General features: G+C 41.6%; 4 protein-coding genes across 19 annotated transcripts; all 4 read left to right on the top strand.

The window, feature by feature from the left end:
- The first annotated feature begins 90,923 nt into the window (after nt 1-90,923).
- Nucleotides 90,924-196,542, top strand: PHLDB2 (pleckstrin homology like domain family B member 2). 15 transcript variants are annotated; one of them, XM_078065877.1, is made up of 20 exons: nt 90,924-91,313; nt 109,323-110,671; nt 131,421-131,783; nt 137,627-137,770; nt 138,834-138,971; nt 151,930-152,058; nt 157,216-157,371; nt 158,325-158,435; nt 161,024-161,113; nt 164,473-164,616; nt 165,241-165,429; nt 167,277-167,417; nt 168,621-168,720; nt 174,701-174,736; nt 176,560-176,767; nt 186,342-186,432; nt 187,375-187,521; nt 189,361-189,580; nt 194,046-194,131; nt 194,741-196,542. In XM_078065877.1, the coding sequence occupies exons 2-20, from the start codon at nt 109,337-109,339 to the stop codon at nt 194,879-194,881; spliced, it is 3,969 nt and encodes a 1,322-aa protein (XP_077922003.1). In that variant the 5' UTR covers nt 90,924-91,313; nt 109,323-109,336; the 3' UTR covers nt 194,882-196,542. The 15 variants fall into 15 exon arrangements, with proteins under 15 accessions (XP_077922003.1, XP_077921997.1, XP_077922048.1 ...); XM_078065871.1 differs by lacking the exon at nt 90,924-91,313 and adding an exon at nt 91,601-91,676; XM_078065861.1 differs by lacking the exon at nt 90,924-91,313 and adding an exon at nt 93,143-94,881.
- Nucleotides 196,543-198,610: 2,068 nt separating this feature from the next.
- On the top strand, nt 198,611-213,930 carry ABHD10 (abhydrolase domain containing 10, depalmitoylase). The gene is made up of 5 exons (XM_036066585.2): nt 198,611-199,142; nt 202,073-202,256; nt 207,439-207,550; nt 207,873-208,010; nt 212,803-213,930. The coding sequence occupies exons 1-5, from the start codon at nt 199,004-199,006 to the stop codon at nt 213,145-213,147; spliced, it is 918 nt and encodes a 305-aa protein (XP_035922478.1). The 5' UTR covers nt 198,611-199,003; the 3' UTR covers nt 213,148-213,930.
- Nucleotides 213,931-221,205: 7,275 nt separating this feature from the next.
- TAGLN3 (transgelin 3) lies at nt 221,206-234,515 on the top strand. The gene is made up of 4 exons (XM_036066586.2): nt 221,206-221,546; nt 222,695-222,869; nt 232,434-232,536; nt 234,029-234,515. The coding sequence occupies exons 1-4, from the start codon at nt 221,367-221,369 to the stop codon at nt 234,168-234,170; spliced, it is 600 nt and encodes a 199-aa protein (XP_035922479.1). The 5' UTR covers nt 221,206-221,366; the 3' UTR covers nt 234,171-234,515.
- Nucleotides 234,516-249,645: 15,130 nt separating this feature from the next.
- On the top strand, nt 249,646-285,998 carry TMPRSS7 (transmembrane serine protease 7). 2 transcript variants are annotated; one of them, XM_036066588.2, is made up of 18 exons: nt 249,646-249,693; nt 251,395-251,602; nt 254,385-254,515; nt 256,810-256,877; nt 258,014-258,207; nt 259,185-259,223; nt 260,157-260,385; nt 261,705-261,835; nt 263,766-263,878; nt 269,415-269,521; nt 272,809-272,945; nt 274,788-274,895; nt 277,161-277,271; nt 278,067-278,183; nt 279,085-279,256; nt 281,585-281,853; nt 283,420-283,556; nt 285,427-285,998. In XM_036066588.2, exons 1-18 carry the CDS (start codon nt 249,646-249,648, stop codon nt 285,595-285,597), a joined length of 2,490 nt encoding a protein of 829 aa, XP_035922481.2. In that variant the 3' UTR covers nt 285,598-285,998. The 2 variants fall into 2 exon arrangements, with proteins under 2 accessions (XP_035922481.2, XP_077916321.1); XM_078060195.1 differs by lacking the exons at nt 249,646-249,693; nt 251,395-251,602; nt 259,185-259,223 and having other exon boundaries at nt 254,423-254,515; nt 258,017-258,207.
- Nucleotides 285,999-288,358: the final 2,360 nt, after the last annotated feature.

Genomic DNA, 288,358 nt, shown 5'->3' on the forward strand with positions numbered 1-288,358 from the left:
GGGCACTTTCTAAACTTCAGTGTGTGTATGTGTGTACATTTTTTTGCAAAAGAAATGCCTGTACTTGTATCCTGGTACATTCTAAAATTCTCTTTTCGTACAGACTCCCGCTTTTTAAAAAGATTTTATTTTATTTTATTTTATTTTATTTTATTTATTTATTTATTTGCGAGAGAGAGAGAGAGAGAGAGAGAGAGAGAGAGCAGGGGAGGGGTAGAGGGAAAGGAGAGAGAGAATCTCAAGCAGACTCCACGCTCAGCATGGAGCCTGACACGGGGCTCAATCCCGAGGTCATGACCTGAGCCGAAACCAAGAGTCAGACGCTTAACCGACTAAGCTACCCAGGTGCCCCTCCCCACTATTTTAATATTGAATTTGTGAGTCACTTTAATAAAAAGTTGATTTACAAAACAAATAGGAATAATAATGTTTTGACATTAATGGTTTATTTCTTGACTTTTTGAGTATACACACACACACACACACATAAATATATATATATATATATATTTTTTTTTTTTTAATACCAGCATCGGAGTCTACTAGGAACATCAAATTGTCACTAAATTTTTTTCAAACAAAATACTTCAAATGTATTTTTTTGCTGTGGGCATAGCTTGAAAAATGCATGCCTTGACATTTTTCACAGGACCAAATCCATGGCAAGGGTGAGTCAACAGCCATGATGAAATCATGACTCTACTAGACTCGGGAGAGACGGATGCAACATGTCATACTTTGCTAACGGGTCTTATCAGGGTGGGGCCCCAGCCACCTGGAACCTGTACATATCATTCAGGATGCCAGGATGAATGTAGAGTTCACAGTGAAAGAAAGGAAAAAGAAAGATTACTGTTTCTCAGAGCTGATTAGAGTGAAAATGTAATTATACGTATTATTATATTATATGTAATATAATATATAATATAAAATTATATATATATAATTTTTTCAATTGTCTATATTTCCACATCTATATATCTATATCTCCCATATACATGTACATAGGCAGTAGGGAATTTTTGTTTTAGCATGTAGATTTACTGTTTGTACCAGTTGAGTTTAAGATGACAAAAAAATAATAACACCTACTAAATGCCAGCATTGGACGTTATCCAAATCAGTCTTCATAGCAACCCTATGCTTATCATTTTTTCCCCAATTTATAGGACAGGAACCCAACCCAAGTCTCAGAGAGGTTAAGTAACTTGTCCAAAGGCACACAGCTATTAAGAGATAAGTCAGATTTTGGCCTCGGGCTTATCTTTTTCCAAAATTTTTATTCAAAATTTTATGTTGCGATTAAAATATTTATTTTTGTTTCATAATAGTGACAACATGCAATCTGTGAGGCAAGGGTCTTTGAGGCAGAGAATGTGGTGTACGTGTCAGAAAGGGAAGGCCACGTGAAGGCCCAGTATCGTCATTTGCTCGCACTGAATTTGAGCTGGAGCCACCACACTTCTGCAACAGCGTCTCAGGAAAGATCGCTAGGCAGGGGCTCCCCGTCCACCAGGTCAGGGTTTAATACCCATCACACACCTTGTCTTCATTCGCATGGGGCTAACCCACACTTGGGGCCTGCGTTCTTCTGTAAGTCTACAGTGAATTAGAGTCAGACTGGCTTAGCAGCACAAAGTACTGAGCAAAACTCTTTTGAAATGCAAAAATAGCTTCCGGCAACAGAAACCAAGTTTTCATGCGTATTTTACCTTATTTAGAGATGGAATCTGGACCCCAGAGACCCCGTCGAACCAGAACTTCATGTTAGTGAATCTTTGTTGAGATAAAAGAACATGTCCCACCCCAAAGATGCTAAACACAGGTCATATCCATAACCGTAGTTTCTATTTTCTGGCAGAGTTGAATAAAATTTCCTACTATTTTTCTACTAGGAAAAGCAGCATCTCACATGACAAGAAAGGCTTTTGTAACAAATACGCAAACTTGGAATAATTTTTATTGAAAGTTAGGCTTATGTGGTTATTAAAAGGCAGATTTGTGTTGGACTGGGGACCCATTTTACACTGGTCTCTGGAGAAGGAACTGGAGGGAAGAAAATTTTTTCTATTTTCTTGTCTCTGCAACGTGCATTCAGTTTGAGTTTTTCCCACTGAGAGGCAGGCGGGACCAGCGAGCCCAAGACCAAGACAAAGCTTGCGTCAGAGCTTACAGTTGAAAACTGAAGCCATGATGTCTCCCATTTTCAGCTTTAGTTGTTTAACCCTGTGTCATGAATTTTAGGCAGGGCAGGCAGGAGACAGGGGGACAGGATGCCACTTGGCTCGTGTGCAGCACTGTTCAGAGCCTTTAAAACCAAGCATGTTTGGAGTGCTGACCTGGTTCTGCCATTCTTTAATTCAACCTAGAACCACAGATTTAGTCAAACTTATTTTTCTCTTCTGACATGAAGAGTAACTTGAAGCTAATTGCCCAGATTGGAAATTGAGCAAGTGGTTCCAAAAACAGAAGTGGGCTACGCATGCACAGGGGAGTGGATAAAGCTCAAAGTCGCCTCATGCACGTTGATTCAGAAAGGAACGGACGCTGTTGATGAAATTTATCACACAAGATGGCATTGAGAGCAAATCCTTCATCCTAAAAAGGACAGAAACCCAGAAGGGAATGACTGGGGAGAATGAGTCACTAGCAGCTGTTAAGAATCATAGACATCTATTCCTGATTTAACTCTCTCCTTTATCTGCCCCAGAAGCCCGAGGTTCTCAAACTCTGGCTGCTCTGAATCAGCTTGAGGGCTTGTTAAAGTACGGATTGCTGGGCCTGATCTTCAGAGTTTCTGATTCAGTGGGTCTGGGCGGGGCCAGAGACTCTCATTGCTTGCGTTTCCTGGTGATGTTGCTGCTGGCCAAGGGTACCGAACTGTAAGAACCCAGGCTCTAGGTAATACCCGTTTCAGAATTTAGCCCAAGATCAGTTTATCTACCAGAAAAACCAGCGCAATATTTTTTTTTTTAAAATGGTACTGTCATGGTAAGCTAAAAGCCGGAAGGAGAAGCCAAAGGACCATATTTTATCGAACAAGTGATGCCCCCTATTCTGGAGGATATCCGGAGAATTCTCACAAGATTCAACCCAGGACCAGAGCAATGTGGGCCAAGGTTGGCCGGTCCTTGGGGAGGCAGGAGAAGGTGTCAGTTCACTGGTGCCAGACGATTTAGATTTGAGACCCCAGTCTACCCCCTAAGGGTATGAACTCGTTCAGTCACTTAACATTTCTTTTTTTTAAATTAATTAATTAATTTTTTTATGTAGTGTTCCATGATTCGTTGTTTGCATATAACACCCAGTGCTCCATGCAGGATGTGCCCTCTTTAATACCCATCACCAGGCTAACCCATCCCCCCACCCCCCTCCCCTCTAAAACCCTCAGTTTGTTTGACTCAGAGTCCATCGTTTCTCATGATTCGTCTCCCCCTCCAATTTCCCCCCCTTCATTAGTGCTCACCATAGCACATACCCTCCCCAGTGTCCATCACCCAGCCACCCCAACCCTCCCAACCCCCACCACTCCAGCAACCCTCAGTTTGTTTCCTGAGATTAAGAATTCCTCATATCTCACTTAGCATTTCTAAACTGCAGTCTCCTCACATGTAAAAATCAGGAAAATGATACCACTGATCTGGAAAAGAGATGTTTAGAAATCTTTAGCATAGTGGTTCATGTGTAATAAGGCTTGGGTAAATGCTAGCTAATTAGGTACTGTTTAATAATATAATTAGTCATATCCCACCATTATTATATAGCCTGTATGTATAACACTTTTACTACATTCTACAAATTTTGAGGCCTGTCTCATCTTCAGGTATTGGAAACTGAGGCACTGAGAGGCTAAGTATCTTGCCCGGGGGCATCCTATGGAGCTCTCTGAAGTTAATGCCCCGCAATGCCGCTATTAGCATCATTCTAATCCCAGATATTTAAGTGTGATCTGATCCAGACCTTCTGGACAGCCCTCCCCGAGAACCTGGCCATCCTCCTCAGGATTAAAGGAGGAGGTATTATTACTTCAGCTCCCCCTGGAGTCTCGCTCTGCCTTTTTTGGCCCACAAGCTGCCGTATGTAGTTTGTGTCTGAAATGGAAAATTTCTGTAACACAATACCCAGCTCTGATCCCCACAGACTCTCTCTAGCTTTTTTCTTTTTTTTTTTTTTTGGTTTGGGTTAAACTATGACTTCATAAGCAAAAAGAAGCCTCATTTCCCAGTGTTCTCAGCAAATTCATAAACATTACAGATTCAAAACCCTCCGGTTCCTAGGAATTCCAAAGAATTAATTTCCCTTTTCTGAAAAAGCAGAGCGATGACTGAGAAGTGAGAAGAGAAATGGGAAAACTAAAACTACCTGCCCTTCAGGACCCGTGGCTCTGCGGGGGGCCGTCCTCTTCTCCTGCTCCCCTCCCCCAGCGTGGTGTGATCCCCCGCACTCCCATAGGTGCCCCGAAGGAACGACAAGAAAGCATGGTGCCCTTAGCTTGATGACCCTGCCTGAACCCGGGTGTGTTGGACAACCAAGCAATGGAAAGCAAGGGTTAGAGGTTCGATCCATTGACTCACTAGCATTTTTCCCTCCTAGAGCATGAACCCTCCACAAACCGTGTCTAATGCGAGCCTGGACAAATCTGAACAGAGCAGTGGGTTTCCACGGAGTGATTTGCCCCTCTGACAAGCTGCTCCGGCCGAGCGGCAGACTGCACAGCTTCTGGAGCCCAGCTGTCTGGCTCTGATTCCCAGCTCCGCCCCCTGACTAACTAGCCCTGTGACTTTGGGCCGGTTGCACAACCTCTCCATGTCTTCCTGTTCCTCATCCAGAAATGGGCCTTGATCCCTACCTTGTAAGATTTTACAAGGAATAAGTTATTTAAGACATTATAGAGTGTTCAGGAAAGTTCCTGGCACATAATAAGCTCTCCAGGCATTGCTCTTGTTATTATTACTAGTTCTACCCTAGGGCAAGTAGTGGAGCATTTCTGGCTACATTTGCTCAAGAAAAACATAATGGCCTCATAGAAAGGAAGGAAGCAGTGTGGTGTCCTGGTAACGGGGCAGCTTTGGAGTCAGGCAGCCCTGAGTTTGACCCTTAACACAACGACTTGTGTTGAGTGACCTCAGGAAAGTTATGAGCCTCTTTGAGATCCAGTTTTCTGTTTATAAAATAGAGATAGTAACACCTACCTCCTAGGGTTCCCGGGAGGATCCAACGAAGTACTGTTTGAGAAACACTTGACTCTCGGTCAGCAGCCAGGGAATGGGAGTTATTACATGGTAAACTAGTCACATGAATAAAGAGACCCATTAACTGCTGAAACCACTTATGACCACCCTATTCCATACAACTGACTAAACTAATTCTAACACCTAAGATTCTTAAAAAAAAAAAAAAAATACAGTGTTTTGACTTAGGATTTTTCAACTTTATGATGGTGCAAAAGCAATTCAGTAGAAACCATACTTCAGGGGCAACCGGGTGGCTCAGTCGTTAAGCGTCTGCCTTCGGTCAGGTCATGATCCCAGGGTCCTGGGATCAAGCCCTGCACCGGGCTCCCTGCTCAGCGGGGAGCCTGCTTCTCCCTCTGCCTGCCACTCCCCCTGCTTGTGCTTGTGCTCTCTCTCTCTGTCAAATAAATAAATAAAATCTTAAAAAAAAAAGAAATCATACTTCGTATTTGGGATACTGGGATCTTTTCTCAGGCTAGCGATATGCAGTACAATACTCTCCCACAGCTCCCAGGCAGCCCCCCGCCCCGTCCCGATTACGAAGGTAAGCAACCCCTCCACTTACAACCATTCTGTTTTTCACTTTGGTACAATTCAATAAAGGACATGAGACATTCAACATTTTCTTATAAAATAGGCTTGATGTTAGATGATGTTGCCCAACTATAGGCTAATGGAAGTGTTCTGAGCATATGTAAGGTAGACTCGGCTGAGCTGTGATGTTCTGTAAGTTAGGTGCATTACATGTATTGTCGACTTAGGATATTTTCAGCTTACGAGGACTTTATCGGCTCGCAGATCCCGCTGTTAGCAGAGGAAGTACTGTATTATCAAAGAGTACAGGATAAAACAGCAGTCTCTGTACGTTTTTCTGTCTTGTGTTAAACTTGGTTTGCTGTCTGGATTTATAAATCACTCATCACCCCTACCCCCAATTTAGCCTCTTTTCTTTATCAATCGCATTTTTGTTCCAGCATATGCATGGAGATATGGGATTTTACCAGGTTTCATAAAGGAACTATGATGAAAGTACTCCCCAGACGTCGAGATTTCAACCTCCAGAGGATATGAAATTCTGTGATGAAACGAAGGTCCTTAGGGCATCACAAGCAGGGTAGCGGTGTCGCTCCATGTCAGGGATCACGGATTCTGTGACACTGTATTAAAACTGTGTTCCAAGGGGAGCCTTTGACAAAGAATGAGCAGCCCCTGGAGTTGTGCAACAGCATAGCTCTGATCCCCAAACACAGGACATAAGGCCCACTCACTCAGACTTGGACTCTAACCCCCCTTACTTCTCATGAGTCAGACTCTGTCTTCCAAGCCTTCATTTATACTTGCTGAGGGAGAATGTGTTAATCCCTGGGTGATCTAGTCATGAAGAAGAATTGCAGAATCACCCATTCTGAGAGTTGAAAGACCTACACAGGTCATCGGGCCAACCCTCTGCAGTGCCCCAGGGGAACTTGTCAGCGCAGTTCCGATTTGTCTTTTGTTGGTGGGAAAACCACTTCCCAGGAGTGTTAGAATTCCCCCACCTGACCTGTCATTCTCCCAGCAGGAGGGTGGGGAAAACCAGGAGACATGAAGCACCCTTTGCCCTTGGCTGCCTCCACCAGCATCAGTGTTTGAAGTGCCTAGGTGTGACTTGCAGGATTTCCTGAAGATGTGGGAGAAAGTAATGATGTCACCACTCAAGGTGCAGTGAGAAGGAAAAGGATGAATCCAAACACCAGTGGAGGGAGATAATGGAAAGAAATTATTCCAGGAACCCTAACCAAGCGGATGTTCCTTTGCTTTTATGCTTTCGCTTACCCACACCGCACTCGCTTCTTCCACAACAGTGTCATCGAAAAAGCACTTTAGAGCTAAAAGCAAAATTACCTGGTCCTGCAGCTCTCAGTTTGCAGTTGAGGAAACGAGTCCCAGATGTCAGGCAGTGCGAAGCAGCCAGGAAAGAGGATCGATCCGGAAGTCACTTAGGTTTTCAGCTGCCTGTAGAAAGAGAGAGAAATGTATTCGGGTCAGAGCAAGTGGGATTTTTAACTCCATTATATAGATAAAGAAGTTAAGCTCAAAAGTAAATGATGATGCATTTCTTCTCTGGTTCTTACACTACTCTGCTGGGTTGGGCATTGCGGCAGGGCTTGAGCTAAAAACCAGAGGCAGCTTCTATCAAGCAGTTCCCTGAAATGGAAACTGATAGTTGGGGGGACAAGACATGGTCCCATCCTTTGAATCTTGGGGTAGAAGGAAAGCCAGCGTCCAACCAAATGTGAATCTACATTTCACTGTTGTTTCTTTCTCTGCACGCACACAGGCACACTGGTACTCACACAGCAAGTGGCAAGAACAGACATCTGCAGTGAGAACCCTTTTTTTTTAAATATTTTATTTATTTATTTGGCACAGAGAGAGAGAGAGAGAGCATGCAAGCACAAGCAGGGGAAGCAGGAGAGGGAGAAGCAGGCTCCCTGCCAAGCAGGGAGCCTGGTGTGGGGCTCGATCCCAGGACCCTGGGATCATGACCTGAGCTGAAGGCAGCCGTTTAATGGACTGAGCCACCCAGGCGCCCTGAGGACACTTTTTTTTATATCATACCTGTGCCCATCTTTCCCAATGTCACATTTTCTCCCTCTGTAAATTAAGGATTATGATGATGTCCTTCATATAGCATTGTTGTATAGTAAAACAAAATAATGAAGTGTGACTGCTTTTTTAAACCATGAAGCAGGAATTCTTCAGTAATTTGGTTCAAGAACATTCTTAAGAATTTAATGAATGCTAAAGACCCTCACCAAAATTCCCACATGTAGACAAGAAGTTTTGCACGTAATTTCAGAGGGTTCACAGACCCTCTGAAGACCTCAGCTTAACACCTCCTCGAAAAGTGCTTACCAAATGTGGAATATTCCAGTCTAAACATTCCAGTCTGAAAATTCCAGAATTTTTCCAACTTGGCATGAACTAGGTGTGTGACATTCATTTATTTGATAAACCTTTACTTGGACCTTACTAGGTACTGGGCCTGTAGGGGCACAGACATCCTTATATTTTAGGAGTTAACAATCCTAAAGGTGTATTAAAGCCAAAGAGTTCCTACGCATGCATTGTGTCAATTGAGAAGGTCACTTCACTCTGACATCTGGCTTTATAGCTCCTGTCTGGTTACTCTGGTCAGTTAGAGGGCAGTGTGGTCACAGCTAATTTGAGACAGGAAACCTGTATACAAAATGTCAAGGGACGTTTTCCAGCTCTATGAAGGTGTTCTTTTCCCCAGAAAGATCTGAGTGCGGACAACCAGAGGGAAGCTGTGTTCAGCTTTGGGTGAAACACTATTCCTCACAGTCCTGGGGTCTCCTAGTAAGAACCCTTCATGCCAGTAAAAGGACATCTGTAAACATCTGCCATTCTTCCACATTCTACTAAGTAGCATCTTGTAGATTATTGCTGCCAAACTAGAGAATCAAATATTTCTGGTCATATAACCCCAAATCAGAAACGGGCATTTTCACTATGAGCAAAGGTTTTCTTTTTTCTTTAATTTTCTTTCCTTTTAAATTCCTGTCATCTAGGTTTTAAATTACTCTACCATTTTCAAGTTTGAGGAATCAGAAAAAAGCATATTTTCCTTATCTGAAAATAAGGATAATAATTGTGACTTCTGCATTTAGTTGTGAGATTACATGAAATTTTTTTTTTGCCATTCTAATTCCTTTAGTTTTTTATTTTTTTAAAATTTTTTATTTAAATTCAATTTAGTTAACATATAGTATATTATTAGTTTCAGGGGTAGAATTTAGTGATTCATCAGTTGCATATAACACCAGTGCTCATTATATCAAATGCCCTCCTTAGTGTCCATCACCCAGTTACCCCAGCCCCCCACCTCCACTCCCCAACCCTCATTTTGTTTCCTAGAGTTCAGCATCTCTTATGGTTTGTCTCCCTCTCTCTTTTTATCTTATTTTTCCTTCTCTTCCCCTATGTTCATCTGTTTTGTTTCTTAAATTCCACATATGAGTGAAATAATATGGTATTTGTCTCTCTCCGACTGACTTAGAAATAAGTCAGCATAGCATAGTACCCTCTAGTTCTATCCACGTCGTTGCAAATGGCAAGATTTCATTCTTTTTGATTGCTGAGTAATAATTCCATCATGTGTGTGTATATGTGTGTGTGTGTGTGTGTATACACATACCACATCTTCTTTATCCATTCATCTGTTGATGGACATCTAGGCTCTTTCCATATTTTGGCTATTGTGGACATTGCTGCTATAAACCTGAGATATTTTTAATCAGGTACTCAGAATTATTCCTGGCACTTAGTGATAGCTCAACAAATGGTAACAATTATGATTATCATGACCCCATTCCAGCTGTATCCTTAGCTATTGCCAGAGGCCGTGATTTTGGCAGCAATGAGAAACATGTTTTGTTGTTGCTGTTATTCTCCAGAATATCATTTTAAAAATACGGCCACTAAATTTGTCTGCAGAGATGTTAATCTTTGTGACGACTGAGGCTTGATTTTCCAAGCTCCGGATTGAGAGGTATATTAATTGGGTTTCATAGGGGAAGCAGGTGGAATTTGGGAAGAGCTGGTAAGATGTGATAGAGGGTGAGGCTTGGAAGTCAAATTAGAAGTGAAGAAACAGAGAGAGAGAGATGATTGATCCTCACTGGGAGTGCCTAGAAGGCAATTAGGAAAAGGCGAGAGTAGAAGGCAGGAAATAGGTGCCCTTTCCCTTATGAGGAGGGAAATAGGACCAATGGTCTCACTTCGTTTTGGATGGTTTTGACTAGAAACTGGATTGCAAGAATAAAACAGAATTTCTGCATGGAGGGGGATGGGGAAATGGTGACATATGCCAAGGAGAACTGACGTGTTCTCATAAAATCCTGTCCTATCCACCTAGACTTAATGGCTGCCTTTCCTACATGCATATAGTTTGTAACAAGTGTTTTCCACATGGAAGGAAGGTCTAATTCTCTGTAAACAGCAGAGGAAGGTTCTGATGCATTTGAAGAGGAAAGAAATGGAAGAGTACAGTTGGTGAGATCTGTGGTGCTGAAAACATGACCTCAAGAGAGCCCTTTTCTGTCTTGGTCCAAGTCCTAACCCATGAATGGAAACACTGGAAGTGACCAGCCACAGGAATTCAGGGACTTCAGGGGAGCTCATTCATGGGTGAAGCCGTCCAGCCCCACCCCCACCTTCTGGTCTGGCCACAAATACGTGAATCACCGCGGTGGCAATGCTCACAGACACTTGCTGGCCAAATATCCATTCAACTGCCAGCAATGGAAACATCCTCCGGCGCAGCCTCAGCACCCAAACTCTCCTGCACTCCTCGGGTCTGCTCCGCCTTGCCGGCTGATCTTACATTTTCTCACTGGGCCTACGTGCGGAGGTCCTCTGAGACAATACTTAGATTCATGTCTGGAATGCTTCAACATACCATCGAAGCAACTCCCACTCTCATTTTTGCCTAAGGGAGAGATTGGCAAATGCCCAAGGAGCCCTCTGGCCACCAGTGAGCCATGTCTTCTGTCTTTAATTACGGGCCCTTGGGTGAACCGCCGCCTTCCATTCACCTCTGACCTGTGGTCACACACGTGGCCGGGAGTGTCGCCAGATGGAAATTGTTAGTGAAGATCCATATTTAACAGGATGTTTGTTTGTGACCTAAGAACAGCTTAGGTCTTGGGCTTGACTTTTGTTTAGTATATGAGATCAACCTTGTATGTGAAATCTTGTGTTTGGATGTGGCTTGGCCTAGGGAAGAGAAAAGAAACCGTCCCCTCCCGAGTTCCTTTACAAGCACCTGGGCCAGAAGGAGGATGGGGAAACCAGTCCAAATATTAGGGCCTAAGGGCCTGGGAAGGAGTCCAATGCCCAAATAAACATTTGCACTTGGGTCCGAAGCCTTGCTCGGCTACGATGTCGTACACCTTCCTCTCCCCGTATGCTGACATCCCAGAGATTATGAAGACAACCTCTTTTATCTCACAAGACCCCATCAACCAAATATTCATCACCTGCCTGTCCTCAATCTGAACATTTCATTGCTCTAAATCAAGGTCGGTTGGAGTTTCACCAATATATTCCCAAATAACCGAGCCAAAGTGCCCATGGCCTGCATGAGTCTGTACCACCTCAGGGGGCAAGGACGCTGGAGAACTGGATTTCCTCATCCCCAAGATTTCCCAAGCCAAAAACACACATGGAAAACCGTACATACGCTCAGCTTTCTGGGCGTGCAATTCTGCCCACAGCCTGCTGCTTTGGAAAGTTTTCCCATCAACCCCCTGGGTTTTGTTCCAGCTCTACACTGGGTGATCTTCTGCCACTCTGTTCAGCAAGTGTTTGGGCAGATGGATGCAAATCGATGAAACACACATGGTTTATACAAGACGGAGATTAAGAACCCTGCTGCCTGGGCTATGCCTGATCCGTGATCGCCACGAGTGTCCTCGTGGTTTAGGAGAGAAAGATAAATTAACCCATAGAATCGAGTGTTGCGTTTTAGTTCTTTCGTTTTCTTAGCTTCTCATATAATTTCACAAACCTGACTTCACTTGCAAGTATTCCAACATAGCATTGTAGAGAGAGAAGCAGGATCTTCAATTCATAACTGGAAGACTGGGGCGATGAGAAAGACAGGCCGGAGCCTCACAGCCGAGAATCCCCGGCTGCGTCCAGAGGCCCCTATCTCCCTCAGCAGAAGGTGCTTCCTCTGGGCAAGGTTCTCATTACATCAGCAATGTATTTTTCCAGATACCAGCCTCTCTTGGGATGTAGAAACTGCCTGGGGAAACATTTATCATCCCTAAGCAGGAATTTAGATCTTTGTTTGCCCATTACATTTTCTTCTAATTTCCCCGTGTGTGTGTGTGTGTGTGTGTGTGTGTGTGTGTGTGTGTACCCTTTTCCTTAGAGACTATCTATTAGTAAGACCTTTCGGATTTAGCTTGACATTTATTTGTTACTATTTTTAATGCAAATGTTAAGTGGCTGTCCTCTGAGAATCTGTAACTTTCCTGTTATATTTTATTTCCAGGAGCAACGATTCTCTTGGCGCACACAAACACACACACACACCCTCTTATGAGACTATAGAAACACACTTGGGAAAATGCTGGACAGTGTACTAAAACCTTTTATGTTATTATAGGAATACTGTGACAAAGCTTGTATTCCTGTACCCATTTCACAAATGGAAAACTTATTTAGAGATATGAAGTGACCTGCTAATGTCACAGAGCTAAAATTAGAACCCAAAAGTAAAAATCTGACTTCTCAACCCAGGAACTCGCCCATATATGCTGTGAGGCTCCTTATGGAAGATGAGCAGAGAAAGGTAATGTTAAAATCCTAGTCCCAGCAGGCTAATCAAGGATCCGATTGCCCACAGAGAAGAGCGGCCTCAGCACAAAACAGTAACTGGTCCAAGTCCAGTAAGCCGGAGTCGAGGTTGGGGAGGCCCTATAGCAAAGACATGGAGCCTAACAGCTTTGTGGTACCCCGGACCCCTCCCCAAGGCTCCTCACACACCAGTGTGCACCTGTCCCTTTTTCCCCGTGTTCTGGTATAGCTCAACCCACTCAGGTTGGTCAGTCAGCAATCCTGGACCTTGAGAAGGAAGAGTCTGTGTCTAGGTAAATGTATTTACCTAGAAATCTCATTTCCTAGAGCTGCTGTAACAGTGACATACACTGGCTGGCTTGTACAACAGAAATTTATTGTCTCATAGTGCTAGAGGGTAGAATTTCAAATCGAGGTGTAGACAGTTTGGTTCCCTCTGAGGGCCAAACGAGGGAAAATCTTTTCCATGCTTCACTTCTTGGCTTCTGGTGATTTGCTGGCTGACTGCAGCGTTCCTTGGCCTATAATGCATCACTCCAATCTTGGCCTTCTTTGTCACATGGTGTTCTCCCTCTGTGTGTGTCTGTCTCTGTGCCCAAACTCCCACTTTTTATAAGGACACCCATCGTTCTGGATTAGGGCCTATCCTGATGACTTCATCTTAATTTGATCATCTGTAAGAATCTACTTACAAAAAGGGTCACATTCAGAGGTATTGGTGGTTAGGATCTCCGCATCTTTCGGCGGACACAATTCAGTCCGTAACAATAAAGACCGTGTTTCTTCTTGAAAATCATCTCTTACTCTGAAACCGTCATCTCTGACATACCTACCTTGGTTTCACCTACCTCAAACGTAACAATTAACTTCCTTTTATAAAGATCGACTTTATCCCATTAGGTTTTTAAAATTTCTGTATTTTGACAAATGACCCTTTGGATTTAGTACAGAATACCCCCATGGCTCCCCTCCACAAAAAGGTAAATGCTCTCCTAAAATATAAAGTTGCTATCATTATGGGGATTTTTGCTTCTGTCTTACTTGTACTATAAACTCTGTTCGCTCACATCGTGGAGAACAAGTAACATACTTAAAATGGATCAAAATCTGTATTATTATTCATTATTATTATTATTATTCAGAAGGAGACCTGGTTCAGAGGAAAGTTTTTTCCAACGTGATTCTGGAAAAGTTCTACAAGTTGTATTTTCCAAAGGATTTAACCTTATCTTTCTGATTTATTTTTTAAAATAAATTGCTTTTTTATTTTCTATAGTAGAAGAAAGATTTTTTTTAAAAAAGGGGAGTCAGGGGAGGGGGAAGGGGTAAGAAGAAGAGAGAGAAGAGGAGGAAAAGGAAGCCCACAAAAGGGTGCGCGTGCAAGTGCCTATGGCTACAGGTGTCTGTGATGGTGTGTTTACCCCAAAGCTGGAAAACATTTTGAAACTCTGTCAGCTGTCTGGTCTCTGGGCTCAGAAGTGCCTGCATCATCCCTGTCCTAGCCAGACCCTGGGAATGACTTGCTTCTTACAAAGCAGTCTGTGCCAGGGACCCAGCCAAGTCTAAATTCTTTTTTTTTTTTTTATTTGCAATAGCATTTTTCTCAGTTCAGATTCACAGGTGAAAGTATAAGAGAACATCCAACGTAGCTTTCCTCATCAAAGGGCTTCCCTATAGCCCAAGAACGTATCTGTTTGCCTTATACATCCCCAGGCCTCAGGGCAAGACAGTATTTCATTACAGAAACACCTCACAGAGCCTTTCTCCGCACGCTTTCTTCAGAGGCCCTCCACTGCCCCGCCAAGGGAGGGCTGGGGCCTGTGAGGACTGTAGTTTGGGTTTTCTCCACACAGAGAGAGAAGGCTTAGCTGGGGCCGGGAACCTCTCCTCTGTCCACGCCCATTCGTATGTAGATCAAACACCTCTGATTCCCAGTATATTTTCCCTGGGTTTAAGCATAGAGGCAAACAACTACAGTAAACAGATAAGTACTTACTTTCTTGCTACCGGGATTGAATTGGTGGAAGCTAGAGACTAGTCCTTGGTGGAGACAAGCGGGAAATTCAGGGCTCTGACAGCGTTACTCAAAGTGCAGCCTGAGAACCACTTTCAACAGAATCAACTGAAAAGCTTGTTAATAAACATTAACCAGGTTTCCCAGGTTCTGCTTCAAACCAACATTATCAGAAATTCTTGGAGTGGGGACTAAGGAATCTCATTTTTATTGCTTCCCAGGTGCTTTCAATGCACAGTAAGCTATGAGAGCCACCGCATGACCCAAATGTATGTGAGCAGCCAAGGCTTATGCGAATATGGATCCCAGCATGTACCTAGGTGTCCCTTGAGGACCCAGAAAATCAGTGACTTGTCACGTCAGTTTAGAGAAAGTTGGACTTTGGATAGGGTCTTCCTTGACTCCTGACTTCTCTGCAAAGTGCATCTCTATACATCAGCGCTTTCTTCGGCACTTCCCATGCTCTCCATGCTATTGCATTGCTGTGATCGATTTACCAGAATTTCTTTTTCAGGCAGAGACAGTGGCTTATTACCTCTGTGGCTTTCTATATCCTTGCCTGGCAGAGCTCTTGCCTAATAAACCTTTGTTGATTAAATAAATAAACATAGCTGCTTTACCCCTCAGAAACTTGGCAAGCAAAGGATTTGTGTTTGATCTCAGTAAACCATTAGGATTCACGATAGCGTAGGTTTAAGATGAGGCCGGGTCTGATTGGACGTTTAGCCTTATTCCTAAGATCCCTAAACAGTAGAGTTTCATCACAGATGCTACCACCATCATCTTTCTTTTTTAATTTTAAGGTTGCACACGATGTGACATTAGTTTCAAGTGTACAACACAGTGATTCAACGTCTCCACAAGTGTAGCTCCCATCGGTCACCATGCAGACGCCGTTACAACGCCCTTGGCTGTATGCCTTACGCTGTGCCTTCCATCCGGCTGCCCTAGCCATTCCCTAACTGGAAGCCTGTACTTCCTACTCCCCTTCACCCATTTTGTCCACCCCCCACTCCCCTCCCCTCTGCAATCACCAGTCTGTTGTCTGTAGTGATAGGTCTGGTTCTGCTTTTACTTTTTCACTTGTTTTGTGTTTTAGATGCCACGTCATCTCTCGAGTTGGAAGCTTGTTTCTGCGCTCTCTTCTCACCGCTGCTTTGAAAGGATGTGTTGCTAGCAGGTAGCAGGAAGGGGCCCAAATGGCTGTTAGAGAGTTGCAGATGCTGTTTAGTTGCCATATAGACTCGGTACTCAAGTGCCCTGTCCACCTAGCCAACGTCTAGGAAAGCTACCAAGGCACTAGGAGGATGCGGCTCTCCGCATCTTGCTGCTCCCTGTGCACAGGGCCCACAGACTCAAAAGAGGAAGAAGGCCAGTGCCCGGGAGAGCCCTCAGGCTTGACCGCTCCTCCCTCCCTGTGGAACACTCCTGGGCTCTCAGGTCGCCTCTGTGAAGGGCTGGGAGGCATCTGGTGGCGATAGGCGACTGCAGGAATGAGATCCACTGCACGTGTTTCTCTGAACTTGCTCTTGCTGCAGAGTTACGCCCTGACCAGTGACCCTTCGGGGATGGTTTAGTGGGTTCGGAAATTAATAAAGTCAGAAAGAAGCAAACAAATGTGATCATCAGTCCTGGTACTAGCAAGTGCTCTATCTCCAGGAAACTGAGATGGGACAGGAAAACACCGGGCTTGAAAGCGCTGAGTGGTTTGGCACATCTGGCTTGAGATGTGCTGACTGAGGAAGTGCCAGGACCAGAAATATGAGGAGGAATATGGGGTCCTGGGAAAGGGCACCTCCCCCGGCGCTTGGGGTGGTTTTCAGGGCTTTTTTCTGTTTTCATCTTGAAAAAGAAAAAAAAAAAAGCTGAAATAAAGCTGACTTGAAATAATTTCAGTCATGTGCATATCCTAACTCTGGCACATTCCTTGTCCTGTTAACGTCTCCTTATTTCAAAGAACACTGTCAATTTATAAGGCCCAAACTTCATGGTGTTTTTAATTTAAACAGAGGGTTTTGCCAAACCTAGCCCTGAGAGAAATATTTTCATTATCCCGCTCTCTGATCGACTCCGCAGCTCGGGTGTGGTTTCACTCTCCAGTTCAGCAAGGTTCTGGCTGCTTGGCAGCAAACCCCGCGGACGGCCTTGAGGTGTGAGCACACTGCCGATGCTTGCATCTGATACGAGAGACACGCCATAGGGAGTGGGGTGCGGAAGTGGGAGAGCCAAATTAAGATTTATATTTAGTAGTGTTATATGTGCTATAAAGAAAAGGAAGGTTTGAATCATAACAATTCCTAATAATCATGAGAATCATAGCTATCAATTATCGAGCACTGACTATTGCAGCAGCCTACCCTGGTGGCTTTATGGATGTGTCATCCTCCCAACAACCTTAGGAGTAGCTACATCATCATCATCATCATTATCACCATTTACAACTATAGCAGAAGAGCAGACAGATCAAATGAAGGTGGCGCGGCCTCTCATTTTGTCAGATGCATGGTGGGTCCGCACCTTCAGAAAACAAGCTTCAAGAACCCAGGTCTAATCTCCCCGCCTCCCCCCCTCCAGAGATTAAAAAGATGAGTAACGGTGGAAGCAAATCACATGGAAAGGCATGTAGATGACATTCTAGAAAGACTAACAAGTCAAGAAGTAAGGGTTGAAGATGCAGAGTGTGAGGGATGAAGGTGGGACCTGAATTTGCTCTAGCCCGGAGCACTCTGGCGGCAGAAAGGTCTTAGAAAGGGGCGGGGAAACCTAAATGACAGATCTGGCAGATTTTTGGCAGCCTCTCTCAGGCCTTCCTCTAATTGTACATTTTTTTAATGTTATGCAATGCATATGCACGCAATCTGGTTTATCCTGAAGATGGAGTAGAATAAGCAAAAAAAAAAAGAGTGTTCTTATAAAACTGGGTATAATGAAATTTTGACTTGAAACTTGACCCAGAGAATAATTATTTTAGATATGTTTTTCTTTAGCAAAGAAATTAACAGAGTTCTTGTATTTTTCTATAGTTGCATGTTTAGGAACCCATTTATTTCTTATTGACAAATTAGTGAGAGCCCAGAATTCACACTGACTTTATGAAAATGGGCACTCATTTCTCAAATAAGGTGTTTAAGTATGCCTCATTGCTTTGCTATAAAATTCGCCCTGAAAAATTCTCAGAGCTGTTAGTACAAACTTTGGAACACAGCTGGTTTGCAGAGATACTGAGCTCCCCGGCAGCAATGCCAAAGGCAGGAGATCCTGAAGCATAGTGTAACTGCACAGAAAAACTCCTGGGCCAAGGCACATAAGTAACCAGAATGAGAAACCCCAGTGACTGCTATGTGAGAATGCACTCTTGAAGAACAGGCCTTATTTAAATGTGGATGGGTCGAGTTGCCTATACGGTTGGAGTGTAGATGGATCTGGGCAAGAATCCCTGTTGTTATATAAACTTTCCTGCATTCTAGTCTAAATCTTTCTTTGTCAATCAAGTGGGACTAGGGAGGAAAGGGAGTAGGAAAAGGAAGAAGATACAAAAGCAAAATCCCTTTCCATAGTATGGTGCATAGGTCAACATTTCATTTTATGGAAAGTCCCTTTCTGCTCTTCTACCGTATTTCCAAAGTATTTATGATTTATGGGTTTTTATATCTGTTGTACAAGCCAAATTTTAATTTACTCTCTGAGTTCACATTCCTCCAATTATGCCTCACCCTCCAAGTTGATCCAGTTGGGATCTCCCACCAACATTCTGGAAGGTCCAGCTTCCGGAGGGTAAATCTTCCCCTGCCAAATACTGAATCAACTGCACCCTATCTTAGAAAATATGAAGGAAAGGATTTGTAATGATTCATATACCTGGATGTAAAACTCAAAGAATCTAGGCCAGCATAACAGTACAAAATAGTCACAGTCCACCCTCGATGTTGCAGAAAGCCTTCACCTTTCCTTAATTGTGGGCAAGTTTAATGCATTCTGTCCAAAGATGCTTATGCTGAAGACACTTAAGTATATTGCTAAGGAAACTGAAGATAGATTCTTAGCCTCAAGGAGCTTATGGTCAAGCTAAGAAAATCTGGAAAGCGCATACGGTTTAGGAGCCAAAAGAAGAAAAACCTCCAAAAGGCATAAAAAAGAGAAGACAGAAAGGTAAGCCAAGAGGCAGTCTCATGCAATGACACAGGAAGCCTGGACAGAAAGGCTTTGATGAGAGGCAGCGTCATGTCCCATAGGAAGCTCTGAGAAACGGACTCCTCTATAAACATAGAGGTTCTTGCTAGTGAAAGATACCTCCACCATGCACAGTAATAAGGAACTCATTATTAAAATGGAGCCATTATGATTTTCTAAATAAGGATTTATGGTTTTTTTTTTCCTTTTCTTTCTTTTCTTTTTTCTTGTAAAATAACCCCAAAGATGCAGAATCTAATTTGAAGTTAATATCTAGCTCTAAAATTTAGGCTCAGAATTTACGGTATTTCTTTTTTTTTTTTTTTTTTTTAAGATTTTTATTTATTTGACAGAGAGAGACACAGCGAGAGAGGGAACACAAGCAGGGGGAGTGAGAGAGGGAGAAGCAGGCTTCCCGCTAAGCAGGGAGCCCAACGTGGGACTCGAATTTACGGTATTTCTTTTCTCTTGTTTTCTAACAAAGGGACATTTAGTATGGTATCATAAATCAGACCACTCTTCTCTCAACTGCGAATATTTAGAAGAACAGAAAGGCCAAAGGCACTCTGGTTCCAGATTACTAGAAACAGCTCTTTCCTTCTCTGTTCAGCTTTATGTGATTTCTTTCGATCGTGTTCCACATTTCCTTTTCTTCAAAAGGATGCTGGCTTGTGGTAACCCTGGCATGCATCATATTCTCAATTTGTTGTTTGATGCCATCTGCTTAACACAATAGAAAAGAATTAAGAGTCCTATCGCGTCAGCTGAATTCATCTGATCCCCCTCCAAGAAATATATGGCACTATTCTATGGGACAAAAATCATGGGTGTTAAATCCTTCAAGTAGTTTCAGATGGGAAACATCTGTTTTACCGAGTATAGATGTTAGGTGTTCTACATCATTGCCCGCCCCCACCCCACTTTTTCTGGTAAATGGACTGGCTTCTGGCAAATCCAGACCACTTGATGAGCCCTAGAAAGGAAATTTAAAAAGCACAGGAGTCAGCAGAATCTTGTGGAGAGCTCTGGATTTGCATGCCATCACGCAACAAAACTACTTCCTTGAGGGAGTCATATAACCTCTCATCTTAAAAATAGGGTTCACTTATGTACCCCCCCAAATTCATATGCTGAAGTCCTAACTCACAATACCTCCAAATGTGGCCTTATTTGGAAATAGGGTCTTAACAAATGTAATGAAGTTAAAATGAGATCATTAGGATGAGTGGACGCCAATATGACTGATGTCCTTGCAGAATGGGGACATTTCGACAGGGACACACATAGAGAGAAAACACCACGGGGACACCCTACAAGGCAAGGACAGAAGGATGAAAGGAACAGATCCTTTTCTCACAGCACTAATAAGGAACCAACTTTGCCGGCATCTGGGTTCCAGACTTCTAGCCTCCACAACTGTGAGACAATACATTTCTGTTGGTTAAGCCACCCCGTTTGTGGTACTTGGTTATGGGAGCCCCAGCAAACGAATACAGATCCTATTATAGATCCACCTCCTGGGCTGTATTAAGGATTACAGAAAACATGTCAAGTGTCCAACCTGGTTTTAGGGCTGAAACTGCCATTCCTATAGAACACTGCACTTGTCCACAGTTTCAATGAAATTAGAAGACTGCTCATGCTCTCACGTGAAGTACACTTCGGCTCTCATTAGGATGTCCTTGGCCTTAGAGTCCCTCATACAGAGCATCTCTACTTACCACCCAGGACTCAAAACAGGCCAAATTGGTCCTAAGAAACCCAAGATCCATTCTGAATCCCTAAAACAAGCATGACAATTGTTGCATAGCCATAACTGGGACCGAGAGGTCTGTGGAGATCAAGGTTTCTCCCCAGTTCTCTTCTGTCATCCGATCCATTCTTCTCTACCTACAAATTTCCTTCACTCACAGAGTTCCCCACTAACTTCCTTTAGCTTCTGGGCTGCTCCTACAGCCACCCTTTGGCTACTTTTATAAGATTTGTTCTCATACTTCAGTGGCATCACAATTACCTGAAAAGCTTGTGAAACTCAGACTGCGGAGCCCTCCTCACAGACTCTCTGATTCAGTAGGTTGGCGGGAGCACTAGCAAGTTTCTAGGCCATGCTGATACTCCCGGTCTAGGGACCACACTTTGAAAATACCTGATGTATATAATCTGACCTTTCTGCTTCGGTTTTCGCTGATTACTCATCGACAAACTTTCAGGTTCCCCAAATTAGTTTTATTTATTTATTTGTTTATTTATTTATTATTTGAGTATAGTTGACACACAATGTTACATTAGCTTCAGGTATGTAACTTAGTGATTTGATGAGTTTATACATGATGCCTCGTTCACCACAAGTGTAGCTACCGTCTGTCCCATTACCTCGCTTTACAATATCATCGACCATATTCATTATGCAGTGCTTTTTATTCCCATGACTTCTTCACTTATTCATTTCATAGCTGGAAGCCTATATATTCCTCTCCCCTTCATCTATTTTGCTCACTCCCCCTCCTGCTCCCCTCCCCTCTACAGCCATCAGTTTGTTCTCTGTATTTATAAATCTGATTCTGCTTTCTGTTTGTTTATTCTTTTTTTTTTTAAACTCCACTTATGAGTGGAATCACATGGTGTTCATCTTCCTCAGTCTGACTTATTTCACTTAACATAATACCCTCTAGGTCCATCCATTGTTTCAAATGGAAAAATTTCATCCTTTTTTGTGGCTGCATAATATTTCATTGACTGTATCTATGTATATACCACATTTCCCTTATCCATTTGTCTATCAATGGACACTTGGGTTTCTTCCATATCTTGGCTATTGTAAATAATGCTGCAACAAACATACAGGTGCACATATCTTTTCGAATCAGTGTTTTTGGTTTCTTTGGGTAAATACACAGTAGTGGAATTATTGGATTATATGATATTTCTACTTTTACCAAAATTGACATTTTTAAAAGGGCTCGGACCCAAATCCTCTTTTTGCCTTAGGTACATAGGTCCCTGACCATCATATGTATTGAAATACTTAGGGTAATTAATCCAATCAGCTGTGGCCAATGAAAGATTAGGTATGTGTTCCCACATTTAGCTACTTAGTGTCCCACTCCTTCTGTAGATTTTATAAGTGGAGCCATGGGTCAAGGATTCTGCCATGTGTCTAGTTTACAAAATGTGGGCCCAAACCTTATTTATAAGTCAGATATTTGTCACAGTCAGTTCTCAAATGTTGACTTCCTACTATACATTATTAAGAAGTACAGCATTTCAGAATCATACTGAACAACATCATTCAAAGGGGAAAGTACTTCATAATTCTAACTCAGGATGCCCAGAACTCTCATCTCACAGAGATTCTTCAGGTAAAACTGTGCTGGGTTATGGCAGACTTGTAGTTTTGATGGCAAAGGGATGGACCTAATTGCACCGGAGCATCAGAAGGAGAGACAAAATCTATAGGGGATATTTGTAGGTGTTTCATATGTCAGTACATTAACTGAGTGTGTCTTTACAAGTAGACTGTCTGTTCTTTTCAGCATACTGAATCTTGGTTTTCCCTTGGGCCAAGCATAGAGCTGTAGACATAGTAGATGTTTAATAAGTACTTGATTGATGAATGAATGGTCATTATCCTTTATGTTTGTGTAGTAACTTAGAATCTTTCCATTGGCATCATCTCTCTCACCATCATAATGTATGAAATTTGCTCTGAAGACATTTTTCAGCTTTTGTGATTCAAGCTGACATCCTTGTGGCCCAGTACACAATGAAAGAAAAATCTAATTGCTAAAAAGAAGTTCAAAATATAACTTCTTTACTTATTTCTGAAGAACTATGGAGGGAATCTATTGACCATGGTGATCACTTCTTTAAATTTCCTTGTCTCTCTCCACTGCTTTCCTTTTCCCAAACCTATCTGACACTCCCAAGGAAACTTCTTTCTCACAGCTCCAGCCCACATGCCTCTCATCCTTCTCTATCCTTCTCCCTTTCCTCCAATTTTGTAACAAACTCTGTATTATGGGCCTTTCTAAGCAAGGTTGCCAAGAGTGTTTGGAACACTCACACTGTGCCCCAGTACTGAACTTAAATGAGAGTTTTATTAGGATCTCCTCAAACAGTAGCCTCACCTCAAAAGCCCGTTCTTCTAAGATTCTTTACTTCTACTTTCTAAATATATTTAGCAAATGACAATTGAATTTCTTCTCCGTAAACATTCACAGAAAGATTGGGTTCATGTGGATGGTAGAAATGATCATTAGTTTTCCAAATATGATTCAACTTAAAAGCAAGAATTTTCTTCAGCCTTCTGCTATGCAGATACATTCCTTTCTCCCCACACTCTGAAATCTCAAATTCTTAAGCAAAGAAATTTTGGGAATTGTTGTTGTTTTTTAATCTAGGAAAGAATCCAGAAAGCATTGCTTTTCTCAGTCTTCATCTTGGTGCAGATGAAATACAGTCTTCTGTATTTGAAGTATGAGGTGGCAGCTGTAGACGAGACTATTGCTTCTAGCACCAAATTACCCCAGTCAAGGGCCATGATGCAAGCTGCCTATTCTGAATTTATCAAGCAAACAATGACTTAGTTCTATCTCTCTCAGGCAAAAACTCTGTTTACTCATTTAGTATCTCAGGAATGGGACAAGATACAAGGCCAGGGCCAAGATAGGGTGAGATTTGAAGAAGAGAGACAAACTATAAAGCTAAAAGTCACTATTAGCATCCAAATGACAATAATAATAGAAGGTGGAGATAGGCAATGACTGCCCTTGCACTAGATCGCAAATGTCCAGACTTCTAACTAAAAGTGATCTTAGGTAAGAATGAAACCTATTCCAAGTTAAATGGTCAGTCTCAGAAAGGACATTATTCCTGCGTAGTGATTGCCTTTCTGATCAGTGGTAAACTCTGTGAGGGCAATGACCTTCTCTACTTTCCACATCATTTTGAACAGGTGCTTTTCACATCCAGGTGGTATATAGAGCTCTGGTTTTGTTCTCAGCCTATTCAGAAAGAAGAGAAATTTTGAAATATACCGCTTTCTTTTTAAGGTTTATCTATATTTGTATCTCCATATTATTTGCATAGTTTGAATTAGTCTTTACATACTAATCTTACGTCACATGTAATTTCATCTTATGAACAGTTTTGGTTCTTGTTTTTCCTCTTAGTTCTTTCTCTTTCTTTCTTCTCCTCTGACCCAGGACGGTACTTTCTAAAATCCAAAAGCTCTCTGCGCTTCAGCATTCTGAGAATTCTTGCTTTACATGTTTATTTCTAGAAACTGTGCTTGCGGGAGTTCTGAGGTCTGTGGCTTCAGCCTCAAGGTCATGGGAAAACCCTTACTGTGCAGAAGGAGGTTTCTGGAGTCCTCCAATGAATATGTGCAATTGGTTAATCACAGAGGAGTCAATTCTTGATTACCTTCACATAAAATACTTCTCTCTCAAATGAGTAGCCTCGACAGCAATTACATCTAAAATGTCCACTTTGCTTTGGAATTTACTTCTACTCTTCTTAGGGACAAGTTATTTAATGAGATAGAATAGAACAAGCATTGAAGCAGAAGCAAGGTTAGGAGATAAGACAAAACATCTCCTTTAATTGCATTCAAGTATCCAAGTTTAGATCATTCAGAACAAACTTGCAGATCAATCAGAGAACATCCAGGGAGAGAAACATTCATAACGATGAATGTACCTGCACTCCAGAGACAGACAGGTGTCCTTCTGATTTAGAGATTAACAAGCTAGTGGCCCATAGCAACAGTCTAGAATTGAGCATTAAATAGCAATTTGTGGACAGTTGGGTCAGAATACCTTACCTCTGTTCCGAAGGATTAAAATCAAGCTTTGTCAAACTTAAGACACTATGTCAGATGAATACCAAAGAGGAATTCAATTTTTATTTCGGTAAGGCTCTTTTTTTTTTTTTTAAGATTTTATTTATTTATTTGACACAGAGAGAGAGATAGCAAGAGAGAGAGAGAGAGAAAGAGCACAAACAGGGGGAGCAGCAGGCAGAGGGAGAATCAGGCTTCCTGCATGAGCAGGGAGCCCGATGTGGGGCTTGATCCCAGGACTCTGGAATCATGACCTGAGCTGAAGGCAGCGGTTTAACCAACTGAGCCACCCAGGGCGGTAAGGCTCTTTTTTTTTTTTTTAAAGATTTTATTTATTTAGTTGAGACAGAATGAGAGAGAGAGAGAGAGAGAGCACACAAGAGGGGGGAGGGTCAGAGGGAGAAGCGGGCTCCCTGCCGAGCAGGGAGCCCGATGCAGGACTCGATCCAGGGACTCCAGGATCATGACCTGAGCCGAAGGCAGTCGCTTAACCAACTGAGCCACCCAGGCGCCCCGGCCCTCGGTAAGGCTCTTAACAAGCTTTGTTATTATATCATTTTAAGAACCAGATGGTAAACTGAGGATTATATGGAAACATAGTGGGGGGGATTGGGAGTTGAATGAACAAACATATTAAAGAGGATTGTTTAGTGCATCCATGTCTTTTGGAAGGAGTAATCTCTCTAACATGTCATAGTGCTCCTCCTGCCCCTTATCATGTTGACAATTATTTAGATGACTTTTTTTTTCAAAACTGCCAAAAGCACGAAACCGGGGAGGGAAAATATGTTGGTTAATAGAATCAAGGTCAAGATTGAGAAATATTTTAACAGGCAATAAATATAATCACCAACATTCCACAAACTTATGATTAAGGACACATGTCTGAACAGTAATTTTTATTAATCAAGTAATCTATATTTTGTTTTAGAACAGTCAGAAAATACAAACAAGTAAATAGAAGAAAAAGCTGTCAGGTTGTAGTCATTAGAACTGTCCCAAAAAATTAGTGGTAAGTGCGTGGTGAGATTGCACTTCCTTACTGCTTTTGACATGTGACATGGCCTTATGATTTTCCTTTAACAACAAAATAACAGAAACGCCATGCAGCATGTGCAAGTTGTCTCATCCTTTATTCCTGTCCCAGTGCTAACGGAAGCTTCTGGAGCCTCCGTCTGTCTGTGTTTCTGAGTGAGAGTGATGAGTAGGCCTCCTCTCTCACAGCATGCATTGGGATACAGCATGCTCAAGAACTAATCTCTTGTTGTGCTAAGTCACTAAGATTTGGGGAGTCTTTGCCACTGCACTAAAACCTAACCTACTTTGACTGATAAAACTAGGATTTCTGAACACAAAGATAAGAAGAAGTGTGTTTGTAGTACTCTATTTTGTAACATCCTGATTCACTTTATTATACTGTAAAGTAAATATACTTCTACAACATCAGTTTTACAACTGCAGGGTAATAATAGTTCACCATTTGGACATTGCATTCATTACTTTTTTTTTTTTTTTAAAGATTTTTTATTTATTTATTTGACAGAGAGAGACACAGCGAGAGAGGGAACACAAGCAGGGGGAGTGGGAGAGGGAGAAGCAGGCCTCCCGCGGAGCAGGGAGCCCGATGTGGGGCTCGATCCCAGGACCCTGAGATAATGACCTGAGCTGAAGGCAGGCGCTTAACGACTGAGCCACCCAGGCGCCCCCATTGCATTCATTACTGAGCCAATCTGCTATTTTTAGAACTTATTTTTCCTATTATATTATAATTAATGTTATGATGACACTCTGTTCATATCTTTAATATTTACTTGGGATAAATTTAGAAAAGTGGTATTATAGGAAAAAAGGTTATTGCCTTATTGGGCTTTTATCATATATTTTTAAATTATACCAAAATAAGTACTACAAATATACCGTCCCAGCTGTGTGCAAGAAATCCTGTTTTGTCAGATACTTTTCTACACAGGATATTGGCTATTTTCACATTCATTAGTCTAATTTAGCCAGCACGTTTAGTGGCTAGTTTGTTTGAACATTTCATCAAATGTTTGAAGACCATTTCATTTCTTTGTTATACAATTGTTCATGGCCTTTTTCTTATGTCTATTTTAGTTGACTCATAAGGGCTCTTGAGATATTAAATCTACTAACCTTTATCATATATATTTTTCAGTTTTCTAGTTTTTTTAATATTATTTATGATTTTTTGCCATATTGAAGTTTCAAATTTTAGATTAAAAAAATATAACAGTCTTTCCTATGTGACTTATGTCTTTGGAAGTCATACTTAGAATACGTCCTCAAATCTCCAAATAAAATAGAATATTTTCCTCTAGTACTTTTATTATTTTTTACACATACTTTTGAATCCATCTAGAACTTATTTATGAATATTGAATATAATAGGAATCTTTTCTCATCCCCTCAAGAAAAAAAGACCTAGGGTTTTTAACTGACCTAAAATACTGTAAGAAGCAGTAGTGAAAAATCTAAGATTTTACAATTCTGGAACATGTTTGACCTGCCTGAGGAAAATGGCTTAATAAATAACCCTTGTTCCCTTCAAAATGTTAGGTCTGAGTTCTTAAAATGGCTTAAACTAAAAATGGTTTAAACAATTAAGGGACACAAGCATTAACTTAGGGCGTGGTGTTCTAGCCCAGGACCTACCACCCAGTAATAAGCAGTAGAAACTTAGACACGTCGCTTATCTTTCTTGGGCTAGTTTGTCATTCTAAAATGAGAGAAGTGAAATAATAAAATATCATTACTGTATGATCTAAGGGCCCTTTCAAAGTCTAAGATACTATAATTTTATGTTTAATAGATAGGTGAAATAAACTATATAATCAGGTTTCTAAATAGAAACCCATATGCTTGATCTAACAAACCCTGGTCATTTCAATACCTGATCTTATTGAGAGCCTCTAGAAACCAATCCAGAGGTTAAACCCAAGGTTCATATATTCATTATTCATAAAACAAAAATTAAGAACCTGTTTTGTTCCAGGCACTATATTAGGTACTAGAGATTCAAAGATGACTAAAATGAAGTCTGTACGCTCAAAGATACCACAGTTTCATAGTGATGACAGACTAGTAGACTAACAATTACAATTGTGTTGAGTGTCTAACTGCTGTAGGTCCAGACACACGCATCTCTTATCCAAGTCTCTAAACGATAGGTCTAGATGATATCTAAAGATTCTCCCAGCTTTACATCTTGTGCACGCTTCTAAATCAGAAGGAAGACTAGCCTACCAAACCCACTTCCCCAGGGCTAACCAGTAGTTGTGTAAAGACAAATGCTGAGCAATACCCCCAAGGCTCAAGTCAGAGACTCAATTACAACTGCCTGTTTAAGATTAAAGATGCCTCTGGAGTCTCCATCAACCAAACCACAAATAACCTTCATAAATCCCTCCTGACAATTACCTTCTGTGGATATTTTCCATGGTGCTGGCTCATCTAAACTTTCTTAGTATGGTGTAAATAAAACTCAATGTGATAGCCTTTCTGTGCTTTAGTTACCTGCTCACTAAAGGCACATCTTGTTTTACAGAAGGGTCACATTGACAAGTGACCGTATTTTAGTGTGTAATTGTAATGGCAAAGTGCACTGATTTGAGTGATGGCTAGGAAGTGGTTCATGTGGTCTAAAGCTGGCTTTTGCAGAGATAGTTGTGAGATCTGCCTCTTAGACCTATAAGCAGTTGGGGCAGGATTCTAACATTATACCTGATACAGCACTAAGCCCTCAGACTCCCACATTATGAAATCTCAGCTTTTGTTTCAATAAAAATAACCTGGCAGTTCCTCCTGATCAAGAATAGAGGAAAAGAAAATTCATGAGCCGACAGAATTCTGGAGGCCTTGTTGAAACATGGAATGCTGACCTATACCCCCAGAGTTTCTGATTCATATAGGTATGGGGTGGTATGTAAGAATTTGTATTTCTAGCAAGTTCCCAGGCGATGCTGCTGCTGCTGGTAGAGGAACCAAACTTTAAGAACCACTGTCCTAGAAGATAGTTAGCGGATACTTGACAAATGCCTTCCCATCTCAAAGAACTTCTCAAAAGAAGCCAGGCTTCTGTATCCACTAAGGGTCTTCTCTCAGAAATGGAACAAAGAAAAGATTAGAAGTAAATACCATTAAGAGTTCTCCTGAGGGATGCCTGGGTGGCTCAGTCAATTAAGAGTCTGACTTTGGCTCAGATCATGATCCTGGGGTCCTGGGATCGAGCCCCACATCGGATTCCCTGCTCAGCGGGGAACCTGCTTCTCCCTCTCCCTCTGCCTGCAGCTCCCCCTGCTTGTGCGCTCTCTCTCTCTCTCTGAAATAAATTAATAAAATCTTAAATACAAAGAGTTCTCCTGGGGCCAGAGGAAAAGATATATAAATATAACAATGACCCTTTTATTCTGTAGGTGGATAATATCCACAATAGGTAGAACCGGTGACCTGAGGTAAATCAGCATGGGGAAGACCGGACACCATTCATCGGGGTATCATACTTAAGATTACAGCTGTTCCTCCCATTCCTCAGTAATATCCCAGTTGTCCTGTTTTCTTGGTATTTGTGGTGTCTAGTGGAGCTGAGCTATTGGGCCCTTAGGTAGGTACTCCATACGATACCTGAGAAACTCCAGCTTATAATTCTTAACCTCATGATTTCAAGTTACTCAAGGTGTGTGTGTCCTTTATCTAAACAGTTCAATAATTCACCATTTAGGGGTATTTATTGTATTCTTTATAATAGGCTGTGTTCTCAGAACTTCTTTAGCGAACAGTTCATTGCAAAATTCAAATGGTCCTTATAAGTGAAAGATTCCTCTTTCTCTTTGGGTAATTTTTCCGTACTTGGGTTTCAAGGCTGGAAGTGAGGATTCTCTCTCCACTGTGTCATCCACAGACTCTCTTCCTGACTCTGCATGGTGTGTGACTATGGCCCAGCACCGGCCACAAATTAGAGCACCATGTAAGCTGGAACTGTAGTGCTCAGTTTGCTTCTGTAGATTTCCAAAGATATGGTTAGTGGCCTGAGCTGACTCTGAGCTTCTCTCCCTTGTTGTCTGGGGCTCTGCTCTGACCCTGCCATTTCCTTACTGGTCCACCTTGCCTCAGAGAAGACATAGCCCCCCGTGGGAGAAAGGAGAGTCATTCCACAGCCAAAAAGAAAGGACCACCCCAGGGTAGAGCCGCTGGGAGCCCACCCAGGCTATTCTCGGCCGGATCTAGCCCTATTGCATATTTCTCTAAAATAAAACATCAAGTTGAAGATACACCAAATACTTTTTCTACAGTTTTTAAACAAACATAGATTTTGTAGGCTCCCAAAATAAACCTTTGAGAATAAAGCAATTTGTCAATAAATACATTAAAAATAGACAGTAAGGAATTCTGTAATCTGGCAAAGACTGGAATGGGAGCATGAATGGCAAATGGGCCAAGACTCCTGGTCACAAATAGGTTCCTCACTTTAACCAAAATGATCACCTCATGCATTCTGAACTGAGCAGGTCACTAGTTTCCAGGTAGAGGGTTGGTAGGATGTTTCAGCCCTAAATGTGGTTAAAGAACAAGAGAAAGGCACTCAGACAAAGAAACTAGCAAGTGGAGAGAATCATTACCCTTTTTTCTCTTTAATTTCAAAGTGGTAACTGGGAGAGATGTCATTTTGTGTCTTAGGAATGCCATGGGAGTAGATCTGCATGGCTACTCTCCTCTGGCAGAAAACTAAGACTGACATAGTGAGAGACTCAGTCCGGGTCAGAAGTGGAACCTGAAACTCGTGGGCATCAGTCCTGCTATTTAATGTCAAGGTCTTTGGCCTCTAAAGGTAGAAAAGGACTGGAAGAGAAAAAATATGTCAATTTTATTTTAAATGACATTAATTTGACACTCCCTAAATGAAAAGGCCCCTCTAACACTTCTTTGACTTTTTCTCCAATCGATCTACCTTTTATTCTTTCTCTCTTAAAAGAAACTGAGATGAGGCTACAACATTGAAATGGATAGACCTACCATGTAAGGATGGTTGAAATACTAAAGGATAACTTATGGGAAAGCACACAGTAGACACATAGTAGATACACATAGTCAGAAGGACTGACTCCTTCTCCTTCCCTTGTTGGCAGAGGGAACGCACTGCAAGATTGTGAGCACAGAAGTGTCATTATAAGAGCTCCCTTAGGTTCTGCCCCTCATTGGAGTCAAATTGTTAAGAAAGGAACACCAAGTTTCATACATCAAATTCCTTTGTGACCCTTCTACAAACTGAGCTTATTCTCTCTGGTTCTCACTGCAGGCTTTAGAACAAAGTGCTGGACAAAGCAATGCTCCCCACAACCAAGAAAGGTACTGCTGAACAAAAAATTATGCCTGTTGTTCAAGGTTCTATCAGATTCCTGGCATCAGATTAGGATTTCCTTTGAAGAAAAGATTGTTGTCTTCGATAGAACTCTTTATTAGCCCTCTTTCTTAGAAGGTATAATAATATACTTCCTATGGGAACCAGGTAGTCATTTGGTCAACCAACAATTAAAGAAACCCCATTCATATTTGTTATACAATTAGCATATATCTTCCTGTCTCAATGATTTTACAGACTACAAGAACAAAATAGTTTTGCTGTAAGTACTTATATGTACATTTCCCATTAAAAAGGAGAGAGAACGAACTGCTCTGCCATATACACATCGTGAACGAGAGTATGGCTTTGGGTTCAGGCAGTCCGGAGTTCAAATTTCTTTACTAGCTTGTGGGCTTGGGAAAGTCACTTAACCTTCATAAGATACAGTTTTTTCCTCTGTAAATGTGGATGGTGATAGCCTACCTTGTAGGGTTGTTAAGACTTGAGGTTGTTAAGAATGAGATAGTGTGTATTATGCTCTTAGTTCATACAGTGTTTGCCCCTATAGGGAATGGATCAATAAACAGTGGTTAATACAGTGGCAATGACTAACTGCCATTATCAGCCAAGCTACTATCACTGGGGGGCTGTGTGCCTTGAACATTTGTGTTTGACCCTTATTTTCAGCCAACTGAACCAGGCAAGACTGAGTTCCTAAAAAATCTTGGAAAAAATAACCTCTTTGATTCTCACCACTGCTATACTACGAAGTCCATGATGTGTTCAGTCAGAGTCTATCCAGCCAAAAGTCACCTCAGAACTTTGGAATGGAGTTCCATCACCACCATCGCTGCTACAGTGTCTTATGAGCTCGAGGAGCTTACTTGGGGAGGGGAGATGGGGGAGCAGGAAGCTTCACACAAAATCCACTTTCCGGATTTTCAGTATTATAAAAATATTTGATGAATAATATTGTAGATAAATGGATCTCACCATCACCTCAGAGGTGTTTCAGCTCAGTCAGCTACCAGGAAGTGGAAGCCTAGCTTCCTAATGTTTGTTTCTACTCAGAAATAGACCAGACCCTGAGTTTTCATAATTCTGAGGAGTTCACAGCATGGCCCTGAAGATTCAGCCTCCCCTATCAGAAATAAAAGCCATTCTCCACTTAGAGACTGGCCAAGAGAGAGTCTCCCACTTATCACAGCACTATGGGGACTCACTCTGTTGCTTTTTGTTCCCAGGCAGGCTTCAAGGGCCTTCCTTCTGACCACTAAAGCAGATGAGTTCAAACTCCTCGGGTAAATGTCTCTCCTGTGATAAGGAACCAAGGTCCAAAGTCCTTGAAAAGTTCCGTATTGACCTTCTAGAAGTTTCTAATTTACATAATTAGTGGTCTGTCTGTTCACACTCTCTTCACAGCACTTAAGGCATCAGGACTATCTCAGTAGGTTGATAAGGGAATTCAGTTAAGGAGCCAGACAATGAGAGTGAGCTAACTAACTTATGTTTGTGGCCACCTAGGCAGGGTTTTGACCAAGAAAGATAACCTTTCATGGATGCAGTACAAACTTTTGTTGGCATGGTGTAAGGAAGCCTGCCTACCTAGGACACTCTGGACAGCTTCTAGGCCCGACAGTGCTCTGGTATGATAAGATTTGTTTTCCATTTGGTTTGCCTCTTTTTACAGGTACTTTAAAAAAAATGCATGATTAGGGGATGCCTGGGTGGCTCAGTCGATTAAGCGTCTGCCTTCGGCTCAGGTCATGATCCCAGGGTCCTGGGATCGAGCCCCTCGTTGGGCTCCCTGCTCAGTGAGGAGTCTGCTTCTCCCTCTCCCCCTCCCCTGCTTGTGCTCTCTCTCTCTCTCTCTGGCAAAATAAATAAATAAAATCTTAATAAAAATGCATGATTATTACAGGGAAGCATAAAAGTATAGAGAAGAAAATTAAAAATTAAATGTTTTCCAAAGATCCACCAATATCTACTATTAAAGCTATAAAATGCATCCTCTTAGTCTCTTTTTAATGTACATATTCATTTTTAAATAGTGTCATGTTGAGCATACTGATTTGTGATCTGCTTTTCCCTTAATACATTATGAACATTTTTCATAAATATTCCTTTGTAATATAGTTTTAACTGACTGCCTAATAATCCATATTATGAATGTACCACAATCATTTAACCAAAACTGAATTGTCCCTATTTGAATAGTTTTCAGATTTCCAATATTATAGAAATACTTTGATGAATAACATTATAGATAAATGTTTGTTCTTAGTATCATGTCAATACATTTCAGTTACAATAAATTCCTAGATATTGCATTTGCTGAGTGAAAGGCTATGCGCAGGATTTTGCTCATGTGAAAAAGTGGGCTCTGAGCATTTCTATATAGGACTCCTGCTGAGCAGATGCAGTGGTCTGTGTTGTGGGAGTAGACTTTCTGGGTTTTAGATAAATGACCATATGTCTCTGTTTCCTCAGGTCAGTCCCAGTTAATTCCTGTTGACCCAGGGATTCACCCTATATATGTCCCTTTTTATCTCAAAGGTGTCTTGGATTAGGCAATGTATAGTCATCCTAGGATAAATGAAGACTCTCCTTTAGGAGATAATACAAAAGTGTTTTCCAAAGTTGTCGCACCAACTCAAACTCCCCCAATAATGTATCTGTGATGTTGGGGCCCTACAGCCCCTCTGATACCTGGTACTGTCAGACTTTTTCATGGTTGTCAACCAAAGGATTATCAAATGTTATTTTATTATAATCACAATTTATATTTCCTGATCTCTGTTGATGTTAAATATCATTTCATAGTTTTATTAGCCATGTGTAATTCCTATTCTTGGAAATGTCTGTTTATACGTTCTGGCTATTTTCTATTAGGATGTTTGGGTTAAGCCAGCAAAGTCTGAACAAAGCCCAGATGCCCATCAAAAGCAGAGGGCATGAATGAGCTGTCCTATAGAAAAAGTAAAATTATTCAACCGCCAAAATGAGTGAATCAAAGTAACATGCCCCACTATGGACATCTTAGCAATATATTATTAAATGAAAAAAAATAGTTCATACAAACTAAACACACATACCCACAATATATGTGTGTGTGTATAACAAAATAAAATTTTAGAAATACAAATGTTACAAAAAAATCTATACAAAAGTGAAGGCATGGGGTGATGAATATGAATATGAATATTTAGGTTAGCAGAAGGAAGGAAATGCAGAGAACTTATGGTTAGATGTCAGTCATCATCAAGGTCTGAGCATTTGTTTTGAGTGGTACATTCTAAGGATTTATCACAAATGAATAAGCTAGCAAGTAAACAAATAAACAAAGTAAGAAGATGTGTGTGCAATTAACCAAAATTATGATTGATTTATTTCCAAAGAGGAGAAAGGAGGAATGCACATTTTAAAGCTAGTTATAGAGGCGCCTGGGTGGCTCAGTCATTAAGCATCTGCCTTTGGCTCAGGTCATTATCCCGGAGTCCTGGGATCAAGCCCTGCATCGGGCTCCCTGCCCCGCAGGAAGCCTGCTTCTCCCTCTCCCGCTCCCCCTGCTTGTGTTCCCTCTCTCGCTGTGTCTCTCTCTGTCAAATAAGTAAAATCTTAAAAAATAAATAAATAAATAAAGCTAGTCACAGATCTCACCAGATCTACCCTCAAGAAAAATTAAACAATATAGGGGCGCCTGGGTGGCTCAGTTGTTAAGCGTCTGCCTTCGGCTCAGGTCATGATCCCAGGGTCCTGGGATCGAGCCCCGCATTGGGCTCCCTGCTCAGTGGGAAGCCTGCTTCTCCCTCTCCCCCTCCCCCTTCTTGTGTTCCCTCTCTCGCTGTGTCCCTCTCTGTCAAATAAATAAAATCTTAAAAAAAAAAAGAAAAAAAGAAAAATTAAACAATGTATATTGCCACCAAAATGTATGAATCCCTATTTCAAGGCATCCTGAATTATTCTATAAAGCAAAAGTGGTTGAACTGGATCCACGTGGGCCATGGTATACAGAATGAAACTGGGACCTCTGTCCCTGATCCATGAATGGCAAGCCATTTGGTCAGCCTTTACCATTGTCATTTTTGCTGAAGATTTGCCTGTTCTGGTCTGATGTTGGAAGATGGGATGCAAAGGAGGGGCTGTGTAGCACTTGACTGAGGTGTGGAACCATATGGAAGGCCTCTCTTACCATTGCTTTCGATGGCTCTCAGATGTGAAGAGAACCACATGCTCTCCAGCTGTTTCCATTTTTATTTCAGCCATGGCCCTCTTTTCAGTGACATTTTCTCAAAGTTGATTTACCAGTACTATTCTATAAACTGCCTGCTGTCCCCCTCTATCATCAGGAACAGTAACAGCTCGTGGCTGGTTTTTGCTGAAGTGCCATTTAAGTGTCAGGTATATAAATAAGAATAGCTCCTCTACCCTCAGATACATTTGCATTTACTAATTTATTTTAAAGCAGATAAATATGCTTAGGCCTCCGCCTTCCAGTCATAGGAAATTGTGTCTCAGCCGTGTTTAAGAGCTCCTTTCCCTTACAAAGATGATATGAGAGTAGAAATAGATAAGAAGAAGATGGTGTCCTAACTAGAAAATTTAGTTCATCACCAAAGTGCATATTGTCCAAGTCCTGTATCCATTTGAACATGGTTCCTGCTCTTCTCTCTGTGGAAGGCTGGAAGTGGGGACCTTTCGTTAAGACCCTCCCCATTGGGGCGCCTGGGTGGCTCAGTTGGTTAAGCGACTGCCTTCGGCTCAGGTCATGATCCTGGAGTCCCGGGATCGAGTCCCACATCGGGCTCCCTGCTCAGCAGGGAGTCTGCTTCTCCCTCTGACCCTCCTCCCTCTCATGCTCTCTGTCTCTCATTCTCTCTCTCGCAAATAAATAAAATCTTAAAAAAAAAAAAAAAAAAAAAAAAAAAAAGACCCTCCCCATTAGCCTCCACAATGGCCTCCGTCAAAGATCTATCCAATCTCCATGAGCCAGCTGCATGGGAGCAAAACAAAGCTCCCACCATATTTATTTGCAAGTAAAGACACATTTAATAAGACCACCCACCTCCACACATCTTCAAGTCTCAAAAAATCCCTCTCTTTCCCACCCACACTGCTTCCTCCAACCGATGGAGCTCCTCCCCGTCTTGGATAATCCTTCGGGGTGTCTCAGTTTGCCTGGCTTTCATACGTAAAGGCCTTTTTCCTTGAGGGGGAAATGGAAAAATACTTTTCCCTCTTTATAGAGTCTACTGGAGTAGTGAAAACAAAGTAAACTAATATCTTTAAAAAACATTCCAGAGGTGTTAAAACATTGTCCTGGTGGGTGGTTCTACTTTCAAAACATGTCAAAGACCTATCCACTTCTCTCCAGCTCCTTTGCTGTCATCTAATTGAAGCCACCATCATCCTTATGTGCACTGTTACATCAACTATAAACAAATCTCCCTGAATCTACACTTGCTCACTTCTAAAGGATTCTTTATAGAAAAACCATTGCGAGATTTTAAAAACACAAATCTGATTGTGTTATATCCTGAATCGGTATGACACAAAACAATAAAATATAATAATATAATTACATTAAAATTCTTATCAAGATCTACAAAGCCTGCAAGCCTTCTAGCCTTATTCCCTGATGCTCTTCTCCAGGTGTTTGACTGGCTTCATTTGCTTGTTTGTTTTTAAATTCTCCCTAGCTCTTCACTACCTCAGGCTTTAGTCTATTCCTCCATCCCAAATCTTTTCCTAACTACCTCTTCCTCAGGCCTCATGGACCTATATACTGCTTCCTCAGAGATGTCTCTCATTGATTCCATAATCTAAATGAGTAACTCTCATTTGAGTTTCTAATTACACCCTTTGTTGTCCTTCTTAGCATTATGACAATTCATCATTATCTATGGGTTGGTGCCATTATTTATTCAATATCTGTTTCGCCTACTGACAACTTATCACCAGTGATGAACAAATAGTAAACACTCAAGAAATTAATGAATAAAAGAGAAAGATAATGGAATTTTGAATGGCTTAAGTTCTACTTAGGAGGATGGGCGTGCATGTACGCACACACAAACACACACCCACATACAGTAATCTTATGGATCTTTGAACAGCTCCACCCTTTCTTAATTCTCAGCTCAGACACTGGGTAACTAGAGGCCCAACCATCGCCACAGCATTTCTGTTTCTTCTTATTGTTGACTGGCATACTTGAAATCAATTCAGTCCTTGTGTAAGGATCCATGAGACAGTCTGTCATAAGACAAAGGCAAGAATGCCTTGGTTCTATATTTGTTCCAGGCTGTGCCTCTTAAAATCCGTCCTATATGTGGCATTTTTGATGCTTGGGAGACCTCAGTAAGTCTGCCAAAAATGTTTACAAGCTGAAATAACAGGAAGCTGTATCAAAAATAAATATAGATCCACCTCCAAGCACAAACTGAGAAATATTTGTCTTTGAGTTTAATCGACTTTAAGAATCAGCCTCCGGAGGCACATCCCACAATCTTTCCCCTTTCACCTTGTCTCCTCCGCCACACCTACCCCCACCCCCACCATGGAGTCATATGATTTTAGAACTCGAGCAGACATTCAAGATCCTCTTAGCTTTACATATGGCGGAACCAAGGCTCAGCAATGATGGTGATTGCACAATTGTAGAGGAAAAGAAAATCAGGTAACAAGGTGAGCTTTTAAAAGCAGAGTCCCAATAATTGACTACCAAATTTTCAATTTTAAAAAAGAAGCAAGGAACAGTCTGAGAGCATTCTAATTTTTCAAAGGACATTTAAAAAGTTAATTGTTACGATCAAGCTAGAGAAACCAAGGAAATAAGACCTAAAAATATTTAAAAATCAAATCATTTTGTGCGGGAATACCTTCACATGCTCTAGGTTTGTTTGCAGTTACTTTTTCTTTCTTTTTCTTTTTTTTTTTTTTTTGCATTTACTTTTTCTATTGCTTTCTGTAATCAAGTAAGATTAATTGAAAATTATCTGGACCACAACTCTGCAATGGAATTATTAAAACATTCATTAAAATGCTATTTTCTCTTCAATCTGAACAATTCTAGGATCTGGCATTTTTTATGTTCCCAATATAAATGATACAATTATAAAACATTTACTGGATTCCTGTCATGCAAAGGAGAGTTTACTGAACCCTACAAAGGGTGAGCTAGAGCCAGGGGTGGGGGGGTGGGGGGGTGGAGGAACTCACACTTCGTTGTGGGGAGAGATAACCTCCAGACAAAAATTCTCCCCCAAATTGGCCATGGTGTCAGCACAGTTTGAAAAAAAACTTGTATAAATATAAAAGCAATACCAGTCTCCAAACTGATCTTTGGGGAAAAAAAAAAAGTATTACAGAGGAAAACTAATCTTTCTTCGATTCTTCATATAGGTGAAGCAGAATGTTTCAGTTGGTTTTTAAAAGTATATGCTGATGGTTTAGAAATTATTTTTTGGAAAGCTAGGAATTGCTCTGAAAAAAAAAGTCGTACCAACTGGAAAATATTTCTGAAAGCAGTTGGAGGACAAGAATAAACAAGTATATTTGATGTTGTCTTTAAGTCACTGAGTACTGAATTAGTTTCTCCTTCATATCAAATGATAGAGGTTTCAAGCAGTTGCACTGCTGGGAATGTATCCTGTGGATACATTCCTATGTGAAGATCTTCATTGTGCTTTGATGTAACTTCCAAAAATTGAAAACAACATAAATGCTCATCAGAAGGGATTGATTTAATTAATGGTATTCGACCTATGTAGTAGAATACTATACACTCCCCAAAAAGAATAAGGGGGATCTACAGGTACTAATGTGGGAGAAGGTCTAAGAAATATTACTACATGAAAAGACAAAGAACAAACTATGTGTAAATAGGATCCTATTTGTGTAAAAACAAGATTGTATAAATATACTGTTCATAAAGCATTTCCAGAAAGATACTCATACAGGGGTATATCTTTAGGAAATGAAAGTATGGGTTGGGGTGAAAAAAACTTTGACTTTCTAATTCTATGCCTTTCTGTACCTTCTGATTATTTTTAATCATGGCTAGGTATTACTTTTTGTTTATTAGATTCTTATACTATTATACGTATATCATTTTAAAGCTATAGTGCTTTTAAATTGCAGTTACTTAGGAAGCTGTCCTAACTGCTCTTCTTGTATGCCTTCAGTTTCTACAGCCCAGCGACCCTGTCATAGCCCAAACATTTGCCTTAGCTTTTCCCATCTCCAATATCAGCAAGCGCTGACAAATGTAAATTTTCATTTCTCCTACTGAACTCTTTCATCTTGCTTTTTTTAAGAAGTACTCTCCAGTCTCTTCACAGAAATCTGCTAACATAGTGCATTTTAAAGTCCCTGCTAGGGACACTTGAGTGGCTCAGTCGGTTAAACATCTGCCTTCAGCTCAGGTCATGATCCCAGGGGCCTGAGATCGAGTCCCACATGGGGCTCCTTGCTCGGCGGGGAGCCTGCTTCTCCCTCTGCCTGCCACTCTCCCTGCTTGTGTTCTCTCTCTCTCTCTCTGACAAATAAACAAACAAAATCTTTAAAAAAGAAATAAAGTCCCTGCTATAATTAAGTTCAAAATTAAAAATCTATGGGCTCCTTAGTCTTTCAACTAAACATTCACCCACCTACTCTATGGAGTTTTGAGTATATAGCATTTTGCAAGCTACAGCTTGGTGAAGACAAAGTACCTGACTTTAAGGAGCATACAATGCAGTGGGAGAGGGAGAAATTAATTTTACTCTGTATAATCCAGTTCAAAAAAGGTTCTTAGAACACCAAGGGGGCATGGGGGCTTACAGATGGAAGGTTACAAAATTACACTGGATCCAAGACATAACAATTAAGATGCATCTTGAAAAAGAAGAGACAGATTGTATAACCACACTGCCTTCACTAGGACATTGTCCAGGACCTCAATTAGAGAATTTTGGACCTAAAAGTGACCTTAGAGAATAAGTCTAATCCTCCTGTTCTGAAATAAAGGAACATTACTTTTTAAAACAACAAGGGCTGTGGGGTTAGATTAAGTGGCCAGTTCAGAGTAGACTTAACACTTCACAATTGTTCATTTCCTCCCGGACCAGCTACATCAGTCACAGGGCGTCTTATTTGAAAATTATTAAGAATTTCCAGACAGCTACAGCGAAGCATTACACCAAGCCTGGGCCTTTGTGAGCACGGAGCCCTGTGCACCTGCCCATAGAGTACTCAGGCCTGTGAAGCAGGCATCCCTGCCTCCACTTACCCAGCTTACCAGAGGCCCCTCGAGGCAGAATCTAAACAAGAGCCCAGGGTTCTCAGGCTCTGTTTCATGCCCTGTGCTATTCAGATTTAGAACAAAAGCCAATAATAATTGGCAATGCCAATACCATACATAGAGGCTAATGTTTTTAAATTTTTCCTGCACACAGTTGTACAACTGTGTTAAGAAACATGTACAAAATCACATTGTGCCAGTAGCTCAAATAGCTAAATAACCCAGGCCTTGAAGCAATGGGGTGGATCATAAATTCTGCCTTTCTTTTTTTCATCTTTGCATATTATAAAAACCAGATGAATTTTTAATGCCATTTTAAAACATGATTACAGCAAGAAAAGTCCCTACCAAATACAGAAAAGCGTGCTTCCAACGAGGCTGGTACTGTACTCGGCTCTTTTACCTAGATGGACAAAGACTTCTCAAAATATAAAAATTCATAAATAATCCATTAACCTAAACTTGGCTTTTTTTTTTTTTTTAACTGAGGGGAGATGAAGGTCTCATAATTATTTGTATACACTAAGTAACAAATGTGGGCCTCCATTTATTCATGTAACAAATACGAAGCCATGTGTCCAGAGAGCCATGGGTGTTCAGTGAAAGATGAGTGACAAGAATAGATGACTGAATGAATAACTAAAGAACCACAATGGGGTATTATTGGCCACAAAAAGGAATGAAATATTGATACATGTTGCAACATAGATGAACCTTGAGAACATTATGCAAAGTGAAAGAAACCAAGTATAGAAGGCCACATATATGATGCCATTTCTATGAAATGTCCAGAACAGGCAAGTCGGTCAACGCAGAAAGCAGATCAGTGGTTGCCAGGGTCTGAGAAGAGGGAGGAATGAGAAGTTACTGCAAATGGGTATGAGTATTTAGGGTTTTTTTGGAGTGATTAAAAGGTTTTGGAATTAGAAAGCATTGATGTTTGCACAACTTGTAAATATACTAAAAACTATTCAATTGTACACTTTATTTATTTTTTTTAGATTTATTTATTTTAGAGGGAGAGAGAGAGTGTGCGTGGGGGGGAGGGGCAGAGGGAGGGAGAGAGAATCTCAAGCAGACTCCCCACTGAACAGGGAGCCTGATGATGCAGAGCTCAATCCCACGACCCTGAGATCATGACCTGAGCTGAAATCAAGAGTCCCACGCTCAATTGACTGAGCCACCCAGGCGCCCCTGAATTGTACACTTTAAAAAGTGTGGATATTACAGGACACGAATGCTACTTCAATTTTAAAACATTTTTAAAATAAAAAAGCCAAGATTAGAGATTTCAGTTCCTTACTAATGTAACACTGAGACTTTTGGCTTCCAGCTAGGACTTTCCCACTCCTTCCTCCTGAAGTCTGCAGAGCACCGCCAGCTCTCTCGAAAGCTCTGTAGAGCGCTGTGCTTCCATACAGGAAACCCCCTGGAGCAAAGTGTTAACCTAGCAGTCGCTGCACTCCGCCTCCTGAGGCTCTGGCCCGCCAAGGTCGTCCTATAAAGCGGAGGAAAGAAAGAGCAATGGCAGAACATCTTCCAAGAGGTTCCTCATTTTCTCTGTTTTCCTAGATGCCACTCAAGTAGACCTTGTACCTCAGGTCTTCCTTGAGAATCCAAAATAGCTAGCAATAGCCATCTGGTGCCTCTGGTGTATTCCATGATGCCTTAGAATATTTATTTCCTGTTTTTCAAGTCTGATTTATTTCCAGGCTAGCATAGAGTAAGATGACCCATAACCTGTTGCGAAATGCTCCGTATTTGTCCTTCGGGACAGATGGTAAGCCTATTAATTTGGTTAATAATAAAATAACAACAATCCTAGCTTCTCATGGCTTGTGATATGAAAGTCTCCTAAGGTTTCTTTTATTTTGTACATATGTTCATTTGTCACAGCAGAATGAGGCAATCATCGTGCATTGCGTCTCTTTTAAAGAAAAGGAGATGAACATAGTGCTAAAACCTCCATCTTCTGCCTCTGAGTTTATTAGCCTCTCTTCTTCCCTACAAAGGAAATCAAGCAGTCTTTCTTGCACTTAATTTTTATTTTGCCCAGATGGTTGGGGTGAAATATAAGGGAGGGGGGTGACAGGGACATGTGGTTTTTGTCCTCCCAAGAAAAGTTAAAGGTTAAGGTACTATTCCCGAAGGTTAGAATTAATCATAGTTGAAATGGCAACCTGTCACTGGAAAAGGAAAGGAAAAGCAGAAATATAAAATAAAGCAGATATATAAGATCAAGTAGCACCAAAGAGATTAAGGATTTCACTCTAAATGTGTGTAGGAGATTTTATATAAAAAGTTTATACTAATTAAGAGGCACAAAAAGAAAAGCAGAAATGTTGTCCACATGCTCATTGTGGTTATATGGCCATTGCTCTAATTTTGAAATCAGGGATTATTCCTTGATGCACGTGTTACTTGGGAGTGCAGTATGGGAGAACACGGACAACAAAAGGTCCACTTTTTTGCTGTGAAGCAGAGAGAATAGGCAAGTCGCCAAAACTCATATTTTCTTCAGCTTTTGGTCTGGATGAGAATGTGTCTCCCTCACCAACCAATAAGGAATGGAATGTAAGATTGTGACAAACGGGTCCTCTGCAATCCTGAGATTGGTTCTGCTCTATCTAGCCAAGCCTCTTGGATTCCTGTTAGCTCCAGTCTGTCAGAGCCTCCCTGAGGACTGTCCCCTCCCTCACGTATCACCTCCCCCACCCACACCCACCCAGAACTCCTGACACACCTCAGTGACAGGTTCCGCCCCACCTGTTAGTCATCCCTGGAATCCGAACTGTAAGAGCCCCTCACTTCCTGACTCAGGCACTTGACTCAATTTTCAGTGAATTCAGGATAATTCCCACCAACCAGCAAGCAGTAGCCATCATATAAGGCAGAGGAAATCCTGGGCTTTGAAATCAAACAAACTCAGAATTTTATCTCAACTCTGCCATATATTCTTTGTAGGACTTGAAAGTGTCCATCTCACTGAACTGTCATGTCCTCATCTATTGGAAAAAAAAATGGAGATGTCAGTATTTTTCTTGCAAGTGTCACTTTAAAAGAAAATGAGATAAAAGAGAATGAAAATTTTGAATTTATAAGTATTTCTTAACAAATCTTAGGTTTCTTCCTTCCTGTCTCAAAGCTAATGACTTCAAGCTAAGCAGTACCTTGAGAGAGGGAGGTTCTAAGGGATCAATCCTAGGCCAAATGCACGCAGTCATAAGACAATTGACTTCATCAGCCCCCTGAAACTCTTTACCTGTCCTTTCTTGTCCTCTCTCTACTCCAGTGTCTCTAAACCTATAGAGCCTTTCGGACATTTTTCTTAATCATCCTCTCCTTCATGAAATTCAATACCACAGATACACTATCATATCTGATTACGTACTGTTATGTATACATGTGCTTTACACATAAAAAGAGTAAAATTCTTTTACTCCCTACCCCCCACCAAGAACCAATTTTCACCCCCTTGGGGATGAGATTGCCTCCATTGAAAATGCAAGATCTATCTGTTGCTCGATCTATCTGTAAAAGCTTAGAAGAATTTGCAAGAAGAGATTTTTTTTTAAAGCCTGTGAGGAAGACCTTATCGGATTCCACTTCAGAACACTCTTCCCATCGTCATCTCATTACTTTTCAAGGTAGAAAAAAGTTAGGCTAGTTTTAACACATTTTTTATTTCCTATGATTAGCCACCAAGGTCTAGGCGAACATGTCGAAAATAAAGGAAGAAGCCTGGGCACAAGAATTAAGTGATGTATGTCCCTTACCCTCTGATGTGTCTGTCTTTCCCGATTCAAAGGACATCATGACACACCATCTGCAGCACGAGTGCGCAGATAATGGGGACAAACCTCCAAAACCCAGTCCCATGTCAATTGACTAAGTGGTTCTTACTCTGCTTTATGAGGATATCCACATTTTGCTCAATTAAACTTTTATTCCTAAAAAACAAAACAAAACAAAAACCCTTTTATTTCTGACTTAATATGACAGCTGGTGCCACTTTCATCTTAGTGCATACAATTGAAATTTTTATAAAAGAACATTGCTAAACTGCAGTATTTATTTAAATTTTTAAATAACTCTGATGACAACCAGTAAGACTTAATTTGCACACTCAGCTTCTGAAAAGTAGGGTCATATTTCCTACTGTTTTCAGAAAAACTCAAAAAAAAATTTTTTTATAAAGATTTTATTTATTTGAGAGAGAGGGAACGAGAGAGAAAGCACAAGCCGGCGTGGGGGGGGGTACGCGGTGGGGGGAGGACAGAGGCAGAGGAAGAAGCAGACTCCCTGCTGAGCAGGGAGACCGATATGGGGTCTCCATCCCAGGACCCTGGGATCATGACCTAAGCTGAAGGTATACGCTTAACTGACTGAGCCACCCAGGCGCCCCAAGAAAAACTCAAAATTTTGTAATAACAAATTTCATTGAAAAAAAAACTGTTGTTATAAATTATAGAACAATGCCAACTTTGGGTCAAATCAAAGTCAATAATATAAAAATAACAGTAATAAAACAATACTTAAGTGTCAGGAAGTTTGTGAAACAACTGAAAATCTCATGCACTGCTCATAGAAACCAAGATGAGAGCCACTCTAGAAAACAGGTATTTTTATAGCAATTAAATATGTAGTTGCCGTGTTGTCCAATAAATCCGTTCCTAGGGATAAGCATTTGCCCAAGAGAGATGAAAATAGGAGTCCATAAAACATTTGTACACAAATGTTTATAATGGCTTTATTCATAAGAGCCAAGAACAAATTGCAATACATCCACTCGTGTAATACTAGTCAGCAATAAAAAGAACCAATTACTGATAAATGGAACAACCTAGATGAATCTGGGAAACAATATGCTTAGTGAAAGAAGCCAGACACAAAAGAGTACATACTGTCTGATTCCGTTTTTATGGAACTCTCATGAAGATGAATCTAATCCACAATGACAGAAAGCAGTCCTCCATGCCTGGGGCCAGAGGCGCTGGGAAGGGGGTTGACTGGGAAGGACACAAGGGAACATTTGGGGGTGATGGAAATGTTCTATATCTTGATTGCAATGTTGGTTCCATAGATGTATACATTTGTAGAGAATTACCAACTTAAAATGTGTGCATTAAAAAAGCAGGCCAAACCAACCAAGAAACAGACTCTTAACTGTAGAGAATAAACTGATGGTTACCAGAGGGGAGGTGGTGGGGGGATGGGCGAGATAGGTGATGGGGATTAAGGAGTGCAGTTGTGGTGATGATGAGCACCGGGTGATATACGGAGGTGTTGAATCACTATATTGTACAACTGAAACTGTGTGTTAACTAACTGGCATTTAAATAAAAACTTAAAAAAAAAAAAAGTAGGCCAAAATGTTGATAAAGATGCAGCGATGACAGTTAACCTGTCGTGGAACCACCACAAATAGTATTTATAGAATCCTTCCAGCAGTCATCTTGCCGTACACACCTCGGTACCATTTTTACAGCTGTATTGAGATGTAATTCACACACCATGAAATTCCCCTGTTGCAAGTTTTCAGTAAATAGCTACTGTTACACAGCCATCAACAATCCAATTGAGAACACCCTCGTCATTGCCGCAGAAAGTTCCCTGGTGCCTCCTTCCCAGTCAGTCCCCTCCCCAACCTCCAGCAACCAACAGACTACTCTCTGCATACTTTTGCCTTTTCTAGAAATTTCATATAAATGAAATTTTATGTAACACAGAATGTCGTCTTCTAGGACTGGCTTCTTTTTCGTGTTCTCTTATTCCTTTTTTCCTCCCTTTTTTTCTTAAGATGACAAAATTCAAGTCCGGTTGAGTGTAGGACTTGTCTGAGATCACGTGTTAGGAGCAGATCCAGGACAAGGGCACACATTTGCTAATCATCAGTCTGGGACTTTTCCAGGACGGCATGCTATCGCCGTGACGAGGGATGCCAGAATAGAGAAGCACAGCCTTCAGGGGTCCTGGTCTGCTGTCACTTTCTGCTATGTAGGCTAGGCAACCAACGCAACTTTCTGCGGTCAGGCTCTCCCTTACACAAAATGAGGATGATGATACCTAATGTGTAGCTCTTTTTGAGGAATAAATTAAGTGTACAAGATGCATGAGACAGGGCTAGACAAACATGAAGGACTTAATAAATGACAGTTATTGTTGACTGGAAAATCACTTAGAGCACATTCCATCTTGAGACAGAGGACATAGGGAGGGAAAGTAATACACGTCAGTACTTGAAGAGTAGGGCTTAAACATTGACTTATTTAAATTTTGAAAGAAAAATGAATCCCACAGACCAAAGACAGTGCCAGCAAAATTGGGCATAATTTGCTAAATGCAGTTAACTGAAACACTGCTTTATTTCCTTCATAGGAAAAACAGTTTATGATTCATCTTTTTTTTTTTTTTTTTTTGCCTGGTTTTATGCCTAACTCGATAGTTCTCAGTCCTGGCTGCACATAAGAGTCACCTGGGGAGTATTAAAAATTACCAGTGCTTGGCCCCAGCCCAGAAATCCTGATTCCATTGCTCTGAGGCGCTGTCTGGGCATTGGCAATGTTAACGTATAGCCACAGTGGAAAAGCCGTGGTCAAACTAAATTTGATTCATTTCCTGGGTTTTGGGGAATGGGTTCAAAATGGTGGATCAAACTGTTTTTAGAGCATAGCACTTCTGACACCTTTGGATGAGGCAAACCGCAGAGCCTGCCTGTCTCACCCCGATATTCCATCCATAGATGATCTTTTCTCACTTTCTCAATAGCACTGGATATTTGTGCAATCAGGCGTGAGGGCTTTGTATGGAAGACATCAGCTATTTCTGCTTGGAAAGAGGAGGCCATCCTCCCCCTCCACATCCTATGCTGCTACCTACTTTCACTCCTCCTCAGAACTGGGTATTTAAAGACATGTGTGTAAGCAATAAGTGCATCTCACGTGAGTAACCATATCAAGGAGACAAAACCTGCGTGGATGGTTGCTCTAACTTAAAAGCTCTTAAAGACCCAGGAGGCTTGGACAAGTCTTCTACCGTCTCTGGTCCTTAAATATTTAATTTATAAAATTAATGGAGTTCATTCTATGAACTCTAAGGTATTTTCCAGTTACTATGATATGATGGTTGTAATTCTCATGACTAATACAATAATTGAGCACATTCATTATTTAGGGTCCCATTTACAATTCTATTACCAACCCTAAACAACTCAGCAATGAGGGTTTAGATCTCTGTTGAAGCCATTCGCTCATACACATCAATGATATATTTGATCTTTGAGCAGTATATTTAAATTACATTTCCCAAGAAAGCAATGGTTCGGTCTGTAATTTCCAGAAGGAACTGCCAGCTGTAATCCGGGAGAAGCTACATGAATAAATTACTATTCTTTACAGATAAGGTAACGACAGAACAGTGAACTGCTCACTGGTCGACTATGACATTGCAGAGGTGATGATCATCACCTGATAAATGGTTAGGAGCCTTTGAACGATTGCCGCAGCTTCCTGAGAAAATCACTAATAGGGCGCCTGGGTGGCTCAGTTGGTTAAGCATCTGCCTTTGGCTCAGGTCATGATCTCGGGGTCCTGGGATCGAGCCCCACATCCAGCTCCCTGCTCCGCAGGAAGCCTGCTTCTCCCTCTCCCACTCCCCCTGCTTGTGTTCTCTCTCTCTCTCTCTCTGTGTCAAATAAATAAATATCTTAAAAAAAGAGAATAAAAAAAGAAAATCACTAATAAATCCACATAAATCAGAAGTGCCAGAAGAAATCTCCTGCTATGGAATTGAAGGAGTCTTTGCTTAAAGAAAGGAAAACAACTCTAAATAGTAAAATAAATATTTTCCCCTGCCTTTGGTGACCTTATGCTCAGCCTCTTCCCTCAGGAGAATGCCGTCTCCAAGCCTGTGGGTTTTGTGGCTTGTCAATAATTCCTGAGAGCCTTCCTGTAGTCTGGCAGTAGGCCACTTCCTACCCTCACAAACCTGATTTCCTCCTCTTTCCTCCACGGAAACCTATGTGCTCACCAGCTCCCTTGTTTCCTAAGACAGATTCTCTTTCTTTAATGCCAATTTTTAACTCTATGTCAGGTCTTGGTCCCAGAAAGAAGGCTCCCCATCCTCATCTCTAAGGCATGGTCTGGCGGGCCTACCCAGTCATATAGAATGTCTGCTTTCCAGTGGTGTTGAGGTTGGAAGAAAAGTAAGTCAACAAAATAACTTATCTGAAGTAAGAATCAACTTAAATTAAGCTCATTGGCTTAGTAACTTGTAGAGGTTTAAGGACAGTAGTCATGACATAATCCCAGAGAGTGTACAAACCCAAGAGGTTAGATATTACGTTAAAAGTATAAGAATAAGGTATGAAGTTTTAGTTATGCAAGACAAGTAAGTTCTAGAGACCTGTTATACAACACAGTGCTTGCAGTTAACAATACTTTTTGTACACTTAAAAAATTTGTTAAGAAGCCTTAAAAAAAATAAAGGATATACTAAGACAGGACTGACGACAGCGTGTCTTCATGGACCGTCCCAGGGGGAGTGTCATGGTCCTGCTGCCCTGCAGCTATCTGACAGAAGCTAGAAGCCAACAAACCAAATGGAAACTTATTCAAACAGAGGGCAAACACACCAAGCAAAGAGAGAATCTGAGACTGGAAATATGTATCCCAAGAGGTGTCTGTCTGGGCCAGACTACTGTGTGTTCTTGTGCTTCCTGAACCTTCTATCCAATGCCTGGGCCTTCTCTTCGTGACTCTCTTAGTCTGTGGGTGCTGCCATAACACAACACCACAGATGGGGCAGCTTACACAACAGAAATGTATTCCTCATGGTTCTGGAGGCCGGGAAGTCTGATATCAGGGCGCCATCATGGCTAGTTTCTCAAGAGAGCCCTCTTCCTGCCTTGCAGACACCCCACCTTTTGGCTGGGTGTTCATGTTGCCTGTCCTCGGTGTGTGTGCATGGGAGGGGTGGGGAATCCTCCTCTTCTTATAAGGCCACCCATCCTATCAGATTAGGACTCCTCCAGTATGACCTCAATGACCTCTAAAAGGCCCATCTCCAAATATAGTCAGATTGGAGGTTAAAGCTTCAACACATGCATTTGGGGGGTGGGGGTGGGGACACAATTCACTCCATAGCAATGACCCAGCAACCCACCCAGAAAATCCCCAAATGCAGAAGTCCGTTTTAACTCTTTTATTTGTGACAATAGGCCTCTTTGTCCAAAATAAAGTTTACTAAGACGGCCAGTATATAGTATAAAAATAAATGAGAAACTAAATAAATAACTGGAAGATGAGGTGGGAAAATGCATTCAATCTGTGTAGGAGCGGACAGCTGCTTCTACATCAAACCGGTTCTATGAGAAAACACATAGGAGATTTCAAGGAGCTGCCAGCCTGGGCAAAAGGCTCAAGTACATGCCCCATGAAACCCCCTGGAAAAACATCTTTGCTATCACACAGGAGAATCTGTAGGAGCAGCTGTACCTGGTGGTTACCATGGAACAGAATGGAGCCAAACATGACCCTGGCTGCATGAAGACACTCAACCACAGGATGTCTCATCTTGAGTCATCAGGATCTTTCTCAGGGGGATTGGAACAACTGGTCTTGCAAGTTAAAGCCTCTTGAAAGAATGTATACCCTTTAGCACCTTGCTGATAAAATCAAAGTGTCTGCAAAACTGGAAACTTTGCAAACAGGATGTAGTCATTACTGTAGGAAAGTTCACATTTCCTCATCAAATCACAAAGAAAATGTACTGGACTGGGTCAGGAGCACTCTGCTCTCACCTGTATTTGGCCACCAGCTAGCCTTGTTGGAAAAGTGACCCAGTTTCCTCATCAGTAAATGAAGGGTGGGCTAGGCCAGTGAGTATCAAAATTTAATGTATGTAAGAATTCGCCGGGCAGCTTACTTAAAATGTAGGTTTTCTGGGGACGCCTGGGTGGCTCAGTCCATTAAGCCTCTCACTCTTGATTTGGGCTCAGGTCATGATCTCAGGATCATGAGATCAATCCCCACCCTCACCCCTCCGGTCAGGCTGTGCCCTGAATGTGGCATCTGCTTGAGATTCTCTTCCTTTGCCCCTCCCCCCACTCACACTCTCTGAATAAATAAATAAATAAATAAATAAATAAATAAATAAGCAGAATCTTTAAAATGTAGGTTTTCTGACTTGTAGTTCCCCCCACAATCTGATTTGGTTGTTCTGTGGCAGGACCCAGGAATTTTCTCCCTTTACTGACAGCCTGCTGATTGTGATACAGGAGATCCCTACACATTCGGACGCGCACGCACACACGTGCACACACACACACTGAGAAACACCGACAGTCTTTAAAGTACTGCCTTTCAGACTCTGTAATTCTGTTTCTCAGTTTCCTCCGAGTAGTGTGATATTAGGCCTACATTCTAGACCTTCAATATGCAGCAGAATTACTTTTAAAAAGTATCTTCTGCTCCCCTTAAGCACACTGGACCATGCCATTGGGATCAAGTTCGCCCGCGAGAGAAAATAACGATGCCTGACTAGCGTTTATTTTTGCGGCCTTCATCCTAAGTAGGCTAGTGATTTTCCGCTTTCAGTTTTTATGTTTTTATGTTCAGAACAATGCCCCAAGGTGAGAGACTTGAAATGTTCCTTCAGCACTCTCCACTCCTCCTTCTCCCCTGCTCCCTACAGTGTCCCTGCGAAGTCTCACGCCTGAATCCCAGTACTCAAACAAGAAACAAGACCTCCTAGCTATCTTTTATGTCCAAGTCCATTTCCAAGACTACTAATGTGTTCATGGCCAGATAGATTTATTGTAAACACTACATTCTCTTCAAGAATATTCCCATTCATTTAGAATCTCATCTGTACATACCGGGCATCTCTCTCTGATCATTATTTGTTTTCAGTTGGTATGAATGGAACTTGAGATGGTTTCCTTATAGGGAGGGATAGGATACATGGATTGTGTCTTTATATGAAAAATTATAGCAAACACAAAAAATAGTACTTTGCAAGAACAGTGCTCTGGAGGGAAATGGGGGAGGACAACCTAAACACATGGTGTCTGAGTGGTCTAATGAAACCCAAATTTATTCAGTGATCCAGTGGAAGGACCAGAGAGCTAATTTTTTCATAATCTAAGGTTTACTAGCATAGCTGCTTGCAATGTCCACAATAGCCAAACTATGGACAGATGTCCATCGACAGATGAATGGATAAAGAAGATGTGCTGTATATATACAATAGAATATTATTCAGCCATCAAAAAAATGAAATCTTGCCACTTGCAACCACGTGAATGGAACTAGAGGGTATTACGAGTAATAGAGAAATATAATTCGAGAAAGACAATTATATGATCTCACTCATATGTGGAATTTAAGAAACAAAACAGAGGAGCATAGGGGAAGGGAGGGAAAAATAAAACAAGATGAAATCAGAGAGGGAGACAAGCCAAGAGAGACTCAACCATAGGAAACAAACTGCAGGTTGCTGGAGGGGAGGGGGGTTGGAGGGACAGGGTAACTGGGTGATGAACATTAAGGAGGGCACGTGATGTAATGAGCACTGGGTATTAAATAAGACTGATGAATCACTGACCTCTACCTCTGAAAGTAATAATACACTATATGTTAATTAATTGGATTTAAATTTTTAAAAAGTATTGGGGAAAAAAATAATGTAGCTGCTCAACGTTGGAAAGGACCAGTGAAGGAGGGAGGAATAATGACATCATTAGGACATTCTCAGTTGGCCTCTTTGACTCCATGTGGCCATCTCCAGGCTAACAATATGAGTTCACTTGGTGTGGGTCCTCCTGGGACAGTTGCTTCCTGCCTGGTTTCACCCGCACTGTTTCAAGCAACTTTATGAAGATGGGTACCTATGGGAATGATTCAGATTGGGGCTCCATCAAATACCACTTGCTTTTGACTTTCTGGAGAGAAAGTCAAAGAATATAGCTTGGAGTCAGACAAATTAATTTTTTTACACTTTGTTTATTTTTAAATCTTGTTCCAAAAGCTTAGAGAGAGGACCAGTTGGGCAGGCTTCACAGCCATAGTCCAGGATGAAGTAATGGGACACTAAAAAGGAGATTTTGCCAGGAAGATATTACAAAGACTGACAGGATGCTTCCCCAATAGCCTTATCACATTGCTCGCGCTGCTTACATACGTAACTACCACTCATCGGACTGAGAGCTTCTCAAAAGGAGACACCAAGTCTTCAATCCCTTTAAACCTAGCAGAGTGCTTTAGCATGTAACAGTGGATTCTAGCAGATCTGAGGGAAAGAACTCCTGCTGAATGGAAACTTTCCATTCAAGTATTTTAAAAGTGTATAATACTTTCTTTGGTGTTTGGGCAGCTCAGAAATTTTTGAAAGGAAGAAAAGGAAGTGGCATTTTCAATATGTTTGAGTTTCCTTTCCTTTTGGTCTTTAGTTAATCTTTAACCAAGGTAAAATAATGAAGTGAGAGGGAAAAAATTAATGATGTAAGGCTCAGACCAACCTATCAGGCTTTGTGTTTTTATGATGTTTTGCCTTCTACCAGACTGTAAATATTTTGATTGAAAGTCTGAAGCATTGAATGGTACACAAAATTGGACATTATACAAAGATGTGGAAAGAACAACTAAAGGAAAGGAAGGTGGAAAAGGGCCAGAAATTGCTAATAACTATAAAGCAATTGAAAAAACTATAAAGCATATTTGAGGCCCCAACCTGGTTTAGACTTTCTCTTCTTTGCCATCAGCTTTTGAGCCGAATAAAGAAGTAATGTATTCTGAAGCCACGATTCATTACATGAGTGTGATATTTAAGCTACTTAATTAGGGTGAATATATAATTTAACACCCAAACTGGGACACAGTTGCAAGTAAAAGGGGGCACTAAACCAAGTCTGTCTCTGGCAACCCAACACACGTGCCTGTTCTACTCTCCATCCACTGAAGGGGCTGATTTTATTCTGTGTATTTAGTTCAAAATGTTCCATATTTTAAACAGAAACAGACTCATAAATACAGAGAACAAACTGGCGGTTGCCAGAGGGAAGAGGGTGGGGGGATGGGCAAAATAGGTGAAGGGGATTAAGAGGTACCAAATTCCAGTTATAAAATAAATAAGTCACAGAGATGAAGAGTACATCATAGGAAATCTAGACAAGAGTATGGTGATGACGTTGTATGGTGACAGGTGGTGACCACACTTATCACGGTGATCACAATGTAATGTAGAATTGTCAAATCAGTGTCATGCACCTGAAACTAATATAACATTGTATGGCAACTCGATTTCTATAGTTGACATTCATAACATTGCTTTGCTTTCCCTGTATTTATTTTTAGATGATCTATTTATAAAACTATAAAAAATTTTTTTAATTGTCCCATATTTTTCTCAAAGGGAGATCTTAATTAGGCTCCTACCACGTGGCAGCCTGAAGTGAACATAAGTTTGCTTCAAACACACCCAACTGCAGCTCAGCTGTGAGGACATGGCCCAGACCAGTGTTTCCAAAAGGGTGGAATGCACAACCAAGTGAGAATCTGGTTTGGGGTCACAAAGGACAAAGAACGCTGCACAAAATAATATCTCATCACAGCAAGCAGGAGGTTGGATTTACATGCTAAATTATCTTTCTTGCTTCTCTAACAGTTAAAATCTCCCATTGTGACACATAACAGAACTGTGGCTCACAGTTCTTAATGTAGCTGACCTTAATAACATTGCCTTGCTTTCACTGTATTTATTTTTAGATGATCTATTTAATGCAAATGATACTAGTTTTTCATTATAATAATGCCATTTTCTTTAAAAATAAAGAACCACTGCCAAAATGATAAAAGAATTAGGAGTTCTGACCCAACACATGTTCATTTCTGATCCACGGCCTCGAGCGAGGCAATGGCGGTTAACATAAGACTTCACCAATACCTAGGTTTTCTCTAAAAGCCAAAACATATTAGGAAAAGATAGCGTCATTCTTCTCTAAATGAAATGGGAAGAGCCTGAGAACTTGCTAAAATAAGGAAGGTCTGAACATACCAAGATCAGGAGACAAGGTGAAAACTTAGTGAAAATTAAGCAGAGGTTGAAAACCAAGGGAAATTGACCAGCTTATATGTATGGGATCATATATGAAGCAGAAGGTGAAGAAAAGAACATAAACAGGAATACTCCAAAGTCTATGAGAAATCATAAATTCTATGACAGAAGGAGGTATTTAAGGGTGAAAATGGATGGGCCAGGAAATGAAATCTGTCATGGTACATACACCTGCTGTGAAATCCCATTCAACAATGTTGGCTGGGGCAAAATGGGATAAAAGCCTTTGCCACTTACCTTTGCATCCAGATGTTCCCCCACCCAACTCACTCTACAACCACCTAGTATTCCAATCTTACTCCTATTTTAGAGAAAGAGTCATGTATAAGCAAAGCTTCCTACGGAATCTTTCAACATTTAAACATGATGAGAGACATAGGAGCTGGAAATGGGCTTTTGGAACTTGTCAGCATATTGGGGGTGCTGGAAATCATGATAGTGGCTAAAATTGCACATTATGCATTCCCTCACAGACACCTTACCCATGCCATTGTTATCTGCAAGGAACATTCTCCTCCTACACACCTTCCCCTGGTCTGGCTGTTACCATTCATAGTTCAGGTCCCAGCTTCAACTCCCTTCCATCTCCACCTGTCCCCTTGGTGTATGTTCTCAGAGCCTACTCTTTCCCAGTTCCTACAGCAACACTGTTGTTACTTATTTAATATCCCTGTTAGTCTCTAAACTCCCGAAAGGCAGAAATGGGCTTTGCTGCGATATCCGCACCATCTGATCTCATCTGGCACATAGATGAATGAAAATGTGAGTGAGTGAATGATGATAAGCACATTGACCTGACCTTTGGACAGGCCAGGAGGAGAGGTGAGAACTGGCCAGAAGAGAGAGGAGGTCAAAGCAGCTGGGACTCAGACCAGAACAGCACACCAGAGTGCTCAGAGAACATGCGTGAGGGGGAGGGGCTCTTCATATGGGTCGGGCTTTGGGTAACTGGCTTCGGAAGTGGGTGAGACTAGCCCAAAGTTTGGAGACACTGTTGCTGAACGGGACATTACCGCACTGGGATGTCCGCTTATTCTGTTTGTAAAAGTTAACCTATACCCTTTTTTATCCCCTCCAGGGTGAATGAGCAGCCACCCAATGGAGAGCATTGTACAACCACACCCCCTTTGGTCCATATAACTGAGATGGGGGGAAGCAGAGCTAAGCCTGCTTTCCCTGCCCACTGATGTTTCTTCGATCAAAACTAGAACTCGTTATTCAACAGCTACCTAAATACAAATTAATCACTAGGAAAACATTTTCTAAAATAATCATAAAGAGAGGCAGCTAGGTAACTTTGGACAAGTTACTTAACCTCTCTGAATCTCAGTTTCCTTCTCTGTAAAAGTTGAATTACACCACCTGCCTCTCAGGAAAGATGTGAGGCTCAAATACATAAAGTACCAAACACAGAATTGTCATTATTCATTCCAATTTATGGTAAACTTCAAGGAAGTACAAATACTTCAACATATGTGATAACCCTCTCACTAAACAGCAATGCTTTTATTCCAGCATAAATCTGTGTTTCCCTTTAGAGCTCAGTAGAATATCAACTATTACTTTGTCCTGAACATTTTGAGTTCGAGAAGCTTTACAGGTTGGTGTACATTAGTACACAAGTCCGTGGAGACATTTCTCTGGGGCCTTACTTCTCACTCCAGCAGGAGAAAGCTTTAAGAGCCCACCTATTGGTGTAGGAAGAGGAAGCCTCTGAGTTGCTATCTCTTCCCCTGAAGCATCCCCTTGTCCTACACTCAGAACACCTGCTCCATCCCCACCATCTGACCCCCTCCTGCCACCAACTCCCAAATTGGAACCTTCTTTTCCCTTCTCCTGGGTTTTTCAGGGTGTCATCTTTACCTCCCACATCAGAATCATCAGATGTCTCACTCCAGACCTTCCCAAGCCAACTCTGTGGGGGTGAAGTTGGGAATTCACATTGTAACAAACTCCTCAGAGGATTCTTAGGCCCATAAAGCTCAAGAACCCTGGCCTTAAACCAGGAGCAGCATTTATGTGGGCAGAAAAGAGTGCCTGGGGCTTTAGGAGCAGGTCTCTGCTTCCCCACCTTTCAAATTAGAGTGTATGTGCCTCTTTTACCATTGCCTGAAAAATGCCCTAACTGGCTCATCTGTAAACCTGTTTTGCCCTTTGAAAAACCTAATGCAAGAATTGGTACCTAGCCAAGTCTAACTGCAGTAATTTGTGATGAGTTTATAGCCTAAATCACTGAGTCTCCAAGTTAATAAGTAAGAGGCTCACATCAGTGATTCCCAACAGGTGAAGGACTAGCTCTGGACAGTGAGAGAAAGGACGTTGAATGGGACATTCATGTGACACAAGATAACCATCAGTCACAAAGCGAGGTCCTTTTCAATTCCCTTTCTATCTTTCCGATTCCATCAAGGGTAAGTCTCAGGGGCGCTGTGCCTTCCCCCGCCTCACTGATACTTCCCAAGCTGCCTTTTTTAATAAAGAGAGAGTAGGTTTCACACCACAGCTTTCTTAAGAAGCAATATTTAACTAGAATGGAGTAGGTCGTAGAATTTTCTGTGTATTTCTTTTTATGGCTTCCTTCCATTTATTTTATAGTAGTGATATAAAATTTGCTTTTGTGAATTTAAATAATAAACAGTGAGTTGATTCAAGGAAAAATATAATGGTCCTGTTAATATATAGTACGGCAAAAATCATGAAGAGCGCAAATGAATGACTAAAAGTTTTGGAAAAGAACTTTAAGCAGGTGAGAGTGGTCCTTAGAATAAGATTAGAAAACAGATTTTCATATTGGAAGCCACGACATTAAGTATTATACAATTATGTCATTTCATGCAAAAGAGGAGCAATTCATTTAACATTTCTTACACACAATATAAGATAGACCACATATCTTATAGGTATAAGGGGCGGGGGTGTGGGAGACCAAGTCCACCTTTACTTCCTGGGACCATATGCAAAATGGCAAAGCCCAACAGTTGTTTACTGGTTGAGGGCATGTGCTGGTTTTACCACTTATACGGGGACTACCAGTATGAACCACCTCTATGTAATATAAGTACATATATGCATAGACACGTTTTTATATTTAAGCATAGATATATTTATAAATTAAGCACAATGCCCAACACATAGAAAGTTCTGAATACAGGCTTATTATTCTATTGTTATTTAAAATTGGCATCGCTTCTGCTCTTCCTCAGTTTTTAGTCACAGGAGTAATCATTAGAAAAGTCACTTTTTGAGGAAGCCACATTTACACCATTTACAATTCCCACCTTTTAATTATTTACTCTTCAAATTAGGCTAAAGAGCAATTTGGGTCTCTTGACCACAATTCTTTTCCCAGATTTTCTGGCATTTACATTATACCTTTCCAAGCTTTTATCTCATAGCCAATTATATTTAGGACCATGGTTACCCCAGGTGGAGGTAGCCCAACATATATAAATAAGCTCAGAATATCGCTGGGGACCTTGGCTTTTCAGATTTCTAGACACACTAATAATAACAGTGCTTAGCTGACTTGAGTTGTAAGAATGGATTCAGAATGAGTAGAAAGGGTAGTGAATTTTGTACACTTTACTAGTAGTGTGTCTCTTGAGGGGAGAAGATAGGCTGGTGATAGATTATTTAAGTTAATAAGTACATGACAAACTAAATTCTGTAGACCATTAAGCCTTTATTTCTTCTCTGATGCACTATGGCATCTTATTTTTATCAGTAATGCTTTTCTCATTTTTAAACTAGAGTTATGTCCAAGATTGATCTCTTGCATGAAAGCCTTTGGTAAAATGTTGTGGTTTCTGTTAAATATAAGCTGAGTCAGAAATGGGTTTTGGGAAGCCAGTCTTGTTAGAAAAGAAATAAAAAATTAATGCATGTGTGTTTGTGTTTTTATTCAGTAAAGTATCAGAGAGAAATTTAGCGATCTTGCAAATGGAGCTAGGCTGGCCTTTGAGACCAGGAGAGTGAGATCCTCTGGGAGGCTATATGTTGAATAAATGATGCAATCTACTTCCTAAACTTAATTCAAGTACTGGTGTACAGTGAAGATACTGTTCCAGTTCCAGACCACTGCAATAAAGCAAATATTGCAACAAAGCGAGTCAAATGACTTTTTTAGTTTCCCAGTACATATAAAAGTTTTGTTTACACTACACTGTGGTCTATTAAGTGTGCAATAGCATTATGTGTAAAAAAAAAATGTATAAACCTTAATTAAAAAATATCGGGTTGCTAAAAAATGCGAACCATCAACTGAGCTATCAGTGAGCTGTAATCACTGATCATAGATCACCATAACAAATATTGTAATAATGAAAAAGTCTGAAATATTGTAAGAAGTACCAAAATGTGACAGAGACACAAAGTGAGCAAATGCTGTGGGGAAAAATGGCACCAATAGACTTGCTTGATGTAGGGTTGGCACAAACCTTCAATTTGTATAAAATGTAATATCTACAAAGCACAATAAAGCAAAGCACAATAAAATGACGTATGCCTGTACATTCATGAAATATGATTACATAGATTTTTGTTGTTGTTGTTGTTGTTGCTGCTTAATTTGCCGTCTCCCCCCCGCAACATGGGCTAGTAGTACTGAGTCTAGTTTCTCCCACTGAGATTTACTCTCATGTCTCCTACTTAACCCCATTATCCAAGAACTCTTGGAAGTGACTTTACCCCAAGTGGACTAGTCCTGCTTCCACTCTCTGAGTCTGATTGGATCATGGTTGCCATGTTTTCTCAATATCAGACACTGTCACTGTTGAAGACGGGTCTTACAAGATCAAATCTCTCTTAGCAGTAATGTACTTGCTCCCTGGAGTCTTGCTAGTGCTACCGGGGACCCAGTAGTGAGGCTCCAAAGTGCAGCTCTCTTATATCATTCTCCACAGTCAATGGAGACCAGTCCAGACTGGCTGAATCCTGAGGGAATTCTGGCATTTGCTACATGCTGTCCCATAATCATTCCTATACATCTTGAATTCTGGTTACCATACTAGCTGCTTCCTTTCTCCAAAGTTAGTTTTATTTCACAGATCTTGTTGCTTTTCCCTCTCAATGTCTCTTCCCAATGTCTATGTCTATCCTAGTTCACATGATAAATCTTCTTAACTTCAGAGATATAGAATTCTAACAAATTTTTCTGTATGAGAATCTGTAAAAAAAACAAAAGGAAAAAGAAAGACAAGAGCAAAAACAAAAACAAAAACAAAACAGGGTAGGTAACCCATCTGAATTCAAGGTCACTTAATCTCATTCATGTCTAATCACCTGATGTGGGAGGCTGTCTACATCTTTAATGTACAACATAGCCTGAGATATCCCATTAAACTGCTTTCCACCTTGGGTCACTGAGTACAGGAGAGCTTCATTTCAAAATCTAGTTTGTTTGTTTGTTTGTTTGTTTGTTTCTAGAAAATTTATGTAATAAGGAATTTTGAGAAGCTGCCTAGAATGTCCAAAAAACCAAAGTGGGTGTCCTAGAAATACAATTAGTACATTCTCTACAGATATACTATACTTCCTTTCAGGAAACAAACCCCTTATTTTCTCAACCCTGATGTTGTTTCCCTATATCATATCATGGCTCACTCTGGTTTTTTTTTATATGTGTACCCCAAAGATAAACCTCATGGGGTCTGTGAATTTAAATCTCAAGATACTTCCATGTTTATCAAATAAATTATTGGGCTGGAAACCAAGCAAGGTTGGTGAGAGCTGTCAGACCTCATTTACAAACTACATCTGGCATGGTATGAAATGGCTCTCAGGCTTTAGTGGTCATAAGTTTTGAAGAAAAGCAGTGTCCAATAGAAGTTTCAACCAAAGGAAACTTGGACTTAGGTCAAACCATCCTTGCCCTAGTGGCTTGAGGTTGTTCCTCTTTGTTTTTCTTGAGCTCTTTAGAGAGTCTGACCACATTCTTCTGCCTCTAACTACTACATGTAGAATCAGAGTTGGCAGGGAACTTGGTGGTCAGCTAGTCTGAAATCTTATTTGAGTCACAAATTCCTTCACTACTGTAATGATTGACATAGATGGTCAAGAGTACAAATGAATACTCCATGTCAAATATTTAAAAGTTAAAAACAAAGCTAAAAATGGTTAAATAAATATGTTTTATCTTCCCATCTTAATAAAAAAAATACTTTCATAACTACCTGGAAAACAAGGTGCAAAGTTAGGATTCTAGAATTCCCTTAGAATTCCACTCTAAAACATAGTGATGCAGGGAAAGCTAACCCTGGCCCAGTCTGAGACCCTTCTCTTTTCAATCCAGATCCATTTAACCCTGTGTTGTGTTTCACACTAGCCTACACCTACAAATTCAACCCACATTACCCATAAATAGTTGCCCCACGGCCACCTCTCAGACTTAGATAGCATGTATTTTTGAGAGGCAGGTCTACACAGGCTATAAACAGAGACCTTGGGCATGGGATTCCCAGATCTGGAGTACCCACTTTGTGTTTAAGAAGAGGAGAGAAGAAGAAGAAATCCAGAAAAGTAGGGCCAGAGGAGCAAGGCCAGAATGGGGCTCTCCAAAGTATGGGACCCAATGCAGCAGTCTCTTTGCTCAAGTACAAGGGTGGTAGCCTAGCCAAGTTGACACAAGATTAACCATCATAGGCTCCATGACCATGAATCTGTTCTTAGGTACAACGGCAGTAGTGATACTAAAAATAAGACCTTGTTTGCCAAGTGCTATTACAATTTTTAAAAGTTGTATTTAACCATATCATCTCCTGCTCTATGTAGGAAAATATTAGTAACCTAGGCGAGGCTCAGGAGGCTGTCTGATGGTCAGAAACTGTAGGTTTCATTTCCATCCCGGATTGCTGGCAGAAAAAAATGTCAGTGCTGAAAAGACATATAACGTCCATGGGGTAACAGCTTTACTGGGCATGATCACATTCCATAAAAAGAGTTTGAGTTTCGGTTGTCAGGAAATCCTGTGTTTGGCAAATAGGAGTGCTATGTCAAGCCCCATAAATAAAATCAGGCCAGGTTACTTATAACTGTTCTGATTACCTTTCCAGTCCATTTTTTGAAACCAGAATCTTAGGTTGTAAAGTTAGGTATTAGTGTCTCATGGTATTTTTCTCTATTTCTTTTGTACTTTGTGTCCAGGCAGGTAGGTGGGGGAGGAAATCACCCCCATTTTATACACAAATGGTTTAAATGGTTTAATGTAAAGTTTTTAAATATAAAACTTCTTTATACATATATATTACATATATATATATAATGAAAGAGATACTTGTTTTCTATCTATAATATTAATTGAAATCACTAAGGATTCTAAAAATCCAAATAAAATTTACTGTACTTTATTGAGACTCAAATTAGAAGTCACAGGGGCTCTGTCATCTGTTCAATATAAACTAACCAAAGAGGAAAAGAGATAAGAAATTTGCAGGATGCAAATAGGAATATTAAATATGATAGTAATAGTTGTATGGATTAAACACCAGTTATATATGCCAAACACTGCCAGGCACTTCATACATATGTTATTTCTAGTTCTAAATACAAGACAGTAAGTGTCATTTCTCCCACTTTAAAGGTAAGATAAGACTCAGAAAGCTGAACAACCTGCCTAAGGTGCACTGAAAACAACTTGCTCTGCTGGGACACAAGCAGCTGTTCTATTTATGAAAAAATGAAAGGCACACGTAGGAGAGACACCTCTCAGACTCCCCTCAACTCCAGGAGTGTCCACGAAACTCTCGAGCTTTCAGTGGACATATAAAGTAGCCCCCCCCCAAAAATAAATAAATATAAATAAATAAATAAAGTAGCCCCAACTCCCAGAACTGAAAATCCCTTTGTGTGGTCTCCAGACCACCTCAAATTTCTGGAATTTTCTCACTCCCTCTTAAAGAAGGGCAATTTATTCCACCACAGTGAAAATTCGATGAAAAGGATCCAAAAGTCAAGGCACAGAGCCTTTTCCTGTGAGCTCTAGGCAAGACTGGCAAGTTGCCGAAGAGAAAGCCTGAGGATTTACATTGAAGATTTGAGCTCTTCTCTCATTCCTCTCTCCCCTCCTTGGCCTGAATCGATTACAGGGACCAGTACCGAATGTCACCAAAACTCTTCTTCCTTTGTTTATTCGTTCCTTTCCTTGCTGACCACATAGTACATTCCAGACATAGCAGTACAAATGAGATGAAAGGCACAGTCCCTGTCCTTGAGGAACTGACTCTCTAGCCCTCGAGGAAAACAAATATACATTTAATTATAATATATCTGGTTAAGTAAAGTAACAGATTATGTAATGGATAGTCTGGGAGGAAAGAACAGGCTCTAAGGCACCAAGCATTTGCTTTCCCGGAGGAGCCTCAGAGCTGATGACCGGGCAGGTCGCTGAGGAAGCAGCCGCAGCATTGTTAGGAGCACATGGGATCATCCGGGATGTTGGGGTGCTCAAGCAGCATGACTTCCAGAGTCACCTACAGCCAGGTGGCCTCAGGAGCCAGGAGGAAGACAAAGTATCTGGATCATCCCAGACCAGAATTCTTGATTCAAATAGAGCTGCAATTCTAGCAGTTGCCATGGATGAGAGCTGAGATATGGAATACATGTTCTGCAATGTGTACCCCATTTGTACCCTGGGCTACTCTGCCTGAGCAAATGCTTGTTATTATGCTTCCAGAGACTTCCCAATAATATGTCATTTGAATCAACTCAACTCTGAAATTTCAAATACAGACTCATCATATCACGATGGTTACAGAAAAGGTGGTTCTTGTTGAAGGAGTAGTGGGATCATGTGTCTGTGGATAATAAGAAGTTAAGGCAAATAATCACGGATCTCATGAGTCCTCTGTCAAGTAGTCACTCGCTCTGCCTTCTAGAGCTATGGAGTAGAGTCTGCATAAAATTCTTTTTTTTTTTAAATGTTTTATTTATTTATTCATGAGAGTCAGAGAGAGAGAGAAAGAGAGAGGCAGAGGCAGAGGGAGAAGCAGGCTCCCCGCCCAGCAGGGAGCCCGATGCGGGACTCAATCCCAGGACCCTGGGATCATGACCTGAGCCGAAGGCAGACGCTTAAGCATCTGAGCCACCCAGGCGCCCCGAACCTGCATAAAATTCTTTCACTAGCCCTTGGGCGCACACGGACCCAAGTCCACCAGGCTTTCATAAACCTAGCAAAGGCCTGTTTATTTATACCTGCATGGAGAGAGATGCATTCACAGCAAACTTAAATTGGAGACAAATTTAAAAACACCATCAGTATGCATTAACATCTTTTGGATCTTTAGAATGACCCGGTCATTACATAATGGAGAATATACGCTGGGTTCACTTACCATTAAGGGGTATAGAGAAAATGTGTCTTCTTGATTTCTCTGTAACTGGCCTGATGTTCCTCACCAGCCCCCTTTCTTCTGGGTAGCAGTGTGTGCGTGCATGTGTGTGTGTGTGTGTGCGCGCACACGTATGGGAGGAAGGGGTGGAGAGGGATGGTATGGACATTCAGTTCAACCCAGTAGTCTTATCTGTCTCTTAAGGTAACTTCGTTTCAGCTTGGATGACTCACAAAAATGAGCCCCATTTCCTCCCCCTATTAACCTCCAAGATAGCATCTGAGTGAGGACATGTAGCTCTAGGTAGTTGAGAGGAGACACGATTCTAGGACCTATTCTGTTCTGCCTGGATCTTTGCTGGTCCTTTCTGGAGTGGCTGATCTCAGCTGTTCCCTAGACTGACGATTCTGTTCGCATCTGCTGCTGAAAGCCACAGCTGGTGTACTTCATAATTTATGGTCTGTCGTCTCAGCTCATCTGGACCCAGGAATTTCTCCTGGTGCCTCAGCCCTGCCTCGGGGTGTTATGCATCCCACCTGAGGTCAGACTGTTCTTCCCTAGTGCGTCCCACCTTTGATGTTTGGTTGTGCAACTCCCAACTCCAGAGACACTTTGCCCTCACTTGGTGACTTTCAATGAACTTTCACCACCCCTTCTGGGGTGAGTGGGAATTTGTGAGTCTGTCTATGCCATGTGGGAACCAAGCTAAATTTCAGGACTGTCTAATCTGTACCACTTTTACTTTCATGTGACAATCTGTTAAGGATTAAAAATTGTGTCCCCCAAAAAGATATTTGAAGGTCTAACCCCCAGTACCTCAGATTGTGATCTTGTCTGGAAATAGAGCTGTTTCTGGTCCAGTCAGACCCAGAATCATCGCTCTGTTAACTTCCCCATGTGCGGACAACTTGTAACCATGTTCTCTCCTCTCCAGGAGAAGTGAAGAGATCCTAGCCATACGCTCTCATCTGCTCTCATCTGCTGGTCTGCGCATTTCTCTCCAGCCGCCTGGACCAGAAAAAGCCTTCCAGGCATGCTGTCAGCCACACGGTCCCTGGGAACCAGGGGCATGTCCATACCATCCCTCTCCACCCCTATTTATAACTTCTTATAAATAGATCTTTTATCTGACCCATTTGGTAGCTTCTTACTGTATATTAATGGTCATGACGGTTTTTCTACTTCCTGTATAGCCATGTCCTCTCAGGAGCTCTGGAGTGGACATTACAGGTGGCCTTCAGCATTCGCAGTCCTTTCTTCCTTTCCAGTAGAACTGTGATGTGGTTTAGGTGTCCATCCCTTTCTGACACAGCCCATGTCCCTCAGTGGCCTGAGAGGTCAAAAGTTTATCCCATAACTTCCTCCTGTGATTGGTTCTGGAGTGGGCATGGGACCCAAATCCGACTGATGGGGCTCAAAGAGCTTCTGCTAGAGACTTCCGGGAAAAAAGCTTCCTTGTCCTCAGGGGCCCTTCACAACGCCAGGCTCCTTTACACCGGAAGTGGAGGGAAGAGCATGTGACCCTGATTGCTGCTAGCAGCTGGCTTGCAATTATTAGGAAAACTGTCTTCAGGATGAAACCTGTGTTCGGCAGAGCCCAGCAATGAGGCACCACCGGCTCTTCCAACTGAAGGCCAGTGAGTCCTTGACGTACAGTTACATGAGTCAGTGACTTTCCATGCTGTTTAAATCAATTTGATGGGCATGTGATTGACAGTATCCTAATACATACAAACTATACTGGACATTTTAGAATAGTTACCATGTGGGGAAAAGGCCACAGATCCATTTAGCTTTTTCAGTCATAGATACACGAATAATTCTGCCTGGGTGTTCTTGAAACCATGGAAGATTTGTTCCTTATATTTCTACTTATAAGCACTTTACCTTTCTATACCATTTCTTGATAGCCTCATCTTACTTAACATTTAATTATAAATTCAAAGAAAGTCTGGTCCATGGTGTACTCCTGAGAAGAAGTTTGGTTTTTTTTTTTTATAGCTTTAACAGTATCATTAATACATAGGTGAGAAAACAAAAATACTAAAAAGGAAAAGACTTGCTTAAGCCCACAAATTTCCATGATCTAGATAATTGTCACAAATACAAATAAATCAGTGTAGAACAATTCAACAAACACAAAAGGTTGAGATTTTCTCTAAAGAGCTGGATCCAGCTTCCTAACTTTGTGTCAGTATACTTCTGCTTTGGGGATCTATGAAGATCCTTATACCACCAAAAGGAGAAAATCTGTAGGGAGACATTAAGTTACTAGTTTCAAAAGATTCTCATGTTTTTGAACTCCTAATAAAGCCAAGTGGACTGGGAAATGCTTGGAGTAGAGTAAGATAAATAGACATCTTCCATTGGAAGGACACACTAAAACCACACTTCCTTTTAAATAAACCCTTAAGCACTACATTATTATAACGGTTTTTCACTTGAATGTTCTCAATTTTTGGCTCACTTAAATCATTAGACTATAAGGGAGCTGAAAAAAGGCAAGGGAGATTGGAATACAACTAATTAGCTTCCCTTTGGTTGTTTTAAGAAGCTTAATTTAGGAAAGAATTCTCCGGAATAAAATCTGGATTATCTTTAAATTTTTGTCATCCCTTTTTAGTGTGTTTATTATAATTAATATTAATATAATATAAAACTAAATATTGGATTGTCTTGTCAAATAGTCTTTTATTTTTTTAAGATTTATTTATTTTAGAGTGAGAGAGAGAGTGAGAGAGTGGGGTTAGGGGCAGAGGGAAAGAGAGAATCCTGAAGCCATCTCCCCAGTGAACGAAGAGCGCGACTTGGGGCTAGATCCCAGGACCCTGAGATCATGACCTGAGCTGAAATCAAGAGTCGGCCGCTTAACGGATTGAGCTACCCAGGCACCCTTTGGATAGTCTTTTAAATAAAACCTTAAAAATATACCAGGCAGGTAAAGCTGTTTCAATATGGTATTAGCTGGAATTATCCAGTTATTCAAAGGGATAAACCTGGCACATTGGGGATAAATTTACCCACATGCTCCTTACTCATGTCTAGAAAGTGTAGTTTTCTGAAGTCTATGGGTCATCTTAAGCACTTACGCCATTTTTCCTTTCTTTCCCTAAGCGCGGGGAAATCTTGGCAGCTTAAACAAGAATTGGACCCTACGTTTTCTCTCAAATAGGTAGAGTCAGGACACAAGAAAACATGATAACATTAGAACAAGGGGGAAATCCTTAAAGCCTAACAGTGATGCCATAATTTGGGCCCTTTAGTCAAGGAAGGAACTCTGCCATCCCACATTCCTTTGGCAATTCTGCCCAGGGAGGTGTGGTCATGTGGTGAGGGGGTGAGGGAGGGGGCAGGGAGTGAAGCTTGATGAACCAGAACCCTCTGGGAGAGACAGCCTATCTCTGGGAGCAAACCAGGGCTATATATCTATAATTTCTCAGTGTAGGACTGATTCCAGTCAGGACTTGCTGGGTGGTTTGGAATCACTCTTCATCAGTAGTTCCTTCACTTGTTCACTTCCTGCACAAGTCCATTCACCGAGAATGACAAGTTGTTCATTAGGGCACTTTGGAGTTTCTATTTAAACCTAGAATGTTTGGAATAAGTAACGTTAACACAAATGGTGAAGCACTCACAACCCTGGATAAATAAATAAATATCTTATTTATGTAAGCTAATGCTAAATGAGTATAAAGCAACTCAATCATCTCTACCTTATTAATATGGTTGGGAATAAAAATCTAATCTAAAGATTTCGAAGGAATAAAACTAGTAAGTTTAAGGTAGTATGATGATTTAATTAAATTAATTTAATTTATTGGATGGTTTGACCTGTGCAGTGCACTCCTTTGCTTTCTTTGTTCTGAAAGCAGATACCGAGGACCTCTATATAATGATGCTAAGTTAGGCTCTCCATGCTATAACAAACCTAATGAAGTTACTGGCTATTATCTTCCATATGCTTGAAAGAAATAGTGCATAACACACACCAGGTGCTTAGTTAGTAGTTGCTGAATGCTGAATGAATAATCTATGGCAAAAAAAACAAAAACAGAATAACAAACCAGAAATCACTTCTCCTGTTATATTTTTAATTATATTTTATAGAATATTTATTTAAAGTCGACATTAAAATCCATTCAGTATGTATCTGTTTGATGGTAAGATGAAGACATTTGACTATTAAAATTTGGCCAAGAAGGCATTGAATTGATTATTTATGTACAAATAATGAGCAACATATTTTGTGATTTCAAAATATATCACAAACAGTTTTTCATGAGTATATGATTCTATTAAATGAAAATAAACCAATCTCTTTAGAGTGAATTTAAAGTTGAGCTGACCCGAGGATCTGGGTAAAGCGCTTGGTAAAGTGCTGTGAAGCTTTTTGTAAAGCACCGAGTTACCAGAATGAAAGCTGAACTCAGGCTGGAGTTTAGGTCCCAGGTTGGCTGCTTACTGGCTGTGTACCCTTGGGAAAGTTATTTTAACCTTGTAAACTTTAGTTTTTTCATAGATAAAATGGAAAAGAATAATACTATCTATATCATACATTTTTAAGGACTATGAAGTGAGCTAATGCACAAAAGCATTTTAGCTTCGTGGCTCTTTATAGCAAGAACTCAGTATCTGCTTTTTCTTTGTCATCATCATCATCATCACCAGAGTTGGGAATTTTTTCCTTACTGCTTATCCTACAAAATGTCAAGATTGCCGAGAAAAAAAAAGAAAAGAAAAGAAAAAAACAAAATTAAACAGAGGTGTTACTAAATCACATTCTATAATTTCTCACCAACAACAATCTGCAAACTGGTCTCCTCAAGCTTGTCTTCCTCAGGTCGATCCGCCACGCTATCAAAGTGACTTGTTCAGAACAGAAACCTGACCATATCACCCCTCTAATCTCTAACACAGTGGTTTGGTAGCTACTAGGCAAAGTCCAGGGCCTCTACTATAGTGGCTGAGAAGGGTGTCTCAGAACTGAGCCCCTGCTTGCCCCTTCAACTCCAGTTGTGGTCAGGTAGACCAGACCTGGCTACCTCCTAGCCAAATCCTACTTCATTACGACTCAGTTAAGAAAATACAAAACATGAGCAACTCAGCTGAGACTCTGTTACCTCTTGGGAAGCTCTGTGCTCACCCACATGTCAAATTGCTTTATAAGAACACTGCACTGTGAGCTCCTTCTGGGTAGGGTGCCAGGGCTTACCATACATAATGTTTGGCATATTTTAGGGGCTCAATAACTCTTTGCAAAGGAACGGCTGAATGAATGCATGCATGAATATGCATCTGATAACCAGATGCAAAATATACAGATCTGTAGACTTGCTGGAGCCGAGTACCCTCATAGGGCTGGAAGGGGACCTGAATATAACATTCTCTTCTGAGTCATGTTTGAAAACAATGGAAAGGTAGACATGGAAGTCTAGCAGGAGATAAAATGTCATCTTCATAACTGATAAAGCTGTTAAGGGAGGGTGTGGCTCAGGGACATGACAACAGCAGACTTCAAAACTGTACTCCATAGTTGGATAGACTTACCCACAGTGGCCACACAGCTCCCTGCTAGAGGAGTTGCCTCTCCCCAATGGAGAGTGTGGAGAGGCAGAGCAGGCATGTGTAATTCTTAAGGTCAGCTGGCTTCCAAACCACTATGCAGAGCCAGTTTATTTCCCAAACGCACCAGCGGGAGAGTTACCCCCTCTCTGGGTCAGTGAGTCAAGTGGGAGAGGGAGGCCCAGAGGGTGACAGCAGCTGATGTCACTTGGACTGGTAAACATGGGGCCACGGGATGTTGCTCTCTGCTCCCTTCCCGGACAGCCTCATGGGCACCGATTGATTTATATGCTGGCGCTATTTCCCGCAAGTGACAGGAAGAGTGGATTACAAAGATACCTCCAAATTACATATCGGTAAGTGGATTATCTTTTGACTTCCTGCTCTAATTCCTCCTTTTCAGTTGATCTATGAACACAGATGGAATGACGTATGTTGATAAACTTCTTATCAAGATTGGAAAATTGTTTTGGCTTCTAAAAGAGTATACCTCCTCTTTTACTCAATGGATTCAATGAAACCTAGCAAATATTTGCTGACACCCCACCAAGTGCCAAGCACAGTAAAATATAAAGATGAACACACCGCAGTGATCCTATGGAGATTATGATCCTGTCAGCATCTGGTGGGTCATTTCTTTTAGGTAGAGAAAAGGGAACTCAGTTATGAGAGCAAAATAAACAGACAAATATTTACAATCTTTTTTCTAGTTTTTAAATGGTTTTGAGTAGTTAAATGACTGTTCATCCAGAATTTAAGACATTTCTCTTCTAACACCAGCATTAATTAAAGCCAAGATACTAATGATAAAGGTCATGGAAACCACTGGAGAGTCATTTATCCTCTCTCCTACTGTCCACGTTGCGCCATCTTGCAAAGGCCTGCCATTGGCAAAGAGAGGGACAGTGTGAAAGTGTGCACATAGGTTGTTCACATCCAGCGCCACAGCTGAAAAACAACCCAGATTAGTGGATGGACGGTTCCACCTCCCTGAAGGAAGGCATCGCACTTACTCCTGTCCTATCCTGGATTCCAGCACCTTCCATTATTCTCTTGTTTGAAGTCAAAAAAATTCTTGACATCTCACCTTTCTAAGAATTCTATTTGTTTTTTCTTTAACTGGATCCTCAAAGGCTACTCACAATATTTCACTAGATCTTAAACTCACAATTCTGTGTTGTGTCATTTTTATCTCATTTTGTCTTACATCCTCTCATCACCAAACTGACTGAACGAGTCAAAAGAAATAGGGATTAGGTATGATTCCAATTCCTAACAGATTCAGGTTCAGGGGCTCTTCCCAACCTCAGCTTTTAAAAACCATTATGGAGCCAAGCGATCATGGAGAAATTTGTAATTTTGTTCCCCCGAAGATGCTAAATGATGCACAGAAAGCTACTAGAATGTGGAGGCACATAAAGCCTCCACATCCTCAGCACTGGTCCTGGTTTCCGAAAAGCAGCTTCTCTTCTTCCTCTCATTCCTGTGCATCTACTAGATCAATAGCAGGAGCAGGAAGTCATGATTTTCACTCTGGAATAGCTTGGCAGCATATACTGCCTGAGGACAAGTAGGGAAACCAAGCCTGGCATTTCCGTTTGGGAAAGAAAGAAACTGACAAAGTTAAAGCAATTTGAAGTCTTTACTTGAAATGCTGTATTTTTTTCTATTAACTTATGAGATAGCATATAAATTCATAACAGTGATTTAAAATATATGTATATGTTATATATACATACACACACTTCTTGGGTATGTATAAATTGCTTGTTTCTAAATATCATGAATAAAGAAAATAGCAAACAGAGTCAACACATCTCAGGGTCTAAGAATATCATTGTCAGCATGAAGGGCTGTGAGATCTTAGGCAATTAACATACTCGCATGACTTTCTTCTTGCTTTGTAAAGAAAAAAGGAAAAGAAAAGGAAGGCATCATGACACGGTTTTTGTTATCCCTGTGTCTGTTCAGAATCTACCGGGGACAGGATACATAAAAGGAAACTGACAACAGTAGAATTACAAATATTGTGGGGACTTCTGTAGATAACTTTGCATATGCATTTTTAAAATTTCAAATGTATTACTTACTACTTATCCAAGGCAATGTGTATTAAATATTGAACAGATTTTAAAAGAGGCTTTCCCTGTATTAAAAAAAAAAATCATTAGTGGGCTTTGGGGATAATATTCACTTAATAAAAATACACAGTATCTCTTTTGCCCAAAGCATTCTGAAGCTGTGCAGGGAAATAAGATCTTCCCAGAAGCTGTGATAAGTGCATTTCTAGGGTCAATAAGATAGAAGGGACCCGTTTGCAAAAATTTTCTTAGAGTCATCAATTTAAATCTGTCTGGAGAAGCAATCAGTAATCCTGTAATAGAACCCTGGCTCTATAATATACCACTATAATACCCTGTGTGGAATCCATTTTTATAGTATGTTTACCCTATATTTAATATGTCCCAATACCCCATATTGTTCAAGGCTAAATCCGAATAAATGCCGATTATTTCATATGAGAATATGCAGGCAGGACATCTCTATTTATCCATGTTTCTAGACAGATCTATAGATGACATAGATGCTCTGAATATAGATATAGACACAGATGTAGCTCTAGGTGCACCCCAGGTTATAAATGTAAATAAGTTCAAGATGGAGATAGATACATTCATGAAGACTAGTTTCACCAGTAGGGTGTTGCCCAACTTTCATAGTAAAGGTTGAAAGGCCCGGAGTTAATTATTACAGAATCACATAGATGGCATGAGTTTTTCTTTAGGGTAAACAGGCTGGGTCAGCAAGAGTTATTCCCTCCAACCCTTGGGACAGACAGAAGTAGAAAAGATCTGTGGTGCTCTCCTCTGACCCTGCCATCTTAGCTGCAAGCTCTACCGAGATGGACCACATCTCCTGACTGGCCCTACCAGACCCAGAATCTAGAGGCCTGCCCAGACACACCTCCATGCTATCAACAGTCACCACCCCAAGCACGATTTAGCCCTTTATACCCGATACACGTTAATCCACACTGAGTCATCATCTGTGCCCTGAATCTAATCAACTTTTCAGACTTTACTGTTTCTGTCAAGGGTGCTGTTTGCTTGTAATAGTATTAAATTTGTGAACTTAAAAGGGCTTGTTTTGTTTTTATTAAAGAAAAAAAGCAAAGAACACCAAAAGGTAAAATTATACAAATTTTTCAGAGTATTTATTTTAAGACCACTTTGCCCCCACACCCTTCCAAAATTCCCAGTTTCCAGAGGAAAACAGCATTACAGTATTAATTTTAGTGTTTTTCCTTTCTGACACTTGGGTTTTTCTTCTGCTTTTAACAAAAATCAGATGACATTATACACACACACACACACACACACACACATATGTTTATAACATGCTGTTTTCACTTAAAACTTATTGAGGTCAGTTTATTTAGAGTTACTTCATTCTCATATTATTCCGTTGTATAGACATACCACACTTAACCATTACCTTACCGATGATTATTTTGGTTTTTTACCATTATGCTGTCACAAACAAGGCTGCAGTAAATATCTTTGGACATATAGCTGTAAGTACTTCTGCTAACCTGTCCTTATAAGACAGATTTTCAGAAGTGAGATGGCTGTAGCGTACATAGGGTATCCTGTGTGAACAACTTTTAATAAATTCTGCCAAGTTATTGGAATCAATTTTGGACTTCTCTCTTATACCACTCTTCTTCTTTATAGGCTCCAACTCAAAATCTATAGAAACATCCTTTGTAATATCATCCTGCCATTTAATCCTGACCTGACAATCTCCTGGCTACATTTTTAGGTACTGTTTAGATCCTAACATGCTTGGACATTGACTTTAGTTTCTTTGGTTTTTGTTTACCTGACCTCTCATTCCACACACGACAGTCATATTAATCTTCTCAAAAATTGCCTTATGCACATCACATCTCTATAACCTTCCACAAGTCCCCATTACCTAAAAAAATGAATCTTAACCATGCATTCAAGACCCTTCACAATCAAGCTTCAATCTTTCTCATTTTACCCTGATTTCTCCTATTTTAAAAATTAAAACTGTAGCATCTAGAATTGTGGTTTGAAATTTAGTGTATCTGACAGCAAAATGTATGTTCTCACTATCACAACGTACTTCATTTCAAATCAATAAATATTTATTTGACATATACTCCATGTAAAACCCTCTATTAAGTGCTAGAGAGGATCGAAATGTAAAAAATAAATGGCACACGGTTGACATTTAATCATGGTGCCTGCCTGCTTGGCACCAACTGTACTTTGTGCTAAGTGACCTTGCTTCTGACGATAGCAGGTTAAAAAAAGCATGGGCACCTATTTCAGCTGTCAGCTGCTACCTAATAAGCCACACCCAAACTCAATGACTTAAAACAATGACAACATATATGTGGCTCACACATCTGCAATTTAGGTACAGCTCAGAGGAGATACCTTGTTTCTGCCCCGCTGAACATCGGCTATGGTGGCTTGAAGGCCAGGACGGGGAATCATATGAAATCTTGTCTACTCCCCAGTCTGAAGGTCGGTGCAGGCTGTCAGCAGGGTCCTCAGGGGGGGACCACAGCCTGGAACTCCTTCACAGCTCAGCTCTATGTAGTCTTACCCCTTCTTTTGGTTCCACACTCAAGCACCTCCAAAGGACCAGGCAGGAGTTGCTTTGCCTGTTAGGACTTAGCCTCTGAAAGCATGTAATATCACTTCCACTGTGGATATGAGCCCACCCAGATCCAAGGGGAGGAGGTGTAGACCCCTCATCTCATGATGAAGGACTGTCAGTGCCACGCTGCAAGAACGTGTCCCATTGCGTGTGTGGTTATGTGACCATCTGTACAATACAATGTGCCACACCACCTATGGTTGTGCCCATGACCTGTCATAGGAAAATAATTCAGGACAATCGAATTCCCTTTCAAGCAAATATAGCTTGAGAACAATTTAGAGAGTAAAATAGCTGCTGGAGATTAATCTGGAAAAACATAACAAAGTAAGAGGAAGAGGGGCATGAGGAAGCATGTGTTCACTGAAGTTATGGAGCCATAGAAACCAGGAGTAGGAACCCAAGTTCTGTTCACTTTTATACATAACCCCAGCAGGGCAGAGTACCAAACACGTAATAGATGCTCAGATACGTCATAGGAAGAAATACATGAAAGACTAGAAAGAGGGAACACAAAAGGAGGGGCAAGTTTGGAGGGGGAAAGATGAGATTGTACTAGAAATATATTGAGTTTGAAGTTCCAGGGATAGCTCCCCACTGAGATGTCTAGCAAGCAGTTGGTGAAGTGGGTCTGTGGCCCAGAGGAGAGAACAAGAGTTGGGGGAAGGGCTTAGGAAGCCATGGACAAGGTGAAGCTTTGACTGGATGAGGCTGCCAAGAAGGAGTAGGTAGCGGAAGACCAATGACTAATGCTCAAGCAAAATAATGTGTGCTTAATACTATAGGCTCAGAGTCTGAACACCTGGATTTAACCTCTGCAATACTTGCTTCGCTACTTACCAATAGTGTGTTTTCTTAGGTTTAGCTACTTAATCGCTCTGTACCTTGGTATCCTGTTATAACATTGTTATAATAATAAAATCTACTCCACAGGGCTATGGATTAAATGATATAACGCCGGCAAAGTACTTGGAACAGAGCCTAGCACCTATGAAACAATCAGTGCATACTAATTTTTTTTAAGATTTTACTTATTTATTTGAGAGAGAGAGAGAGAGAGAATGAGTGGTGGGAAAGGGCAGAGGGAGAGAGAGAGAGAAACAGACTCCCGGCTGAGCAGGGAGCCCAATGCGGGGATTGATCCCAGGACCCTGAGATCATGACCCGAGCCGAAGGCAGACGCTTAACCGACTGAGCCACCCAGGTGCCCATCAATGCATACTAATTTTTATAACTATTATTATTTTTTAACATCTGAGGTTTAGGAATGAGCAGAGGAAGAGCCAGAGAATAATACTGAGCATGAAGGCCTAAGGAAAGCTTATATAACAGTCCTGATAAATGTTCACAGGAAAAAACTGTCTCCTTTCCAAAATGGTTCTAGGACAATCTCTTAGGTTAGATGCAGTTACGGTTATATGCATTACCGAGCTGCCAAACATCAGAGTTGCTGATTTTGTTAATAAAAAGGGGGTGACATGGTGAGTTGTATTTTCGGTAACAACATTTCACAAATTTTGTGCTTTTTGGGGGTGGTAGAGTGATGCATTGTATCAAAAAATATATATATGTCCTATACTCAAATAAATTTGAGAAATTCTGGATTAAACAAAATTAAGTAGATGTTTCCTTAAATACAGCTGCTAACATGAGCCACGGCTTGCTAAGAAGGGGCTATAGAGAGCATCCTTTTCCAGACTCGTGTAAGTTTTTTTAGGGATCATTCTGCTAATGCTATGTGTAGAACAAAACTTCTCAGTGCTAGTCAAGGAAGAATCTCTTGAGAAATTTCCTAAAAAAAAAATACATATTATCAAGGCACCTGGGTGACACAGTCAGTTGAATGTCCAGCTCTTAGTTTTGGCTCAGGTCGGTATCTCAGGGTGGCGAGATTAAGATTCAGCGTGGAGTCTGCTTAAGACTCTCTCTCCCTCTCCCTCTCCCCCTCCCACCCATGCACACACACACTCTCTCTCTCAAATAAATAAATAAATCTTTAAAAAAAATTTTTAAAAATACATTTTCCTGGATCCTCTTCCACAGATTCTGATTAGAAAGTCTGGGCTGGTATTAAGGAATCTGTATTTTTTAAAGTTCCCTGGTATGGCTTTGTCTACAGGCAACTGGGAAGAGGAATTTCGCTCTTCCCATAACCCATAATCCCTCCCTTTCTTTCCAACCTGTTCTGAGAAAAAATGGCTCCCACGAAGAAAGGTAGCAAAAAAAAGTGGGTGTTGAGGGATGTTATTCTGCCACTAAGGAGATGAGATAATAGAACATCAACATTCAAAAGTACTTCCACTGAGGTGGCTTTGAAAAGCATGGATCCCAGGCACTCAAGGAAATCTAGAATTTGCTGTAAAAACCTGGGAGCTCTCCCCATCATCATTTACACTGGCTTAAGCAACTGTGTAGACCCCAAAAATAAGGAATATCCAATAATGTATCTGGGTAAGTTAATGAGGACCAAGATTCTTCAAACACAGCATGATGGCTACCTATGTATTTGTTATGCTTTCAAAAGCCTTCACATAATCAATGAAAGCTAATGATTTGATATTAAAAAAATATAATATGGAAAAGTAGTTGTAGACTCTACCTGTAAAGAAATTTGAATTATCATTCCATGGGATTGGGGGTAATTTAACAGATTTCCAAGAATTCCCAACAGAACTTTGAAGCAAAGTCAGATTCAAATGGTTTTGTTTTGTTCTGTTTTTTTAACTTGCCTAGAACTCCTGTCTAACACTGTGGGGGCAATTGTATGTTTCAAATTTTCAAATTTAATCTAAGAACAGTCTCCTTACCTGAGATTTACTTGGAGACCAATCAGACCTGAGAATACACAACCTAAGAGATGTATTGTTAAATCTAACCTAAGAGAGCTTGTCCTAGAACCATTTTGGAAAGGAGATGGTTTTTTTCCTGTGAACATTCTATCAAGGAAGAATTCAGCAAAGAGTGAATGGTTTACCCTATTTCTACTTTTACAGTTGGCTTTAAAACTTTTATGGGAAAAATAAAAGAAGATAAAAGTATGGCATCACTTCCACACTTCTCTACACACTCAAACAACTGTTCATTTTATATGTCCCGCGGGATGGGTTTTGGTTGTGGTCAGTCCTGGCCTTTTCCAACACCCCTGGCACAGAGGTGATGGGAGTGAGGGTAAATTAGTCTATGAAAGGCCACCTGTGCTACACTTTCCCAGACTGAAAAAAAAAAACTAAAGAGATAAAACCACTAAATGCAACACATGATCCTAGATTAGCTCCGATAAAGAATACTGTTGAGACAATTGACTAAACTTGAAAGGAGTTTGTGAATTCAATGCCAGAGTCAATGATAATTTCTTGATTTTGATCCTGATATCATGAGTTTCTGGAGAATGTCCTTGTTTGATGGGTTACATCACCAAACCATTCAGTAATGATGGGCACCATGTTCAAAACTTATTTCCAAATGGTTCCAGGGAAAATACTCTTTGTATTCTTGCAGCTCTTCTGAAGCTTGAAGTTATTCTAAAACTAGCAAAACTAAAATTGGTACTAATAAATTAACATTTATTTTATTGTTTGTGTTAGTTTATTGTTGATTTTCTCAGGTATTCAGAGTACACCATCATATCATCTGAAAATAGTTTTACTTCTTTTCCAATTCCTGTGCCTCCTATTGTCCTGCCCTTTTAAATTGTATTGGCTAATTCCCCTAGGACAATGTTCAATAGTAGTAGTAGAGATAGTAAGATTAGTAGACATAGTCAGGATTCTTGACTCTTTCCTAATCTTAGTCGGGAAATGTCTCTAGTATTTCCTCATTACGTACAATGCTGGTTTTAGGACCAAGGAGTTCTGTTTAGGAAATATGCTTCAATTATTTTCTTGAGTGTTTTTATCAGGAAGTTTTTGTCAAAAGCTTTGTTTTGGTTTTGTTTTTGTTTCTTTTCTTATAGGAGAAAATCACATAATTATTCCTCTTACATCTACTGATTTGGTGTTTATATTACTAGATTTCCTAATACCGAATCATCCTTGCATTCACGAAATAAATCTCACTTGGTCATGGTATACTTTCGTAATGTGGTATTAGATATTGTTTTCGAATATTTAATCCGTATTTTTGCATCGACATTGGATGATTGCAAAAGTATTTACATGTTAGAATCATTGTTCCTCCACTGCTCTTAGCAGAGCAATCTCCATGAGAGGGAGCTTGGTGACAACAGAAAGGTTGTGGGAGGTGGGGACAATGGAGAGATGGAGAGACCTGACCTCAGAGTCCCACAGAGCTTTTGAAGGTTGCTGGCTCTCTCCACTGACTGACTTTGTGACCTTGGAAAAGTTCTTCCTTCTCTTCTACCTTCTATTCTCTCATCTGTCAGATAGGCAAACCCACCGCAGTAAATTAGGTGAGGACTAAATGATGTCTGTAAAAACTTCAGCAAGATGTCTGGCACAATGGCAGCCCACATAAGCGTTGGGATATTTTATTATAAGGACGTATTTTTCTTCTGCTGCTTCTCACATTATAAAGAAAGCGGTGCTGGGATATATGTGAAGAGATACCATAGTTTCCTCAGGAGGCACTCAGGGTCTTGGTTTCAATGGTCCCCAGCATTTTGCTATGATTGCCGAGCACGGAGGAGATTGAGCTAGGTGAGTATGTTTTGTCTGCTTTTACAGTTACCCCGTTCTATACCAGAGGTCTGTATGTGAATAGTTAGCGCTTGATGAGTTCCAAGTGGGGACAAGAGAGAGGACAGTGAAAGGAATGGAAAAAGAAGATAGAATTTCTTGAGCCCTTACCCCATGCCAAGGACTACTTTAAATATATCTTCAGTTAAATCGGTGAGGAAAGCTGAAAGGTAGCATCGAGATCTCAAAACCTGAGAGAAGCATCTTGAGAGGCAAGTAGGTAGAGCATTGTTTCTCTGTGTAAGAGTTGAGGTTAGCTTCTGTTCTTTTCTTCTCACTCATAACCTCTCGGAATAGAGGGGAATGGAGAGACACATTCTCTCTGCGTGGTGCTCTTGGCTCCTTTAGATATGGCATCATCATCTATCAGCTACCAAAATCACACCAGATACCCACCTTCCAGTACCAGTAAATCATCTTGAGTTATCTTGTGCTGATAAGATATCTATATTTATCTCTATGCCTTTGCCTATTTCTATATCTGTATGTATATCACAGTCTGAACCTTGTTATCTTAAACAAATGCCCTACTTTAGTTTCTTAACGTCTCTCCCTAGAAATATTGAATAGACCTCTAACTGGTCTTTCTGCCTGTAGTTCTGTCACCATTAAAATCCATCCTCCCTAATATACCAAGAATAATTTGAACAAAACCTGATACTTTTCAGCATCTGAATGGTAGGTGAGGGTTGTTACCTTACATGGTAACATGGGTTACTGGTTATGTGACTTTTAATAACTCTCTCATTTTTCCTGAGCCTTAGGTCTCTTATCTGTGACATGGGAATGATAATACTGAATCTTAGAGTCACTGTGAAAATTAGATGAGAAATATTTGGCATAGTCGGTGCATGATAAATTGGATCCCTTACATGATGGTGGGACCACATCATCTCCTAGGGCACCCCTGAGTCTGCAGAGAAAATTGGACTCATATGAGAGCTGAGAAAGGCATGACTTAAAGTCAGGAGCTCCTTGGGGAGCTCTTAAGAACAAAGACATTGGTTCCCTTTTCCAAAATATGAGATTTTGTAAAAATTAAAAGAAATAATGAAGACAAAGTACCTAACAGGATGGCTGGCAAAGCATGGGATGAAAAATAGAAAACAAGTAACAACAAAACCCAAGCTGAAACAACTATGCTGAGAAATGGATTCTTCTGTCTAAATATTGACCATACTTGTTTGCTGGCATCTATTTTTTTAAATCTGTAACAATTCTACCCAAAAGTGTGCTTTTTTAAAAGGATTTTATTTATTTATTTGAGAGAGAGAGAGAGTTAGAGAGAAAGTGCATGAGCAGGGGGAAGGGCAGAGGGAGAGGGAGAAGCAGGCTTCCTGCTGAGCAGGGAGCCCACAAGGGGCTCGATCCCAGGAACCTGAGATCATGACCTGAGCTGAAGGCAGAGGCTTAACCAAGTGAGCCACCCAGGCACCCCTCCCCCAAAGTGTGCTGTTGGTGGTGGTGGTTGATAGTGATGGGGTTTAAGTTTGTTATTCTAAAGGATAGGCAGCAGTGGGATTAGAAGATGATCCAGGATGTCTGTTTTTCAAATTCAACTGCCATTAGTGTTCTCCAGATGTTAGCTCTGTTGACCTTCAGGTTTCAGAGGTCGCCTTGGCTTCCCAGTCATGGTACTTTTCTTTTCTCACTGAGTACAGGCTGGTATCGATCCCAGTTTCTCCTCTGAGATTCAGCAGAAGATCCTGATGGAGGAAGATAATACCCAGAGAGAGGAGGCCAAGCAGGAGGGAGTTGACGACGTGCATATCGGTAAGAACTCTCCGTGTGCCCTTCATTCGCGGAGATTGTTGGTATATATTTACCAGTACCTACTCTCCGTCATACCTACTGGGAATGATCTGGCGTTTTCCAGCGTAAACGCAGAAGTCCAGCAAGCACGAGCAAAATAGCCGTCGTCTGGCAATCCTTGCCTAGAGCTTCGGTCATGTGCTTACTTACCTCACTGAAGACATGTTGAGGTTTGTTCAGACCCGAGGTTGAATGACAAGCGGGCCAAAGCAGCTGGTGTGGAGAGGTCTTTTTCAGTGACTCATCGGTCATTCAAAAATTAAAGCCCACATAAAAAGGAGTGAGTCAGGATGCACGGAGAAAGGCATCCCGCTTTTTAGGCTCTCTAGAAGAGCAGCGGATTTTGCTGCCTCCTTCCAGGAGGGCAGAGGCCCACCCAGCCATTCCCAATCCACAGGGCTGGTAGTGCGGGTTGAAATCTTTGTAATGTGTTCCCCCGCATTCCAAACAGAATGAATGGACTCACAAAATGTCTATTTGCCTCATTATTTTTGATTATGCCTCAGATGATCAAGTCTTGGGGGGGGTGGCAAGGGAGGGACTAATCAGGGATATGCTGGGGAGCAGGTGTCAGTTAACCTCACTAGTGTTTCCCTACCATGAGCTGATTATCTCTGCACTGCAAAGTCCTCTTCTGTTAAGGGAGAGTGACTTCATGCTGGATTTAATTTTTCATTTACTCATTCTGCTAAGTTAGACATAGGAGTTAAAATAGAAAGCTCCTGTATCAGTGTAGGTTCTCCAGAGAAACACTCTCTCTCTCTCTCTCTCTCTCTCTCTATATATATATATATATATACACATATATACATATTTTTGTGGGGTGGGGGGAGAGAGAGAGATTGACGGATTGATTGATTTTACAGAATTGTCGCCTGTGGTTGTGAAACCTAGCAGGTCTGAAGTCTGTAGGGCTGGCCACGGGCTGGAAGTTTGGGCAATGTTTCTATGTTGTAGTCTCGAGGAGAATTTCTTCTTCTTTGGGAAACCTCCATCTTTGCTCTTCAAGTTCTCTACGATTGGATGAGACCTAATCACGTTATAGAGGGCAATTGCTTTACTCAAAGTCTACTGATTTAAATGTTAACCATATCTAAAAAAAATCTTCATAGCAACATCTAGACTGGTGTTTGACCGAACAGCCGGGCACCATAGCCTAGCTATGTTGGCACAAAATTAATCATCACTGCCTTCTTACTTGACCAAGGCCAGGGATAAAGTTGGGAAAAGCTTTCTGGAAAATGTGTTTTCTGAACTATCGCCGCTTATTAAGAAAGAGGTGAATGAATAGGACACATGCAAAAAGCGACAAGTAGTGTGTTGTGATTAAAACCGGACCTCCTTGTAGGGGGAAGAGGGAGGAAATGGTAAGCTACCCACTGGGAAAATAACCTGAACTAACCAAATGGCTTATTTTTTGCTTATTTGCTTAATGCAAACTTGAGGATCCTGGATTTATTTTATCCTAAATTCTTGATGGAGTCACTGAAGAATTCTTAAGCATTGAAGTGATAAGATTAGATTTTCAGTATTCAAGACCAATTCATGTGGTTCTCAATAAATATGTTATGGTGTCTATCATGCCTGAAGTACTATGGGAAACCCTGGGCATATAATGGTGACACATGTAAAGAGGTCCCTGACTTCAAAGCTTAGATTCTAGTGGGGACCTGAGAAAAGAAAAGGACAAATAAAATAATTACGAATTTTATTTGGTGCTTTTGAGACCGGAGGCTTGATTTGGAAGCTTACAATTCCATTGTCTGCCTATTCCTGTCCCACTGGGCCATCACATTCCTGCCATAAGTACAAACTTCAAATACTGAGTAATCACTCAGCAATAGCCCTATAACCTCATCCCCTCTCCCGCCCAAACACACAGGGTCTTGGATTTGATACTTTCTGACTGTCTTTCCAAGCTGTGGATCTTACCTTTCCCCTTAGACTCTTCCATCTTCCATCGCTTTGGGCAAGCCTTGCCAACCACACACCCACTCTAGCTCAAGTCCCATGAAACTATATCTCCCCTATGCCCTGGCTTGCTCCTGGGCTCCTTCTCTAAGAATGAAGTTAAGAATACCAGGTGATCAATGAAGGCAAAGGGAATGGAGAAAAGAGTACTACTGACAGACATTTAAGAGGTCAAAATGATATGGTTTAGCAATGGATTGGTAATAGAGGTTGGGGAAAATGAGAGACTGAAGACACTTTCCAAACTGGGGGGGGTTTGGATGACTGAATATAAGGGGTGACTTTTATTTAATTATGGACTATAACAAAGAAGGAGGGTTGAGGGATGTACATGGGATAAGGACATGATGATTTGGGCATGCTGGGTCCGCTGGGTCCAAGGGACTCCGAGTAAAGGTGTACAGTAAGTGATCACCACCTTCTTTTCTGTACACGCCTCAACCCTCCTCTTTCTTGTACTAAGGACTGTGACAGCTGGAATGGAAAACAAGTGGTTGATATTTCCAATAGGATCAGAGCATTCAACTAATTACAAAGTCCTAGAGAATTTAACATGAAATGCTAATAGCCCATGAGAGCTAAAACTTTCTTTTGAGAACTAATTATCAGTGAGTTATTTATTAGGGGTAATATTGCTCTCCATCCATATGGCTCCTTCAAAATTGACTGTGTAAGGAATTTTCCACCTGGATAGTCACTTTGATGAACTTCGGGAGCCAGATGGGATGGGGACAAAACTAGCTCGTATAATAGGAAAACAATAAACCACATCAGGGCTTGTCTTGATTACATTGCCTATCAATGTTAACAGATGAGAGGAATGGGGAGCACTTAGGTGATTTATCCCCACCAGCACTCCTGCTGTTGGGGATCCTCAGACTTTATCTGGGCTTTTTTGTAGAGGAAACAGAGGGAGAGCTACTGCTTTGCCAGCAGGCTTGGGGTAAGGGGAGAGAAATGTCCTCTTTGGAAGTATCCATATTTGCCTTCTTGACTAGCAAATTCATTTCGATGTATGTAACTTTTCTCTTGTACTCTATTGGGTTGATAAGCCTTTTATAAACTAACTTTAATATTAAAGGTACAATATATTCATCTACCCATGTTAAAGTTCTGGAGATTCTTCTGTCAATCTTATAAATACAAGACCAATATCTCAGGAACCAACCTCTTGAAATGAACAATCAGAGAAGGACCTGTTAAATAGGGTTTCTCTTTGTTCCTGTGTGAGAAACAGCAAATGAATTTCATCTTCTTTAGACATAATTGTAACTCGTATAAACTTGATTCTTGACAAAAGCCAGAAATTTAAATGAGCCTAGAAGAACTGTACTAGCCCTGAACATCGCGATCTGTATCTCAGAACTAAATGCTTCCAGCAACCATTTAGAACTTACTGAGTAGTGACGCTAAATCTCTAGCCAGCGCTGGGTTCTACACACAAATGTTTTTGTTAACTCTCTTAACAACTCCCCTGAGAGAAACAGTGCAATTATCCCCATAATGTGAAACATTATAAAAAAGGTCAAGCTAGTAGCCCCAAGGCCCTGGTGACACAACCGGTTCATTGGAATATTAAATCATTGGATTTCCAGTCCAACACTTGGCCCAACAGCCCAAAGGTACCTGTTTCATGCTTATTTCTGTGAGACTCATACGATCTGTAACTATAGAATCATCATAACATGAGAAAAAGAATGGCAGTCAGGAGTGGGCAGAGGGATTGTGTGTCTTGACTGGGCCTTTAATGAATATTCAACTGAGCAGCCTTGACTTGGATTGACAGCTTTGTTTAACATATTAGGAAATAGAATCCTATTGCTTTCTTCAAACTCTGTGGCTGGAGCTCATCTTTCTCTTTCATCCTAGCCCCATATAATCAGTGTCTACTTCCTACACAGCCGCTGGCTCTTCCTGTATTTGTCCAGCAAGGAGGAGCCAGTGCAAGTTTAGAGCAAGGAAATGACCTAATTAAAATGGTATTGGACATGAAATCTAAAATTTAAAGCCCTATTCTTCCCCTCCCCCCAAATCCGGCCTCAACTCCCCCATGTTGTCTCTCATGCTTCCATCCATGCACCGTGGGCTCAGGCAGCCTGTGTGATGCATCGCTTCCCTAGTCCACCTTGGCTTCACTGTCCCCTTGCTTTGTTAACACTCTCTCTTCTGTCTAGAAGGGCCCTTTCTCCATAGGAAGGTCACATGTGATGTCTTCCCTGATAGACTCATTGGGCAGAGATATCTCCTTCTCTGAACCCATTTGTATCACTTTTTTACAGTTTGTATTATAGTATGTTACCATGTTACAGTTCTATGCTTGGCAGTAAACTCCTTATCTAGAGCCACATAATAAATGATTTATTTTAGCTCCATCTTCCACTCATCTAGGCACATTGTGTGAAACACAGTTGATGCTTAGTAAATTTGCTTTTGTGTTTAACATTCCTCATGTGCTGAATCCTGGCCGCTGCTCTGAGTTGTCAGAAGTCTGACAACTGTCAGTGAGGTCTTTCTAGATCCAACACATCAATCTGAACACTTATCGCTGTCTAATGTGGCTCCGAAGAATTATGCTATATCCTGTCCTATCATATTAGATAGCATATCATAGCCTAGCATATCATGAGGGAATTTGAAATCAAGGAATGAGATAACTGGAGAGATGGTGAGAGTCAGATGAAAGGGAACATGAAGAAGAGAGGCAGACAGGCTGAGCTCCCTGCGCTTTGCCGGAGTGGCCTTCACTGGGTACTGCTGTTTTCTGGGATGGGCAGATAAGCTACAAAGAAAACTCAAGTCTGCCACGCAGGAAAAGTCAACCAATTCAGTCTCTTGGAGTGATTAGAAAACTGGGCCTGATAAACACTGCTGGGATAGGTTAATCTAAAGTTCTCTCTCTCTCTCTCTCTCTTTCTCTCTCTCTCTCTCTCTCTCTCACACACACACACACACACACACACACACACACCCAGCATCGTTTTCCTGCCTGATTCCAGTATAAACTCACAGACAAGGTTGGGGGCAGGGCTGAAAGAGAACATCTGATGCAGAAATTAATCAGATGTTCCACATGTATTTAGATTATTCTCAAAATTAGAGAAGCAATCTTAATAGTTTGAACATAAAGCCGTACACAGGGATAAATTTCCACTTTAGCTTTGGTTAATTTTATGGCATTAATTTGAAGGGCTAATGTGTTATGTATACTTCATATATTTAAATACATATTTGAGAACACAGAGTAAAATCCAAATATCCAGTAAGGTTATTGGAATAAAAATACATCAAAGATGTAAAAAAAAAAAAAGTAGTAGGAAGCAAAATCTTTATTTCCATGGTACAATCATTTAATGACTTTAAGCTTCCTGGCAACCAGGATACAAAGGGAAACACGGGTTTACATAGTTCTCCTTAACAACGACTGCAAATCCACTGTGAAAATAGATGAAACACCTTTTCTAAGAAATGAAAGAACATTGACTTTTTAAAAGAGAGAAAATTTATCCTAGTACTAAATTCTAAAATAAGTTGATGATGGGGAACTCAACTTACATAGGATAGTACAAACAAAATGCTCGATGTCATTGACAACAGTCCCTTCCACGAGAGAAGGCAAGTGTGGTTGGAAACTTCTCTTTTGGTCAGGACTTTATGCTAAGTGAAATACACCAGACACAGAAAGAAAAAAACTGCATTGTCTCACTTATATGTGGAATCTAAAAAGAGTTGATTACATAGAAGCAGAGAGCAGAAAGGTGATAACCAGGGGCAGGGAGGTGGGGAAAATGGGGAGATGTTGGTCAAAGAGGATGGAGTTAAAGTATAAATAAGTCTAGAGATCGAAGGTACAGCATGATGCCTATAGTTAATAATATTGTATTGAATATTAGACAATTGATAAGGGTAGATTTTGGGTGTTCTTACCACCCCCACAAATAAGGTAACTATGTGAGAAGATATGTTTGTTAGTTTGCCTGTAGTAATCCTTTCACTGTTTGTATGTCCATCAAATCATCATGTTGTATACCTTAAATATAGACCATTTTCATTTTTAAAAAAAGAAAAAACAACTATACTTTCAAATGCTCCCTGTGTGCTACCTGTCTCCTGTGGAAAGCATGGTGCCCTGATCACATTCATTCATTAAAATATGAGTTGGGTGTTATTAGTCTCATTTTTCAGGAAAGAAATTTCTCAATGAAAGTAAATAATACATTCCAATGGGGCTGAGTCAGGGTGTAAACTCAGGTCTGTCTGACTCCCAAGATCAGTGATCTTTCCACTGCACTCTGCAAATAAAAACTTCTTGATTCTTTATATAGGCATATTATTAAGGAGAACATCAGTACAAATAATTGGACTGGGGTTGAAGATGGCCCAAGTAAATAGCTACAAACATGTGTTAGGCTATCACGACAGAGAGAAGCAGAGATGGGCAGATTCAAGACATGAGTTAATCAAGTCCAACTGGTCTTTGTTAATGAGAGAGTACCATAGCAAAATTAAGTCCAAATGGACTTAAGATCCATAAGTAACTTATAAGATCATTTTGTGCAACATTTCTCCTTTCCCTACCTGAGGGGAGGATACAGCAAAGTAAGATCAGGTATTGCAACCACTACAGATCTAGAGAAGCGGGACCTGGAAAGAAGTTCTGCTGGGTAGTTTACAACCCAATATCCTAGTGGACAAGAGGAAATGGCAGAGAGAGTGAGGTGTGGCTCTGGTCTGGGATTAAAGAGGGGACTTTGTTGTAAAGAACCCAGGAAATGGAAAAAGTAAAAGGAAAGAGCTCCTTTCTTTTTTTCTTTGTTTAAAAAAATATATCATCATAACTAAAAAGAAATTCTGGTAGTAATAATTATTACATAATAACAGGTGTTACATTTTGAGTGCCTTCTCCACATTTGAAGATGCCTGGGGTCTGCATTTAACATTTAGTTTAAGCTTTGCAGCTTCATGGGGACCTCTTCAGCTCCAGGCCCCTGTGGCATTATGCAAGCTGCTGAAAACCACACCAATGCAGCAGGAGTGGGAAGCGCTGATGGCTTTAGTTACTTTAAAAAGTCACACTGAGGGCGCCTGGGTGGCTCAGTCATTAAGCGTCTGCCTTCGGCTCAGATCATGGTCCCGGGGTCCTGGGATCGAGTTCCACATCGGGCTCCCCGCTCTGCGGGAAGACTGATTTTCCCTCTCCCACTCCCCCTACTTGTGCTCGCTCTCTCTCTCGCTGTGTCTCTCTCTGTCAAATAAATAAATAAAATCTTAAAAAAAAAAAAAAAGTCACATTGAACGAATCTTCTTTGAGCCCCTTCCAAGTATCAAGTATCGAGTAGTATCGAGTCTTGGAGTATGGTTCACACAAATATGAATAAAATAATCCCTCTAGCCTTTAAGGAGCTTGGGCAAAGTAAAAGAGACCAAAATGTCAACAAATAAAACAAGGCAGTGACAGAGGCCAACGAGGATCACTTTTTTGTCTTGTGATTATGAATTAATCTTTATCCAGAAACTTCCCCTGATATATCATTCTTACTTAAAGAAGAGGTAGAGGGGAGTATTTAAGAACATGGACTCTAAAACCATCCTGCCTGTGTTAAAATTCCGATTCTACCAACGTATTAACTGAGTGTCCATTAACTCCTCTGTGCCTCATTTTTTTTCAGTCATGAAATGGGAGTAATAATAATGCTTACCTTAGAGGGCTGTTAGTAATAATAGTACTTACCTGCTAGGGCTGTTATAGGATCAAACTAACACACACTGTAATATATCTGGAAGAGGGCTTGGTACATACAGCAGTGTTGCTCTGAATGAACATTAGCTATTTTTTCTCAGATAAGCATATTGTTAACTTAATTATGGTCATTGTAGGTGTGGTGTGTTGGTAGACATTCTCTTCAGACCCCTTGGGGGAGAACAACTGTCCCTAAAATGTCTGTCTAGTCAAGTGGCATTGTCCTGGGCAAGGAAATATTTGCAACCATAGTGCTCTGGGTCAAAGCTATTGTTCATACTACATGCTGGGCATCATTCTAGGGGCATCAGGGATGTATCACCGGAGAGAACAGACAGAAATCCCTGCCTGCACAGAATTTACATTCTAGTGAGGAGAATTAGACAATAAGTATAATTCTAAAAGTACATTTTATAATATTCTGGGAGGTAAAAACTGTCAATAAAATAATAAAGAAAGCCTACTGGTATGAAGAACACATGTTTAATTTTACATAGAGTAGTCAGGGTAGGCCTGAGGAACACGGTGACATTTGAGCAGGGTCTGGAAGGAAGTGAGGCAGTGAGGGAGCACGATCTTTGGGGGAGGGGACAATTCCAGACAGAGAGGCCAGCTAGCATAAAGGCCCTGAGCTGGAAGCATACCTGTCTAGGAATCCAGTCCAGGAATATTGAGGAGGCCCTGGTGGCAGGAGCTAAGTGAGTGAAGTGAGGGACGAAGGAGCTGAGGTCAGAGAATGGCAGATCATGTATTGTCCTTCTGGGTCATTCTATGGACTTTGGTTTTTCTTCTAACTGAGATGGGGACCACTGCAGGGTTTTGAGGATAGGAGTAATATGAGCTGCCTTAATATTTAAAGGGATTGCTTTGGCTGCTGTGTTGAGAAGAGCCCACAGGGGGGCAAAAGTAGAAGCAGGGCAAGGGTAATCCAAGTGAACACATGATGGCAGATTAGACCGGGGTGGTGATAACAGTGGAGGTGGTAAGTAGTTGAATTTTGGACTTATTGTGAAAGTAGAGCTAAAAGATCTCCTGATGGATTGGATTTAAAATGCAAGAGAAATAGAAAAGTCAAGGATGACACCAAGGTTTTAGGCCTGATATGAGTCAGACTTCATCTGGGACAGGGTTGTTGGGAGATAGAGGGAGGACTTTCAGGGTTTCAAGGTTGGAATTGTAAGTGGGAGGAGCCCTGTAAGCAACCAAGTGGGCAGTTGCCTGAAGCCTCCAGTTCAGGGGAGATGGCCCGGCTGGGGGTAAGATTTGGGAGTCATTACCATATAGGTGGTAGTTAGTGCCATGAAACAGGATGAGATCACCAAGGGAGTGAGTGTGGATAGACAAGAGAAGCAAAGTCTGAACCCTGGGCACTCACTCCATGCTCAGAGGCTGGGAGAAGAGAAGGGACCAGCAAAGGAGACCGACAAGGAGCAAAAGTTAGGAAAAAAACCATGAAAATAAGATGTTGTGGAAGTCAAACTCATTTCCAGGAGGAGAAAATGATCAGCTGTTCCTTACTGCTGATAGTTCAAGTGAGGTAAAGACTGAGAAACCTTTTGACTCAGGAGTTTGATCTCAATAAGAAGAGTACCAGTGACATGGTCGAAGCAAAAGCCTGATTGGAGTAAATATGAGGATAGACAGAACCTGGAGACAGCTTTTCTTAACACTTCTTTAAAGGCATTTCACTGTAGCTGAGCAGGAAAACAAGGACAAGTGGCTGGCGGGGGAAGTGGATTCAAGAGGGAGTTTTTTGTTTTCAAGATGGGACAAATAACATGATTTTATGTTGATGGAGATGATCCCATAAAGGGAGAAAATTGATGATGTGGGAGAAGAGAGATCTGCTGGAGCACTTAACCTTCGGATTGGCCCCTGTATGTTTCTGTGGGGCAAAGAGCCAAGAAAGGAAAGAAAAAAAAAAAAGTCATATAAAACACCAAGCAGTTCATAGATGAGCCTCTCCCTGAAATTAGAAACCAGGCTTTTACCTGCACAAATGAAAAGTGCATGAAATAAGCCATTTGTTGAATGACTACTAGGGCCACTTACGGTGACAGGTCCCTTGCCTACGTTATCCAAAAGCTTATTAACCGACTTCCATCATCAGTATCATTATTACTACACTCATAGATGAAGAAAATGTCACTGGGGGCTAAAACAACTTCCTCAAAGCCATACTGAGCATATGTTAAAGAGTTCGCAGTTCACGGTGAGCTCTTCCTTGCTGCTGCGGGTTCCTTGAAGGCTGAGGGCCTTCATCTTTGTAACCCCAGAGATGGGCTCAGAACTCGGCGTAGGGTCACATTCCCGCGTGCCCAGAGGCGCTGCGGCCGGGTGTGGGTCCGCTTCGTTGCCTTCCTCGGAAGCATCCTTTGGAGGACATTCACACCAGCATTGTTTTCATTGGTTGCAGCAACTCAGAAAAATAATGTTGGAAAATAGAGATACTTTCAAAAGAAATGACCGAAAGGAAGTCAGAATGAGTTAGTTCCGAATCCTCAGCCCTTCGCTGAGGCCATTCCCCAGTGATTTTACAAAGCTGCTTTTCTGACGCATCAGGTACCTGCCCGCGGGCGAACTGTCGGGAGCAGGTGAGGTGTGGTCACCTGGAGTTTCCCAGTAGAAACTTCACAACGGGTGAGGAAATCATCACCGGAGGACGTGTACCCTCCCGCCCTTCTTCCAGTTCGTAAAAAAAGAAAGAAAAGAAAAGAAGAAAGAAAGAGAGAAAGAGAAAGAGGAAGGAAGGAAGGAAGGAAGGAAGGAAGGAAGGAAGGAAGGAAGGAAGGAAGGAAGGAAAGAAGGAAGGAAAGAAGCCTGCCACAAACGTCTCTAGTGCCCTGCTGTAAAGGCAGCTTTGAGAACCGGCGCCGGGTGATGGGGCGAGCAGCCGGACTCCTCCAGCGGTAGTAAAAGCCCCAACTGCAAACGGCCGGTGAACTGGGCGGCTCACCGACTTACTGCCCCCAGTCCCGGGGTGCCCGCCGCGGTGGTAGCGCAGGGGCCGGGGCACGGGACGCAGGAGCGCGGAGCCCACCACCGCGGCCGGAGGGGGACCACACCTCGGGCCGTGGAGCACCGAGCGCGCCCTCCCGCCCTGGCCGCGGTGACCCAGCCGCGCCGACGCGCCAGGTGAGGCGGGGGGCGGGGACCGGCCGGGAGAGGGGGGCACCGCGCAGTCTAGGGGCGTCCGGGCCGCTCCCCTGGGGCGCTGCCTCCCCCGCGCCGAGTTGGTCGCCGCCGGTTGCGCGGCGGAGGGCTGGGGGCGGAGAGGAGGCAGAGGCCGCCCGGGCCCAGGAGGGGCGCGCTGACTGCGCTCGGCGAGTCCGGAGTGGCCGGACGGCTGCGGCTGGAGCTGCGGCTGGGCCGGGCAGGGGGCAGGGGGCAGGGGGCCGGGGTTCGGGGGCTGGAGGGAGGGTGGGAGGGCGGGGGCCAGGGCCAGGCGAGAGGGCGGCCGGGCCGGTGGAGAGCCGCGGCTCAAGGAAAGATGAGACGGTGAGTGGGTGCCGGGGACGCGGAGTTGCTTGGCTTCTCTTGCAGGCTCTAGGGACAAAAGCCCGGGCTGGGGTTAGCGGAACCCTGGCCGAGCAGCTTTGGGGGGGGCCTGAACCCCAGGGGGTGGCTGGACCTTGCTGGCGAGGATCCTGGGGAGGGAGTGTCGGGGTAGGAGAGACTCACAAAGCGATTGTAGGGAACAGGCGGGATCTGGGGGGACTGGAGGCAACTTTTGCCCAGAACTCTGGGATGACCAAGGAGAGGGATTGGGATCTGCGGTGGAGAGCTGCTTTGTCGCGATGGGCGGAGGAAAGTGAAGGTCTGCTGCTGGATGGTGGGGGGCGCGGGATTCAGAGAAGACCCCTTTCTACCCCCAAATATCTGGCTAGCTGCGCTTCTGATTCTACTGTTTCAAGAGTGGGGCTCGCAAGTTTGAGCCGCGCAGAATCCCAGATTCCGATTTGGCTTTGGATCCCCCCCCCCGCCCCGAGTTTGTGGTATGGCGGTCTCTGTACCCCTAGAGATAGAGGCTGCAGGCGTTGGGAATGTTCTGAACCCCTGTTTCAACCCGCGTCCGGCAGGGCGGAGGCGCAACTGAAATGTTTGCTGGTACATTCAATAACTTAGCGCTAGCAGTCATCACTTAACTGAAGCGCGGAGGACCTGGCTAACTCCCGCCACCGTCAGGAAATTAAAAGGCTGACAGTCTGTCCCTTCCAGGGTTGAGGTGTCCTGTTTGAAAGAGCTTCTGAAGTCGACCCGGCTTCCAGAGCCTGCGCATCTACCTTTCTTATGTAAAAGAGGGAACCGTGCCCGCAGCCTTTTAAGTTGGTAGACTTGCCCGGGGCTGGAAATACTCACGGTTGGCCGTGCCCTGATCCCTAGAAGTCTTCCTTGTGCAGCTCTGAAGTAGCTTTCAAGATTCTAGAATGCGCGCCTAGTCACTGCCAAACTAGGAACTAGGAAACGAGGCACACAAATGTGGATTCCTTTCAGTATAAGTATTTGTCAGCCATATTTCCCTTCATTCTAGAAATGTGTTAGTTGCAGATACTTATTTTCAAGTATGGGAGTGTAACTTTAAGCTTCCTAGTGTGGCTTAATTTAGGCGTTTGAGTTATGTCCCTGAGATTCTGACATTATCTGAGTTCAGCTGGGAGAGATCTAAGTGAAGTTCAGTTTCAGAGGGTTAAACTTTTGCCCTGAGAGCACTTGAATTCCTGCTTCCTGGTAGGATAGCAACAGAGTAGTTGGATTTGGGATAAATAAACCTCTAGAGCTGCCCGCTGTTTTAACAGAAGGGCTATACCCCTGGTACTATTGCCCTCAATTGTGTAAATATTTGTTTGAATAAAGAGCTGAGTTCTTGGAAAAGTAACAGTTGTGTCTATTCACGATGCCCTTTTCATATCCTGCACTTAGTTCTTTAAAAGTGTTTCTTTTTCACCTTACATTTTTAATGTGGAAATGCAAACGTTATATGTACTTAAGAAACTGTAAAGTCCTGAAAATGTTTATAACGGGCATGTCCTTTAAAAGCCAGGGAGAGTTGAATTTCTGCTCTTCGTTGACTAGTGTAGACTTCACCTCCGGAGAGCCGGAGGTTTGCAAATCTCAGCCTTTCTGACCAATAGGAAAATGAGATGTTTGGTTAAGAGGAGTGATCATTGCAGTTTGCAGGGGCTTCAGTCTGTCTCACGCGGCTGGTAGCTGCGGTTCTTTGGGCTGACGACTGACCGTAGGGGGTGTGTCTTGGATCCCTGTTTGAAATGGTGGAGGAAAGATACTTGGGAAATTGAGCTAAGAGTTTGCTAACCCCTATCTTAAAGAATCTAGACCAAAGCCAGAACTCATTAGCAACCTTTTCAGAAACATCTTATTTCCAGGCTTTTGCACAAGAGAGGGGAGAAAAAGCCAAAGTGATTAAAGCAACCACTGGTTTTCCTTCTTCTCTTAAAAGCCCCATTTTGTAAGCAAGAGTTGATTCTGGAGCGTATACTGGAGAAGATCCTGTGAAAAGAGCAGATGAGGTTATGACTTTGTGTGCTAATTCTCAACCCTTAGCAGGGAGTCCTGTTACGAATGATTTGTAACGGCGGTGCTTTGTACTTCTTTCAAGTAGAATACGTGTGCTTTATAAATCTATTAGGTCTTGGTGTACTTTACTTATTAACAGTGTAAATATCACCCATGTGAAACAAAAACAACTTTTAAGTGATGTGCACTATTTTCAAGCCCTGATACCCATTATAGTAGTGGTTCTCAATTGAGGATGGGGGGAGATTTTGCCACCCCCCCCCGGGGGGGGTTATTGGCCAATGTATGGAGACATTTTTGGCAGTTCCAGCTGGAGGTAGGGAACAGCCCCACCTGCCAACTGGGCTGCGTCTAGTGGGTCGAGGCCTCAGCTGCTGTGTAATACGCTACAAGACACAGAACACACTCAAAGAATTCTTCAGACCCTAAATCTAGAAAATTGCTCTAGAATAATACTCTAAAATACTAGAGTATTACCTCGTGGGCATATGTTAATAAGATTAAGGATCTTAGTCTAATTTGTATCCTCAAGAAACCGGTTGTGTTCTAGTTAAACACAAAGAGACCATGTCACAGAAGCCTTTTTTTCAGCACCAGATTCTTTTGCCCTTGGCATTAAGAGTCTTTAATACACCAAAGATGTGAAGGAACTTGAGTTCATTGACAACTCTGAGTTCACTTAAAAATCCCAGAATTTGGGAGAGTTAGAGCACAAGGGAGCCTCAGAGATCACCAAGTTCAACCTTCTTATTTTATAGATGTGAAAACAGAGATGCCCCAGAGATTAGTGACTCAGAAGGTCTCAAGTGAGTTTGTGACAGATGTAGTTCTAGGTATAACCCAGAATTAGAGATTTTAGAAATTGATATTCAAGCCACTGTAATTTTAAAAAAAAAAAAAAAAAGGAAAGAAAAAACTGGACCTGACCCTTTGTGAGAGTTTAGAGGTACCATTCTCCATGAGAAAATAAATAAGCCCTGTGACTGGGAAGAGTATCATTGGCCATGGTGACAGTGGGGCATATGCCTGGGTGTGCCGGCCCGAAGAAGGAGCTCATTCCGTTGTGTGACCTGTGACACTCCACATCTGATGCCTACACCATCCTTCCCACGGCAAAGTGGGCAACAGATGGTTCCATAAACATAGCAGATGCTGCTTTTGAATCCAGGTACAAAACAGAACATTTGAGATTTTCCGTCCCTCCCTGCCTTATGGGTTAAGAGTACATGAATGGATAGAGTTGTCTTGGACAGAAGGGAAATGAGAGAGGCCTCCTGAGTATGGGGTTTAAAAAGACACCTGGCATATAAGGAAATGAGCACACATGGGGGCAACCGTGGGGGAAATTCACAAGCTGATGAATGGCTATCTACGATAACTGTGATTGCATAGGACTTGGGTTTGGAGCTCGGCTATCCTTTGGGCAAGTAAGACAAAACAATCCTGGGAATAAAAGGAAATCCTCTTCTCTGACTCCTTTGCCCATGATGCACTCACTTGCCTGGATAGTGCAGGACCTGCAAGTCAAATCTTCTAACTCCTGCGCCATTGTACTTTCTTATACCCCAGTCTCTACCATTCTGTCTGTTTCCCTAATGGAGAAGAACATTATAGTAGTATAAAGCTATTGTTAATTTCCTAAGAGAGTTTAAAAAGCAGGGCATTTGTGAATGGCTGTGTTTATAGAAAGGGGTTATTGCAGTGAGTTTTGAATTATCAGAAGAGTCATGTCCATATGGCCTGATCAATGACAAACATATGTACGCTCCCATTTACATTTCTATGTTTAGCCATTAGGCCTGTGATTACGGATTCTAGTTCTGTGTGCTAAGTGGTCCTTTCACAGTAGTTAGAGTCCTCGAGTCTTGGAGGTTTGGGCATTAAAGACTTTTTTTGTATGCCTTTCTTGGGAGAGGTCAGAACTCTGAACTGTGCTGAGGTAAGTTCTCATCATTTTGAGAACTAGCCAATGGGTGCACCTTTAGAAATGATTTGAAAGTGATCACTTTTTTGAGGGGTCTGCTCCCTGCAGGTGCCACACTAAAGAATGGTAGCAGCCTTCCCATAATCCTCCTTTTTACTTTTTTTTTTTTTTCAGAAGATGAGAGGCGAAGACATGAGTTGGCTTTGTTTTGTTTTTTAAAATAACTGTCAGCTGGAAATATTTATTGACATTTGAGTAATGTGACCCTTGCCTTTTGAAAGTGAATCAGACCAAATATGGTAGCTCAGGTTGTCAGATCCCTTCAGGATAAACAGTTAAACAAGAACTTGTCTCTGTCACACAGGATTTGAATCTTCTAGGGGTTAATTTACACACAGTTGTTTTCATGATATTTAGGGATGTTTCTTACATGTGGAAAAGAAGTTTTGTGCTGTATCTGCTTTAAAGGTAAGTTTGTTATCTATAGCGGCTAGTGGTCAATAATAGAAAAGAAACCCAGGTTTAAAAATCATTTTATTGAGATGAGGTGGGAAAGCCAGGGATTGGAGAAGCTTGCTATACAAAGAAACAGATAAGTAAGATCTAGAGTAGCAAGCTAAGTTACATGGAAAAGTTTTTGAGAGGTTTTTTTACAAGAGATATTTGTTTAGTGTGTGGAAGTTGATTTATTAGACGAACTGCTTTTTCTTCCTTTACAAATTAAGGGGAAGGAAAAGTTTGTGCATGCCAATATTTAATATCGTTACCTCAAGCAGGGTCAGCCTTTTCTAAGACTTGTTGCTAAATCTGGAGTTCAGCAGAAGTTAGTGTTGATCATCTTAGAATACTTGGTTTGCACATTGTATGTGACTCCTCCAGATGGTGGTATGCTTGTGGAATTAGCATACGGAATAGCAAGATTTTTCCTAGATGCATTTCTTGACCACTATACTGCTAAAACAAGGACAGTTAAAAGCAAAGGAAAGTCTGCTCCTGCGTTCTTTTGACTAGTTCAGACCCAGCATGAGTAGTGCTTCATAGCCAAGAGATACTCAGAGGAGACTGGGAAGTGATGTCTGGCTGCCACACTGCTTACGTCATCGCAGAAGTAGGTTTTCGAAAACAGCTTAAGATTTATTAAGGAAATGGCAAGCCATGGGAATGCAGAGCAAATATTTCTTATTCATCATGCTGAATCAAATACCCATAACTCTGACCGGGCCTTTTTTGCACTATGCTATGCTGAAACAATTTACCGTGCCCTTGGAATGTCATGGGCAGCAGCGCCGGTGCAGACTTTTCCCAGTTAGGTAGCTGCCACCTTATCACTAAAACATGTTTCTGTTCTGTGGTCATTTCCATTTCCTGCATTGTATAACTGGCACTCCTGGGTTATTGAACCAGTATCTCTGGGAGTCCAGAAGGTTCGAGTGGAAAGAACATCCAGTTCACCCTTAGCATTTTAAATATGGGAAGCCTCTGCTAAGACAAGGTGAAGACAGGCGAAGTGACTTACTCCAGCTCCTACTTCTGTTGGTGATTTTGGCAGAACCAGGACTAGGATGGGTCTCCTGACTCATACTCCTGGCAGCCTGTCCGGTGTTCTTTGTACTAGTTTGGCCATTACAATAAAAATAACCTCCTAATGAAACCATTTCCTTTATTCGGTCTTTTGGCCAGAGTTATAAACAACAGCATTTATTAAATTGAATTTAGTTAGTTGATTATGGATCTCTGCTGGTGATTCAAGTCCTTTATCTTTCCCTTCCAAGCAGTAAGTGGTCTAAAGGTAGGCAGCAGTGTTTTCCAATACCCACTCTGCATAATCAGCCATTAAGTAATGAGGAGATGGTGTCATGACTGTTTTGTTTTGTTTACTTTATGGCATTTTTGAAATCCATCTGCCCAATTTTTGAGTTGAAGGGGAAAACACGACTATGGAAGATGTGGTTACCTTGTGTTTGCTTCATCTCTCCTGAGCCTACTTATGCTCTATTTCCAGTTCATTAATTTTGGGTAAGAGAACGGGGAACGTAGTGTTTTGAGGTTTAGGGGAGGTTACTTTGGAAGATTAAAAGATGACTCTTAAGAGAGTGTATTTTGATCAGTAGACTGGAATGTGGACAGGGTGGTGGAAAGATCAGAGTTTGGTCCCATAGACTCAGCTTCCAATTCAAGTCCCTAGTGGAGGTTTCAGGACCAAAAGAGAGCATCTTTATCCTCATGTAATCCTAAGGTCAGTATTTTTCTTGCTTGAAATTGGCCTTGAGTTGAGGGATGCTTTTTCCTGGAGGACCACTCTGCTTCGGGAAGGGGATCTGAAGGAAGGTGCACGCACACACAGTCATGACCCCCAGCTTAGCTACCTCCTGACTCCCCCACTTCTCTGGCTTTATCTTCACTGTGGTGGTCACGTAACAGAGGAGGAGTCTTCCAGGTCCATAGTAAGAATCACCTCACCCAGGGATGAATTATACCAATGATCAGAAATAACAAACATCTGGAAACATTGGATTTCGGGGGTAATTTCAGGAATCTTCATCTTGAGCTGAAACTGTTTTAGGATTCTATAAAGAACCCTGAAAATATGAGTCTATAATTTCCTATAACTCTCTCACTTTCAAAGAAGAAGTAACCTAATTTATCTACAAAGCATGTCAGTCTCTCTTAGCATAAATATATAAGGCGCACGCGCATTTGTGTGTGTGTGTGTGTGTGTGTGTGTGTGTATGTGTTAAAGTTTTTTTGAGGCTCACATTCTTCAAGATATAACAAGTTTGGCAATTTTTGTGAATACTCCTACATTTTAACTTTCTGAAGAGATGGTTTTTCTTTGGGCACACATAGTGGTGAAATTTAGTTACCACACTAGCATTATCTTGCAAGTATTTTGAATATAACTGCCTGATACTTGCAATCTGGACAATGCACTTTTTTTTCAAATTTCCCCCATGTACTTAAAAAAATTAGCTTTTAGGAGCTTAATTCAATATGATAGAGGTTTAGTATTTCATGCTTAAAAAAGTAAGCTAGGAGCCACTGATATGACCCCATCATGCTTTATAAAGTGAACCAGTACAATTTTTAAGTCAGTATATATTCATGTAATTTATTCATATTGATTTTCAAAATGCATACATCTTACCTTTTAAATATTTTATTATGGAAAAATTTTAAGCATACGCAAAAGTTAACAGAATAATAGTGAAATCTCATGTACCTTCCGTATGTGATTCTAATCTTGTTTCATCTGTAGACCTTACTTCTTCCCCCTAAAACATGGATTATTATAAAGCAAATTTTAAACACTGTACTATTTCATTCATAAATAATTTAAAATGTAACTCTAAGAGTAGGGTTTTTAAAAAAAATAACTATATCATTAGTACACCTAAAAAAATAGCATTTACAATATCATCTATTTTCCAGTCAATGTTTAGATTCTCCGATTGTCTCATAAAATTTTTTAAATAATTGGATTGTTCAAAACAAGATCCAAAGAAGGCCGATGCATTACGTTTAATCGGTATGTCTCCCGAGTCTCTTTTAATCCAAAACAGCTTCCTCTCTTTCTTGTTCTTTTTTTTTTTTTCTTGCCATATGCTGGTTGAAGATACTGTTGGTTTTTGTTGTTGTTGTTGTTGTTGTTTGGTAGGCTTTCCTATATTCTAGATTTAAGTGATAGCATCTCTGTGGTGTTTATTATATTCCCTCGGTCTCATATTTTCTATAATCAGAGACAGCATGTTTTTAATTTGAGACCTTTCCTACCATGTCACTGGGTTGAACTTAATTTATAATATATGTATGTATGTGCTTATTGGATTAATATTGTCTCTTTTTTAAAATATTGCTAAAGCTACTTTAATAATGGCATAAACACCAATGTGAGTCTAATTGACAAAAGTCACATCTTGAGGATTTACGTATGAGTCAGGAATTTTGTTGGTGGGAATGGAATTTGAATGGCCCTTATGTGTTTTGAGGTTGTTTCTGCTTTGTGGCCTCCCTCCAGCCTGCCTTCCTCACTGGCTGGAGAGAGCTATCACAGGAAACATGCCACCAAATTCCTTGGAGAGTCTAAAGAATATTTCAAAGTTCATACAAACAAGTCTTATTCAAGGGACTAGCACAAATTTTTTTTAAATCCCCATACTTGGTGTTTTACCCTCTTCGTTGAAGTCCTCTAAGATATTTATTCCTATATAACACTCTAGACTTATTTAAAAGTAGCCTGTGATACAGGAGATAAAGACCCTCATTTGAAGTACAGCTATTGCTGTTGGTTGTGATTACTTTTAGGAAACTTTGAGTTATTTTTTGGACAGAGCTTAGACTTGGTACAGTGAGAGATGACAGAGGGGATCGGTAATGTGGGGTTAGACTCCTTTATTGTGATAGGAGGGAGCTGGAACTCTATAACTTTCCGCCTCACGTCTTCCCTCTGCATTAAATGTCCTCCTTATCCCCCATCGCTCACCACTCCCATCTGTGCTCTGTCCTCCCTATAGGGGTATTTGATGCTTCTGTTCTTTCTTTAATGGTTTCCCTGACCTCTTTGCTTAGGTGACTCCAGAATATAATGTAGCAAAACTAAAGCAAACCAAGAGAGACACTGTGTGATCAGTGTCCTGAAAAGTCATGTCAGCCATTGGTCCTCACCTCTCTCCCCAGCCCGGCCGTGGGTCACCCCGACAGCCGGCCAGTTGCAAGGATGCCCTGAGTTGCCTGGGTTCTGGAGAGCCTCCTCTGGCAGTCATGGAAAGCCTTCGTGCATTTCAGGCTGCCGTGGGCATGTGGGCAGCATGCGTCTGTCTGTGAGGGTGTGTGTGCGTGACTGCCCACAGTAAGATTTACAGCCACCTGTGAATAGGTTCCATCTGCAAGGACAAAACAGCCTTCTTCCTCTGCCTTTCAGATACATTTATTCCTGTGCAATTGCTTTTTTTTGGATCTTATGGAGAGATGGAAATATCTTCCTTGGAGATTACCAACCTATGTACATGCGTCTAATGGATACTAATGATTTTGTTCAAATAGGCAGATCTTTTTTTTTTTTTTAAGATTTTATCTATTTATCTGAGAGAGAGAGCTCAAGAGCGGGATAAGGGGCAGAGGGAGAAGCAGACTCCCTGCCTAGCAGAGAGCCCGATGTGGGTCTCGATCCCACATGACCTGAGCCGAAGGCAGACGCTTAACCGACTGAGCCACCCAGGCGCCCCAAAATAGGCAGATCTTTAAATGACAAAAGAGCATGGCGCAAGGGAAGAGGAGTGGGAATCCATTGGCTGCTGTCTTTATTTGCAAAAAGAACAAGAACGGTACAGGTCTACTAACAGAAGTGGTTTTCTTCTCTGCACTGGGATATAAAACCTCGAGTGAGGAGCAAGAGTTTAAAGGAACAGAGTTTAGGAAGCGGGATGAGTGAGTGGGAGATGAGGAGATGAGTGTTGAGGCGATCATTTAGGGATGCTTGCAGAAACTGTGTGTGGGAGGTGATCTGTGGAAGAGGCAGGATCTGGGGATAGTTGCCGGGAGGAGGTGTTTGCCAGTGGGTGTAGGGCTGAGTGGAGAGGTGAGGCTTGTTTGCAGAGATGGAGGAGGCTGAGGAGGATTTAGTGATGAAAGGAAATATTTGTGCAAAAGGAGGGGATGTTTGTGAAAGGGAGAGCTGAGAGGACTGAAGGTTTCAATGAGGATGATGTTTGGATAACAGAGGATGGGGGAAATGGCTGCTTTTGGAGTCCTGAAATGAAAATATGGCTAGAGAAGGAAGTGGTTATTCCCGCGAAGCTTCTTGTTAGCCCTCCCCTCTGCCCCCCTCATCATGTTTTCTTGTTGGGATTTCAGTGCAACACAACATAACACACATTTCTTGTTGGGATTAGCCCTCCCCCCTGCCCCCCCTCATCATGTTTTCTTGTATGGTATTGTACAATGGAATTGTATCCATTGTTCTCCATTCTTAAGCTTGGGGTTTGAGGCTGAAATAGATTTCCTGGTTTTCCCTTTTTGTCCTCTAAAAGCTCCCCCTCAGGCCCCATCTGCTGTCACAGGAATACCCCTCCTCCCCAGAATTCCTGTAAAGAATGGCACTGCTTTTGAGGGACTGCTCTAAGCTGGTGTCTGAATTCAATTACATGTCATCAGTGCGTGCTTTATTTATAACCTCACCATATTGTAGACATCAGCGCTGAAAGAGACCAGCCCCTGGACCACCAGTGTTCTGGGAGAGCTCTGAACACCAGCGTCAGCCACCGTCTGGGACAGCAAAAGCGCCCAGAGCCAGCCCCTCAGCTCCAAGGGCCCCTGTAGGGCACAGTGGAGACTCAAACTTTTTTATGAAGTGGAAATTTTAACCGATACCCTCCTGATCTTGGAGGGTATTATTTTTTTCTGAGTTGGCTTCTGTAATCTACATCCTCACCTCTTCCCAGCTGTATGAAACAGTCTCCCCTCTCCCATCACCTGCTCTGCTCCGCCAGTCCTCCTCTGATTAATCCCCTCTGTTCTGGGTGACCCTAAGAAGTGTCGGTGCATGGCAAGGTCAAATGACAAGTAATGCATCATATAGTTTAGGACTCCTCCAAACTCTTTTGGGGTTTCTGGATAACTGCATTTATATGGGTCAGACTGTAAGTCCTTCTCCCTTAACACAACGCAACGCAATGCAGCGCAGTGCAACACAACATAACACACGCTTTGTGTTAATTTGTTTCTTAAAACTTTCCTCTCTCGGTGTGTTTTCAGCATCTTGAAACCAAGATCCCTACATCTCAGGCCATTGCAGTGCTGTAAATTCCCTGTTGGTGACACAGTTTGAATGGGATCAGCTTTGTTGTGTTGTTACTGAGTGTACGGAGTGCTGGAGAACTCTTTTAAAACAGATGCCAGAACTGTGGTTCAAAGAGCAAAGGAGCTACAAAGAAACTCATCAACATGATCCTCGAGATAGTTTTTCAAGTAATTTTCTTCTCTAGGGAAAAAGCGCTGTGAGTTTCTGTGCAATCTTCCAGAGATCTCTTCATGACTTCTGGCATTTTCTAATTGACAGTGAGCTGATGTACATTTCAGGTGATAAAATAACAAGAGCTCTGGGGGGATTAAATTTATGGATTGGAAAGTAAGCCCAAACGTTTCAGCATACATTAACTTCTTTCCTGTTTAGACTTCCCGGTGTTGTCTTTTCTCTCAGATGGGCACCAGATGACTTCTCCCCTTCTCCACGCCCATTCTGTGGATATGCATGTAATACAACGGAGTTGCTCAAGCCCTCGGGACTCTTTTGCTTCCATAATAACAATGCAGTCGTTTTATAATTTCCCTGAGACTTCTTTTTGTTTACATAAGATGTGTAGGAAACCCAAAATAAACACACCAGTGTAGACCCAGAAGCCAGGCTGGAAACGGAGTCTTCCTTGCCTGCCTCCCCTCTTACACATGTTAACGCAGATCTCTCCCCACTACTGCCCTCCCTCTCCTTTGCCACTTCGGCAACACCTTCCTTTTACCTGCACCATCCTAGCTCTTCCTCATCTTAAACTCAGCTGCAGTCTCTGATGCATTCTATCTGCAGTGTTCCCATCCCAACACTCCTTCCCTCATTTCCTCATTAAACCCAAACTCTTCCAACTGTGTTTTCCACCCTTCCGCCTGCTTGTTCACCCTTTCATCTTCCTTCAAAGTACGTACTGGTTACCATTCTCCGTTCTCTTGTGCTTTCCCCATTTCTTAGCCTCCACTTGTGTGATCTCACCTGCAATGAAAAGAATACTCTGGAAGTAGGAAAGGAGAAAGACATCATGCCATGATTGTCGCTCCTGGGGCCAGCAAGGGCACCAGCTGATTCTTTACCTTTTGAGTTGAATTGGTTGGTGGGATTAAGAGATATCAAATTGAGACAGGTATACAGATGCACTCAGCTAGGCGGGTGAACTAAGCTTCAGGAAATGAGTCAGTTCCATATTTGTATTTGATGATAAATTTTTACATGTACAGCCTTTTACATATCTTTAAGAGACCCAGTGAGTTTGAACTGAAAAACTGGGGTATCAAACATGAATATTCCTTCAAATATTCTCTGGAATGTCCGTATGTCCAAATCATGCTTAAATTTCCCCTGCAAGTATGTGCATATGGGGGAGTAATGTTACATGTTTCTCAGATGTGGCTTCTTTGCAAATGTCCTGCTTGTCTCTTCCCTGGAGTCTGTAAAGCTGATCTTTCAGCAACTACTACGTTGCAATATTTTCGTATTGCATTTTGTTTGGCCAACCAAACTGCTTCAGTAATTATACTTTTTGATTTTTAGAAAAGCACGTGTGAGGGTATCAAGTGTTACCACCCTATAAGGTAGTAAGAAACCTGTAGGAGTTTGATACTCTCTCGTTTTATTTGCCCAAATGAAGAGGGAAGAGAATTTGTTAGTATTTTATTTGGGTGATTAAGTAACATTTGCAACTGCAAACAAATTCAAATATAGTAATATATTTCATCATCTAAAATGACATCATTATCTTATATGGCTGAGTCAAAAATTAAACTTTTTTCACACCAAAATAGAATTTATTTGCTTTATACATAGTGACCTGACCAATTTTATTAGGAGAAAACAGAAAAACTATACTCTTTAAGAAAATTAAACTTCTAAATATCCATTTTTTGACATGAGGTGTTAAGCCCTTCAACTCTGTGCTGTTAACAGAGTAAATATTTAAAATGCAGTGTTTGGGTTCACTGTTTAATTTTTGACTTCTACTTAATCACATGTGCTCTGGCTTACTTTCTGGATTGCTGTCTCTGCACATTGTGGGAATTCTTCTTCTAACTTAGCTCTGTTTCCCATTTTGTATACATTATCTTAAAACCAAAGTCTCTCCACGAACTGACTTTAATTCTCTTCTTGTCTATTCTAATATCTCACGGATTTCCTCTTGTAGCCTTGTCTAAGATATCCTAAATGGTTGGAAGATTGCTTTCCAATTCAAACCACTCTTAGGGTAGGCAAATGGCTGGGACCCTTGAGGGTGTATCTTACATGGTGGTAGAGATGGGAAAGGATTTCGATCACTATGAGAGAGAAATGCATGATTATTAAATATAGTTCATCCCAGCAGATTTACATGCTAGACTTTTTTCAAAAAGGACCATAATAAAGAAAATAACCGTTTCTTTTTCCTTACACAATTTTTGTTGTTAATTCTGCCAGAGACAGGACATTTGCTGCATGTGCTAGTAGTCTAATGGGCTTGGGGATTTCTTTATACCCTTAAAATCACAGAATTTTAGGTGTAGAAGTGGCCTTATGCTACCCTTAGATAGTACTCGTCAGATTCTCTTTCCTTCAATGGGACTTAACTTTATTGTCATTTCTTTCCACTATGATTTCCACAGACTCCCACTCTCTCACTGGGTTAGTCCCCTCCATGCCCCTTTACCTATGTGTCAGTCAGTTCTCTATTAAGGCACGTGTCACACTGTATGGCAATCATTTGTTCATAAGAATGTCTTTCCCTTTGGATTGTAAGCTATGTAAAGGCAGGAAGTGGAATATGACCACATACTTCCCAGTGCCCAGCTGAAAGCCTAGTTTATGGTAAGAACTTAAGGAAGATTAACACCTTCATAGTAGCAAACAACTCCCAAATCTCAGTGGCTTAAGACAATCTTGGGTTGGCAAGGGTCCTGTTTCATGGTGTCCTCACTGAGGGGTATAGGCTAAGAAAGTCTGCATAAACTTGGATGCATGCTAGTCATCTTGGCGGGGGGCTGGAAAGAGTGAATCATGCCCCAGTTCTTCATGTTTCGGCTTGGAACTGACATGTCACTTTCTCTCATTGTTCCTTGATCAAAGCAAGAGATGTAGCCATACCCAATGTCATAGGGGTGTACAAGAGCAACACCTCTGTGTTTCTGAAGGAGGAGGTCAGGAACGTTAGCGAGCCCCACTAATACCTAAATCAATATCTGATGCACGGTGGGCACCTATGAACCATTTAATGAATAAAGTACCTAGAACTTTCTGTTGGGATTTTAAATTTTTCCGTACAATAATTAGAACCACTTCAAGTATGTATCCTGTTAACTACATTTTTTAGAAGATGAGGATGCTAATATTATTGTACAAGCTGTGTTCAGCAGACTTCTGGGAATTTTTTTGTAACCACTTTGTTCACTTTACTCATATTAGGGGAGGCGTTGTGTTTGATTTTGTAGTTTTTCAGATGATTAGAGTACGGAATGGGTATATTTGCACAATTAACATTTTGCCTGAGTCATTAAGAAGAGTTGGGAAAAATGTTGAAGTCATCAGATATTTACATATTAAGTTAGTCTGACCAAGAACCTTTTTTAGAAGAGTTATTATCTGGCTCAACAGTTCGACAAAAGCTTAGGAAAAATGAGAACGTAATCAACTTAAACATGAAGTATTTCTGAGAACACTTAAGTTCTACTTTCTTAGCAAATTTCAATTATACAATAGTGTTTTCAACTACAGTGTAGTCACCATGTTTTATATTAGATCCTCAGACATCCATCTTGTAGCTGAAAGTCTGTACCCTTTTACCAACTCATTTACAACTTGAATGTTCTCTCTTTCTCTCTCTCTCTTTCTTTCACACACACACACGTGTTTGAGGTGATGGATGTGTTAACTAACCAGATGGTGAGAATCCATTCACAACATGTATGTACATCAAATTACCACAATGTCCATTTTAAATATCTTGCAATCTTATCTGTCAATCATACCTCAATAAAGCTGAAATAAAATAAATGCAATTTTTTATTTTTATAAAAGATTTTATTTATTTATTCATGAGATACAGAGAGAGAGAGGGGCAGAGGAAGAGGCAGGCTCCCAAGGAGCAGGGAGCCCAATGCAGGACTCGATCCCAGGACCCTGGGACCATAACCCGAGCCGAAGACAGACGCCCAACCATCTGAGCTACCCAGGCGCCCAATAAATGCAAATTTTTAAAAAGAGAAGTATTGCCACAGATTATACTCTAGTATTTTACACTGTTTTCCCCCCCTTAACTGTCAAAGCAAGTCAGATAGAGTGCATAAAATGTGCAAAGTACAAACTAGTATGAGAGGTGAATTAAAAATCACTGGTAATACCTCCACCCAGATAAAACCACTACTGACTTTTTGGCATGATTTCTTCCATTCCATTGTTCTTGTTCTTGGTGTAGAATAGGCATATAGACAAAACAAGAGAAGATATTGGTTCATAATAGGGGGGTAGCGGTGGAAATGGCAAGAAATGATCAGATTGAGACTATGTTTTAGGGACAATGTTGATAAGATTTATTGATGGATAAAATGAGGAAGGAAGTGATAGATGAGGGATAGGATTGAGAGAGGAGACATTGATTGGGGATATCAATGATGACTCCCAGGATTTTGACCTGAGTGTCTGTGTGTAATCAGTGTGTTTGGGTGGGTGTACATATAAGAAAACTGTACTCATTTATATATGACTTTTAAAATTTACTGAACATTATATGAATGCACTTTTTAGACTAGAAATTATACTTCAAAATAATTATTTTAAATGAGTGTGTAATATTCACCCATATGAAGTATTATAGCTTATTTAACTTTTTCCCTATTGTTAGGCATTTAGGGTATTTGCCCCTCATAATAAATAACACTGTAATGTCCTCAGGGCCCACTTATTTCCTTGTTTCTTCAATTTGAAAATATTTAACTTGAGGGAATTGGCCAAGGTTTGCTGGAATTTGAGCATGGCAGACCAAGCAGAGATGAAGTTAGTTGAGAACAGAGGGGATCATGACTGGAGGTCATCTTGGTTTCAGTCCTCCAAGGGGGCAGAGGGAGGTATGTCTCAAACCAGGCTTGCGTTGCTTTAAAGATCATAGCTGGTGGTCATAAACAGCTGCTGAAAGGGACATTTGGCTTAGGGGCAGAGATGGCATGGTCCTTGAAGATTGAAAGACCTGACAAAAGCCAGATTGCAGGACCAGATTCCAGCTGGGAGGCAGTTCTAAAGGAGAATCTCATTTTTTTTTTTCTTGAGGTCTACTCCAAAAGATAATCATGCTTTTAATCCACCAGGGCAGGGATTTGGGTTGGAGGATAGGGAACCCAAAGCAGAGCTTACTGGGGGAAGCTTGACTTTACAAGATGATGGGTACTCAGCCCATCACTAGGATTTAAACACCCAGACTGTTTCTTGGCCCCAGCCTGGATAAGAAGCAGTTCCCTACTCTACTGTCTGAATCTGCCCAGGAAATCTGCAAAGCTGAGCATGCAAGGCGAAGTCCCCAATCTCTGGCTAGGACTCAGTGGAGGAAGGCTGTGACAGAAATTGAAAACTAGTGTTCATTGAGTGTCTCACCAGTGGGTCCATGGGAGTCAGAAGAGGCTGGAGATGAGATGAAATACTACATCTACCCCTCTTCCTTAAACTTGTGGCCTAGTTACGGAAGCAAGCCCGTCATAGAATTGGTTAACTCACCATGAATGACTCTGTTGATACAGAGACCAGGGATGTAATACCTAGTGTCTGAGGAGGCTGAGGTGTTGGGCCATCTCAGCATTGCATGAGTTCAATGTGAATGTTTAAACTGTGTCTTTCCTTTGATGATAATCTGCAAAATACATATTTTTTTCAGTTACAAATACAAGCCTTCTCATTTGCAGCGATAATTTGTATTTAAAGTACGTTTTCATAACCTAAAACTTATTTTCTTAAGTTAATGGAATTCAAACAAGAGTGTGAGATCAAGGATGAGCATGATTCATTTAGGGTGCCTGGAACTTGAAGGATACTCCAGTTTCAGGTTTTAAATACTGCCTCCTGACCCTGAGATGGCAGTAGTTTGGGGAACCCTCTTTTCTCTGTTTCCTCGATTACCTGCCTTTTCTGATGGGTGCATGAACTTTATGAAATCTTTCTTGAGAAGGTAACTCTCATAGCCCCCTTTAAAGAGTCACCTTCTGACCCTCATGTTACTGATCAGTGTCTAATGTGGAACTCTCTGTATGTGCCAGAATGTGAATTTTATCTCTGCAGGACTTGACTTCTGAGCAGTTAATGATTCTAGCAGAGACATCCAAAGGAGGGTGCATTGCATCACCACATTGGGTGTTTGCGTGGTACTCAGGAAGCAGGTGGTCCACCAAGGACTGGAACACTAACGGGAAATTGTCTCTTTTATGGACGAACCTCACCTGTACTTTGTTAGGGATTTGTTCTTCTCAAATATCATCCATGGCCTCTTGAGTTATTTTTCTTTTGTACAAAAAGCATCCCAGATCGGTGTTCTTTTTTTTTTTTTTAAGATTTTATTTATTTATTTGAGAGAGAGAGAGAGAAAGCACAAGCAGGGGGAGCAGCGGAGGGAGAGAGTGAAGCAGGCTCCTCGCTGAGCGGGGAGCCTGATGCAGGGCTCGATTCCAGGACCCTGGGATCATGACCTGAGCCGAAGGCAGACGCTTAACCGACTGAGCCACCCAGGTGCCCCCCAGATCAGTGTTCTTTATGGTTCTTCATTTTGCAATAGTTTTACCAGATTTATTACTAAAACAGAGTTTGTGCTTGTTAATTACATCAGGTCGGACTGCAAGGCTATTTGTTCAGATGTAGGCTGACAAGTCCTTGCTCTTTTTCAATCTTCTTTGCTAAGTAAGATTTTCTCTTTTTTCCTTTACAGATTCCAACAAGATCATGGCGGAGCATTGCCACACGCAGAAGCAGCTCGATTTACAAAATGGTAGCTTAGAGGCAAGCTTGGTGGCAAATTCCCTTGAGGACGATTCCCCAAACATGATGGAGAGCCTGAGCCCGAAGAAATATTCTTCCAGCCTGAGATTTAAAGCCAATGGAGACTATTCTGGCTCTTATTTAACCCTCTCACAACCTGTGGCTGCTAAGAGAAGCCCTTCCCCTCTGGGAACCAGTGTCAGGAGCAGCCCCTCCCTGGCCAAAATCCAGGGAAGCAAGCAGTTCTCCTGCGATGGGACTGACAAAAATATTTCCATGAAACCGCCCACCCCTCTACTCAGCACTTCCCCCTCCCTCAGTGGGTACCCACTTGGGAGAGGGGACTTCGATCATTATACTGGCCGGGACAGTGAAAGGTCCTTGAGGCTCGCAGAGAAGCCTCCCTACTCCAAATATAGCTCAAGGAATAAATCCCACGACAATGTCTACTTTCTCGGGGGGCTGGAAGGCCGGAAGGTGTCCGGCTCGCTCCTGGCCATGTGGAACGGAAGTCCCCTGAGTGACACGGGCCCCTCTCCCATCAGCAGATCGGGGGCAGCAAGCATGCCTTCAAGCCCAAAGCAAGCCAGGAAAATGAGCATCCAGGACAACCTGACCCTTCAGCCCAAGTTGAGCCGACACAAGGAGCCGGCATCTGAAAACATGGGTTTAAGAACTAGGAAGTATTCGGGCAGCAGCCTGAGTCACATGGGAGCCTACAGCCGCTCTCTCCCCAGGTTACACAGGGCCACCGACAACCAGCTGACGCCCCTCAGTTTGCCTCCCAGAAACTCTCTGGGCAGTTCCAAACGAACAAAACTGGGGGAAAAGGATCTACCTCATAGCATCATAGACAATGACAATTACCTGAATTTTTCTTCTTTGAGCTCAGGGGCTTTACCCTATAAACCCTCAGCGTCTGAGGGCCATCCTTACGTCAGCTCCACCCTCAGTGTCCCTGCCAGTCCGCGAGTGGCTCGCAAGATGCTTCTGGCCTCCACCTCCTCCTGTACCTCCGATGACCTTGACAGGGCTTCCTACTCCGGGCCTGGCCCAGGTCACTCGTTTCCTCCCGGGGAGCCGGACAGAGTGTTTGCCGCCAGGAGGAACTTCTCTTGTGGATCTGTCGAGTTTGATGATGCGGATTTGGACAGCCTCAGACAGGCCTCAGGAACTCCCCAGCCCATCCTTCGGGAAAGGAAAAGCAGCATCAGCTCCATTTCAGGCCGCGATGACCTGATGGATTATCACCGGCGGCAGAGGGAGGAGAGACTCAGGGAGCAGGAGATGGAGCGACTGGTAATCTTCTTCATCTGACTTGACCTCACTCTTCCCTTGAGCAGCTTCTTGGAGACGCACTCCAAGGATATGTGTGGGCCTGTAGGATGTCCAAGGGCACCAGCCACTGCTGTGCCTTTCTAGAATTCTGCTGTCCTTCCCTTTCTCGTGCCCTGTTATTGGTCACGTGTGGGTACTTGAAGGCCTACCTGTAGCTAGTGTTATGTTAAGTTGCTCTGCAGCGGCTTCTTGATAAACCTAACCATGTAGTTGTGAATTTTACTGAATTTCTTATAAGTCTTACAAACTTTTCTTTAAGACTGTGAGTAAACACTGATTTATATTACCGATGCCATCAAATTAGCATGGGCGTGGTCTGATAGGAATAATCGGTGAAATCATGACTCATTGGGAATTAGGCAGTAAACTTTTTGGTAGAGCAAGTGGTCTGGAAAGTTGAAAGGTCGGCTAAATGTTGCCCAACCTTTTTCCTGCAAGGTACACATACACCACCCCCATACGCCTTTCAGTGATGTCTCCTAGTACATAGTGACACCCAACTACACATTCAGAAAAGTTTTTTGAGTTGTCTTTTTCTATTGAAAATGGATTTATGCTTATTGTGGGAAATACTGAAAATAGTAAGAAAGGAGGAAACATCTCTTGAGAGTCCCATTAAGGAATGAGGACAAACTACTGCATTCTTATTCTTTTTTTCTTTTAAGCATAGACTTTTTTGTCCATGTGTTTTTTAGGAAGAACAGGGTCAGAGATTATTTTAATTCATTAATGGTGAGTTGTTCCTTGATGAGGGATGCAACAAGATGATACAGCTGATCTACAAAAGTATAAGAGTATCAAAAGTATTTTCATTGCTAAAAGAAAGTATACTGGAATAAGATTTCTGAATCACATACCAAGCTGAGTAACGCCCCACAGGATAATAAAATTGTAACCTTTGGATTCAAATGGACAGAAACCGTTTGCATCTATCCAGGACAAAATTTGATTGGAATTTTAGAAAAAGCATCATTTGCGTCACTAGTAATTTTTGATAAGTAAATATCTATCCTTACAGATATCCTAATCAGTAATAGTGAATGAAAACGAATGTGCATACCCTTAGAGAATTCTGTATTCCTTGGGTGGGTCTGTTAGATGGTGCTCCAGTATGACAATTTCCTTTGTTATCGTAAATAATCTCCAGAGATTTTTCATGGTCACAAAAAGGTATTGTATTTGGGCTTGATTCATTGACATAAGTTCAGGAGAAGTTTTAATTAGCATATGAAAAAGCTTTCTTGTATGTGGGATAGCAAATCTGGCTCCATAGTGTGCTGAACAACTCTTACTTTTTTTTATTATAGTATAATTGACACAGTGTTACATGAGGTACGTTAGTTTCAGGCATACAACATAGTGATTCTGCATATCTGTACCTTAGGCTATGCTCACTGCGAGCGTGGCTCCCATCTGTCACCTTACAACTACTGACTATATCCCCTATGCTGTACCGTTCATCCCGGAGCAACTATTATTAGTGAAGCCAGAAAGTTAACCTCTATTGGATAATTTATTAAGGAATCTAGGAGAGCATTTCAATGGCTTCCTTCACTCCAGTGATCTTCCTGAGATGCTATTATTTCCTCTTCTGTTCCAAGGGCAGGAAACCAACCTCGAAAATCACCTCCAGGTTTCATCTTTAGCACTTTTAAGTGTGGTGAATTTCTCATTCCTCCAGTTTCCCCAAATCTGCTAAAGTTCCCGACAATCCAGGAAGTGACCTTCCTTACTGCCTGTAAAGTCAGCGCCTTGTAAGTCACAAACAGGTCTTGGTTCAACTTCTTGGGAGAACTTTGTGGGTATTGGCTCCAAATATGAAGTTAGAACCCTTTTTTGCTTCATGATGGGCTTTATGATATTCGATGAAATGAGGCTTATGTTTAAATATGACGCTCTGGGTTTGGCCTCCGTTGCTTAGTCTATTTGCCTAGTGACCTCCCAGTAAAAGGGAAGATAGATTCTTACTGAGCCTATGCAAGAAATGTTATTGCATTTAAAAAATACAGTGACTTAGAAAAAATATTTCTTCCTGAATTCTGAGGGACCAAGGAGAACAAGCTACCCTTGAAAGAATGTTTCATTTAGTTTGCAAAATCAGAGTCAGCTAAATTGAGGGTTAGAGATCGATGGAGATGAATGCTAAAGGTGTTCCCCATTTAGACAGTAGAACATTACACATAATGCCAATGATTTTCCACAATACATACGGAAATTAGATTTCCAGTATCAGTTCGATGAGTTCTGTATAATTCTTATTCCTTTGCATCTTGGGTCATTAATTTGATTTCACGAAGTTATCTATTTGTGGACTAAAAGAAGTCCTCAGAATCTGATTTAGCCACCTCATACTGTCTCATGCTTGCCTATGCGGTGGCACCTCAGAAGCCTCTACTCACAAGATTGAAGAAAGAGTATCCGGTAAAGTTGTTTCCACCAGGCCCTGAGACTCTTTCTTTGTTAAAGGCATATTGTGGTCTATAACTTACAGCAGAATGTCTAGGCAAACTTGAGAGGAAAGCAGAGACCACTTGGTGAGGATAAGAGTAAGTGGCTGTGATTAATCTGTGGTTAAGTTCATGAACAGTAATCAGCAAGAAGGAGAGTTAAAATCCTCTGTCAGGGCGTAGGACATTGGTCTTATTTAATCAGTGTTTCCCCGGAGGGTAAGAACGTATCACAGAGAGTGAGGACATTTCACATACCCAGGACCTTTGTGTAAAGTACACCATCTCTGGACTTTATTTATATTATAATATTTTACCCATACAAAATTAGCCTAGGGAAGGCTGAGCTTCTCATTTGATTTGATAAATCTTCCTATGCAATTTTTGATGGTGTTGAGCTATTCATAAATAAGGGCATAGCAAACCTAATTATTTCTGACATTCTACTTTTTGTAAAGTTAAGGAACAAATCTTGTGCTTGCCCAGGTGTCAAATGGGAAAACTTAAGGATAGTTCAGATATAAAAGATATCTTGGAAAACTTTTTTTTTTTTTTTTCTGAATTTAGGGTCTGATTTTGGGAAGGCAAAATCAAATATTAATTAGAGAAGATTTCATTACGTGACTAATATAGGATTGTGGATGCATGAGAACAATGAATATTTGTAGTTTGCCTACTGAATAAAGCAACAATAGATTATTTTATAATCTACAAGATATCTTAAATCATTAGGAAATGAAGAACTTTTATGTCATTTTAAATATTCAGGGAGGGGCACCTGGGTGGCTCAGTCATTAGGCGTCTGCCTTCTGCTCAGGTCATGATCCCAGGGCCCTGGGATCGAGCCCCACATCGGGCTCCCTGCTCTGCAGGGAGTCTGCTTCTCCCTCTCCCACTCCCCCTGCTTGTGTTCCCTCTCTTGCTGTGTCTCTCTCTGTCAAATAAATAAATAAAATCTTTAAAAATAAATAAATAAATAAATATTCAGAGATATATTCCAGTTAGCACAAAGCACAAAAAAAGTACCCTTGTGAGATACCGAATCTCTCTGCTCTCTGGGCAGATTATGTAGAAAAATAACTTTTATTACTTTTTATAAGCATAGGCTGATTTCTCCAAGATCAATCTGTCATTTCAATATAGGTAACTGCATTTTAGTTTTATGTTAATAGGGTATTTGTCATGCATTACATTTTTTAAAATTACTTTATGAATAAACCCATCAAAGTTGTGCGAACTTTGCCATAATTTTAACATTTTATTACATTTTTATAGACTTGCTATTTTTTTTTTTTTAAAGGTTTTATTTATTTCACAGAGAGAAAGACAGCCAGAGAGGGAACACAAGCAGGGGGAGTGGGAGAGGGAGAAGCAGGCTTCCCGCGGAGCAGGGAGCCTGATGTGGGGCTCGATCCCAGGACCCTGGGATCATGACCTGAGCCGAAGGCAGACGCTTAACGACTGAGCCACCCAGGCGCCCCTAGACTTGCTATTGCAAGTATTATAAACCAAGTCAAATAAAGCTCCCTTTGTGCAAACCTACAATTTTAAAATTTTCACCAACTTTTGTTCTTCATGGTCTTCTGTCAATTCTGGAATGACCGGATACTTTAAGGCAAAAAGTATGTAACTTAAAGATATTGGAAATTATGCTTAAACTGACACATCACAGAACATAATTACTATTGATATAAAAAGGTGTGTCACGGTTATAATTCAGTTTTGTTTTGAGCACAACTTTTGTATTTTTCTTAACCTTAAACATTATATGGAAGTGATCTTAGCTTATCTTTCAGTGAACTAATTTTATAAGACATTTAAAAAATTCAGATAAACTAATTCCTTTGTGATAGAAATAAATCCAAACTTATTTAAGTATGAAATTACAGGAGCACCTGGGTGCCTCAGTTGGTTGAGCATCTGACTCCTGGTTTCAGCTCAGGTCATGATCTCAGTCCTGGGATCGAGCCATGCTCTGGGCTCTGCGTTCAGCGTGGAGTCTGCTTGGGATCGTCTCCCTCTCCCTCTGTCCCTCCCCCACTCATGCTCTCTCTTTCTCTTTCTCTTAAATGAATAACTCTCTCAAAAAAAGTAGGAAATTACACATGTATTATACTGTACACAAATAAAACAAGGAAAAAACATATAGCTGATTTTTAAACCAGGTTGTCAAATCAGTCTGACTTGTACAAGAGATTGCTTTGATCACGTAAACTTGTTTTCTAAGAAAAAAACTGCTTCTGAAATCAGCATTTTTTGATGAGAAGGTTCTTTTTCTTAAAATGTGAATATATTTTAATTATTAGACTTTCATTTTATTTTCTTAGAATTTTGGAAATGTTAGATTTATCTAAATGCTTATTAGTCTCTAAAGCAATTTATTATTATCCCCAGGAAGTAGGAAAATACTTCACACATACACAGTGATTTTTTGCCCCCCTCAGGTACACAGACTCAGATAAAGAACTTAAAGCTTGGTTCTATAGCTTTAGCTAGAGGTCAAAAGTAAACACTGGAACATAAAATTTCCCTGTTCCATATCTCAAGAGACTGCTCACTTTTCCACTGGGCACAAAATATTGTCCTGAGTTGAACTCACAGATAGCAAAATAACCAACAAATTAAAACAACAGCAAACACAAATGTTCAGTCATCACTCACCTGAGCAAGGTTAAATTTCAGTTCTACCTGCAGATCACAAGTGGCCAGACCATAAAACCAGATCCCCACTCATTGCTGCCACCAGTGGAGATAACTATTGGTTTGTGTGCAAACCAAAACCCTGGTCAAACTTGGCCAAGAATCAGAAACAGAAACAAAGCACAGCCAGGAAAGCAGAAACTGCAAAAAAGAGCAAGTCAGTGAAGGTAAAGTTCTCTTGCTATTTGGAATTTACTCCAGGAGCCAAGAGAAGCTGCCCCTGGGTTTCCAGCCCATGAGATCTGTTTTGTGAAAAATGTAATTTAATTGACTCCCCAAGACGAGTGTACTTGGACATTTCACAGGCACCTCCAAAATGTCAAAGCATAATTTTCGAAAAAGAAACAGAACTCTTACACAAATATAAAATGAGTAGATGCCAAAGATTTATTTAACTCATTAGTGAGGAAACCAAGCAGAGTAAGCCTGGTTCACTAAGCATAATTTCTGTAGTACTTTTTAGCTAAACTGTGATTATACCAGGATTTCATCTGAATTTTTTTTTTTTTTACTTGTTCGATCTTTATTTGAAAACTCAAGGTAATTATATTGAGTCTTAAAGATTGAACCCTAATTATGAACCTCCAAGGACCTGTTTATGAGGTATAATAATCCACTTTGAGTCTATATTAAATGGCCTCCAACTGCTGTGCTATTTGAAATGTTTGTTTTTTTTTAATAATTTTTATTCCTTCTTTCTTGCTCTCTCTGCCAATTCCTGCCTTTGTCATTATGCTAGCCTTTTCTTTCATTTTTATGATTTTAGAAACCAGATATCAAGCCTTGTTTAAAAATATTCCAAACTAAGAGTTACTAGGTCCAAGTGAAGTCTTGAGAGGGCTCTGTGAGCCTGAAATGTGTGTACTTCACTCCGTAGACCTCGTGACCTCCTTCTGGGCTGGTCTGTGCTTGTTTAAACTCCTCACTTCTGAGCTGTTTTCCAAGTAGAGGACATGAATGGATAAGATATCTCTAAAAGGCTGGGATGCTGATTCTTTGACAAACTAGGTTTTTTGGAGGCTAGAGAAATAATTGTACAGTAGACAGGATATTCTGTTATTCCTCTCATTTGCCTCCCTCCCAGTAATATAGAGGTAGGGATGGCATCTAGTGCATCTTAAGGTCCAGGGAGGAGACATTTTAAAAAGACAGGGGGAACATTAAAATACTCTGTAGCAAACCCGACTGCTGTGGAGAGTATTCATTTGGTTACAATGCCCAAAGCATCTGGGTGCTCTTGTGGAGGACCAGTGGATCCCCACAAATTGCACTGTAGCAATCCAATATCTTCTTTCTGGCAGACGGCAATCTTCTGTGGTGCCTTGATAAACAGCATTGTCGCCGTATAGAACTGTGCAGGGCCGCACTTGGAACTCATTTCTCAAACGTGTTGTAACGTGATGCCAGTCTCATGAAGCACCACAGAATAAGGTTTCTAACTTGCTACATGCTCTACCATCCTGAAGATAAGGTTGGCTTTCTTTCAAGGAAGATGTTAATATTCCCATGGTATTATTATTGGAATAGATGAAATGTCTGGGTCAGCAATTCTGTACTGTTTGGAAGACACTTTGTTCCAGTAGCTTCTCTGAAAGCTCTTTACAGCTGAAGAATTTTAGATCGCACGAGGCTGGGACCACGTCAGTCTTGTTCACTGCTGTGTATCCACCTCCTAGCCGATGATGAGAGTATGGGAAGCACCGTATACCTGTTTTCGAAAAGAGTAAATGAATGTTTTTGATACCCATTCATGATATTCATTCTGGCTTTCCTTAGTCTATGGCCGAGGGTTCTGCTTCTCATTTTCAGACATCCCAAACTTAAGTTTATGCACTTGGTTCCAGGTAACCATGAAGCTCTATGAAAAAGAATGCAAATATCTCAGCATAAATGCATCTTTTTGCTTCCAGCAATGGAGCAATTCCCTTCCAATATGTAGTTAAAAATGAAAAGATGAAAATTAGATGCTTTCCTTTATTTTGAAAATTTCATAGCATTCTCTGTAAGAACTGGTGCTCTCCAGCGTCATATGGGAGCCGAGGCTGCAGGACCCAGAGTTTTGCTTGTGTACTGTTGAGCAGCCCAGAGACCTGTATTTCTAGAAGTATATATCAGCATAAGGGAGCATATTTAAGGAATTACAACATTTTATAAAATAAATGTATATGTTCACTAATCTTAAGATGGTAAGGTACAGATACCATTTTAGAAACGAGAGAGTAGACAGGTTGGTGCTATTCAATTTTGCAATTAGGAAAAACGATTTGGGAACCTAAGAAGTGTGAGCCTTGTCAGGTGATGGTCACTCTAACGGCAGGTGTCCGTTGCTTTCTCTCCCTGATTCTTGCTGCCTGAACTTCCTTGTGATTCCTGATCCCAAAGACAATTTGGACACTCAGACTTTTTTTTTTTGCATTGTGAATTTGACAGCATTTCTTGGTTGGAGGCAGAATGGACAACGTTAAGAGAACGCCTAATGCAACCTAGCCATAGTATTAATCTTTTTTTTTTTTTTCCTAAGAAGAATGTGTTTGAAATGTGAAGGCAAGCTTAAGTGTTGAAAACTATTTTGTTCTCCAGTCTCACGGACTTGGAAGGCATCTCTTCCTGGTGTGGCCCTTCCTCCTGCTCCATCCTGGCTGGAGTTTTAATTTTTAAAAAATGGTTGCACTAGTGGGAAGTGAGCCAGTTAAACTGCAGACGCGGGGCGCCTGGGTGGCTCAGTCGTTAAGGGTCTGCCTTCGGCTCAGGTCATGATATCAGGGTCCTGGGATCCCTGGGATCCCTGCTCCGCGGGAAGTCTGCTTCTCCCTCTCCCACTCCCCCTGCTTGTGTTCCTGCTCTCGCTATCTCTCTCTATCAAATAAATAAATAAATAAAATCTTTAAAAAAAATAAAATAAACTGCAAATGGGTGAGAGGTTGGTTCCTGACCAAATTAACTTTGTGGCTCAGACTTTTTAAAGGGATATTTAGAAATTAGGACTCACTTTCTATATTCTGGCTCAGAATGTCTATTATTACATTAATTTATTTAATCTAAAGAGTTAGCATAAGCTTTAAACGGACTCATTTTTGTGAAGCCTTGCTTTTCGTAGCTCTAATGCTTCAAACAGTCTGTCAGTTCTCTGCCATTCTGTACCTTCTTTCACTTTGATGCCTTTACCTGCGTGGTCAATGGGGTCTAGCTCAGAAATAAAATGGAAGCCGTAAATGTGAGCCATATATGCAATTTTAAGTTTTCTTATGTTCAGAAAACTTTCTGAGGGGCGCCTGGGTGGCTCGGTCAGTTAAGCTTCTGCCGTTGGCTCAGGTCGTGATCCGGGGGTCCTGGGATCGAGCCCCACATCGGGGAGCCTGCTTCTCCCCCTGCCCCGCCCCCGCACTCGTGCGCATGCTCTCTCTTGCTCGCCCTCGTCTCAAATAAATAAAATCTTTTTTAAAAAAAGAAAACCTTTTGAAATGGTGAAATTAATTATGCTATTTTAGACAGCACAAGCTTAGAATGGCGATGCTATATACTGCCTAAATAAACTGTCCATTCTGTATGCAGACTCTTTCATTTCTAATAAAATAAGAGTAAATCTGTAAGTAGTGAGTAATATGAAGAAGACTGCTGTCTATGGTTAGATCACTTGGGGTCATCGGAAATAAACTACAGACGTTCTCTCTGTGTATTTTAAGTGGTGAATTGTTGACATGTAGGTAGTTGTGCAGTAAATACTGAAGGAATTAATCATTAGCAAATTGAGAGTGCCAACTGTCCTCAGTTTACTGAGACTAAAAACAGTTATCACATCTTTTTGTTCTCCTTCAGTTGGATCACTAGGTGCCTAGAAGAGTCATGGGAAGGTAAAAAATAGCATTTAGCAATAATCTAGTGACTCCACATTGGAGAAACACAGAGCCAAAGCCTCGGTATAATTCTTTGTTCCAATAGTCTGTGACTGTTGCTATTAAAAGCAGGTTTCTCTACACTTGAGAGCCAACCCTAGGCTCTTCTTACGGTGGCAGTACAAGCTCTTGCCTCTTGATGGTGCCACACAGTTAAGGATTTATGCTCAGAATTGAGGGATGTGTGCTGTGGGTCTTCACACAGGTCAGCGTTCTGGGCTAAATGCAAAAATACAGAAAGCACCTTGGATTAAGAGGTGGCTACCAGGTCAGCTATGAAGTGAGTCTCATTCTTTTTTTTAAGGTGATAAATTCATGCAGGAAGACTCGTGACTAAAAAAGAAATAAAGCTCGGAAATAAAATTCACAGAAAAATGTACAAACAAGATGCAAATTGAAAATATAGTATCAATACAGACAGGGTAATGTGGGACGACGAGCGATTCTTCATAGAAAAATGATCCCCATATTGGTTGTTAAATTATCTAAATTAAAAGCCATTTATTCATCGACCTCGTAAAAAATTTTTCATCCACTAATAGGTCTAGTGACTGTGCTGGCTCATTGTAATATGGATTTTTCTTTCCTGTTCTAGAAAAGCTTATGGGAATATCTGCTCTGAAGAATACTTTGAAAGTTTGTGATTAGTTTTATTTAAAAATAATTACAGAACAGGTATTACAATAGGAACACATACATCACCTTTTCATTGGAAGGATTTTGTCAGCCATTTCAATGTGCAGATTAAGATCTACTAGAAGTCACTTGAAGAAAAGTTAATCTCTTTACTTTGAGGTAATGGTAGATTTACATGCAATTATAAGAAATAATTCAGAGAGATCCTGTGTACCCCTTACCCAGTCTCCTCCAGTGGTAACATCTTGCGACATTATAGTTGTCATATCACAACCAGTATATCGACATTGATGCAGTCAAGATACAGAGCAGATAGGTCACCCCAAGGCGACCTACAGGTCACCTACAGAAGGTCTGTAGCCTCTCCCGCTTTCCTCCTCCTCTCAGCAACTACTTAACCCCTGGCATCCGCTCTTCTGTTCTGCAGAGCTATAATTTTATTATTTATTATAGGAATGTTACATACATGTAATCATATACTTTGAGTTTGGCTTCTTCCTCTCCGCATAATTCTTTGGAGATTGAGTCAGGTTGTTGCATGTCGTTGCCTTTTCTCCAGCTCCAAGGCTGGGATATATGAGGTAAAGGAAATCTCAGGGAACTCATTTCTGGGTCTCTAGCTGCCCAGATGAGCTGCCGCCTTTCCCTATCTTTTGGTCTTCTTATGTTTGTCTTATTTTTTTTTTTTAAAAAGTTAGTTCTTTTTTTTTTTAAGATTTTATTTATTTATTTCACACACACACACACACACACACACACACACACACACACACAGTATAAGCAGGGCGAGTGGCAGGCAGAGGGAGAAACATACTCCTCACTAAGCAGAGAGCCCAACATGGGGCTCGATCCCAGGACTCTGGGATCATGACCTGAGCCAAAGGCAGATGCTTAACCGACCGAGCCACCCAGGCGCCCCTTATGTTTGTCTTATATATAATGTGTCCAGTGTTCTGAGTTACACTCAGTGGGAGGAATAGGGAAAAATACCTCTACTCCATCTTTCCAGAAGCAGAAGTCAGGGAGATTTTTTAAAGTTCAGAACAGCCAAGAACTTTGCTCTGGTGAAGTCTAATTGACCTCAAGGGGGAAATCTGTATGTGGGGGCATGTTCTGTTGAAGAATTTTGGTTTGGAAAAATTGATGTTTCTCATTCAAAATTGCTAAGACCATATCCTGGTTCTGGGATTGTAATTTGGATTTTGAAAAAAGACAATTTTAATAAAATGCTAAGATAGAAATAAGGAATAAGTTTCTTAGACATGTATTATTCTTTCATTTTGATTACTGAATAAGAGAGCCAAAATATTCAAAGTCAGTCTTTCCCATTAGATCATGAAGACCAAGGCCTAAATCATGGTAGGCAGAGATTACAATTTTAAAAGTTGTTCTGAGAGAAAGGAAAATGCAGTTACTTCCTTAACATCTCAAATAGGGAAAGAAGATTTGTCACTGTTTATTTTGCATTTTTTTAAAAGATTTTATTTATTTATTTATTTATTTGAGAGAGAGAGAGTACAAGCCGGGGAGAGAGGCAGAGGGAGAGGGAGAAGTGAGAAGCAGGCTCCTGCTGAGCAGGGAGCCCAGTGCGCACTTGATCCCAGGACCCTGGGACCATGACCTGAGCCGAAGGCAGACACTTAACCGACTGAGCCACCCAGGCACCCCATTATTTTGCATTTCTCTGTATAAAACTGCAGCATGCTTTTTTAAATTTTAGTACACAGTATTTTCCATGAGATATATCTCTCATACATAGTTGCATTTACAAAACTTTCAGTTGATGTGTGATAGTCCACCTGTTTTTTAATTCTTTTTTTTACATGTGAGACTTTCCTATTTTTTACCCGACCAACTTCTTTGTGCGTAAAGAGAGTTCCTTATTTTTTTTAGGACAGATTTTTCCAGTGTGGAGATATAGTTGTGGTTTGAACAAAATAAAATATTACATAAAATTCTAAAAGTATTTCAATGGATTGCATTTTATAAACCATGATCCTTCAGGGGAAGCAAACAAACAGATCCCCTGGAACTTGGTTAAGCCAACATAAAAATGCAAATGAACTACAGTATATTGGACTTTTGTTGAGTTTTCTTTGATGGCATGGAGCAGAAGGCCTACGCACCTTTTAGATTTTCTTCTGACACACTGTCCATGTCTGAGGAAAAATAATGGGCATACTTCTTTAGACACTATGTGGAAATGATGATTACACTGATAACATGAATTTCCTTTTTTTATAGCTGGTGCTTTTCAGTCTGTAGGGAGAAGTGCATGATTTTCCCCCTTCAGTTATCTGAGTTGAGGCAACAACTGTTATGGAGTCATTCATAGCCAGCACTTTCTTTGAAGCGGTATCTATTAATATTTTAAGAATAGTTCACCTCAACCCTAATATCTTATGAAAGTAAAAATTTTCAACACTTGTATGTCTGCCAGTTGATTTTAAATGGCAAAATGATGCAAAAAGGCATCAGGAAAAGGACTAAAATACAGCAGATCTGAGTTAGATGGTCATTGTAGAGAGAGATTCCCTCGAGTCTGCCTCACAAATGCAAGAAATAACTGGAGGTGGAAAAAGCAAGTTGAAGAAAACATTCCTGGTCTAAAAAGTAACAGGATCAATTAAGTTAAGCGATAGTATTTTAGGACATGTTTGATATAAATGAAAATTAAAAAAAAAACATTACCTCCGCATATATATGTATTATATATAATTTATATAATTATATAACATATTTCATATTACTGAATTATTAGATATGTTAATAATCAGATCTATTTGGTAAATGTATTAATAACTTAAAATAGTATAAACCGATTTTATACATATATGTATTTCTTAATTACAAGCTCCTAAAATAGGGACACAGAAATAGCAGTAGGGGCAAGTAGCTTTCAGGGAGATGTTGACACACTAGTGAGTAATAGTAATTAAAAAAAATAATCTGGAGCATGAGGGGTTGATTTATGAAATGAGATTAAAAGAACTGAGTTTCTTTGTCTGAGTATGAGCAAAGACAGGATATGATAAGTTCCTTAGGTATGTGAATGATGTGTGTACTCATCGGGCAGGAACAATGATGATGTCAGGAGTGTAAGGTGGAGCCAGGGGCAATGTGAAATAGAAATCTGTGTTTTATGTCAGGGATGCAATGTGTGCATTGGAGAGAAGCATGGATTTTTTGGAGGGTAGTTCTTTCTAGAAGTTACTCGGCTGGACTTCATGTGCTATGGGGAATATATGTTGCTCTGTAATCCTGGGGCTGGAGGGACCAAAGGGCAGTGAGAGACTGAAAAGATTTCTTCCTCCCTGGGTTGCTATGGCAACTGGGCAGAGCTCTGTTGCCAGAAGCTCAGACATGTGATTCACCCCCGGGAGGGAATTTTGGGCAGTGGAGGATTTTTCTCTCCTTCCAGACTGGCCAAAGAACCCCATAGATCTGTGAGTTTTTCAGGGGCACATTTGGCTGCATAACATATTTTTCTGGTATTGCCTTTCCTTGAGAGCAGTTGGATTTGGCTTTTAGGTTTGCTTGTTAACTGGTACAGTAGTCCCCCCTTATCTGCAGTTTGCTTTCCCTGGTTTCAGTTACCCGCTGTCAACACTGGTCTAGAAGCGGGTGATCCTTCTTCTGACCTACCATCAGGAGGTCAATAGTAGGTCACAGTGCCTATGCCATTCACTTCACTTCATCTCAGCAGGTAAGCATTTTATCATCTCACTTCATCATAAGAAAGGTGGGTACTGTACAATAAGGTACTTTGAGAGAGAAAGAGGGAGAGACCACTTCCATATTTTTATTGCAGTATATTGTTATACTGTTCTATTTTATTATTGGTTATTGTTGTTAATCTCTTACTGTGCCTACTTTATGCATTAAACTTTATCATAGGTATGTCCGCATAGAAAAAAACATCGTGTATATAGGGTTTAGTACTATCCGTGGTCTCAGGTACGCACTGAGGGTCTGGGAACATATCCCCCTCGCATGAGGGGGGACTCCTGTATTAGTGATGGTTCTCCAGGACCCACAAGACAACTATCAATTTCACTTCCAATTTTTTAATGGAAACCATCTCTAATCATTGATAACAAACACTGAGCACCTGCCTTGTGACAGGCACCAACTTAGACTTTATAGTAAATGTTCTCAGACACACTCCTTTATTGATTCCTCCCAAGAACCCTAGGGCAGGTGCTGATCTTATTGTCTCTGTTTTACAGACCAGGTTATAGAATCTCAAAGGGTTGAACCTGATAAGAACTTCTGTTATAGGTCTGGCACATGCCAGAACTTTAAATCCAAATCTTTGTTCTTTCCGCTTAATCAAGCTTAGACACGGAGTCTGCTCTGAAAGCCCAGCGGTTCTGTGGGAGAGAGAGAAGTCAATTTACCCACAGATCCTTACAATACACGGTTACAGAGAGAAGCACTTTGCTTTCTCTGCAGAGTCCTGATATCTTTATTTCAAAGCACTTCTCCTTTCTGTTCACTTTACTCGTACTTTTCCTGGAGAAGTGGGAGGTGCCCCTCCCTTACAAAGGCAGGACACACTATTCTAGATTGCAAAGAGCTGAGAATGATGGGAAGTGAAATGTTGAGCTTTGGTGACTTCTTTGAGATTGGGAATGTGTGGAGGTGTGAAGGGAAGTAAGGAAGTGGAATAGAAAATCTACTGGGTAATCCGATGAGGATAATTTATTGTTCGGGGCGAGGGAAGAAGGAGGGGACTTGAGTACATTTGCAGACAGAGGCGAAGAATTTAAGAGAGGAAATAAGTGTGTAGGGGAGGGAAAATTGGTGAAACAAAACCATAAGGATAATGGGAGGGACTATGGATGCAGTGAGGCAGGCAGAGGGCTTCACCTTGGGAGGACTGAGGGACTCCTTAGATCCCTGTGCAAACAATTATATTGTGTTTACTGTGGTCAAGAAGGGCGCGCTTGTATGTGTGTGTGTGTGTGTATACATATACATGTTTGTTTGTTTACGTTTTAAATCCTCATGACACCCTACAAGATAGATATTCTAGTAATTCCTTGCTTTATGCATGAGGAACTAAGACTCACAGATGCTAAATGACTTGCCCAGGGCCTCACATGTAGCTGTGGAAATAGCATGCAGGCTCCAGAGTTCCTGCTCTTAGCCACTATGGTACCTTGAAGAAAGAAGGACCATACATATAAAAAGAGGTAGAGGAGGGAAGTTTAGGGCATTGCGCAGGACGGCCTTGATCTCCTTAGGCAGTGTGCCTGTGTATGGGGTGTACTGACTATATTTGAGAAACGGGTACTGAAAAATCACTGAGTGGCAAACAGTATCCTAGTTATCTGCGTATGCCTTACTCTCCCTTGGCATCTGGTTTTCCGTTATCATGGAGCCAGAATAGGTATAGTTGATACAAAATCCTAATAGCAATCTGCACGTGACGGATGCTTGTCGATCAATTCGTAGCTGTCACGTTATTCCGTAACTCTTCAGATGACTTGCACTTGCCTCCAGAACAGATAATCACACAAAGCCATTGCTATTTCATTTGTCAGATGGGCCTCTTTCCAGAGCAACCCTCCGATGGGGCACACACGCACATGCTTTCTAAACAATGGATGGCAGAATAAAGCACTGCCCTGACCACAAGTCTGAAGGTGGACTTCCCAGGTAGACTACAAGATAAAATGTTCTTAGCTAGACATTAAACTGACTTTTATGATGATAATTTGTAAAATCAAAAAAATAAAAACTCCTTACTTATATATACAGTTGCTAAGATCAGTTGTCCTAAACTGATAAATATAATCCTAGGGCAATGTTTGGATAAACGTGAAGGCCAGTTACAAGGTTAAAGGGCCTTGTCCCCACATACGACCGTCCTCTCTTCTGATATCAAGCAGAGGTTCAGAGACTTCCTGAGAACCACCCAGAGGTTCATGAATTCACTAGGAAGACTTAACAGAACCCACTGAAAGCCGTTACAGTCAGGGTTATCGTTTATTACAGGGAAAGGCTAAGATCAAGATCAGCCAAGGAGAAGAGAAGTAGAGGGGCAGAGTCAGGAGGTTCCAAATGCAAAGCTTCCGCTGGTCTCTCCCTGTGGAGTCAGGGTGTGATACGCTACCCACATTGGTGTGTGGCAGTACCCATGGAGTGTGGGTGGCCAGGGAAGACCTCCTGAGCTTCAGTGTCCAGAGTTTTTATTGGGACTTCATCATGTAGGCATGACTGATTGTCCACTTGGTTAGTCTCATCTCCAGGTTGACTGATAACACATGACTCCCAGGCCCCCACACAAAAATCATGACTGTGGAGTGGCCAGCCCTCACCCCGAGATTGATTATCAGGAGTGCCCCACTTTGTCCTAAACAAAGACAATCCCATCAGGTATGACATAGATTACCTTCCAGAAGCCAACAGTCCAGCAGTGAAGGCCAGACCTCTCTTTGGGCAAAGCCAAATTCTTTATTACACAGTAAATAAATGCTGCCTTTAGTAGGATCTCTGAGGCTCTTGTCTCCAACTTTTGGGCCCATAACCTGCTTGAAATTAAGCAAGGCTTATCAATCATAATGTGGAGGAAACAAAAGAAAACAATTATGTCAGGCTTAAAACAGCATAGGTCTATTTCTCCTTCACTCTCCATGGCCAGCATGGGTTGAATGAGGCCTCTGCTCCATATTTCCTTGCTCAGGGCCAAGGCTCAGGGAGCCGGCACCATCTGGAGTGTCACTCTGCCATGGCAAAGCAAGACATGTAATGGATCATGTGTTAGCTGTCCGGGCAAAAGGGACACACATTGCTTTTCACACGTAATGGGCCAGTGCAAGTTTGACGGTTGTATCTAGTTTAGGAGTGGGAAATTGAAAAACTGTTTTACCCTGTGTCCAAAAAGACAAGAACTGATCATCATAGCCCTAGTTACTAACCCACAGGATTTATCTCTAAAAACAAACAGACTCACGTAAAAGACTTTTAACCATTGCTTCTGTTTTTCCTCCTCATTGTCCTACCTAAATGAGACATCGGAATGTGCTCATGGAATCCTGGAAATTATGCTTATGTGCTGTCAGCTCCATCTCATTCTGCCATCCATCTTTAGGCCAGGGTCTCTGACTCTCTTTGGTTTTTTATTTAGGGTTATTGGGATCTCATAAGTCCTGGTATACAGAGAGAGAAAGTTGACCCACTTCTCTTCATGTACCTCGTCCCTTTTCCTCCAAAGAACCCCATCTTTCTAGCCACACAGTAGTTGCTGATCCCTGAGCATACTCTATTTGTCCATGCTCTATGCCTTTGCTTATATGGTTCCTTTATAGAAAGGCCCAGCCCACCGCACTGGCCAACAGACCACACAGACTCATATTTATCCCAGGGTCTCAACTCAAATTTGTCTTTCTATAATTTTGGTCAACTACTTCCTTATATGTGAATCTGTTGGTTTTCTGTAAATCTGTTAGCACCCTTTTCTTTGATTGATTGGCTGTGCTTTCCGCTAAAGATGTGAGGGTAGAAATGCTGTCTTTTTCCGTCCTTGTGTCTCCAGCACAGTTATGGCCTGAGAGTAACTTAACAGATCTTTGATGAACTGGCGATTATGGAGATACTGAATCTCTAGGGTTAACAAGAGAGAGAGAAGTAAGGTCATACTCAGCAGTTACAGCAGGTCCTCTTGAGAAAAAATATCTTCTTCCAACTAAATTATTTCTAGCCATTAAAAGTTGACCCTTGCTTTTATATAACGAGTGACCCAACATAGTTAATTATAACACAAGGAGTTCAACAAAGATTTCAACTGCGCTTGAGTATCGGGCAGTTGGTTTTCTATGTAATTTATTTCTGCACTGCGTTTCCAGTCCCGTGGCCCAGACTGGCTGCTGTTGGTTACCAGGGGATGGATGGCGCTGGGAGATGGATGAGGTCGCTGACCAAGAGCTGCTGGGCGGCGCTGCGAGACACATTCCTCAGAAAAAGAAACAAAGCTCTGAGGTCAAAACACCCTTGGTCTGCAGCTTTTTTTTTTTTTTTAATTGCTGAGGGAAAGAACCACACACCATTTTCTTCAGGTATATATTTTAAGATCCCGTGTCCCCTTCAAAGCTTTCTTCGATACATGCGGTATATGGAGAGGAGGAAAGCGAAAATAGAGAGGGAGATTAAAAAATGTATTTAAAATGATTTGATTCAAATGACCGACTTTCCAAGGCCATAGCACCAATGTTTCGTGCCATTTAGCTGCCTAGGCCTTGCACTGGTGGCTTTGCAAAAGAACGCACAGCAGAGCACTGGCTGGGAGAGGTGGGCAGAAACTGGAGATCTTCAGGAGGGTGGCCTTCCCAACTTGGCATGGCCAGGTGAAGTGCCAGATGAAATTGGGTTTTAGGTGGGGGGCCGTCCATCTCAGTCCCTGCTGGTGCTTGGCGTTCCAGAATAATTATTCATAGTGCCCTGTTTGGTTCTCAAAGGCGTCTTGGTGTGGAATGGGTGCCCTGGTTTTAGGCCCCCCAGAATGGAGAATATTGGAGTGATGGATGGGAAAGAACAAGACTCCAGAGTGAAGAGGGCTCCGGGGAGAGTTATTTTATGAGAGTACATTCTGTGCAGGGTTTTCCTTAAAAGGCTGCATATAGTGCTTTCTGAAATGCCTTGCAGACTTTCTTCTGACGCACTTCTTGACATCAGTTTATTTTTCTTTGGTTCAGCTTTTATGGGGCCAGCGTGTCTCCGCGCAGCCTGGATTTCTTTGAGACTCACGGGCGGCAGTGCGGCTTGTGTGTGTGATTCAAGCCTGGACAGATTGGCTGTGAATGGGGTGATAAGAATAGAGAGAACCACATACCAGTAGACCACACTTCCTGTGCACAAGCCATTGAGTACTGCGTTCCACTGTCTGAAATAGCATTCATCTTAAGGCTGGGATCATTTATTCCTGTGGAATTAAGCAAGAGCACTGGCAGCAGAAGAAACTATTTTGGGAAAGAGATGTGGGAGGGATTTTGCTATGTATCACAGGCAAGGCAGAAGTGCCTTCCGTGGTTTTGAAGACCACACTGTTCCTGAAGCCCTGGTAAGTGGGAATTGACAATTTTCAGATAATCCCACGTGTAATTAATGTCCAGGCTAATGTATACACACTGCGATCTATAAAGGTCAGTAGGGACGGAGTTTGGGTGCTTCAGCTTAAATCACCTAAATGGCAGAAAGAGAACTTTCCTTTGGAAATTAGCATTAGTTTCTCATGCAGATGCTGTTGAGAAGGGATAAAATATAGGGTCTTGTTCCCGTCCCCCTTCCTTAAATATGCCCTTGCACGTGGGTTTTGCATATTCCCATGTAAACTTTCCTCTGTCGTTGGACAAGTTTAAAATAAGGCAGTGAATGCTGTGCCCCCCCCACCCCCGCTCCCTCCCCATAAAGCTGGGGTGCGTAGAGCTTGGCAGCTGGCATCAGCTGCAGAGATAAATAAGCCCCGGGGCTCCTGGACGGACCGGGTGCAGGAGTGCGCAGGAGAAGGCCGTGCAGCTATGAGCGCCTGCCGAGGGACGAGGCCATGAGGACCGAGCTGCAGCTGGAGGCCAGAAGTTCAGGCAGTGAACGGGAGGTGGGGGCTTAGAGGAGCTGGTGTGATAGTCCTTTTGATCAAGATTGCATTTGCAGGGGTGAAGGGGCATACTTTAGAGGACAGAGAAAAGTCAGACACAACTTAAATGACTTCTGTCTTGTCATTTAATTAGTGTATTTAATGGAAACCAGGGCATTATGTTGGTCTGTTTCTATTTAACTTTGCTGTTGGATAGTCAGTCCTTCAACTGGCAAAGAGCTGACTGCCTTCAGAATTTTGTCTTTACAAATTAGCTGCAGTTAGAAGTTGAAAACAGTAGCCCAGTGCTACTTAAAAATTTTCTACGTTGTTACTGATAACCAGTATAGACAGTGTTTTTCTATGGAAGGCTTTTGACTTTTTTTTTTTTTTAATGTGGTAGCTGTAATCACAACAGACTTTTTTTGTTATTTTATTATTTTTCTTTTCACTTTGGCCTTGGAATTAATGTGCGAGGTAGAGATGTTAATGTTCCCCACCCCAAACAGTGCTGTCGAGGCTTACGATAAACATTTCATAAATTATATACTATTGCTCACAAATATATAGTGATTTTACTTAAAGTCAAAAACCATAAATATCCACTTGTTTTGTATGGGGAGCTTGGTGAAGTGTCAGTAAGTAGTACCATTAGTACTAGACATCAATGGCCTATATATTGATTTTTTTTTAAGCAAATGAACTATCATTTTATGTTGCAGTTAAATGAATCAAAAGGATCTCAGAATCTGAAATACATTGCTGTCGTTCTACTGGATATGACATGAAAAGTTTTTTCATTTTTATGCAACGTTTCTACCTCTTTATAATTTTAATTACTCATGTTAGAAATTGATGGAAAAGACCTTTATCTCATGACAAGACGAGAAAAGTATTGAAAATTTTGAGTCATGTCAAAAGAATATTGAAAAAATTTCAAGAAAAAAATTCTTTTAAATTAGAAGATTCTTTAAGTAGTGTTTTTCTTTTTGTGTGTCTGGTTTCTCTGGGATGCTAGAGAATTAACTTTAAGCGCAAGTGTTAAGTCGATAGTGATGAAAGAGCTAGATATGTTGGAGGCAGAGTGGTAGAGAAGGAAGGGGGAGTGAAGATTTTTTAAAAAGGAGATTGAAAAAAAGACTTTGAAATGTTCAGAGAACTAATAAATCAAGAAAAGGCTTACCGAGGGCTGCTACGTGGGGGGATCAGCGCTGGGACATCCAAGGAGAGGGGACAGCTCGAATTGGGTTTGGGAAGAAAATCAGGCATTTTTCACCTGGTTCCATCTGGATCCTTAAATGCATCCATCTGAGATGATGGAAACTCATCACCAGCCCACTCTCTGTGGGTTTACCTGTGGGATGTAATTGCCAGCAGTCCCAGCCTCTTCAGTCTTTTTCTTTGTGATTGTCTGCATTCTCACAAACTCTCTGACCTTCCCCTCTTCTGTGTTCTAGGAGAGACAGCGTCTGGAGACCATCCTCAGTCTCTGTGCTGAATACACAAAGCCCGACAGTCGCTTGTCCACAGGCACCACCGTGGCCGATGTGCAGAAGATCAATAAGGAGCTTGAGAAGCTGCAGCTCTCTGATGAGGAGTCCGTGTTTGAAGAAGCCATGGTGAGCCCTGACGCCAGGTACAGGTGCCACCCGAAAGGCTCTCTCCACGATGCGGACTCGGCAATCTGCGGGAGCGTCGGGCAGAGCAGTGCTGGCTTCCTGTCCCCCAGGAGCATCAGGAATGATGACCTGCTCAGGGACCTCACGCCTCCCTTTCTGAAAACTTCCAGCGAGTCTGCTTATCTTAGTATCCTACCGAAGGTAAAGGCAACAGAGCAAAAAGAGCAGGATTTAGGGCCTGGGGCTCTGCATCTGCATTGGCCCAGAGACTAGAGGTTTTACCGTACTTGTTTTCCAAAATGTTTTTAGTGAAGCTTCAGTTTAAGAGGTAACTAGCTAAACAAGGTGCAGCAAATTAGGGCATTTACTATAAAGTAACAAATTCGTGCACTGTAAGAAATGCAGCCGTAGAGAAACCTCAAAAGAAGGATGTTTCTCTTTTCTCTGCCCCCTCCCAGTTGTACACCTGAGAAATAAACACAGAAGTGTCTTACCTGCCTTCTTCATATTCCTGTGCGTATACGGCCGTGTGTTAGAGGCGTAGACGCACAGGTGCAAACATACAGGGTTCCGCTCTTTTTCTTTTCCTCACTAACTGTCTTGCACATCTTTGCATTTTAGTATACACAGCTCTGCCTCATTCTTTTTAATAGCTGACTAGTATTCTATTGTTTGGAAATACTATTTAAATTGTTTCTAGCTTTTTTACTAATAAAATCTATATGCAGCGAATACTGTGCAAATGTATCTGCAAGATCACTTACTAAAATTGGAATTGCTGGATTAAAGAGTTTGTGTATTATTCATTTTAATCAGTATTTCCAAATTATACTCTCAAAAGTATTTCCAGGTGACACTTCTACCAAAAGTTTATGAGCATGCCTTATTCTCCATACACTTGCCAAGGCTGTACATTTTCAAAATTTTTCAATATACTAAGTTAATTGGTGTCTAATTTGCTTGTCTTTAATTATGCATAAAGTTGGACATCTTTTCATATTTTTAGCTGTGACTTTGTATTTTGACCCACTTACTCATGTTCTTCACCCATTTTTTAAAAAATTTCTTATCTTGTTTTTACTAAATAGTAAGAGTTATTTGTAAGGAAATTCGTCTTTTATCATGAGTGGTCTTCCCCCCTTGACTTGACTTATGATATTTTTTGGATGTATAAGAGTTTAAGTAAGATTCATATGTAATCATAACTATTACTTAGTCTTCTGGCTGTATATTGATTTCCAAATGTCTTCCAGATTTGAAGATTTCTTAAATGGAATTAGAGGGGGCGCCTGGGTGGCTCAGTTGGTTAAGCGACTGCCTTCAGCTCAGGTCATGATCCTGGAGTCCCTGGATCGGGTCCCGCATCGGGCTCCCTGCTTGGCGGGGAGTCTGCTTCTCCCTCTGACCCTCCCCCCTCTCATGTGCTCTCTCTCATTCTCTCTCTCTCAAATAAATAAATAAAATCTTTTTTAAAAAAATGGAATTAGAGGAAAATCTTTTGGTGTTACTTTTTTCACACAGGTTAAGAATCTGTGTTTTTGTTTTTTTTTTTTGGTTTTGGGAGAGAGAGAGAGACAGCATGTGCAAGCACGCAAGTGTGCGAAGAGAGGGCAGTGGGAGAGAGAGCAAGAGAATCTTAAGCAGGCTCCATGCCCAGCGCAGAGCCCGACCCGGGGCTCGATCTTATGACCCTGAGATCATTACCTGAGCCAAAATCAAGAGTCAGATGCTTAATTGACTAGCTACCCAAGTGCCCCAAGAATCTTTTTTCTATGAAATTAAAATAAATTCTCCTACCTCCTTTCTATAAAGGATTTAAGAGAGTGACAAGAAAATGTAAGTTTTATTGGAATAAAATTAACACAAAAAATAGTAATTAGGAGAAAAAAACAGATGCCATAATCACAAGAATTTATTTATTTAAATAAACAGGATCAGTTAATTAACTAAGTAACTCTGACCATTAAGTTCAATTCCAAGATTCTCGACAATTATGGCCAAAGAATCAAAAACAAAAAATACATCAGTTAAATTTTTGTTGTAAGAGAAGGACACAAACTGATTAAGAGAAAGACCTTATCATGTGCAAAATTCTGGGGGTAGTTTATCATCTGGAGTATTATTCAGGAGGAGTTTGTGTGTTTGTTTTGACTTTTTTACTCAGTATTCCTTGTCAGGAGTCCATGTCTACCTTCTGAGTTCTCCCATCATCAGCATTAGGACTCGGAAATGTTCAGTCCTTCTTTCTCCTAATGACCACAGTGACCTTACTCATTCTCCATGGAGAGTACTTCAGAATAGGACATCTGTCTCTATTACCAGAAATGCAACTGTTAGAAACTAGGATGGGGGGCAGAATCAAATGTTGGTTGTGTTCGGGCAAAGTAAATGACCCACCGTTTGAAAACTTGAGCTGTTTTCATCAGCCTTTGGCTTCCTTTGAAGTCCTTGACTTCCTTTTCATTTAAAATCCTTTCCCATTTCTTCCATCATGGACAGCTGCCAGATTTTGTTAAAACAGTGAGCTATGTGTCTCTCTCTAAGAACCATCTTTTGGGAGACAGATTTCCTCCTGAAGAGGGCTGGGACAAGAGAGCTGCTGGTGTGTAAACGGGCAGATGGTGGCAGATGTTTTTAATTGCCCAAATATGCTTTTGTGGAAAAGGAGGCCTCTGAAGCTTAGAGCAGCCTCCGTTGTGCACATAAGATGCACATAAGACTGTGCATCCTTTGGAGACAGGAAATATCAAAGGCGCCTCTGGTTACCACGCAGCAGCTTAGGCAGAGAGCGAGGGAGGGGATGAGTTCCAAGGACGGAGGTTTGCATGTATGACCTTTTGGAGACAGATATATGTTACCCTAGGACAGCAGATAAAAGAATGTTTTATTAAGTCCTGACCATTTGTTTTGGATGCTTTTCTTCTTAGTAATCTGCTCACTAAATTATTTACTTAGCAAAGGACAGTGTTTGTATTAATCGATCTAAGGATCAGTAGAGAAGAGAGGAATGTGACAAACACATTGATTTCAAGAAACAAAGATTTTGATGATATTTAGGAAACCTAAGATTTACTGTTCTGGAACTTGTTTAAGCTAACACGTAAAGATACAGATGATCTTAGAAATATGCTAATTTTATTTTATTTTATTTTATTTTATTTTATATTTTAAAGATTTACTTATTTTAGAGAGAGCGTGAGAGCACAGGGGGAGGGGCAGAGGGAGAGGGAGAGAGAGAATCTCAAGCAGACTCCCAGCTGAGCGCGGAGCCTGCCCCGGCTCGATCTCACGACCCCGAGATCACCACTTGAGCCAAAACCAAGTCAGACGCTTAACCGACTGAGCCACCCAGGCGCCCTGGAATATGCTAATTTTAATTGGCTTTTGTGAACCTGCTTCTGCCGCCTGAGGTGGAAGCTGAGAATAGCTCACTCCTCTTTCTTCCATAGTGTTAGGATTTAAGGCACACACACAGCACTGTGTGCGTTTTGTGTACAGCCTTGTGACCTGATTTACAAATATTGTGAAATGATTGCCACGCTTAGTTTAACATCCATCACCTCATATCGTTATTTGGAAAAAAAAAAGTTCTTTTCCTTGAGAACTTTTTCCCTCTTCTCTTCTTGAGTTATCATTCTGTCTACAGTGGACAGCCCTCACACTTGCAACTTCCTCTGGTTGCACGGAGTTTCTAAGAAGAGATTTTGAGTGGGGGCAAGCAGATACAGTGTCCCGTTCCTACCCTCCCTCCCTTTTCTCTGTGGAGATCAGGTTGCCTCGCAGATGGCATATTTGGGGATGCTCGTACGTGTGTAAACAATACTCTCCTTCCATTCCATCACAAACCATTCAGAGTTTTAGAATGCCTTTTGAAGATTTTGCTCTTTATAAATAACAAAAAAGAACAACCATTTCCTAGACAGCATTGATTGTTATAAATAGCCTCTCAAATGGTCTGTTATCAACGATGCCTATTGTGGTCAGTTGTTTAGAAACTTTGAGTTAGACATTTATAATTGTCACTGTCACCTTTCTTCACCCTCTCTTTGCTTAGAAAGTTTATGGTTTTCCAGATTGTTCAGCTTTTGTTTGCTCTTAATGCTTGACTTCCACCAGTGAGAGAGATATTTTTAAACCATGTTGGCAATTGAAACCCAATATGAAATGTTGACCCAACAGGATACTGGCCTTCTTGGGCCTTTCCTGCTAGGATTACACGTCAGTGATTTTGGAATGCCATTCACTGTTACAGGCCTTCCTCACGCCCTAAAACAGGTACCTGAGTATTAAGACAATGAGATTCATTGTGATAAAAAGGTCAGCAGTTGTTTTATTAATTGGCAAGATACTGGATTTAAGATGGCAATTAAAAGTCTAACTGTCAAAGCTTGGAAGGCCTGCATACCTTTGCTAATTACCCTGAGATACTGTGACATCTCAATTGTTTGATCTCCTTAAGGGGCAGTGAAGTAGGGTGAAGAATAAAGAATATGAATAAAGAATGCCACTTGCTGGCTCTCTTCTTGAAGTTATTTTCAAGATCATTAAATAGGGTGCCTGGGTGGCTCAGATGGTTAAGCGTCTGCCTTCGGCTCAGGTCATGATCCCAGGGTCCTGAGATCAAGTCCCGCATCGGGCTCCCTGCTCCTTGGGAGCCTGCTTCTCCCTCTGCCTCTCTCTCTCTGTCTCTGTCTCTCATGAATAAATAAATAAAATCTTTTTTAAAAAAATCATTAAATAAATGAACTTCATGTGGCATACTAAATGTTAATGATTTCTTTGGTTAATATGAATATTCTTGGCACTGACTGATGAGTAAACTTCAATAATTTACTTATCGAGGCTGCTGTGTTCAGTGTCCAATTGTGAAATTGTTTCATGGCTGACGTACTAATGAAAAGAAATTTATCTCTCTTTTTGAAAGAGAGATAAAAATTGAATAAGTAATGTACCGATACCCCAGCATCCCTTGACTTACAGAAAGACTGATCTCTACCAGGCAATATCTAGGATAACTAACCTAAAATGGCTGAAAGAAGAGGCGATTTTCAATTCATTATACTCTCTTCTTAAAACAATAGGCCGTCAAATTTTGATCCCAAATACTCCTTTCTTCCCTGGGCACCTGTCATCTCTCTGTTGAGGGGTGTAAGTATGTCCTCTCTTACTCAGGTTCTTTCCTGCCTTTCTCATTCCTTGCCAAGGAACTCAAGTTTTTTTCTGTGAAATGACTTTATGAATGATGACCAGTGTCCTATTTTGTGTCACAAAAGCCCATTGGCCCAGTTGGTGTCTTAAACATTATACAGGAAGAAGGTGCTGTAGGATAAAGACAGTAAGTAATGTGCGAACACAAGAAGTGAAACATGAATTAACTTCATATTAAGTGTATAGTTTTCAGTCATTTTGGGAGTCACTAAAATAATAAGGGCTGTATTGTCCTGGTTATTCACTTTATGGAACATTGAGGTGAGAGGGGCCAAGTGTATCATGCCCTCGCTTTTCCACCTTGTGTTGGAAAGGAGACTAAGCATGAATGCCCATTCACAGATAACCCTAGTGGTGGGACCCCGGAGTATGGCTAGAGATTCGGGAAACTGTTGTAGAAGCTGTGTTCACTCAGAGTTGGGAGAGAGTGTGGAGCTTGGAGTGAAGGTAGCATCATGCCCAAGAGATCCCTAAGGAAGATGTCAAAAGTCTTGTCTAGCTTCTCATTCTTGCTGTGCCAAACTTTCTCTATGACCTTATAGAAGTCACTACAATGTCTATGGACTACAACTTCCTCATCTGTACAAACTTAGTTATTTCAGCTTTAAAAGAATATGAATGGGTGAATTTAAGTTGGTTTGTATGAGGTAACTTAAGACCCACACTGCTGAGGATTTGTGGGAAAATGCAGAATTGCAACAGAACAATCACAAGGATGCTTTTAGAATCCAAAGAGGCACTGAGACTGTGAAACCCAAGACTTTCTACTGGTTTATAAATTGGGAGATTCTGGAATTGAAGTGTGAATAGCCCTTTTCTGTGTTGATTAATTGCAGACCCCAGAGGATATAAACGAAGAACAAAGGATTCAGGAGTTGGCAGCAATGGAAGAGACCCGGATAGCAATTCTAAATAACCTCGAAGAACTTGAACAAAAAATCAAAGATATCAATGACCAGATGGATGAATCTTCCAGAGAGGTATAAACCAGGAGTTGACTTTTTACCCCTCTCTTGTTTCTCCCTTCCCTTTAGCTTAAAAATATTACTGCCTATTAAGACATAAGTTTCGGAAGCAGAATACATAGAAATCAACATGAGTTAACATTTTTTTCAGTGGGTCCAAGTACAGGGTAAAAATACCTTTTTTAAAAAAAAATAGTTCTTTTTCCTTGTCTTTTTTTCTTAAGTCAGATGAGACAAACATATGAAGCCATTTTTGATGTACTTTGGGTATAACCAATTTTGTCTTAACAAAGCTGTATGCTCTCTGACTTGCCACGGATCTGTCAGCTGAGGTCCCCATATATTTAGGTGTCCAAGTTCAAATCCAACAAACATTTCCTGAGTATGCTTACTGTGAGTTGGACGTCGTGTTGGACTATAGGGGGATTTATATATGCAGCAAAAATAGACCTAGCTTTCTAGAGATTTGCAAACCAAAGAGGAGACAGACACATAGTCTATTACTATTATAGGAGAAAGGGCCAATTTTCATACTATTTCCACAGAGCGAGAAGGAGCAAATGATTCTGCCTAGCATGTGTATACTCACAGATAATGCAGATAGCTCTAAGTGTAAGGGGACTGCTCACCTGTCATCTTATACACAGACCCTGGATGTTCCTCCTGCTGGCATTGCTAAGAATGCATCACTTGCATGCTGGGCCGGGTGTAATTTTCACTTCCCAAGCTCTGTGGACAAACACAGACAGACACACCTGCTCCCAAGATGGTTTGTGCTTGAGCCTGAATCTGAGCAAATAGGCAAAATACTCTTGAGAAGTTAGCAGAGAAGGAGTTACAGTAGAAAAATTAAATGATAGGTAGGTTTCTTAGTAAATATACTGTGGGCTGTCCAGCTTTCTTATATAGGAATTCTGAGTCTCACCTGGACTCTCTGGGGTGTTCTCTAGACCCCACAGTCTGGCTGATACCATAGTACTTTTTGAAATCTGTGGCTGTTAAAAATGCACGTCTAAAGTGGGCAGTTGAGAATCTCTCCGAATGTGAAACACGTCTGAGCTTTGTTTTGTGTCCTCAGTTGGATATGGAATGTGCTCTTTTGGACGGAGAACAGAAATCTGAAACAACTGAACTTATGAAAGAGAAGGAAATTTTGGATCATCTAAATCGGAAAATAGCAGAACTGGAAAAGAACATCGTTGGTGAAAAGACCAAGGTAAAAGAAAAGTATATTTGAATTCAATTTTTATGAGCAATATGGTGGTTCCATTCGGTCGAATTTAAATGTTGTATGAATTCCCATGGTTTGGGATTTGTGTGTCATGTTTTTGGAGACAGTGGTACTAGAGGAAAGCCTTAAGATGAGGTAAGTTCTTCACAAAGAACTGTCAGGGACTGAGCTGCGGATGCTAAGGGAGTAGAGCCCATAGAACTTTCTGAGTTGATATTCATGGCAGCTTAACCTATTTGAGATGAGTGAATTGCTTTTTTCCAACAGGCTTTCTGCTCTTCTGATTGTGCTGTGTTTTTTAAAGATTGATTTTAGCATAAGAATTTTATTCTTAACCACTGGTATCCTGTAGGGATGACTTAGGCATATTCAAATACAGTTGCCTTTTTTCTTTTCATTTTTCTGTTTATTAAGAATTTGAATGGGAACCATTCATCTCACCTGTCCTGCCTTGCCATTGTCTTCAATGCAAGGGCACTGCTCTTTGACAAATGCATTGGAGTTTTCAGGGAATCCTCATACACTGCCAAGTGGAAAATACCCATGAAACAGTTGACATTTACCTTGGAAAAGGTCTCGCTCGTACGTTTCAAGCCACAACCTGAATGTTAGCTGATATCTACTCGGGAAAGTGGGAAAAATTACTTGCAATTTTTAGAATTCAAGGTAGTAGTTGGGTTTTTTGTTTGTCTGTTTATTTGTTTATTTCCTCTGGGAAATATTTTACTTACTCTTCTCTCACATTCTGAGTTAGTTACAGCTAAACCAAGCCTAAAATTAAAAAATGAGATTCCAGTTTCAGAGGGAAAAAGCAAACGAACTTGAACACATTCTTTCTTGCTCACCATCTTCTCCACTAAGCTGAGAAAAAAGAAAAAAAAATCAGTTTGAGTAAGTCCTAGTAGGTAATATGTGGAAAGGATTTCTGCTGAATGCGGCTTCCTTTTTAGGCTCTTCTTTGTTTGAGACCTATAAATAAGGGCATTTGATCTTGGTGCCGGAGAATGAGCTCAAAGTGATATTGTCAGAAATTGATGTCAGACTAACAGCTACACATCAATTTCTTGGTTGCCTGCTTGTCAAGATTAACTATCCAGCTTTTTCACATTAAGTTTTATGTATGTTCCTTCTAGCTCCAGACTTTGAAATAGTAAAGAATTCATTTGGGTAGTCGGTATATTTTCTTTAAAAAGCTCAAAGCCAGGTCAAAGGATTGATTGTCTCGATCTGCAGTAGAGGACGATTCTGCTTTTCCAAGATTCTGCACTGATACAGCAAGAAACCGTGGGAAGCATGAGATGTCTTTGCGGTGCTTATTAGTATCTATTTTTATGTCCTCCTGGAAAATTTGTGGGACAGAGGAATGGGTATCATGTTCTCCACAAGCCTTTCTGCCTTCCTCATCCATGTAGTTACTTATCTTTGTGTAGCCCACACACGGCATGGCCTGCAAATTCTGTTTGTCTCCATCATTCGCATGAGACACAAAAGCGAAGCAAGTCGTGTCAATCCCACCTCCCAGGGAAAGTGTGTTATATTCTGTGGACCTAAAGGAGAGGTGGAACTCCAGGGACATGGGCAGAAACAAGAAAGGAGGCCACCTCCATCCTTCCTATTATTGTTTTGGTAAGCTTGACAGAGGCTCTGCATAGGAGAGGGGACACTGGGGGCTTGAAGTATAGGACTGGCTCATGCAGCTGTTAGGGGATTCGTTGGTCTTAGAAAGTGGGATTATTGTCTGTCATCACAGGGTGTGAAAAATGGCAGAAACTGGCTTTGGGTGAGAGATTCCAGAGAAGGACAAGGGAAGTGGAAACAGACTGGGCTAGATAATGTTACACAGATTTTTGATGATCAAACTCAAATACCGCTTGGCGGCATTACTATGTTTTTCAAATAAACTTATATGATTTTATGACACGGCTGTTTCACACTTTCACTCTGTTCAAACCTCTGGTCCATTTTCCTCCCACAGAGGTGACCTCACCACGTACTTCTCTGAGAAATCAGATGGATCCCATCCCTTCCCCACTCAGGAGGGTTCTCTCCCCCCGTCAAAGATAAGTGCCTTGGGACGTGCTCTGGGTGTCATCCCATCCCAGGTCAGCTCTTCTGCACCCCACTCCCCCAGTCTTCTCCTTCTTTCCTGGACTTTGACTGCCAACATGCCAACATTATTTTTACATTTTATTATTATTTAAAAACAAACTACCTTCCAGCTATTGCCTTATCTCGTTTCTCTTCATCATAGCCATGCTTTTCAAACAGTGTTCTTCCTACACTGCGAGCCCTCTTCCTCAGTTCCCAATTACCCACTCCCCCCAACTCCAGTTGGCCTAGGCCTCCACTTCTCCATCAGATTTGTCCCTGGTAAGACTACGAAACACCTTGGTGCTGCCCAACCCGCTGCGTGTTTTTTAGTCCTCTTGTGATCAGACGTCCTGAGCAGCATTCAAGACAGGGGACAACCCTTTTTCTTCATACTTGCCCCTCCCCACCCTGCCCCTTGGCCCCTGGATGCCTCCTCTTGTGGTTTTCCTTCTCTTTTTCATACTCATTCTCTCTGACTTTTCCAACTGAGTTCCCTTTGCTTGTTCCTCTGCCTCTATAAAACCAGTTGTTAGAGTGTTTGATCTGAATCCTCTTCTCTTGTATCCTCACATTCTTATAGCCATGGCTCCCCATGACCTGTAAACACTGGTGACAGTCGAATGTATGTCTTTAGCTTATAAGACTTTCCTGAACTTCTGACTCATATCCTGTAGCCTAGCTGACATCTGCACTCAGACATTTCACAGCTACTGCCGACTCAACGCTCCTAGCGAACTCTTGATCTTCTCCTTCCCCTTGTCTTCCACATCCACCCCCCCATCCTGTTCTTCCTCCAGTTTTCCCAGGCCAAGAGACGGCATCTCTAGCCACCTCTATGTACAAATGGCAACCTGGAAGTCGATCTTGACCCTTCTTTCTCCATCACCCTCGCATTAAGAGTTCTCAATTTCTTCAGCTTCTCTGCATCTCCACTAACAGCATTCTCTTCTAAACCATCAGAATCTCTTCTTTCCTTCCATTTCCACTTGCTTCCCTTTTGTTCATTCTCTTCACAGCAGCCAGAGCGATTTTTAAAAATATATAAATTAGATCCTAGCACTCTGATTTGTGTTCCACCATATTTTATATAAATTTTATATATTTATATCGTGGGCCTTCATCACTTCCCCCCCTCTTTCACCCGATGCGCATGGTGACCTTCTATTTGTTTAAAGAGCCATCCTCCCCCCGCCTCCTGCCAGATCTATTTCCTTGCAGATCTGTTTCCCACGCCTGGAATTCCCTTCCCATATTCCATATCTTGTTGGTTCTATCTTTCAGGGCTTAGATTCATTGTTAGCTTTTCAGAAAAGCCCTTTCAGACCCTTCCAGTTCCAATTATGTTCTCCCTGTTGTTCTTTGAGTTCTTGTACAAATCCCATTTCGTACTTCCCATGTTTGGGGCTTGTTAGATATGGATTTCCCTCTCTAGCGTGTGAAATAGAGGAAGGCACTGCTATCCACTATTTACCCAGCTTATAGCACAGGCTAGAATACCACCCAGTATGCTTCGGGAATATTGTCCTTGGATTTCCTGCAAACAGCAAGCCCAGGCGGAGCCTTAGCAGAAACACAGAGCCAGACACCTGCTCAAGAGCTATGTGCTGCCAAGTTCAGGCCATCTGGGATGGTGTGCTTCAGTGCACATGCCAGGGGGCTCGTCATCACACTGCCAACCCAGCCAGAGTGTAAGACAGAAGGAGGAAGTGGCCTTTGCCCTTTTGGATCTCGTTTCCTTTTCCACACACCTGTTGCTGCTGTCAGATAGAAACTGTGGAATGGGAAAACCAAGACCTGGAAAGATATCCCTGTCGGGCAAGCTCCGCTTCAGATGTCGGTAGCACATCCTGTAAGCCTGACTCTACTTTTTTGGAGACAAGGCCTAGAGCCATAGGAGGAAGGCTTACTAACACCTCAAATTTCAAGTACTGGCGTGAAATTATTGACATCGTTTCCTTGGCACGCGAGGCCAGTCTTTGGTATTATTTCTCTTATGTGATTTGGGAACTATCATTCTATTTTTTACCTAGTTGGTATAAATTAATATACAGGTGTCACTCACATTTCCAATGTTCACGTTATGGCACCCCCCATTTACGAAAGACCTCCCACAGCACCTGTTTTCCCCTGAGAGAAATCCGAAGAGGATTTCCTCCTTTATGCAAAAAAGCGGTGAGAAGTGAACCTAGCGTTCAGCGTGACTCTAGCGCTCATCGTGTGTCTAGCGTTCAGCGGGAGTCTAGCGCTAAGCGTGTGTCTAGCGCTCAGCGTGTGTCTAGCGTTCAGCGTGAGTCTAGAGCTCAGCAGGAGTCTAGCGCTCAGCGTGTGTCTAGCGCTCAGCATGAGTCTAGTGCTCAGGGGGAGTCTAGCGCTCAGCGGGAGTCTAGCGCTCAGCATGTGTCTAGCGCTCAGCGTGTGTCTAGCGTTCAGCCTGAGTCTAGCGCTCAGGGGGAGTCTAGCGCTCAGGGGGAGTCTAGCACTCAGCGTGTGTCTAGCACTCAGCGTGTATCTAGCGCTCAGCATGAGTCTAGCGCTCAATGTGAGTCTAGCACTCAGCATATGGCTAGCGTTCAGCCTGAGTCTAGCGCTCAGGGGTAGTCTGGTGCTCAGCCTCAGTCTAGCGCTCAACATGAGTCTAACGCTCAGCCTGAGTCTAGCGCTCAGCCTGAGTCTAGCGCTCGGCGTGAGTCTAGCACTCAGCAGGAGTCTAGCGCTCAGGGGAATCTAGCGCTCAGCGGGTGTCTAGCACTCGGCGTGTGTCTAGCTCCCGGCGTGTGTCTAGCGCTCGGCGTGAGTCTAGCGCTCGGCATGTGTCTAGCGCTCAGCGGGAGTCTAGCGCTCAGCGTGTGTCTAGCGCTCAGCGTGTGTCTAGCGTTCAGCGTGAGTCTAGCACTCAGGTGGAGTCTAGCACTCAGCGTGTATCTAGCGCTCAGCGGGAGTCTAGCGCTCAGCGTGTGTCTAGCGCTCAGCGTGTGTCTAGCGTTCAGCGTGAGTCTAGAGCTCAGCAGGAGTCTAGCGCTCAGCGTGTGTCTAGCGCTCAGCATGAATCTAGTGCTCAGGCGGAGTCTAGCGCTCAGCGTGTGTCTAGCGCTCAGCGTGTGTCTAGCGTTCAGCCTGAGTCTAGCGCTCAGGGGTAGTCTGGTGCTCAGCCTCAGTCTAGCGCTCAACATGAGTCTAACGCTCAGCCTGAGTCTAGCGCTCAGCGTGAGTCTAGCGCTCGGCGGGAGTCTAGCGCTCAGGGGAATCTAGCGCTCAGCGGGTGTCTAGCACTCGGCGTGTGTCTAGCTCCCGGCGCGTGTCTAGCGCTCGGCGTGAGTCTAGCGCTTGGCGTGTGTCTAGCGCTCAGAGTGAGTCTAGCGCTCGGCGTGAGTCTAGCGCTCAGTGTGTGTGTTGCCACAAGCGCACCCTCGCACCCCCCAGCATCCAGAGTGGCGCCACCCAGCTCCCTCCCTGGGAACTACAGCAGCATCTCTGCATCCTACAGCCACAGCTTCCTTCCAACCGTGTCTATGAGTATCTGTGCTTCATCGCCATTTACTGGGTGCATCTGTTAGATAAGCAAGATGTGTCCTAAGGTATCAGAAAAGCCTAAGAGAGTTATTTTGGGGGACTGGGAAGGTTTAAAATTTTTTCCATATAGATTAATGGTCATTGCTTCTTCACTTTACACCATTTTGGCTTAGGAAACGTTTCATAGGAGTGCTCTACTTTCAGATACAGGGGAGAACCTGTATGTTATAGATGACTGCTATTTATTATATGTTACCATCTAAAATATAAAGAGCATGAAATACAGACAACATATAAAATATAGACAATGTATTCAATTGTATATTTATTGAACATTTTTGCAGTGGCTCCCTGAGCTGACGTTTCTCTGCCCTTATGGGTTCCGCAGCCAAAAGCATCAAGAAGCCCATTTCCATGTGGCTCTGAGCTAAGTGCTCAGACAACAGCCACATCACAAATAGAGTCTCTATGAACATGGGTAAACCCTGAACAAATACAAGTATCTGACTCCAACGTAAGTCCAGAGAGGATATTTATTTGATGAAGCAGTAAGCCAAGAGGCCGTAGTGTTTTCTTGGGGCAAGTAAAAGGAGGGAGAATTGTTCACCTCTGCCCTAGTGAACGGATTCGGTTTAATGAGCTTGGCGGCAGAGCGGAGAAGCCACCGGGACCATGAAGTTCAGTGCTGGCAGAGCCTGGTTGTGGACTTGGCTTCCCTTCTTACCACTGCCCCAACCCCACGGCCAAGCCCAGCTGGGGCCACTGCTGAGCAGATGTGTGCACACCTGCATTTGTTTAGGTAGGTTTTCCTTCTGTCTTTGCCTTGTTCTGACCGCAGTAAGAATTCCAGACAAAAAATAGTTTCCCAATTGCCTCTATTTTATTATAGAGGAATTTCAATTTCCTCTATGATGATTATCAGTGTCTCATCTCTGCTTCTTTGGCATACAAAAATCTATAGTCAGTTTTACTGAAATTCAGTAAAATGGTTAAGGAAGGGCTCCACGTCCATGGTCTTGTCGCAGTCTTTCCATTACCCAGACGCTCATCGTAAAGCTCGCTCTTTGTTTTAGGATCTGTCCTTACACAGATGAATTATGGCATTTTGTTGCCATCCTGGCCTGTCTTTGTTTATAACTAACCAGGCTTAAAGGTGCGAATGGAAGCTTAAATCACTCTATGCCATATATAACTCGTGCCACAGTGAAATCTTGTTACTTGACTAATTTTCCTACACGAAGCATGTATCATTGTATCTAAAATGGTTACATTTTATCCCCCATTATTATCTTGCCAAAGTACCTGTTACTTCCTCTCCATCCTTCCTTTAGAGCCAGGGGGAAGACAGCCTGGCCCAGAATTCCTCAGCAAAGTGTTAATGCTTCTGGAGTGCAGAGCATTTGCCAAGTCACAGGCAGTGTTCAGAAGGGACCCAGCCCTTCCCGTGCCTCTTTCTTACATTTCAAAGTTAGCTAGAGGAAGTGGAAGAGTATTGTGGGATTTGGGGATTCAGTCAACAGGATTCCAGATTAGGGTTCTTTTTTCTGGTGGTTGTTTGATTATAGAAATCCCTAGTGTTCCAATTGTCCAGTTTTTTCTACGCTAACCACCAATCAATTGTGTAATTAAAATGTCAAAGCTAAAGGAAAAAAAAAAATCCGGGGAAAGAAGTATAAGGATGTGGCTCTGTAGAGGCAGGCAGAGAATGAGTTCTCAGCTTTCCAGCATTCGTTAACACAAGTCCATAATCTTTTCTCTGCAATTCTAAAATCTGAAAAGTTTGGGGGGGGGGGATCATTTTGTAAGATTAGCACCAAAACTTGTTTGGTTGTGAAACCTGACTTTGACTGATATTCACACTTAATGTAAATATTCATAAGTAGCTGCAGAAATAGAAACGTGTTTGATTATAGGTACTGGCCCAGACCTTACTGGAAATGCCTTTTAATATATGCTCTATGAACTGCGTTACCTCTATAAAATTCAGAATATTCTGAAATCTGGAACACATCTGGCCTTAAGAATTTCAGGTAAGTGATTTTGGATCTAAAACAATTGCCTAATCTGTGAACCCATGAGGATGCCTACCTCCCAAGCCACAGGGTTTAGGAACTGAAAGGAAGAGTATTCTCAGGGTGTATGGAAAGGACTTTGGATCGACTGCCCTTAGATATGATGGCTTAGGTACTATGAATTTAAACCCATCACTGTATCAACTCCAAACCTGACCTAAGTACTTCGTGTGTGCTGGGTTCCGTGCTAAACACTTTGGGAATTAGGAAGATGGACCTTAAGTTTTAAGAGACTCTTTATTAAGCTAATAGAGTTGCCAGATTTAGCAAATAAATAAATAAATCAATAAATCCTATATACATCTCATCCCATATATATATATTTACATATTATATTTGAATTTCAGATAAACAGAATAAATTTTGGTGTAATTATGCCCTAGGCATTATTTGGGACATACTTACATTAAAAGATCATTTGTCATTCATCTGAAATTCAAATTTAACTGAATGTCCTCTATTTTATCTGGCAGCCCCACAAGCTAATAAAGTAAGCATCTTTTCAGAGTAACTTTGAACCATCTGATTACCAAATATTACTTAGATGTGGTAAAATTATGTCTTCATTGGGATTCAAGAATTTTCCTTGTAATATTGAAATTCAAATAGAACGAGCAAATTAAAAAAAAGAACCAGCAAGTTAAATTTCAGTTCCTTCCTTCAAGAATACAACTCAAAAGAGAGAAACTTATGTTACTGTCTTCTAACCACATTTCCAGCAAAATAAGTGGTTTTATGATAAGCTTTAAATTATTTAGTTCATTAAAGATTATCGGTAATTCTTGTGTACAAGTTCAAGTTATTTAGAGTAAACTCATCCACACTCCTGATCATTTGTCTGACTAGAAGAGTCATTTTGCATCTGAACTTGAAATGCATCATTCCTCTCTGAATGTGCATTGGATATTGGAATCTCATAGTACATTTTTTGTTTGGTTTACTTGAGGCATTTAATTTGAATGTAAAAAACTGTACAATTGGGGTGTCACTTGTAAAAGGACCTTTTATACCATGAAGTGAAGGCACTAAGCCAAATGTTTGAAGAGCACTCTTCGGTGCCTTGTGTATTAATGTCCCATGTCTTCACTTAAAAAAGCGAATTGTTGTTAACTGCCTTTGCCTCTTACATCATCCTGGGGGGCTCATTCAGGGTTTCCCAACCTGGCTGTGTATGAGAAAACATGGAGGGATTTTTAAAATACTCATACCCTATTTTGCTCCTGAATGTCTGACTGTGTGGAGACTTGGAAAATAGTATATTTAAAAGCTCACCCAGGTTTTTCTAATGTGCAGTCTGGGCTAAGAACCACAGAGCTAACTGGACCGTACTTCGTGAGGACAATGATCAGGCTCCCTCTTTTCTCTACTTATAGTCCCTTTATAAATATTTACTGAGTGAGTGAATAAACAACTCACCATGGAAGCGAATAGAAGCCCGATTTTATATACTGATTTCTGCTTTAATTTGCTGTGAATAATGTACCTTTGGTCATATATACACGTTAGGAACATCAGTCTTAAACGTAAAAAAAGGGCAATGAATTTGTGACCCAGGTGGATTTTGCCAGTACATGAAGACAAATCAATGCAAGAGCAGTGCTAACAGAAGCAGCCATGTCTCTAGTGAAGTCACATTCTGTGCTTGGTTTTATAAATGCCCCCTTGTGCATCTGGATTTTCCTGGAGTGTTCCAATTCCTTGTCATTCTTATTTTTTCAATAAACTTAAATTTGTTCAATTTGTTACAAATTTATTAAATTTACTCATTAAAATTTAATAAATTTATTGAAGATTTAATTTAAATTTTATTTAATTTAAAATTCATTACAATTCACTTAAATACACTTGTTTCTTGAAAATAAATTCATGAATCCTAAAAAAAAAAAGTTAAGCTCTCTGCCAATTTGGTGTTTAGAAAATATTGCTGTGCCTATAATAATTAGAATAGGTGAGTTTACCAGTTTAAATCTGGGGGAAGGAAATAACAGCTAGTTTTCATATTTTGCATGTCCAAAAGCAAGAATCCCTGAACCCTTACATGCCATCTAATTTGTCCATATACTTGTCTTGGCCATATAAATCCCTTTGCTGGGATTCATGAATCTATTTTCAAGAAACGAGTGTATTTAAGTGAATTGTAATGAATTTTAAGTTAAATAACATTTAAATTAAATTTTCAATAAATTTATTAAATTTTAATGAGTAAATTTAATAAATTTATAACAAATTGAACGAATTTAAGTTTATTGCTTTGCTGTAGAAGGTGATATTTTCAGCTCTAATTAACTAGTTGCCTAGAGCTAATTTTCCCTTGAAAACTTTCTGGGCAATAAATAGAAAGTAGGAATATTAATTTCTTTCTGGCTTGAGTTGGCCACCTTTTGGCTGGCACGGAGTGATATCACCTCTCTGGTCCTCCGTGAGTGATGGCTAGGCCCACCTGTCACTGGTCCTTTCATCCTTGCCCTTTACTTCCTTTGCCCTCACTTTGGCCCCACGAAGCTTTTGCTCTGAGACCTAAGTCGTGCTCATAGCATTACCGGTAAACCAGAGAAGCTGAAGAAGGTTCTGATGGTGCCTGCTTGCATAATTCTTCTCACTGTCCCCTTGTATGGAATTGCAAAACATTTTGAGCACCTCAGAAGGAAGGCACTGTGTAAACATAAGGTACTTTTTATTTGTCATCTGTGCTTATTAGTAGTAATACAAAATGGGGAGCATCAGAGGAATAGTTTGGTTATTTCTTCAGATTTGAGACCTCTGTTTCAGGCCAGTGCCTTTCCATATGATCAAATATCATATCAATGTTTTCTGTCAAATGTAACTTTAAATTTTACAGTGTTGCACATTTGGTATTTAAGGGGATTGGATAGTTTTCTTTCTTTCTTTCTTTCTTTCTTTCTTTCTTTCTTTCTTTCTTTCTTTCTTTCTTTCTTTCTCTTTCTTTCTTTCTTTTTTTAGCTTTCTTCTTAGAACTAGAATTGCTGCAAAATCCAGTGATACAGTATCTAGAAACAGAACTCTTTTTGGACAAAATTCTTTTGCTGTGTAAATAGGGCAATCTTTGATCCACACACAGAAGAAATAACACCTTTTCTTATCCAAAGGACGACTGGTATTCTGTATTGCTGGCTGTATTAAAGGGAAAAAATGATTCATTCTGAAACTAAAGACTGAGTCTGAGTGGTCCCCATATATTCAGCTTTTCTGTGAATGAACATGTGATGATCCCTCACTCTGTGAGCCAGGCCATTGCCCCTCTCTACCTCCTGCACTGTGGTTCTGCACAGGGCTCACACTTGCCATTAAAGATGGAGGAAACTTTCTGGATAGTCTGCAAAAGTTTCAGTTGCGGAAACATTTTTATCTTTATTTTTTTTTAAGATTTTATTTATTCATTTGAGAGAGAGACAGAGACAGAGAGAGAGCATGAGCAGGGAGAGGCAGAGGGAGAAGCAAGCGGACTCCCTGCTGAGCAGGCAGCCTGAGGACTCGGGCTCAGGGCTCCATCTCAGGACCTGGAGATCATGACCCAAGCCGAAGGCAGACGCTTAACCATCTGAGCCAGCCAGGCTCCCCTGCAGAAATGTTTTTAGATTGATATATGAAGTAGGATGCTCAGTTTTATGACTTCCGGATTTAATCATTTTGAGAGGAAAAGATGCACTTCTAAACCTAAATACATATTTCTAAAATGCCCTTGACATTTGAAAATTTTCTGCCAAAAATGGACACCTAAGTGAATTGGTATAGGTATTTATGTCCTAGTTTTAGACTTAAACCATAGCCTCTTTTATAAAGAATCTAAAGATATGTTTAAACGGGAAATCATGGCCATTTGGATGAAGAAATTATAGTAAATATAATTTTATAGGACTATTTGAGAGCTGCATCCTTTAAAAAAATCCTTCTGTGATCAAGCTTGGAAGCCAGTTTTATTGCTATCTGCACTTAGAGTGAATGAAGCAAGGAGAGTAAGGTCGTGGTCACTGTGCTTACTGAAGGTCAAATCGTGGTAGTGCTTCATGAAGCGCTTCTTTTTTTTTTTTTTAAGATATTATTTATCCATTTGAGAGAGTAAGAGAGAGAATGAGCAGGGAGAGTGGCAGAGAGAGAGGGAGAAGCAGACTCCCTGTTGAGCAGGGAGCCCGACCCCAGGACCCTGCGATCATGACCTGAACCGAAGGCAGACGCTTAACCTACTGAGCCACCCAGGCACCCCTCATGAAGAGCTTGTGTGTAGGCTGCTGACAGAGTAACACCAGGGGAGAATCAGGTCTAAAATTTACTTCAAGGCTTCAGAGCATCATAAAGGAAACACACGTTGTGAAGACAAGCACTAAACAGGTTGAAGTATTGTTTCTCGATTTAAAAGGTGACGCTATTACAGGATTTGCCTGGTAGACCCCGGAGAATGTCCAAGGTCCCTGGAGTGTGTGACTGGGGAAGGAGTCAGTGTTATCTCCTCCTTTCTCTTCTATTTTCTGACACCTGGGTGTTCTCCTCTCCTTTTTTCCACAGTCCATGTTTCAAGTATTTTTCATGTCAGTCAATGTAGAGAAGTCTTCATCTCCACAGTAAATGTCACGTGTCGGTGTATCCAAACGGTGTGATATGCCTCCCCTCGCTGCTTTGTCAACCTTGCCTTCTTCCCTGCTCTCTCAGCCTTGGAATCAGATTTTCTAATTGCTTAAGCTTTGAAGTTTGCCAAATAGCTAGACCTATTTCAGGTGACCAGGGTGTTGACTTGTACCTGGCATGCTTCTGGTCTGAGAACAAAATTACAATAATTTCCAAAGCTTGCTGAACAAATGCCTTGAGCAAATTGGACCACAACCTTACTTGAGGTAAATGTCTGCTTTCCTTTGCCTGCTTCTCTGCCCAGGGACTCTTTGCAAGGCTATCTTATAAATTTGGTTGGCATTTCTTTTGTCTTTTGTTCTCCATGGACCAGCTACTTCCGCTTTAAACATGGTGGCAGGAAGGGGGAAGGAAGGAAGGATGGGGGTCATTGCCAGTACCCGGTGACGTGGACTGTGTTTTGAAAATGCAGAAATGGGGTCCCCTTGTCTTTTCTTCCACTTACACCCCCTTATCTTAGTCACTAACTAGGTATGTTTCTACATGCATAGGATATCTAGTTGTGTGTGTGTGTGTGTGTGTGTGTGTGTGTGTGTGTGTTGATGTTATCCTTGGGAAATGTTCACTAACGCCTGCTTCGGGTGTGAAGGTAATTTCTATTCTTCTATTTTCTGATTTCTGAACTTCAGGAGAAGGTAAAGCTTGATGCTGAGAGGGAAAAACTAGAGAGGCTTCAGGAGCTTTACTCCGAGCAGAAGACCCAGCTGGACAATTGTCCTGAGTCCATGAGGGAGCAATTACAGCAACAACTGAAGAGGGTCAGTAGCAAACAGGAATGTGCCAGTCGTCTTTTGTTTTTCGGTGTTTTTTCAATGAAGTTCCACTTACCTATGACTTACTACTTCACACAGCATAAATTTGCATAAGTTCTGGTCTTTAGATACTTTTTAAATAGAAATATGCATGCTGACAGTATATATTATTTCATGCTAATAAGTTAAACAATTCCTTGTTAGAATCCTTCACTCATTTATAATGCAAAAAAACTAATTCTGGAGTCATTCTTTGTAACAAAAGAGAGTCATTCTTTGTGACATATAACCGACACCGAGATTGTAGCATTTAAATCAACTGACATCTTTCCCTGCATTCTCTGCTGCATCGTGACTACTGTTTGCCCTTGGACCCTTGGATGTTTTGTTTTTTTTTCTCTCAGCCTGATTTTATACTTGGCCCCCAAAATTATCCTATTCTCTGATTTGCTTCCCATCACCACCCACTGTGTTTCTTTTTCTTTCTGCCTCTTAGTGACACTGAACTCGTTAGCACAGCCACAGTGAACACCAAGACCCAAGATGCAGGGCAATGCCCTCTGCATCTTCTCAGACGAGCTTCATCATTTTTTAAAGCTTAGCACAGCGTGGACTTTGTGGTGGGTTTTATCGGGTTATCCTCCAATTGTTGAAGTGGGCTGTGCTTAACATGGCCACGTGGGTCATCTGCTGAAATGAGGCTTCAAGGTGGAGAGTTTCACAAACACTGGCAAGACCACTTAATATTTCAGAGCCTCTTGACGACTAGGTCATTTGCTCTGAACAGCAACCCAAATAACCGTGACCCTGGGGAACAGTCTTGGATCTCTAGAAGAGTCATGTCATAGTAACTTATGCTAAGTGACTAACAACTCATGATTCCATGTGACTAGAAAAGAAAGGCTAGTTTCATTCATGTTATTCTGTCAGGACCTTCTTGGGAGTGGGCAAGTCGAAACATCAGCCAAGGTAGCCCCACCCTTGGAAATGTTTAGGATGGCCTTTAATACAAAAACATTTGATACCTTAGAGTAGCATTAGGTTATGAAAAATTACATTTAAAAATTTTCAATGTATTACAGAGGTTGAAAGCATCTTAATAAATAGTACCAAAGGCAGACAGGTTAACCTGCAGCATAACGATTTTAATATTTTAACAAATAGTAACTTTCTTACTATGTTGGATCAAAAAAGTCTCAACAATGTTTCTTCCTCTTTACTCCTTTTATTGTATACAGCTGAATTTGCTGTAAGAAGAGAAAACTTCCTGTCCCTCAGTGTCATAATTCTCTAGAAATCTTGTGATGCAAATAATTGGGAAAACATTAGTATTTGTAAAATTATTTTTGCTTGTAATTTGTGTTTATGCCAGTTCACTGAAGAGATTGGGAAACTGCCTTTTATTATTTGTTCACTGGTTTTCAACTCTCCTCATTACTAATGATTTTACACAGTGGTCGTGTTACTTTATCTAGAGTCAGCAGCAACTTATATATTTTGTTCTTCTCTGCCTCTAGTTATCCAGTTATTGCTTGGACTCTTTATAAACACTGCTGCAGATAAAAATTTGTAAATTCTCTTAGTTACTGAGACTCAGATTGATATAAATAATGGCTGTTTGCTTAATCTAGCCTCTATAGGATAACTCTAAATGTATGTACGTTCTAAGGATGTCCAAAGGAGGACAGGAAGTGATGCAGACAACCTCTTTCACTATTTCACAGCAAAGACCCTTTTTCTCTTCCTCTCCAAGCAGAGTGTAAAATTCTTATCGTAAATCCCTTTCATTGGGAGAGATAACTGGCTTGTAGTAGCTTCTATTCACCTGTATTAAGAGGTCCATTAATTTTATAGGGATGATGTCCAGAGTACCTCTCCACCAATCCCACGGCTTAATCAGTAAAAAGTCCACTTATTTCAGGAGAAGTCCGTTCATACTAGGAACTTCCTGTGTTACCACAGCTCCTTTCCCTTAAGACTTCAAACCCTTCTGAATACCACTACCTTACAAAGCTTTCCCGAAGGCATTTAAACTAGATGCAGTAAAGGTGATTTTATTACCACAAACTTCACTAGGTGGCAGGTCATACAAAAGAAAAAATAAATGAACAGGAATAAGATCATTTTCTTAAATTGTGTGTTATCCCAAGTACTTAAGCTGAAGTTATGGAATGATTTTTTGTGTACAACACTATGGCTTTATGACCGGGCTTCTTCTAATTCCCTGCTTTAGCGTCAGAATACAGCTTTCATCTGAGTAGTTGTATGTAGTTGAGGTGGGCTCACCAGTTGAATTGTTCCTTAGGATGCAAACATTTTGGAAAAGAAAGCAGAAGTTAAATGAGTCTTTTGTTTGCCAGGAGAAGTTCCACTAGTAAATGGAGGAGACACCTGGCTAGGAGTTTTCTTGTGCTTTTGATAATTTACTCACTGAATGGTTGAATTCAGTCTCTTGATTTAATTAATATATATATATTATTATTAATTAATACACACACACACACACAAATTCAGTGATATCAACAATTAGAAGACATTTTTCTCACTAGCTTTACCATTGGTTCATCCTTTAATCTTGGATAAGTCCTTCAACTTCTGTGGGTCTCAGTGTCCTCATATATGAAATGAGAAGGTTGCACGAATGATTTCCATTGTCTTTTTCCAAATTCCAAATTCCAAAACAGTTAAAGTGTTTGACTATAGGGCATAAGATGGAGAAATGTGAACAAACCCTGAGCCCCACTTAAATTTGTTTTCAAAGTTGGCCTTGAGCTGCCATGAGGTTATTACTGTAATCTCTCCTGCTATACCACATCTGTTCTCCTCTTCTGTCCCTCTGCTGAGCAAAAAAACCCACGAAGGACTGCACGTAAACTTCTGCCATATAAATTCTCAGAACAGTTATTGGGAAAAAAGAAGGAATTGCATTGAATTTTCTTGAGCACAGCTCTTTTATGTCCTTTGGCGCCTGGCCTTTGAGCTTGCCAACCAGTAGAGATTTGTAATGTTCTTTTAGCAAGTGAAGCTTAGTTAAAATTTTCATCCAACTAGTCATGCCCTGGACTTTGAGCTTCCTGTATGTATTACTGTGTGCTCAATTAAACGACTCCTGCCCCCAAATTCCATGCCCTGAATTCTTATTCTTATCTAAAATCTTAGCAAAGCTTTTTTCCCCTCCCCAGTGGTTTTTCTTTTACAGTATAAGTTTATATACACACATTCTAATTGTTTGGACGACTTGATCAGATGATTATACCAACAAAATCTGACTGCTAAGCTTAGCTTTAATTTTCAACTTTCCTACCGAGCGTGTTATTATTTTCATCCAACAGTTTAAATATTTACTACAAACAAAGTAGTGGCTCTGTGACCTTCACGCGGTTAAGATAACACATGTTGCCTATTAACCAGATGTGGAGTGAGCGACTGACTAGCATATTGTGTATTGTGTATTGTGAGACATATACCCACTTTGAGTAAATATTATTTATAAACTAAAAAAAAAAGTTTATGAAACTATTTCTCTCAATAATCTTTAGCCACAAACCAAGCTTAATTGAAAGACCTTAAAAACTTGACTATGAATGACCCCGTGAGTAAATATATCCACTGATGTATTGTTTCAAGATGGCAAGTATTTTGTTTCAAGACATAACACTTGGGTTATCTTTTAATCACTTCAGTAGTCAGTAGATTTGGGCCAAATTCATTCATTCCTTTAGAAGTTATAAGCATAAAATGTCTGATAAACTTGAAATGTCCACCAATAACTTGACACCAAGATGACTTTCTGTTTGGCCAATTAAACTGTAAAAAAAAAAAAAGGTGCTAAGAAATGCTGAATATGTTTTTCAAATTGTTTTTCTTGCCCTTAAGCTTTAAGAATCCACTGTGTTGACATAATAATCTTGTTGCCATAGTGCTGCTTGTAATTACATGGTAGCTAATCATCCTTCTATGAATCATCCCCAGAATAAAATTCATTCCAGAAGACAGAAATGTGTTATTCCATTTGATTAAAAGGCCTAATTTATCACTCACATAAAAACCAAAAGAGGGGGTGGTATGTTTAAAAACTGATATAAATCTAATTTATCATATTCATTTATCCAACTCTTTCTGATGTTTTGAATGGAAAAAAAACATGTTCTGGCTATTTTGCCTATGTAGAGTTATAAACCGTATAGCCCAGCTGCTGTCTCGTTTTGGCCATAGATTATTTACAAATTATATATTTTTTAAAATCTTCTATACCTACCGCATTCATGGTTTTGTCAAGGCTCCAGAATTAAGGAAGTGTTTTTTTTTTTTTTTAAATGTAGATTGAAGAATCATTTATACCACATGTACCAGTCTCTGCACAGATAGAGATTCACTTCTGTCTTCAGACATTTCATAGGTTAGGAAATGCCTGTTCTAGACCATCTGATTTTTATGATTTCTGATCTTTCTTAAATGTCCTCAAGATTATTCCCAGAGTGGTAGTACTTAACCATTAGGGACCCTCTTTGTGCCTGATGAATGCTGTGCTTCCAGTAAAAATCTTTGTAAACAATGTTAAGGGAGTCACAGAAGCCCAGTGTAAGAATACCAACTGCCAAATGTTTTCAATGACTTCTCCTTTCAATAAAATTATTGGAGCATGCATGCCTGTATATATCATATAGATCTAATCTGTATGTGTGCCAAATTTTGAGTCTTGTTTTATAGTCAGTAACTTCGGAATCTTGAATTTGATCTTGATACTAAAATCTCATTTCATTAGAAAATTTTGGAAAATGGGAGTTTTCTCAAGAGACCATGTCACACCTTGGTCAGCAGATAATGTTTAGTTATTTACTAATGAATTCTTTTTATACTTCAGGATCCATTTTAAAACCGCCTAGTAGATTTAAAGCAAGAATTCCTACATCCACAGAACAGTCTCAAACCAGGGCTTCTCTCCCACCCCCACCCCCCCCCACCCCGGTCCTTTCAATTCCATTCTAATGGTCACTGCTCTGGGATTTAACTCCAAAAGTCAGGATTATCATGTTCCAACCCTGGTCAGCTTAGTAATTAGAAAGATATCTTGGACTGTTTGCTTTTAATATTTTTTTCCTTCATGTTAAGAATGCTACAGCCATTCTGGTATGTCTTGTTTTCATTCCCCTTTCTCCAAAGGATGCCGACCTGTTGGACGTGGAGAGCAAACACTTTGAAGACCTGGAATTCCAGCAGCTTGAGCGTGAGAGCCGTCTGGATGAGGAGAAGGAGAACCTGACCCAACAGCTCCTGCGTGAAGTAGCCGAATATCAACGGAACATTGTGACTCGAAAGGTACTTTTGCCAGGTGTCATTCAGTGTAAAAAGTCCACATTCACCCCTCACTCCATGACAGGAATAATCATTAATGTAGCCCTCTGTCTACCTGTCTTTATATCTGAATATCTGTGTGTGTTTCACCACATGTCACATTTGACAGATTATGGAGGCTGCCATCTACATACCAAATGGTGCTCCGAGCTGGATATCCCGAGATGTGTTACAGTTACCATTACTTACTGCTGTAGATGCCGTTGATTTATAATATCTGATTTTTTTCATTTGTGTGAAAACCAAGGGAGAAAAAAATCAGAAATTCAGATATTTGTTTTAAGTTACTCGCTTTTGCAATCACAGTAACTAGATTTAGAATAGTTCTGTGAACAAAGTCTATTTTGGCATCTTCGGTTTCCCACTGCTCATAGTTCTTAAAGTTGGCTGATAGCTTATTACCATTAGAAATAGCCCCGCCAAATGCCATGCACATCGCTGGCTCCGCCCACCTCCTGCACCCAGATGTCCCGCCCCAGAATTCAGCTCTTGTTCCAAAACTTAGAATCACATCCCAGTGCTCTATATTAAACCAATAAAATTGAGGGGAAAGGAGATAAAGAAGGTGACTTCTTAAGCTCTCAGCTTAAATAAGAACTTACATTGTTATTTTTCCCATAAGGCGTCTCCCAAGATGATTCATTTACAGTCTAAAACAAGATTTCCTGTTGACTTATGCATTCTTCAAATAGATTTTAAACCACGTGGACTGTATTGGCCTTAGGTAAAGAAAAGCCTTCAGCTTGGCAGGTCAAAGAGACTACCTCACAGTCTCTAGGTAATAATCACTGCCTACCACCAGTGAAAATGTGGTCATTGCTGATCCAGTTGTCAACACTTTTCCCTTTTCCAGGACATACTGGCAAACCATTGAATGTCTAACGTGCGTATGTATATCATCATCTTTTTTCCTCCAGGAAAAAATTTCTGCATTGAAAAAGCAAGCCAATCACATTGTCCAGCAGGCTCAGAGAGAACAAGATCATTTTGTGAAAGAAAAGAATAATTTAATAATGATGTTGCAAAGAGTAAGTATTTCCTTTTTAGCACTGGTTGCAATAAAACTCAGGTTACAGCTTGGGGAAAGTTGCTTCCTTCAAAGCAAGTGCCTTTTAATAATGAATAGTGGATTTTAATTTAAAGAAGATTTTTTAAATATACATTTTTATTTACTTCTCCACATTAATAAGCTGATACTCTGTGAATGATTAACTCTAATTCATGAAGTAAGCAAGGACATTCTCCTCATGATTTTTCCATGGTGTGAAAATTCAAACTTGAAAAACATGTACGTTTTCGGATTTTCTTCTTTTGAAAAAAACAGATTTTTCTTCAAATAGGTAGAACATATTCTGCCTTTTTTGCTGCTATCAAACGTTTTGGCTCAGCTGCTGTGGTGTCAGACTCCAATTATTTGCCTATGGGTCCTCCTGGCAATTGCCACATTGGGTTTAGTTTGGCTTCACTGGCTAGTAGACACCCCTCATGGGGAGCAAGATCATCCTCACCAAAGGGACTGTGGTCCCATCTGCCTAGTGCCTAATGTGGCTGCACGTAAAGGGTTTCCTTTGCCCAACCTGCAGCCTGATTTTCTGACGTAGTCTAAGATCTAAGACACCAAAAGTTAAAATTGATGGGCTAGTCTCAGCACTGAGCCTTGTATGCAGGCCACTGCCTAGAATGTGACACTTGGGATCCTGAAAATATGAGATGGACCCAGAATGGGGTACAGGAGAAAGAATGAGGGACTAAAGGATGAGGCTAGACCACGCTCCTCCCTAGAAGACATGTAGCTGGAATATTCTCAACTTAGCCACTTAACTATTTTTAGGTTGAGAAGGGAAAGAAAATTGGTCCTTCACATAGAACTATGAGTCCACTCAAGGTGCACCTACGTAGCCCCCACAGATCCCTGACAACTCCCCTCCTCCTGCTGCTTTGGCACCTAGAAATCTCAGAATGGATTTATGTTTTCCATCCCTGTCTCCTGCTCTGGGGATGAGCTCTGGTTCCATTGACCTCTGCACCACCCTTTGCACATGATATTCAAAGGCACAGCTTAAATCAGATAGTGTAATATGTAGGATTTAAGTAGTTTCTGAGGTTTTAGCAAAAAAGGGGGGAAAATCTCATAGTGATAGATTTTTTAGAATGGGTAATCACCATCATACAAATACCACTGCCTCATTAAAATATATAAAATATAATTCTATTCTAAAAATTGTGGTCTATAAGTATGAAGATTTGTATTTTCCCAAATTGATCTATAGATATGTCTCAGTCTCAATAAAAATCCCAGCAGACTTTTTTTGTAGAAATTGACAAGTTGATGCTAAAATTTATAGTTGATCCACATTATTCAAGGAGTCTGTATCTGTGAATTTGCTTGCTCACTAAAATTTACTTGCAGCCCCCAAATCAATACTAGTCATACAGTTCACTGATGGATGTGTGCAGAACAGCAAAAATTTTGAGTCCTGCAGCATACACATTCCCGGCTGAGGTTGAACAAAGCAACACTCTACCTTCCTGTTTCAACTCTCATAGAGTAAATAAGTGTCCCTTTTGTGGATTATTTAGTGCTATGTTTTCACATTGTTTGTGCTTTTTTTTGGTGATTTTGCTGTTTAAAATGCCTCTCTAGCATAGTGCTAACGTACGAGTGTTTCTAAGGGCGGGAAGGTTGCGATGTGCCTCGTGGAGAAAATGCATGTGTTAAATAAGCTGCATTCAGGCATAAATTACAGTGCTTTTAGCTGTGAGTTCAGTGTTTATGAATCAACAGTATATATCAAATAAGATGTCTTTAAACAGAAGCACACATAAAGCAAAGTTATGTATTGATCAGTTGAAATTTTTTTGAAGAAGCGCACAGTAACCCACCTGTGTATTTCCTGTAGGAATAATGGTTCATCATTTACTAATTCAGTGTTCACAGCAATGCTGCAGAACATAAGAATTACAAGTAACGAGAATCAACAAGAACCAAGTTGAAGGATTTATACTATTTGATTTCAAGGTTGCCTCCAAAGCTATAGTATTTAAAATGATGTGGTGCTGACATAGAGCTAGACGTATAGATCAATGGAACCAAACAGAAGGTCCAGAAATAGACCCACACATACACTGTTGATTTTTTTTGACAAAGAGCTCCGAGATAATCCAGTAGGAAAAAGAAAGTCTTTCCAACAAGTAGTGCTGGATCACTTGGGTAAACATGGAAACAAACGAAACCTAATGCATCTGTCCTCACACCACGCATATAAATTAATTCAAGGCAGACTGCAACATAAAAATTAAAGTGATAAAGTTTCTAGAAGAAAATGTAGGACTGTGAGTACACTTCCCTGGCCTTGGGGTGAGCAAAGGTTTCTTAAAGAGGAAATGACAAAGGACTTATATGCAGAATATATTAAAAACTCCTACAGTTCAATAATGGTCAATAAACACTCAATAAATAAATTTTTTAAAAAAACAGTCCAAAGAATTGAAAACAAACACTTCACAAAAGAAGATATACGAAGAGTCAATAAGACACATGATAAAATACTCAACGTCATTAGTCTTCAGGGAAATCCAAGATTGACCAGGCTTAATAGATTTTGTGTTCCTTCAGGAAAAGGAAAATCTTTGTAATTTGGAAAAGAAATACTCCAGCCTCTCTGGGGGGAAAGGGTTTCCTGTCAACCCCAGTACTCTGAAAGAGGTAAGCTATGATTTTCCATGTCCACTTACATCACCTTAGAAATCAAGAGATGTGCCTTTGTTTTATATGATTAACTAAATAGGAAAACATTAACTTGAGTGACTTTGAAAACATTCAGTGCTTTGATGGTTTTCCTGCCTTTTATTTATGCTTTAAGGGTTTCACGGATTATCTTTGCATTTAATGCAGATGCACTTTGCGTGTGTGTATGTGTGTGTGTATTGCAGACCATGCTTGACCATGACATTGTGGGTTAACTTGGGGTTTCAAACAAGTTAGGATCCAAACCAAGATTAGTCTTAAATTCTCTTCCTCTCTGCAATTTCCTTTTTCAGTTCCTCCTCTTTCTTACGTTACTTCTCTTTCTCCTAAGTCTGATAGCAAGTGAAAATGCCTCTGCACATTTACTAAGATAGCCTGGTTCCTTTCTTTTCTCTGTCTCTTTTTCCCCCAATGTTGTTTCTGCTGTTTCCCTCCCTAAATTAGAAATACCTACTTACATGAAGCTCCACACACTCTTTATTCCAAACATCTATCTTTCTGAAATACCTTTTTATGGAGCTACGCTGCTACAATGGAAGAATATTTTAACTCTAATTTGGAAAGTCATAACCCTGACTGAGAAAAAAAATAGTTGGGTTTTTCTCGTATAGTTGACACACCTATGACATTAGTTGCAGGTGTACAACCTCGTGATTCAGCGAGTTTTTATGTTATGCCGCGTTCACCGCAAGTGTAGCTATCATCTGTCCCAATTGAAAATCGTTTTCTTTGTATTTGTTTTTTTTCCAAAAAGCTAAAGAAAAAGCTTGCTTCTGCATAAAATTGTGTGTAATAACAAAAAACCCTTTATTTATAAATATCTTTTTAAACGATAGCGGAGTTAAGACTTCCTACATAGGAAGTATTTTGTGTGTGTGTGTGAGTAGGTATCTGAAGTAAACACTCATCACACAATAAGCATGAATAATGTGTATCTTGGAAGCATTTTGTGAAATATTTCTACAAGAGCTTTATGAGATCATGCAGTTTCATAGTTTCCATTATTCAGAACATGGAACTCGCAGATTCGGTGAACACAGGGTCACAGTGGATGGAGTGGAGTGGAAGAAGAGAATGTCAGTGAGGTGGGCAGGGACCAGGTCTTGTGAGGCGTGTCAAAGAAACATGCCTTATCTGATGTGGCTGGGAAGTCACTGAGTGAGAGGTCTTAAGCAGGGAGGTGATATTATTTGCTGTCCATTTGTTAAGCATCCCTCTGGGCTGCTGGCCCGGATTATGAGGAGCAAGAGGAAGAGAGCAGGAGAGCCAGTAAGGAGGCGGCTGCAGTAGTGGAGGCTGGAGATGCGGGTGTCTTGCCTTCACGCACTGGCGGAGATGGAGAGAAATAGCTGGATGCGGATCTATTTTGGAGGCAGAGTTAACAGTTCTTGCTGATAGATTGGATGTGAGGATGAAGTAAATTAAGGGAGGAATTAGGAATGATGTCATTTTTCCAGTTTGAATAATGAGCTGGACAGTGAGGACCTGTTTCTGAGGTAGTGAAGACTGGGGATAGCACAGGTTTATGAGGGAAGATACGCGGTTTGACTCTGGACATACTGAGTTTGAGGGACTGTGGCCTCCAAATGAATGAGACAGGCTCTCGGGTCTTTTTACCTCTTGGTACAAGAATAAAATCTTCCCTTTTCTGCTAATGAGTTCTTTTTCTCTGCAGACTTCCTGGTGCCAAAAGCCCATTTGGCTTTTGACTATTTGTATGTCTCCAACTCTTACGTTTGTTGAGTAGCTGTGTTCTCTTTCATGGACTAAGCCAACTTGGGTCACAAGATGTTTTGAATTTCTTCCTTTCTTCCCCCCCCCCCCCTCTCTCTCACTGTCTCATTCTCTCACCCTTCTCTCTTTTTTTAAGGAGTGATTAATTTATATCTAACTCTTTTAAACAAGTGCCACTTTTGACAAATGGCATCCATGTTTGAAGCAATAAATCAGGTTATATGGTCTATGATGTATAAAGAATCAAATCCTGGTTTTGAAACACCAGGCTGTCAACTGAGCAAATGCATGACTGAAAGTCGTTGCCCTTCATTCCTATTTATTATCAAAGACAAAAGGAAATTTAAGAACCTAGTTGTCAACTTCCTTTCTTCGATTTAACCTTCTGAAACTTTACATGGTATCTATTGCCATGAAGTCCAAGACTGTATTCACCAGCATTTTGAAACCTACAGTTTATAGTCAACTCTAGCTTTCCTCACTTTGTCGTAATTATAAATCAATAAAAACTTTGCTTTCCAGCCTGAAAATTTTGCTTCACCAACATAATTGTATCTTGCCTACCCTGGAGCCACTTTTTTAAAGGATTGGTGGGCTAATAGAAGATCCCAAGTGTTAAATTTAACTCAATTTTACTTTTAAAAGAGAAATATTATTCTGTACTCTTTCTTCTACTTTTCCCACCGTTTTGTTGATGTGGTGAAAATTATGATTGATCTGTACAAATACTTACCATGAAAATTGACAAGTGCCTTTTCCTCAAATACAAATTGAGGAGTTTTGAATCTTGCAGGTTTTGATTCATGGGTATTTTCTCGAAGCTGAAGCCAAAACTGAATCATCGTCATGGGCAATTCTCTGTCCTGGGGTAGAGCTGAGAGTTGGGGAAGGTGCCTTGAATTGAAATAGCCTCGAGCTGCAACTCTACCTTAGGGGTGTGTGTTTGTGTGTGTGTACCTTTGTCTTGCTGGGGAAGGCTCATGAGGGGACAAGTGTCCCTTTTATTCTCATTTAGTTGAGATACCTAAAAGCTAGATTGCATTGCAAATAAATTAGTATTTATAAAATTTCTTAGTACAAAAACCTGAAGCCTTCGGCCCACTTTACTCACACTCTAACTTGTCGAAAGACAGAAGAAAAGAGGAAAATCTAAAAATAAAGATTTATGGAAAAGGCTCTTGGATTATGGAGTGAGCGATTGCATTGTAAATTTTATATCTCAGATTTTTGTGTGTGTGGTTATTTTATAATGTTGCATAGTACCGCCCTCATTCAATCAACAGAATGAATGCTGATACCTCTAGATAATCTAAAATCGAAGGTTTTGGGTTGTTTATAATATAGTCATCTTGACTTCACCCTCCCCCCAAAATGATGTGTAATGTTTGGAATATCATTTTTCAAGATTAAGCATCATAAATCCATTTTAATTGCTGATGATTCCCTTAATGAAACATTTGGTAATTCCACAGATATTTGGCTGTGCTGCTCAAAGCTAACTCCATTGTACTGGGAGCATTAATACTCTTGCATGCCTCAGCTTTTGCTTTCTTTGTGTTTAACTTCTGAATTCCTCCTTTTAGGGCTCTATCAGTGTAAATGAAATTAATGAGCCATGTGTCAATTCCACGACTCTATCCCCTTCCACTCAGCTCCCCGCTGACGCTGATGCTGTTGCCGCTGGGCCTACCACAGCTGTGCTGGTGAGCCAGCCACAAAATAAAGAGGTGTGTTGGCATGACATTTCATTCATTCACTGCTTTCCTCATGTCAGAGATTAACCCATGGTTACCTGGAAAATGAAGGTGTGTGTGACCATGTACATCTGGTTGACTAGCGGGCCAGAGTGATGCTGAGTTTGAAAAACATACCCATCTGGGACGCTGTTGTATGAATCCTCATACTGGAAATCACGAAATAGACGGTGCAGAGTGGAGTACCAGGAGAATTAAGTTGAAAACAATAATTCTAGATCTTAGCCCTCTGACTCGACCTCGTTTTCATAGAAACCAAAAGCCTTTCTCAAATTGTTAGTTTGAATCATTTTTCCAGTTTGATTTTGTTTTCTCTTGTGTTTGTGGGATGGATTTTTTTTTTTTTTTAATGTTACACCTTTTTAAAACATCTGGGGAGGGGCAAAGAATAGTAAATTAAAATACCTTCGAACTGATCCAAGTTGTTCCCAGAGTGGAATTTTAACAAGAAGCTAAATTTGAAAGATCCTGCCCATGATTTGTGACTTCTTGATTAAAGTACAAGAAAATAGAAAATTGAGATTATCGATTTCATTTCTTTGTCTTATTCTTTCATTTCATATGGACACATACATACTTTTTCTTTCTCCTATAAAGCAAAGATCACCTGTCTGTTCTGGATTTATGTTTCCTTCCACCCTTTCTCCTCATCCTATCACTCAACCTCCATCAGCCCCTTGGCCCGAAGCCCTGGCTCCGTCTGTCGATCCTATACTTTTAAATGACACACCTCCTCCTCTACCAGCTAAGAAATGCAGAAGGCAGCGGCAACAACAGGAGCAACAGGTAACTGGGCGCTGGTGTTCAGAGTCTGAGACTTTGACCTTGACAGCAGTCCCTGATGTGGAATCTTTCCTTCCACTTTTCCAAAGGCATTTTTTCAAAAAGACGTGCATACTCCTTTGCTGGGTTTTCTTTTATTTGGTTGGTTTTTGTTCTTACGTTTTTTAAGGACCTTTAGTATTTTTTAAGGGTGTTGGGATTGTTCTAAACTTTGACCCCTTGACTGTCCTCTCTTGACTTTTGGTATGTTGGAGCTAGGTACGTTTCATATCCTCATTCTTCAGTTCCCATTCAACGAAAATAGTGTAACTTGTCTCAGGTAGTTTTGCAAAATGATAATAATTATTACCGTTAAATCCATGCTATAAAAAGTTGCTGTGTCAACACAAAATATTTTTCTTACACAGTACTGAAATCCTAATAATGGACATCATGCCCCTGTTATGGGTCAAAATTTGCTAAACATTTTACAAATAAATATCTCATTTCTTCCTTCTAACAAGCCTGTAAAATAAGAATTAACTCCTTTTTGACATTTAGGGAATGGAGGCTTACTTAGCAGAGGTAAATAGTTTGTCCAAGGTCACACCACAAATAATGCATTTGGCTCATAGAAGTTTTTATCAATCACATATTTTAAATAAACAATTCATTATTATGAATGTCACCCTTCTTTTAGTACATCTAGTGCATAATCATGCTTGAGTGTTCAAAAAGTCTCTTTTGAGGGTTCCTTTCAACTATAATCAGATTTCTATATGAATTTGGCCCCAGAAGATGCTAAGGAATCATAGTCACTAGATCCCCAAATTAGATGGGCCCTGGTTTGCTGGGCCCAGCCATTATATTTCTTGAAGTTATCTCTACTGACTTTTACCTCTTGTTAAAGGACTGTATCTCCTCGCTACTTTTAGGTTAATAAATATTAACTAGTATAAATAGATAATTATAAAGTTAAAATGCAGATATATTTCATGATTGGCATGTTTAAAAATTGATCATAAACTTGGTAACTCAAATTTGCATTAATGTTTGTATATTTCAACAACCTGAGCTTAGTATAAAAATGATCAAACCCTAAGAACCTTTAATTAGGAAATAACTTTACTACTTAAGACATTCTGGGGGGAGGCTAAGAAAAATTTGGAAAAATTTCAAGTTGGCAAAAATTTTGCCTTAGGAATCTGAAAAGAAAGAAAGAAAGAAAAAGAAAGAAAGAAAGAAATGGTCAGCAGGAGGATTTTAAATACGAGGGATTAGTGTAGGGGTTTCTTGGCTAAGATCTTTTTTTAAATAAAAGAACAACCTAGAAGGATGCCTTATATGGAAACGTTATATGGATTTGAAGTGTTTATATGTAATTAAACTATTATTCCGACTTGAAAACAACTTCCCTGTTTACTCGCTCTTTCTCTCCATCTTCTCCCTTCTCCCTTCCCTGTTCTCCTCACACTGGGATCTGTGCCATCACACAGAACTGTCCAGACAGACAAGGGGAGAAACTGCTTACTTGCTTTGTCCACTGGCTGTTCCGCCATCCACATGGCGACCATCATAATAATTTGTAAGTTGTCCTGAGGCCCCAAGGCTGCAGGCACTAACTATGAAAGTGAAAGGTGGATTTTTTTTTTTTTAAGTTTCTCATTTCAGTAATAAATTCTTCCAGTGTCTATGTATCTTACCAAATGCTAGCCCTAGTCTGTTAGTGAACACAAGTATAAGTTGAATTTTTTTTTAAATTCTGTGTTAAAATTCCAAAACTTCTTTGTAAATGCATACTTCTTAATTCCTTCAGTGACCTGTTTCAATTAGTCAAGTTTTGCTATTCTGCTTTACATTTGCATTTAAAGCATTTTAGAAGTCTGGAAGAAAGGAAAAAACAGCATAAAGAAGGCCTCTATCTGAGTGACACTTTGCCTCGAAAGAAAACCACACCTTCCATATCCCCACATTTCAGCAGTGCTACTATGGGGAGAAGCACCGCCCCAAAGGTAGGACGTGGGGTGAACCATGGGCTTCGCGTTCAGTGAGTCTTGTCCTAACGTAGGCCAACGTGCAAAGGCTCTAATAGAAAATGCTGAATAATAAACCATTAAGTTTGCTTGTTGGGCAGACATAAAACTAAATTGCATTTTCTATCCTATTCAGAGGACGTTCGGAATTGTACACTCTGGAACCAAAGAACCTAGTCCTGGGTATTTTCTACCATCACCACATTAAGTGGTGAATAGCGTTCACTTACTTGACAGATTCCCATGACCACCTCCCAGATCTGGAAACTGGAGGATATAAACTCTGGATTCCAGGAATAAGAGCAACAAATATTTACTGAGAGTCATTTCTATGAGCCTGACCCTGGACTAAGCCCTTTATATGGATTGTCTCATTTTAAAATCTGGCAACACTATTCAGCAAAAGTTCTCTGTATTATTCGCATTGTATGTACAGACAAACTGAGGTGTAAAGAGGCTAAGCAACTAGCCCAAGCGCCCTCATCTGGTTAGCAGTGAAGCTGGACGATGAACCCATATGGTGTGACACTTGAGTCCTCACTCATGTTTTGCGACGTGTCCGGGGGGGTGGTGGTGGTCACTGCAGAAAGAGGGGGAGAGGCAGATGAGAAGGAGGTTCTGAGTGGGCCAGGCTTTGGGGCCCTTCCCTTGCCCTCAATCAGAGTAAATTTGTTTTAATCTATTTCATAAACTGGTGTTCCAGGTATATTTTACACTAAAGATTTTCTATTTTAAAAGAGTGCTAACCCTCAGGGGGTAGTGAATAGGTTTCTCCAGTGTTCAGGGGGAGAGGGACATTGGGACACTTCTAGCAAGTAGAGCTCTTCTCTTCCTTGTGCATGATGTGCATGCATTCTTGTCCCTGCATCTGCCCTCGGCTCCTTACGCATGAAGAACTTTGAGTGGTTCTCTAAGGGACAGCGTTTCCCCATCTGTCTTCATTTTTGGAACTGCTACCACTGGAGAGAGCACGGTGACGTTGAACCTGCCGTGGGGCTCCTGGGAAGGGTCCGAGACTGGCCTTCACCACGTAGCGTGAATTACGGGACGCCTTCGTTCCTCCTTCCTACCTTCCCTGCCCTCTGGGCTGACCCTGGACCTATGCCAACGGGGATGTGGCCCCGTCCGGGAGGACCGTTAGGCCTGCAGTTTGCCTGAAGTATTTCCTCCCGGTTCGCACAGGTTCACCTGCCCCTGGGACAGAGCAGTAGCTGCGGCAGTGTCCTCCCTCACTCGCTGGCAGCCGTGACCAAAGACTCAGACTCCCGGAGGGTGCTCAGAGGTAGGTGCCTTCTAAATCACACATCCGGGGGCGCCTGGGTGGCTCAGTCGTTAAGCATCTGCCTTCAGCTCAGGTCATGATCCCAGGGTTCTGGGATCAAGCCCCGCACCGGGCTCCCTGCTCAGCGGGAAGCCTGCTTCTCCCTCTCCCACTCCCCCTGCTTGTGTTCCCTCTCTCACTGTGTCTCTCTCTGTCATATAAATAAAATCTTTAAAAATAAAAAATTAAAAAAAAAAATAAATCACACATCATGTCTGTGGTTAAGCATGAGAATTTCTCCAGGAGAGGGAGCAAGAACAGGGGTGAGGATCATTAGAGAGGGAACAACCAGGATCCTCAGTTTTATTCTTAAGGAGTCTTCTTCGGGGAAGGATCTCTATCTCCTTGTTGTTGTACTAAGGTAACTTTTTCTATTCTACATACGGCTGGCACCTTTTAAACATACCCACTGCGTCTCCTAAATTCAACAGAATTCCCAAACCAGGAAGGCCCCTCAAGAATGACTAACCTTCCCATTGGGTAGAAAGAAAAGAGAGACCACAGAGATCTGGAGAGGTCACCAGGGCACTTAACAAAGCCACTTACCTGGTCTGTGGCTGAACGACTACTCTGTTGAAACATATGCTAAAGAGTCATTGAGCTAACACACTAGTGGCCCAGGACAGAATTCCCTTAGGGCTTTACATGTGGTCTGAGCTTTTCTTCTATGTGGTTGTTGGGTTTCAGGTAGACTTGGATTCTCAGCATCTTTCATTTCTTTTTAATAGTACATTGCATTTATAATGGGATCGAATAGTCCTTGTGGGGCTGGGAGAAATTACTATAATACAGTTCCAGAGATGAGCTTCTCGTTGAGAGGATTAGAGTTGTGTCAAAACAGTCATTTAGGTCAATAGTTTCTATGGCCCTAACTTTTGAGCAGGCATGGTGCTAGAGACCAAGAATGCAAATGAATGACACAGTCCTCACCCCTGACACGCTTATACTCTAGTGACGAAGAAAGACACATAATAGATGATTTAAGGGGCGCCTGAGTGGCTCAGTCCGTTAAATGTCTGCCTTCAGCTCAGGTCATGATCCCAGGATCCTGAGATTGAGCCCCACATTGGGCTCCCTGCTCAGCAGGAAGCCTGCTTCTCCCCCTCCCTCTGCCCCTCTCCCCCACCCCCCCCCCTTGTGCTAGCTCTCTCTCTCTTTCTTTTGCTCTATCTCAAATAAATAAATAAAATCTTTAAAAACAAGATTATTTAAATGAAATGTGGTACATGCCATGATGGGGGAATGCCCAGGATATAAAGGGGAATGCCAATGGAGTGGTGGGCATTTGGGCTCTAAATGCATCCATGCATTAGTGGAATTGAAACCCTTCCCTCCAGCCAGGCTAGAATTCAGTTCTGACTGCTCAGCCCTTCTGCCAGTGGTATCAGGGGATAAACACTGGTTTCTCGCCAAAAGAAAAAAAAAAAAAAGAAAGAAAGAAAAAATACACTTATATATATATATATATATACATGAATTTTGGTATATATAAAATGTGTATATGTGTATATGTTTATATATATATGTATATATCACTTGAAAGAGGTTTTTGAATCATTACCAGAGATTATTTAAGAGTTCATAGAGGCTGTAGTATTCGTAAGAAAGATTTATAATGCATGGGAGGTTTACAATGTTAACATGTGAATCAAATACAGTTGATTGAACTTCGCTTTTATTTTCTTTTCTATAATTTCTTAAGTTAAAATATCTCTTATGATTTATAAATAATAAACATAAATGAGTCTTGATGTTTGGGCTCTCATTTATCATTGTTCACTTGTGGGTCAAGTCTATTTTCTGTTAAAGCATTTTTCTGTGATATTTATAGACTTTTTAAATGAGTTTTTCCCACTGGCTGAACACATCAGAGCTTGGATTGGCCTCAACACCACATTTTATGTCAAAAGTGTTTTCTTAAAGAGTAAGAAAAACCAGACCTTTATACTAACTGGAGAGATTTGCGAATTCAAGAGCTATTAACATTATCATGTAGGAGGATTCTTATGAGAATTCTGGTGAAACCAAAGGATGTTTGATCTTTATTTTTCTATGGGAATCCCCATGCTAGGTTCCTAGAGGAAATGTGAGCCAATTCTGTCAGGTCCTAGTAGGGATGTACTCTGCAAAAGCCATGGACTTAGAGCTATCTTTCTGCTCTGGTCCTTCACCCATGTACTTCACTTCTGTGTATCTGGGAAAACTGCAGCTGCATTCTTTCCTGCTGCAGCTCTCAAGTGGGGTTCTTCTGAAAGAGTTCCCTGTGGTGCTGATGAGGCACCTCGTGAGGAAATCGAGAACCATCCTGTGTGTGTTGTTCCAAGCAGAGATGATGTGTCTTGTGAAGCCAGAGGGGGAGAGGCCAGGGACTGCACTTCTCAGAGCCATGATAGACCAGAAAATTGGCAGGATTTTCTCCTAACCCATACAGGTGGCCCACAAAGACCAGGAGGGATGAATCATTATTGCATTTAGAATTGTTTCACTAACACGGTATTGGCGTCACTAAAATGGCAAATGCAAGTAAAATTCCATGGTTTTGAGAAAATTGGACCCAACACATTTTCATTGACTTAAATGTAATAGATCTTATCATTCTGGGGGGAGTTACACAATTAACTTAAATGAACTGGTTTTTTTTGCTGCTTGTTCATAATGGATACATCAAGGACAATGGTGTAAGTATAAGCCTTCCTTCCATCAGCACTGTTTTCATAAAACTGACAACGTGAATCATGCCAACAAAGATCTTTGAGAGCAGAGTTTAAAGCAGAGAGCCCAGGAACCCAGCTCTTAAAGTTGTAATGGTTATTGGCTTTTGTACAACTTGTGAACTGTTCCTTTGTAAATTCTAGAATGAATGAAATCTTTGTCCTTTTGTCTTCTGTTAAATGCAGGAAAGTCCAAGAAAGGTATGACAACCTCCTCGTGTGGTGTTTTTGTTTTCAGCAAATAGTGAAAGGTCATTGTTAAGTCATCTTTAAGAAATGATCGGATTTGAAACTGTAAAATAGTGGATTTTTAGCCTAAGGATCATTCCTTTTACACAAGAGAGAAAAATTGTTGCACGTTTGCTAGAAGCACAATCCTGAGTGCAGCTGCTGTTCATTCACAGGCAGCTGTAGGAGCCCCTTTGTTTTGTTTTGTTTTTTTATTACAAGGTCAGACCCTGCAGGAAACCAGAGTGCTGGGGAAGCATTGTTTTGCAAGACTCAGAATCTAGATAAAGATAAGAGTGGGCATGGTCATGTATATAGGCTAAGTGTAAAACCGGAGGTTTCTGCTTTCTAAAGGCCAGGTATAAATAAGCCTGGCTAAAGGGGAGGAGGGGAGGATTTAGGACGCTCCTACTTATTTATTCCAGTTAAGCCTATTTTAGAAGACAGACCTCGTGCAGAGTGAATACCAGTTTGCATGCCTGGCTTGAATAAATAAGATGCTTAGTACTGGGGCCAGGTGGCAGAGATGCAGGGTGTCAGAGGACACACTGGTTAAAAAGTTTGAGGGGACTGTGCTTTGAATAATTGAATGGCATTTTATAAACCCTAGCTCTTAAAACTATCTATTGCTGTCTGCTTGGGAAAAAGAACTGTTTTATTGCTATGAGCTCCTTTTTATTCTCCCTGTTTTCTGGCTGGTGAATATGTGTGAAAGATGTTTCTTTCCAAATGTTGTTGACTAACTGTATGCATGTATCATAAGCTTATTATTATTTTTTAACTTCTCAAATTCCTCTCCATAAACTCAGATGCAATCTAGAAATGGGAACATCCATCTCGCCTTGTTAATCTGGCGATGTGACTAACACTGTCCATGATGGCATATTTTTCTGGTCTCCTGTCATCCTTTTTGATCTTGTCTCTTTCTCCCTTTCTCCATCACTCCCCTCCTTCATTCGTCATCTTCGGCTGGGGACTATGGTTAGGAAGGATGAATTTCTCAGCAGGTGAGCTATGATATGCTAACTTGTCAGAAAGACTGTTACTTTTAGCCTCTTAAACCCAGATTATAGTTTTAAGTCATCTCATTTTCTATATTAAGCCCAGTTAACCATTTCAAGTATACAACACGGGGCACCTGGGTGGCTCGGTCGGTTAAGCGTCCGACTCTTGATGTCGGCTCAGGTCATGATCCCAGGGTTGTGAGATCGAGCCCCATGTTGGGCTTGCGCTGGGCTTGGAGTCTGCTTAGATTCTCTCCCTCTCCCTCTGCCCCACCCCCTCTCCCTCTCTTAAAATAAATAAATAAATAAATAAATAAATAAATAAATAAATAAAGGAGGGAAACAAAACACATTTTGGAAGATATTGGCAAAACTGTATATTCCACAATGGCACCATGGTTACGTCACAAAGGAGTTTTCAGGTGTAACTAGCCAGAATTCATAGATAGGCATGAATAAGAATAAGAAATGGGCCTTGCTCGTCCACTCTACTGGCTGTCTCGGACAGTGATGAGAGTTGAGTTAGTTTGGGTTCCTTGCATGTGCTCTGCTGAGTGGCGAGCCTCAGATACTGTCAGCGCTCACTTTACAAACCTTATAACTTCCCCTCCAACGGCTATTTCTGCCTGGATAGAAAGGCTGTAGAGCATTTACAAGGCCCTCTTTGCTTTCTAGTTGCTGACCCACTGCTGGATGTTATTCTTGCTACATAATTTAAAAACAACAACAACAAAAACGAGTAGTCTCAGGGATTAGGAAAGTCTCGTTTTTCCCAGTGCACTTACTTTGCCTCACCCCAGACAGTAGATGCATTCCACTTCCTTATTTAGCCATTGCTGAAACTGGAATTTATAGATGAGAAAATGAATTGATTCTGTGGCTCTTTAGCTCATGACATCCCCATATTAAATAAATGGGGATCCCGTGGTGTTCAGGACACCTGCGTCCCCCTCCCCGGGATAGCTGGCACCTGTTCCGGGGTTACCTAGCGGCACGAGCAGTTCTTCCTGGACCTCCTACCAGGGTACCCTCCTCGTTTGGTCCTGCTGCTGTCCTGGGGTGTTTCCTCCATCAGAAGTCTCTATACCTTTGGACAGGCAGGCCAGAGCCTGAGTCCCAAAACCAGCTCTTTGGAATCACACGGGTACAATTCCAGAACCACAGGGAAGGGGTCCAGGCCTTTATTTGTGATTGGAGAGATAACTTAATTTTTTGAAGTTGTTCAGGAGGGAGGAGGCTAAGCCAGGTGGCCACTGAGTTCACTGTGATTAGTAAAGGGTTGCCAGTTGGGAGAAATGAGCTTCTCCATGAGGTAGAATATTTCCACTCACCCTAGATCCACAGGAAACCAAAATCCTGCCCCGGGAAATATATGCTCATTAGCAGCAGGCTCTTTCACTTAAATTGCCGTGAAAATCTAAGGTACTCACTCATCCTACTGCCAGAGTAGTGGAAGGTTCTCTCAGACATAGAGCCGAACTCCGACGAATAATGGGGTGACCTGGGGGATTTATGTTCACAGTCCTTAGCACATAGTCACACCGCTGGGCCTTGCGCCCACATCTGAAATTTTTGAGTCGTTTTAGTGTCCTGTCTACTTCACCTGAAGGTTGTAAGTTCATTTTCTTATTCTGCCATACTTTTGGGGGAAAAAAAATCGTGGAAGATCTGAGGATCAGGACCCACCGTCTTCTCTGCTTTTCCAAGAAGGTGTTAGTGGCATTATAGGGATTCGCCTTTCCTCATGTCAGTGCCAAGGAGATAATTCTCGTATGTTTTAAATTACGTGGCTCTTTTAGGGATTTGGTTTCATACTAACACTAGGAAGTGTCTTCCACGTAGTTGGTGCCAGTGTGGAAGATTTCTTTGCCAATAGGTTTTTTTGAAAGCATAAGGAAAGATTCATGTGTGACTTTTTCAAATAATTTCTGGTATTGTTGTTTTTTTCTTTTTCTTTTGGCCCTCTCCTTTTCATAATAACTGGAAACGATTTAAAAGGAGCAATTAGTAATTCCAAAAGTTCAAGTATCAAAGGTAAATATCTGAGTAATGATTTTTTTTTTTTTTTAAAGGCACAAGCTCCACGCTTATGAATGTATTGGCTTCACTTAATGCTCTCTGTGTTAATCACTACGATTAATGGCCTTCTATCGAAAGTGTCGTGGTGTGCTCTTTTGTGTTGCATCTTCCCTTAGCTAAGCGATATGTGGCTCTTACGTGTGTATTTGTAATTTATAATTACAGCTTATATTAAGGAAACTGATTTCCCCAGAAATGCCCTCATCTGAACTAACATATTTGCACTTTGATATTTAAAACGACTCCAAATAATTTGGCATGCAAACTCCCTGTGGAACTAAAATCATTTTACAGAAACTTTTGGTTTCCGATGCTTTGTTAAAGCCTCATGGAGACTATGGACTCTGAGAAACAAACAGGGTTTTAGATGGGCCGGGGGGGTGGAGGGATGGGTTAGCCCGGTGATGGGTATTAAGGAGGGCACGTACTGCGTGGAGCACTGGGTATTTATGAAAACAATGAATCATGGATCACCACATCAAAAACTAATGATGTATTATTGTATGGTGACTAACATAACATAATAAAATTTAAAAATTTTTTTTAAAAAAGCCTCATGGATGTGGCTTCTGCGTTTTAATGTGAATGCTCAGCTGACAGCTGAGGAAGCTGTTTGGAATCGCTGCCCCCCTTTCACCCTCTGGCTGCTTTTTTGACCATTTCATTACCAATTAAAAGCCTCATCAAAGATAGGGAGAGCGCAAGGAAAGAGGCAAAATTCAAATGGTCCAGTCGTAAACTCTTAATGGATCTGGTAGTGAATTTGATGAGGGAGAAAGGGATGGCAACCTACTGCTGGCTAGAGAAACGTCTTTTTAATGAGTTGAGGAACTGGTTTATCAGTACGATTCCTGCTTCCTGCGTGTGTGGCAAATAGAGAATTGAAAGGAAGAATAATTCGATTTGCGTTGCCCCAAATCAGCCACCAGCGAGCAAGCCATCCAACAACACAAAGTAAAGCCCATGACCTAAGAGGCCAGCTGACCAAGGACCAGGGTAAGGAAAAAGCCTCTTATTGATGGCACTTTTGCTGCGATTCATGTGAGTTCTGCATTTTCATATGGTTGGCTACCACCAACTAGCTGAGGGCTGACAGCTAAGGTGGAAAAAGAAGAGAGCTCTGTATACGGTAATTAGGAGGCCTGTGCGCCCATTGGGAGGATTGTTGACTGTGAATGTTTTAAATAATTGGCGGGCAAGGAAAATTGAAAAAAAGAAGAATGAGAAAAATGTACAGTTTGGATTTTTACCAGATCAAAAGTGTTAGTGATAATATGAGATACAAGATCCTTAAATCCTACACCTAGGTGGTCCACCTGCTGTTTTACGACCAGATCAAGTATTCCTTAAATTTGAATACTGTTGAAGAAGTGACTGCCCTAAGACCCAGCTGTTGCTTGCCACCAGGAGCCATCTTGCTTCACTTGAACCCAGCTATTTTTAGAAGATACAGGGCCTTTAATTGTGTTTGTTTTGTTTTGGTTTTGCCTGTTTTGTTTTTGTGTGTGCTGATATATTCTCAGTTGCGCTGCGATGTGGGAATGGCAAAGGAAAATGTGAGATGATCCACTGAGTGAAAAGATCACTCCTAAGACCACTTCTTTGAAACTCTTGCTTGCATGGAGCATGATGCTGTGTCTTTGATCTTCTTGGCTTCAAAACAAATTAGACCAAGGTCCAAGTTTCATAGGCAGATGTTTCGGGTTGCTGGTTTGAGTCTCAGAAGATCTAAGACTAGAAAATGAGGCATACTAACATATTTATGGCTCTTTCCTTAGGGTATAATCACCAACAGATGAGTGAAGGACAAAGGCAGAAATCTTCTGAATTTTACAACCGCACAGCATCTGAATCAAATGTCTACTTGAACAGCTTCCATTACCCCGATCACAGCTATAAGGACCAGGCCTTTGATACGTTGAGCCTAGACAGCTCCGATAGCATGGAGACCAGCATCTCCGCCTACTCACCTGACAATATCTCTAGGTAAGATGTATTCGTGGTTAAGGTTTCCAGTGTAGAAAAGCACCTGCTGATTTCAAAAAGTAAAGTCATCAGTTCGGAGGGATGTATATGTACAAGCCCAAATTTCTGAGACATAAACAGTCTATGGTGCAGAAGAGGGTTGAGTGTCATGGCAGCCTTTGAAAGTAATTTCTTTGTATTTTGTGTGACTTAGCCAGTCAGACATCATATAATCCGTTTTTCTCTTCTACTCTGTTTCTTTACATTTGAATTCACGTGTATACTGTGCTTCAAAAGTCGTTTGCCTCTGTTGGTTGACTGCAAGCCTCATTAGGGCTCCTTTTGATTGAATAAAGAAATCATTTCCGACAATACAGTAAGAACTTTGAAGGATTTCTTACATTTCTGTTTCATTAAAAGCAAGGCTTGAGCTGTTCCACATATTAAAATTTTTGTAAGGATTTAACCATTCACATTCGTGTTCATACTTGGAGGCAAGCAAAGATGGTCTTACAGAATTACAGCTAAAGGCACATCTAAAATATAGATCTGGTCCTGGTACTCTGCCCCTTCAAAAACTACTTCCCTTTGAGTAAAGTCATGCCCTAGAGCCTGCATTCTGGATCCATCCCAACTCCCCATTCACTCTCTCCTCCTGATACGCCTCACAGGGCTTCTTATTAATTGAGAGGGTGATGAATATGCAAATCTCTGTGCCTTTGACCATATTCGTCCCAGGCCTGGAATCAAGTAGTTTGTTCACCCATTCATTTATAGGGTCCTTCATTCCACAAATACTTATAGAGTGCTCTAGAGGCAACAGTGGGCTGGCGCTGGCTCATACTAGCTGGCAAGTGCCAAATGTGCATATTTCCACCTACGTGTGATCAGTGATGTCATGTTGGTAGTTTGAAATTGGCCATGGTGGGAGTATATATACTCCACATAAATCGACATTTGCTATATATCAGGGTTTTTAATTCCCTCCAGAGAGCTGATTTACCAGCACAACACTGTCTACAGTCAATTTATCCTTCCATTTGTGTGTTCACTCAATCCATACTTACTGAGCACCGGTAGTATCTGCCATTGTAAATATCTTTACCATCTCCATCCCCCTACTCCCGTCTGAGCCTGGAGAAACTTTCCTCATCCTTCAGGCTTAAACTTAGGTTGGAAACTCATGAAAATTTCTCCTTTAGGGCCTTTTTCTTCTGTGTTTCCATTGCACTTGATTCTTTTTTCTATTATATCACTGATCACATGACAGTGTAAAATTTTTTCTTCAGTAATTAATTGGTGAATTCCTCAATGTCAAGGAGGATGGCTAATTATCTTTTGGTTTCAACACCCAGCAGAGATCTTAGCAGATAGTAGGTATTCAGTAAGTGCTGGCTGAATAAATACCTCAGGATATAGTAAAATGGCCATATTTTCAATTTTGTTATTTTTTTAATTTTTGTTTGACCTATTTTAATTGGCTGAGAACCATTATGATTTCAACCTAAGAAACATCCAATATTCAGTAAATGTTAATTGAGCCCTTGTGTGTCCCAAACACAAATGTCTAGTTGGATCATTGTCATCAACAAACTTCCCTCTGTTGGACTGAAGCCACAGGCTGGAAGCAGGAATGCGTGTGCTCTTTGGGTGGCAATCATGCTCCCTGAGGCAGATCACAGAATGCTCTTGGTCCTGATTTACTTGCTAATCAGTGAAGTGGAAGGGTTGTTTCTTGCCTATAAGACAATGGTGAATTTTAAAACATTTTGATGGAAAATTACCGTCCTGTAAATATAATTTATTTCTTTACAAAGATTTGAATAATTTGCTCTCCCCTCACCTACAATAAGAGAATGACAGCAAGAGAGGGAAAGTAATATCAGCAAAATGTACTTAGCTTTGGGTTATTTCATGTTTCATAAATGAAAAGAATATGAGACTCAACTGTAACCAGACATTATAGCCAGAAAATTTTAAGGGTGGGGGAAAAGGAGAAGAAGACAGATGTTATATTCTGTGGTAAATGAAGTATACAGTGTATTTTCATTTTGGCATCAATGGGTGAAATATTAATATTATTGGATATATCCTATCAGAGAGGGAGAAGAGTCTCTGGGGAAAAATATTAAAGCAACAGTAAGAATTGTATTGCTGCTTGTCACATGGGGATGACCTAAATTGAAGGAGGAGATTATGTAATGATAAAGAATAGGGCTTTTGGGGGCGCCTGGGAAGCTTAGTCGGTTAAGTCTCCGACTCCTGGTTTTGGCTCAGATCATGATCTCCAGGTCGTGAGATCGAGCCCTGCATCAGCTCCGCCCTTGGCGGGGGAGTCTGCTTGAGATTCTCTCTCTCCCTTGGTCCTGTCCCCCCCAAAAATAAATAAATCTTAAAAAAAAGAATAAAGCTTTTTGGGGGTTGCCATTATTATGTCAGGTTAGAAGATTAGTGTTTCATGTTATTCAATATTAAAAGGTGCACTAGCTCACTTTTTTAAAAGCTTCACATGACTGTGTTGGGGAGACCCTTGAGCATGTGGAAGGAGTGGGCAGCGAACCGTCTGGCACTGAAGGTTCTCTGGTGACGTCCACTGCCCAGTGCTTGTCCGAGCCGGGCCAGCAGGTGCCAGCAGCTGACGTGCTCAGAACAGAAAGCCTAGCATGTTGAGCAGTTATTCATAAATGACGGTAAACTGACTAATCAAATGTGGTGCTTCTGAATAACAAGACACAAACAAAAGTCAGCCACCCAGCAACTATGATAGCATGGTGACAGGAGGAATAAAAATGGGCATTAAGAGCGAGAACACAGATTCCCAGTGTGGGAGGGACACCCATGCTTCGATGGCACTTGGTACTTAGTCATTATTTTGAAAACAGCAGACTATTCTCCCTTCTTCCCAAATAATTGTGAACATTTTATACCAATATTTCTGTGGTGAACTCTTGATAGCTTGACGTCTTATTTATCTATTTTTTTAAGATTTTTATTTATTTATTTGAGAGAGAGAGAGAGCAGGGAAGGGGCAGAAGGAGAGGGTGAAAGAATCTTAAGCAGACGCCACACTGAGCGCCAAGCCCAACGTGGGGCTCGATCCCACGACCGTGAGATCATGACCTGAGCCAAAACCAAGAGTCAGACGCTTAGCTGACTGAGCCACCCAGGCGCCCTGTTTATCTATTTTTGAGCAGTCTTTAGTAAAGAAATACACTCTAAGCATTTGCCTGTCTTGGCATTTTTCCACTCCCTGCCTCGTCCACCCTCCAAAAGTTGAAAGTAAATCTTCCTCCCTCCAGATGACCCCTCCCCACCTCTCATATTTAGTGGTGGTGAACCGCAGGTGTGTAGAGCGGGCACAGGAAATTACTCAGAAAGGATCCACTTCGATTCTAATCACCAAGCATTACAAGTTCAGATCTGGACACTTAAGCACAGTGGCAGGGCAAGAATTGAACTTATTTTCATTTGTTCGCCCGGTTGCTTTTTCTTAAAATGGTTTCCAGACGTAGAGAATGAGAATGATCCCAGTCAATACTCCGAATGAAGAAGACAGCGTCCCTGTGGGGCATTCCTGGCAGGTAGTTAGACATGAGCACGATCATTGTGTATCCTTAGTTCACGCAGACCTGACCCAGGGCACTAACCATCACAGATAACCAATCACCATGGTCAGAAATTACCAGTAGTATTTATGTCATTGTGCTGTCCGATCCTCTAAATGTCAAAAAGCATTGAAACCAAAGTAGAAGATACCTGTAAAAGGCTTAGTATATAAGGGAGAGAGAGGGAACAAACATTTTGCTTCTGTACCACCATCTACTTTAAAAAACTCATGCTACCCTAAGGTAAGCTTGTATCTACTATTATGATGGAAAATACTATGATAAACGTTAGGCAAATGGGTAATAAGAAACTAATGTTTGGAATGTATATTATGACAACACATCCTTAATGAGAACTTTTTGAAGTTGGGTAGAAAGAGAGAAAGGACTAAAACATTTTCTCTTTGTGAGATTTTTTAAAGCTATGTATTAAAATACCCTGAAATGATATGTGTATTAAAGAGGTAATTCCATGCTGAAATTCTAGTGACAGAAACTTAATCTTGTGGTTTATTATGTCACAAGAAGCCATTTGTAGAATTTTAGAATTACTCAGAGCTGTGGGTACATTGGCCCTTCGCTTTTTGTTGAAACATCATTTTTGTGTCCACCAGAAAGTTACTTGAGTCAGACAATATGTTTGCTTTTTCAGCATCATTACTTACACCCTAACCAAACAAAAAGCTAAGAAAACAGGCTTTGGGTCATAGAAAACAGCAGCTGAGAGTCAATTCTGCATAAAACCTCTCTTCTGCTGAAATTACTGATTTGGCCTAGACCGTGTAGTGTTCTGCATACTGCCTACAATGATATGTTATTATCACAATTGCTATTACTAATTTACCAAGCCCTGACCTTGTGCTCATACTTGGAGAAAATGTTGGGGGAACTTGATCCTTCATTATTGCTTAAATGCCAGCAGTGTGCATGTGGGGCGGGGAGCAAGACTGGGCATGGAGTTGAGGGCAATCTGTGGCTGAACTTGAGTCTAAGGGATGCTTTCATCTGAATTTCGGATGCTTCAGATTTCTTCATTTTAGGCAAAGGTTTGTATTCTGCTTTTTACCCTAGATAGTCAACACTCAGTGTCTGCATTTTATTCTAGGGAGTTCTTTCAGAAGAGATACAAAAAACCAAAGTGATGGGGGGCGGGGGGCAGCCAACTGTCAAAGGGACCAGGTGTATGAAACCATGTGAAAAACCGTTAGGAAGGGTCGGAGGGCTTGTTGTGTTCTTGTAATATTCAAGGAGCTACTGAACAGAGAAGGGCTAGACATTTCATGAGGAGTAATAATTTGCTGAAGCTGAAAAAATACTTGAGAAGATTAATTGAAAATAAATATTCTGGGATACTGGCTCTTCATTTTTTTTTTTTTAAGATTTTATTTATTTATTTGAGAGAGAGAGAAGGAGCAGAAGTAGGGGCAGAGGGAGAGGGAGAAGCAGACTCCCTGCTGAACAGTGATCCTGGATGCGGGACTCAATCCCAGGACGCTGGGATCACAACCCAGGCCAAAGGCAGCTGCTTAACGGGCTGAGCCACCCAGGCGCCCCCTGGCTCCATTTAATGGCAATACTGGTGCACTGATGGCCGTCTTGGAAAAGTTTTCTGTGTCTTTCTGGAGAATTTTGTTTTGCTCCAGTTAGTTTTGTTCTGTTTTGCTTTGCTTACTTATTTCTTGTATGCCATTGTTCTTTGCTTTTCTTTTTTAATTTTTTTCTGTTTTTGCCTTTGCCTATGAAGTGAATATTCTTTTTTTTTTTTCTAAAGATTTTATTTATTTGACAAAAACACAGCGAGAGAGGGAACACAAGCGGGGGAGTGGGAGAGGGAGAAGCAGGCTTCCCGCGGAGCAGGGAGCCCGATGCGAGGCTCGATCCCAGGACCCTGGGATCATGACCCGAGCGGAAGGCAGACGCTTAACGGCTGAGCCACCCAGGCCCCCCAATGAAGTGAATATTCTAAAAGTCCTAAAAACCTTAAATCTGTTATTTGGATTCCTTTACCCTTGCTAGAAGTTTTGTTTTTCTTTATGAATATGGTTTTTACCAAAGTTGGTCAAATGCACAAAGAAATCTTCAGTTGACAAAATAGCAGAACATGACCAAGTAGGAAAAGTCACCAAAACTAGTCATCTTTATATCGTTAATGGCCCAATGACTCAGTATCACCAGCATCCTTACAGCAATCACATGCAAGATCAGAAATGTATGCCTGCCTTTTGAAGAAGGTCAGAAGTTAGAAAAGAAACACGACTCCTCTTATAATCTGGATGCGCTTGAGAAAGCAAAGATGAGGGTTGTGCTCTAGGGAATGCATTATCAAGCTTATCTTCAGGGACTTCAGACTCTGCTTTTGCATGGCAGGTGCTCAGCATTTCACTTGCTGACATCGACGTCTGCCATGGATGCCATGGTATGACAAGCGTAGACTTTTCTCTACATTCCCATTGCAGCAGCCTTTGCTTTTCAGTGTAGGTGCAACCCTGATGGGACAAAAAAGTAAAAATGGCGGTGACAGAGTATCACAGAGCAGCGGGAGTTTTGCTAAATAAAAGTGGTTTATGTGTCAAGGAAATATTAAAATCAAAAATAGCAAAAGTGGGGCTATAGAGAACAAGTAGGTGTCCGTGGGTACAAATTATTTTTTTAAACAAAATAACCAACATAACTTTAAAAGTTTATAAAATGTAGCTCAAAAAAGTAGGTGACTTTAGGTGCCTACAGGTTATGAAGACACAAGGTGGTAAATGTTAAAATGTATTTTCTATCAAATGTTTTCAGAAAAATTGAGTTCCTTTGGAGCAAAAGTTAAGATATTTATGGAAGTATTGCCAAATAAGCAAATTGAATATAATTGGCAGAAAATAAACTATAAATATTATAAAATAAATGGAAAACACCCTGAAAAATTCTAAAAAATGAACAGAAATATTTAAAGACAGATAACTATTTGAAAACTTGCCCCCAGGATGTGCCCAAATTACAGATATATGAAAAACCATGGACTGAAAATATTTGTTTCTAATCAAGTTATTTCCAACCAGTTCATCCGGATAGGTTTCATGCAGCTCAAGGTCATACTTAGGCCAGTGAATAGAAGCTATAGGAAGATAGATTTTGATTCAACTTAAGTATCAACATTCTAACAATGTTATCCAAACAATGAAGGAATGGATACAGTAAGTTTTCTGTAGCTAACAATGCTCAGGCACAAACTAAATGAAAAAGGAGTATGTTCTAGAAAGAACTGAAGGACAGATGGGGGTAGACTATCGGTGGGTGCTTTTTTTTTTTTTAATTCATGAGTTTTTAAGACCTGAGACTTAGTGAAATCAAATTATTTATTTCCAAATCATTAGGAAGCATAAGCCATATATACCTGATGTCACAGACAACACTCTCGATTATAAACACCATACTGTGCGATTATAGGGCCTGATGTTTGTCTTTGGCTTTCTCAGTTGAGCTGACGAAGTGTGCCGCTTAACATCTATGACTTTGACTGTTCTCAATAAAGAGGAATTCCTGCAAAAAAATTAAAGATTTTTTTCTTTAATTCTTACTGGTTGAAGAGAACAGAACTTACCCTTTTTTACCTCCCCCAACAGTTCATGGAAATGAACTGTTCTCTCTTTAGCAGGAGAACACACCTGGCTAAAAATTGGCCCAAAGTAACCCTGCAAAGTATAAGGATTAGTTAAGCTTCCAAGGAGACAACAGTCCTAAGGCTGTCCCTTTCCTGGATGGATGCACTTTGTAATAGGGCAGGAAATACTGATATTTTTTTTTTCTAAAAGACAATTTTTTAGAGCTGTTTTAGGTTCACAGCAAAATTGAAAGGAAGGTACAGAGAGTTTCCATATACCCCCTGTCCCCACACATGCACAGCCTCCCCCATTATCAACATCCCCCACCAAAGTGGTGCATTTGTTACAGTTGAAGAACCCATATTGACACCTAAAGTCCATAGTTTACAATTGGGTTCATTTTTGATGTTGTGCATTCTGTGGGTTTGGACAAATGTATAACTTCATACACCCATCATTATAGTATCATACAGAGGGTTTTCATTGCCCTGAAAATCCTCTGTGCTCTGCATATTCATCCTTCCCTCCCTCCCACCCCCCACTTCAAACTACTGGCCACCACTAATCTTTTTACTGTCTCCGTGGTTTTGCCTTTTCCAGAATGTCATCAAGTTGGAGTCATACAGTATTTAGCCTATTCAGATTGGCTTCTTTTACTTAGTAATATGCATTTAAGCTTCCTTCATGTCTCTTTATGGCTTGATAGTTCATTTCTTTTTAGTGCTAAATAATATTCCATTGTCTGGAAGTACTACAGTTATTTCATTTACCTACTAAAGGATATCTTGGTTGCTTCCAAATTTTGGCAATTAGGAATAAAGCTGCTATAAAACTGCTGCTACTGATTTTAAGATAAACCATATGTACTGTGTTACTGTGGTCATTTATCTCTGTAAAGGAATTTAGCCCTATGTTTGAAACATCCTAGGTTTGAGTTGATCAACAATATAATTTGGGGGGGGTGCCTGGGTGGCTCAGTCATTAAGTGTCTGCCTTCGGCTCAGGTCATGATCCCAGGGTCCTGGGATCAAGCCCCGCATCGGGCTCCCTGCTCCGCGGGAAGCCTGCTTCTCCCTCTCCCACTCCCCCTGCTTGTGTTCCCTCTCTCGCTGTGTCTCTCTCTGTCAAATAAATAAATAAAATCTTTAAAATATATATATATATATAATTTGGGGAGACTATACTAAGAATTATCCTTTTCATTTTCATATGAATTCATTTTTATATGAATGCATCTGACATGAATCCCTACTGTGTGCCAGGCTATGGAAGATATAAGAACAAAAGTCTCTCTGTCCCCAGGACAGTCTAGAAAACAAAAATATATTAAATGGCTATACAAGTCTACTTGCATAGGAAATAACATTGGTTCTCTATGGCTAGAACATCAGAGTAAAGAAGTTTTGACCTAGGTCATGCCCTTTTTTCCAGAACACCCCAATGAAATGTAAGAGAAAAATAACATTTTTGGTTAGTGTTAAACATTTCCATGTTCTTTTCTTTCTCTTTTCATTACTTAGCCTAACTGTTCTTGCAGCTTTTATTCCTTTTGGTTTTTTCCTTCACTTATTTGCATGATGTCTTTCAAGATGCATTTCTTTTGAGGCTCTTGATTCCCTTCATGGGGGTTCCTCATCAGTATGGTAGATGAGTATTATTGACAAAAGTAGCCACCATCCTTCTGTTGCACCTTTAAGAGAAGGTTGTTTTTTTTTTTAATTGGCATCATCATGTAAGAAATAAAATGTCCACGCGTGTATATATATATATATATATATGGTTCTTTTTTTTTTTAGTAATCTCTATACATAATGTGGGGCTCAAACCTATGACCTGGAGATCAAGAGTCACATGCTCTTCTAACTGAGCCAGCCAGGCACCCTCTAAAATGTCCACTTGTATAAAGGCACAGCAAAAAAGCAGCTGGGGACACATTTCCAAACCAAATAAAGTGACTTCAAACCATAGGTGTCATCTACATAGAACTTTGGTGATAGTCTTATTGGCCTGATATCTCTGAACAATTAAAGTAACAGGAAAGCCTCCCACAGTCCATAATTTTTAGACTCTGGAAAAAGCATTTTGAGAACACACTTTTTGTAAGACTTATTTTGGGTTTATTTATTTATGAGTAAAGCATTCTACTTTGGTATTTCTTCCTTGCCTATATTTTGTCTCCTAAACTGAGGTAAGTCAATGTCACCTACAATTTTCAGAGCTGAATTGCCTGGCCTGTTCAGGCCAATGACTCTCCTAAGTAACATACTTTAAATGACATTGGATTGTGTCATGCACCTTCCCGGAAGCTGTGCATGTGCGTGCGTGTCTACGTATGCGTATGTATTTCAAGAGACATCAATCCCAAGCAATATTCTTGAAAGGCCTTTGTGTTCTTTTCAGTGCCAGCACTTCAAATATTGCCAGAATAGAAGAAATGGAGAGACTTTTGAAGCAGGCTCATGCAGAAAAGACCCGACTGCTTGAATCCAGGGTAGGCATAATGTCTTTATGCCAGAGGTCAGTGAGGCAATGTTTCATCTTGCCTGCACAGGACAGGAAACTGTCCTTGGGCCTTGAGAAGCAATATAATCTTGGGAGTAGTCACTCAACCCTTTTGGACTCATTTTTTTTTTATCTGAAAAGTAAGGGTGCTGGAGAGGATTTCTAAGCCTCCTTACTGCACTACAATTTTTTGTAATTTAAAATACGTATAGTGTCAACGTCGACCGAAATCAATGCTTTGTATGGTATTTTCCCTTTGATGGCCACTTTGTTTGCCTGCCAAGGAACCAGGAGGAATGTCATATCTTTATGGACTCTCCCTTCCTTGCCAGCTTGTGTGAACTGTGCTATTGTAATACTTAAAATCCCACGTTATTGTGACTGTATTTCAAGCCAGAATCTGAACTTCCTTAGGAATCCCCGCAAATGCCTTTGCATCCTGCCTTAAAGGGCCCCTCCTTTCCTCTTCTGATTTCCCCATGAGCTTCCTCTGCAACCGACCTTCTTCTTCAGCCAGGAAGCCACAGAGCAACAAAGGAACTGGAAGGACCAGGACCCATGGCCTTCGGTTAGAAGATGGCCCACAGAAAAGAGGACTAAATGCCATGACTAGTGTTGGGTGACGATTTGTGATCCTTTTTATTAAAAGTGGGAGAGTGGTCCCACTTTTCAGTCATCTGTATGAAATGACTGAATACCACAAGCTGGATTTTCACTTAATATTCAATTGTTAATTAAATGTGGTGGTTGCCTTTCTGTGTGGAATGATTTTGAAAACTACGTGAGAGGTGATTTTAGTCTAGGTGGTCTATTGGATGAGCCCAGGCTATACAACCAGCAATTATCTAGTGAGAATTTTCTTTGCCATTAGTTGGAATCATTCAAGTGTAACCAGCATGTCTTAAAATTTGTTCTGCATAATGATATTTAGGAACGGGAAATGGAAGCCAAGAAACGAGCTCTGGAAGAAGAAAAACGACGGCGAGAACTCCTGGAAAAACGATTGCAGGAGGAAACTAGCCAGCGGCAGAAGTTAATCGAAAAGGAAGTAAAAATCAGGGAGAAACAAAGGGCACAGGTTGGTGGAACCATCTGGATGGATTAGAATAGGTCGCCCCCTGGTGGTCATTCTTTAGAAGACGGTTGTGCTTGTCAGGATGCCTTTCTGGGCACCTCCCGTCCGCAGCCCTTGACATGTGACTGCTAAGAGACCGGTGGGGGTTCAGAGACCAAAAAATGTATGTTTATCTCGAAACTCATTGGGACCTACTCACCAAATGACACTTTTCTCTAGTCATGCGTCGAACATTTTTATGGGAGAGGCATTTTTTCTTCTACCCATTTTTTGTGGTATATTTAAAAGGAGCCTGTTTTTCTGAGCAGCTTTGAAAAACGCAGGTGGACTTGCTACTGAAAACAAATACAAGACCCAAACTAAAACCTCTGGTTGAGGAAGAGAAGAGGTTCTATTAAGCCATTTTTGGAAGCAAACACTCCAGAACAAAATAATTTTACCAACCCAATTTTTTGGTAGTGTTAGTGGGTTTTTTGTTTTCGTTTGGTTTTCTAACCACTGTATTGTCACACATGTCCCCTTTGCTACAGCCGTCCACACATACATGTGCAAGGTTACTGAACTCAAGCAAAGCTCAGGAAAACCACACATTTCCTTTAACTTCCTCTCTTGCTTATCACAGAGTTTAATTCTCTGTCACTAAACCTGCCTACATAATATATGTTTGCTGAGGAACTAAAATAAAATTTCATACAGTACCACTTAACACAGGGTTCAAATCCATTTTGCCAAGGTTTACTAGACTTCATAAAAGGTGCCATTTCCCTTATTCTTTATAGTTGCTGGTAGTTTGATAGCACAGCAGTGAGAGACTATCTTGAAGACTCTGTGTGCTTTGAGGTATCAGTGTCTGGGACATCTGTCTGAAGTCAAATACCACAGAATCAAAGGCAAAATACTGAAGGAAAAATACAAAGGAAAATGTGTTCATTTTATTTCATTATGTCCACCCTCTTCCAAATTATGATTTGCAGGGGAGGTCATCCATGCCTGTTTGGTATTTGAAGCCAAACCAGAAAGCATAATTTTATTTTAATCGTAATTATAAGGTTTGCCTCTAAGTATATATTTAGGTCATTTTCCCCAGGGCAGAGGGGTGGGGTTATTTAACAGAATAAACTAAAGCACCATTTTAGAAATATGACCCATGGCGATACGTGCTTCTTAGATTAGATGAACCTTTCCTCTAGCCATAGTAAAATAAAAGACATCTTTGTACATCCTGTCCATATCTGCTCATTGGGCAGTTCATTGAGTATGGCTTTGATTCTACTTCTTACCTTATTTTAGCTTTCACTTTTCAAAGCATACATCTCTGCCTTTGATTTCTATCAGAAAGTGTGGGGAGCTGATGTGTATAACTTTGGGTGGGGGGTGTACTTACTAAATAATGTTCACCAGTCAGGTTGTGTCTGGGATTATTTGAGAACTGTGTTAGGTGGTATAGGGACAAGTCCGGGGAACTTCACAGGAGAAGAGTCCTCATTTGTAGGAGGCAGCCCAGGGAACTTCAGGCCTCATATGATTCTCTGTTTTTAAGTGCTAAGTACCTCTTATAAAGCTAAGGTTAATGGCATTTTCCCATTTTCTCATCTGTCCATTTCAAGGAGTAGAATCTATTCTGCTGAGTTTATCCGCCCCCCACCCCCGCATATCGTAGCATCCTTCTTAAAATACTAAGCACTCTTTTAAACTCCAAAGGATAATGTTTATCTTAAGTTCTCATAATCGCATGGACATTTTAACGCTTAGGCTTTTCAGTTCATGTCCACTCCTAAACATCTGTGACCTGAAACGAAATGATTAATTAGCTATATATGACATGGGTTTGTGCTTTTCCAGGCTCGACCTCTGACACGCTATCTGCCTGTCCGGAAGGAAGACTTCGATTTGCGAAGCCACGTAGAGACTGCTGGCCACAATATCGATACCTGTTATCACGTGTCGATCACAGAGAAGACCTGCCGAGGATTCCTTATCAAAATGGGTGGAAAAATTAAAACTTGGAAAAAACGATGGTTCGTTTTTGATCGGAACAAGCGCACATTCTCTTATTATGCAGGTGAGTGAGAAAAAAAACCCCTAAGTGATATATTCAAATCAGGAACTCTCTGTTAAAGAGCAATAACATCAGGATGAATGGGTTGATTGGTAAGTAATAGAATTAGTGGCAATCTTAGCTTTGCAGGTATGTATTATTTTATATTCAGGTTATATAGTCCCCCTGATATGAATTTCGTCTCTAAAAATAATAAAAACTATGTTATTTAAAACGTGTGAATTCGTGGGGCACCTGGGTGGCTCAGTTGGTTAAGCGTCTGCCTTCGGCTCAGGTCATGGTCCCAGGGTCCTGGGATCGAGTCCTGCATCAGGCTCCCTGCTCAGCAGGGAGCCTGCTTCTCCCTCTGCCTGCCGCCCCCCCGCTTGTGCGCTCTCTCTCTCTGACAAATAAATAAATAAAATCTTAAAAAAAAAAAGTGTGAATTCATCTCTTCTAGTTCTGAAATAAGCTGAAGTCCAAATAAGTAGTAAATGGAATTTTTCTTTTTAGACCAAAATATTGACTTTTAAACCACGAGGCCAGAAAAAAGGTTTCTGTTTATTTATTTATGGTCATCTGCCCTATTTAAGTCACACACAATTAGGCAGCCTTGGCTGACAGTCACTCAGCTAGAGTTTATAAAGTAGAAGGTTATTGAAGCAGAGGGTAAAGCTCATCAGTGAATAAGTGAACAAGTAAGTATTTATTAAGTGACTGAAATCTTTTTGGATTCTTTAAATGATGGATTATGAGAAACGTACCCTACTGAATCTTCTGAAAATACCGGAATATGGATGTAACTGCTGTACTTATTAAGAAGTCTCCTGGATCACATTGGAAACACGTCCATTGTCAGCACAGCTGGAGTCTGCTCTCTTCAACAACTGAAGAAAAGTGGTATCATGCCAGAGCTTGTGAAGAGACCCGTCTCTGTGGTGACGGTACCAGCGTTGATGAGCACTATCAGAAATTGTTACATCGATGTCATAAATAAGTAACAGTCCAATCCCTCCATCTATAGTGTGAGGTCAGGATACGCTTATGAAGAGAAGTGCGAGTGACCGAGAAGCATGTGAAAGAGGGGAAACACGGGCTGTGGGGCTCCAGAGTTGGGGTGAGGAGGGGGCAGGGGCTCATACTTTCAGTTAGGGGCTCTTTGGTGGGGCTCCAGTTAATGCAGGAGCTAGCGGCCTGAAGCAAATGGCCTAACCCTCAGGAGTTCCCCGCTTGCCTCTCTCGCGCTTTCTGATGTCGGGTTTAATTAGAATCCAGAGATGTTCTCTTCAGTTAGTACAACAGAAAAGATGCTAGTTTAATGAGAAATGCCAATTTAGTGTCTGCAAAATCCATAAACAAACCTTTGTGCTGTGCTAGTCTCCACAGACAATCTCACCCAGAATTTTCCAAAACTAAAATTTTAATTATCAATTTCAGACAAAACAGCTTCACTCTTCTCTGCTTCTCTTCTGCTTCCTTCCTTTGTCAGCCCGGTCAGTTGCTCAGTTCCCCTTCCTTCTGACCCATGTCAGAACCTATGCTCCTTCTGACCATGTAAATGCATTTTTCCAAATTCAAACTTCTTGGTGATTGGTTTTCGATTTTTTGTTAAGGACCAAAAACATTTTGGTATATGAATGATTACTAAGAACTGTAATACATAACACGGGCGAAAATTATATTTCATTCGGGTCTTTATTTTTATTTTTTTAAAGCTTTTATTTATTTATTTGACAGCGAATGCAAGAGACAGAGCACAAGCAGGAGGGTGGGTCAGGGAGAAAGAGAAGCAGACTCCCTGCTGAGCGGGGAGCCCCACACAGGACTCGATCCCAGGACCCTGGGATCATGACCTGAGCTGAAGGCAGACGCTTAACTGACTGAGCCACCCAGGTGCCCCTCATTCAGGTTTTTAATATTTACATATTATATAACTGGCCAGTGAGTCCTAGTTTGACAAATGGCTCTGTTTATAGCCCTCATTAGCTTGTCGGCTCGCCTCACCCCCACCCCCACTCTCCCCAAACATCACCAAGTGCAGGAATAGATCAGTCCACAGGAAGCCATACAGATCGCAGTTCAGGCTGGACTGGACCCCCCAGGCGCTGCACCCCTTCAGCCGGCACGGAGGTAGATGGACACCATGTTTGTGAAGGAGCCGTCACCATGAGCGCTGACAGAGTCCTAAGTCCCTGTGCTGATCATGCCCTTGGCCTCTATATTAACTGAGTACCCTTAGAAGAGTCTCTAAAGAAAACTGAGACCCAGAAAATATATCTGTAAATTGATGGGATAATGCTATGGAAACTGAATGAATAGCTTTCTCGTGTCAGTTTACAATAGCATTATTGATTCTCTTAGTTCACCATGTCCTTGTGAAGCCAGTATTTTTTTAGAGCTCTTTCTCATATAGGAAGAGCCCTACAAACAAAAGTTTCATTCCCCAGTTTTCTGCCTCCTTGAGACACTGATAAGAGTTACTTTTATCTCCAAATTTTATTTCACATCTGTTTTCAGAAAATGAAGTATTGCTGTATTCCCATTAATAGTGCAGAATCCTTCCCCGTGAGTATTTGAGATATACACTGACCTCTTCCACAGAAACTGATGGAAACCCACTGACCGTGGCATGAATTAAAGCAGCGTTTCCCGAGGAAGAGCAAAACGAACAAACACATACAAATATGGTCCATGGTCAAACATGGTCAAATAAGTTAGGGAAGGGGTGCCTGAGTGGCTCAGTCAGATGGGCGGCTGCCTTCGGCTCAGGTCATGATCCCAGGGTCCTGGGATCGAGCCCCACATCGGGCGCTCTGTTCAGCGGGGAGCCTGCTTCTCCCTTCCCCCCCTTGTGCTCTATCTCTCGCTATCTCTCTCTCTCTCAATAAATAGATTAAATATTTGAAAAGAAATAAATTAGGGAAATGCTGAGTTAAATGTACTATAACAGCTTTATATTTTTTTGTTTGTTTTGTTTTTTTGTTTTGTTTTGTTTTGTTTTTAAAAGATTTTATTTATTTGAGAGAGAGAGAGAGCACATGAGAGGGGGGAGGGTCAGAGGGAGAAGCAGACTCCCTGCTGAGCAGGGAGCCTGATGCGGGACTCGATCCCGGGACTCCAGGATCATGACCTGGGCCGAAGGCAGTCGCTTAACCAACTGAGCCACCCAGGCGCCCAACAGCTTTATATTTTCCACTGAACTTCTCAGGGCTGTCGTTTTTCAGACTAGCTTTTCGTTGCTGAAAAAAGAAACATTCATGAATAAAATTCTTAAAAATAGAACAGAAGTCTATATAATGAAAGTCTCTTTCACGTCACAAAAGTTCTGACCTTTTCTCCATTTATATATATGTTTCAGTATATATATGTATTCTTTTTTAATACAGTTGGGACCAAATTATTCACTCTGTTCATAACTTGGTTCACATAACAGTATTTCAAGATTTTTCTCTGATGAGCACACGCAGATCTAGTCTTGAATTTCAGTGGCTCTGTGGATTCCACTGTATGGCTGGTCTCTAATTGAATCAGTCCCTTGTTATATTCAAGCAGATTTTTTGCAGCCTTTTGCCGTAACGAACACAAATCCATGTGCATGTGCATGAGTAGCTCTGACACAATAAGGTTTGAGGAGTGGAATTGCTGAGTGAGAGGACTGTTTCCAGTTTTCCCAAACTGCCCTCCCAAAGCTTTCTTATTTGCACTTCCACCAGCAGCATATGGTAGAGTCTCTTTCTTTGCAGCCTCTTCCATGCTTTTAAAATTCTTGAGTATGCTCTCATGCATTTATGATCTTTGCTGAGCGTAAGTTACAAAATATTTCAAGAACTTCTTAGATCACAGAGGGATGCTGTTTGGTTGATGGTTTGGTTGGTTGTTTTTGTTTCGTTTTACGTTTTTTTGTTGTTGTTTATTTTTTATGGCAAATTTGATGAAATCTTAGAAACCATTTGGAAAATGCTGCATTGAAAGGACGTTAAATTATTGACTTTGAAGCTCTGTTGGGAACAGGAGAAAAAGCATGCTGGACAAGAAATTCATAGGAAAGGAATATAAGTAGAATATTATTTTAAATTATGTCCAAAAAACACCCTTCTTACAAATTTCATTACAACAGCTCTACATACTAATGTTTCCGGGACAACCACTGTTCTGGAGAATGTGAAGAGATAATTTGTATCAGTGTCAGTGGTGTTTATACTTTGTGTGCTAACTTGACTGTCAGGAGTTCCGGGTTGTCTTGACTGCAGATTTGCTGGAGAGCCTTGGGCAAAGTCAATTAGTCCCCGAGGGCTGGGCTGATTATTCCTTTTTGTGTGTTTGTTTGTTTGTTTCAGTATAGAACTGGGCTAATGCCTTCACCTAAATTATCCAAATTAATCTTAGGTAATTTAAAAACTAGATAAATATTTTAATAATTATACTGAAATTACAATGTTTCCAGTCCATCAGTGGTGATAAAGTATTTTAACACTATTTATTATTGCAGACAAGCATGAAGCTAAATTAAAAGGAGTAATATACTTCCAAGCCATTGAAGAAGTGTATTATGATCACCTCAAGAACGCTAATAAGGTAAACACTGATTTTCAGATTTTTGTCCTTTGAATGCATAATTAAGTTGGGAAAAAGATGTTTTTTGAACTCCAAGCAATTTCGATTTGTTGTTCTGACATAACTGATATAATCATAATGGTTCTAGAAAAGCGAACATAGAAGTAATTAATGCAGCTGATCTTTTGTGGGGAAAAAAAAGTCATGGTGAAGTGAGAAAATCTTCTGGTCATATTAATTTAGAAGACCCTGTTAAGTGACTTTTTGTGAGGTTCTAAGAAGGAGCTACTCCTTGGTTATAAGGAGGAATCTTAGTAAGGCTAAGAATAAGAGCTGTCACTTATCGAGCACCCACTATCAGCTAGTTACCCGGCTAGAGCTTTACCTACAAAGTAGCTGCTAAGAAGATTGATTGGTGAGCTCTCTGTGTGGTATTCCTTGTGCAGAAAGTTTGGAAAGACAGTCGATCTTGAGAAAGGTGTTGGAGGTGGGGTTATACTATTGCAGTAGTAAAACCAATTTAGAGTTCTATAAATTAGAACTTTTAAAGAGGAAGAAGCCCTCACATATGTCTGTGTCATTTAATTTCAGGATGTTTGTTTTACATTCTTTTCCTTTTTTGATTTTTAGAGTCCTAATCCATTACTCACCTTTAGTGTCAAGACGCACGACAGAATCTACTACATGGTTGCGCCGTCGCCAGAAGCCATGCGGATCTGGATGGATGTTATAGTTACTGGGGCGGAAGGTTACACGCACTTCTTGTTGTAGTGAATAACAGTCTACTTCAGGGCTGACTGCAATAATCTCTTACAAGAATGAAGCCATATTCAATCCCAGATGGAAAGACCCAACAGACCCATCCCTCTCACTGTGTATACTCAGAACTCCTTTTATATTAATAGAAAGTCATTTATAAAAGAGAAAAAAGGGGTTTAAATTCAAAGCTGGATGATAAATAGCGAAAGGATTGAAGCACCTATGAGAAAAAAAAAAACACTGTTTTAGTAAATAGCATCACTTATAGGAATATTTCTTATAAACTATTTTTATCGATTGTTTACTTTGGTGAAATAAACTGAATGGTTTACAAAATGTATGTACTTGGAAATATGAAATTATTTTAGCACCCCAGTTATTGGCATTGACATTATTGGTTATCAACTGGTATTTTAAAAAGCATTTTGCTGAAGGTTATTTTATAAATAGAAGCAAATAAGGGTTTGGAGGGGAATATATTTTAGGAGGAGTTTTGCCCTAATTATTAAGTACTGCACCTAAACCAAAGACTTGATATGACTTCTGTTTAATAGTGGTAGTTTCAGGTGATGAACCGCATTTAGTGTTACTCTACATTTTAAAATGGTACTTTGATGCCATCAACTGTCTAGAAAGTTGACTCTGAAGAGTTACCACTGGTATAAGCTACTGTACATAGAAAGCAAATCACTTTTTGTAAAAGAAGAAAAAACAAAAAGTTGTGTGTTTTAGACAGAAGCCATCTTATTAGACATTCTGTCTCTTTGAGCAATTTAAAATAAGGAGAATATTTCATATTTTGCTAAAGATTCCTCCATTCCCAGTGCTGAGAATAAAGGTAGCCAGCAGCCGATTTCCTTTAGATTGTCTGTTTCCTCTTTTTTGTAGAACACACCTGTTAATTGCAGCCTCACGTGCCATAATGATGAAATCAGAGCTCTGTTTTCACCAAAGAACAGACCAATTAAAATACTTATTTACAGAAGTAGCATAGTTCTATAAAAAGGAAAATGAACTTCGACTTAATGTTCTTTGTAATGTACTATTTTATTATGTATTTCTTTACATTTAGCCTTTGTTTTTTAGAGTTAAATTAATTTTTGTTGAATGAAATGACTTCAGGCAAGTCTCTTTTATAACAGTTTTTCAAATGACTTTATCCTGGTTTGTCATGTTGTGTGTATTTGCAAGTATAAACATACTCTTTCCTAAAAGTTGGCAAATGAATAGAAGTAGGAAATAATGGCTTTGCTTACTAGTACAGGGTGAAATGATTAGATTGGAAGTGTCCGTAAAATCTTTGTCAGGCCTGACGGGGTACAATTTTTAAAACTTTGCAGTGTGGTTTGTATACATGTATACATGTTGCCAATAATAAGTTTTTGCAACTGGATAACACATGATTTTACTTGAACAGTGGAGGACAAAGTCACGATTGCAAAAGACATTTTTATAATATGTTTTTTCAGAGATCACCCCAAACCCGTAACGATCTAAAAGAGTGAAATGCAATTGCTAAAATTTTGTTGGTTAATGTAAAGATGTAACTTGTCTGTACTGTACTTTATAGGATTATAAAGATATTCTAATCAGCATTATATCTTGCATGATGTAGTAAACCTTTTAAAATGTGTGTTAAAATATGTTGAGTATGGATTAAAATGTTGACCAGATTTCACATTTGAAAATAAACTCATCTCTCATTAGGAGGTTACCTATTGGTGACATGACAGGGGATGGATTAATCAGCAAAAGTCAATTGTGAATCTCCACAAAAGTTGTTGTGTGCTAACATTATGATTTGTAGTTTTATAAATTGAAGTAATTCTAAGTCTCTCTGGTCACATTCCTGTTGCTGACAAAGTGAGATAACCCCTGACAAATTTGACATCTTACTGTCTTTTTGCAAAGATGCAGTTATTACTGGGGATTGCAAGGACTGTGCTTATTTCTCTGGCAGGGAAAAACTCATGTAGGTGTGAATTAAGGGCTTTACTTGATAGCGACCTCATTTGTCTTCCTGGGCTAAGGCAGCAGGTTTCAGAGAGAGAAATGGCCCTGAACAATATGTCCTATCACTCCTGTTAGTGAGGGCAACATTGACAGTGGGTATGGAAACAGATTAGTTTATTTCAAGCCCATCACTGTGGGTAAAAGCATCTTCACCTGATCTAGCCAGTTTTTCCTGATTTGTTATACTGATAAGGGTGGATAGAGAAAACAGTCCTTGTATGACACTTTTCCCATTATGGAGACAAGGCAGTTTTTTTGTTTGTTTGTTTGTTTTTTCATTTTGCTGCACATAAAATGCAAGATCTGCAAAAATAAAGGGAGAGAAGAAGGACAGGAATGATTGAGAATATTTGCAATTATTCAAAAACCACAGTGAGAAATGTTGATTATTAAGATATAAGGGATAGTGAAGTGATGTGCTTTGTGTATCACCTTACCGATTTAGGTCCTTTGTAGTCTACAACGGGCCTAATGGAGAACTGGCAAAATAGCTCACCAGCTTTTGGAGTGCCACCTGAAATCAAGCAGCCCTGCTTGCTATCTATTTCTGGCACTACACCACTCAAGAAAGATCTATTTAATTTTTATTTAACTAACTTTTTCAGTATGTTCCAATAAGACAGGTTCTCAGGACTCCAAAGATAGGCTGGATTCACTGTATCCAAACTTTGCCTTTAACTCTAGCATCAATCATTGCTCCACAATTTATGACCAACATAGTAAAGTGGCTTTACTTAAGTATTATACCAACCACAGTAGCCTGAAGTAGAAAAAAAGATCTTACTTGTTGATGCTTGACACCCCCAGGATTAATTTGAAGGGTGCCAGAGCTAGAATTCAGAAACCCTTGTACAATTTATTCAACCATTTTTCTATTATTGACTTCCATTTTTTCTTCTGCTTCCTTCTAAAAATGGTGATGTAGCTGATAGTATGCCTCCTTATGAACTAGTGTTGTTTTCTACAGGAGAGTCACAAACTGGGGCCACTGGGTCAAGGACATTGAAAATGATGCATATTTTAAATCCTAATAGGTGTGGTGAGATTACCTGACAGAAAAGTTTAGCAATTAACCTCCCACCAACCCTACACGAGTGCCAGTTTCCCAGCATCCTTGCCTATAGTTGCTCTTTTTAATTTTTGCGAATCTGATGCGTGAGAAAAATAACGTTATTTTTTCAACGCACATTTTTCAATTAGTGAAGTTGAACATCTTTACATATGAACTGCCTATTCACAGCCATCGACCAATTCTATTAAATTATAGGTTTTTTCCCTTATTTCTAGGAGCAGGCTGAATAGAAGTATTATTGTTCTGTTATCTGTGCTGTAAAATCAGTTTTTCTAGACTCTCATTTGACTCAAGATGACTTTTGCCATTCAAAAAGTTGAAATACATACACATTTTTATTTTTTATGATTTTGTTTCATATCTTGCTTAAGAAAGTCCCTTCTTTCCCCAAACTCTGAAATATGCTCAGTGTATTTAAATCCTCTCAATTTTATTCTTCCGTTGAGATCGTTTATCTACTGGGATTTATTTTTGCACATAACATAAGGCAGGGGACGGAATAATTCAAAAATTCAGTTGTCAGGCATACAAAGAGCTAGAGCAAAAAACGAAGGAGCCGTGAGTAGGTCCACTCCGGGTATTTCTGCAAGCAGGATTAAGGTCAGATCTTGGAAGCATTTCCGGTAAGGCTTAAAACTGTCGGGGCGGGAGAGCGATTTGTAATGCAAGCAGCCTAGCTAGCTAGCATCTTATGCTTTCGCTCCCTAGTGTCCTCAGGATGATGAGACGGTTTCCTATCTAGGAACGTTGGATACGGGTTCTCTCGGCGCCTCCAGCCACGGAATATCTATCTGCCCATTGAAAAAGTCGCCTAATGAAGTCACTCAAAACATTCCGAAGCATCAAAGGCAAAAACTGAAAGAATCAACTGTCCAATAGCGAGAGGAGGGCCAGCGCGACGACGCTCTGCGCATGTGCGCTCTCTGGTGACACTCGCCCGGGGTGCTCTTTAGCAAGTCCGGGCTTCCGGCTGGCGGCGCACGCGCAGCCTCAGTTATTGTGCACTGAGCGACTGTGGGTCAGCTCGGTGCTCAGGGGCCGCTGGGAAGATGGCCGGAGTGGGCATGGCGGCTCTGGGCGCTTGGGTGCCTTGTCGGAGGTGGAACAAAGCGGCAGTCTTCGGCTTCCACCGTGGCCTCACCGCGTTACTCGCAAGGAAGCCCAAGGGGACGCCGCTGTGGCTCCCAGGTGAGTGTCCGAAAGGCGGGAGAAGTACGCGTTCTTTCGAACATCGGGTTCAGTCCGTTCCTGTCTAGTGCGTTTTTGGCGCCCTATTTCAAAATGCTCTTCTCCCATTCTCAGTACCCCAGTTTTAGGCGCTTTCAACAATTCTGGTGAAGGCAGTAAGAAGACCTCTTCCTGGCCCCCGGGTATCCTGCACAGCCCGGGCCCTTGCTGGCGTTTTCCGCTCTGCAGTTTTAAGGATTCTACTCCCTGCCTGCCTCCCCGCGTTAAGCGCCAACCCTAGGAAATATTAAGATGGGCGTTTATTAGTTGCTTTTTCTTTCCTTTTTCTTCGGGTCTAAGGGGTTTACAAATCTTGACTCTGTTAGGATGCTTAGACCTGCCTTTGTTTCACTTGAGGGAATTTACGGTATGAACTTTTTTGTTGTTGCAAAAGTGTAGACGCCGCCATCAAGCCTAATTTCTAATTTTGCCTTCTCGATGCTCCCTGCTCAGTGAAAACCATAATCATTACTCAACAAAGGAAACTAGAATTTGGACCAAAAATGAGAGCATCTGAATGTTTTCTTTATCTTGTCTTTGATTCTTCCTCATACCGCCCTACCCTCAGTAAATATAGTCTTTCTGAATTGTGTCTTTTTATTCTCCGGTTTTGTTGTTTACACCTTTGCCATACAAGCTGTCAGGTGCACTGTGCTTGGAATAGAAACGTCATTGCTGATACCCTTTGTTTTAGTTAAAATTTTTAAATGTATATAATCGGTTTAACTTACATTTAATTGTATACAACCTAAAGGCTTGTTATATGTAAGTTCCTCTATCCAAGTATGGTATGTCAGTTCATTAACTAGATTGTAATACTCTTTCATCTATTTGGCACATCATTGAGGACTTAACGCATCAGCCTTTGAGCTAATCGTTGTAGTATAATAAGATCATTTATGGGTGTAATGTTAAGAACCTGTCCACTTACAACTCACCAGAATGAAGTAAATTGTAATTGTCTCCAGAAGAAATTCCTGTTTTGGGAAGTAATATCAAGAAGAGGATAGGAGGGATTTTTTGAGTGCTGAGCTAAGGAAATGGGAGGTTGACATTTTTGCAAATACAGTTTACCAACCAACGTAACTGGCCCCTACTAGCCCCTGGTTTTCGCTAAAAGTTTTAAATCTGGCATATTTCACTATACACTGAAACTTTGAAACACATATGTAATAAGGATAGCTTTACGCCTTCAATTCAGTTTTTAAAAATTCAACTTCTCAGGCTCCCTGGATGGCTCAGTTGATAGAGTGTAGGACTCTTGACCTCAGGTTCGTGAAGTAGAGCCTACTTTAAAAAAAAAAACAAACTCAAATCCAAAATGAAGGATGCTTTTATCAACTCACGTGGAGGGGGCCGAGATGTTTTCATTGGCCACAGTAAAGGAGAGGAAGGTTTCATTTACTATAGTCCAGAAAAAGACTGTAAGGAAATACACATTTTTGTTTTTAGATTTATTTATTTATTGAGAGAGAAAGCACGAGTGTGTGTGTGCGCGCGCGCGCGCGGCTGGGGGCGGGGGAGGGAGAGAGAGAATCCCAAGCGGACTCTGCGCTCTTCACCGAGCCGATGCGGAGCTTCATCTCACACCCAAGATCATGACCTGGGCAGAAATCAAGAGTTGGACGCTTAACCAAGTGAGCCGCCCAGGCACCCCACAAACCTAATTTCTCTGGAAGGAGGAGGTGGGATTATAAATGACTTAATGTTCTTTAAATATCTTTTTACTTTTTTTTAAGAGCAAGTATAGATTTTATGGTAGGAAAAAACTTCAAAAACAATGAAACAATGAGTAACCTTGTAAAGTTTGCCAATTGTACTGTTGTACTTAAATTGCCTGAAGATCTGTGTAGCATTCACAAAAAGCCAACCAACAAATAAAACACATAGTGATTGCAGAGCCCTATGAGAAATCTTTTTCCAAAATGGTACTATTATGAATTATTCAAGGTCACTTGTAAAGAAACTGCTCACTGAAGCCATCCCAGCTGATAGAGTCATGATTGGCTCTTACCATGGCCCATGATTCTGTGGGTGGCAAGGGAGCCAGTGGTAAAAGTGGCACACCAGCACCCCCACCTTTGGAACAGTTTCTCAAGGGCAGACCGGACTTGTTTCTCCCCCTCCCTGCCAAAAAGTAGAGGATGTGAAACTCCTCAAACATTGAAAAAATTAAAAAAATCTCACAAGAGAAGGCTAAAACTAGTGTAGAGAAATCTGAACGTTGATTGATACTATTTAGGACAGATGATACAGCAGCAACAGGAAAACATTTTTTACAAGTCTTTATCTTTTATTGCCTTGAAATTTCCTCCTCATTGCATATTTTGGAAGAATCAAGATTGGACCTTGCTCAAAGGCACTGATATTGATATGAGTTCAGAAAATACCATGCATAGGCTTGTGATTTTAGTACTTCAAGTCTTTTTGTTTTTCCTCTTAAATGGAAGTAGTTTTGACATCAATTTGACAAGTTAAGAAAGCTAAGATTGAAAATACACAATTGACCCTTGAACAACATGCGTCTGACTGCAAAGGTCCACTTATACATTGTTTTTTTTTTAATAAATATAGTACACTACTGTAAATGTATTTTCAATATGATTCTCTTAACATTTTCTTTTCCCTAGCCTACTTTGTTGTAAGAATATGATATGTAATATATACGACATACAAAATATGTGTTAATCAACTCTTTATGTCATCGGTAAGGCCTCCAATCAACAGTAGGCTATTAGTTAAGTTTTTGGGGAGTCAAAAATTTCACGCAGATTTTCGACTATGTGGGGGGTTAGCACCCCAACCCTCATGTTGTTCAAGGGTCAATTGTATATGGTTTTCCAAAAACAGTATTTGTGAACTGTAGTTTATGTTTTGTGTACTTTGTTTAGCTTGCAGACAAAAGACATCAGTCTCTTTCCTTAGTCGACCAGACCTTCCAAACCTGGCTTATAAGAAGCTAAAAGGCAAAAGTCCAGGAGTTATCTTCATCCCTGGCTATATTTCTAATATGAATGGTACAAAAGCATTGGCGATTGAAGAGTTTTGCAAATCTCTAGGTCACGCCTGTATAAGGTAGGAACAATGCATTTCAGAGAAAATACTACTACCATTTAGCATGGCAACAGAGAATTATTTCTGCTCTAACCAATTAAAGCAAATGCCAGTGTTTTTATGGATTAACTTATTTTAATGGTCTGTAAACTTTAACCTTGTGATTTAGGGCTATCATAAATGCAACCTTTAAAAGACCTTTTTTAATGGTCTTTGTGCCACACTGACAATGCTGGCAGGAAAGGAAACTACTGGTAACTAAACTCTGAATAGAATAATCCAACATGACAGCAAACCAATAATAGTAGTTGGCTTTCTTGTAATGTCTTATAATTATATTGTGGTTTTCCATTGGGGACTTAAAGGCTTTTATTTGGCCACTCTTAATAACTCTACTTTTAAAATATGTATTTAAGAATATTGTATATTTTTCATGTCTCTTACCTAGGATCTTTTAAGTTCTCATTTCCCATCCTCTTCCTATTGAGCCCATTCTTCCCCTTGGTTTTAAGTGTAGTCTATAACTCCTAAATTTATTTCTCTGGCTTCGTATTTTCATTGGCTTTCCATGCCCCTATAAAAAAATAAGGTATTCGAAAATTAGTATTGTATAATTCACCTTTCCACTGAGGTTTCTCTTTCCCCTCACTCTTGTAGGTGAATATGTAGAAGCATAAATAGAGAGGATATGTGTTGTTTAACCAAAATTTGGTATCACAGTTCCTAGTATTTCATACTGATAATTATTTTAGTAAAACAGTGTGCTTACATTGTTGTTATTGGGTTTGTTTACCTGTAACAATCATTTATATAATATAATTATATATAATATAATTATACTATATATAATATAATATAATTATATATATAATATATATATAATTTGCCAGAAGAGATAGTATGGTTTAGTAGAAAGAACACTGGCCTGGGATTCAAGAAGTATAGGTACTAGAATCAGTTCCAGCAATAACTGTGACAAGGTGAGTCAGCTGATAAACACTGGACCTGTTTTCTTCATCATAAAAAAGGGGCAGGTTGAGCTAAAGATGGTTTCTGAATCCTTTCTATCACTAACAGCCCAAAAATGTATTCATCTAAATTGTTAGTAGTTTCACTAACATTCACTCAGTGGGTCTAGAAAATACATCTTTCAGAAATAAGATAGTAAATAAATTTTAAAAACAAAACTTTAGATTTTATTCAGTATATTAGCCGAGATTATGTCAACTATATGGATTTAGTGTTACTCCTTTTATCATATTAACTGAGTGGTTTTATTTTCATGCTCAGAACTTTTAAAAATCTGCACTGACTTAACTGTTATTCTGAAGACTGGACTATCTTTTCCAAGTAGACTTTCTAGTACTGTTGCTGGGTACTGTAAAATACGCAGCGAATTCTAAAACATGGCCATTGTTCTTAAGATCAGGTTGGGGAAACACAAGATAAAATACATATGAGAAATTGAGCAAAAATACTCATCAGAATGTGATTGTGTCAAAAGAACAGTATACTTAATTGCACAAAGTGAGAGAAAACTGAGGATTGAAGTGGATAAAAAATACTTCATAAAGGCACACTGAAGGGTAGTTCAGATGTGGGTAAGAAGGAAGAGCTATACAGGAAGGAGCACTACCCGGATCAAAGCATGATAATATCAGAAAAATTGCCATCGTTCTTTTTGTCCCCAAAAGAATTTGAATCAAGAAATCGCCATTTTACTGGTTCTTGAATTTAAATTGAGACTATGAGCACTGTAACCAGTTCCTATCTCCCTATAAGGCATGAAATCTCTAGGTTTTCTGCATTTTGGATACATATGAAATACATTTTTTAAAGGTAAATAAACATGATTGAATTATAATGTATACAGACCATTAAGTGGTACTGTGTTAAAACATAGCCTAAATATATTTTATAAACCTTATAGAAGTATAGCCCTTCACTACAAAGTTTTAATTCGACCAAATTCCTTTTTATTTGCTTTTATCAAACTTGATTGCAATCTAATCACTATTAACTATTGATTGCATTTTAGCTTGTTATAGGAGATTTTATCTTTTATTTATACTCCAGTTCCTCAATTTATTTTTGTTGTGTTTTTGGCTGTAAGATCTTGGATCTTGAAGAAATAGTTAGTTTTGTATATTGTACAAGAAGTGGTACATATGGCTATAGGAAAATGGTTTCTTGATGTCCTGTCACCATGCCTAACATAAGATTGAGTCAGAGCTCAGGAATGTAGCACATGGCATTAGGGCTGGTATTCTCTCATAGTTATTTGTCATAAAATATTTAATTGTAGATTTGGGGATATGTCCCAGAGTGTTGAGGCTGCTAGAACAGTGGTGTGTTGCTGTGTTTTAAAGTCCTAAACAGCTGAATATGTTTGAATTGTCTCCGTGCCTTCATTAGGGTTCAACAAGAGTGAACTGTATTTTTTACTTATACCTTTTAAAGATTTTATTTTTATTATTTATTTGACAGAGAGACACAGCGAGAGAGGGAACACAAGCAGGGGGAGTGGGAGAGGGAGAAGCAGGCTCCCCGCAGAGCAGGGAGCCCGATGTGGGACTTGATCCCAGGACCCTGGGATCATGACCCGAGCCGAAGGCAGTCGCTTAACCGACTGAGCCACCCAGGCGCCCTTTACTTACACCTTTTAGTGTCACTAAATGTTTACATTTCCCTCTTTGGAGGGACTCCACATGTATTCTGCATCTGCATCATATATTTAGAAGGCAGCTGTAAAAGATGCCTGATTGCCCAGTAGAGATGCCTGATTGCCCACCAGGGGAGGAAGAAGGAGGATTGGCTGGTGTCTTCCCTCTTCTCTTGGGTCTGTCTGCCATGTTCCCTGGATTGCGAGTAGTAATAACTGATGGAGACTTCAGCAGCAGCCTTGTTACACAATTCCCATGGGTCCCAAATCATTTCACTTTATACCTGAAGAAAATGTTTATTTCTTCTTTCTCCATGACTTATAAATTCCTAAGAAAATGTTATATGCTATATATCTCATATATTCTTACATGTACACTAAAAACACTAGGATTAGTTTTCACCAGATTTGAAGAGTAAGCAAAACATGAAAGCTTCAAATTTGAATAAAGTGATTCTTTTGACTTTTATCTTCCACTTTTATTTATTTAGTATGTGTTGTGATAGTCAGTGTATGAGGCTTACATGCCTCACCTCTGTGAAGAATGCAGAGACAAACCAAGAATGGTGTTCCCCGTGAGGATCTGTCAGTCTCACAGCGATGACAAGGCGCACTACACACACAAACTGTCTTACAGAGCAGGTTGTAAAAAATTGATTGTAACTGCTAAAAATGAATTCTATATAAGTTTCATGAGGTAGAGATTTTTTCTTCAGCTTTTCTGGGAAGTTTTTCCAGCAAAAAAAAGGTTCATTTGGACTAAGCTTTAAGAGTATATGAGCTGTGAAGGTGAAAGGAGAAGGTACTCCAGGTGAAGAGTATAGTATGAGGCATGAAACAGGACAGAAAGCAAGAGCCAGTTGAGTAACAGCAAGTTGATCAGCTTGGCCAACGTGGCAGTTGCCTCCGATGAAATGATAAAAGGTTGATCCAAGATGACCAGAAGCTAATGGTCTATAAAAACAGGCTGACATGCTAAATGTTTATGTTGTATGTCACAGGGAACCACTGAAGTTTATGCCATGTCAATATAATGTTGCAGAAAAAAAACCTGACAAATAAAAGTGGATCCGTTTGGAGAGAGAGAGTCATAAAAACACAGGAGGCTACTCTGCTAGGCCGGTTTTGTAGCATGATACTGGTCTTACCAAATTGCAGAGAGAGATGAATGAGGAGAAATGAGAGGGAGTGAGCGAGGATGGGGGGGGCAGCGTTCTGGAAAAAACAGATTTGAATAAAACGGTCTGCTCTTGAAGAACTGACATGGTCAGACAAACATTTGAAACTTGATTACAACATAATACAGAAAGTGTTGAGTGAGTACATACAAAAGAAAGTGACTGATGGGAGTAAGCGGGGCATGTATGTCAAAGAAAGTGCCTCAAAGGAAGTGCCTTGACTTAATGAGTAGGAGTTTGGGTGGGGAAGGAAGGCTTTCCAGGCAGTGGGACTGCATGCAAAGGCTCAGCATTACGAAAGGGCTTACCCAGGCACTGGGGTTTAAGGCAATCTGCAGGTGTGGTATGATACTTCATGATCTGTTGAACTGAGGCCTTGAAGGAGAGGGAGAATGTACAGATCACACAGACTTTGAGCCTGGAGAACTAGAAAGTTGGAAAGAGAAGCAGACTAACAGGATGAGCTGGTGTTCATAAATTTGATTTGCCTCTTTCTCTTTCATTAATTTAGTAAATACTAAGCATGTACCATATGCAAAGTACTGATCTAGGCACTGGGAAAGCAGTGGTGAACAAAATAGTCCGGGCCCAAATGGTGCTTCCATTCCAGTGTGGGAGACAGACCACAGTCACGTTTCTTATATGTCAAGTAGCAGTATCTGCCATGAAGAAAATAAAGCAGGGTTAGGAATTCGAGAATGATGAAAGAAGCACAATTTTGGATTGAGTTGGTCACAGAAGGCATCGCTGGGGATGTAACATTGGAGCCTGAGGCCTGAATGAAGTGAGGGAGCGAGCAAAGTGGATATCTGGGGGTGTAGAGAGAGCAGCTGATGTAAAAATCCCAAGGCACAAACATGGGTGGTGTATTCCATTAACTTCAAGAAGGCGGGTGAAGATATAGTTGGGAGGGAGGCAACAGGAAGAAACGAGATCAGAGAGGTAGTCAGAGGCTGCGGGATGGTAAGGACCTTCATAGTTTATTTAAAGATTATAGAAAGCTTTTGGAGGGTTTGTGCAAGACATGATTTTTGCTTTAAAAGGATCACTGACGACATGGGAAAGAGACTACAAGGGTAGGAAAGGCAGGCAGGAGACAGGTGGAGACTGTCACGCTGGTCCAGGCAGAGGAGATAGTGACGTGGAGCCGCCACTGGTGGCGGGGAAGGTGAGAGAGTTAGTGGATGGAGGCGATATTTGAAGGTTATGCCAGTAGGGTCTGCTGAAATACGTATTGACCTCAGTGTTTTATCTTAATATATTTTAAGCATTGTAATAATGATAAATGTGCTGTCTTCCTTAAAAATCAGAGAAACAAACATAGATAGATATCTAGATATAGATTTGTTTTCCCTTTCTCTAGGTTTGATTACTCCGGAGTTGGAAATTCAGATGGCAACTTACAAGAATGCACAGTGGGAAGATGGAGAAAAGATGTTCTTTCTATAATTGATGACTTAGCTGAAGGGCCACAGGTGGCTGTTTTTGTTAAATATGATTATTAACTAACCTCATGATTTTTGAGCTCTTTCTTTAGCTATGAAAATTTAGTAGTTTAAATGTTTAACCATCACTTTTGGTATTTGATTTAAAATTGTTCTATTGTTTTCACTTTCTCGTAAAATGTAAGTAAGCTTTTTACTTTTCACTGCAATCATAATTTTAATTCTACTTTGTGCCAAATATTAAAAGTCTGGGAGCTAATGGACGTAGAAGAAAAAAAGTACATACATAAATTACTCAATCCACTTACAGAAAAGAAAATTCCTCTTTAAAAATATGAATTTTTATTTTTAGATACTAGTTGGATCTAGCCTTGGTGGATGGCTTATGTTTCATGCTGCAATCGCAAGGCCACAGAAGGTTGTTGCCCTTATTGGTGTAGCAGCAGCTGTAGATGGCCTCGTGACACAGTTCGGTCAGCTTCCTGTTGAGGTAAGTCACAAGCAACCTCAACATATATCTCCTGTCGTTCTCCTGCTCCCTCTGTCTTTGAATATTCATTCATGTGTCATCTGTCCTTTGACTTCCTATGCTGGCTCATCTTTTGCCTTAGCTGCCTTTTTGTATATAATCTCTGCCTTCTTTAACTAATTGGTCTCTTGTTCAAGGTTTCCTTTTTTTCACAGCCTCTTCAAATCATTCTCCCACATATTTGAGCCACGTTAATGAAAACACACTTTAAATTTCTTTTTTTTTGCAACATTTTCTTTATTAATCACATTTACTTAACTTATCATACATTGTGATCTCTTTTTGTACCTCTTATTCTTATTTTTGGCATATGGGAAATAGTACTTATTCTTATGATCATGTTAGACTTGGCTCATCAATTATGAAACTTTTTTTTTTTAAGCCTGAAAGCAGTCTCAGAGCCTTTCTCAGTGGAGCTCTCCAAGTACACATTATCAGTGGATCAGAATTAGCACACAGGAGATGAGATTTGCCATTCCTCTCTTAGACACCTAGTTGGCATTATTTTCTACTGCTAATTCTCACTTAAAAAAAAAAAAAAAGTGCTTTTCATTACTAGCATGCCCTTTCAGCAAATCATGGTTGAAATGAGGTTTCTGAAATGAATGAAGGTAATTTATTTGTTACACTTCATTATTGGACATATGTTTAAGCACTTCAGTTGTCTGCAGGGGTAAAGAAATCATGGGTCATAGCTGTTTATTTTTGTATATTTTGTTACTGTTTTGCAACCAGTTGAGTTCTCTGCATGTCTTTTTCCTAAGGATCTAGATGTCACCTGTGGGACTATGATCCTGGTAGGACTGAGGCACAGAAAATTTAAGAAAAACAGTCGAGTAGTGGTTCAAAAAGTGTTGTCCCAAGGCCAGCAGTGTCAGCATCACCTGAGAAGTTGTTAGAAATGCATGTTCCTGAGCTTTCCCCGAGACACTGGGAGCGCGGCCCAGTGATTTGTTTTAACAAGCCCCTCCAGTGAAGTTGGAGAACCACTGCTCTAGAGAGTGGACGAGCACATGGAGGAGGAAAGGAAATAAAAAGGAGGAAGAGAGCACATGTAGTTTTGAATAGTAGAGTATGGTTGACTTTGCTTCAAGTTCTGCATGGATACATACCAGTGCCATATATTACCTGTTCTAAGCTTATTTCTCAGTCCACATTCTTCTCAGCTTCTTAAGAAATGGCATTTTCTGGGGGCGCCTGGGTGGCTCAGTCATTTAGCGTCTGCCTTCGGTTCAGGTCGTGATCCCAGGGTTCTGGGATCGAGCCCCGCATCGGGCTCCCTGCTCAGCGGGAAGCCTGCTTCTCCCTCTCCCACTCCCCCTGCTTGTGTTCCCTCTCTTGCTGTGTCTCTCTCTGTCAAATAAAATCGTTAAAAAAAAAAAGAAAGAAAAGAAAGGGCATTGTCTGCATATGCAGGTTCTATGTCATTTCCTCTGAGGGCTGAAATTACAAAGCTGGTCTTCTTTGTACTTACCTCCTATTTCTGATTTTTTGTTTGTTTGTTTTCTTAGTTGTTTTTCATACATAGTTGCTCAATGTTCTCATGCTGCTAAATTCTCCTACCATTGCATCTTTCTGCATATAAACTTTGAACCCTTTACCCCATCCTCTAACTCAATTAAATAGTGTTTCTCCTGGTAGGAAATTATTTCAAGAGCATAGCAGATTGGGAAGGAGGTGATTAAATAATTTTTTCGTTGTTGTGATGGTAAATGACAGGATCTTTGTACATTTCTTTTTTTGTGTGTCTATCCCCATCACTCAGGGAGGATATGGTAGATATCCCCTAAGTGACTGAGAAGATCTATAGCCTGCAAGTCAGGGCATGTCTTTGCGAATCCTAAATCAGACCAGCAAATGGTTGTTAATAGAAGCATGTTAATTTAAAAGCATATGTAAGGGAAGAGCAGGGACACTAAGACCACTGTCTCTTCACAGAAGCAACTAGCTCTAACAATGGCAAGGCAGTGAAAGTGGTGATTTTTACTATCATCTTTAGCCCGGGCATTGTTAACACTCAGCATTGCTTATTGTGTCGGAACTGACTCTAATGATGTCTCCTTCTTTGAACACTAGAGGCCATCAGACAGGATGCACAGCTGTTTGGAACACAAGCTTCTCAACCACATCGCCTTGCTGTGGTTTCTTCTAGCTGTATGACTTAGTGTAGAGTGTACATTTTCTTCGGTTAATGGTGTTTTTTGCTATTTCTGAACTTTTTGTTTTTGAGGGTTCAGTTACATATAACATTCTGTGAAGGGCAGTTTGTTCTTCAGATGGACAGTATTCATTCAATTCGATGGCAGGTAACAGCTGGGTGGGGGACGGGGATACTTAAAATGCAGCTGTTCTTAATTACGTCTCAGTAATTACCGCCGGTTCCACTTCATCCAATAACCAGTGAAACTAAGTTCTAATTACTGAAATTAGAAATTTAGTAATTATCCTGAGTACTTTGAGGATCACTGAATATCATTTTTGGCCTAAATATTCAGTTCCCATGTTTTAATGAAGAAAATGCCTTGATATTAATATAGATTCATATATCTTATAGTTTTTAGAATTTCATTAATTTCAAATCACTTGAAGACATGTTTAGGAGTATAGCTTTCAGATACACAGCTTTTTCACTGAATCAGTAAATCGTTTTGCAATTTTAAAAAATACATTAAAATGCCTAAATACATAGATTATATCATACATATTTTACTGTTTAAATTCTTGCTTTCCTTTCATATTTGCAGTAAATTAACATATTTTAAACATGGAAAAATCATACTATCTTCACTGAATATTTATTTATTTATTATTTTTAAGATTTTATTTATTTATTTGAGAGAGAAAGAATGAGAGAGAGAGCATGGGGGTTGGGAGGGTCAGAGGGAGAAGCAGACTCCCTGCTGAGCAGGGAGCCCGATGCAGGACTTGATCCCAGGACTCCAGGATCATGACCTGAGCCGAAGGCAGTTGCTTAACCAACTGAGCCACCCAGGCGCCCCTCTTCACTGAAAGTTTAAATACAAAAATTTTCAATATATTATATTTGGTTTTTCTTTCCTTATATTTTTCCTTATTTTTGATAAGATGTCCACCCGTTTTTCTAGTCAGAAATGCCCTTAATATGATACGGTTGCAAGAGCCTTAAAAATATTTACATCTTGATATATTAGTTAAAGTTCTGATAATATTTCCAAATAATTTATTATATACAGATAAATCTTTGTGCTCAAGATGTTCATGGAAGTACCCAACAGTGTGGAAATAGTTAATTAGCATAGATCCGGTATAATGGACTACTGTGCAACCTTTGAAAACTTCATAGAATTTTTTTAAAACCCAGATATTATATAGACATACAGCAATGTAGAAAACTCTATATGAATGTGTAATAGATATCCATTTTACGTATTACATATATAAAACCAAATACATGGAGAAAAATACTGGAAGGAAATGAGCCAGAATATTAATGGTTGTTGTATCCAAGAGGTGGGATTATGTGTGATTAATTCTTTTTATAATTTCTATATTTCCCATGTTTTCTGTGATGAGTATACATTACTTTAATTAGAAAAAATTTTTAAGGGGTGCCTGGGTGGCTCAGTCGGTTAAGTGTCTGCCTTCGGCTCAGGTCATGATCCCAGGGTCCTGGGATCCCAGGATCCTGCTCAGTGGGGAGCCTGCTTCTCCCCCTCCCTCTGCCCTTCCCCTGCTGTGCTGTCTCTCTCTCTCTCTCTCTCTCAAATAAATAAATAAAATCTTTAAAAAAAATTGTTTAAGACAAATTATAATCTAAAAAGTAAAAATTCTTCAAGAATCAAAAGATACCCAGTGTTTCATCTTAAGGGAATAAGTGTGGAAATGATTTCCTTGTTCAGTTTTCAGGAAGTATTTGGAAGACTTCATTGTCTTCCAAAACAACACATTTTTTTCTCATTCCCTAGGACTCTGGAGGGCAAAAACAGTGCTTTTTTTTGTAACATTTAACTTGAAATTCTTTTTCTTTTTTAAGATTTTATTCATGTGAGAGAGAGTGAGCAAGAGAGAGAGAGCACAAGCAGGGGGAGAGGCAGAGTGAGAGAGAGAAGCAGACTCTCCACTGAGCTGGGAGTCTGACACGGGGCTTAATCCCAGGACCCCAGGATCATGACCTTAACCGACTGAGCCACCCAGGCACCCCTAGCCTGAAATTCTATGTTTGATTGTGCCAGAGTAACTACTGTCTTATTTTTCATTTTTAGTTCTAGGCTTGATTCTTTTCTCCCCTTATTCCATCCCTATTTTAGTAACTTCACGTATAGACACTTCCAGTTTTGTGCTTTTGAAATCTAAACAATTGTTATTCCTACGATTTGGTTTTATATATTATGAATGATTTTCTCCCCTTCGTTTTCCCTTTCATTTGGGGTGAAGCAGCACCTGATTTAAGATGTTACCTGATGAAGCTAAATCTAAGTTTGAATCCTAGCTATGAGAGTTGTTACCTTTCAGTTTTAAACGTGAAATTTAACTTCTCTAGGCTCTAATACCCTCTTTTGTAAAAATGCAATAACAATTTTTATCCGGATCTTATGAGATACTGTGTATAAAGTGCCTGTCACAGTACCTTGCATAGTGTTTAATTATTGATAATTAGCATTATTACATTTTTATCTCTTTTTTTTCCTCTTCTAGGACTGCTTTTCTTAGACTGTTTAAGACTATTGTGTGTGTTAGTGTTGCATACATTTATTTTCCTCATTTTCCCCAATAGGTCAAAAAGGAAGTAGAGATGAAAGGCGTGTGGGCCATGCCATCAAGGTACAGTGAAGAAGGAATTTATCACATTCAGTATAGTTTCATTAAGGAAGCCGAACACCACTGCTTGTTACATAGCCCTATCCCAGTGAACTGCCCCATACGATTGCTCCATGGCATGAAAGATGACATCATGCCTTGGCATACATCCATACAGGTTGCTGACCGAGTGGTCAGCACAGATGTAGATGTCATCCTCCGGAAACATAGTGATCACCGAATGAAGGAAAAAGCGGACATTCAACTCCTTGTCTACACTATTGATGACTTAATTGATAAGCTTTCAACTGTAGTTAACTAGAATCACATTTTTAGTTGGTATATAAACTCATGGATCCAGAAGATTGGCAGAGGGATAACAAATGAAAGACCCCCATACTTAGGTTTTTTTTCCTCTTGTCTCTACTTTGTAAATATCACACGAGTTACTTATTTAATGATGTATACAAATGATACAAATTGTGAAGAAAGTACAAGCTGCTGTTTGGAAAATTTTCTCCTTCCTTCAATCCTTGACTTTTTTTAATAGAAGTATAGTTGACACACCAGTGTTATGTAATAGTTTCAGATGTACAACATAGTGATTGAACAGCTCTATATGTTATGCTCCGCTCACCACAAATGTACCTGCTACCTGTACTGTGTGGCGCTATTACAGTACCATTGACTCTATTCCCTGTGCGCTAGGTTTCATCTCTGCGACTTACTCATTCTGTAGCTGGAAGCCTGGACCTCCCACTCCCCTTCACTTATTTTGGTCCCTCCCCCCCACCTCCTCCCTCTGACAGCCACCAGTTTGTTCTCTGTATATATGGGTCTGTTTCTGCTTTGTTTGTTTATTTTGCTTTTTAGGTTCCACATATAAGTGAAATCATATCATATTTGTCTTTCTCTGTCAGACTTATTTCACTTAATCTAATACCCTCTAGGTCTATCCATGTTGCACTTTTTTTTTTTTAATTAAAATATTTCTTTTTTATTCAAGAGATGTTTACCTGCTAAATGCTTATGTTAACCGGGACAGCTCTTAATTGTGTTCTCTTCTACTTAGAATTGTTAATAAAGCTGGAATTTTTTGTCTTTTGTTTGGTGTTGGTCATACACGGAGATTTGTAAAATTGCTTCTGATTTTAAAATGCAGTTCACAAAATATAGGACAGTGAAAAAATCTGAAATGATCAGAAAAAGGTCTGAAGCATAATAAAGTTCAAAAAGTAAGGCTGTCACTTTATATATTCTATTCTGCATGTTATATTTGAACTTAAGGTTATCCTTTTTTAAAGGCTCAAAACTTTACAGTAATAGAAAGGAAATACATCATTTCTAAATGTTGGCTTATATGTCATTTAAATGGGGGGACTTGATCTTAATGATGTAGTATATTCTAAAGAGGCAGTTAATTTTTATATATTATTGCCTGCCTGCAGAAACATTCCTTTTCTATTAATATGTGCATTAAGTACAAATAGCCAGGTGACTGTCATCTATGTCAGAGGGCTTTCTGAAGTGCAGAGATAGTAAGAAAATATGAAATGCAATTATTACATAGGTGTTTTTTTTTTGTTTTTTTTTTTTTTGTTTTTTTTTTAAAGATTTTTTTTATTTATTTGAGAGAGAGAGAATGAGAGAGCAAACACATGAGAGGGGGGAGGGTCAGAGGGAGAAGCAGACTCCCTGCCGAGCAGGGAGCCCGATGCGGGACTCGATCCAGGGACTCCAGGATCATGACCTGAGCCGAAGGCAGTCGCTCAACCAACTGAGCCACCCAGGCGCCCATACATAGGTGTTTTTTGAGAACTAAAATGGACTTGTACAGTAGTGAGCCTTGATATTACTGAGTTGGTGTCTTTCAGCTTTTAAGTTTTGTTGGACTTTATTTAGCCTGCTTAAGTTATGTCTGTCAAGGTAAAACAAATTGAAAACATATATAGAGAGAAAATCATTGGAATAAAATTCCTGTGCCAAAGAAAGCTAACATAGCTTTCTGAGGCTTAGCCTCAGAGAGACCAGCTTACAAGGTGAGCCCTTGGCTGGTGTCTGGGAACTTGGCTTTTAGGAGGTTTCCACCATTCCCAGAACAGGTGAAAGTGGCTCATTTTGCCTAAACTGTATGAACAGTATGGTTTGTGCTGAACACCTTTCCCTCTGGGAGTCTGGAACTGTGATAGGTGCCAGGCAGAGGCTGCCTAAGTGGCCAGCTCCCAGTACCTGGACACTGAATCGCACAAGCTTGCCTGGTGGACAACATTTCACGTGTATTGTCACAACTTATTACTGGGGGAATTTCAGCTCATGTGGCATGACCACTGGGAGAGAATTCTTGAAACTTGTGCCTCATTTCCCCAGACGTCACCTCAGGTGTCTTTTTCCTTTGCAGATTTTGTTGTGTACCCTTTCACTAGGAAGTCCTAACTGTGAGTAAAACTAGGTGCTGAGTCCTGTGAGTCCTAACAAGTCATCGAAGCTACACTTGGTCTGCAGGACCCCTGACACAGATACTAAAAAGGTTAATGCCTTATAGGACTACAGTCTATGAGTTACACTGAACAGAGGTCATGGACCAAATACACACAAGTCACGCACGTGCCGCGGTGCCTCGTGCTAGCGTGAGTTGGTGGCCGGTGGCAGGGTGGCTATTCCAGGGCCTGCGCCGCCCAGACACTGCTAGGCACGAGGACTCAAAAGATGAAGAGAAAGTGGCCCTGCCCATGGGACTTTTCTGGAGCTAAACGTCGTAATAAAATGTAATGAGCACGAGCAGAGATTCTTAGCGTTCCTGCAGAGGCATGTGCAGAGAGGTTAGCGACAGACTGTGCGGTGTGGGTTTAAAATCCCTGCTCACCATTTACAAACCCCGTAATTGCGCAATTTACTTAACCTCTTTGACGTTTTGTCAGCCGTAAAATGACATAAAGCTAGATAATAAAGCATAAGGATTCGATAAGTACAGTACATTTAGAACAATGACACATACACATAGGAGTCACGATCTTTTCCCTTACAATGCACTGAGCAGAGTCCGGTGAGAAACTGGTGGGCATAATGTGTGGGGGTTAGGAAGAAAAGAGGTAAGGAAGTGAGCAGGGCTTTTATGTAAAGCACCTTCCTCTCAAGATGCTAACTTGGAAGGTTAGTTGTGTGGTATCATTTCAAATATTCAGAGGTTAGAAAAGGGGAGGAGAAGAAACCTTCACTATCTGAAGATAGGAAAAGCCGTTTTTTTGTTGTTTTTTTTTTAATATTTTATTTATTCATTTGAGAGAGAGCACAAGCAGGGAGACAGGGAGAAGCAGACTCCCCACTGAGCTGGGACCCTGACATGGGACTTGATCCCAGGACCTGGAGATCATGACCGGAGCTGAAGGCAGATGCCCAACTATCTGAGCCACCCAGGTGCCCCTGGAAAAGCTGTTTTAAAATTTAATACAGCTTTGCAGAGGGTAACATCACAAATTCCAAATGATTTTGTATCAGTGAGATCATGTATTACAGTGCATTGTTAATTACTTTAGTGGGGCTTTTCCCTGTTTTTCCCCAAAGCCCTCTTTTTTTTTTTTCTTTTCTAAAACCACTCCGTGCCGTGTATCCAGTGACATGGAAAATGCTTGAACAACCAGCAGCCCCTGAGTGCCTTATCCTCTGGAACTCCTACATTATTTTAAAAGCGACATGACCCTTCTAAACAATCTTAGCACATGGAATGGAGAGAGAGAAGGCAAAGGCCAATGATAAGGAAAGCTAAGTGAGGCCACAGAATAAATTCGCTTTTGCTGCATCTGTTGAGCTTAGAGGCATCTCCAGACACAAATCTAAACAGTATGCTGTTCTCTGAGCAGCCAATAGAAAGTTCTGTGTGGAGGAGAGGAGGGGAAGAGCCTTGGGCAAGGCTGAGCTTTACAAAGCATGGAGCTGGCAGGGAGAACATGACCAGCCACACAACGGGTCAGTATGCCAAATTTTCATTAAATTTGAAACTTAAAAAATAAAACCCAAACGGGGTGCCTGGGTGGCTCAGTTGTTAAGCGTCTGCCTTCAGCTCGGGTCATGATCCCGGGGTCCTGGGATCGAGCCCCGCCATCGGGCTTCCTGCTCGGCGGGAAGCCTGCTTCTCCCTCTCCCACTCCCCCTGCTTGTGTTCCCTCTCTCGCTGAGTCTCTCTCTGTCAAATAAATAAATAAAATCTTTTAAAAAAAAAAGATTAAAAAAAAAAATAAAACCCAAACAACTAAGAAACTCTTAATTTCTGAAGGAAAGAAGATGATGGATGGAATTTAAATACACCTTTTAAAGATCCCCTTTATATACACATCTAGTCATGTTTAATTTAGAAACGTAGTCATGTGGTATGCATAGTTGGTTTGATTAAAAAAAAAATGTGCTGTTGTACATTTAAAGAATATGCCTAGAAAAAGGCAGGCAACTTTTCTTTTTTAACCAAATGTGTCTTTTGAGGAAATTATCCTTCCAAACATTTGGGCTCTCCCTTTTCTTGGGCTTTCAAGGTTTTGCTGACAGAAAAACTCTCGTCTACTAAAAAAATTAAAAATAGTAATATAAAGCTCAAATGTCAGTTTCCCATTTCCACCTCTCTGTTTCTAACACGTTTCTCACTGGCTCCTCTGTGCTCTCAAGAACAGCATTCTGTTTTCACCTTTTTGCTGGAACTTAAGCGCTTTGAGATTCTCGTGTATATACCAACCTCCCTGATGTCAGGAGCTTTGCTTTGAAATTGTTTACCCCAGAGCATCTCTGACCAAGCTGTGGCAGCTCCTTTGCTGGCTCCTCCTCCTTACCCACTGCATTAATGTTAACTTTCTGGTGAATTCTGACCTTGGCCTTCTTCTCCTGCTACTTACCCTAAGCAACCACACCCATGCTCCTAGTTTTTTGAGGGGCAGAGGGCGAGAGAGAATCTCAGGCAGACTCCCAGCTGAGCGCAGAGCCCGATCTCACAACCCTGACTGAGATCATGACCTGAGCCGAAATCAGGAGTCGGACGCTTAACCGACTAAGCCACCCAGGCACCCCGCCACACTCCTAGTTTTAACCGCTACTTGCATGCAGATGATTCAAGTCCATTCCTCCATTCCAGACTTTTCTCTTGAGCTCCAGACTCATAAAACCAACTATCCAATGAACTGGGATGGGTCGTGGGCCTCCCAGATGCAGTAAGTACAAACCTTGTTACCTCTCCCCTATATGGACCTCCCGAATATGAGTCCCCTTATGATAAATGGCACCACATTAACCCGTTATACAAGTCAAATTTGGGGTCATTCTGATCATCTTTTTCTTCACCCACATCAATCGGATGATTCTCTTTCCCTAATAAAAAACTCAAATTGTCTTGCGTAAGTCCAATGGCCGGCAAAGCCAGTAAATATTTAACAGCTAGCTTTCCAGAAAAACAAAACAAAATAAAAACACCCTGATTTATAAATTTGCCAACATCCATGGCATAAATATTTCATTAATGACTGGTTTGAAGCTATTGCTGTCACTGAATACAACAAAGCTGGGGAGAAATGGCCAGTAGCACACCATTATATAGTAAATACACCATATAGAGACAATAAACATAATATCCTCAAAAGTACATGTAATAGTAAAATGAAGCAAAATAAATTAGGAAGTGATCCATTTTGAGTATTTAACATTTGTAATTTATTTAATTATAAGTTTATATAATTTAATTGCTGATAATGGCTGAGTGACAACTGGCTTTCACAATTCCTGAAAATTTAACCATGGGCACTTGCAAGCAGACTACTTTATGGTCTAGAGCCTCCTTGACAGCCAAGCCATATTTTTCTTCCTGTATGTCTCTTCTCTTTAATCCTATGCTTTGTTGATACTAGAACATTTTCACCTGCCTAATGAAGCTGTCTTTGCCAGCCACGTTCCTGACGTTCCCAACCCCTCCTGCTTCACCCCGTTCACCTGACAAACACCCACTCATCTTTTGAGGCTTAGGGTCATCTCATTTATAAACCTGTTCCCCAATCCCTACCCCCTTCTTCTAGGTATCGTACCTGAGTACCTTGTGCATATTTTTAGCATGACACCTGGTAGTATTTATTGTTTACAAGTTTAACTTTGCTTCTAGACCATGTTGCCATGTCTTGTGCATTTTTATACTCAAATACATAGGCCCTTTAAAAAAGTTATCGAGAAAATTAATTCTATACTAGTAGACACTCAGTAAATGTAGAGTTGAGCCCACTTCCCCCAGGGATCAAACATTTTTTTCTCTAAAGACTTCCTGTAGATTGCTGGACACTTCTAACCTACTCCTGGGCTGTGGCCCCCACTCTCTGCCGCTGTATCCCCTCCAGAACCATGAGCTCAATCATTCACTTAAAGCACCCCAGCTATTTTGTCATAATGGAAAGAAATCTTTGGGTACAAATGATCTGCAAAGCACAGAAAAAGAAAGAAAGAAGAAAAAGAAAGAACAAAAGAAAGAAAAGAAAAAAGGAAAGAAAGGAAAAAAAGGAAAAAAGAAAGAAAAGGAAAGAAGGTAAATGTACATGTACATCTTTTAGAATTGTTTCTAGCTTTATATAACAAACCAACCTCTTCCTTAGAGCAATTCCAGCCACAGAGAAAGTAACATGCCTTCTGTTTGGGCCTCTGTTTCCTTAGTTGCAAGTTGGAATTGACCTTACTGTTGCCACCCAAGATGCAACTCAGTGACTTCCAAAATTCTGCTGACAATTTCCCTCTCTAAACTCTTCCCCAAGCCCAGTTCTGTTGTCTTTAGAGCTTCTTCATCTGATGATTCCATACAGCATCAAGATCTGCATTAGTCTGTCCTTTCTGTGCCTTTTGCTAAACCCAGTGCTCTACTAAAAGTGGGTTCTCTTACAACCCTCTGTGTCTCAGAGTTCTCTCTCTATGCCTTCAGCTACTGACCACTAAGTCTTTTCTCAGGCAAACCACCCACATGTCTACTAAGTGATTACATTTCCACTAGTCCAGGCCTCAGCCAGCAGATTTCTCTCAATACATGTATTACTTAAGGAGTCATTCCCTGCCTAGCTTCCAACCAATTTTTCACAGAGACAAAGATTACCTTTGCACATACCGGAATTGCTTTATCTAATATGCCGGAGTCAACTGAGCAATTCTCAGGGGAAAGAATTCTATTTGATTCCTCTCCAGCTGAGTACTGCCACAATGACGCACTCAAAAAATACTTGCTGAATGAACCAAAAGAACACATTTTGGGGTGTTTTCCTCATGAAAAGTACCCAGGGACTTGCACAACACCAATGAGACCTTACCCCCAAGTGGCTTGCAGGCTAAGAAGGCTGATTGCCCAGCTCTTTGGCAGTTTTAAAAATTTCAGGCCAACCCACGTCTAAGTTGAGTTGTCCTGAGGTCTTGTTTGACCATGCTACACTGGTAGCATGTCAGTGGGGCCTGCCAGGTCCTTAACTAAAATAAACAGATGAAATGTTCACAAGCTATCAAAACCTTTCGCTCCATGAGTTTCGGAGCGCATTGACACTGAGCTCTGTTTAACTGATAAAACATGCTCCTAGTATCTTTCGATTAAAAATAGCATTAAAAAAGGTGCATTCTTTGGATAAGTCAAACTGAGGCACAACAGTTTCCCACCAGGATGGAAGTTTCTGGATGGAATCTGGCTGGCAGCTGAACAAGTGAATGGTTGCAGCTCTCAGCCCCTCCCTCCCGTCCAGCCAGACAACTGTTACCTCAGGGCAGAGGGAGAGTGGTTTGGCAATCCTGACAGATGGACAGCTGACAGAAGGGACCCTCCCCCAGGCCCCAGGCCCGTGCAGCTGCGTGCTGGCCTGGTAGACAATCAGCCCTGTGCCCCAGAGGAAGGGAAAGAATTGTGCAGCCAGAAAGAAGCTCTCAGCGGGAGGGAGGCGGCGGGCTTGAGTGACATGCGGGAGCGCCGGCTTTTTGGAGGGCTCTTAGCAACGGCCCCGGTTTGACCCGCGTCAGCCAGGAGAAAATCGAATCAGTCAGTGTACCACTCTTCCAGGCGCCATGCAGCATCAGCAACTGAACGTCAAGGCGGCCTGCCTTCCTGCCTGTTAAGGACCTGCTCTCTCCCAGCCCAGGGTCCCCGCCTCTGCAAAGCGCTTCTAGAGAGGGGGAGCCACGACCACCACCCAGCCCTCCGGCTGCCGTAGGTGGTGGTGGGGTGGGGGGGGGTTCGGCCTCGACTGTGAGTCCGTGCGCATCATCTCATCTCATCCCATCGATAGGCGGGACCGAGAGGGGCGTTCCGGCCCCCCTGGACCAGCAGGGGCTTTATTCTAGAGTCACTGGCGCGTGGCTGCGCTTTTCTTCCGCGTTGGTAGGTGAAACCCCAGTGGCTTCATTGGCTCCTTGATTTAAACCACGCCCGGCTTTCTGCCCGCTTTGCTGTTGCTGCGGGGCCAGGCCGCCCAGCCCCGCACGTCCCAGCCCCGCTCGCAGGGAGCCCGGAGCCGCTGCTGCCTTTGTGTGGATGCGGCGCGTGTCCTCTCTTCTCTTCCAGAGATGGCTAACAGGGGCCCGAGCTACGGCTTAAGCCGAGAGGTGCAGGAGAAGATCGAGCAGAAGTATGACGCGGACCTGGAGAACAAGCTGGTGGACTGGATCATCCTGCAGTGCGCCGAGGACATAGAGCACCCGCCCCCCGGCCGAGCCCATTTTCAGAAATGGTTAATGGACGGGACGGTAAGGCCAGGGCGGTCTTGGTTGCTGGGGCGGCGGGCTGGGGAAGCCCTCCAGGGCTTTCTCTTCCAACGCCAGGCTGCGGGAGGAGCTGCGGCTGCCAAGCTTTGTGTCTCGCGGGGTGGGCATGGGCATGCCTTTATTTCTCCAGGTTGAAGATCTGGACTCCCCGCACAGTTCCCTAGCTGGCTTAGAGGATTCTCCACCCACCCGAGACGTGGCAGCTCCCTCTTAAGTTGTTGCCAAATTAGAAGCCTTTTTGCGTTTTTCCCCGTGGGAATAGAGATAAGGATTTCCCTTCGATTTCTCCAGCCTGTTGGCCCCTCAGCTCTGGGAGGGTTATTCCTTCCCCCGGGGAATGGGTTAGTTACAAAGTACAACAAAGGAAGGAGTCAGGACGACTAAGCACCTGGCCATCCTTCCCTTCCTCTCCGGAGCCCTGCTGCCTGGGGCTGCTGAATGTCTGTTGAAGGCACGGGTTCTCGAGAAACTGAAGGGAATCCTTATTTGAGAGCTGCTTTTCTGAGCAGAGGCTCTGGTGCGTTTGGGGGTTGGGGACTGCTGATTCGCACCAGCCCATGTTTTCCCCAGGCTGTGATTTACTGTTACGTAACAGCTTTCCCCACTTCTGTTGGGTTGCCCAGGACTTGGGTTATGGGCATCTAGGAGGATGGTACCCGGTTCAGTTCTTTCATACATCACTGGCACATATGGGATGAATTATTGAAGGCTGATTCTGATCTGCCTTTTGATAGAAGATATAATATTAGATCCTATTATTAGACCTCCCTTCCCTCCCTTGAAAGTCTGCAATCACGGCCTCGTCACCACACATTGTTCCCTATTTGTAAACATTCTTCCCGCACCCCCACCCTCCAGAGAAAGGAAGCACGGAGCAAGGAGGGAAGGGGATTCCTAGGCTGCAGGCCCCGCTGCAGTGGGGAGCAGCCCTGGGAGTGAGGCCACCTGGGTCTTTGGGATTTGGCGTGGGAACCTGGCCACCCAGCCTGGAGCCAGCGCCTTCCTAGGGCGCAAGACTTGCCTCTGCCCAAACCTGTAAGCTGCGCCCTGTAGGGCCTGGATTCACTTTGCATCCGTGACGGGTAAATACAAGGGAAACATTGATTTTTGTCTCCCCTTTCTCCCTGCAGGTCCTGTGCAAGCTGATAAACAGTTTATACCCACCAGGACAGGAGCCCATTCCCAAGATCTCTGAGTCAAAGATGGCTTTTAAGCAGATGGAGCAAATCTCCCAGTTCCTAAAAGCTGCAGAGATCTATGGCGTCAGGACCACTGACATTTTTCAGACGGTGGATCTATGGGAAGGTAAACAGCCTTCGGGCCTTTGGGACTGCGCCCTCTGTCCTCTCCACTTTGCCCATCTCTTTGTGAAACCTGCTCGCCATGTTCTTCCCCGGGCCTGCGTGTGCCCCTGCGGGGGGGTGGGAGCTGGGGTGTGGGGCGTTATCCACCGTGACCCAGGGGCACTGTTAGCCTACCCCTTTGTGATATTCTATTGAAAAGGGTCTCCTCCTCTGAGGGAACGCACACCCTGAGGACATGGCAGGGACCTCAGCAAACTAGTGTGGAAAACAGAGGACTCCGCGGAGAGGAAGCTAAAATGGTTACGTGGATGTCTTTTATTCCTGCTACCCCTCCCACAACGTAACTCTTGCCGAATAAATGGTAGCTACTGGAGGAGAAGGGGGGTGGTAAGCCTGCTTCTGAGTCACCAGCAGCAGGGCTTTCAGACAAAGCTGCCGGGCGCCGTTGTGTCATTCAATCTGAGAAATCATGAGCACCCCGACCTTTTACTAAACTATTGTCGGAGGGCTTGGGGACTCTACCTTCCAGATATGTATTCCGCTCAGAAAGTGGGACATGTGATTTTTTCTTTCACATTTGTGACTTCACTTAAGACGTGTTATGAGGCATAAAAATCAAATCCCGTTTCTGGACGTATTTAACAATCCAGTGTTATTGGGGAAAATGATGTGACTGGAGACACTGCCCGAGAATTTGGGACCCATGGGCATAGGGCCTAGTGTGCCCCTCGAGCCCAAATGTGTGTGGCCCTCCGTGCAACTGTTTCACGCGAAGCCGGCCAGGCTCTGGAGATACGGAACAGCTCAAGCGGGCCTCTAGGCCTGCTCTGCTCCCTCATGCTCGCTGGCCCTGGCTGTTGTCAGTGGTCCAACCAATAGGACACCCGGGGAAGTGGCAGTTCCTGTTTCCTTCACATTCGAGTTATTGAAGTCCTAAGACCCCAGTCAGGTTACCTGTGTTTTGCCATTACTGAGAAACTCAGATATCCAGTCCTTCGGGTCAGGCCATGGGACTTCGTGGATACTTACCTCCACATCCTCATGGATGTCACAGTTGAGGCTTGGTTTTTGCTCTTTAGATCAAAATTGGGATGATTTTCCCAGCTAATAAAGAGAGCCACTGCTTATGGATAGTTTTCCATCTAGGAGGCATGGTGCAAGGACTTTACTGTGTAATGCCAGTCAGTTCTACAATTCTATGAGGTGTTATTAATTTTCCCATTTCATAGAAGCTGATGCTGAGGCTTGCCCATAATTACTTGTTACATCGTATGGCCAGTAACTAGCCGCAGAGCCGGGGCTCAAACCTGAACTCTGATGCCGGAGAATAGGGCCTCAACTAGCGTGCCATGCCACGCTCTGATCAGGAGGCTGCCTCCTTCACCTACACCAGGAGCGGGCTGTTGAGTCCTAACGGTGACTGAGGAGGATGAAGATGAGGAGGAGGAGTCAGGGCTGTGTAGGACAGAAGGATGGAGCCCCTGCACTAGGGGGTTCTTGTGAATAGAAGGGTGAGCCCCTCCCCAAGTACAGAAAGTAGGAAGAGGATGAAAGTGGGAGATGGGGAGCCCGAGTGTGCTTTCCTGTCTTTACGTGACTGAGGCTATTCTATTTGCCTTTCCACGTTTATCAAAGACCACACAGGGAAACTTTATATCCCAGAGGTGCTGGCAGTGAAGAGGAGGGGTGGAGGGAGCAATGGTCCCTGATTGACAGAGCAGGGGGAGGTCTACACCACCTGCCCCAGCCCTGTATGTTCATACTTCTTAAGGGAAAGGGGGGTCAAGAAGCAGGAGTGAGACTGACTATGGTAGCCCGAGGTAGGGTAGTGGACAGGCGGGCTCCAGGCCGCGTTAATGCTCCTAGAAAACAGGAAACGAGGCAGACACCGAGGAGTCTCATCCCCGGGGTGGGGGGGATGTATGAAGCTTGAAAGGAAAAGAAGGGGACTCACTCCAAGGGTTTGTGACTGACCTGGTTTAGGTGGCCATGGCTGGCAATAGCAAAGCGGATGCTTGGGGGTGTCCAAATGGCCTCTGGTGGACCCTCCATGGGAGACTGAGCACTGAGGTTCAGGAAGAGTCTTTCTAAGCATTAGAGGGGATGCTCAGGATCACCGACTGAGGCTCAGGCCGGAGCTGGTTACCATACAGCGGGGCAAGCGGTGGGAAAGTGGGTGGCTTCGGGCAGAGGAGGGAGGGGCCGAGTGGGCCTGGAGCAAGGCCAGGGTGAGACCCGAGGGAGGAGGCTGGGTCCTTTCTGCCAGAGGCTGTTGTCGCTCCTGTTTGGGGAGGAGCAAGCTGGAATCAAAGGGACGCCACCAGGCAGGGTTGGCATGTGTCTGCGTGCCTATGAGGGTGTACGTGTTTACCTATACAGCTATTGAATTAGCCATTTGCTTAGCTTCCTGCCACACTGTCCCCACTGTGCCGACTGGTTTTCAGTTTATTGCCATTCACTCCCGATTCCACGCACTGTGGGTGTGGAGGCTGTGGCTGCCACTGGTCCAGTCCTCCTTGTCTGGGGACTTCTCTTCTTCCTCTGCAGGCATTTTATGCTCAACAGGTCTCTGCCCCCTGCCCCCCATCTTCCCTTCTTGGCACCTTCCCAGTAGCGGTCTGTTGCCCACGGCTGCCCAGTGACTCCATGTGGCTCTGATGTTGTGGATGAATAAAGCTGCAGGAGCCTCGGCTTGCCAAGTGCCTTCTCACTTAGGGTTCCATTTTTTTAGAGAGGCAGAGGCCCTGGATAGACCCATTGTCCTGAAGCCCCTTTTTAGATGCACAGTGAAATGTTTGCAATGGACTTGGGAGCTACCAGAATAAACGGTTCAGGGCTTTGAAAAGGAACCCAGAGCTAAATGGCCCAGAAAACAACCCAACCACAGGGATATTAGAGACAAAGCTACTGAAGTTCCCCTGGGAGGAAGCTGGGGCCGAGCAGTCCCTCTCAGGGCTGGGGAAGAAGCGAGGGCCGAGGGCTGCTTAGAGGACTGGAGAAGTCCTTCTCTTGGATGATGGAAGGTCAATGCCTGGCAGGTTCTGGCTTTGCCATGGGCGCCCGGAAGGGGTAGGAGTGGGGCTGTCTCAGCTGTCCGTGACTCAGGAGAGCATACCGGAGGTTCGACATCGGCGTCTTTCCTGTGGAGAGAAAGTGGGAGGGAGAATAGGGAGGAGCAGGAAAAGGAGGTGTGTGTGTTTGTGTGTGTGAGAGAGACAGAGACAGAATGAGAGAGAACACGTGAGAGCTAGGGAATGTGCGGGTCAGAAAGACGCAAAGAAAACTTACCCTGGAAGCTAGTAGAATGCAGATTTCTGAGTCAGAAATTAGACTGCCTAGTTCACACCTCGACTCCACCACCTATCAGTTAACTTTTCTAAGCTTCGGTTTTCTCAACCGGAAGAACGGGTATTAGTGTCTATTTTATGGGCTTGACGTGGGGATGGAATGGGAGGATGCCTCAGAAGTGCTTAGCGTAGTGGCTGGCAATCATAGAGCGTAATGTATGGTGGCAGTGTGAAAATTACTGCTGTCATTCGCCTGTCCTGTTGTAGGACAAATGGACAATGAGGGCGGGAGGAGCAGGCTGGAAAGGCACATATTCTGTCTTGGAACAGATGGACTTCATGAATGGTTTCACACAGAAGCCGCTAGGGTTGCCTGGATGACATTTGCCCCCTGTCATGGGTGGTGTCTTCCCTGCATCGGCCATTCTCCAGCACGAAGGGACCGGCTTTGCACGCCCCCTTTTTGACTTTTTTCTATCTCGTGGTCATTACCCTCTTGACGTCTTTCCCTGCAATATGTCGCTTTGCCAATTACAGACCCAGGAGATCTTGGTTCAGTGGAAGGAGCATGAGTTTGGAGTCAGGTAGATGGGTTAAAACTATTTAGCTACATCCCAGCTTCGTGAACTTGTTCAAGGGCTTGGCTTCTGAGAGCCTCGGTTTCCTTCTCTATAAATAGGTCTAGTGCCTTCCTCAGAGGGTTCTTGTAAGGACTAAACGTGTACAATGCCTAGCACAACGCCTGGCTAGCAGACACCTAATAAATGTTGGCTTCTTTCCCCTACTACAAGCCTGCCAGCAACTAACCTTTTGTTTCCTTGGCATCACCACATGGTGAGCAAGCGTTAGGCAGGTAGAATTCTAGAATGCCAGAGCGGGCAAGACTCAAAGATCAGTCCCGTCTGATGACTTCTCTCAGTAGTCCTACTGACAGGGATCCTGGACACGTGGTTTCACCCTGCCTCCCTGTTCCCCTTCCGTGATGGCTGGGAGTTAGGGAGGAGTGTGGTTCCCACCGGGGGTGGAGTACCTGGAAGGTCCAAATATAGTCTCCGGGGAGGCACCGCTGTGTGTGTCACTCCTTAACAGCAAGAGCAAAGAAACATTTTGCCCAACTTGAGAGACAATTTGGGATCTTGTGAGGTACCTGGAGTGACGTGAGTCACCACACGTGCCTGCTGCGTGCAGCCTCCTTTCCTGTCAGAGCAACCTCAAGCGCTGCCTGCTCGTGATCGTGGTGGGCAGGTTTTTCACTCAGCAGCGGTTCCCAGCCTCCAGTGTACAGCAGAATCAGCCAGCAGGCTTAGGAAAACACAGCCCCAGAGCTTCTGAGGTATTAAATCTGGGGTAGGACCCGGGAATGTGCATTTCTTACCAAATCATAGGTAACACTGCTTTGGCTGGTCTGGGAACCCCACTTTGAGAACCACTGCCCGACAGAGTGTCTCCAGGAAGGCAAGCAACAAAAATTCATAAAACTCACAGAGCAAGCCCAATCTATTCTCTGACATTTCTCCTTTGACCGTAGCAATAGTTCCTCTACCTTGAGGAGAGAATTGGGGTCATGCCTAAGTTATTACTCAGGGAAAAAAGAAATGGTTCCAGAAAGATGAAAAAGGTCAGTATTCCAGAAGTAACAAAGATGAGTCAAGACTAATAAGAAAAAAAGGACTAAAGAAAAGACTTAAAAAAAAAAAAAAGGAAGTAGTTCTGAAGCAAAGAGTTTGGGCTATAAACTGTAAAAAACTTTTAGTATTAAAAGTAGAGTGTCCAGTCTGACTTTACCCGCCCAAATGACCTTTCTCTGGTCTTTTTTATTTCCCTTTTACCCTTCCGATTATTTTTTCTTCCCAAAGACATGCATAAGATATGAAAGCAACAAGAACAACAAAAATTCAAGAGAACAAAATCCCTGTTGAAGTATCCTTATGGTAGCAGCACTCAAACTTTACGGGTATTAAGGATCCCTGGTGGTAGGACGCCTGGGTGGCTCAGTTAAGCATCCGACTCTTGATCTCAGCTCACGTCTTGGTCTCAGCTCAGGGCTTGATCTCAGCGGCCTGAGTTCAAGCCCTACATGGGGCTCCACGCTGGGCATGGAGCCTATCTACTTAAAAAAAAAAAAAAAAGTCCCGGTTGTGGGGGCGGGGACCTGACAATACAGAACCCTTGGCCCCACCCCCAGAGGTCATCATTTCATAGTTTGGTGCTTGGGGAAACACTGCCCTGTGATAATGCAGCAAAGAGGGCACACCCAGATGTCAAGACTCTCTGAGAAAAGGTCTGCCAGGTGAGACAAGGGAAGCTACCGTACTACACCACTGTCTTGTTTCCCACAATTGCAAGTCTAATATCAGCCCCTCCCATAAGAGTCCAGGTGGCCTTATCAAAATGCTGAGCTGTTCATGGACATTTGGCACCTCCTATTCCCTGTGTCACTTCCCATTTTAACGGCCAGTGGTCTCATTTTTAGGTCACCACCAAGGACTCAGCATCTAGAAAATTCCCAGCACTTTCCTCTAGTTGGTACTTCTTTCAGGACCGTTTTTCTTCTTCTTCTTTTTTTTTTTTTTTCTTGGAAGAAAAGCCTTCAGCAGTGGTTTTTGAGCTGTCTTGCCAAAATATCTAGGGGTAGCTTTCAGGGAGCAAAGAGATTCCATGCTGCCAGGATTCTGAGCTGGCTCCCGACTTGGATCAGAGCCCTTCTAATTATTGACTTTACCATTTGATTTTGGGGAAGATAGCTCTGATGGGAGGAGTTATTGCTTAAGGAATATTACGTAGTAACTTACCATGTGCCAGACATTGCGATGTTTTTAAAAAGTGAAAAACCAAAGTGCTGGAGCAGTGGTGCCTATCCATCTGGCTATAGCAGAATCATCCCAAGAGATTGTTCCAGAATCTGAGTTTTTAAGATTCTCAGATATTTCTGATGATCAGTCTAGTTTGAGGGTCATCATGTTTCTCAGACTTGCCTGATGGTGTAAATTACCTGGGGAGCTTATTAAAAATAGGAACTTCCAGGCCTCCCCCCAGGCCTGCTGAATCCGTCTCTCAGGGGAATGATGTCAAAATTCATATATATTTTTTTAAGATTTTTTTATTTATTTGTCAGAGACAGAGAGATTGAGCTCACAAGCTGGGGAGTAGCAAGCAGAGGGAGAAGCAGGCAAAGGGAGAAGCAGGCTGAACTTCTCTCACTAAGCAGGGAGCCCAATGCGGGACTCGAACCCAGGACCCTGGGATCATGACCTGAGCTGAAGGCAGACGATTAACCGACCGAGCCACCAGCCATCCCAAAATTCATATTTTTGAAGAGATCTCCCCTACAGCATCCCATAAATAGTCCAAGAGGCTTGGGAAACCTTGTTCTGAAGTGTCATGCTCTAGGCAGGTGGTGCCAAGATTCACAGATGCTCCATAACCTCACTGCTCCCCTAGACATTTGAGTATGTGACCCCCCGTTACAGAAGTCAGCCTCTGCAAACGGCCCCCTCCCTCCAGCAGCATGTGATCTGGAATTCTGAACTGGTAAGAGCCAGGAGGCTAGAAAAAGGCCCTCATGCCATTCCATCAATCCGGCAGTCTGTTAGGGACGTCTGTTAGAAGGCTAACTAGACGTGATAGGAAAGCAAGCTAGACAAGTTAGAGAGGCAGATTTCTGCTCATAGTGTGACTCAGAATCTTGGCAATGATGAACTTGATTGGCATGCTGATGGGGGACTCTAGGCCCCAACTCTTCCTCCTGCTTTAACCTTATTTGGGTGGAGGCCTGGAGAAATTATTCCAGACAAAAACTCTCAAAGACTTTACGGCCCTTGGGGTCCAAGGACCATGACCCAGTTTTGTCCCCCCCAGTGCGTTCCCTCTAACCTGGCACTGAAGCAGCTACTGCCACCCCTTCAGATCATCTCTGATCACCAAGGAACGTGGCACCCCAGCCGGCCTGCCCTGGGAGATGGTGGCCTGGTGGACTGTTTGTGGGCTTTGCATCTGGACACCTGAGCTAGAGCCAGGCTCTGGTTTACTTGCTGAGGGACTCTGGGCCCGCTCATTAACCTCCCTGAATTAGTGTTCCCATCCCTCCACTGCAGGCAATAATATCAGTTCCACTGGGTTGATGTCATGTATAATAAAGTGTCTAGCCTCTAATTTATATCAAATCTCTTGCCTTGGGACCTTTCTTAAGAAAACTTCTCCAATGTGTTCTGGTCAAAAACACCCCCTTCCCTAGCTTCTTCTGCCCCTGATTGTGTTGTGGCTCCCTTTCCCACTCTCCCGGATGAGGGTGGGCGGGTTCCTGGCTCTCTTGCCCCCAGCGTTGTCCCCTCCTCCTGCCTGGGTCCATGCGGTATGCGCAGCAGCCGTGTGCCGGAGGCCGCCGCTGCGCCCATGGCTGCGCCTTGTACCGTGGCCGACTTGCTGGGCGCCCCCAGCCCCTGCGCTTACCAGACCCGCTCCTGCCAACCAGCAGAAACAGACTTCCCGAGTGCTCCTTGTACAGAGCAGAGCTGAGTGGCGTATTCGAACCTTCCTAAACCTCCCTGCGCTTCCTCATTGTTCTAGGCTCTCTTTAATGGCTCACTACTTAAGAGCAGACCCTCTCCCTTTCTCTTTCCAGAGTGAGCCTTCAGAATATCATCACTACAGCTCTATTCCACCCCCCCCCCAAAAAAAGGAGCGCATTACACGGTGACAATTACAGAAAAGCTTTTTATCTATGGAGAGAAGTCATTCTCACAAACACCTCTGGGCTTGCTCTTGCGTCTCACTATTCCTGAGCCCTCCGCCATCTGCTGCCCACACACTCTGACCTGCCCCCCCCCCAGCTGCTCCTTGCACCCGGGGACTCTCCTCTGACGTCCCTGCCTCCCGCAGCTGCCTGCCAACCGCACCTGGCCTCAGGACCCCGGAAATCGCCCTGTGGTTCATGGGGTGGAGAAGAAAAGTGAGGGAAGGAGGATCTGCTGTCTCGCTCTCTCCTCATTGAATAGATGAACTGGACTTCCTCTGTGGGCCTTAATGGTTTAGTTCATCAGCGTTCTACGCCGGGCTTGCTTTCCATCTGCCTTTCTCCTGTAATTCTGTATTCCCCAGTGACCGAGCTGCAACAGCCCGGCCGGAAAGACCACAGATGGCTCACTCTGTGCAAAGAGGGCCTTTTTTTTTTTTTTTTAAGATTGATTTATTTATTTGAGAGCGAGAGCACGCATGAATGGAGGGAGGAGCGGAGGGAGAGAATCTCAAGCACTGACTGAGCCCCCCCAGGCGCCCCCAAAGAGGGCTTTTTAGTATTGGCCGTTAGCTTTCATGGTTTCTAACCCTGTGCCTTGAGCTTTGCTCTTCCCACTTGTGCCCTGCATGGATCTGGTTCTAAGTCAGGGAGAACGGCACAGGGGCGTCTTTCCCAGTCCAGGGCCTGGCAGTCAGACGCAAGGGAGGAGAGGAGAAGAGATGGGAGGAACAGGCTGACTGGTAGGGTCCAATGGCCTTCTCTGAGGGTTCAGGGTCACTGGGCCCCTCAGGTAACAGTGCTCCCCCTCCCACTGTGGAAGGGGCACACCACACACACACACGGACACACACACCCCACAAACCAGCTATTTTTTATCTCCATTTAGCTCCTTCCAAGCTACACAAAATAAAGGGCCTCTCATTTGTGTCGCATTGAGCGCTTTCTGTGTTGATTTGCTTTCCTTCATGTGCACGTCTCCAGCCCAGAGAGCCAAGTGAGTACTCAGTTGGATGCACAATGGGTGATTTTAGGCCCTTTTAACCCAGAGGAAGTAAAAGAGAGGAGCCAGCTGCGGTTTGGTGCATTTAAGCCATCCAAAACAACTTCTTTCTAGTTTCCTTCCCCCCGCCCCCCCAGTCCTGAGGAAAATCCTCATCTGCAGACCAGCTCACAGGCCTAGCCACAGGATTTCCCCTTGCCACAGCTCTAGAACCCACTGAGGCAAGGGCCCCCGCCCAGGGCAGGGACCTACCTGTATCTGAGCGGATAGGTATTTAGAATGTTTTCTTCATACAGCAACTATGAAAGGATGAGAAACTGGGCAAGTCATATAAAGAGTAGGCAGGTGATTTTTTTTGTTCCTTTCTAAGAAGTTTTGCTACGGTTCTCTTCAGGGCTTTGAGAAGTATTTGCCATCCCTCCCCCTTGGGTGGGATCGCCGACAGCCTCCTATCAGAACTTCCTTCCCAGAGGGCCAGCCCCATCCTTCCAGATTCCTCGGCCCTGACACAGGCTTGGCTTTCATTTCTCTGTTGGTTTGCAGGGAAGGACATGGCGGCCGTGCAGAGGACCCTGATGGCTCTCGGCAGTGTTGCGGTCACCAAGGATGACGGCTGTTACAGGGGAGAGCCATCCTGGTTTCACAGGTAAGTAACCCTTCCCGCCTCCCCGTCCCCCTCCCCACCGCCCCCAGCAGAGGAGGATTTTACCAGAGAGAGCGTCTGAAACCCCAGAGGCCATTTCCACACAAGGCCCTTAGAAGCAAGCGCTGGAGGGAGTGGGAGGGCACTCCTGGCCCACAGCTGATTGCTGAGAGCAAAGAAAGAGCCATGCTGCCATGAGGCCAGCAGCCCACCCACCCACAGCGGACTCGGTTGAGTGTTTCCTGCTAGATACCTGGACCCTCCAGCTCTGGCCATGCTCCTTCTCTAGAGGCTGAGCGGGACTGGCTGGCTTTCCTCAGGAAGGTGGCTTGAGGTCTGAACTTGGTTTTATTCTGATCTAAGAAGCCCTAAGTCAACTCATTTATCTATTCTTGCACTCACTGAAGAGAAAATATGTCCTGGTTCATGCCTGTTGTCCCAGTGAATTTATTGGTAACAGTCACTTTCACTTCCAAAAGTGGCCTGGTCTGGATAATGTCTTACGTGGTCATGTCAGTAAAGGATTTATTTTGTTGTTGTTGTTGTTGTTGCTACTGTTTTCATGGGTGGGGGGAAGCAAGGGATCGTAAACTCCATCTAAGAGCTCTGTGGGCAATGAAGACAAAAGAGCACTTTGTAGCAGATAATTGACCCTTCGTTTCCCTAATCCCTCTTTCTTCTTCTAGACTGTTATAAAAAGGTACCAGTTTAAATGAACCTGGTCCGAAAACCTCCTAGATATTGGCCGGTTGAAACTCTGGTTTTAGTCCCAGCTGTGTTAGTGACATACCATGGTTTATATGCCCCGCAAAAGCAAGATTACTTACTATCTGGCCCTTTGTACTGCAGCTTGCTGACCTCTGGCGAGGAAGAACATGTTTCCTCCTTGACGCCTAGGTCCTGGAGCTCTAAAACGGGCACATTAATACTTGGCCCTGCACAGGGCAAGGTGGATTGGGATTAATGACCTGCTTTGTAAGAAGAGCTGTTTGTAATTTTCACAAGGGCTTGAGGTAACTGTGAGAGAGTGGGTGATAAGAAAGTTGTCTGAGAGTGAAGTCCTCAGAGAGGACACACTGATTCATGGAAATTCTGAAAAATCATCTGGGTTCTAAGGAGTAGAGAGCTCATGTATCATGGAGGAGGGCTGTAGCTCATAATAGGACCATAGCCCAGCGGAGGAACATAGCCCAGGGTAGGACCATAGATCAGGGTAGGGCCATAGCTTATGATAGGATCATAGCTCACGGTAGGGCTCATAGATCACGGTAGGGCAATGGCTCAGGGTCAGGTCATAGCTCAGAGTAGGGCCATAGCTCAGGGTATGATCATAGTTCCTATCAGTACTGTAGCTCAGTACAGGGCCTACTATTCTATTTGGTGACCTTGTGTTCTATCTGGTAGCCCTCCCGGGAGAGCCATTCTAACTGCGTATCTTGGGAAGGGTTTGAAAACTGTCAGAATGACTTTATTCCCCCTCACCTCCTCTGCCCAGGAAAGCTCAGCAGAATCGGAGAGGATTTTCAGAGGAGCAGCTTCGCCAGGGACAGAACGTCATCGGCCTGCAGATGGGCAGCAACAAGGGGGCCTCTCAGGCGGGCATGACGGGGTACGGGATGCCCAGGCAGATCATGTGACATGCCGCCTCCCACCTCCCAGGAGAGAGGACGAATGTTCCACACCACGGTCTCTGTGATAAAGAAATAGTTAGTCACCTTCTGACCTTCTCCTCTTTCTCAAAGCCTCCCGTTTGTGGTTTTTGCAAAAGTGCTGCATTTCCGCTGCGAACCCGCGTTGCCCACTGCTGCCACCTTGCGTTCGTTTAGAACTATGCAAAGACTCCGCCTCCTCTTCCTGAGCTCCTCCTTGGCCCCAAAGTCACGGCCTTTTGTCGGATTATTTATTTATTTATTTGCCAAAAATGCCCCCTCCTCAACGTATTAGAACACACCTAATAAACAAATTAGTCTTGTGGCTTCAAACGTAAACTTCGTTCTTCGTGGCAGGGTCTTGGCTTGCAGGGCTGGCTTTCCATTCGCTCACCGGGCCAGCAGGATGGAATCGAGCCGAAGCTGTTAGGTGGAGAGATATAGGTGAGCTTCGAGGAAGCCCTAAGAAGGTTGTGTTGTTTATCTCGGCAATGGCAGTAGAAGTGTAGGAATAGTTTTGCCCACTCGGACAGCCTATAGCCATGAATTCAAGAACAAGCTCTTTGATCCCGTGGGTCAAAGTTCCTACCTTGCGCTTATGATGCTAGACTGGGGGTGGGGGGAGATGCGGGAATGAGCAAACCAAAACCCCAGTTCTTAAGGGACTCTCATATGGATGCCCAGGAAGTATTTGCTGGATGGGTGGTTTTATCAAATGGATGGGTGGCAGCTGAAGGAAAGAGCTGTTGTCACTTCTGTACCAATAATCTTCCCCCTGCAGGCCAGACCCTGGCTCTGCTGCCCACATTTATACAGTTTTGTTTTTTTTTTAAGATTTTATTTATTTGAGAGAGAGAGAGAGAGAGCAAGGGGAGGAGCAGAGGGAAAGGGAGAAGCAGACTCTGCGCTGAGCGAGGAGCCGGATACGGGACTCGATCCCACAACCCTGAGATCACGACCCTAGGCGAAATCAAGAGTCAGATGCTTAAGCGACTGAGCCACCGAGGCGCCCCCATACTGTTTCTTCAGAAACCAGGAGTTAGAGGCAATGTTGATTGCTCCCTTACACTCACTTAGAGGGTCTAAATCCCTAAAACTGTTGGATATTGCCTAAGACTGAGCTCTAGCTAAGATGGATAGGTTCCAGAGATTCTGTCAGCCATATAAAAATTAAGAAGGCTAATAAACCTTGGGGCCAAGACTTAATCTTATTCTCTCCTACCAGTAGAAACAAGGAAAAAAAAAGGGATGCATTTAGTAAGAAAAGAAATAAGGCGTTGTATCCATACCATGAATTGTTAATTAACAAGAAAAGATAAAAATAAATGAAACTGTAGATATTGTCACCGTCTAAATGTTTGGGTGGTGGCTTTTCAGACTGTGTTCTAGGCTTCCATAGAGATTTCTATGGGATCCCCATGGGGTGGGCAGTGCTGCTTATAAGAGGCAGAATCCTGGGTCCCCATTCCTTCTCCAGTGAGAGCATCACTGATCTTAATCTATTTTATATATTAGGATTCAGCATAAGATTTTAAAAGACTTTTAATATTAAAAGAAAACAAACAAGAATCAGTAAAAGGAATGAGTCTGAGTCACCTAAAGGACCTAATGTGTCCTGGAGGAGCCCTATGGACTCTGACAGCCACTGGTGGGTGAGTTGTCCGTTCCTGAAAAGATGTCACGTGAACATGGCGGCTGAACCCTTACCTCGGAGTTGCCGTAAAAGCAAGAGAGTCAGGTTGATGGATCCCAAAAAACTGAAATAAAACTGGGAGGGAATTCCTGGAGAGAGATAGAAGGTGGTCAGGTCCCTGTCTGGGATTGGGAGTGGGGACGTGGGACATAGCCTCCATCAGCGGTGGGGTAGGTTTGGGAGAGAGCTGCTGGGCTCTGCCTGTTCGGTTCCCCACACCGCCCTGGTTCCACCACTGCTGTGCCAGAGACACAGAAAAAAAGAGGCAGAAAAACAGCGAAATCAGCTCAGAATGGGAAGGAAGTAGCCTTCCAAATCTAGGGAGTCCAGCCCGAGTGAGGAGCAGGTGATAGAACACTGATAGACTTGCGGGCACCTGGGTATTTCCTCCTCCCAGCATGAGCGCCCCCACTGCCTCAGGCTCCCACCTCTGAGTCCCTTTGCAGGATGACAGCCTGGAGATGAGGCTGTTAAAAAAAAATGGAGGCCCTAGAGGGAGAAGGTGTATTGGAGCATAAGAGTTAACACAGCATGAGTGAGAGCCCAGTTTGTAATTCCAAAGACTACCTGCCTCAACACAATATTTCCAGCTCCCAAGAGTCCCCAGAAGCAATCCAAACTGGAGCCTGAGGTTTTTTCCCCCTTTCCCCACTTTGTATTTGCAATCAAGGTAGCAGATAACCTCAGGGCAGTGTGAGCTCACAGGCAGCATCTGGAAGACTCCTGAGGAACAAAAGTACCGTGATCAAAAGACACTTTGGATCACCCTTACCCCATGAAGTAGAATTCATGGACCAGACAGAAGAAGCATTTAAAAGTAGTCTAATAAATATAATAAAAATGATAAGAGAAATTATTGGACACATGAAGCAATAATCCATTATGAAGAAAAATTAAGTGGGGATATGGAACATAAAAAAAATAAATGAAATAATGGGGCACTTGGGTGGCTTAGTCGATTAAGCAGCTTTCTTCAGCTCAGGTCATTATCTCCAGGTCCTGGGTCCAGCCTGAGTCATGTCAGGCTCCCTGCTCAGTGGGGGGTCTGCTTCTCCCTCTCCCTCTGGCTCCCCCCCGCCCCCATGCACTTACTTGCTCTCTCTCTCAAATAAATAAATAAAATTTAAAAAAAAACAAATGAAATAAAGATTGAGAGTAGAATGAATAAAATGAACAAGCTAATAAGTTGGAATATCAAAACAAGGTATTCCGTAAAAAAGATAGGCACAAATAAATGGTAAATACAAAAAAAAAATGTTAAGTGATATGGGCCAAAAATCATATAATTGGAATCTCAGAAGGAAAGGAAAAAGATCAATATAGGGGAGGAAAAATTTGAAGAAATTATTTTGAGAATTTCCCAGGGGGAGAAAAAGACCTAAGGACTCAGTTTTAAAAGACTTACAAAGATTCCAAAAAATAAATGATAAGAGTCCTCGGTGGGAAACATTATAGTGAAATGTATGACCACTAAGAATAAATACAAAATTCTCAAAGCTTTTAAAAATCAAAGCCCATTACATATAAGGGGGGAATATCATATTAACATTGAACTTCTCACCAGTAACCTGGAGACATAAAGTGATATTTTCGAGGAACTGAAGGCATAAAAGAAAACATTAAACATGTAATTTCCTACATAGCAACTAATTTTTTAAACCCAAAAGTGGAGCAAAAATATTTAACAAAGACCCTCTGAAAACATAACTGGATTAGTATTCCAATTAGAAAAATATCTTACTAGGAAAATGCTATTTGATATGGAAATGAGGAGAAGTTAGTGAGAAAACCAGGACTAAACAATAGAGAGAGAAAAAGGTTATCTATAACAATCCAGGAAAAGAAAAAGAAAGTGTCCTGTTCAAAGGAAATATAGAGATATTGATAAATTTAAGAAATTGTTAGGAAAAGACAAACACATTTAATATTGATTCCCAAACCCAACAAGAATAAGAAAATTACAGACTGATTTCACTTGGGAACATAGATGTGAAAAATTCTAAACAAAATAATATCTAACCAATTCCAGCAGTGAATTTTAAAAATCTGTTAGAATGAACTCTTTGCTCTCTTTTTAAAAGACCCCCCCCCCCTTTATTTTTAAACTGGATGGGCTCTTTGGGGCCTATCCCTGCCTAGCCCTGAGTAGAAGCTTGAACCCTTTTCCTCTTCTAAAATCATTGAGAGATCACCTAGTCTGAACTCTGAGTTTTATTCATAATAATACTAGAGACCAAAGGTGAAATGACTTTTACATCATTTGGCTAGTTAGTCTTTAGAGGCTTCTTTAGAGGCTTCCAGAGAAACACTTGTTCATTTTTATTACTCAGCCTTTCTGCTAATCCTGTCTTCCTAAGGCTTTATTAAGCCATATCTTAATGTAGCATTCTATTCTTTTCATTTATTTATGTATTCAAAAACTGTCCTGGGGATCAGCAAAAGCCATCTATGTGCTGAAGGTATGGAAATGACTAGGAAAAAAAAAAAAAAGGAAATGACAAGAAAACCATCCCTTCCATCAATCAACAAGAATTTACTGAGTCCTTAATATATTTATGGAATTGTGTTATAAACTAGGGAGACAAAGAAATATGAACATGGCTTTTAATGGAATGAATTTGTAGTCTAGTTGAACAAACAGAATCTACTCTGCAGCTCCTTGTATCCATTGCTTGTTTAAGGGCCAAATGAGAGCCATGTCCACTTGGTCTCTCTGAAGGAAAAGTTCTCTGGGCTGGGCTGGCCTGGGAATGTTTGCCAGAGGAGACTGGACTCAGGAGCTTCTGCTTTGTGCCATCCTGGGAATGTAGAGGCTTCCTTACCATTTGCCCCAACCTGCCTGCACCCAATAGAGCTAAAACAACGAGAAACACGCTTGGATTTCCAGACAAATCCTTGCTGGGTAGCCTTGAACAAGAGCCATGGTGACGTGGGAAGGACCTGTGGTACTCATGCTGGGGAGCCTCATTCCATCTTAGACTGCCAGGAGACAGAGCTAATGGTCAGGATCTTAAAAGAAGGCCCCAACATTGTTTGTTCTCAAGTATAGAATTTTCTGTGGTGGGGCGCCTGGGTGGCTCAGTCATTAAGCATCTGCCTTCAGCTCAGGTCATGATCCCAGGGTCCTGGGATCGAGCCCTGCATCGGGCTCTCTGCTAGGTGGGAAGCCTGTTTCTCCCTCTCCCACTCCCCCTGCTTGTGTTCTTGCTCTCGCTCTCTCGCTCTGTCAAATAAATAAATAAAATCTTTAAAAAAATAAAAAAAAAGAAAAGAATTTTCCCTGGTGACGGTTGCAGGTCCACCACGGAATCAGCACATCGAGCTCTCGGCTTCAGACATCTGCTTCAACGCAGGAGCCACGATCAAGGCTCCTGATGATCCTGGAAACAAAAAGATTTGCTAATGGCTAGTGACATCTGTAGGGACGCCATCTGCAGTGTTGTGCCTGGTTGCAGTGTGACTGTATGTCCCACTTAATGGTTGTCTAATATGTCAGAGACAGAAAGATGACTTAAGAAAATGTCTGACTCCAGGCAAACAGACTAGGCCAGAGTTATCTGCTTTTCCTATCACCCCTCCCACCAACAACAGTGATTGAGGCTGGTCTTATGTCAGTGGAAATGCAAAGCCCAATTTTCATAAGGCCTTATTTTTTTTTTTATATTTCTAGGCATGCTGTCATTTTAGTTATCATTTATAGAAAGCTTTAATGACATAATAGATTGCAGCGCTATTGTTGATAATAAATGTAATTGCCATCGCCTCAAAACTGCTAATTTCACCAGCCATTAAAATTAAAATAATTCTGTTGACTATGACTCGTTCACTGCTATGGTAACAAGAAGCGCAGAGTAACTTCTGGTAGCATTATTGGCAGAAATGAACACATCGTTCTTGCGGGTTGTTGTGTATGCCTAGTTCGCTTGGACAGTTTGAAAGCCAACTGACCCCATTCAGTCAGCTTCTTGAACGATGTAGATTCAAGGCCACCTTTCACATGAGCTTGGTAATGCCCTCATGGTACGCGGATGGTGAGGAAGCTTAAGGTCACTATCTTCCCCGAGGAAGGATAAGTGTGGCCATTTCTGTACACTCCCATCAGCATTCTCGCTTAAAAAATATGTGTGTGAATGTTCTGAAAGACACCATCTGCACATTAAGATGTCAGTGGAACTTGGTGCTCGTCCTGAGCAGCTGCAAAGCAGTTTTATGATTGCTGGGTCCTAACCCCAAATCCCAACATTTTTCATCTCGGCCAAAGAGCACATTAAATCCATGAGCTGTTCATGCTTGTTACTGACTCTGACGTACACAGGGTTGGTAAGACAGAAGAGTCAACTGGTTGAAAAAAAAAAAAAAGGCAAAATATGAGACCAGAACAGAAATGAGCACTTCCAGAATTCAACTTGAATGTCTTAGGCAAAAGAACTAAAGCAAACGTGGTTAATTTGTCATTCAGCAAAATTAAAGATCTGACGTGGCTGTGAGCCTATTATTTACTCACAAAATAAATGTGTCAACTTTTATGGCCCTGAGCAGAGAATGTAAAGCTATCTTGAAGGGCAAGGATAAATCTCACTATGGTTCAATTGGGTTTAGAGTGGTTATTGCCCCACTGACCTTTATTTTAATGAAACAGATATTGAATGGCATTCTCTCAGATAAAATTAAAGATCCATGCTGGTTCCACATTCTTGGATCAATAATTGTTTGGGAGAACACTGCCTCCGTCTTATGATGGAATGAGTTTGGGTCGCAGAGATTGCAAAAGTCTGCCTGAGAAGAAATCCTGTTTCAAAACAACTGAAGGAAAAAATAATGAGCTAAGGGAATTTCGCTTGAAAGATATTTATTGAGCACCTACTAAGTGTCAGGCACTCTATATAATCCATCTCTTCAAATGCATATAACAGTCCTGCAAGGTGAGTATTGACATCATTTTCCAGATAAGAAAAGTAAGAATCAGAGAAGGCGAAGGACTGCCCAAGGTCTCACAGCTAGTTACGGGGAAACTAGAATTTGAACTCTGAATATTATGATTCCAGAGTTTTATGAATTCCATTATACTGCACTGCCTTCCACATCTGAGACACACTGCTGGACTCTGGGGGATACACAGGTGAGAACGTGGTCCCCCCTGTGCTCAACCAGCATTTAATTTTTCCTCAGTAGGAACTCACAGTGAAGAGCTCACTTGTCTCTAATTCAGAAAAGCACAAATATGTACGATTTTCTGGACCCAGCTCAAAAGACGTGTTTAACTCCTTCCTGAATTCAGAGTACCCTGGTGTATAGAGAAGTAACCAATAACTTAAGATAGCTTGTTTTACATGTGAACATTTAACATACAATTTTTGATCAGGATTATTCCTACAAAGCTATATAAATGTTACGTGACTTTTTCCTTTTCTTTGGAATCGTTTAATTAAGGCCAGGATTAGGCTAAGGCGAGGGAGGCTCTCCCCAGGGGCAGAAAATTTAATTTTGAGAAGCAAACTAGTCTGTAATACACCCACCCCTGGGTGCCAAAAAGAAATAATTCTAGAGAAACTAGATTTTTGGCAATTTTGCATCCCTTAATCCATGATAATTAGTAGATGTTCTTAATTAATATTTAATTAACACATTAGCCAAGTTTTACTGAGCACTTGCTATATGTCAAGGCTCATGCTACCCTCCGGCTCTTTCTTAGAACGGAGACTCCCTCGGCCGCCGTGAGTTTAGCCCTCGGAGAGTAAGGCGCTGGAGCCCCCTACCTGCGCAGCCCTGCCCCACCGCTCCGGATGACTGTGCGGAGCAAGACTCATCGGACAGCCAGATACCAGCGCAGTGGGCAGACTCCAGCCTTCGCTGGTTTGGTTAAGACACTAATTTCATCAGTGAGGCTGAGGCGCCTGTATTGAGAGGGGATTTGGCAGCTGCGGATCACTGGCAGTTGGCGCCATCAAGGACTTCTGGTAACACTCACCTTGTGAAAGAAGTGCAAAAATACCATTTAAGATAAAACTCTATCTGGTCCATTGGAGCAAATTGATGCATGAATGATCGCTTAGCAGAGACATCCACTTACACGCCCTTTACGCTTGACGGGAAAGCAAGAGGATGGCAACGATCGTCCTCAGAAAATCAGAAGCGCTTAGCCTGTTGGGGAAAAGCAATAAAACTCCGCTGGAGCCTCTTGCATCTTGAGGCTAGGTCCAAGGATACCCCCAACCATGTTTTATTTTTTTAAAGATTTTATTTATTTGATAGAGAGAGAGAACACAAGCAGGGGGAGTGGCAGAGGCAGAGGGAGAAGCAGGCTCCCCGCTGAGCAGGGAGCCTGAGGCGGGAATCGATTTCAGGCCCCCGGGATCATGACCCAAGCCAAAGGCAGATGCCCGACTGACTGAGCCACCCAGGCGCCCCCAACCATGTTTTAGAACTCTCAAGTGAGATCAGTCACAATGTGATAGCCAGGAGACACGCTGACAAATAAGCACCTATCTCAGATTCCCTGAGGTTTTTAGGTAAGCCCTAATCAAATAGAGATACCAGTGGAAATGAATTAAAAAAGAATTTAGCAACTACTGTGACAGAAACCACACACAGACGTGCTATGTGTTGGTGGAACGAAACCCAAACCTACAGCGGCTTTGTAATTGCGAAAAGAAGGGGAGAGAGATCAGCTTCCACGCTCTATCACTATCCCCCAATTAAGATAGGAAATGTTGGAAAGCCAAACTGTTTTTTAGGAGGAAAGGTCTAACTCAATTTGGAAATCTCAGAAAAGCTATGAAAATCGGAAAGCTCTCTTGTGTTGGGGTGAGGCAGAGGGGAGGATTTTTGTTTTACCACATCACTGATGCGTTTATTTGGATGTTAGCTGTGCTCCCAAGCATCTGATCTTTGACAGAAATGACCTGAATATATGCTGAGGTATTTCTTGTTTGCCATTTGTAAATTACATCAAGGCCACTGGGGACTCAAATTGGGAATGATTTAGGATAATGAGCAAATAGTTGAATGGGATTTAGTTCAGATTCTAGAATATGCACATAGCCTCTGGGAAAGTTGGTAGACAAGGGGCTGAACTCCAAAGGAGTTCAGAGCGCTGAACAGCATAACAAATGAAATTGGCAGGGAAATGTTACTCTGCATAACAGTGTAAGGCTTGACTCTGCTAAGAAGAGAGATGTTCTCCAGGCCCAGTTACGCCAGGGGATACACCTTTAAAATAATTTCATTGCTCTTGTCTTTTTGTTTTCTCCTCCTCTTGTTTTTGTTCTTCCTTTTTTTCCAAGCCTTCCTGTGCCAAGTTCATTTTGATTTCTCTGTTTTAGTTCAGTCTTCCTATCATATATTGTTCTCATTTTTTATCATTCTGTCATTTCCCCAATCCTAGCCTTTCAATCTGATTAATCTGATTTTTAAAGTTGGTTTCAAACAAAGTATTCCCTTATAATCTAGTGACCTTTGCATAATTTCCAAAGTCAATACTTTTTAGTTAGGGCAGATTCATTCCTTCAAGCCTTGAGCTGATTCAGCACCTACAGGGAACCAGATGTTTGGCCAAGTCAATACAGCTTTCCGTGGAAATTCTTTTTACCAGTATGGGTCAATCTGAGTCCTCTCGGGTATATCTGGTTAGGGATGTATTGGAGAATCACTTCCGGACTAGTGTATTCAAGTGCTCTTCAGCCCAACTATCTGTTTTTACTGAATTGAGCACTCTGTATACCATGCACTTAAAAAGAGAAAAGAGGTCTTTTTAATGTGGTTATTGAACCGGAAAGAGAAGATGCATTAGCCATCCACCTCCTTATTCTCCCATTACTGATCTAATGCAGGACAATCTCGTCTGAACATTTGCCCCTTGGTATTGATGTGGCTGACCATGGTGATGTATTAATGGCTCCTCCTGGACCATGACTCAGGTGTAATGCGCCATCCTTCCTCCTTCTCACCACAGAGGAAAAGGGAGTCAGAAGAGTATGATGGAGTTTCAGGGTAACATCTAGATAATCCGGTTAGAATACTACCTATAGCTGTCCTGGACTCTGACCAGGCTGTAGAATTTTCGAAATGTTATCCATTAAGAGGAAGTTTACTCTGAGGAGAGTGACAATCCTCCAATAGTTTCTTCCACTTCTACAGATCTTGTGGGGTGTTATGGGCTTAACTGTCTCACCCCAAAAGATAAGTTGAAGCCCTAACTCCCACTACCTCAGAATGTGACCTTATTCGGAAATAGGGTCATTGCAGATGTAATTGGTTAATATGAGGTCATACCATAGTGGGGTGGCCCTTAATCCAATATGGCTGGTGTTCCTATAAGAAGAGACACAGAGACACATAAAGGGAAAATCCAATGTGACAAGGGTGACAGGGACTGAAGTGCTACAGCTGAAAGCCAAGGTGCCGAGGAACACCGGCTACCGTCAGAAGCTAGGAAAAGGCAAGGAAGGATTTAACCTTACATATTTCAGAGGGAGCATGGTTCTGCTGACACCTTGATTTTGGACTTCTAGCCTCCAGAACAGTGGAACAATGAATTTCTGTTTTTTTAAGCCCCCAAATTTGTGGTACTTTGTTAAGACAGCCCCAGAAAACTAGTGCACTGTGTATGTAAAAAACGCAATGTCCTCGCTGCTCTGTGTCTTGGCTCTTTCTCTAAGTGTGTTTTCAGGAATAACCTCCAAGGGTGAGGTCATATCTCCATCTTGGACAAAGGACAGTCTTGTTTATCGCTTGCTATAAAAATGGTAGATTCCCCAAGCTCAGTGCTCCTCAGCTGTGAGGTAAGTCCACTGCACTCATCCGAACCATGTTGTGTCACCCCTGTGGGACTCTGGAAAAGAGGGGCCTGATGCAAACATGCTGGTACTCATGCCACCTGCTGAGCCATGAATTGTGTGTCTTCTGCCACCATCCATGAAATAGTAATGAGCTAACTTGTTGGCTAGTAAATAAGGTGAAGCCAATCCCAGACGTGGCAGATTTCTGAAGGGGCTATTGCCCAGCCCCCAAAGCTTTTATATTGCAGGGGCTCCTGTCTTCAAGGAGCTTGGAGATAGGATATACATGTGACAAGAGGAATAACCAACAAGACAACATGGGGGATGCTACAAAGTAGTGTGTGATGAATCATTATAACATTACTTAAGTCTCAAGTACTGGTATCTACAATAAAGATTTTTCAGTTAGGGAGAAGAGAGTACTGTGGGCTGGAGTGGAAAAGCTCATAGGTGAGCTACAAGTGGAATCTTGAAAGTGGTTAGAATTTGAATAGTAATATGAACTGGGGGCATGAGATTCAGAAGGGAGGGTTGTTGCAATCAGCCTCTTCTATGATTCTATCACATCTTGTTGACACCTCTTTGATAACACTTATTACAAAATATTGTAATCTATAGTTTGCATGTCTGCTCCCTCTTTTGAGAGCTTTTTAAGGGCAGTGATATATTTTATTCATTTAAAAATATTTGGCATCCAGGGATGCCTGGGTGGCTCAGTCGGTTAAGCATCTGCCTTTGGCTCAGGTCATGATCCCAGGGTCCTGGGATTGAGTCCCACGTTGGGCTCCCTGCTCAGCGGGGAGCCTGCTTCTCCCTCTCTCTCTGCCTGCCGCTCCCTCCTGCTTGTGTTCTCTATCTCTCTGTGTGTCAAATAAATAAAATCTTAAAAAAAAAAAAGACATTTAAAAAAAAATATTTGGCATCTGTCACATAGTAGGCATGTAATAAATGCTAAGTAAATCATGATTGGTGAATAAATGGCTGCACTAAAGATTGAAAATGGATGATTTGACAGAGCAGATTTAGTGGATGTAACAGGAGGACAGAGGAAGGGAACCTGGTGCCACATGGAAGAAGACCTTGAATGTCAACCTGGGAGCACTGAACAAAAGGAGACTGGGCTGCCATTGTCAGGATGGAGGTGGTATTAGGGAGTTATTATAGGAAGATTTATTTAGTAGTGATGTGCATCTGTGAGGGATGAGCCCAGAAGAGGGAAACCAGTTAAGAAGATAGTACGATAGTCTAAATCTAGGGGTTCTCTAAGATGCCCCACTATCACTTCATTATTTTAGAAAGATTCATGTAGGGGTGCCTGGGTGGCTCAGTCAGTTAAGCATCTGCCTTTGGCTCAGGTCATGATCCCAGGGTCCTGAGATCGAGCCCTGCATGGGGCTCCCTGCTCAACTGGGAGTAAGCTTCTCCTTCTCCCTCTGTCCCTCCCCCCACAGCTTGTGCTCTCTCTCTCTCTCTCTCTCAAATAAATAAATAAATAAAATCTTTAAAAATAAATAAAAAGATTCATGTGATGTGACAAAGAGGATTAGGATTGTGGTCCATGTGAGTCAGCAGGGAAAGGGAAGCCAGGATCACTGTCATGTCATTTTATTACAGCACACTAAGGGTGATAGGGTTAAATGACTGGCTGTCTTCCCAGGCTTCTGTACCACCTCGTGATTCCTCAGGCTTCACTCCCCTTCTGCGGAGAGCTTGGTGGTGAGTGGTGATCAGATAGCAATTTTACCCGTGGCCATTTATCATAATAGAGAGAAGTGGGCCCTAAGTAGTAGAAACAAACTTCATCAGTTGTTGGGGAGCTGGGCTCTCCTCTGGTTAGGCAAGGATGGAGGTGGCACCTGCTAAGTGCTTTCTATGCCAGGGCTCAGAACATTGCTCAGGTTAGATGGATGACTTGGCCCCACTTCCAGCCCTTCAGATGCACCAGGCTTGCCATTCGATAGAAGGTTGAAACTTCAGAAATGTTTTTGTGCGTTGAATCGATGTGTGGGGTCAGTCGTGCGCTCCCAAGGACTACTGCCGAATCCAATGGAGAGGTATTTCTCCTTCAGTCACTGCACACTATCTACTTAACTGGTCAATCAGCACACAGCACAGGGACTTCTGTTCCTAGGAAGGGGATAGAAACCTCTTCACTGTCTTTCAAACTGCTTAGGATAAAAAGCACCAACCTCCATCTGGCCGTTGTGATTTGATCATGTGTTCCGGAATTGAAGGAAGGGGCTCCGGACCAGAACTTCCATGTCAGTAGAGGCGACGGGCAGATGGATGCAAGCTCAGTCATCCAGACTTTATCTTACATCCCAGCTTTCTTGGCCATTGTCTTCCAAAACCAACGGCTTGTCTACAGTCTTTAACTCTCAGAAATGATAATTCCACAGCCCCCCCAACATTTTATCAAGAAAAATTTCAAATATACAGTTGAAAAAAATTCAGTAGTGTAAATGCATATACATACACCTGGATTAACAAGATAAATATTGCATACAAAATATTATATAAAAATTATTACACTTTGCAGTTTACTCTTTATATGCTTGTTTTATTTTTTTTTTTTAAGATTTTATTTATTTATTTGACAGAGATGAGAGAGAGAGCGTACAAGCAGGGGGAACTGCAGGGAGAGGGAGAAGCAGGCTCCCGCTGTGCAGAGAGCCCGACTCAGGGCTCGATCCCAGGACCCTGGGATCATGACCTGAACCGAAGGCAGACGCCTAACCGACTGAGCCACCCAGGTGCCCCTGTGTGCCTGTTTTAAATTTGCAATATAAATTAACTCCAAATGGTCCCATAGATGAACAAAAATTAAATAATTGAAGTTCCATCTCTTCATCTTTGTCATGGTGCTACTGTTGCTTATGGTACATCTTCTGTTTAAATGCAGGAATACGTAGCTCCACAGGGTTTGTCGGAGACCCAGGATTCTGCACCAAGTAAGTTCAAATGATTCCAGACCACTGGAAGCTTACTCTTGAAAGAAGCATGTGTCACAGAGTCCTCTTGTGTTCGAGACCGACTCTATGAATGGGAGTCTCTCAATTAACTTCTACGTGACATTCATTATTTTTTGAAAGATGAGAATAAAAACATGCTCATTTGAAGCTTGTATATACATATTTTTAAAACTCAGTTGTAATAATGGACAGCAATTGTTTCAAACTTATCCCAGTCAAAGCTTTTCTCAGGGAGGAGTATTTTATTGTTTAGACATTATTTGGAATTGCTGGTATATGGTAATAATATAAAGCAGACTTTAGTTGGCTTTCTGGTTGTCTTAAAATCCTGTGCATATAGTGTAGCTCCTTTGATTTGCTACCCCTTCCCATTCATGGTGATGTCAAAGAGAAATAGAGCTGGACACCCAGGAAAAGCTCCAAAGACAGATTTTATTCAGTACTGTTGCAATAGGGAAAAGAGACTGCAGGATAGAACTTAGCCCAACTCCAGATACATCAAAGATAGCTGGTGATTTGTGGTCAGTGAGGAGAGTTAGGGGGCTGGTGGGTGGAAAATCACTAAGAGAAGACAGCAAGGGTAGGGAGATTCTCGCCAAAGGCAGACAAAGGATTTATACATCAAGGGTAGGGGATGAGGACCTTGATCAGGTATCAGGGGTGATCAGATGTCAAGGTTAGGGGTTGGAATTCTCACTAACCTGACAGCAGGATTCTTGCTACAACTGGGCTGGGAAGGCTGAGGACAGGGCCCAAGGATGGGACCTAGTCAACAAGAGGGCTCAGAGGAGCCTGTCTCAGGGTTAACTCTCAAAGAAAGAGTCTTTGTCAGTGGCCACTGCCCAGGACATGGGGCTTACTTATACTGGTGAAAGGAGTAGTTCTAGAAATAAGGGAAATAATACAGAAAAGAGGGGCAATTAAAGAAAGCTCTATTTTTAGATTTCCCAATCTTATAAAGCCTAAAGCATTAACTAGTCATTTCATTGGTGTTATTAATAAATTGCAAAGCCAGGAAGTGAATTAGTACAACATGACATAGTTCGTCTGTCATTCTGTCCTTACCTGACTAATGTTTGACCACTTTCAGCAGGCAGTTTCTCGTGTGCTTTCTTATGAATGGCCCTTGAGGGATGCCCGAGATTGTGTCCGGAGCAGAGCTTCTCGTCTAAAGGGCCATTGATCCTTTTTCCATTAATGCTTGGTGCTCACAGGAAAGCCTGTTTGTGTCACAGGGGCGAGCTGTGAAACATGTGGGCAAGCCTGGCCTTTTCCTTCCTCGTCTGCTAAGGACAGAGGCCCCTCGTGATTCCCCACTTCCCACCCTTGAACCTAATTCAGGCTGGTGTGGGTAAGAATGCGGGAGATGAGTGCAGGGCATTATCACCAGAAAAGGCCCAGGTTGACAGAGGACTTCAAGAGCGGGGAGAAAAAAGGAAAAATTCCTCTCGAATGGAGATTTTCAGAGCGCGTAGCTGCACAGTCGAGGGCAGAATCAGAGAGTGAGGCTTCTGGAACCTTCTTGGATCCGAGCAAGAGAAATGGGGGTGTGGAGATTTCTAAGAAGCAGGACTGAGGGTTATAAGTTAGATCTCTTAGTAAATTCTTTAGAAGATACAGGTAAAAAAAATTTTTTTAATTTGATTTAACTTTTCATCTCTGTTATTAATTTTATAACCCGAAGGCAACATTTTAATGACTTGTAAATATTTTCCGATTGTTGAATGTGTCCGTGTGAGGCAATCTTGCCTTGAGACTCTGCTTTGAGGGCCTGACTTGTATGGAGTTATTTTAAGAAGCCTGTGGTTTGGGGTGCCTAGTTGGGGTGCGAGGTCCCTTTAACATTCACTATATAACAACGAGGCAGCTTCAGTTTCTGAACTGGCCCTGGTGGAGGTAAATTGATTCCTTCCCTCTGAAAGCTAGCTTGAACGCAGCCATCCATTCTCCTCAAGCAAGAATGTGAGAGGATAAAAACTAGCTTCGAGACCCCTCTATGCTCACACATAGAAAAACTAACAATGGACAAAGAAAACACCGATGTTTCATCCAAACCTGCCGACGTGAACGTAAGTACAATGTGGGAAGGCTTCCCTCTTACTTGAATGCCATTTATTGGTGACCTTGTTAGTAAAATGAGACCGTGTGACTTTATACAAATAAAGAGAGCAGTAATAACATACTTGATCTTCTTACGGTACTTAATGGATTTTACCAATGTGAGCTTGTTTCAAAGTGCTGTACTTGGCAATTGATTTGCAACTGTTTTTCTAAAACTCCAGGGAAATTGTACTGATCTCTATACAAATTCCATTTTAAAATTTAATCAGTGCTAACTGAAACGGCCTATAATGTGTTCCTGCCCTGAAGGACCCAACCTTGGCCTTGTCAGTCCTACACGTGCCAGAATTTCTGTGCATTTCCCTTTTTCACTTCTTTGGGGGAATATTTGAAAGTAGTTTGGCACCACAGTCAGCTTATCCTGCAATAGAATGTTTTTCTCTGTAGAAACACCATCCTCATGCCTGCAGGACATCGCGTTCAACGAGGCCTGATCTAGTTCAATTTCACCGGGAGGGATAAAAGCTACATTTCACTCCAGGGGTTGACAAGGGTGTTTGGCAAAAAGAATGAGGGAGCCATGAATAATTCAGAATGTACTTGGCCACATATTATCCCATTAATCGGTAGGATTAAAGACCGGAGACATGGACTTTGAAGGGAAGAGTGAGGGAGAGTAAGAGAGAATGAGAGAACTCTTAAGAGAACTCAAAAGAGAGATGATTTGTTTGGGACTGGTGTTCTAGATTGTTGCCTTTAAAGGAATGTGTGGTTAAAAGTTATTTCATCGCTGGAGTTTAGTTACCCTGACATGTATAAATCTCTCCTTGAAAGAACCTAAACTCTTGCATACATTATTAAAGAATTCACAGCATCAGATGACAGAGGGTAGAGGAGAAAAAAAAAAAAAGAGGAGGGAAACAGTTAAATAATGCATTTTTTTCCTCTTGCACATAACACTTTGCACATCAATACGCTAAAACCAATAATTTTCTGAGTGCTCTATTTCATTCTTTATTTTTAAATAATTATTTCATTTGCCATTGAGAAACTGAGTCCCTGATCAGCTCATTGGCTGTCTTGAAAGTGCATGCATGCGAGGCCCTCACTCCTATCCCACAGCCCTGCACGAACCAGAGCATCATCATCCACAATTTTTTTTTCTGTAACACGCAGTCAGGAAGCCATAAATAAGAAATCAATTTGTTTCTATGAGGAACTCACTTATATTCTTATTTTCAGTCCTGCCTCAGCCAGAAGAAATTGATGGTGGGAGAAAAGCAACATAATACAAACATGTGAAACACACGCCTATTCCCACAGCTGAGCTTTGTACAGATGAAATGACCCTCAGAGACTCTTAACCTCCTGACCTTCGGGTCCTCTGGTCTACCCTCCGTGAAATTCAGGCCCATTCTCTACAGCATCTACTTGGCGGAACTGGAGAGCTGAGGAGAGGATCTGGGATTCATATAATGAATAATTAATTCACTGGGGTGCATATAATGTCTGATTTTTCTGATCTTAATTACATGATTTAATGCAAGTCATTCACTACACTTATATCGATGATTTGATTTGACTGATATATTGAGGCCTTCCAGCACTAAGATTCTCCTGACTGGGTGGCTCCATTCCACATGTGTTCTAGACTAATATATCTTCTTTTTTTCCCCTTTCTTTTCTTTCTTTTTTTTTTTTTTTTAAAGATATCCAATATCTCAGTTCAGATGGTCAGTGCCCAAGGGAAGCTGCCAGGTAGACGAGCACCTCGAAAACCCATCGACAAAGCCAAACCCAAGAAGCTGTCCAAGAAGAAAGCTCCCTTCTGGAATGTCCAAAACAAAATCATTGTCTTCACAGTATTTCTCTTCATCCTAGCCGTCATAGCTTGGACACTTCTGTGGCTCTACATCAGTGAGTGAAAATCCGTGTTCCTTTGGGGCTGCTAGTACATGGGCAGTGCACACCCCATCTGCCCCTGGGTGTGTCTGAGAGACTTTCCCAAGTTCCCAGACTGATCGCCACTCCCAAAACTGGAGGTTTTCAGGAGGAAGAAGGCAGAATTGTCTTTCCCATTTCTTCCTTTACCACCACAGCTTTCTTGTCCCCGGAGAGCAGGAGGAGCAGGGATGGGGGATGGGATGACAAGAGCTGAGGAGGATGTTCAGGAGCTTTGGAGGAGTTCAGAAATGTAATGCATTTTTAGCTTTAAGAAATGAATGGTTTTCTCAGTTGTTTCATTTCCTCATTCCACCCACCGCTGGTTTCTAGGCAACCTCACATTTCCTGCTCCCCGAGCTTCCTTTCACTCATGCATCTTGCTCTGCATGGTGCTTATGTTTTTGTCACGCTGATTGGTTATGCTTTTGTCTATCTGATTGATCCTTTTGGACAGGAGTTATGACTAAGCTTTTTCGTAAAGAGTACTTAACCGTTCCACACATTCACTATAGCATTTGTTGACTTACACTCAACTTGCAACTCCATACATGTTAATATGTTTGATACAAGATATGTGTACTCTCAAGGATATTAAAAATTGGTTGTGAGGCAGGATTTATAGGCAAATAATTAATGAATATTGTATTGAACAGTTCAGGATACATATATATATACACACAAACTGATTACTTGCAATTTGTGCTGCACAATGCAGGACATCAGACATACCAAGATAGATCTCCTACCTTCAGAAAGCTCACAGATGCATTTTCTACTTTCAAGAAACTCAGTTCAGGGCTGGAGAGGGGGTGTGAGTTGATTTTTTAATTTTTATTTATGTTTATTTTTTTGCTGAAGGAATTACTTTGCAGTCACAGAAGAGAGGCATCTAACCTGCCCAGGAATCGAGTCCAGGGAAGGCTTCATGAACTGGTTGTTCAAAATTCATTTCTTTCATATCCTGAGGATGCCCACTATGAGCTGGGCCCTGTGATCAGCATGGAAACAGAGTGGTAGAGCAGACAGAATCTCTATCCTGAAGGAGCTTAAAGACTAGTGAAGGAAATTAAGTCAATAGGCAATTAAGACAAACACAAAATACATCCCCAACCCAGAATGAACTGACTTATTTCCTATCTGTTCTCTGCTGGCCCTCAACTGATATATTCGCATTGCCTTAGCACTTTTGTGTAAAGTTTTGGGACATCACTGTATAGAAGCAGTCTGTTGTCTGTGCGAAAAATCAGAGAAGGACATTTCAGGAAGACAGACCAGTATGAGCAAAGAATTGCTCAACAAACAATAGTGTTGTGACCATGCAGGTTGTTGTATGTTGCGCTGAGCTAAAGAGTTGGTTAAATGTAATCTTGTTCAAGGCTAAACTGATCTCACTTATATTATTGTTATCCTGACCCTCGAGTACTTACTGATATAGGAAGACCCTGAGCTTCTAGATAAAAGGCATGGCTTTGACTCAAATTTTAAAGAGTCTGTAACAACAACAACAAAAATCTAAGAAGCACTTCCCTGTGAAAATCAGGAATGAAAACAACCATTGTTTTATATGGGAGGCTAGTGAGTCAAGGTGATCCATCCAAGGTCACATAGCTTGAAAGAATAAATCTAGGACATCAGCTCAGTCCTTCCGCCCCTGTACCTCTTTCCCACACCTCCACAGCCTCACTCCACTGCATGGGGCTACTGCGACCATGGATGGCTCACACAAGGGAGGTGGCTTCCTGTCACTCACATAGGTGCCCCTTCTTCCTAATTCAGCCATCCCTTATGTGGCATTTTCATGTGCTGGGCATTGTGCTAGGAGAGAATATTCTCTCCCTTTCTTCCTCTACTACCCTTGTTCTCTCTCTTCCTTCCCTCAAACATTTATTGAGCTTCAAAGCTACGAAAGGGGTTGAGGGACAAAAAGAAGTTCCTGTTACTGTTAAAGGACAGACATACAGACAGAAGTTATGGTAGAGTGGGACATACATCACAGGGGACAAATGTACCATGGCCACGGGAGCCAGGGGAATGGTGCTACCTAGGAGTAAGACCTTGGTAACAAAAAGAAAAGGCAGAAAGAAGAGCCCCTCTTCCCCCCGCCCCCCAAGCTATTCTCAGGTGCTCTAAGACACAGCAGTGTTCTTGTTCGAGTCGTCAGTGGTTTCTGGGCAGGCCTGACACCCAATCCCATGGTCCTCACTGGGCAGGGTATTGAAGCACGAGTGACCTGACACTGGGCTGAGAACCATGCTTTGTGGCTCACAGGAAGGACAAATTCTCCATGTATTGTACAGAGCTGAACACCAGCCCAGCACCCTGCACATCAGCCTCACAAGTCAGATAAGGATGAGCCCCCAGGAGCTCAGTGAAGGTCAGCAGGAGGGCCCTTCCCTCTTCTCCCACTATGCTCACTTGACCTCACAGTAGACATTTCTTACCTCCTTACCGTCTACAGACTCAGGATCCATGAAAACTGCATATGTTCTTTTTGGTCCCTTGGTGACTCTAGGACGTGTATAAGTGTTTACCAGAAGTCGGTAGAGAGTATAGACTATCCTAAGAGAAATGGTGATTTACTGCTGACGGAAGTGTTGTTATTGACAACATTTAGAGCTTCCCAGGCTATGAACCAGTAACATCTGTAGCTGTCCAACAGAACCCTGTGACAGCCTGACACTGACCTAGATCAGGCAGAGCCTCCCTGCCACACAGAGGGGAGAGCCCCTCACCCGCTGCCTCTCCTGTCTTACAGGTAAGACAGACAGCAAAGATGCTTTTTACTTTGTTGGGATGTTTCGCATCACCAACATCGAATTTCTTCCTGAATACCAACAGAAGGAGTCCAGGGAATTTCTATCAGTGGCACGGACTGTGCAGCAAGTGGTGAGGTGATGGGGGGATGTGCAGGGGGAGGGGGAGGGAAGGTTGTGTGAGAGGCTGGGGAGAGTGGGGTCAGGGGTCAGGGGATGAGGGGTTGGGGTGGAGGGGTCACAGTGTCCCAAGTGAGCAGGGAGGATCAAGGAAGACATCAGAGGGAAACGTGAGATTTAGCTCATCTTGGCTGTAATTGCTTATTTGATAGAATTGCTAATTAATTTAATTTAATTTGTTTACTCATGTATTTTATTTATTGCTGAAAGTAAAAGCAAATAGCTCTCTGAGCTCCAGTTTTTCTCATCTGTAAAATAAAGGAATTGGATCAGGCGATCTCTAAAATGTCTTCCAGAACTAAAGTGACAATCATATTGATTAATTCCGGGAGCTGTACACATTTATCTCAACCTCAACACACTGGAATCGCTTTACTTTTTTAAAAAAAAAATTTTTTCTTTATAGAACTAATATGTATTTAGCTATAAAAAATTATAAAATTCAGAAAGTTACAAAAAGGAACATTAAAATTTTCTTTAACATCATCTCCAGAGATAGAGCCCCTTTTTATTCTGGGCCACATAGACATAGAGGATGACGCAATATTGGAATATTAGTAGATATTCAGTTTTACAATCTGAATTTTTCCTCTTAACGTTAGGTTGCATGTTTCTATGCAAGTAAATATTCTTTAAAAAATGTAAGTTTTAATAGGTACAAAGTTAGCAAATCCCTTTTTAAAAAAATTTTTATTTAAATTCAATTTAGTTAACATATAGGGTATTATTAGTTTCAGGGGTGGAATTTAGTGATTCATCAGTTGCATGTAACACCCAGTGCTCATTACATCACGTGCCCTCCTTAATGCCCATCACCCAGTTACCCCATCCCCCCACCCACCTCCCCTCCAGCAACCCTCAGTTTGTTTCCTAGAGTTAACAGTCTCTTATGGTTTGTCTCCCTCTCTGATTTCATCTTATTTTATTTTTCCTTCCCCTATGTTCATCTGTTTTGTGTCTTAAACTCTCAATATGAGTGAAATCATATGCTATTATTTCGCTTGGCATAACACCCTCTAGTTCCATCCACATCGTTGCAGATGGCAGAGCCAATCCCTTCTTATTGGATATTTAAGTTGTCTCCCATTTTTCTACTATGGATAATGCTACACAAAACTGCTACATAGATTGTGTATATCTGTGATTACTTCCTTACCTGATCCCCTAAAAGTGTATACAAATATCTACTCATGGCTCTTAGTATGTATTACCAACCAGAAAGCTTCTGCCAGTTTGTATCTGCACAGGGATGACGAGGGTGACCTACACACTGGTGCCCCTACTGCTGTGACAGGCGCCCTGCCATGTAGACGGGGGTGGGGGGGTGGGGGGGAGGCGGGGGGCAAGCTAAAACAACAGGGGGCGCAGTGACTCCTATTTCCTGAAGGCCGCCTACACACAGACTATGTAGCTAAATGTTTTACCTTTACTATATATCAGGTAATCCTCAGATTAGCCCAAAGATTCTTGGTGAGCATTTTGATCGCTTTACAGTAGAAAGACAGACAGACAGAAAGAAAGAAAGAGAGAGAAGGGGGTTGGAAGGGAGGAAGAGAAAGAGAAAGAGAAAAAGGAAAAAAAAATAGTGAGGGCTCAGTAGTTTTAGGTAACATGTTCTGGGTTGCATAGTGAATTTAAACCCCACAATTAGGTGGGTGATTTTGCCATTAGGTAGGAAGGGGAACACAGGAGGAGGAGATTTGGCAGAGGCTCAGTTTAGATTTAGAAAGGCTAAGGAAGGGCAAAGAAGGTAAATTGAAATAGCTCTCCTTTGGCTCCAACTCCGCGTTTTAAAAGGGCTGGGTTCCCTAGACTGCCGAGGAGGAAGGAGGATGGTAGACCCAGAGGAGGGCACCGCCTGCCCCCTAGTGGCTAGTACTGCAATGTGTCCTTAAGAATATAAATTTTCCAGGCTGTGCATTGATAGAAGAGGTTGGGTCAAGGACTTTGAAAATGTACTTGAAGGAGTTTGATTTATTAATTGTGGAGAAAATTAACCTTTGGAGTAGGGAGAATACAGAAGCTAAGCTTGATTAGGGTGTCTCAAGACAGCAATGAATGAACGAAGGTAACTGGTTATTCTTCACAGAGAGCACAGAGACAGGAAATAACCCAAGACTTGAGCCTTCAGCCAGAGCCCTGCTTCTCTCCTTGCTAGCTCTGCGAGCTTGGGCCTACAGCATGCTAGGTACCGCGAGACAAAGCCAAATTTGAAAGACTTCAGACACCTCGGTTTTTCCTTTTCAGGTAAACCTGGTTTATACAACATCTGCCTTCTCTAAATTTTACAAGCAGTCTGTCGTTGCAGATGTCAGGTAATGTATATCCCTTACTTTGGGACTTCTGTGTTTACTGCTGTAAATTCCTCTCAAGGCTGTGGAAGGGCTCAGATATGACCACTCTGCAGTAACTTCCTGGGGGCGACATTGGGTTAATACCTTTTAGCACAACTGGTGACCCAACTCAGCCCTGCTGTCATGCTGAGTTTTTCTCTTCATCTGCCAAAGCCTGCCCTCTCCCACAGCTGGGATCCTGGGCCCCCCGGGGTTAACGTTGCTGGGCAAAATGGCCACAATCGTGGCTACCATTGGGTGGGGGTAAAAGCAAAACACAGTCCAGGATTTCTCAAAATACGTTCAGCCAAAAACTGGTCCCTGGAGATTTTCTGAGGAAAAAACAGATCTCATGGTCAAATAATATGTATTAAAATTTATTTTATGAATTTTTAATTGATTTATTTTATTAAAACTCATTTTTTAAATTGTGTGCTATGTTTCCCCACCTCCAGTATGTGCGCAGAGACTCACAACTCACTGTGGCTTATCAAAGGTCCTGAGAAGTCTGGGAGTAGAGCAATTTGTCTACTTCTCTTTCCTGCATTATTTACCATAGAACACTTAAGGTTTGTTTTTCATAAAACATGACAGTATTTGTGCACTTAGAGCTCTTGCTCCAGGGTTTGGCTAAAAACCAACTTGGACTCGATTCCTGGATTTGCTACTTATTAGCCATATGATTTTCAGTTGTAGTTGGCCTTGACTTCCTTTTCTGTAAAACTGGAATAATAGGACCTTCCTCAGAAGATTAAGTGGGATAAAGCAGAATTTAGCACTGTGTCTGGACATGGCAAAGTGTCAAAAATCATAGTTGTTGTTATTTGTAATAGCAGTGAATGACTAATATCCATAAAAATAGTATATTCTCCAGGGAGATGCAACTATACACGAATGATTCTAGATGTGAACCCAACACAGGAAGACACATACTATGATGCTTTCCCTTCCCAATCCCCACAATAAGAGTCAATGACTTCTTAAAGAAGGAATTTTGGAAGCTGAAGGATGTCCTCACTGGCTTTACCTTGAATCATTCAGTCGGGTCACTGGCTTTTTATGAGAGTCCACTTCCTAAGATACATACGTGAACATCCCTCTTTTTTTTTTTTCTATAGCAGCAACAACAAAGGTGGCCTCCTTGTCCACTTTTGGATTGTGTTTGTCATGCCACATGCCAAGGGCCATGTCTTCTGTGAGGACTGTGTGGCCGCCATTTTGAAGGACTCCATCCAGACGAGCATCATAAACCGAACCTCAGTGGGGAGCTTGCAGGGCCTGGCTGTAGACATGGACTCTGTGGTACTAAATGGTGATTGTTGGGTAATTCTCCTCTATGCATTCCTTCCCACAGCACTGCTGATACTGCCATTAAACACCGTCAGTATTGTAATGAATTGTATTCCCTTCTGCAATCCCAGTAAAACAGTATTAGCTGAGGACACTGATAAAGGAAGTTGCTAAATGTTATATACAATGATTGGACAATAGAAGTGGGTTCAAAATATATATGAGATTGAATTTGTTAAAGTGTCCCCCGCCCTATATTTAATTCAGCTTCATGAATCTTCAAACTAAGGGCTCCAAGTCCTGAAGAAGAAAGAATTTTGCTGAGGCTTATCTTGTCTTTTCCTTTGTCCAGATAGAACTTAGAACTGCACCAATGTTATAGAGCATTGCCCAGCATTCCACAATTGCCCTGCCAAAATGCAAATTTCATCATTCGATTTGCTAGTAAAATACTTTAATTAATTGTGTGACCCCAAAATTATGCAACTTTCTCTCTTGATTTAAATCATATAGATAGAAAGATAGATATAAATAGATAGATATTGATCGATCTATACGCCAGGCATGTAATGTACTAGTATGTGGCTGATAAGTATTGCTAAATGAATGAATGAAATATCTCTAGTGGAAAAGTCTGCACCACAAATACTATTTCAGATCTAGGACTAATTATTATTATATTTGGTTGCTTTTTACCTTTAGGGATGTTTAAATGTGTCACTATGGACAATTTCAAGCATCAAGAAAAGTAAAGAGAATACTATCATGAACTCTCATATACCCTTTACTCAGCTTCAACAAACTATGAACTCCTGGCCATCCCACTTGCTCTCGAAATACATAAACAACTTCCCCCACCCTCCCTGGATCATGTTAAAGCAAATCCCAGATATGATGAATTGCTTTTAGAGGACTGAAAGGAATTTTTACTAAGCAAAATTCTAACAAAATGAAGTGCTGGAACTGACAGTCTCTTTTCCATGTGTTTTTTCAATGCAGCTGGGCTTCGGTCAGATTACTCTTCAACTATAGGATCTGGTAAAGTATGACATGCAGTTTCTCCTACTCTGCCTACAAATCACTATCCTTTTTGGCTATAGTTTTCTTTTTCTTTTTTTTTTTTTAAGATTTTATTTATTTATTTGACAGAGAGAGACACAGCGAGAGAGAGGGAACATAAGCAGGGGGAGTGGGAGAGGGAGAAGCAGGCTTCCCGCCGAGCAGGGAGCCCGATGCGGGACTCGATCCCAGGACAATGGGACCATGACCTGAGCCGAAGGCAGACGCTCAACGACGGAGCCACCCAGGCGCCCCTATAGTTTTCTTTTTCAAATGATGGTATTTGGTAGTGCTCTTTCAGTTGCCTGTGACAGAAATACACTCGAACTAGCTTAAGCCCAGAAGAAACGTGATTGGCTCTTATAACTGGGACCTACATGGAATGTTCTGGCTTCAGGCATGTTTGGGGCCAGGCTGTAAAATAAAATATCATCAGAACTCTGCATCTCTGCTTTTCCCTGCTGAAGCTTCAACGAGTGTATTCTTTTAATATAGTGTCATGACTGGCAACCAGTAGACCCAAGCTTATAATTTATCAGTAGCAGCAATAGTAGAAAAAAAAAAGAAAAAAGCCTACACAAATTTCCAGAATTTTTGCAGAAGTCTTGGGGCTGATCTCAGTGTCTCAGATCAGCTGGCCTGCCCATTTATGAACCAGCTTCTTTTACTCTGATTGGCCAGTCTGGGTCACGTCCCCATCTCTGGACCTCGAGGTGAGTTTAACCCCAACCAAACCATACAGGCAGGGTAAGGATAGTTTCTCAAAGTAAAGTCTTGGTGCTGTTACCAGAAGAGAGGGGAGTGGACTCCAGGCTGGCAAAAACAGCAGATGTCCTCCACCCTCACTCTTTATAAAGATGTCTAGAAAAGTCATTCTTAAAACAAAACAAAACAAAAGTGCTGTCTCCACAGACAAAGGCTGCTCTCAGTACTTCTATGCAGATCATCTGTCTCTCCGCTACCCTCTGGAGATTTCTGCAACCTCAGGGAGGCTGATGTGCCACTTCAAGCTGGTGGCCATCGTGGGCTATCTGATTCGTCTCTCTATAGAGTCCGTCCAGATTGAAGCTGCCAACTGTGTCACCGACTCCCTGACCATTTACGACTCCCTTTTGCCAATCCGGAGCACCATCTTGTATAGGTACTCGGGTTGGCGAGTAAAAAGACTTTTTTACAGTGTCTCTCTTGGGCAGTATCTCCTTTCCCTTAGACTTTGAAAACTATTTTTGTGTGCACTCATGAGATCCAAGACTGACCCCGGCCTTACTTAGTATCCCCTGTATTAGCCAGCGCCTATCAGACACAACTTTTGCTTTTTACTTGTCGCTTACAAGGGTCAAAATCAGTATAGCAGGAACTTCAGCCAGTATTTCTGAAATCTAGCCGACTTTTTTGTTTAATTTTACTTTTGTTGCAACCGCAATGAAATCTACTGTTTCATTAGAGTGTGAGAATAAAAATTCTGATGATTGCATACCATTAGTAAAACAATTAAAATTTTTCCCCTTATTAAAAAGATAACACAATTGTTCATTGTGAAAGTGAACAGAGAAAAAGATTGATATTTCACAATCCCATTAGCTAGAACAAATGTCTGTTATGTTTTTGCACATTCTCATTCTATACACACACACACACACACACATATTTATATGCCCTAGTATTTTTACTTACTAGTAAACATCTTTTTATGAGTGCTTACTATCTTGATAATTTAATAATGATAGCTACACTTTATCAAAAATGTACTATTTGTTACTCACTGTGCTAAAAAGGCACATGAATCTTATTATTTTTAATAGTGCTTATGTATGTAACCGTGTTTTATGTATGTATGTATATTTTGGTGATGAATATGCATATGCTAGAAATTTCAACAGTACATAATGGTTACAGTGAAAAATAAGTTGGTCCCTGGCTCCCATTCCTCAGTCATTATTATTATTTCTTTTCATCCTTCCAGACATACTATGCAATTATCACACTTAATCCTCACCCCAATGCCACGAGGAGTAGACTCTTGGTACAACCACTGTTTCATAGTAGGGGATTTGGCATTCATGAAGATGAGTTACTCGACTGCCCAAGCTCTTTCAGCCAGTTTGGAGATGGAGCTGAGTGTTGAACCCAGTTTTCCTGAGGGCAGAGCTCAGGACCCCAGCCATTTCAATAGTTGTCTATGCCTTGCTTGCTCTCAAGGCGGGGGGGGGGGGGGGGGGTGGGGGGGGTGGGGGGGGGTCCAGGGACAGCCATCCAGAATTCTTTGATAGTTACTGGGCAAAAGTTTCTATCCCTTATCAGCTCCCCTTCGTGGTGCCCTGTGGCAAATGAAGATCTGGCTGGCGGAGTCTGACTAACAGGAACCATGTGGATGGCCTGGGAAATGGGTGGGGTTAGTGGTGGATGGAGGCTCACTGCTCAGTAACCTGTTATCCACGGACTTTTGTTGTCTGGTTACAGAATTTGTGAACCTACAAGAATGATAATGTCCTTTGTCTCCACAAATAATCTCATGTTGGTGTCATTTAAGTCTCCTCAGATACGGAGGCTATCGGGAATCCGGGCATTTTTCGAGGTCATTCCAGAAGAAAGTAAGTCTTTCCTAATTGAAAAAAGTCACCCTGAAAAATATCTATGATGATACTCCAGTCTTCTCTCTCCTGAGGCTGTGTTGTCATACCAGTCCTATTAGTCAGGGACTTTGACTCAGGGTCCAGTCAGAGGAGAGAGATCATACTATTTAAACAGAGAGGATTTAATGTGAAGAACTGTTAACTCGGCATAAAGGTGTCAGCTAGGTCAATCAAAAGGCAGAAAGAAAACCGTAAGGTGTTCTGGGTTTAATACATGTAGGAAGCAACTACCCCTCTGTAGTTCTGGGGGTGGGGACAGAGGAAAGCGGTGGCAATGCTGACAATTTACAGTGTGGAAGGGGGTCTGTGGACTGAAACTCAAACCTCTGGCGCAGGGGAGCGGGGGTTGCTGCTTAGCCGATGCGGTGTCTCTGAGTTCAGAGCCGGTATTCACGGACTTGGGACCCAGACCTTCAAGGAGGGGGTGCCAGACAGCCAGGGCTGGTATTTTCGAGGAAGATGCAATAAGATGGAAGTTGGGAAGACTGCAAACAGGCTTCAACTCTGCTACAGGAAGAAAGTGTAGCTGTGCGGAGGGGGGCAGGGGAGAGTGGGGGGGAGTGGGAGCGAATGGGGGGGAGAAGGGGAGGAAGGGGGATGGGGTAAGAATCGTTGCTGGGGTACCTTTCCCAGGAAGAGGAAACGAAACACGCAGGAAGCCCCATTCTGCCTCCTGCAGTCTGCTAGTCTTCCTGTAGCGCCCCCTATTGGCTGGGCCTGGCAGGAAACCAGGTGGCAAAGGAGAGAAGCGGTTCGCAAAGTCCCCGTAGTAGCATCGGAAAAGGGTACCTTCTCAGCTCAGTGATAATAGCGCAGTACCTACTGCACTACAGTGCTCTCTGCCGTGAATTCTCGGTACTAGCTATGCGTGTGAACGCCATCCTAGAAAGTGCACGGGAAGTAAAACCCAGAGATTTAGTGGGTTTTCCTAGGTCAGAGAGTGAGCAAAAAGTGACCTAGCTCCCTTTCATTCTTCTCCTTTTGACTTGGGTTGACGAAGTAAAACAAAACAAAACAAAAAGAGCCTTTACTGAAACTCTTGTCTTTTTGTAATATTTGTTGCCTTGTAACCGGTCAGATCTTCCAGGTCATGTCTTGGTAACTTCTTTCTGAGCACTGACAAGGCCAAATGAGATGTGGGTAAGGAGGACAGTGGGTCTGGCTTAAGTTAGATTGTTATAGTTTCATAGGTCCACCGACATTTTAAGGCAGTGGCTTATTTTGATAGTTTTTTTTCTGTCAAATTATTACAAAACGAAATGTAAAATTGATTTATTGAACCAAATTGAACTAGCTATTTGAAATGTTGTTGGGTTGAAAATTATCTCTTAACAATATGATTGGCTCAGAAATATTGCAGTGGAATTTGTGAACAAACATTTATTGAGCATGTACTATATGCCAGGAATGTTTCAGGGGTTAGGGAAAGTGGCAAACAAAATAGACAAAAATCAATACTCTCAAGGAAATTACATTTTAGCAGAAGGATGACCCTACAGTAAGAATAGACGTTTAGACTGTTTTATTTAAACAGAACAACATGTTATGTAAACTGGGGATATTTCTTCAACAACAAATATACACTCAATTGAACAAATAAGCTCAGAAGCTTTAAAATATATTTAAGCTATGTTTTTAAAGAGAGTAATAGCATCCTGTAGATCTGTAGTCAATATATGATCTGAAAACAAATATAGAATTTGAATAAGAAGATAAGCTATATGTCTATAGGGTACTGTTTCTTTTTGGAAAAACTAGTTTAAATTTCAAAAAGTATATAAGCTTGTTGATCAAGGAGTGTGCGTTTGTAGTTAAAGAAATGTATGCAGTGCATTTCCCATAATCTCACAACTGCAAGTCATTGTGTGTTCCTGGATATTTTTTTCAGAGTGTGAAAACACAGTATTGGTCAAAGAAATCACTGGCTTTGAAGGGAAAATTTCAAGTCCATATTACCCAAGCTACTATCCTCCGAAATGCAAGTGTACCTGGAAATTTCAGGTAGCCTAGTTTTACCACTACTTTAGAAAAATATTGTTATCTTATGTTTAGTAGCAATCTATTTTTAATTACCTTTATTTTTTACTACAAAAAGAATGTTAGTTAATTTTATAATATCTAAACCTTAATCAAATACATTACCTAGAATATGAAAGTTACTTGTAATTTCAACCTGCTGCCCATAAATTTACTGTTCTTTGCAGATGGGCTTATTTTTCCAATTGTTATTTTGTTTGTTTGTATTAAAAAATGCAAAGATACTGTTACGGGATCAAACAATTTATTATTTTACTATGATAGAGCTCCCTTATCAATTTTTAATTATTTCACTATCAGCATTATTGTAAGAATAATAAAAAAATAATAAATTGAATTAGGCAATGTATATTTCAGTTATATAAGCAAACCAAATTTTTAAAATTTATGTAAAATATATACATCGCCGTCTGGTCCTTAACAGAGTTCCTTCTTTTTTTTTTTCCTTTAAAATTTTAGTCTATAACTGTTTTTCTTTCTCCAACTGTAGTGTCCTGTGGAGGAACATACGGCAGGGCTCTTTCAGCATCTATGTATAAAACCATTTTTGTGAGGCATAACAATTAGATGTAAGTGGCAAGGAGTTTAGGGTTTGCATTCATTCAGCATGTTATTATTAAATGCCTACTATGTGTCCACAGTATTCTAGACACTGGGATCCATGATACCTGACACACATTCACAGAAGCTTGGCTCTCATGGAGCTTACCATACAGTAGGGGGAGACAGGCGACAAACGAACAAAAAGATGTACAGTAGGGTACATGGTGGCACAACGCTATGGAGAAGAACAAAGCAGGGAAGGGGGCTCTGGAGCTGAGTGGGTGATGGGAGTATGAAGGACAGGATGTGAGGAATTTGTTACCTTAAATAGCACGGCCAGGGGAAGCCTCGCCGACAAGCGGACTTTTGCACAGAAACCTGAGAGAGATGAGGGAACTGACCCATGCGTCCCTAGGATCAGAGTGTTGTAGGCAAAGAGAACAGATGAGACAAAGGCCCTGAGGCAGGGGCATGCTTGCTGCGTGTGTCATTTGTACACAAAGAGTTAAATATATATTTTTAAAGATTTTATTTATTTATTTGACAGAGAGAGACACAGCGAGAGAGGGAACAGAAGCGGGGGAGTGGGAGAGGGAGAAGCAGGCTTCCCGCTGAGCAGGGAGCCCGATGCGGGGCTCGATCCCAGGACCCCGGGATCATGACCTGTGCCGAAGGCAGACGCCTAAGGACTGAGCCACCCAGGCGCCCCAGAGTTAAATATTTTTAATAATTTTATTATACCCAAATGTGTACTTAGTGTCAATGTCCTGATGGCATACACCCTTAAGTTTTTTTTTCGTCTTTGTTGCAAACATTTCCAAAATAATGAAAACCCAAAGGTTCTGGACTCTTGCTCACCACCAGATTCTTAATGCCTCGGGGCAGCAGAATCTCATTGCCTCAGGTCACTCATGAGTTGGGGAAGGAAAAAGAGAGAATCAAATCTGTCTCTTCCATCTCTCCAAAAAAGCAGGTTTATCTTCTTTATGACATCCAGAACAAGAAAAGCCCATTCTCAAAAGCTCTATCAAATGTTTGAAGTTCCTTCGAGGTAAAATAAACATTGATTCCATGATAACCCATTAAACCTAATGTGAAGATCCCTAAATATTGTTCTGGTCAGGATATAAAAAAGAATACTAGATTCTATTTCACTACAGGTGAAGGGTTAGAAATGCTGAGTAAAAAGAACTCTTCATAAAGAAAAAAGCATGCCACTGAGGGAGTAGAGAATGGGAGAGGGGAGACAGACAGGAAATACTGGGGATAGACTGTGGTGGGTGACACCATTTCCCAGAGGTCAAGATTGGTCCTCCTCAGTGTGGACATTAAATAAAGCTATCCCTCTCTCGGATGGCTTTGAACAGCCACCTAAAATTTTGTGATAGCATGTTTCTGCAAATGGAATTCATGTAAAAAAATAATATCGCCTGTAAAATAGCTTTGAATTTATTGCAAACGACTGAGAAGAATGACTTAATTGACAAAAATATTGACTCAAGTCATGATAAAACCTTTTATACACAAGAGTTGATTTCTATCATCCTCAATCCTTCTTAGCACCTGTCCGACTTCCAAATGTAACTGAAGAGCCGTCAATCCCTTTTGCAGTTTTAAGGTCTCATTTATCTGAGAAGGATTAACTCCCCCTCCAACCTAAAGTCCCTGCGATTTTTCTCCCAAGAATAAACAAATGTGTATTGAATGTCAGTTTCAGGCGCATAACCAAAAGGAACACTCAGTAGCAAAGTAAAGTCCTTGTTCTTTCCGAGCTTACAGACTGCAGGGGAAAGAGGTGTGGTGAAACGTGAAAAAGAGTATTGAGGCTTATAACATGTCTCCTACATTTGTTTCGGGCACACACATTTTTATTTGCTCTTAAAACATACCTCTGATATAGGAGAGAGACTCATCACATTTTATAAATAGGGAAATAGAGCTGGGGCAAGCCATTGGCCAGAGACTACTCAAAAAAAAAAAAAAAAAAAAAGTAACCCAGGCAGCATTAAAAGGAATCCGGCCCCCACCAAGCAAATCCGCCCTCCTCTTTTCCGGGTCCCTAAAGATGTTCAGCTTCCCTATGTTTCATAACAATCGCTTAGTTGAATATTTACCTCCCTCTCTCTTCCTTCTTTTTGTTTTCCAACTAATACATTTTGCCATGCGAACTCAGAAGAGAAACATGGAGTGGGGTTTTGAATTGTTTTATCACAGATGCCATCAGCCTAGCACCCACCAACTTAGGTGCATCCGACACAAGCAGAGATTACTGTGGCCCAATTAATTTACCTCCTCTCATCACTTAGGAAAAAGGTGGGATTCCCCAGAGAGGAATCCCTCTTCCCTGCTTCTGTGGCAAACATGTAACCACTGAAGTTTCCAGTGCCCGTTGGAAACAGTGCAGCGGGTTCTGCGTCCTGTTGCTACCACTGACTAGAGAAATATTTCAATACAGCAGGTCCAGATCAGGAGAAATCCTCCCCTTACTTGGTAAAAGTTCCCAAAGCAAAGGCAGGGGTTGGGCAGTGGGAACAGAGAACACAGGACATAGAAGGAAATAGCATACTTAGTGGTTTTTCATTTTTGTCCATTTGTTGAACAAAATAGCTCACAATGCTTTGTGGAACTGCACCTCATGACCCCACTGGGGTCAAGCTGGCTAATATCAGTAGTGCCTCCTGGCCAATCTGGCCACAAATGGAGATTTGTGTGCAAATCTGTGTCAGTAGAATCTGGTGTGCAAGGGGACTTAATTCTTCTCACTGTGAAGAAGATTTGTAGATTAGGGGGTGAGTGATGCATTTAAATCTATTTTACTTTGGAGTGATGGAACACAGTGAAAATGCCTATGTAAGCTTCTTATGAAGAATTGCATTGGAGTATGTCCTTACGCTATAAAATTACAGTGGTTACTCAAGGTATTTACTATCAGTTTGCATCTTTTCTTCTTCTTTTTTTTTAATTTGAAGAAAAAAATCAGATAACAAGACTGGGGAAAAAATTAATGTGTGCCCTCAGGAACCCTTGGTTTTTATTGAACATAAGACAATCCTGTTCCTGGGGCACCTGGGTGGCTCAGTCGTTAAGCATCTGCCTTCAGCTCAGGTCATGATCCCAGGGTCCTGCATCGGGCTCCCTGCTCCACGGGAAGCCTGCTTCTCCCTCTCCCACTCCCCCTGCTTGTGTTCCTGCTCTCGCTATCTTTCTCTCTGTCAAATAAAGAAATAAAATCTTAAAAAAGAAAAAAAAGACAATCCCTTTCCTCTTGAGCCCTCACTGTCCATTTCCAGGCGCCATGACACACTGTGGCACCTGGAAAGACCACCATGTGGCCTTCAGGGAAATGCAGGGCAACCTTGGGCATTCCACTTATTTTTGGTTAGTTTTGATTTCTTCTATAAAATATGACTCATACTACCTTCCTAACTGTGTTGTTGTGATGTTTAAATGAGAGACATAAAGAGCCTCTCGAAGATACGTTGAGGGAGGAGGGCTACTATATTTAAGTACATGTTAGAAAGAAGTACATGCACACAACAAAGAAATTGTAACATCAAATATGATGACATCTCTAAAAAACCAAATATCAGGGTAATAAAAATCAATGGGTAAAATCCATCTCTTAAAAGAAAAAGACAACAGGATTGAATCACAAAGTGTTACCTATAACTTAATTGTATATTATTTACAAAAGATGGCAGAATAAAAAGTGATTTAATAAAGCTGAAAGTGAAAGGGTGGGCAATATCATACCGACATTGTAAACAAAAAGAAACTAGGCATCAGAACCTTAGCACCAGACAACGTGGAAGTCAACATTAGGGCAACAACATTGGGTGACAGATGGAAGGTGATCCATAATGATGAAGAGGGCAATCCACATGAAGGTCTGTGATAATTATTTATGTACCAAAGGACATAACATTAATACTCATAAATCAAAATCTATAGGAAATACAAAGAGAAATGGACGATGCTTAACTATGAGATTTTAGTTCCTTTCCGTTGGTTCCTGACAGAGGTAGTGGGGACAATAACTACAGCTAGGAAGGATATTGAACCACACGAGTAATGAGTTTGGCTATATACCTATGTATATACATACATCCATACATTACCCTTTTCTTTCACCCTTGGAGCATTCACAAATTCGATCACATCAAAATCCTTAATAAATAAAAACATTAAAAAGCAATATAGGCAACAAATAATTTCTTATCTAATTAGTATAGAATTAGAAAACTTGAGAGTGGGTGAACAAAAATTCCACTCCCTGGAAATGTGAAAACTCTCTCTAAATAATTCCTGGGTCAAAGTGAAAATTAAAACTAAAAACATGACATAACAAACATAATGTATGTGTATGTCATACAATGTTGTAAAAAGGTCAGCTCTGTGTGTGTGTGTGAGTGTGCACACACCCATGTGAGAGGGTGTGTGCTGTATGGATAGCCTCTTCTCTTGTTTGATCCTGTCTGAACAGACCTAGGAGTGACTCAGTGACTGCCTTCAGGAATACCCAGGTGTCATATGAAGAGGATGCTGATTCATTATCTAAATAATCTGAATAGTGCTTTAAATAAACTATGTCATTATTGTCACCGAAGGAGGAAACTGTGTGCACTCATTAACAAGGGGGTGTTATCAAGCTCATTTATAAGGAGGAAACCGACATCTAAAGATAATGTAATGTGTCCCATGTCACCCAGCACACTGAAACTGGGGCCTAAGAGCTGCTCCCTGAGCACTGGGCCACCCACTTCCCTCTCTATTATGCTCTTCTCATTCTGGTTTGTTGGGGGAGGGGGGTTGGGTCTACCCCACCAAAGGCCATAGGGCACAAAGAATAAAATGCCCCGAGGACAGCAAGTCAAGGGAATGAGTTCTGAGTGAGGTATCAGCCTGAAACATGTCCTTCAACTGAAACATTTTTCTGACTTATGTTTGTTTTTCACAGACTTCCCTATCAACCCTTGGCATAGCACTGAAATTCCATAACTATTCAATAACCAAGAAGAGTGTGAAAGGCTGTGACCATGGATGGTGGGAAATTAATGAGCACATGTAAGTGGGTTCCAGATGTAAGGAATCTGATGAAAGGCCTGACCCAGAGGTTCAAAACCTTGGATTCCTTGTCCCCAAAGAGTTTGCACCTTACTATTTACAGATAGGGAAATCGAAGGGTACAGGGGTTAAAGAACTTGCTCAAGGTCACTCAGTTCATATGTGATTAAGCCAGGCTTCAAATCCATGTCTTAGGGCTCCCAAGTCCTTGCTGGCCCACTGCTCTTTGCTGCTGGGCCGTGGGTGTGTACACTCTACACTTTACAAAAAACAGCTAGGCAGATGAAGTCTTTCAAACCATGGAGTCCTGGAGGAAATAGTGACTAGGAGTCCTGGTGATAGGAAAGGTAGAAACCATTAGCCAGTTCTTTGCGGGAGGAGAGGCTGGTTTGGCCTGGCTGTATCCTGAGGCTGGGACACGGGTTGAGGCTGATCAGAGAAATCTAGATGACTGAGCTTCCTGACCTGACCTAGGAGCTCCTCACTCTCACCGTTTCATTTGTCCTTTAGTTGTTGTTATTGCTTATTTGCTTCTGAAGTCATAATAGATCTTGAATTAAAAAATATAGAATGTCCTGTTGCTGCAGCAGAGTAACTTCTAAGTTTACTTTCAGGTAAGATTTTTTGTGAAGTTAGCCTAAGGGACTTGCCTGCTAATTCTGTGCTCATTGCTGATCCATGAATGAGAGCTTCCTTTTCTAAATGATTTTCCTGAACGACCTTCTTTCATTTTCTTTAGACTCTCAGATTATGTGCTAAAATAGTCACTGGTTCTGTCTTCACTGGACTAGATCCTATCTGATTTAAGAGCATTCTTGGATCCATTATTAAGACTTGTACTCCTTTTGGGAATATTTTTGAATCAGGTCTATTATGTAGGAGGCAGAATACCTGGGTTCAGATTCCAGCTCTGGTATTTAGTAGCTATATTAACTGGGACAAATTATTTAACCTCTTCGATTTTCAGTCTGTAAATGAGCTAATAATTCCTACTTAATAAGGTGGGATTTTTTGGTAGGCATTCAATGAGATGATGCCTACTACACACCAAAAAAATATTAGCCATTATTACAATTAATAAGATTGTTTTGGATAGAGTTGTTGAATCACTATTTTGTATACCTGAAATTAATGTAACATCACATGTCAACTATACTAAAAAAAAAAGATTGCTTTGGAAATGACATTGGATGGATAAATACTATAGAATGTGCTCCCTCTCCAAGTTTTAAGAATTCTATATTCTGATATTTAATTAGAGGTCCAGAAAACAAATCTTTACAATTCTTTTGTAAAATGTGATACTATTTTTTTTGTCCTAAGTAACAACCCCCACCACCCACGGAGTGTTGCTGCCAAAGTAAGAGCAAGATCTTCTCCCAAGCAATCAGGACCAGGACAGCTCTCTGCCCTAAATACTTTCTCGGAAGGACCAACTCTTCCCTTTGTCTGGCGGGCTGGCTGAAATCCTAGCAGGTTCTTTTGACGCTAGTAGCACCCTTAGGATCTGAAATGCCTGCCTTTCCCATTATCAGTTCTCTTCATCTAAAAAGGAAAGGCTCTAATTGAACTAATTTCTGACACCTTGCTGAAAAGTTGCCTGAAGGCGCTGGGCTTGTAATAGGGAAGTAGGAAAAGGTAATGCTGACGCCAAGAAGCCTAGTTAGTGCTCCTGAATTCAGAGAAGGTGGGGATGGGGTGTGCATGCTCAGAGCAGCTAGAATGCAGCCTATGAACCCTGAAGAAATGGATGTCCTTCCTAGGACGTTTTGCAGAGCAGAGTTCCTGAAGGAAAAGCTGTTGGTGCCTTAGAAGCCTCTAGGGTTTAGTACCAGGCAGACTTGTGTCCTAATTCTGCTTCTACTTTCTCACTATTTTGAACTTTAACTCATTACTTCCCCTACTTAACTTCTCGGTTGTCTTACCTGTCACGTGTCTGTACCTGTAAACCGACTCTTGCTGGTTTCTCCAATTTCTCACTTTTTTTTTTTTTAACTTTTGTTCCATTAGATGCCACTATGCCCCCATTCCTTACTGTTGTCTTCAAACTCCAGCCCAAGCATGGATTCAAAGGTTCCTTTTTTTCTTGACTCCTCAACATCCCAGTAAGATCCATCTTCGCAAGAAAGCTCTCGTAAGTGTTAATGGAGAGCACAAATAAAATCACTACAAGATACAAATGATAATGACTATGTTTTCAGAACAGGATTCTGATCCCAAGATGATCGACTGGATCCTGGCCCCAAAAGGTTAACATGGACTCCAGGTGTCTCTCAGAGCCTGGCTCCCACTTCGCCAAGTGGCCACTTACCTGTAGCTGCTATCTCTTCCTCTGTCCCAGGAGCTGGTCTGTCAACCCATCAGGGCCTGAACTTTAGCCCAGCTGCAAAAGAGTCCTCCTGAAATATATGTGAACACTTTCCTTCTTTGAACCTTAAAACCAGCACCTCTGTGGTCCTCCCATAGAATGCTGGTGTCTGATCCATGGAACTTTCGTGGTTCCCAAGGGCCATGGGGGTGAGGAGTGATGGGCATTCACAGATTCCAGTGGAGGAGGTCCCTCCTCAACCTGCCTGTTTGCTGTTTCCCTTTGAGACTTTGTAGGGTTCACCCTGGGAAGAGCTTTGCCTACACAGGGCAGAGACCTAACTTACCATGGGCCCCCAGCATAGTATTACTTCATGTTCTACTAACCACAGTGCTCATATAATGAGAATTACTAACAGGAGGGGCATTTCCTCTTAGGTACAAGAAGTAAGAAAAATCAAGGTAAGGAAATATTGCACACAGACATAACTATTTTGAAATTCTACCAAGGACAAGCCCCAAAGTACACATCGGTTTTCAATTGAGTTTGAAAAAACATTGTTGTGTTTTACTTTAAGTATTGCTGGGATTCTTTGCATATTTTCATCCTGAGCTCATGGATTCTACTCTGCTCCATGGCGACGTTTGTGGGCAAAAGCAGGCATTTCTTGTTGTTACATGGTTATTTACGCAGAAAAAAAGAGAGGACCCATAGTTCTTCTGATAATAAGTATTGGTGAGGAAAACACTAGGTAACAGTCAATAGCAGTGCTATTGTATTTAGCAGAGTAGAAAATCAAGGGGACCGAAGTTACTCAGTCACAGTCACTTAGCATAGATTGGAGAACTACCGTTAGCTCTGCCGTAAGCATTTCATTTTATGAGGCCCAAAGTACCAAAGTATCAGTGCGTTCACTGTCAATGGGGATGCAGTTGACAGACCCTCATCCATGTCTCTTCCCTGACTCTCGCCTCCTCAGGTACTGTGGCTCCTACATGGATCACCAGACGGTTTTCCGAGTGCCTAGTCCGCTCGCTCACATTGAGCTGCAGTGCAGTTCAAAGCTTTCCGACAAGCCACTTTTGGTGGAATATGGAAGTTACAACATTAGTCAACGTAAGCCTGGAATTAGCTCTTTAGAAAATCCTAATAAATGGTTAAACAGAGCCTAATACTTTGTAACTCTAAACCTTGAGAAATTAAGGAATAAAAACGGATTTATTTCCGCTATTTACTAATATGTAAATAAATATAAATATATGTAATACAAACAAAATATATAATAAATAAGACAAAAATTATGTATTTATTATGGCTATAGTTTAAACTATAGAAGAAATAATATAATTATTTGGTACAATTGAAAAATAATTTCTTACCTTATTCCTGAAATATGGGACAAACCCATTTCTTGATTTCTTGTTCTTGCTACTCATAAATCTTTGTACATATGATGTTTATACCAACATTTGGTGGATCAGAAAGCAACCGTTGTGACTCACTTTAGCCCATGACCCACAGGGAGAGCTGCCACACCAAGAACCATGGGGACAGTGGCCAGGAAGTGGTCAGCAGTGTTTAAGGGAAGTCTTTAGGGCTGGAGAGAGTAGATATTGCCTCAGGAAATTCTCAACACGTTTTAAAAGGGAAAAAGTAAGGGTTAACCACTTGAGAGACTTGAGAGAAAGCTCATTTAGAGCCTTCCTTCTTTGCCAATATACCCGTTTCTGGATCTGGAATATTACACTTCTCACTAGCAGAATATTACCATTTCCAGCAAGAATAGCAGGTAAATAGTGAGCCATCTTATTTTCAATTGTTTTTTTCAAACCATGAATATTTTCTAGAAACCTACCCTCTCCGTGTGTGCCAATGAGATAGTAGAAGACCTGACCATGTGTTCCCGCCATTCTTGTGCACAAGGGGAATGTCTTAGTCTGTTCCGGCTACTCTAACAAAATACCACAGACTGCGTAGCTTATAAAGAACAGAAATTTATTTCTCACAGTTTTGGAGGCTGGACGTCTGAGATCAGGATGCCAGCATGGTCAGGTGAGGTCTCTCTCTGGGTTGTAGACTTCTTGTATCCTCACGTGGTGGAAGAGGGTGAGGGAGCTCTGCGAGGCCTCTTTTATAAAGGCATCAATCTTATTCATGAGGCCTCTGCCTTCATCACTTAATTCCCTCCCGAAAGCCCTTCTTCCTAATATCATCACATTGGGCACTAAGATTTCAACATATGAATTTGTGGGGCCCACCAACATTCAGACCATAGCAACAAAGAAGGATTTATTATTTCTAATATATTTAGCTATAAGCCCAGGATTTATGATTCAAGATCAGGCAGGGAATGGATCTTTGACGAGTAGCCTGGTTGAGGTGGACTGGGAGGTAGAAGGCAGGAGTTCTGAGTTTTGAGGCCAGTCACTCATCTCTCTAGGCCCAAGTGTCTAAGATCAGTAGTTACTAATGTATTTGGGGACAGAGATCACTTGATAATGTAATTAAAAGCACAGACTCCTCAGAACAGTGCATCTGATCATATAGGATTCAGAGACACCAGAAGGCCATTTGTAATTCCCTGGGGAGTCTAAAGACTGCACACTAAGACTGCTGGACTCTCTAAAGCATATTCCAGCTTTTGCTTTCTCCGAGTCAATGACAAAGCCGGATTGCTGAGAGAAAAATGGAGATAGTAGAAGTTTGATTATACACGTGACCTGGATCCAGTGTCCACTCAGAGCCTCTGGTGGATTAGTTTACTTTCCTCTGCTCTCCTAAATTCATCTTTTTTGTCTTTCAGTTATCACCTATAGCTTGATTTGATGGAGAAAGTGTATAATTACTATCGCTACATTGCCAATTCCTTAACCACCTAGTACTTCATAGTTCTTTGTTCATGTGGTCTGATGACTTTGAGGGACTCACACAAAGCTTCCTCTGTTTTATTGTCTCTAGCCTGTCCTGTTGGATCTTTTAGATGCTCCTCTGGCTTGTGTGTCCCTCAGGCCCAGCGATGTGATGGAGTTAATGACTGCTTTGATGAAAGTGACGAACTTTTCTGTGGTGGGTATTCAAGTTGTACTATGGCTTTCTTATGAATAAGTAACTTCTCAGGGCCATTGTTGCTGCTGGTGTATATCCTGGGTCTTTGTAGCTGTTATCTATTGCTGCATAACAAGTTACTCCCAAACTCAGTGGCTGACAACAATCATTTATTCTGGACCATGCATCCATGGGTTGTTTGAGATATGACTGATCTAGACCAGCCTCAGCTGGGTGGCTCTGCTTTAAGCAGTAGGTCCTCCTAAGTTTGGTTCTTTCCAGGTTGGTGTCAGGTCTACTGCTCATGGCTCTTTTTCTCATTGAACTAGTGGGCTGGCCATGGCAGTGGTAGAAGCAAAGGAGGAGTGAGCAAAACCACATGGTTCCTCGTAAGTTTTGGGCTTGGAACCAGTACACCATCACTTACGTCATATTCCATCAGTCAAAGTGAGTCCTAGAGCTAAGGCCATAGTCAAGGGACAGGAAGCTTATCCTGCACACTTTGGGGCCATGGCGAGGGTGGAGGTGTATAATACTACCACAGGGAGTGAGGATCTGTGGCCAGCAATTCAGTGAACCACAATCTTCAACTAACAATCCTCTTTCAAAGCACAGATCTTTTATCTAGAGAGTAGCTCAGAATCTGCAGAGGAGTCAACTCAGCACATTCATTCATGGAGCACAGGTGTTGTGAAGGAGAGAATTATTACTATTATTACCTGTATAGTTTGCAACAACGTCACACCTGCAATGACTAAGGGGCAGGGTATTGGACATTCCTATTTTGGACAGAGGTTCTCTCTCTTGGTTTTTTGTTACTATTTGCACATCATTCCTGAATCCACCTCCAGTTTCGGGGTGTAACATGGGGAGGATAGTTCACCAGACCGTATGACACCATTGGCAACACTTTCTCCTAAAGATCCAGATTTTAATTCAAATACAATTGCAGTGGTGAAGCTATTTAATTTCTTTCATATTCTTGGAGAGATAGTAGAGTTAATGTAACTATGAAAAACTTATATTCATGAAAAATAACCTATGACTCTATACCTTTTTTTTTTTTTGACAAAACAAAATCAAACTCTCGTAACTTATGGCTCATTGACCTTTTCAATCTATAGGGCTTTCTATTGCTTAAGAAAATAAATGCTGGCCGTTATATAGTGAGTGAAGTTGCTGGTGTTTTTTTACATTATTATCATTCCCTGCTATGATGCTCCAAACAGAAGTGATTATTGTTATTTTATAAGAAGGGCTGTTTTTAGTAATCATTATTTCTCATTGTGCCATTTTGGAAACTATTCTCTAGGAGTCAGCTAGGTACACCCAGAAGCTCAATGAGAATTTCAGGGCAGCCATGTCCTCCCCAGCTACCCCCCACCCCTAACAAGAGATGCCACTGAAAACACGAGAGCAGATAACAAAAATGATCACTTTTCACAAAACCAGAAATGTCTAAGGAATCATACCTTCCAAGAGTGCTTGCTAATTTACTGCACCTGTCCCTTGTCCAAAGGCAATTCATGAAAATATTCCAAAGAAGAAAACTTGTGATAATTTACAATGGTGTTTCTTAATTCAGGAAATGGATCACCCAGGACAAAATCATTTTAAAGAGAGTTTTCCTTATACGCAGATCACAAGCCCATTGTCCTTTAAGATCTCATAGCTGTTAATCTATTCAGCAAAACTTTAATGAGCACCTACTATGTAGTCAGGGGCCTGAGGTACAAAGATGAATAAGACAAAATCTTCAATGTAAGGACACTCCCACTTTGTTTAGGAAGGCAGACAAGTTCAATTTTATGTATTTAGTTATTTAATTTTTTTTTTTTGAAAGAGAGAGAGAGAGAGAGGAGAGAGAATCTTAAGCAGGCTCCACACGCTGAGACAAGGACCTGAGCTGAAATCAAGAGTTAGAGCTGAACTGACTTGAGTCACTCAGGCGCCCCAGACAAGTTCAATCTTGATAACAGCCTATGATTTTTATTTTCCTTAAAAGAAAATCTCACGATGCATTTAATCGTGATTAAGTAAACAAATTGCCAGGGTTGAACACACTTAGGCAAAGGCAAAAATCAGAGCTGACAAACTCAGAGCACTAGGAATTACAGCAAAGTTTCTACCTCTGCTTTTCTCACGAAAGTGTCAGGTTTGAGGAAAACACACTTTTTATTTTATGTAAGTCATCTTAACCATGTGCACCATTAGAGGGGCCCTGCTGGTTCTCAGAAGCCAGCTGATGTCTCAGGCTCACGAGCTTTCTGTCTGTTCTCATTCTAGTGACTCTTAAGCCTGCCTGCAACGCCAGCTCTCTTGGACAGCACAGCCCTCTGGTCTGTGATGGCTTCAGGGACTGTGAGGATGGCCAGGATGAGCAGAACTGCACTCAAAGTGAGGGAGAATCCTCTGCACTCTGCTCTTCTTCCAGAACACTCTGCTAAGTCGGAACTGAAATACCTCTGGGGGGTTAGGGCAATTGACTTGCCCCAGTTTTCCCAAGACTTACCCAGTTTTAGCACTGAAAATCCCAGTTCCCTGGAATCCTCTTGGCCCCAGGCAAAACGGGACAGTTGGTCACTGTTTGAGTTGAGTGTGTGTGTTGAGTGTGTGCACGTGTGTGTGTGTGTGTGTCCGTGTAAATACTGGAAGCTTTTCATTGCTTATTTGCTTTTAATGCTGCTTGAGAGTAAAGGATGCTGAGGACGTGATCTAGCGGGACTTACCAGATACCGTGATGGGGCATGTTCTATTCTAGCCACTGCAGAAGCACACACCACTAGAGTTGTGAACAAATGTGCTGTGATTCACAAAGCCTGCCCATTTCCCCCGTAATGATATGAAAGGACTGAATATGGTATTGATCTTTGCTCAAAATTTTCTTGGAGAACAAGACAAAATAATTAATAGCACAGAGACCACGGCCTACAGCAAGCGATAGGGCCAACTGCTTTGCATCTGCCATTGGATTGGTTCTCAACAGGTGCGCCTGCCTGCCTGCCTTCCGATGGCTCTGCTGAGGTGAGGGGACTGGTCACCGTGGGCTTGCTTCATCGCCTCTGCCATGTTTCCCAGAGCAGCAAATACTGATGCCATGGCTACCCCATCCTTAGAGGACGGAGTTGAGTGTCATTCCCTCAAGTCTGTTTCTGAGCAGGAAAAACTCTTTCCTCTTTTGTTCATTTTTAGGCATTCCATGTAACAACAGGACTTTTAAGTGTGGCAATGATATTTGCTTCAGGAAACAGAACGCGCAGTGTGATGGGACCATGGATTGCCCCGATGGAAGTGATGAAGAAGGCTGCAGTAAGTAGAAATACATTCTTTCCCACTCCTTGCATTCTGTCCTCAGCTTCCGGTTGTTCATTTTCATTCCCTTCTTGGGGTAAATGCCCCTGGCAAAAGTTGGGGTCCAGGGAAGAATAGTAAATATTGGAGAACTGCGTCTGAAATGATTTCTCAGAATTAAAAACTCTGGAGTGGATTCTGTCTGCTTTCTTGATAACAAGCATCAAAGCCTCAGGTGTTTATAATGAGAACTTTCACTTTCTGATAACTCTAATCAAGGGAGAAGCTCCTAAATAAAAAGTCCACAAGAAAAGAAACATACTGGAACACAGTGGATAACTGTTATTTAAGCCTTATGTTATAATCAATACCAAGTGCTGCTTCTTTCTTTAGCGACGACCTGAGAACCGTGATCTGCCATATGTTAGTATGTGGTCTCTAACTGGCCACCTGGCAGCATGTTAGTAATGCAGCCTTATCAATACAATTTGCCCCAGAGAATAATTGCTCTGGTAACTAGTTTTTCTTAATAGGTTTTCATTTGTCTTGGACTTAGAAATTCTCTCTCGAATGCTTCCTCTCAAATCAGCATGCCTCCAAAGACGCATTCAATTCTGTTGCGTTTGAAATTCATCTTTTCCTCTCTAATAATCTAAGTCCCACAGCTCCTGTTCATATCAGGGCAGCTGTTGCTAACAAGTCCCCCCTCCTTGAATCAATGTGCTTTATTGTATGGAGACTCTGTGTGCCACCTGTTCTCAGGAGGGAGTGGTTTGTGGGTGCCTTTCCTCTAGATAAGCGAGAAGTTTCACATTGCTTGTCTGGGGCCTTAGTTCCCAATGCAGCTCGAAACCGGACTTAATTTCCAGTTTTTCTTCCAAGTCTGCTTTTAAATCACGTGGCCCTTCCTTTCCTGAAGGCTGCAGCGGGGGCTCCTCCACCCTCCACCGCATCATTGGAGGCACGGACACGCAGGAAGGGGGTTGGCCGTGGCAAGTCAGCCTCCACTTTGTCGGATCTGCCTACTGTGCAGCCTCGCTCATCTCCAGGGAGTGGCTTCTTTCTGCGGCCCACTGTTTCCATGGAAACAGGTAGGGCATCCCAATTCTTACTCTAAGATGGCACACTCTCTGATCCCAGACCATACATCCGTCCTCAAGTTGTGGAAGGAAGCTGCCCGCTGGGGACATTCGATCAATTTAAATGGTGTGTGTGTGTGTGTGTGTGTGTGTGTGTGTGTGTAGAATGGGCACTGGACTTCTATTTAGAGTGGAAGGGTAATGATTCTTCACCCAGTTTCCGAAGTATTGGTTGGGGGGAGGGTTCCCATACCACCAGGCAACTCTCTGACACCAGTTGAGTGTCTTACAATTTAACTCAATTCTGACCCTGTCTGCCTGCAGATAGCATCAGATTAAGCAGGTGAAGGGCTCAGCCCTACAAGACTGTCCCTCCTAGCCTACCTCAGACACCTGTTGTAAGTCCAGGTTGTCACCGTACTTCTGGCTCAACAGCTATAGAGGTTCCAACCATCTCTTCCTGGGGTTCAATTATTTTGCTAGAGCAGTTCATAGAACCCAGAAAAACAGTTTACTTTCTAGATCACTGGTTTATTGTCAAAGGGTATAACTCAGGAACAACCAGAGGGGAGAGATGCCCAGGGCAAGGTTTGGGGAAAGGGTGAGGAGCTGTCATGCCCGCCACAGGTGCACCCCTCTCCCAGAGCCACTCCCCCTGAATCTCCATGTGTTCACCAACCCTGAAGCTCTCTGAACCCTGTCCTTTTGGGTGTTTATGGAGGCTTCATTGCATAGGCATGACTGATTAAATCATTGGCATTGGTGGTGGATTCTAACCTCCATGCTTCTCCCCTCCTCAGAGATCAGCAAGTGGGACTGAAAGTTGCAACCCTCCAATCACATAGTTGGTTCTCCTGGCCACCGGCTCCCGACCTTGGGTGGGGTCCAAAAGTCATTCATTAACATAACAGGACAGCTTTGTGGCTCTATTCACTTGGGAAACTCCAAGGGTTTTTAAGAGCTGTGCCAGAAACGAGATAAAGACCAAATATATATTTCTGATTATAAATCACAATCTTAAAAAAGGGAATCATGCAAAGGTCCGTTATTAGGGCTCACGTTGGAAGAGCTCTGACTGCCTTTACCAATGGGATTGTTATGGGGCAGATGCTCTTCCAGCTCAGAGTGAAAGGGAAGCTTAGAACAAATAACCACTAAAATGTAACCTCATTTGGAATCTAGTGGATCTTAGGTACAAAAATATATCATTCGTTTCTCATTCCGAATTTTTTAAAGTAGAGTATTTCAACCAATTTATACAATTTAACTATTTGCTTCTTTTGGAAATTACAGAATTCACGTTCATGACTAAAATGGCTATGCTTCTCTTTAATCAGTAGTCTTTTACCTATGACACTGCTCCAAGTACTGTGTTAACCTTAATACTCCCCCGGGGTCCCCGGTGCCACCTGTGAGATGTCAGCTGCACAGATTCGGGGCCACACTCTTTGGGCTCTGTCCTTATTTTTCTTGCAAAGCTTTTGCAATCTCTTCACCCCACTAGAACAATCTCTTCACCCCACTAGAACAATCTCTTCACCCCACTAGAACAAGGCTGCTGTGCAGGTGGAGCTGGATACCTCACATGGAGACTGCAAGACCCTCAGTGACTTTGTGCAAGGCCACAGGGGTCAGAAGTAGAGTTCTGGAAGGGCTGACAAAGAGTGGGGCCCCTGTGAATGGTCATGCTTGAGCAGTTGTAGCTATGATCTTTCAGGCTTCTGGTAGATGACAAGACGGAATTTCATCAAATTCCTCCTTATCGCACTTTGATTTCTCCCATCCAAGTACTAACCAGGACCAACCCTGCTTAGCTTCCGAGATCAGACGAAATCGGGTGCATTCAGGGTGGTATGGCCGTAGGCCGCACTTTGATTTCTAAACTCTCTTGGAATTCCTATCATTTGAATTTGGCAAAAGGATTCCCAGACCTCTGTCCTACTGGCCCTGTCTGTCCCCATCAAATGCCTATGTCAGCATGAATAGGAAGAATGTAACAAATTAATTCCAGTCACATTCTTGACCTGTGTATGGTTCATGAGATAGCAGGGGCAACAGAATTTCCAGCAGTTCTTTAAGATGGGAGAGGGAATTTTCTGGAACATAACTACCATGCACCACCCCTACTATACTTCCCTTCATCTCTGGTTTTACTAGGAGACAAGGGAGGCTCAGAAAAGTTGTGCTTTTTGCCATGTCAGTGAACAGAGCCAGGGACTACGATAGGAACTGGAAGGTAGGCCTTCCTCCCTCTGCCCTTGTCTGTCTGCAGAGGGCTTGTGTCCAAACCCTGGGTGGTTCTCCAAATCCTGGCCACTGACTTTCTTCCTTTTCTGCTAGGTTGTCAGACCCCACGCCATGGACTGCTCACCTCGGGATGTATGTGCAGGGGAATGCCAAGTTCGTCTCCCCAGTGAAAAGAATTGTGGTCCATGAATACTATAACAGTCAGACCTTTGACTATGACATTGCTCTGCTACAGCTCAGTACGGCCTGGCCTGAGACCCTGAAACAGCTCATTCAGCCAATATGCATTCCTCCTGCTGGCCAGAAAGTGCGCAGTGGGGAGAAGTGCTGGGTAACTGGCTGGGGGCGAAGGCACGAAGCAGGTGTGTGAACGAGTAAATGGTCATGCCCTTCCCCTCCAGATAATACTCACTTGCGTTGATGTGGTGCTTTGGGGTTCACAGAGAGGGTTTTTGTATATGGTCTCATTTGAGCTTCTGATAATTCTAAGAAGTAGAATAGAGGAAGGTGTTACTATTCCTATTTTATGATATTCTTCCCTTACCCCCAAAAGAAGCAAGACCCACCTCACAAGGGGAAGGAGGCCTGTGAGCAAGGCAAGATTGGATAGATAGTATGGGCCCTTTTCAAACTTTACTGGGTTTTCCACTATAGAAGAGCAATTCCTCTTTACTTTTAGGGTTCCCTTTCATCCAAAGAAGCGATTCCTTTTCTTAAAGAAGAGAAGGATGCCCCCCCGCCCCCCCCCCCCCCCCCGCATTGTGTCAAGTCACAGGCAACTGTCTGGATTATGCCAGTATGGCTTATGCAAGTATGGCTGTCACAAGGGCAACTCACCAGGCAGATGAGAGTCAGGGCTGAAAGCCAGCCTGCCCTTAGCTCCCCGCACTGCAAATTCAGGCCCTGGGTTCCATCAGCCTAGAATCAGACCGCCTGGAGGGGATGCCTCCTTACAATCCCTTCACCCTAGCTGGCGTCTCTATCATTATGCACAAAGGTCGGACTGGTAGGGAAGTCCCTACATTTGCTCCGTCAAGGTTTTTCATGGTCTAGGATTCAAGGTTGATTCCAAATGTGCAGCGAGAGGAAGAAGCCATAGCTTTGTGAGCACCGCCCCAGAGCTGACGCTCTTCCTTCGGCTCCCATGCCTCTCAGAGTCCCTTGCAGCCATTTCCAAGAGTTTAGGACAGACGCATTTTCTGCAAACCTTGGCCTCGTTTTGACACCCTCTAAACATTCCTTGCGGGCAGCCTCTCCAGGGCTCACTGCCAGCATGTGGCATGTGGTTAATGCCCTCCCAGTGGCCTGCTGGGATCTCAGGACCCTAATGAGGGAGGGCGGCTCACGGCTCCAACACCTGTAACCTATCAGGACTGTGTTCCAGGCTTTAATTACATTATCCTATATCACAGGAGGGAAGAGTCTATTCAACCAACTTTATCATGAGACATTTCTTTATAAGCATGAGTGTGAGTGTATTTATTTTTCTGAATAATTTTAGCCAGACAGGATAAAAAGGAAGTGAAAGGGCTATAACAAAACTTTTGTTTTTATGGTTCCCAGGACTCTCCCATATATCAGATTATGCCGCTCCATTTAAGGGGTGGTCCTCTCAACCAGTAAGTATTAGTAACTGTTGGGATTCACAGTCCTACCGGAAGCAGGAAGTCCATGGTGAAGGAGTATGGCTCAGTGGCTCCCATGATTGAGTCAGACCTTGGGTCTGAATCCTGCTCTATTACCTGTGAAGTGTGTGCCGTCGGGCACTCCCTCTAACCTCCTCAGCCTCTATTTCTTCATCAGCAAAATGGGGATTATAAAAGAATTTACATAAAATATTGTTCTGAGATAATGTGAGTAGATGGTCTAATAGCACCCTGAATAAGTGTAATCGTTACCATGATTTCTACTTCCCATGTGTTTTCCAGACAATAAAGGCTCCCCTGTTTTGCAGCAAGCAGAGGTAGAGCTCATTGACCAAACCCTCTGTGTTTCCACCTATGGGATCATCACTTCACGGATGCTCTGCGCAGGCGTCATGTCAGGCAAGAGAGATGCTTGCAGGGTAAGTCATTGCATCTTTCCTTTGCCAGGAGGTTATACTTTCCATAAATGCTTTCATGTTTAACTTGCACAACACTGGGAAATAACTAGGACAGGTATTTCCCTTAATTCAGATATTAATTATAATCTAATTGCCTAAGATCAGGGAAAGGTGATTAAATAATTAGGTCTATAAAACTCAGTTTTCTGGCTCCCATGTATTTTCCTCCAACATTTAGAAAATTAGGTTGGGATTCATCATTCTGCCATAATTTATTTTCTTATGACCAGAACTAAAAAACAAGGCAGTTCTCTCTCTCCCTCCCTCTCTCTCTCTCTTTCTCTCTCACACACACACACACACACACACACACACACACACACACACACACAGTGTTTTAGGATGGTTAGCTGCCATTTGCCTTCTGAAATATCAGGGTTTTATTCACTTGCTCTTTGATGCATAGGCTGGGGGAAGGGAAAGAGGACTGGGAGAGGTGACAGAGGACACTCATTCGCATGCCTCTGGTTAGGCCTCCTGACAGTGGCCAAGTTGGAGTTCATCTTCGTGGGGACGTTTCTAAGTCTCAGATTCCAGCCTATGCAGATAGCTGTATGATTGCCAAAAAGTGAACAGATGATTTAGAGGATCAAGAGGGCAGTGGGAGCTGTTCCCACATCTCTCCACAACCTTAGCCACTATGCCACAAAAACTCATCTTACTATAATAATGGATTTTATCTTCTGAAATCCTATTTTGCGGCAAGCACTAGATCCTTTACATAAATTCATTCAAGTCTTTCTTTCACCCCCATTTTACGGAAGAGAAAACTGGGACACGGAGAGAGTAAGCAAATTACCCAAGGTCACACAGCTAGTAAGTAAATGCCTGAGCTGGAATGTGAACCCTTACCTGTCTAATGCTAAAGCTGCGATGTTTTGGCTGCTTCCTGAGGTTAGTCAGTTCTATAGCCCTGTTCCACCTAGCCACCAAAGTTTACAGGTCAACTTAGACTTAGTAGAGCTGGTGTCATGATAATTAAAATAGAAAGAGTCCAGTTTCTCTACCAGTCAGAATTCATCTAATCAGGGTTGGAATTTGGGGGTGGGACTCGGGGGCAAATTCGGAATGCTTTTTTTTAATCTTTGCCTCTAGCTAAGTTGCAGCTTTACCTGTCTTCCAAACTAGAAAAATAAAGTCCAGGTGTTATGATTTAAAGAATGGGTACTGTAGGAATTATGTTTACACTTTGAATTATTTTTGTCTTTGCTTTGCTTTGTGGAGCTGAGGTATCAGAAGGGACTCTCAGATGAGGGTGATTTGTCCCTGATGGCTGTGGGCCAGTGAGCCTTAGGGGTTGCCTAGGGGTGTGGTTCTTCACCATTCATTGTCAGAATCCTGAGCCAACCACTGAATTTGCATGGCCCAGAGGCAGAGGTCAACTTGCCAAGATAACTCTGGTTCCTGAGGTTGTTGTCAGGGCTAAATGACCCAAAATAGTACCTGGCAGACAGCTCACGCTAAATAAATGTTAGCCATTATTACTCCTACTACTCCTACTACTATGGCTACCTCCACTACTATTGAGGTTTGTTCTTTGTTTGGGATATGTGAGAGTTGTTTCCCCTACAAGAATATTCCAAAGATACTCTTGGCCTAAAGAATTACATTTCTTGTGACAAATGCAGCTTTTTGATTTTAGGAAGAATAATTCTAAAATGACGTTAGAAGCTTCGTATTATTTCCTGACCCTTCTCCAAACTACGTAATGATTAGCCAAGCGAAAACTTTCCAGAACGGGAGTTTTGTTACAATCCATTAGACACATTAATGACAAAATTGATGATCATGGGAGAGAGGTACTTCCTACTTACATTATCTTCTTGTGCAGGGAGATTCGGGTGGACCTTTATCTTGTCGAAGAAAAACTGATGGAAAATGGATTTTGACTGGCATCGTTAGCTGGGGACATGGATGCGGAAGACCAAACTTCCCTGGTGTTTACACAAGAGTGTCAAACTTTGTTCCCTGGATTCATAAATATGTCCCTTCTCTTTTGTAAAAGTACAAGTTGGAGTTTTGACTATGATTTCTGTGATAGGTTCTTTAAAAAAGCAGTAATTATCCATAAAATGAGACCCAATTTTTTTCTTCTGTAAATTTCAGATTGCTTTCATTTGATGTTTATCGAAAGGCAGAGAAATTAATATGTATTTTATTCCAGGAAAATTTGCCTCAAGGATAGAACTGTATTCATTCTTAAGCATCAAGGGGCCATTTAGGAAACCTAAAATAATGTCATGAATCAAGACTCTAAAATAAGATAAGAAATGGGTGAGATGCTCAAGAATCCATTCTTAAATTTATGTTTCTGTTCAAGGTACAGATAAGGATTTAGGCAAATCTGATTTATTAAAATAAAAAATTCCATTAAAAATGCCTGATTTCAGTGTTCTAATAAAAGTAAATGCACAAAAATGTCTCTTTTATAAATGCAAATGAATCCAAGCTCAGTTATTGACAAAGGAAGTACCTATATTGTTGGTTTCCAATCCAATTTTGTCTAACCATATCATAACAGACTTTTTTCAACCATGACACAGGGTAATATTGTGTACAGAGAAACCAATCTACTAACCAATAAAACTGCCAACCTAACTTACTTGGCTCTTTCATGCCAAGATGCCAGGATGACATGGAACTATATTCACGAAAATCATGGAATGAAGCATCATGGTAGTTCGACTGAAAGCACTTATGTGGGATTTAAGGAATTGTGATAATACCGCTCAGCAGTTGAACGATAAGGGAATTTTTAGATGATTGTTTTTTTAAAAAATTTTCATTGTTATGTTAATCACCATACATTACATCATTAGTTTTTGATGTAGTGTTCCATGATTCATTGTTTGTGTATAACACCCAGTGCTCCATGCATAACGTGCCCTCTTTAATACCCATCACCAGGCTAACCCATCCCCCCACCCTCTCCCCTCTAGAACCCTGTTTGTTTTTCAGAGTCCATCTGAAAAGTCTCTCATGGAGAGTCCATCCAGAGTCTCTCATGATTCGTATCCCCCTCCGATTTCCCCCCCTTCATTCTTCCCCTCCGGCTATCTACTTCTTCTTCTTTTTTTTTTTTTTTTAACATATATTGTATTATTTGTTTCAGAGGTACAGATCTGTGATTCAACAGTCTTGCGCAGTTCACAGCACTCACCATAGCACATACCCTCCCCAATGTCTATCACCCAGCCATCCTATCTCTCCCACCCCCAAACCACTCCAGCAACCCTCAGTTTGTTTCCTGAGATTAAGAATTCCTCATATCAGTGAGATCATATGCTACATGTCTTTCTCTGATTGACTTATTTCGCTCAGCATAATACCCTCCAGTTCTATCCACGTCATTGCAAATGGCAAGATCTCATTCCTTTTGATGGCTGCATAATATTCCATTACACCACATCTTCTTTATCCATTCATCTGTTGATGGACATCTTGGCTCTTTCCACAGTTTGGTTATTGTGGACATTGCTGCTATAAACATTGCAGTGCACGTAGCCCTTTGGATCCTAGATGATTGTTTTGAAAGTCAAAATTTTCAGAAATATTATCATTTGGCTTCTGATTTTTTTTTTTAATAAAATTCCAGTGGCCTAGACTTACTTCTATTTTCAGGGCATTATAATACCTAGCATAGTTGTAAACCTGTAATACATGCTCAATACATCACAGTTATTGATTTATTTGATCTTGATTTAGAAGGTTTCATATTTGATCTCAGAATAAACTTTCCACGAACAGAGACTAGACTTAACCATACCACTGACTAGGGGAAAACAGCAGGAAGGAGAAGAATGATAACATTTGTTTTCCCTGGGACAGAGTCAAAGGAGTAATAACAATGTTATTTTTAAGTAGGGTCCAGAATAATGAAAATGGTTTTGTGGGGCTTCAGAAGATCTTAATGTAACAGTAAAAGGAGAGAAAGAGAGCAAAAGGGGTCATTCTCTGGATCAGACAGAAAAACTGAAATGTGGATTTAATATCCCTGAAATAGTGAATAATTTCCAGTTCACAGAATATATTTTGATTTGCCAAAAGACTGTTTCCATCAGGTAAAAGACACAACATTTTAATGATACCTTTATCAACAGGCTCCTAAGGATTCAGTAAACCAGCTATGGCATAGTACAATTCAGAGTGCCAAGTGCACCACTTAATTCACAAAGTGGGACTTAGCTACGAAATTCACTGTGTAGAAGAACAAATTAGGCTGACAGTTCTTAAAACCAAGTTTATTTTGCCTGGGATTGCTATGACGTAGGCACAAGGTGAATTGTACTTTTTTTTTTTAAAGATTTTGTTTATTTGCCAGAGAGAGAGCGAGCAAGCACAAGCAGGGGGAGCAGCAGGCAGAGGGAGAGGGAGAAGCAGACTCCCCACTGAGCAAGGAGCCCGATGTGGACTTGATCCCAGGACCCTGAGGTCATGACCCAAGCTGAAGGCAGACACTTAACTGACTGAGCCACCCAGGCATCCCTGAATTGTATTTTTTATTCATGGTCAATTTTAAGGAGATTTACTATTTAAAAACATCATCAACACCTTGAGTAAGTTTGTGATCTCAGTTAGGAGATGGAAGAGGGCTAGCTTGATCTATCAGATTCAACGCAGGGAATTTTTCAAACCACATGTACATGCTACCACTCTACACGCTTGCTTGCTCAAATGTGATTGTACCATGTTCTTCAGCAGTGCAGGGGTGGGGAAAATGTTCAGAAACACCAACCTAACTTACTTGGCTATTTTATGTCAAC

The sequence above is a fragment of the Halichoerus grypus genome, chromosome 1 (genome assembly GCF_964656455.1).
Source record: "Halichoerus grypus chromosome 1, mHalGry1.hap1.1, whole genome shotgun sequence".
NCBI classification, from domain to species: Eukaryota; Metazoa; Chordata; class Mammalia; order Carnivora; family Phocidae; genus Halichoerus; species Halichoerus grypus.

What these genes read in the sequence shown, in the direction of transcription:
- PHLDB2 (XM_078065861.1), top strand. An exon ending in GGAACATTGTGACTCGAAAG is followed by an intron (nt 157,372 to 158,324) that starts GTACTTTTGCCA and finishes TTTTTCCTCCAG; the next exon opens with GAAAAAATTTCTGCATTGAA. An exon ending in GGGAGAAACAAAGGGCACAG is followed by an intron (nt 187,522 to 189,360) that starts GTTGGTGGAACC and finishes GTGCTTTTCCAG; the next exon opens with GCTCGACCTCTGACACGCTA.
- ABHD10 (XM_036066585.2), top strand. Translation starts at nt 199,004, where the DNA reads ATGGCCGGAGTGGGCATGGCGGCTCTGGGCGCTTGGGTGCCTTGTCGG. An exon ending in GACGCCGCTGTGGCTCCCAG is followed by an intron (nt 199,143 to 202,072) that starts GTGAGTGTCCGA and finishes TACTTTGTTTAG; the next exon opens with CTTGCAGACAAAAGACATCA. An exon ending in TCGGTCAGCTTCCTGTTGAG is followed by an intron (nt 208,011 to 212,802) that starts GTAAGTCACAAG and finishes TTTCCCCAATAG; the next exon opens with GTCAAAAAGGAAGTAGAGAT.
- TAGLN3 (XM_036066586.2), top strand. Translation starts at nt 221,367, where the DNA reads ATGGCTAACAGGGGCCCGAGCTACGGCTTAAGCCGAGAGGTGCAGGAG. An exon ending in AATGGTTAATGGACGGGACG is followed by an intron (nt 221,547 to 222,694) that starts GTAAGGCCAGGG and finishes TTCTCCCTGCAG; the next exon opens with GTCCTGTGCAAGCTGATAAA. An exon ending in GAGCCATCCTGGTTTCACAG is followed by an intron (nt 232,537 to 234,028) that starts GTAAGTAACCCT and finishes TCCTCTGCCCAG; the next exon opens with GAAAGCTCAGCAGAATCGGA.
- TMPRSS7 (XM_036066588.2), top strand. Translation starts at nt 249,646, where the DNA reads ATGGACAAAGAAAACACCGATGTTTCATCCAAACCTGCCGACGTGAAC. An exon ending in CGGAGCACCATCTTGTATAG is followed by an intron (nt 260,386 to 261,704) that starts GTACTCGGGTTG and finishes GTCTGGTTACAG; the next exon opens with AATTTGTGAACCTACAAGAA. An exon ending in AAGTTACAACATTAGTCAAC is followed by an intron (nt 272,946 to 274,787) that starts GTAAGCCTGGAA and finishes TATTGTCTCTAG; the next exon opens with CCTGTCCTGTTGGATCTTTT.